General features: G+C 48.3%; 1 protein-coding gene across 1 annotated transcript; it reads left to right on the plus strand.

The window, feature by feature from the left end:
• Positions 1–7105: 7105 nt before the first annotated feature.
• On the plus strand, positions 7106–210761 carry MPP1 (MAGUK p55 scaffold protein 1). Its single transcript, XM_085630367.1, has 12 exons — positions 7106–7691; positions 116644–116787; positions 120821–120899; positions 128090–128175; positions 131273–131341; positions 133726–133922; positions 163772–163878; positions 167022–167102; positions 167770–167850; positions 174487–174689; positions 175832–175906; positions 207097–210761. Exons 1-12 carry the CDS (start codon positions 7569–7571, stop codon positions 207271–207273), a joined length of 1422 nt encoding a protein of 473 aa, XP_085486493.1. The 5' UTR covers positions 7106–7568; the 3' UTR covers positions 207274–210761.
• The last annotated feature ends 77597 nt before the right edge of the window (positions 210762–288358 follow it).

Genomic DNA, 288358 nt, shown 5'->3' on the forward strand with positions numbered 1-288358 from the left:
ATTAGAAATATTACTGAATTGCATTACGAAATTGTACCACTGGAGGTTGAAGATGTATGGACAAGAATGGGAAAGAAAATAGCTGTTATTAAAAATGTCTTAGTTAAAATAGGTAGTACAATTATAGGTAAGATTTTGTTTCCATTAACATGTGTGATTTTTGTATTATTAGTATTGAGATTAGGGTGTATGTGTTGTAGTAATAAGAAAACAAAGAATAAAATAAAAAGAGAAAAACTTAAGAGAAAAGGGAAAGATCCAGAAAAAGATTTAGAAGAGATAACATTAGATGAGTGGAAAGAAAGTATGTATAAAAAGGCAAAAAGAGAAGAATATGAAGAAACTGAATGATGAAAAATGAGCAAGAAGTCATTTCGAAATTTCCGTAAAAGGGTATTAAATTTGGGTGTTGTGTGGTGATACAATCACCAAAGGGGGGATTGCTGGAGTGAGGTTTTCTTTAAAAATGTTATACCCCCTCCATTCAATAAGTTTATATTAAAAAGAATAATTGATTAATGGTAGTCGTACTAATAGTTTGCTGTGGATGACTAATCAACATTACTAATATAAGAAAATACACGTGGGAAACGCATTTGCATGGCTGGATTAATATGTAAACTAATTTCGTACGCATATTAATGATAGAGAATAGAACTTGCATGTTATATGTTGCTTTCGTAATGTAATTTGTGAATTGTGCTATTAAATGTGAGTATAACCTGCAATAAGTGTCGCATACTGCTAGATAAATACACACACATAAGGGGTTTAGTGAGGGAATAACATTTTAATAGCCATTTCTATGTATTAATTACGTTTTGTGTTTCTTTGCTTAAGTTGACCTTTCGGAGTGGCAACAAAATGGCTGCCATCCCTATTTGACAGACTGACGTTATGATGAAATTCTCTGAGTGAAGTGTGCATGCGTTGCTGCTAGCAACAGTGGCCTCAACCCGACTGTGCCACCCAAGGTCGTCCTGGGCTGCAAGCCAGATGCCCTGAATGAACAATAAAGGATACATTTAGCAAATTGGAATTATGAACTATACCTAAAGAAACATCGTGCGCTTGGGAACCAGGAAGGACGATCTTGGTTAAACCAATCAGAAGTGTTTAAAACATATGTTTGCAACATTTTAACATTGAATTTACTATAAAAGAAGTAGAATAGAGAGGGTAAAAAACGCCATCATTTGATTGCCGACTTGATTTCCTGACGTTATGCTGACGGAGAGGACGGTGACACTGCAGGACCGCTGTTTCCCCGAGACTCTGACGGACTGATCAGATGCCCAATTACCGTACGAACTGATTAATCGCTTTAATGGGCAAAGAGAGACAAAAGATCTGAATTTGACTTAGAGGATGACATTTAGCCAGAATAGGTAAATATGATGACAAAATAATGAATGATTAATAACTTTTCCATGCATTTATTTAGATAAAAATTCTTATATTAATCACAAGACCTGTGTCGGGTTATTATTTGAGAAATGTATTGATGTGAAGTATTTAGAGAATTAAGTGTTACTCTACCCAGCGACTAAGCAGATCCATGGCCTATCCATGGGAGGAATACTAAGGGCGATGTTTTAATCCTGGTGAGGTAGGGAAGGATAGGTGAATCTATTGCTTATTAGGGATTACGTGTATTTCCTCTCATTCCAGCGTATGGAGTGAATCACCTCTTAGAAATACAGATCAAAGAGAATGAATGTTGGTGTTATGGGCCCCACCAGTGAATGTAGAGAATGAATGCGTTTTGTGAGGATCTATGGTCTGTGACGAAGAGAGGGATTTAGTATTCCACGCTGCAACAATAGACATACTCTCCCTAGGCTGCTGGAGATTGTGGAGTGCCACTAACCACTATGCTGATGGAGATAATATAGACCAACTCATCCCAAGGCTGATGGAGTCCATAGACCCCACTCATCCCTAGGCTGATGGAGATGGTGGAACCCACTCATTCCGAGGCTGATGGAGATGGTAGATGGAAGACCCACTCATCCCTATGCTGATGGGTTTGTAGAGCCCAGCCATCCAAGGCTGATGGAGATGGTAGGTCCATTCAGCCAGCCTTTGGCTGATGGAGATGTAGACTCACTCATTCCTAGCCTGATGGAAATGATTTACCCCACCCCCCATCCCTAGCCTGAGGGAGATGTTACAGCCCCCTTTCATTCTTAGTCTGATGGAGATGTTAGAGGCCCCACTCATTCCTAGGCGGATGGAGATGATAGAGACCAATTCATCCCTGGGCTGGGTGAGAACCTGATTCGCCTCCTAGGCTGCTGAAGATGGTAGATCCCTGTTCACCCCTAAGATGCTGGAGATAGTCCCACTCATCCCTCGTTCAATACATTTTAAGACCCCATTCCCCCTTTAGTAGATGATCTAGCCCCCTCTACCCCTGGACATGCAGTGGTACAGCTCCACTCACCCCTACACTGATGGAGATGGTAGAGCCTAACTCGCCTTAAGGTGTTGAAGAAGGAATAGCCCCTCTCAACCCCAGGTGTGCTGGAGACAACAGAGTCTCACTCACTCCTGTGATGTTGGAGATTGTAGAGCGCATTCATTCCCCTAGGCTGGTAAAGATGGTAGAGCCACAACTCACCCCTAGGGTGATGGAGGTGATAATGCCCAACTCCCTCCACATACTAGGCTACTTTCCATAGTAGTGCCCACTCTCATCTAAAGTGCTTAGAGTTTGCCCCACCCACCCCTAATCTGCAGAGATGTTGGAGTCCACGTACCACTATTCAGCTCCACTCCCCTAGTTTGGACATTGTGGTAAATATTTCATTACCGGTACTATTTTTTATGCGGTAAAGTCTAGTAAGAATAACTCAGTAAATATAAGAGGCAGAATCCGTGGTATTAGAGGTTCTAAAAGGCTTTATTCCTATACAAAGGAATACAATTCGAATTGCAGGCTTCTATTCCATCACCACGAAAGTTCAGGAAGGAAGGGCATACATTATTGACAGATAATTAGTTTTATAGTAGAGTCCCACAAACCTCTGAGGTGCTGCATCTGGTAGAGCTCCACTCCCCCCTGTGAGAAGTTGGTCTGGTATATGCTGTCCACTAGTTATAGTGGGCACCTTGTACCAGTCCACACAACCCTTATTGATGAATAGGTTTAAAGACAACCTTTATTGAAAACTATCCTTGTGGTAGCTATGGAGAGCAGCCTTCAGGCTAAGTCTTGAAGGAATGTAAAGCAGCTTGGTTTACCAGATTATAACCTCTTGAATTACTAAATGAAAGGAGAACCATACAAGGTATATATAAAATATATGTATTTATTTCTGAGCGCTCCAAGCTACACAATAATACAGTTCTAAAACGACAGTAAATAGCACAATATACAATGGGCCCCAGGGGCGAACCAAACCATATATTAAGAAAGTGGTATAAGAACCACGACTTGACTAGACACAGTGCCTAGAGCACGTAGAATTGCTGGGACCCCAAGGAACCACCCAAGGTAGTGACACTGGAGACCCACGGGGGACGCGTACAGTGTGAGAAAACAGGCTCGAGCCCCGTACTATTCTATGGGAAAGTCACGGTTGGAATTTTAGAAGTTAAAGACACTTAGGAGAGAACTTTGAGCGAACCCCTTTAGACTTAGGGGGTTCTAGGGCCAACACCCACGGGAGCACCGGAGTACTCGAGTTACTTCACCCAGGGAAGTCGGGTGCATAGGTGTCAAATGGTGTCGGGAATCGTCGTTGATTTCAATGGCAATCTGCTGCAAAGTGCTGCTGCCGGGAAGAAGAAAAGTGTCTGGTGTGATCCAAGCCTGGATCGAAGATCAGAAGAACCTGAAAGCAGAGGGGACAGTGTCTGGGTCACTTGCCAGTGACCAGGGGCACGATGGACGAATGCCCACCGATGTTGGGTGTTTCAGGTGCGAAGAGGTGAAGCTTGACTCTGCAGCCACGAGGACCAGGAGGCGTCTACGACAACTAAGAGCTGGATTCGAGCTGTCCCACGAAGGAGGTCGAGTGCTGCGGTGTCGGTGCTCGGATTGAACCCAACAAGCCTTGGCAACAGCAACCCACGCAAGAAGAGAAAAGATGCTTCGGTGCGGACCAGCAAGGTCCTGGGGACTCCCCAAGGATGGAGAGTCAGGGCACGTCAGGAGCAATCAGGTAAGCCCAATTAAAGTTAGAGTTGCCTTTACAGGGACCCACAAGTCAACGGACAATGGATCGCGAAGGGACCTCAAGAGGAATCACACAATACCAGCCCACGGGACACTCGGTGAGTGTAGGCCAGTAATCTTCGGTGAAGACACTGCTCGGGGTGTGGACTACAAGTAGCCCAAAGCACAGCCTCAAGGATCGACGAGAAGCATATGCACTTGCAAATGTGCACGGTGTCCAGGGGTTCCGGTTCCACGGTCCCCACGAGGGCTATGGGTCTCAGCTCTGCTGGGAGCTCGGGTCGGCCTCTGGGAAGTCTGGGAACCCACTTCCTGTGTTGCAAATTCTTCGGAGTCCGGCGGGAGCTTCAGAGATGCAAACCGGTCAGATGCGTCTTAGGTGCCTGCCTTGCAGGGGAGTAACTCCTTTACTCCAAGGGAGATTCGTCAGTCATCTAGCGCCTTGTAGATCGTCGAAGTTCCAGGATTATGTATCAGAGTTTCGTCCAGGTGTAATCTAAAGTTCTGTAGTCAGGGGTTCCTATCTTATACCCAAGGAAGGGGTGGGACAAACTCTAGGGACCCACCTATGGGACGGTCAGGAAAGAGGGGTGGCTACACCCATTTCCTTTGTCCAGTTTCGTGCCAGAGCAGGGGCTGGTAGACCCTGCAACCGGTTTGAGCTGGACTATGCACAGGGATACCAAATGTGCCCCCAGTGCAGACTTCAAAGCACTCTTGGAGTGCACCCAGCCCCAATACACTAAAGCCTGTCTGGGAGGTGGTGACACCTCCCTGTGACAGGAAACCTATTGTCCAGGCCTCACCTGCCGGAATTTCGTCCAGCAGATGGAGGCCAAACTCGTGTCTGTGGCTGGCAGGTTCCATTTTGTGATGCTAGGGTCTGGTAAGCTGGTACCGGGTATACCAGTGCTGCCATATCTCTCCCTCTAGAAGGTTGGGATCATACTCCCACACCAGTTACTGGTGTGGGGGTATGATTCCAAGGTGTTTGACACCAAACACGACATGTTTCCATGCAGCCATTCCAAAGTTAGCATTTACTGCGAGGTTATAATGCACTTAAGAGTATATGGTTTGGCTGCATCACAAACAACCCCGGAATAAAGGTTCCGAAAGCTGCAGAGGGGCTCTGCTTATGCATGGGCACCCTCTCACATGAAACCCACCACCCTGCCTTCAGGATTAAGGCCTGTCATAGGGGTGACTGATAGGTTTACATGTGAAGTGATACGGAGAGATATAGGTAACCTATATCTCAGTAAGGGGTGCATACACCACCTTACACAGGCTGCAGTAGCAGACCTGTGGTGTCATTTTGGAGTGCTTCTCACGTGTGGTACAGTACATGCTACAGCCCCTGGTAGGCCTCTGAGGTACCTATGCCCTGGGTACATAGTATACCATATACTAGGGACTTATAAGGGTACTCCAGAATCCAATCTGGAGTGTACCTAAAGTACTGGTAATCAATTTAGAGAGGAAGCAGCTAGGCTGGGGTCCTGGTTAGTAGGGCCCCAGCCAGACTAAAATCGAAAAACAGTGAATCATCTGCAAAAAGAGGGGGTAACCATAAAAAGCAGATCCTACTCTCCAACACCCCCTGTTTAGCAAGAGATGGTGGAGTCCCACGCACCCCTGATGTGCTGCAGATGGTAGAGCTCCACTCCCCCTAGTTTAAGTGGAGATGGTGGAATCCCACGCACACCTGACAAGCTGCAGCTGGTAGAGCCGTGTTCCCCCTAGTTTTTCTGGAGATGATGGAGTCCCACCCACCCCTGACGTGCCGCAGATGGTAGAGCTCCACTCCCCCTAGTTTAGGTGTAGATGGTGTAGTCTCAGGCACACCTGACGTGCTGCAGATGGTAGAGATCCACTCCCTCTAGTTTATGGGGGGATGGTGGAAGTCCATGTACCCATGACTTGCTGCAGATGGTAGAGCCCCAATACCCCTATGATGCTTCATATGGTGGAGTCCCGCACGCCCCTGACGTGCTGCCGATGGTAGAGCCCCACTCCTACTATGATACAGATGGTAGAGCTCCACTCCTCCTAGTTTAGGTGGGGATGGTGGAGTCCCATGCACCCATGTCTTGCTGCAGTTGGTAGAGCCCCACTCCCCCTATGATGCTTCAGATGGTGGAGTCCCACACACCACTGACGTGCTGCAGATGGTAGAGCCCCACTCCTCCTATGATGCTTCAGATGGTAGAGCTCCACTCCCCCTAGTTTAGGGGGGAATGGAGTGCCACACACCCATGACTTGCTGCAGATGGTAGAGCCCCACTCCCCCTAAGATGCTTCAGATGGTGGAATCCCCCGCACCCCTGATGTGCTGCAGATGGTAGAGCCCCACTCCTCCTATAATGCTTCAAATGGTAGAGCCCCACTCCCCCTATGATGCTTCAGATGGTGGCTCTCTAGTTTAGCATTTAGCAGGAATTGGTGGAGTCCCACACACCCCGGCAAGCTGCAGATGGTAGAGCCTCACTCCCCTTAGTTTATCTGGAGATAGTGGAGTCCCACGCACCCGTCACGTGCTGCAGTTGGTAGAGCCCCATCCCCCTAGTTTAGCTGGAAATGGTGGAGTCCCACACACCCTGACGTGCTGCAACTGGTAGAGCCGTGTCCCCCCTAGTTTATCTGGAGATGGTAGAGTCCCACGCACCCATGAATTGCTGCAGATAGTAGAGCTCCAATCCCCTTAGTTTAGCAGGAGATGGTGGAGTCCCACAAGTCCCTGACGTCCTGCAGATGGTAGAGCTCCACTCCCCCTAGTTTAGCTGGAGATGGTGGAGTCCCATGCACCCATGGCTTGCTGCAGATGGTAGAGCTCCACTCCCCCTAGTTTAGCTGGAGATGGTGGAGTCCCACGCATCCCTGACGTGCTGCATATGGTAGAGCCCCCTCCTCCTATGATGCTTCAGATGGTAGAGCCCCAGGCTCCCCTACATTGACAGAGCTATAAAGCGCCTGCTCCCCTCCCCCACTTGTTTACTGCTTGGAGCTGCCCTCGCACACACGGCGGGCTGTCTCCCTCCCTCCACCTCTTCTGTCTTCAGTTCCTACTTGTCACCCTGCCCTTCATTCCTCCCCTCCCTCCACCAAGGCTGCTGCCTTCTCCGAGCCTGCATTATCTCTGGACCTTCATCCCTGCTCTGAGGAGGAGGAGGGGTGTAGGGGGCACTGCCGCTCTACCCCCGTGCATCCTGCCAGCTGTCTTCCTCTTCCCCTCTGCCTCCTGCACAGTCATCCTCGGGAGCGGGTTCCTGGGTAAGGGGATCAACCGGGACCCCTAGAGCTGCAGGACCTCGTACCCCTGAGTACCGGAACCCCGCCGTTGGAGATCACCCCCGGAGCCGCGGCAGACACCCCCAGACTCACAATGACACTGAAGTCCAGCAGGAAGGAGCCGGTGTCCGCAGCCCTGGAGAACGTGGGCACCATGAGGACAGTCCTGTCCGACCTGTACCTGGAGCACCTGCTGCAGAACAAGGGCCGGCCCGAGGTGAGGGGGTACGGGGTACGAGGGGCGCCCGAGGTGAGGGGGTACGGTTCTACACGGGGCTGCCTGAGGGGAGGGAGAACGGCATTGAAGGGGCTGCCTCAGATAAGGGGGTACGGGGTACAAGGAGCTGTCTGAGGTGAGGGAGTGCGGGTTAACCGGGAGTGCCCGAGGTGAGGGAGTACGGGATAAAAGGGGTGCCCGAGATGAGGGGGTACGGGGTACACGGTGCGGCCCGAGGTGAGGGGGTACGGGATACAAGGGTTTGCCCGAGGCGAGAGGGTACGTGGGCACACGGGGCGGCCCGAGGTGTGGGGGTAGAAGGGGTGCCGCCTGAGAAAGGTGAGACACCTTTCAATTCTGCTTGACAGGATGATCAGACCTTTGTCCCAAAAACCGGGACATGTCTCTAAAATTAACAAACGTTTCGGGACAGCCCTTTGAAACCCGGGTCACCCTAGACTGAGGGAGGGTGTGGGTAAGCCAGAGGGGCTGGGAACTAACAATGGGCACCCTACAGGGGGCTGGGGGGGTCCTTCTGAGCATAGAAGTTTGTTATTGTGGCCTGTGCATCTTGTGACACTTACCCTCTGACCTTTGCCTCTATGAGATAAAGAACCCAACAGCCGCCAGCTGTTTCTGGCCTGATGTCATAGTTACGGTAGTCATGACCCCCCCCCCCCCCCTTTCAGCAGGAAGCAGCTGAGCAGAGGGAACCCCTCCCTCCCCCGTGACAAGAGCACACCATCTTCACAAACACTGACAGGGGCTGCTGGCGTTCTGTGCCCCCCCCCGCCCCCTGACAGGGGGGGGGGGGGGCGGGGCTGTTGTTATGTCAGGGGCCATAAACTCTTAAGAGGAGGCTGGAGGTAGGACGGCTTGTAGGTTTATCGAGAGTCTGGGACAGGCCACGCGCTACGGATACTTGGGTGGGGGGTGCGTGTCCGTGTGTGCGCGCGCACAGATCGTCACCTGAACACAAATAACCCTCCAGCGTGCCCACTTGACATCCTTCGGACCCTTGGAAACAAGCACTGAACACTGCAACAGGTGTGTGCTTTTGATACTGGCTGTGCTGCTGACAGTCGCACCTGCTGACCGCCTGAGCAGTAACAACGCAGCAGCCAGGGAGGAGTGTGCAGGTGAATGGGGCACCTAAAGAACAAGACAATACCAAGCCCCCCCCCCCCCACCCCCGTTTAAAAAGAGCCCTGGGAGGACTCGAAAACACCTGCAGCCCCCCACCCCACACAAGCAAGCTGACTGAACTCACCCTACAAGAACCACCGCTTGGTGGCGGGGTCTCTCACATCAAACCCCACCGGTCTCCTCCAGGGACCACCAGCATGTGAGCTCCTGGCAGGCGACCAGCCCCCCGGAGCCGGCGTCACTGAGCCTGGGCATCGCTGAACCGCAGTGTGAAGGCCTCGAGAAAATCTCTAGAGACAAGGGAACTGCCCCCACCACCACCACCACCACCCCTGAATCTCAGGCAAGCTTTCGCTTAAGCTTCACAGGTCCATGGAAGTCCCAGCCCACCCCACCCCTCCACCACCACCCCTGAATCTCAGGCAAGCTTTACCTTATGCTCCACAGATCCATGGAAGTCCCCCCCCCCCTGAATCTCAGGCAGGCTTTACCTTAAACTCCACAAGTCCACAGACCCCCTCCCCCCTCCCCCACCACCACAAGTCCATAGACCCCTCCCCCACCACCACCCCTGAATCTGAGGCAAGTTTTACCTTAAGCTCCACAAGTCCACAGACCCCTCCCCCCTCCCCCACCACCACAAGTCCATAGACCCCTCCCCCACCACCACCCCTGAATCTGAGGCAAGCTTTACCTTAAGCTCCACAGGTCCATAGACCCCCTCCCCCTCCCCCACCACCACCCCTGAATCTGAGGCTCATTGCCAGTTTAACCTTAAGCTCCAAAAACCTGGCCTCAGGGCTCCGAACTCTGAGGGTCACGGGCAACTATCGCTAAAGTCAAACCCTCAACTCTCTTTAATGACGAGGTGTCTGGGGCCTTGTGTGGGAGCTGCCTTACGGATTGTGAAGTCAGTCCCCACCCCTTTAGAAGAAACCCTCGGAGAGTGAGTGAAAGCGGTGATGCCTCTGAGCCTCACTCAACGCACTCAGTTCTTTTATCTGGTTTCAGACACGGGCGGAGCACGGAGAGCGCGCGACTAGAAAGTGTTGACCATGCATGTCACTTCCTGGACTTTGGTAACTTTTGTCTGCTTGTGCTTCTCGACCTATCAGAACCTCTCTCTCTGACCTACACCCTGAGAGGACATATGGGCTCTGGAGGTGTTGAGCTTCTTGACCTATCAGAACCTCCCTCTCTCTGACCTGCCCCCTGAGAGGACATATGGGCTCTGGAGGTGCTGAGCTTCTCGACCTATCGGAACCTCCCTCTCTCTGACCTACACCCTGAGAGGACACATGGGCTCTGGAGGTGCTGAGCTTCTCGACCTATCGGAACCTCCCTCTCTCTGATCTACACCCTATGAGGACATATGGGCTCTGGAGGTGCTGAGCTTCTCGACCTATCAAAACCTCCCTCTCTCTGATCTACACCCTGAGAGACATATGGGCTCTGGAGATGCTGAGCTTCTCGACCTATCAGAACCTCCCTCTCTCTGATTTACACCCTATGAGGACATATGGGCTCTGGGTGTGTTGTCCTTCTTGACCTATCAGAATCTCCCTCTCTCTGATCTACACCCTGAGAGACATATGGGCTCTGGAGGTGTTGAGCATCTCGACCTATCAGAACCTCCCTCTCTCTGACCTGCCCCCTGAGAGGACATATGGGCTCTAGAGGTGCTGAGCTTCTCGACCTATCAGAACCTCCCTCTCTCTGACCTGAGACGACATATGGGCTCTAGAGGTGCTGAGCTTCTCGACCTATCAGAACCTCCCTCTCGCTGACCTACACCCTGAGAGGACATATAGGCTCTGGAGGTGCTGGGCTTCTCGACCTATCAGAACCTCCCTCTCTCTGACCTGAGACGACATATGGGCTCTAGAGGTGCTGAGCTTCTCGACCTATCAGAACCTCCCTCTCGCTGACCTATCCCCTGAGAGGACATATGGGCTCTGGGGGTCTTGTGCTGAACTGGGTCACCTCCTTTCTGTCAAACCCCGGCCAAGCAGATAAAAGAGGTCGCACCTGCATCTGCTGAGTCTATTTACTTCAAGGGTTCTCTGGAGATCCTCTCCGTGTCCAACTCTCTTCGACCTTTACTTAGAACCTCAGGGAGCTATGTTATTTTGTTTGTTTATGTAGCGCCAACTTGGCTCCAGGGCATTACAGCACTTCACATGAGAACCAGATCTTTCTCACGAGAGCCAGGCTCACACTGGGGCGGGAGGTAAGTAATCTGTCCAGAATCACACCATGTTGAGCCAAGGCCCGGTTCCCAGTTCCAAAGTCGGCAACTCTAGCTGTTAAGTCATGGGTCCACCCCATCACCATCCTAAAAACACTTGGATGCTGTATCAGCAGTGCTTAATTTGAGCCGGTGGTTTCCGGTGTTCGGCACCAGTACCTAATTCTCAACACCAGCACTTATGACAGTCTGCCACATGGTGGCCCTGTTTGTCCAATTTAGAGAGGAGCACAACAACAGTTGTTTATTAATTCTATATACATGAAAAATAACTATTACCTGCCGCCCAGGCTACTCTTATAGCTTTGGGGGCCTGGAATTGTCAAAATTGTCACAGTTGTAGGAGTGTGATGGTTACAAGTTGTGTTGATACTGTAACTGCTGGTAGTGCTGACAGCGGCAATGGGCGGTGCAAGAGGCAGTGGTCACCTGGCGAGGGCCCTGGCACTTGTTTTTTGTGTGTGTGTGTTTTTTTTTTTTTTACAAATCAAGCACTGTGTATCAGCAGTGAGCAGGGAGCCCCCAAAGCCACCTTACGGTCCCAACGCCAAGTGACGTCCCTGCTCTCTGACATCCTGCATAAGGTTCAAGGATGGACGTCGCATAATTATTTAAACCCAGGGTGATCTCGGACCAGAAACAAGCTTACCTCCTCACTCACGGATTGAATGGTGCGCTCTCTTGGACTGTAAACCAGCTGCCACGGACGGCATCAAACCCTGTGTCTCATCCTCAATCTACAAAAACAAACCTTGGCAATCACCAGGGGCCAGATGTACGACCTGCCAAATAGCCCCTTGCAAATTGCGTCGCATTTGCGAGGCGCTATTTGGCATGTACAACAGTGTGTTTAGCACTGTTTGCGATTCACAATGGGGCCGCAAATTGCGAAGCTCATGAATATTAATGAGCCTCTCACAATTTGTGAGCCCATTGGGAATGGCTAGCCCTCCAAGGGATGGTGGCCTGCTGGGCTCAGCAGACCTCCATGTCTGGGACTGCTTTTAAATAAAGCAGTTTTTTTTTTAAATGCAGTCAAACGGGATGCATTTTAAATAAAAATGAAACGTTTTTGTTTAATTTTTTAAGGGCAGGCAGCGGTCCCTGGGACCACTGCCTGCCCTTAAAAAATAATATTGCATGCGTTTGCAAAGGGGACCCCTTCCTATTTGCAAATGCATTATCACCTAGGTGGCAATTTGCGAGTGTTTTGCGACCGCAATTGCAAAACATTGGTACATAGCGTTGTGGTCGCTATTAGGAAGAAAACGCCCCTTCCTAATAGCAAATCGCAAAACAGTATTTTGCTAGCCACAATTTATTTGCGAGTCGCAAAATACTGTTTGTACATGGGCCCATGCTTTTTAGCGTGCGCAGACGGGTCCAAGACCCGTTTGCGCACGCTAAAAAGCATCGTACATCTGGCCCAAAGTGAGCTCACTGCCCACTCAGGCTACTCCGAGTGTCCGGCAGTGTGTCCCAGGACTGGATTCGAATACCTGAGCTCAGTTGCCTGTTCTTCCCAGGTGTGACTCTGGTAACTCACTCCTCACTGACTTTCCAAAAGTTCATCTCCTCCCACCTTAGAGCAGTGCTCCCCCTGCCCACCGGCTTTGTCTCTGGATGACAGAGATCTGCCCGTCTCACCCCATCCGCTTCTATGGCCCCATTGGAGCTGGGGCACTATTAAAGACCCCCCCCCCCCCCATCACCCACAAGGCCCTACACTCTCCCACTCCTTGGAGCTCGCTGACAAGTCAAGCCTCGGGTAGTCAGTGGGGCTCCAGCCTGGCTGCTGGGGCCTTTCTCCTGCGCCCACCCTACCCCCAGACATGGACAGGGCGTGGAGCTGTCCTGCTCTGGCAGTGCCACAGACCCTTCTCTCTTTTAATTCTCTTCAAAGGGAGGGTAAAGTCCTCTTCCTCCGCAGACTCTGAGGGAGGCCTCGAACCTGCCGCCTCTCCTGTTTTTAGCTTTCACTTGTTTTTAGGCCGAGCCTCCCAGACAGCACACAGTGTCCTCCTGCCAAAGACACGCTGTGACCCCACAGCGGGTTTACCGCCCCCCCCCCCCTCCTCTGGGAAGAAAGCGCCTCAGGCGTGTTTGTTATTTGCTATTTAAGAACTGCTCGCTTGTTTTGAGAAGAAGGACCAATGGTAATAAAACAGGAATATGCTTGAAAAAATGTCTGGATTGCAAGTCACTCGCACGCCGTGTTCTGTTCTTTGTTTTTTGCTGATTTTCTTTGTTTTCCCTTTAAAAACCTAACGCCGGCAGCGTCATCTCGAGTCCCCTTGGGGACGGGAGTAAACTGAGATGCAGAGGGTCGGTGTAGGCTTTCAGAAGATCCTTAAACCATTTTTATCACATTTAATTACTTGTTATTTCTGACAACAGTACACCCCCCCCCCCCACCCCCCTCCAGAATGCCTCTGCTTTAAATGCAGGACAGAGTAAATCGTCCAGGCTTTCTGTGTTCCAGGCCATCAGGAAATCCCCTCGTCTGATCACTTCCTAACTCGTGTTATATAAAATGTGTTTATTGATTGCTATCCCCAGGGAACTATCAATGGCCTGTTTCTTTGGGTGCAGAAGGGACTTTTTTAGGTCTCGGCTAGCGTTAAAGCGCATGCGCTGCTCGCTTTGCGAGGCATGCTGTATTAGGGTATTTTTTAGAAGTGGGGTGGAAGCCCCGCCCATATTTTTCATTGGCTGGCGTCATCGTCCATGGTAAACGCTGGCTTTGGATTGATAGTGAGGCTTCTTAGTCCCTCCCTGTTACCGCCCGGTCTCCTTTTGTGACCGCCCATCAGGACTGGATCTTTTACTTGCGGCATAACACTGTCTCCTTCATTTACTCGGTAAACACTATGTTTTTTTCATTCTGCTTTGGCAATGGGACAGCTTGTTTTATAAAGCGCATACGGCGTCCGCGCAACTTTCTTATTGCGCGCGCCGCCAAAATGCATTTCTTTTAAAATGTATATGTTTTCATAAAGTGCAGCACGCCAAGCTTTGTATTCATGGCAGCCACACACTTATCTCCCGCTTCAGCGTAGATGTTCAAAGACTGAAACGCAGTAGCACCGCGCGTGCTTGCAAGGCAGGGAATTCATATGCTACATATTGTAGCCTACATCCATAAGTATGTTCCGGAACTGCTCACGCAGTGGTTTTCCTTGAGTGTCACAATAAACCAGCATCCAGACTTAAAGCAAACAGACGAACGTGAATGAAATCTGTGTTTTTTCCACACTTGCGGACTTGGGTCTGATTGACTGGACTTCGCCCTGAAGCAATGTCAGTGGCGCCGTTTGTGACCGAGAGCCCCCCGGCCTGTATCTTCCGCATGACATGACCAGCGCCACTTGTCCATCTTGTCCCGAGCGCTGCTTTAACCACAGTTGTCAATACTGACAGTGCCGTTGTTCACTCGAATGGACTTGGGGCGCATCTCTCTTGTAGCGCTCTCAGGAAGTTTGCCCCCGGTGTCCTGGCTGAAGCGGGGCGACTGAATGGGAATAAAGAGTGTGGTGCTTGTTTATGCAGAGGTGAATGTTATTCCCACTCTTCCACCCTCAGCAATGCAGGTTGCTCGGCTTTTTAAAATTGCACTCTGACATCTGCTTAAGGTGTGCGTGTGTGTGCGTGCATGCGTGTGTGTTTGTTCACAGAGGGGGGAGGTCACGTGGAGGTGTTTTCGTGTCCTGAACTCAACCGGCTCCCATGGCTTCAGGCTTACACCTGAGACATCCAGACAATCCTCCACTCAAAGTTGACCCTGCTCCAAAGCTCAGGCTCCCCTCCTCCCTTTCATTACTTCAACTTCAGAACCCTACTGCTGCCTACAACATCCAAACGGGCGTGGTTTGGTCAGTAAAGTTGGGGAGCATGTGAGCCTGAGATTTCCTAACACTCACCATGGCATAACCAAATAAGGTCTACTTTCCTATCTTCAACTTGGGAGCTTGCGTGACAACACTGTTCAGCAAATTAGTTTTGCGCCAGAAACCTGACGTGACCAAAGCACAAAATGAATTATTAACATGACGCACCAATGCCGCCTATTATCTGCTGCGATCGCTACAAAGGTAAATAAATAAAAAGTAAATATGGCAGGCGCACAACTTTTATTTTCTATTTAGTGACATTTGTGGCAATAGCGTCTCGCCGCCCTTTAGCTTTAAACATCTAAAGACAAAGCGCGGCATGCCGTCATTGCTTCAAAAGTCAATAAATAGAAAAACAAAAGCGGGCGGAAGGTGCATTGTTTTCCGTTGATGTACTTTTATAGCAATCACGGCACGCATCCCTTTACTTTACACATATTCAGCTAAAGCGTGGCGTGCCATGATTGCTACAATAGTAAATAAATAGAAAAAAAATAAGTCGGCGGCAAACTTTCTTTTTATTTAGTAACTTTTATAGCAATGGCAAGACACCACACTTTAGCGTTTAACATCTAAAGCTAAGGCGCAGCGCGGCGTGCCGCGAGTGCTACAAGAGTCAATCAATTTCAAAACAAAGCCAGGCGGACGCCACATTTCTTTCCCATTTGCAAAGCCAATAGCTCTCCATTTAACGAATGCAAAACCTATTGCATTGCAAATGCTTGTTATATTTTGTAGCTAAACAAAGAGCGCAGACTGCACACGGCTTGTATCATTCACACATTATATTTAAGATCTGTGTACTTCAGTTTAATTTTTGTAAATTTAAATCAAATCAAATCTATTAAAGTAACTGCCCAATTATTTCATAGTAATGACTTTTTTTCAGGCTGGAAAAAAAAAAAAAAAGACTTGCTGTACAACAATCAGAGGTCTTTATTTGGGTTTGTTGTGTTGTAAATCCTCTTTAATCAGATGACAAATAGGTACACCAATATATTTGCTGGATTGTTTTGTGTCAATCTCATGAGACAACACATGTGCTGTTGTTTGTGAGATATTTTGTTTACTTACAATGGACTTAGAGCCCACCCATTGCTTACCATTGGTCGGCCTCATTGTCACACTCATTTCATTACTTCTCTTTGGTTAACGCATGTTGGCTTAACTTCCTGTTTGAGTGTTTATCCCGACCCTGGCTTCCTTGCCCTACGAGTGTCATTCCACTGGTCATGGTTTCGGAGGTACTTTTTAGGTCTCGCCTGAGCCAGCGCACATGCGGTGCCCTGCAAGGCTTCTAGTAAGGACTTCCAACTCTTTTGTGCTCACACGCTATTGGCCTTTGCGTGCATCTTTCTAAGAAAGACAGCACGCAATTGGCCAAAGGCAGGTGCATGTCCCGCCTTCTGTCTCCACTGGCCTAGGGAGCTCGGGAGCAAGCAGCGGCCCCGCACTGTGCCTGCTGCATTCCTGAAATTCTTTGCAGTGCTCGCGCGCGCACCACTCATGGGCTTTTTTTCTTTTTTCCAGCGTCTTTGCAGTGCGCGCACGAACTGCACTGCAGAGACAGGCACTGTGCATCCCTCTCCCACTGTTTTAATGTTATAAAGTAGAGCATGCTACCAGAGGCGGGGGAACTCTGCGAAACACGTGATTTGCATGTAGGCCCTGCAGCTTTCAGACCGCATTAGAGGTGCGTTTTGTCACAAATAGAAAATGAGAAATAAGCCTGCCTTTCATGAAATTCGAGATCATCCGAAAGAAAGAAAAGACTGGTAACTAGCAACGCTGTTAATCCACGTTCAGGTATTTTAAAAACAAAAAACGTGGTGGGTGCTTTCTGATTAATACTTCCTCTTGGCCCCTCGGGTGGGGTTTGACAAAGCCAATGGGCTACGTTTTTAGTTAAGAATTAAAAGTTTGCGCATGGTAAGCATTAAGTTATACTATGCTGCTAACCTGTAAAGCGATTAGTGTATTTTGTGTAAAATGTTCCTGATATTGGAAGGAGAGGGGTGGTGTACTTGCCAGGAGACCAATATTTATTTCATTGCGTACATTAATTGAAAGAGCGAAGTTGGCTGTTTGCTCCAGAAGAACAGGAGTGGAGGAATAATCTCCAGCCACACAGCGAGCTGCAAAGTCTGTCTCTGACCCCCCTTGGGAAGCTACAGACCCTAGCTCGCCCCGCAAGCACATGGCAGCAGAGAGGACCAGGCACGCACACCCCATCCTTTGCATGCGCTCTGGCCTGCTGGTCCCTCAGACTTGGCATCTTCGCCGAGGCCACAGAAGCTGGCCGCTGTCTCCCCCAATGGCAATTAAGAAATAGATTTTAATTATTGTTTGCAGAGGGTGTCGTAAACGACTCGACCAATAGGAAATCAGAATATTTGTCTCAGAAAGAAAACTACACTATTCCTTGTAGGCTTGGTCTAGGACCAATGACGCAATCACAACTACCCAAGTGGACTAATATGGACCCGGAGAACTCCCAACCCCATCCATTGAAGAACAACCCTGAACTCTGTGCAAGCAAATGGGGGGGGGAGAGAGTTCGACATTCCTGACTTGAGACATCCCTGGCCGGAAAACCGCTGTGTTCAGCTGTATCGCCACCCTCTCATTTTCTTTCCCCGGCTCCATTTTCCAGCTTTTCCCCCTGGGACCGTGCTTACGGCAAGCAGGAATGTTTGAGCACATTTTTGGAGATGTTTTTTATCCGTTGCTCAAGAGTCTGTAATTGGATGCGGGTCAGGAAAATGCAAACATTTGACCATATTCCCAAATTGTGTGATCCTGGGAACATTATCCAGGTGCCTCGGTTCCTTCATCTGTGCGAACAAGTGAAAACAAAAGCACGCTACACAGGGGTATATTCTCAAGAACGTGTGATAACGACCACAAGAGTAGCTTAACGCAACTCTCAACATCGCAGCCTATCGAGGCTAAATTACTCCATGTTAACTAAGTATTCACAACACGGTGGTACCATGCGATAGTCACCAGACAACACGTCAAATGGGCGTGATAAAATCAACGCCATGCCGCAAAAATGCGAAACACAAACGCAAAAAAAGCTGCGATGAGGCCAATCGCGATACAAAAAGCTGCTAAAACCAGCGGCAGGCCTGAAAATCCCAGGCGTCTGGCGGGAAAATGCACCATAAAAGCTATAAAAACAGCACACCAGAAAGAATCCAAAGTGGGTAGCAACATGGATGCACCATGACCGAGCGCAGAGGCCATCACAAGCCCCACGGACCACCAGCAAGGAACAACGGGCTTGGGAAAGGCCAAGGAGAAGAGTGAGAGGAAGACGGGGTGTAGTCCGCAGGAAAACAAGACCAGCGTCATGGAGGTGACAGAACACAACCAGCAACTGACCCACAATCAGACCACCTGGAATGCAGCCTGAGTGTCCAGGAGGTCAATGGAGGAGGCCAAGAGGCGCTGGCATGAGGTGAAAACCTAAACCAGGCCAAAAGCCGCTGCCAACAGGAAGGCAGCAACGGCGACAGGAGGTGGGAGTCCTGCGCCACAGGAGGAGCTGGAGTAAATGGAGGCCAGTCATCAGTGTGGAGACGGTGCAAGGAGGTGGGAGTACGGACACAGCTCGAGAGGACCTGACACAACAAAAACAGGGTGAGGAACGAAGAGGGACCGGGGGGGAGATGTGCACAACGGCACACATGCACAATGATGTGTAGCACACTGCACACCCACAATTACCCAGGGTCATGTCCCCCATCCCCGTGGCACACTGCAGCACACACACATAGCAATCACAGCACATCCCATGACAATGTGGCACAAAGTGTAACACCTACACTGCAGAACAGGGGACCCAACTGTGTCCACCCATGCACAGAAACAGGCCAATCACATATGACAGAGCAGGGAACTGTGAGATGCATATGTACGGGTACAACCTCACATCAGTCATGTAGCTCAAATGTCCACTGTCCCGACTCAAATTGCCAGCACCGCCCAAACAGTCACAATGTACATTGTCACACAGTCTTCATGTCTACAAGAACAATGCACCAACATAAATGCCAACACAATGTCAACATGCATCTCCCCTTCACATTGCAGAGGGCCAAACAACACCTCCAGAAGGTCAGACCAGACAACCCATCAGTGATGCTGGAGATGACCACCACACCTTCGACACCGACACCCTACAACAGCTCATGGACATCCCACGCAACCCACCACCAGGACCAGGGCAGACAAGCCACTTAGAGGAGAACTCAGCCCCTGCAACAGACCACACAGCAGGAAGCACCCGCAAGCACGGCTGGCTCACAACACTTCACCGACCCACACATGGCACCCCAATGCCAGGTGTCAGAACGCCAAAAGGAGGTGGCCCAACAGGTGCGGGTGTGGTCCAAACCCATGGAAGGCGGACTAGATCACATATGTGGGTGTCCACTAGCCTTCAGGTACCACCTACACCCCACCACACTGCCATAGAGACACATGCAGATGCACATTCCCAGTACAGAGTCACGCCCAGGGGCGTGCATGTATCAGTCACACACCCACGTTGGCTCTGCGTACGACCGCCCATGTCCACTCCCCTAACGAATTGAGTGGGTGACGACAAAGCTACATGTCCAGCTCTGACCCGCTGCATGCGGTGACATGACTGCGTCTGCTGTACACAGCACAATGTAATGTCCTTAGGCCCAGGGCCCTCATGCATACAACAAGACCACAGGGACACACACAGAGATCATGTTGAACTGGCTACGGGCATGGGCGCCCGGCCCCTTTATTGGCAGGGCCACATGTACAGTGATGCCTGTGCTGGATGGGTGTGGGGTGAGTATAAGCCAGCCCGCACGGAGTGCTTGGTGCTGGCAATAACTTGAACAGTGGACACCAGTGCAATGGAAACAGAAATCACCTGCATAACTGAGTCAACTGCTGAGCAACATGGAGGGAGCCGGAGCAAGTACAGAGGTCACCCAACATACAAACAGAAGTGTCCGTGAGTTTCAGTGCGCTGAGGTTGGGGCCCCAGAGCGGAGGTGCAAGCAACTCTGTTAGTCTGCCAGTACAACCGTTTTGACACTGGCAGTTGGCGGTTCTAGTAGGTCCTGGGGGTGGTGGTGTGTGCCTCCTACGGTGATGCGACGTCCAGGCTGGTCAGGACTCGATTTGATGTGTGAGCCCTGGTGGGCCACAGTTGAGGCCAGAGGCAGCAGACAGCGCAGGGCCACAGACACATGGCGTTGATGACCCCAAGGCCATCGCCTCAGAGCCCATCCAATATCTTAGAATAAGGGGTCCCGGACCTGAGCAGCACACAGTGAGTGGCCCCGGATGCACTGCGGCCGGCACAGGTACCCCGCCACGCGATGGTGACTTGCGGTGCAGTCAGATGGGCCACGCGAGCTGAGCGGGTCCTCATCAATGTCAGAGGTATATGTGGCGGAGGATTGCGGGGGACAGTGGAAGGTGTCCTCCAGGGCATGATGCAGAGTGTGGAAGCTGTCCGGAAGCAGCAAATGGAGGAGTGGAATGTCACGGCATCGTTTACTCATGAGGTCAGTATCACCGACATGATGGCGACGACAGCCCCAAGTCCATGGACTCAGTCGCCACCAAAGTTCAACCAGAAAATGTCCATGGGTCTCGAGGAACAGACTTAGTGGCACCAGGGCTGATAGGGGATGCAGTCTGCATTGAGGCCTGTACAATGACATCAAGTCAGTCATAAATAAATCAAGACTGAATTCGAATAGTGTGACCCACTCGTCTGCAGTGTAGGCCTGAGGCAGCGGTCAGCGCGGTTAAGCGAACTCCTCCTGGAACTCTAACACACAACGTTGACATGACATTTGGGGGTGACTTGTGGTTGACGGAGGCAAAAGCACCAGAGCCGAGCGGGTGTGCAGTCAGCGACGGTGACGTGTCCTGCCTGGCACTGACTGGATTGGATTGGCGTGAGGTCTGTTGGACCGTAGTGTAGGCCGACAGCGTAGTCATCAAGGTCCCACAGACACGGATGGTTGGGATGCCAGGCACATACTTGGTGTCACCACATCCAAGGGAGTATAGTGATGTAAACGCAGCATTGATGTGCATACTCGGACAATATATGATCAAGACTCAGTCCCAAATGTGTGACCTACTCACCCCCAGCGTAGGCCAGAGGCAGCTGTCAGCAAGGGCCCACAGCCAGGTGTCGTTGTCTTGCGATGCACAGAGTTAGTTGTCGGTAGTGTTCGATCACCTCCGTAAAGATGATCCTTTTACCCTCCGGATTGAAACGCGTCATCCTCTTACACCTCTCCTTGCGTGGAATGATATGTACTCTGCCATTGACAAATCAAGACTCAGTCCCACATGTGCGAACGACTCAAAGGCAACGTGGCCCGAGGGCAGTAGTCTACCTGGGCCCACGGACACCTGTGGAAGGAATGCTATGCACAGACTTGGTGGCACCACATCGACGGGAGTATAGGAAGATAAAATCTGCCATTATTGATGTTCTCTGCCATAGTGTAATCAAGACTCACTTCCAAATGTGTGACCTACTTTTCCGCTGTGCATGCAGGTGGAGTATGTCAACGAGAAAGGAGTACAGCGGGCCTGTGTCCCGGAAGCTGTGATGGGCTGAGGAGTCTGCCTGGTTCGCGACACTCGGGCTTGGAGGTTGAACCGGCACATGGTGGGTCCTCATTAACACACGCCGGTGTCACCAGGTGTGCATTGAGGCCTGGGTTCGCCGGGCCTGGCAGGACTGCTACGGGGCCCAGCGGGCCGGGGTGCAGCAGGCGCACAGGAACGCAGGCAACACCACTCACGGCGATGGCTTCGGCCTCGTGGTGGGGTGAGGGGCGCCGCCCTGGCAGAGTCGTTGGGCATTCCGGAAGAGGACCACGCCCAGAGCTACGTGCTTTTTATTCACACCCCTACGCGTGCCCGGTGTACGCCGGGCCAGCCCACTCCGCTCACGCTTACAGCGGGGGACGTAACAAGCTACATTTCCGGGATCATCCCCACTGGCTGGGGTGACATGATTGCATCCACTGCACTCCATACACCGGCAGTGAATGTCGACATGGATATGTGTGTGGTCTGCATACTGCAGTCTGGCGATCGCTTCAATGCCACACTTGGCATTGTGTACATTGTCATTTATTAGTCACTTGCCTCCTTCGCACATGCCTGGATCCCACCTCTTCCCACAATCTGCTATCGTGTGGCTGAGGTGGCATGCAGTTGCTGGGTTATGTGCATGGCTGGCCCAGGTTGCCAGGGTGAGTTGTGCTGTTGTGTCTGGTGGGTGGGCATGTTGTTTGGCATGTTGTATGTGAGTTTGTGACGTGTGCATTCCCAGTGTTGTGAGTTGCATGGTTGTGGAGATGTGGTGTGTGGTGTGTTCATTCGGTACTTCCCAACGAGCAGCGCATTTCCATAGGTGCCAGCCAGGAAGCACCGGGTGATGATGGGCTGTCGGAAGTTGTAGGACTCAAGCACTCGGAATGGGTGGTTGGCGTCGAGGATGGTGGAGATTCCCAGGTGGTCCATTATTGCCTGCACAGTGATGGTATGTGTGTGCTTTTGGTAGGAGATATTGTGTGCAGTGTCACCAGGGAGCACAAGTAGGACATGTGTCCATTCAATTGCCCTCTGACACGTGAGGGAAGCCAGCTATGGATTTGACGCCTTGCTTGGTTTCCAGCTGTTCCTGTACAGTGTGAGGGAAGGATAGGTAGTGCGGTACGAAGCTGATGATGGCATCCAGGACAGTTGGGGGGGCTTGGATGTGGCTGGCTGTGATACACCTCCGACTCTGGCGGTTGTTGGTTGGCAGGTCCCAGAGGCCAACAGGTGCGGCACAGCCAGCAGCTTTGTCTGCGGAGGGATGTTGGTTGTCCGCTGTGTTGGTACCGTTGGCCTGTGGGCAATGGTGGTCAGGCTGCGTAGGATGGTTGTCCTTTTGAGCCTGTGTTGGGCAATGACGTTCCCTGGTGTTGGGTCTGTGAGGTTGGTGCGTTTTCAGCAGGTCGCTGTCTTTGTCTGCGCTGCCTCACTGTTGGTCCGGGGGGCGGGGCGGTGAGTGTCTGGGGGGTTGGGGATGGTCCTGGGGGTGTTGGCGGTGGGTGTTGTGGCCCTCTTGGGTGTTCGGCCCGCATGATCGGTGGCTCCATGGCATCAGTTGTTCTTCAGGTGTGGCTGTTGGCTGGGCTCCCTTTTGTGGTGCAGGCTGCCATCTGACTTTACACCAGGTGAGAGCCGGTGTTGATTTCCTGCTGCTAACACGCTTTATCACATGTTTCGTGGGCTTTTCGCCGATCTGGTTGTTCGTTGAGAATGTTGTGGAGTGGATTTGTCGCAGATTTTTGCTCGGGAATGCCTACTCTGCATCTCATTAGCGATAGTTGCCGGGGTCATTTGTGGCGATGTTTTTTGCTGCTTTTATCGTGGGTAAACTGGTGCTATGGGCTGTTAGCACCAGCTTGTGAATGGGGTGATCAAATTATTGCGACTTTGGCTGCGAAAAAGTGCAGTTAACTCGGCGATAGGTCCTTGAGAATATGTCCCATAGTAGGCGAAAGTATTGGGTGTTACAAAACATCCAGTCCTGTTAAACTGTGGCCACTGCTAGATGTAACACACATCCTGCTGCCACACTGCGTCTTGCGCGTCTGCCCTCCCTTCGACATCAGGTTTCTTTATCTGCCTGAACTTTGCCCCCCCTACACCCTTCCAAAGATATAAAGTGTACGAAACTGAGGGACTTGCAGAAAAGAGGTGCCAGTCAGTGTCACATCGAAACTCATATCTACTCTGACATCCAGTGAGAATTGCACAGGTACAGAAAGTATCACAATAATGAACTTTTAGACATTGGGTGGAGTGAAATGGGGGCATTATTGAAATGGTCCATTGATGCACTCAGTCTGCTCTGGACACCGAACTGAAACCATGCAAGGCGACACCACTGCCCCCCGCAGACAGACCGACCACCACAAAAACAGAAGCGAACTCAAGTGCCACGTGTTGACGAGAGTTCGTTTTGGATGATGCCAGGCCTAGAACCCTGCTTGCTTGCTTGAATCATTCCGCAATTGCTCAATTAGGAAAGAGGGGGTTTATTGAACACCAGGCCCTCTCGGTTATATCCTCGTATAAAGTGTACTTCTGAAAAGCAGGACTTTTCAGACAAAAATTATATGTACTGAGTTAATGGTCTTATGAAAGTAATACTATGACTGATTGGAACGAAAGGGGTGAAACTAGAAGCATCTTTTAGCAAAGTTTTCCTTTCATAATATTGCCTAGAGAGCGCATTCACTGGCTTTCGGAGACCTTTTGTTTTATAACAGTGGGTTTAGAAGTCGCCCCTTGCTTATCACGGGTTTGCTTCATTGTCACTCTCATTTGCTTGCTTCCAATTGGTCAGCTGCCACGTGCATCCTTCCTCCTACTGGGTTTGTCCCTCCCCAGGAGCATACAAGGATTACGTGTCTCCTTCCACTGCTGATTATTTCTAGGAGCTATTTTCTTCTTTGTGTTGAAACACTCTACCCAAGTGCTTCTTTTGCAGCTGTCCCCCTTGTGTACTTCTCACACTTGTGTGGTCCCTCTTCCCTCCCACAACTATGTTATTTGCACCCACCTTCCCACCCTCTCTTCATTGCTGCTGGTGTTTTTTTTTCACCACCACATGTCTTCCCTCATTCTATGTGTTGTTGCTTTCCCTCACTTGACAACGCTCCTTCGGTTGCTGTTTGCCCGCTGATGCATTTCCCCACCCCCTCCCCCGTTGTCTGTGTTCCCCTCACCTCGCCCTACCTACCTCCATGTTGCCTCTCACTCCTCCTTCATTTTGCCTCCCACGCCTAGCCATTAACAAACAGGAGTCTATGACTACAAAGCTCTCTTCCCCCACACCCTCTGTTGCCTCCCATCCCACCAGCAATATAAAATAGAAATAAAAACAGCACTCATGCAGCTAGCATTGGCCGCGCCATGATTTAATGTTTTACTTTCAGCCGTGCTGCTGTACAAAATGGGTAGAAATATTGATGATCCAGGAGCTCTGGAACGGGCCATACCTACTGCCTCTGCGATGCCTGTTTCGTGATATAAGGAGGTTTCCCATCTTCAACCTGATTGGGCTATCCTCCCAATAGCCACTCCCCTTCTTTATTCTTTATTATACTCCTTTTCTGAGTGAGGAAAAGAGGGCCTGAAGATCTAGCTATCCTAGTCCAGAGCTGCTGTAGGCTCGCAAATTTACCATTCTAGTTCTATTTCTGATTCCAAGAGCTTTTGGGGAATTAACAATTTCTAGGGACCAATGCAGCAGCTACTTTTATAGTGATGCGGATGCGCTGCTCTGCCAGGCTTCTAGTGAGGACTTCCAACTCGGACCACACGCTCATTCGTGTGGTTTTTTGTTTGCTCACACGCTATTGGCCTTTGCGTGCGTCTTTCTAAGAAAGACAGCACGCAATTGGCCAAAGGCGGGTGCATGTCCTGCCTTCTCTCTCCCCTGGCCTAGGGAGCTCGGGAGCGAGCAGCAGCCCCGCAATGTGCCTGCTGCATTCCTTAAATTCTTTGCAGTGCACACGAGCACCACTCGCTGGCTTTTTTTCTTCCCTTCTAGCGTGTTTGCAGCGCACATGCACACTGCACAGGCAGGCACTGTGCATCCCTCTCCCACCATTTTAATGTTCTAAAGGAACTTTAAATATGTTCAATGGTTGGTTTGCGATTAGTTGTTAAAATATTTAAAACAAACAAGAGGATGGTGTAAAGTGCACAAACAATACCCTGAGACCTTTACCTCAACAGAAAAATGAAGAGAGGTTAGGCTTTTTTTTTACTCCACACAAGTTGGTAGGTTGTTGGATTGCCCGAGTCAAACTGAATCAGCATTTCATCTTTTTTGTTTAAAAAGATGCCTTTGAAGCAACGAGTATTATTTAAGGAGCCTGAAAAAAATTTGGTTTGTTATGTGCTGTAGAAAATGTCCAATCAAATAACATGGCAACTTCAGAACGCAAAGGGTGTTTTTAGGTTGAGCCTTAGCGCAGCGCGCATGCGCTGCTCCAAGGAGAGGGTCTCTTAGAGCTGACCAGGACTTTTCATTGGTCTATGCGTGTGTCTTTCTGCGAAAGACATCAAGCAATTGGTCAAAGGCGTCTGCATGGATCCGCCCACGGCCTAAGGCTGGCGGTTACGTGCATGGGCCATCTGTTTGACCATCTGTTTTTAATTTGCGCAGCGTGCTACTTAACAGGAACCTTTCTGGCCTCTTACAAGTTGCCCAAGCCCCCATGTAATTTTCCCCAATCTGCGCAGGTGGCTTGCTTTTAAGTGGGGTTCTTAAACTCACTGTGGCATTCCACGTAGCTGCTGACATCCTGCTCAGAGCGCGCACTTTTCACCGACAGCCTAAAAACGCCTCCCACTTCCCTACCAGCATACTGACTGGGCTGACTCCTTGCGGCTACCGGTGCCCTTCTGGCCATGTGAATGTCGTCTCTCAAAGACACTGCGCCTTAAGAGGTCCCCGGTATTTACAAACCGAACTCCACTAGCCGTAATCACGCCTCTCACAAATGTATTATATCCTTTAAATTACTACAAGCAGACACAGCTACTGACCACCCACCAATCAGGTTGGTGAATACATACTCTTTATAAGATTAAAAAGGTGGTGACCTTCAAATGGTTGAAGGAACTGTTACCATGGTATTGGCTGGAGAAACTCCTCTTAGCTGCTTATAGGCTGGGTGATCTCAGAAATTATGCCCCAGTTTAGGATTGGCTGAAAGTCAGGTTGTTAGCTGTTCATTGCCCCTTAAATTGTGTATCTTTACTGGCACAGTGTTTTGGTATTTGCATGTCCCCAAGCTCCGGTTACTCGGCGGGCTCCAGGCCCGTAGCGAACTTGACAGTCGCTTTTGCCATATCAGTCTTGGTCAGCCAGTATTCCCCACTTGACGCTGTCAGAAGACACTGCGTGGGCCTTTAATCATGGTATGGGTGAGGTTGAGTAAACTAAACTGTTAAGGCGGGCTTAGTCTGAGGGTACTCTGCCCAGTAGCATCTTCTGTACCCGATCTGAGTGCTGCCAAGAATCTGTCTGCTTATAATTGTACAACAAGGGCGTCATCACCAGTAATCAATTACCGGCCCTGCAGCACGTGATCTTGTTACTGTCAGAGATTTAAAAACCGTATGTAGGATACGCTCAACCAAATAGTTGAATTTTATTACCAGCCTCAGATAGAACAATCCAGTATTAAGCAGCAGCTGTTGCCGTGCAGGGATTTTCAGAACACCAGTGCCATCCTCTCTTTCCCTAAGCAACAAGGTCCTTTGTAGCAGTCTACCTCTTGTGGCCATTTGTGTCGACGAAGTAAGGCTGGAGCCTACCATTGCCTTAATATAGTACTGGCTGGAGGCAGCAGTTCAGTCATGTTCTCTTACATTCGGCATGAGAGGTAAATAAGGTATAGATTTTCTTTCTGTCCAAGCGAATCATGTGCTCTTCAGCGCTTAAAATACCCTCGCACAGCATATCATCATGTTTAGGGCTTTATAGCGGGTACTAAGGGGTATGTTTTTGTTTAACATCAAATGATCCCATGAAAGGGGAGCGCCACTCATTGTGGAGTCTGAGCTGGAAGGTAGGGGTGTGAAACTGACCTTCATTTGCTGGCAAATGACTTCCTCTTGTGGAAACCATTCATGCACAAATATTTAGAGTGGTAAAAAGGCCTATCTGTCTGGCTTTACAAAAGACACTTTGGGGGGAGGGGAATACCGACTTATTATCCTGACGTGACGCGCTAATACCATGTACTGGCTGCTCTTGGTGGTGCAGGACATCCATTCGTCCCACTGTTCCAAGAAAAACAAGCATTGTTATAGCCAATAGGTCTTGCCGTTGGGACCTTATAAGTGTTTAGCCATGCAACAATTGATGTTGTTGCACCAAGGATATTGTGCTGGATAACTGAACACTTATAAGGTCCCAAAGGTGAGACCTATTGGCTATGCCAATGCTTGTTTTTGTTCTGTGGATGTTACAAACGTCTTCCTAGTGAGCCTGGAGGAAAGGCGAGGACTCGAGGAATATCTGCAACATGAAACTAGCCTCTTCTGGAATAAATAGAGAACAAGCATTGGCATAGCCCATAGGTCTCGCTTTTGGGACCTTATAAGTATTTAGTTATGCAACTGCTGCATGGCTAAACACTTATAAGGTCCCAAAGGCGAGACCTATTGGCTATGCCAATGCTTGTTTCTTTTCTCGCCTCCACCCTTCAATGTGTTGTCGCTTGCCCCATCATTGCTTTCCCAGTCACTCCCTCTCCCTGCTGCGTTGTTGCTTGCACTGTCACTCCTGCCCCCTCCTGTGTTGTTGCTTGCCCCATCCCACTCACCCCTCGTCCACTTTCTAACTTGCCCTTGTCCATCTCAACACTTTCAAGCTTTGTTGCTTGCCTCTGGCCTTCTCGGCACTCTCCCCCTTTGTTGCTTGCTCCGTCCCTCCCAACTCCCTTCCCTTTCGCGTATGCCTTGTTTCTCCCACCCCTCCTGCTTTGCTGCTTAGCCCAACCCTCCTGTCTCGTCTCACTTTGTTGCGCATTGTGATTAGTGAGTCTGCCTTCTCACACACCATGATTAGTGAGCCTGTCTTCTCACATATTGTGATTAGTGAGTGTGTCTTCTCACACACCATGATTAGTGAGCCTGTCTTCTCACACACTGTGAATATTGAGTCTGTCTTGTCACACACTGTGATTATTGAGTCTGTCTTGTCACACACTGTGATTATTGAGTGTGTCTTCTCACACAACGTGATAAGTGAGTCTGTCTTCTCACACACTGTGATTAGTAAGTGTCTTCTCACACACCGTGATTAGTGAGTCTGTCGTCTCTCACACCGTGATTATTGAATTTGTATTCTCACACACCATTAGTGAGTCTGTATTGTCACACAACGTGATTGAGTCTGTCTTCTCACACATTGTGATTAGTGAGTCTGTCTTTTCACACACCATGATTAGGGAGTCTGTCTTCTCACACACCATGATTGGTGAGTCTGTCTTCTCACATATTTTGAATAGTGAGTTTGGATTCTCACACGCTGTGATTAGTGAGACTGTCTTCTCACACACTGTGACGATTAAGTCTGTCTTCTTACACACTGTGATTATTGAGTGTCTTCTCACACACCGTGACTATTGAATTTGTCTTCTCACACACCACAATTAGGGAGTCTGTCTTTTTACACACCATTATTAGTGAGTCTATCTTCTCACACACTGTAATTATTACGTCTGTCTTCTCATACACCGTGATTAGTGAGTCTGTTGTCACACACAGTGATTATTGAATTTGTCTTCTCGCACACTGTGATTAGTGAGTCTGACTTGTCACACAACGTGATTATTGAGTGTGTCTTCTCACACACTGTGAATATTGAGAGTGTCTTCTCACACACCATGATTAGGGAGTTTGTCTTCTCACACACCATGATTAGTGATTCTGTCTTCTCCCACATTATGATTAGTTAGTCTGTATTCTCACACACTGTGATTATTGGTCTGTCTTCTCACACACTGTGACTATTGGTCTGTCTTCTCACACACTGTGACTATTGGTCTGTCTTCTCACACACTGTGATTATTGGTCTGTCTTCTCACACTCTGTGATTAGTGAGTCTGTCTTGTCACACATTGTGATTGAGGCTGTCTTCTCACACATTGTGATTAGTGAGTCTGTTTTCTCACACACCATGATTAGGGAGTCTGTCTTCTCACACACCATGATTAGTGAGTCTGTCTTCTCACACATTCTGATTAGTGAGTCTGTATTCTCACACACTGTGATTATTGGTCTGTCTTCTCACACACTGTGATTAGTTAGTCTGTCTTGTCGCACAGTGTGATTATTGAGTGTGTCGTCTCACACACTGTGATAATTGTCTTCTCACACACCATGATTAGTGAGTCTGACTTGTCACACAACATGATTATTGAGTCTGTCTTCTCACATATTGTTATTAGTGAGTCTGTCTTCTCACACACCATGATTAGTGAGTCTGTCGTCTCTTACACCGTGATTATTGAATTTGTCTTCTCACACACCGTGATTAGTGAGTCTGTCTTGTGATTAGTGAGTCTGTCTTCTCACACACTGTGATTATTAAGTCTATCTTCTCACACACCGTGGTTAGTGAGTCTGTCTTCTCACAAACTGTGATTAGTGAGTCTGCCTTCTCACACACCGTGATTATTAAGTCTGCCTTATCCCACACTGTGATTAGTGAGTCTGTCTTCTCACACACCATGGTTAGTGAGTCTCTCTTCTCACACACCATGATTAGTCAATCTGTCTTGTCACCCAACGTGATTATTGAGTCTGTCTTCTCACACACCATGATTATGGAGGCTGTCTTCTCTATACATCTGGCCAGCTGTATTTTAAGGTTCTTTCATCAGCCTACAGTCATTCATATATTGTCACTGTATTGTTGTTCTGTGTTCAGCTTTAGAAATTCGAAACAATAAGGATATTTTTGTTTGTACGTTTGGAAACTTGTGAGTGGATTACAGAGTTTTAGGCAGCGCCGGGTTCGTGTGAAGTGAATCGCAAAGCAGGTATGCCTGTGGGTGGGTTTACCTATACATTTACGGTGACATTATACAGAGGGTCTTTGCAGTGCCAGATGGTCCCTTAATACCTTGCACAGAGCACATGGGTTCAGAGAAACAAACATTGGTTTTATTTTACTGCCCCTATTGTTTTATTCTCCTCAAAGGAAGAACATAGGTTGCTCTTTATTTTCTTTTGGAATTCTTTTTTACCAAGACCTCCACAGCCAGGACCCCAAACCCATAAACTAGAAGAGGCCTCAATCACTTTTCAACTGGAAAAAGTAAAACCGGTCGACGTCCTGCATGGGACCCGCCCACGTCCACGCCCACTCAGTCAAAGAACTTTTCAACAGCGACACTTCCGGACCCAACCACTAGAGGGCGGAATAGTGCAAAGCATGTGAATCTAGCAGAGTTTCAAGCAGCAAAACCGTAATTACATAAGGAACTGGTCTCTTATCCAGCATCAAGTGCGCATGCGTTCAAGTTGATAACAGCAATTTGTATGCGGTTCCGGGAGTGTATACTGCAGGATTCCAGGGACTCTTCGGTGGATCTGCAAGGCATATCATGATATGACACAAGTTATGAGGCCTGGTCGAATGTGCATATAGTCCAGCTATAAAGAGATTTGTAGTCCATGTGTGTGCATAGTATGGGATTATTGACACATATAATTCAGCGCTGGTGATGCATTGAAGGAGATTATACTGGGGGATTGTTCTGCACCGGGGGTACCTAGGAAGCCATTATACAGAAGTACTACCAGTTATGGTCGGGGTATGCAGAGGTATGTCAAGCTCCAGGTGGGTGAGTAATAAGGTTAGACGTAAGTACAATTCAGCCCCGAATGTGCTCGTGTTGAGATTATACAGAGGTATTGATTAGCTTCAGTGTGGGTAAAAGAGGTCCTTTTCCTCTCCCCGTGTGTGTGTAATCATGTTATATGAGAGTATTCCTCTGCTCCAGGTCTGAGTATAATGAGATACTACCGAGGTGTGAGTCAGCACTGCGCGTGTTTATGAGGTTAGACAGAGGTATTATGAGCTTCAGTGTGGGTATTAAGAGGTCCTTTTCAGCTCCATGAGGTCTTGTAATGAGGTTCTATATAAGTATTAATCTGTTCCAGGTCTGAGTATATAATGAGGTCATATTGAGGTACTATCCATGCTGGGTTTGTATATGAGGAGGCTATGTAGAGGTATTATGAGCTTCAGTGTAGATATTAGGAGGTCCTTTTCAGCTCCCTGAGGTCTTGTAATGAGGTTCTATATAGTATTATTCTGTTCCAGGTCTGAGTATAATGAGGTCATATTGAGGTACTATCCATGCTGGGTTTGTATATGAGGAGGCTATGTAGAGGTATTATGAGCTTCAGTGTAGATATTAGGAGGTCCTTTTCAGCTCCCTGAGGTCTTGTAATGAGGTTCTATATAAGTATTATTCTGTTCCAGGTCTGAGTATAATGAGGTCATATTGAGGTACTATCCATGCTGGGTTTGTATATGAGGAGGCTATGTAGAGGTATTATGAGCTTCAGTGTAGATATTAGGAGGTCCTTTTCAGCTCCCTGAGGTCTTGTAATGAAGTTATAAATAAGTATTATTCTGTTCCAGGTCTGAGTATATAATGAGGTCATATTGAGGTACTATCCATGCTGGGTTTGTATATGAGGAGGCTATATAGAGGTATTATGAGCTTCAATGTGGGTATTAAGAGGTCCTTTTCAGCTCCATGAGGTCTTGTAATGAGGTTCTATATAAGTATTAATCTGTTCCAGGTCTGAGTATATAATGAGGTCATATTGAGGTACTATCCATGCTGGGTTTGTATATGAGGAGGCTATGTAGAGGTATTATGAGCTTCAGTGTAGATATTAGGAGGTCCTTTTCAGCTCCCTGAGGTCTTGTAATGAGGTTCTATATAGTATTATTCTGTTCCAGGTCTGAGTATAATGAGGTCATATTGAGGTACTATCCATGCTGGGTTTGTATATGAGGAGGCTATGTAGAGGTATTATGAGCTTCAGTGTAGATATTAGGAGGTACTTTTCAGCTCCCTGAGGTCTTGTAATGAGGTTCTATATAAGTATTAATCTGTTCCAGGTCTGAGAATAATGAGGTCATATTGAGGTACTATCCATGCTGGGTTTGTATATGAGGAGGCTATATAGAGGTATTATGAGCTTCAGTGTAGATATCAGGAGGTCCTTTTCAGCTCCCTGAGGTCTTGTAATGAAGTTATAAATAAGTATTAATCTGTTCCAGGTCTGAGTATATAATGAGGTCATATTGAGGTACTATCCATGCTGGGTTTGTATATGAGGAGGCTATGTAGAGGTATTATGAGCTTCAGTGTAGATATTAGGAGGTCCTTTTCAGCTCCCTGAGGTCTTGTAATGAGGTTCTATATAGTATTATTCTGTTCCAGGTCTGAGTATAATGAGGTCATATTGAGGTACTATCCATGCTGGGTTTGTATATGAGGAGGCTATGTAGAGGTATTATGAGCTTCAGTGTAGATATTAGGAGGTACTTTTCAGCTCCCTGAGGTCTTGTAATGAGGTTCTATATAGTATTATTCTGTTCCAGGTCTGAGTATAATGAGGTCATATTGAGGTACTATCCATGCTGGGTTTGTATATGAGGAGGCTATGTAGAGGTATTATGAGCTTCAGTGCAGATATTAGGAGGTCCTTTTCAGCTCCCTGTGGTATTGTAATGAGGTTATAAATAAGTATTATTCTGTTCCAGGTCTGAGTATAATGAGGTCATATTGAGGTACTATCCATGCTGGGTTTGTATATGAGGAGGCTATATAGAGGTATTATGAGCTTCAGTGTAGATATTAGGAGGTCCTTTTCAGCTCCCTGTGGTATTGTAATGAGGTTATAAATAAGTATTATTCTGTTCCAGGTCTGAGTATAATGGGGTCATATTGAGGTACTATGCATGCTGGGTTTGTATATGAGGAGGCTATATAGAGGTATTATGAGCTTCAGTGTGGGTATTAAGAGGTCCTTTTCAGCTCCCTGTGGTATTGTAATGAAGTTCTATATAAGTATTATTCTGTTCCAGGTCTGAGTATATAATGAGGTCATATTGAGGTACTATCCATGCTGGGTTTGTATATGAGGAGGCTATATAGAGGTATTATGAGCTTCAGTGTGGGTATTAAGAGGTCCTTTTCAGCTCCCTGTGGTATTGTAATGAGGTTCTATATAAGTATTATTCTGTTCCAGGTCTGAGTATATAATGAGGTCATATTGAGGTACTCTCCATGCTGGGTTTGTATATGAGGAGGCTATATAGAGGTATTATGAGCTTCAGTGTGGGTATTAAGAGGTCCTTTTCAGCTCCCTGTGGTATTGTAATGAAGTTCTATATAAGTATTATTCTGTTCCAGGTCTGAGTATATAATGAGGTCATATTGAGGTACTATCCATGCTGGGTTTGTATATGAGGAGGCTATATAGAGGTATTATGAGCTTCAGTGTGGGTATTAAGAGGTCCTTTTCAGCTCCCTGTGGTATTGTAATGAGGTTCTATATAAGTATTATTCTGTTCCAGGTCTGAGTATATAATGAGGTCATATTGAGGTACTCTCCATGCTGGGTTTGTATATGAGGAGGCTATATAGAGGTATTATGAGCTTCAGTGTAGATATTAGGAGGTCCTTTTCAGCTCCCTGTGGTATTGTAATGAGGTTATAAATAAGTATTATTCTGTTCAAAATCTGGGTATAATGAGGTCATATTGAGGTTCTATCCATGCTGGGTTTGTATATGAGGAGGCTATATAGAGGTATTATGAGCTTCAGTGTAGATATTAGGAGGTCCTTTTTAGCTCCCTGTGGTATTGTAATGAGGTTATAAATAAGTTTTATTCTGTTCCAGGTCTGAGTATATAATGAGGTCATATTGAGGTACTCTCCATGCTGGGTTTGTATATGAGGAGGCTATGTAGAGGTATTATGAGCTTCAGTGTAGATATTAGGAGGTCCTTTTCAGCTCCCTGAGGTCTTGTAATGAGGTTATAAAAAAGTATTATTCTGTTCCAGGTCTGAGTATAAGGAGATGACACAGAAGTATTGTTAGCTCTGGTTTGGGGTTAAAGAGGCATTTTGATCTACAGGTGGGCGTATAATGAGGTAATACGTGAGTATTACACTGCTACAGGTCCAAGTATCATAAAATCATATTATATTCAGCTGAGGGTGTGGCTGCGATGAGGTCACACAGAGGTATAAAGCGCTATCAATTAGCTCTGGTGTGAGTATAATGAGATCGTACCCAGGTATCGTTCTGGTCCAGGTGTGTATTTCATTATTTTATGCAGAGGAAGTATTACCCTACTCGTGGGTCCATATGTACGAGCACATTTTCCAATAGACACGGAATAGGAAAAACACCTAGTTGTGCGTGTAATTATTATAAAGCGGTATTATTCAGCTCTAGGTGTGCATCTAATGAGATTATGCAGAGGTTGTATTGATCTCCGCATGTGAGTATTAACAGAGGTATTAATCTGCTTCAGGTGTGAGTATAATGAGATTATAGCGCAGTATTATTTGACACCACTTCTGAGTATAATAAGAATACATAGAGACACTATTCAACTGCAGGTGTAAGAATAATGAAAGGTGAGTATAATGAGAGTATTAACAGAGGTAATATTCTGCATCAGGTGGGAGTATAATGAGATTGTACAGAGGTACTATTCCGCTCTTGTGGGTGTAATGAGATTTTATTAATCTCTGCATGCGAGTATAATGAGGGTATCAGCAGAGGTAATCTTTCATATCAAGTGTGAGTATAATGAGAATATGTCAAAATAAAGAGGAGGTACCTTAATACTAAGAAAAGGGATGGGTATTAAACATAAAACAACACAAAGGTTCCCTTCTCCTACATTTTAAATGTAGGATTTTGGATACAACTAGTTTCAAGACACAATGGACATAACAGACACAATAAATCAATCCGTGATCTGAATCAAGATATAGAAAAACTAAATTTTTGGCCAAAAAAGAAGAATTTCCAAGTCGCTAAATTACAGACTTATAGACACTCAAAATTAAATAAACAACAACATCAAGTAATAAATTCTGAAAGGGAATGCTATATAAAAAGTTTTTTAATGAAAGTTGTACATAAAATTATTACACAAAGTTCATGGGGTTTCGAATGATTCACAATATTCAAAAGCAATTTAAAAATTCATAAACATGTTATTAAAAATACTTTATAAAAACAAGACAAAAGAACAAACTGTCGACGCACCGTTTGTGTGTACGTATGGGTCTTGGAACTAGTTGTATTCGAAATCCTACATTTAAAATTTAGGAGAAGGGAACCTTTATGTTGTTTTAAGTATAATGAGATTATACAGAGGTATTATTGAGTTCTAGGTGTACAATGCAGTGGTATTATTCAGCTCTCTGTGGGTATAATTAGATTTTACAGAGGTTTTATTAATCTCCACATGTGAGTATAATGAGCGTGATAGCAAAGGTATTATCCTGCTTCACGTGTGAATGTTATGAGATTATACAGAGTTATTTTTCAGCTCTAGGCGTGGGATGCAGGGGTATTATTCAGCTCTTTATGTGTTTAATGAGATTTTACAAGGGTTTCCTTAATCTCCGCATGTGAGTATATTGAGGGTATTAGCAGAGGAATTCTTCATCCAGTGTGAATATAATGAGATTATACATTGGTAATATTCAGCTCAAAGTGTGCATTTAATGAGATTATGCAGGGTTTTATTAATCTCCGCATGTGAGCATAATGAGAGTATTAACAGAGGTATTAATCTGCATCAGGTGTGAGTATAACGAGATTATATAGAGATACTATTCAAGTGCTGGAGTAAGAATAAGGAATGGTGAGTATAATGAGAGTATTAACAGAGGTATAATTTTGCTTCAGGTGTGAGTATAACGAGATTATACAGAGATACTATTCAAGTGCTGGAGTAAGAATAAGGAATGGTGTGTATAATGAGAGTATTAACAGAGGTATTAATCTGCTTCAGGTGTGAGTATAATGAGATTATACAGAGATACTATTCAAGTGCTGGTGTAAGAATAAGGAATGGTGAGTACAATGAGAGTATTAACAGAGGTATTAATCTGCATCAGGTGTGAGTATAACGAGATTATACAGAGATACTATTCAAGTGCTGGAGTAAGAATAAGGAATGGTGTGTATAATGAGAGTATTAACAGAGGTATTAATCTGCATCAGGTGTGAGTATAACGAGATTATATAGAGATACTATTCAAGTGCTGGTGTAAGAATAAGGAATGGTGAGTACAATGAGAGTATTAACAGAGGTATTAATCTGCATCAGGTGTGAGTATAACGAGATTATATAGAGATACTATTCAAGTGCTGGAGTAAGAATAAGGAATGGTGAGTATAATGAGAGTATTAACAGAGGTATTAATCTGCTTCAGGTGTGAGTATAATGAGATTATACAGAGATACTATTCAAGTGCTGGAGTAAGAATAAGGAATGGTGTGTATAATGAGAGTATTAACAGAGGTATTAATCTGCTTCAGGTGTGAGTATAATGAGATTATACAGAGATACTATTCAAGTGCTGGTGTAAGAATAAGGAATGGTGAGTATAATGAGAGTATTAACAGAGGTATTATTCTGCATCAGGTGTGAGTATAATGAGATTATAGAGAGATACTATTCAAGTGCAGGTGTAAGAATAAGGAATGGTGTGTATAATGATAGTATTAACAGAGGTATTATTCTGCATCAGGTGTGAGTATAATGAGATTATAGACAGATATTATTCAAGTGCTGGTGTAAGAATAAGGAATGGTGTGTATAATGAGAGTATTAACAGAGGTATTAATCTGCTTCAGGTGTGAGTATAATGAGATTATAGAGATATACTATTCAAGTGCTGGAGTAAGAATAAGGAATGGTGAGTATAATGAGAGTATTAACCGAGGTATTATTCTGCATCAGGTGTGAGTATAATGAGATTATAGAGAGATACTATTCAAGTGCTTGTGTAAGAATAAGGAATGGTGTGTATAATGAGAGTATTAACAGAGGTATTAATCTGCTTCAGGTGTGAGTATAATGAGATTATACAGAGATACTATTCAAGTGCTGGAGTAAGAATAAGGAATGGTGAGTATAATGAGAGTATTAACCGAGGTATTATTCTGCATCAGGTGTGAGTATAATGAGATTATAGACAGATACTATTCAAGTGCAGGTGTAAGAATAAGGAATGGTGTGTATAATGAGAGTATTAACAGAGGTATTAATCTGCTTCAGGTGTGAGTATAATGAGATTATAGACAGATACTATTCAAGTGCTGGAGTAAGAATAAGGAATGGTGTGTATAATGAGTATTAACAGAGGTATTAATCTGCTTCAGGTGTGAGTATAATGAGATTATAGACAGATACTATTCAAGTGCTGGAGTAAGAATAAGGAATGGTGTGTATAATGAGAGTATTAACAGAGGTATTAATCTGCATCAGGTGTGAGTATAACGAGATTATATAGAGATACTATTCAAGTGCTGGTGTAAGAATAAGGAATGGTGAGTACAATGAGAGTATTAACAGAGGTATTAATCTGCATCAGGTGTGAGTATATCGAGATTATATAGAGATACTATTCAAGTGCTGGAGTAAGAATAAGGAATGGTGAGTATAATGAGAGTATTAACAGAGGTATTAATCTGCTTCAGGTGTGAGTATAATGAGATTATACAGAGATACTATTCAAGTGCTGGAGTAAGAATAAGGAATGGTGTGTATAATGAGAGTATTAACAGAGGTATTAATCTGCTTCAGGTGTGAGTATAATGAGATTATACAGAGATACTATTCAAGTGCTGGTGTAAGAATAAGGAATGGTGAGTATAATGAGAGTATTAACAGAGGTATTATTCTGCATCAGGTGTGAGTATAATGAGATTATAGAGAGATACTATTCAAGTGCAGGTGTAAGAATAAGGAATGGTGTGTATAATGATAGTATTAACAGAGGTATTATTCTGCATCAGGTGTGAGTATAATGAGATTATAGACAGATATTATTCAAGTGCTGGTGTAAGAATAAGGAATGGTGTGTATAATGAGAGTATTAACAGAGGTATTAATCTGCTTCAGGTGTGAGTATAATGAGATTATAGAGATATACTATTCAAGTGCTGGAGTAAGAATAAGGAATGGTGAGTATAATGAGAGTATTAACCGAGGTATTATTCTGCATCAGGTGTGAGTATAATGAGATTATAGAGAGATACTATTCAAGTGCTTGTGTAAGAATAAGGAATGGTGTGTATAATGAGAGTATTAACAGAGGTATTAATCTGCTTCAGGTGTGAGTATAATGAGATTATACAGAGATACTATTCAAGTGCTGGAGTAAGAATAAGGAATGGTGAGTATAATGAGAGTATTAACCGAGGTATTATTCTGCATCAGGTGTGAGTATAATGAGATTATAGACAGATACTATTCAAGTGCAGGTGTAAGAATAAGGAATGGTGTGTATAATGAGAGTATTAACAGAGGTATTAATCTGCTTCAGGTGTGAGTATAATGAGATTATAGACAGATACTATTCAAGTGCTGGAGTAAGAATAAGGAATGGTGTGTATAATGAGTATTAACAGAGGTATTAATCTGCTTCAGGTGTGAGTATAATGAGATTATAGACAGATACTATTCAAGTGCTGGAGTAAGAATAAGGAATGGTGTGTATAATGAGAGTATTAACAGAGGTATTAATCTGCTTCAGGTGTAAGTATAATGAGGTTATAGACAGATACTATTCAAGTGCTGGAGTAAGAATAAGGAATGGTGTGTATAATGAGAGTATTAACAGAGGTATTAATCTGCTTCAGGTGTGAGTATAATGAGATTATAGACAGATATTATTCAAGTGCAGGTGTAAGAATAAGGAATGGTGAGTATAATGAGAGTATTAACAGAGGTATTAATCTGCTTCAGGTGTGAGTATAATGAGATTATACAGAGATACTATTCAAGTGCAGGTGTAAGAATAAGGAATGGTGAGTATAATGAGAGTATTAACAGAGGTATTAATCTGCTTCAGGTGTGAGTATAATGAGATTATAGACAGATACTATTCAAGTGCTGGAGTAAGAATAAGGAATGGTGTGTATAATGAGAGTATTAACAGAGGTATTAATCTGCTTCAGGTGTGAGTATAATGAGATTATAGAGACATACTATTCAAGTGCTGGTGTAAGAATAAGGAATGGTGAGTATAATGAGAGTATTAACAGAGGTATTAATCTGCTTCAGGTGTGAGTATAATGAGATTATAGAGACATACTATTCAAGTGCTGGTGTAAGAATAAGGAATGGTACTGATGTATAACTCACATTCGGTGTGTGTTTAATGAGATTATAGACCGATTATTCTGCTCTGGGGATGAGTATAATGAGATTAGACAGTTGTATTCTTCGGCTCCGGGTGGGAGATTAAAGAGGTTGTTGACGGGTATTATTCAGATCTGGGTGAGCGTATAATGAGATGATAAAGCATGGAAGCCCGCCATCCCACTACCAAAACTACATCTAAATTCCTCATCAGTGTGGAGTTGTGGCATCTCTAGTTACCTGTAATAAGATAATGATGCTCAGCTGTAATAATCAGTAAAACTGATTTGTGATGTCACAACGCCTGCTGTCAGAGCCAGCTGTCACGGTGAAAGGATGGTCACAGAGTATAATTACAGCTGCAGTTTAAACACTGAAAAGAAGAACTGGCTATTGGTTCTTTTGATTTGTGTTTCTGAAATGACCAGTGGCCTTCAGAAAGAAGTGATTAATGGCAACATGTTTATTTTTTTATATATAGCATTTCCCTGAAAGTTATTGCTCATTCTGAACCATGGTCCTTTTTATTAGATTCTGATTTTTTGAATATTCTAATATGCTTTTGCAACAAATTACTAACTGCATTTTAGTGTGTTTAATTTTGTACTACGAATTCCACTTTTAATCTTTTTGTCTGCAACCATGCTATCCCTTTCATATGAAGGAGCAAGACTTCTAGGATTTAACCTGTTTGTGGGAAGGGTTATGGTTTGATCCTGTATTATAAGGAATAAAATACCCTCTGCCATACATTTGAAGCATATTGCAGGTCCTCACATAGATCTATGACTTTATAAATGAACTTCTCCATCGGCCTAGTTCCTTATTTGGTCCTTTCAATATCCTTACGGTATACAAAAGGGGTTACTTTATCCCAAAAATACAGTGGAACTATTCCAATCTGGTGTATGCATAACAAACAACACCATAGCCCTTTCTGAGTGCAGATGGAGGTTGATTCTTTGCGGTGTGAGCAGGTGCTGCTGTTCTGCCCTGTATTTCAGCTTTGAAGAATCACAGGGCAGGCCTCCTATTGGTTCAGATATGAAACATGGCTGCCTCCTTATATCTTGGTTCCAAGTGTTCTGAGAACTGGGACTCATTCACACTGGTGAGTGCGAGTGAATAGAAGACTTGCTCCATGTGCACGTGCACTGGGCGTGTTCATCCCTACCTATTCAGGTTGATTGCAGGACATGTCTAGTGCCCACCCCACCCCACCCCTCCCCTCCGGCGCTGCCGCACAGTAACCTTGAACAGACACTGCAAAAGCAACAAGTCTGCCCTACATCACTACGGGCGAGTAGAGTAAACAAGCCCAACCTTCCTAGTGGGACCCTATACTCAGCGCCACTGGAATTATGCGATTGTGCACACATGGCCTTTTCCGCACAATTATCGATTTGCCGTCTATGCCACATAATCCTCCATTTGCTACACAATCCGCACATTTTAATAAAAAAATTGTTTCTAGCTCAAACTGTTCAAACGTTACTAAAAACACAGCGACACATGTTACAGCACAGCAGAAGCCGCGTTACAAAGGATGACTGGTCACCTTCCTGTTGCCATATTTTGGGTGTTAAACTGATTCTAAAGAGGTGCAACCGTTGGCCAGACGTAAGAATTACAAAATAATGAAGTAGTACTATCACAAAATATGCTGCATTGTGCCGCATAATTTGCATTTCCTTGCGGCATAATTTACTCAACCCTGCAGCATAATTTGGCTTTTTGCTGCTGCATAATTCCAGTGCCCCCCCCCCCTCCCCTTCCCTATAGCGGTTCTCGGCCCAATAGACATATTTGCATAGTGCATTACTCCATCAATCCTGCAGTGCTGCTCAAGTGTGCCAGAGTACAGTTCAACCAGAGGGGCTCACTCACTGTGCCAGCCACCTCCCCCCACTGTGCCAGGGGCCCCCTCTGTGCCAGGGAGCTGCTCACTGTGTAGTGGCATGCTGGGAATGGAGTGGGCTACATGTCACTGCTCCTGCCCATCAGCTCTTATGGCTGTGCAGACTGCTCAGATGCCGGTGTACTCATTGCCTCAGTATGCAAACGAGACACTAGGTGCCAGTTTACCCGTGGCCGCAGTACCCAAACCAGCATTAGAAAACATGGTTCCAGATCCCAACTCACGTGTAAAGAACACACTGTTTCCACACATCTTCTGGCATGTAAAGCCCCATTGTCAGGTCAGTTTCACACTTCCTCTATTGTGTAAAGCCCCATTGTCAGGTCAGTTTCACACTTCCTCTATTGTGTAAAGCCTCATTGCCAGGTCAGGTTCACACTTCCTCTAGCGTGTAAAACCTCATTGCCAGGTCAGTTTCACACTTTCTCTAGCGTGTAAAGCCTCATTACCAGGTCAGTTTCACACTTCCTCTAGCGTGTAAAGCACCATTGTCAGGTCAGTTACACACTCCCTCTAGTGTGTACACTTCCTCTGGTGTGTAAAGCACCATTGTCAGGTCAGTTTCACACTTCCTCTAGTGTGTAAAGCTCCATCGTCGGGTCAGTTTCACACTTCATCTAGTGTGTAAAGCCCCATCGTCAGGTCAGTTTCACACTTCCACTAGTGTGTAAAGCCCCATTGTCAGGTCAGTTTCCACACTTCCACTAGTGTGTAAAGCCCCATCGTCAGGTCAGTTTCACACTTCCTCTAATGTGTAAAGCCTCATTGTCAGGTCAGTTTCACACTTCCCCTTTCACACTTCCACTACTGTGTAAAGCCCCGTGGTCAGGTCAGTTTCCACACTTCCTTTAGTGTGTAAAGCCTCATTGCCAGGTCAGTTTCACACTTTCTCTAGCGTGTAAAGCACCATTGTCAGGTCAGTTTCACACTCCCTCTAGTGTGTAAAGCCTCATTGCCAGGTCAGTTTCATACTTCCTCTAGTGTGTAAAGCCTCATTGTCAGGTCAGTTTCACACTTCCTCTGGCATGTAAAGCACAATTGCCAGGTCAGTTTCAAACTCACTCTAGTGTGTAAAGCCTCATTGCCAGGTCAGTTTCACACTTTCTCTAGCGTGTAAAGCCTCATTACCAGGTCAGTTTCACACTTCCTCTAGCGTATAAAGCACCATTGTCAGGTCAGTTTCACACTCCCTCTAGAGTGTACACTTCCTCTAATGTGTAAAGCACCATTGTCAGGTCAGTTTCACACTTCCTCTAGTGTGTAAAGCTCCATCGTCGGGTCAGTTTCACACTTCATCTAGTGTGTAAAGCCCCATCGTCAGGTCAGTTTCACACTTCCACTAGTGTGTAAAGCCCCATTGTCAGGTCAGTTTCCACACTTCCACTAGTGTGTAAAGCCCCATCGTCAGGTCAGTTTCCACACTCCCTCTAGTGCGTAAAGCCTCATTGCCAGGTCAGTTTCACACTTCCTCTAGTGTGTATGGCCTCATTGTCAGGTCAGTTTCCACACTTCCTCTAGTGTGTAACGCCCCATTGCCAGGTCAGTTTCACACTTCCTCTAGTGTGTAAAGCCCCATGGTCAGGTCAGTTTCCACACTTCCTCTAGTGTGTAAAGCCTCATCGTCAGGTCAGTGTCTCATTTCCTCTAGTGTGTAAAGCCTCATTGTCAGGTCAGTTTCACACTTCCTCTAGTGTGTAAAGCCCCTTTGTCAGGTCAGTTTCACACTTCCTCTAGTGTGTAAAGCCCCATTATCAGGTCAGTTTCCATACTTCCTCTAGTGTGTAAAGCCTCATTGTCAGATCAGTTTCACACTTCCTCTAGCGTGTAAAACACCATTGTCAGGTCAGTTTCACACTTCCTCTAGTGTGTAAAGCCTCATTGTCAGGTCAGTTTCACACTTCCTCTAGTGTGTATTGAATTGAATTGAAGAAGCTCTTATATAGCGCATGGCTACTCGAAAGCATCCCAGCGCTCAACAAGGGTAACCCAAGGAAAATAGAAAAGCCATTAACTAGACCAGAAACACGACTTAAGTCCTCAAAGAGCCAGGTTTTCAACTTCTGCCGAAACACAAGCAGACAAGGCTCCTGGCGAAGCATCAGAGGAAGGGAGTTCCAAAGTTTGGAGGCGTTTAGTGAAAAAAGACGCCCACCCGAACGGGATCTCTTAATTCGAGGGATCACTACCAAGTTCTGATCATTGGATCGAAGATTTAGACGGGATTTGTGAGGAATGACCACATTTTCCAAGATGGGAGGACCTTTCCCATGGAGAAGTTTATGTGCCATACACAAAGATTTAAAGAAAACCCGCTCTTTCACCGGAAGCCAGTGAAGAGATTTCAGGGCGGGTTTAGCTGATGTACTGTGATTGACGCCCATTAGAAGTCTTGCCGCCGCGTTCTGAACGACTTGAAGCTGTTTAGTCGTGGAGGCTGGTACTCCTAAGTACAAGGCGTTTGCATAATCTATCCTGGAAAGGATCAGAGATTGTATTAGGATTTTTCTAGCCCTTTCCGGCAGTTGTGGGAGGATTTTTCGCAAGGTTTTTAAAATCCCAAAACAGGTGGCAGCAACCTTCCTAGCCTGAGTTCTGAACGTTAGCTCCGTATCGAGCCAGAGCCCAAGGCTTTTAATTTCTGGTTTAGAAATAGGGCCCGGTCCCATACACAAAGGCCAGAAGGTCGAGTTGTCAAAGCTAGCCTGCCGTCCCAGCAACAGCAGCTCTGTTTTCCCGCCATTCAGTTTAAGGTGGGATTGGTCCATCCAACATGCCACAGCTTCTAAACAGTTACATAACTGCAGCGGAGACTGTATTACTGATTCAGGGAGAACACCAGCTGAGTGTCATCGGCGTAACTCACAAGCTGGACCCCAAAGGGGACCACTATCTCCGCCAAAGGGGCCATATACACATTGAACAATGTGGGGCTGAGGGATGACCCCTGCGGAACCCCACACTGTAAAGGGACCGGACCAGAGCAATGATCATCTTCAAAGACCCTAAAAAATCTGTCCTCAAGGAAGGATTCCAACCACTTAAGAGCCTTGCCCGTGATTCCCATATTGCTGAGGCGGGAGACCAGAATGTGATGGTTAACTGTGTCGAAGGCGGCACTGAGGTGCAGGAGGATAATGGCTGCGCTGCCACCATCATCCAGAATCCTCCTGGCATCCTCCACCACCCTCAACAAAGCAGTTTCTGTTCCCTGTCCCTTCCTGAACCCAGTTTGTGATGGATGCAGCAAATTATTAGTTTCCAAAAAGGAAGCTAATTGTGAATTGACGAATTTCTCAGTCAGTTTACTAATGCCCGGTAATAGAGAAATAGGACGATAGTTGGAAAAGTCCCCTGGATCCAAACTGGGTTTCTTAAGCAAGGCCCTAACCATTGCTATCTTCCATTCTCTAGGCACAGTAGCTGAATTCAAAGATGCATTCACCATATTCACAATTGGTTTGCTGACGGTGGAAAGGGCTGCATTTAGAATGCTCATCGGAGCAGGATCACACGGGGAGCCACTCTTGATGGTATTCAGCAAAGTAGGCAAAAGATCCTCCCTAAGAGGAGAGAAGGAGGAGAGCCTGGGGTGATCCGATAGATTCTGACTAACATGTGGCATTTGTGAGGCGATTGAAGATAGTGGAGGAAGCGTATCAATGATCTTTTTAATCTTGGTGCAGAAGAAAGTCGGCAGTTCTTCGCATCGACTGCCTGCTTCGTCCGAGTCAGGCCGTGGGTCGGGGACTTTAGTCAGCAATTTCACAATTCTAAATATCTCCCTGGGAGCATTAGCGGAGGACTCGATTTTACTGGCAAAGAAGGCTGATTTGGTGTTAATCAGGGCGGTCTTGTATTTCTTTAAAACCGCTCTGTATCTGCTTTTTTTTCCCCATTAAACTCTCTCCTCCATTGCCTCTCTTCCCTTTTACACTCTTGTTTAAGAGCTCTCAGCTCCTGATTAAACCAAGGATGCTTGGTGAGGCCTTTCTTGGTTGTTATTGGTTTTTTTGGCACCAGACTGTCCAAGGACCGCTCTATCCACAGGTTAAACTCCTGATTGGCTCTCTCCACGTCCACATGGGCTGAGGGTTCAGTACGCTTCAGGATGCTTGCCCATTTAGAAAGGTCATGCTTGGACCAATGCCTCGCTAGCCCTCTATAAGACTTTGAGGAAGAGTTAGGCTGAGCCATCTTCCAACTAAAAGGGACCACCATATGGTCTGACCAAGGGACCGGAATAGGAACTTCGGTAATGAGGCCAGGAATGTTACAAAAAATGGGGTCCAGAAGGTTGCCCTTCGAATGAGTAGGATATAATACCTTTTGACTTAGGTCATAGCTGCTCAGATCCTTTATGACTTCTGAAGCGGCCAAATCCGAGTGTTTATTAAAATGAAGGTTGAAGTCCCCCAGCACCAAAAAGTTAGAGACAGTAGTGGCTATATCCATCACTGTTTCAGCCAGGTTTTCCTGAAAGAGCCCCAGAAGGCCCGGGGGGCGATAGATCAGGAGGCCTGAGAAGGAGGTGGCTGGGGATGTTGTAATGACAAAGTGTACACTCTCACTATCCAAAATTGAAAGTTCAAGTAAACGACATGTGATGTAATTCTTATAGATAATAGCGACCACTCCCCCCACTTTCACGCCTCTATCCTTGTGCTGGATCAAATACCCAGGGGGCAATGACCGCACAATATCAGGGTCTGAGGTGTGGCTCAACCAAGTTTCTGTAAGAAACAAGATATCCAGAGATTTGTCGAGAAGTAAAAGAGAGATCTCGACAGCATGTTTAGGCAACGAACGGCAGTTTACTAGTGCAATTTTTAAGTCCCGTTCACATCGGCTTCTTGACTTGTCACTCTCTGTTGTCTGTTGTATGGCCTCATTGCCAGGTCAGTTTCACACTTCCTCTAGTGTGTATGGCCTCATTGCCAGGTCAGTTTCACACTTCCTCTAGTGTGTATGGCCTCATTGTTAGGTCAGTTTCACACTTCCTCTAGTGTGTATGGCCTCATTGCCAGGTCAGTTTCACACTTCCTCTAGTGTGTATGGCCTCATTGTCAGGTCAGTTTCCACACTTCCTCTAGTGTGTAACGCCCCATTGCCAGGTCAGTTTCACACTTCCTCTAGTGTGTAAAGCTCCATGGTCAGGTCAGTTTCCACACTTCCTCTAGTGTGTAAAGCCTCATCGTCAGGTCAGTGTCACATTTCCTCTAGTGTGTAAAGCCTCATTGTCAGGTCAGTTTCACACTTCCTCTAGTGTGTAAAGCCCCATGGTCAGGTCAGTTTCACACTTCCTCTAGTGTGTAAAGCCCCATGGTCAGGTCAGTTTCCACACTTCCTCTAGTGTGTAAAGCCTCATTGTCAGGTCAGTTTCCACACTTCCTCTAGTGTGTAAAACCTCATTGTCAGGTCAGTTTCACCCTTCCTCTAGTGTGTAAAGCCTCATTGTCAGGTCAGTTTCACACTTCCTCTAGTGTGTATGGCCTCATTGCCAGGTCAGTTTCACACTTCCTCTAGTGTGTATGGCCTCATTGTCAGGTCAGTTTCCACACTTCCTCTAGTGTGTAACGCCCCATTGCCAGGTCAGTTTCACACTTCCTCTAGTGTGTAAAGCCCCATGGTCAGGTCAGTTTCCACACTTCCTCTAGTGTGTAAAGCCTCATCGTCAGGTCAGTGTCACATTTCCTCTAGTGTGTAAAGCCTCATTGTCAGGTCAGTTTCACACTTCCTCTAGTGTGTAAAGCCCCATCGTCAGGTCAGTTTCACACTTCCTCTAGTGTGTAAAGCCCCATTGTCAGGTCAGTTTCCACACTTCCTCTAGTGTGTAAAGCCCCATTGTCAGGTCAGTTTTCACACTTCCTCTAGTGTGTAAAGCCCCATGGTCAGGTCAGTTTCACACTTCCTCTAGTGTGTAAAGCCCCATTGTCAGGTCAGTTTCCACACTTCCTCTAGTGTGTACAGCCCCATTGCCAGGTCAGTTTCACACTTCCTCTAGCGTGTAAAGCCTCATCATCAGGTCAGTTTCACACTTCCTCTAGTGTGTAAAGCCCCATTGCCATGTCAGTTTCCACACTTCCTCCAGTGTGTAAAGCCTCATTGTCAGGTCAGTTTCACACTTCCTCTAGTGTGTATGGCCTCATTGTCAGGTCAGTTTCACACTTCCTCTAGTGTGTACAGCCCCATCGTCAGGTCAGTTTCACACTTCCTCTAGTGTGTAAAGCCCCATTGTCAGGTCAGTTTCCACACTTCCTCTAGTGTGTAAAGCCCCAGCGTCAGGTCAGTTTCACACTTCCTCTAGTGTGTAAAGCACCATTGCCAGGTCAGTTTCACACTTCCTCTAGTGTGTAAAGCCCCATTGTCAGGTCAGTTTCACACTTCCTCTAGTGTATAAAGCACCATTGCCAGGTCAGTTTCACACTTCCTCTAGTGTGTAAAGCCCCATTGTCAGGTCAGTGTCACACTTCCCCTAGTGTGTAAAGCCTCATCGCCAGGTCAGTTTCACACTTCCTCTAGTGTGTAAAGCCTCATTGTCAGGTCAGTTTCACACTTCCTCTAGTGTGTAAAGCTCCATCGTCCGGTCAGTTTCACACTTCCACTAGTGTGTAAAGCTCCATTGTCAGGTCAGTTTCACACTTCCTCTACTGTGTAAAGCCCCGTGGTCAGGTCAGTTTCCACACTTCCTCTAGTGTGTAAAGCCCCAGCGTCAGGTCAGTTTCACACTTCCTCTAGTGTGTAAAGCACCATTGCCAGGTCAGTTTCACACTTCCTCTAGTGTGTAAAGCCCCATTGTCAGGTCAGTGTCACACTTCCTCTAGTGTGTAAAGCCTCATCGTCAGGTCAGTTTCACACTTCCTCTAGTGTGTAAAGCTCCATCGTCGGGTCAGTTTCACACTTCCACTAGTATGTAAAGCCCCATTGTCAGGTCAGTTTCACACTTCCTCTACTGTGTAAAGCCCCGTGGTCAGGTCAGTTTCCACACTTCCTCTAGTGTGTAAAGCCCCAGCGTCAGGTCAGTTTCACACTTCCTCTAGTGTGTAAAGCACCATTGCCAGGTCAGTTTCACACTTCCTCTAGTGTGTAAAGCCCCATTGTCAGGTCAGTGTCACACTTCCTCTAGTGTGTAAAGACCTCATCGTCAGGTCAGTTTCACACTTCCTCTAGTGTGTAAAGCTCCATCGTCGGGTCAGTTTCACACTTCCACTAGTGTGTAAAGCCCCATTGTCAGGTCAGTTTCACGCTTCCTCTACTGTGTAAAGCCCCGTGGTCAGGTCAGTTTCCACACTTCCTCTAGTGTGTAAAGCACCATTGCCAGGTCAGTTTCCACACTTCCTCTAGTGTGTAAAGCCCCAGCGTCAGGTCAGTTTCACACTTCCTCTAGTGTGTAAAGCACCATTGCCAGGTCAGTTTCCACACTTCCTCTAGTGTGTAAAGCCTCATCGTCAGGTCAGTTTAACACTTCCTCTAGTGTGTAAAGCCCCAGCGTCAGGTCAGTTTCACACTTCCTCTAGTGTGTAAAGCACCATTGCCAGGTCAGTTTCACACTTCCTCTAGTGTGTAAAGCCCCAGCGTCAGGTCAGTTTCCACACTTCCTCTAGTGTGTAAAGCCCCATTGTCAGGTCAGTTTCCACACTTCCTCTAGTGTGTAGAGCCCCATTGCCAGGTCAGTTTCACACTTCCTCTAGCGTGTAAAGCACCATTGCCAGGTCAGTTTCACACTTCCTCTAGTGTGTAAAGCCCCATTGTCAGGTCAGTGTCACACTTCCCCTAGTGTGTAAAGCCTCATCGCCAGGTCAGTTTCACACTTCCTCTAGTGTGTAAAGCCTCATTGTCAGGTCAGTTTCACACTTCCTCTAGTGTGTAAAGCTCCATCGTCCGGTCAGTTTCACACTTCCACTAGTGTGTAAAGCTCCATTGTCAGGTCAGTTTCACACTTCCTCTACTGTGTAAAGCCCCAGCGTCAGGTCAGTGTCTCACTTCCTCTAGTGCGTAAAGCCTCATCGTCAGGTCAGTGTCTCACTTCCTCTAGTGTGTATGGCCTCATTGTCAGGTCAGTTTCCACACTTCCTCTAGTGTGTAAAGCCCCATGGTCAGGTCAGTTTCCACACTTCCTCTAGTGTGTACAGCCCCATTGTCAGGTCAGTGTCACACTTCCTCTAGTGTGTAAAGCCCCATGGTCAGGTCAGTTTCCACACTTCCTCTAGTGTGTACAGCCCCATTGTCAGGTCAGTTTCACACTTCCTCTAGTGTGTAAAGCCCCATTGTCAGGTCAGTTTAACACTTCCTCCTGTATGTAAAGTACACATTTCCATCCAGATGCCATCCCACCCTGGCTGTACCCAGGCATGCTGACCATCAGCAAAGCTGTGTCAGAGCAGGTGACCCCAAGAACACCGAGTGTCCTCCTGTAAAATAGTTTCCGCAAGAAATCTGTTCAAAACACAGCACCCCGCGCAGTGTCCACACTACAAAGGAGCTGCCGCTTGTAAAGGTATGCAAGTTAATAAAGCCGTGAAAACCTGGGCATGGTACCTGAACATCAGACCGGCATTAGGCTCGGCCTGGCACTATGCCAGGCCGGAGTTGGAAGTAAACCTGGGGTGCAGTCGAATGCCTTCCTGCCTCAACTCAGACGCAGATGAAGATGCACAGGAAAGAGTCTGGGCCCACAGACTGGCCATTCGATAAGAAGGCAGTCTCCCGGGCAGCAGATGCAAGGGCATCTGGGCCCAAGGATGTGCTTCTGAGATATGACTGCTGCTAGTTGCCTTAGCTTGGGCTTGTTTCCCTTGCTTGCATGAGAGCTCATGGCACGCTTGCAACGCCACTGTCCGCCTCAGAGCAACCCGGCTCCCTGCACCAATCACGTGGCAGGTAGGCGTGTGCACAATTTCCAGAATTTGCTTTTACATAATTATGCGAACGTTTGCAAAATCACATGGAATTGCCTGGAATTATGTAAAATGCAAAACTGGCAAATGGTGCTCGAATATAAGCGTGAAATGAGTCCTTGCGGCCACTTTGTTTGTTTTAGACCGTTCCTGACACTCACAATCATTCATCAAAACACATAACTCTAACGTTTATAGGTCCTTGCTAGCACAGCTTATCCGGTCCATGTCTTTGCTTTGCATGCTGGGAGTTGTAGTTCTGCTTTTATAATGGGATCAAGGGGACTACGATTCCGAAATGCACACTAAAAACTGGTGTGTAGGAGTTACTCCCGAGTGGAACTGGGAAAATTGAGAGTTCTGAACAAAAGTTGACCTCGTAAGTTGTTTCAAAATGGTTGTTTTGGAAAGATGTGCAATCGTGTTAGCCCTTCAGAAAACTTCCACAAAGGAAACGTGCGTGAAGCCCCTGCGCCATATTGTATGCAGCCTGTTGCGACCTGGGGTTCTTTTTAAGCTCCTAAACTATTGTATATATTGGGGCAGATTTACAAGCCCCTTGCGCCACTTTTGCGTTTTGCGTCATTTTTCCCAAGTTAAAAATGACGCAAAAGTGGCGTAAGGGGCTTGTAAATCTGCCCCATTGTATTTAAAATGCCTGTAAATATTATGAGGCGTCCGGCGAACTCTGTTTGTACCAAACAACGGAATCTAAATAATAAATAACATTTCCTGAGCAGGCATCAACAGGATACAATGTGCATGGCACTAGAGTGAGCTCGAGGCGCTGGAAAGTGTGCCCTGGGTCAGCACAGGGCTGGACAGACAGTGCACAGACTGTAACCCACAGGCAGCAGCAGAGTACCGTGTGTGCACGGCGCTAGAGTGGACTCGAGGCGCTGAGAAGTGTGCACTGAGCCGGGTCAGGGCTGGACAGTGCTCAGACTGTACTCCACAGGCAGCAGCAAAGTACGCTGTGTGCACGGCGCTAGAGCGGACTCGAGGCGCTGAGAATTGTGCACTGAGCTGGGACAGGGCTGGACAGACAGTGTTCAGACTGTACTCCACAGGCAGCAGCAGAGTACGCTGTGTGCATGGCGCTAGAGCGGACTCGAGGCGCTGAGAAGTGTGCACTGAGCCGGGCCAGGACAGTGCTCAGACTGTACTCCACAGGCAGCAGCAGTTCACGCTGTGTGCACGGCGCTAGTGCGTACTCGAGTGTGCTCTGAGCCGGGACAGGCTGAGGCAGAGCACAGAATGTACCAACCCTCTGTCTCTTCTGCTGAGCCTTGCAATCGGCTGTCTGAGCCAATAAAGTACTTTGTATTGAGAGCCGGAATGGGTGGGGGCTGCGGGGAGGGGGGGGGGGGCTGTTTTCCTCCTGGAGGCGCCTCTGCTGAGTCAGATCCCACAGAGGGGGGAGGGGCGGTGTTATGTCTCAGTCTGGTCTGAACTGGAAACCTCCAGTGCTGGAAGGAGCCGATGTAATCCCTAAAAGGAGAGGAGGGGGGGGCTAAAGGATACGGAAATAATGAGGGCGGTTGAGGAAGCGTGTATATAGAAGGCACACATACATGCCAACATTTTAGAACAAGGAAGTGATAGATTTGGAAAAAAGAAAAGATGGGTGAAACCATTTTCTACATTGACTTCTACTGAAGCAGAAGCAGCTTCAGCCTGAGACAGCCAAGCCCAAAATAAAGTTTTTGGGTTAAAAATTGGGGCGTAGATTTACAAATTTATGTTCCTAAAACTTGATTTTCTTCTTGAAATAAACCGGATTATGTTATATTCTGTAGTGCTTAAATGCTAATGCAGAGCAAATTAAATTAGATAAACAAATTTGGATTAATAAGAACTGAGTTTGTGATTCTTTAATCGAGTACCGAAATGAATCAAATGTTTCCTGGGCTTTAAATGTGTTTTATCTGGTTCTAAATCACCATCAACCAATCCAACTAATTGGTCCGTCCACCAAGTGGTGGAGTGCCTTGATGTTAAGGTCAGGATTCCATAGGTGCAGATGTATATAATGTAAAGAAATGTAATCCTGATAGGTAATAAGGTACCCACATGTCCAGCGCTTTTTCTCCTGTGTACAGATTCGAGTGAGACGAGTGCGTGTTGGTGTTATGGGCCCCACCAATGAATGAGTGTATGGATGAGTGGTTGTGATGACGAGTCTGTGACATAGGGAGGATATGTAAATCTGTCCTTTTCCGCTGGAGCACGCCACTTTTGCGTCACTTTTTCAATGTTAAAAGTGACGCAAAAGTGGCGCAAGGGGCTTGCAAATCTGCCCTGGGAGTCTTCCTCCGGAATCGGGTCAGGTGGCACTTATGTAGATGCAGTGTATAGTATACACTGTGGGGCAGGTCTACAAGGAAGTGCCGCAGCGTGGCACCGCAAGCCCTTTGGCTGCGCCACGCTGCGGCACTTCTGAAGCACAGGGATGCGACAAATTTACAAGAATATGTTGCATCTCTGTGCTTCCCCCTGCGCTGGCACACAAACTACAGCCATTCGCTGGTGCAGGCACTCTTGCACCATGGTGCAAGGATGCCTGCCTTGCGGGCATTTTCCTCTTTCAAGGCGTGCTGTAGAATGCAGCACACATTGAAAAAGGAATAAACGAGGAGAAATGAAAGAGTTTCCCCTCGTTGCGCCTCGCTACGCCACCACTAGGGTGGCATAGCATTCACACTCCTCTCCAGATTTACGATTTTCCCGTAAATTTGGAGATGTGTCTTGTTCCATGGGTGTTGCGAGGGATCACCCACAGCACCGCCCATGGAACGCCCCTTCAACGCAAAGTGCTGCGTGTGAAGGGGATGTATTTACAAGGAGAGGAAAAGTCACGCAGGGTGGCTTTTCCTCTCCTTGTATATATGGAGGAGCCCCCTGCGCCACCAGTACGTCACGAAAAGTAACGTATCGGTGGCGCAGGGGGCTTGTTAATCTGCCCCGGTATACATACACAAAACTCCGAAAATATATGTGGAAACAACACACACAGATTGTAAACAAGGCAGATTTCATGCAGAAACACTCAGAACGGGCAGTAACCATCCCAGTGAACAATGAAAATAACAAATACCATATAGGGGTTTGCAGTGCTGCTCAAAGCTATCGGCTACTGACAACCATAAACCGAGCTTGTGTCTCACTCCTTCGTCCATCACACTGCTAGGCCCTGCATCCCATGACACGATAACCGTACCTCGTGGTCAGCCCATGTCTCAATCCTTCATCCATCAAAGTGCTATGCGCTGCGTCCCATAACGCGGTGACTGCACCTCGTGGCCAGACTGTGTCTCACTCCTTCGTCCATCACACTGCTAGGTGCTGCGTCCCATTGACATGATAACTGCAGTTTGTGGTCAGCCCTTGTCTCACTTCTTCATCCATCACACTCCTAGGAGCTGCGTCCCATAACACGATAACCGCACCTCATGGTCAGCCCGTGTCTCACTGCTTCGTCCATCACACTGCTAGGCGCTGCATGCCATAAGAGATAACCGTACATTGTGGTAAGCCCATGTCTCAATCCTTCGTCCATTACACTGCTTGGCGCTGCGTCCCATAATACGATAACCGCATATCGTGGTCAACCCGTGTCTCACTCCTTCGTCCATCACACTGATAGGCACTGCGTCCCATAACACGATAACCGCATATCGTGGTCAACCCGTGTCTCACTCCTTCGTCCATCACACTGCTAGGCGCTGCATTCCATAACACGATATCTGGACCTCGTGGCCAGCCCATGTCTTATTTCTTTGTCCACCATAATGCTAGGCGCTGCGTCCCATGACAAGATAACTGCACCTGTTAGTCAGCCCATGTCTCACTCCTTCATCCATCACACTGCTAGGCACTGCGTCCCATCACACGATAACTGCACCTCGTGGGCAGCCTGTGTCTCACTCCTTCGTCCATCACACAGCTAGGTGCTGCATCCCATAACACGATAACCGCACCTCATGGTCAGACCGTGTCTCACTCCTCATCAAACTGCTAAGCGCTGCGTCCCATAACACGATAACTTCACCTCGTGGTCACCCCGTGTCTCACTCCTCATCTCACTGCTAAGCGCTCCATCCCCTAACACGATTACCGCACCTCGTGGTCGGACTGTGTCTCACTCGTTCATCCATCACACTGCTAGGCGCTGCGTCCCATTGCACTATAACCGCACCTCTTGGTCAGCCGTGTCTCACTCCTCATCACACTGCTAAGCGCTGCATCCCATAACGCGGCAACTGCACCTCGTGGTCAGTCCGTGTCTCACTCCTTCGTACATCACACTTGTTAGACGGTGACCTCAGAGGAGCCCGGAAGGGGGTCCTGACTACCCTGAGACCCGCCCTCGAAGTATCGTAGCCGGGCACTGGCGGGAGACTCCCCAGGGGGAGGAATCTCGCAGCTAGGATCGTACTTCTGGCACCACACGACACAGAGTAACCACACCGGTTATTCTCAGAAACAATCTTTATCAAGTAGGTTATCCCGGCAAATATGTACAAGGTGTGCACAGGCTCAAGAGTCTCGGAAAGGTAGGGGGGTAGCGGGACAGTCTTTGGCAAAAGTTCAAGCAGGGACGTATCCGGCGCACAGCTCACAATCCTCGAGCCGGGGGATACGGGGTCGTAGTCGGGGTCCGGCGGGACCGTGAGAGTCTGGGGGAGCCGCGAGTCACTCAGCGGGCTCAGGTACAGGTTCAGAGGTGTACGATCTTCAAGGAGCCGCGAGTCTCTCAGCAGGCTTAGGCACAAGTTCGGAGATGTTACGATCTTCCAGGAGCCGCGAGTCACTCAGCAGGCTTAGGCGCAAAGTCGGAGGTGTTACGATCTTCCAGGAGCCGCGAGTCACTCAGCAGGCTTAGGCACAAGTTCAGAGGTGTTACGATCTTCCAGGAGCCGCGAGTCACTCAGCAGGCTTAGGCACAAGTTCAGAGGTGTTACGATCTTCCAGGAGCCGCGAGTCACTCAGCAGGCTTACGTTGTTCCAGCGTCGAATCTGCCGGACCGACCCAGAGCACCCCTTGTTATAGGTCGACCCCTCTTTGATGTCCGGGGTCGGTGGAGGCAGGGGTCTTGTCACCTGGGGGTCGCTTGTCGGGGTTTCCTGCTATTGTCTTTTGATCTCGTTCAGGGCCGGGGCGGGAGGAGTCCCAGACACCCAGCAGGCGTGGAGCCAGCTCTCAGGGAGGCCGGAGGGCCGATCGAAACCCATCGTCCCAGGGGAGTCCAGAGGTGCGATAGAAACTGCTCCTCCCTCTCTCATCCCCCTGGAAGTGTGATGTCCTCCAGCCGGAGTGGCGCCTCTAGGCCAGGGTCGCGCTGGGGCCGGGCGGCCATCTTGACGCATGAAGTGGGCATGCGGGCCCGGGGTGGCCGAAAGGAGAGTGGCCATGGACGAGGATGTCCGGGCCGGGTGCGGGTGTTCTGGTAGGAAGGACCGGCTGTGCCGGGTGGTTGGGGCTGCAGGTACCAGGTTTCGGTGGTGCGGGTGCACGGAGGGCCGTTCTGCGAGGCCGGGTCCAACACGCGTCCCCCCCAGCTGAAAGCCGGAGAGAACTGCCCATCATCTTGGGGGGTTCTCTTCGCTGAGGCGGAAGAACCGGGAGAGGCCGTCAGCGTTGGCGTGGTCCGTACCAGGGCGGTGTTCTACGGTGAAATCCATCCCCTGGAGGGAGATTGACCACCGCAGTAGCTTGGGGTTTTCCCCTCGCATCTGCATGAGCCACCGCAAGGGCCGATGGTCAGTTTGGACTCTGAAATGCGTGCCGAACAGGTAGGGTCGTAGCTTTTTGAGTGCCCAGACCACGGCAAAGGCTTCGCGCTCTATGGTGCTCCACCTCTGCTCTCGGGGCAGCAGCCGCCGACTGAGGAAGGCGACGGGCTGGTCTAGGCCTTGGTCATTCACTTGGGACAGGACGGCCCCAATGCCATGTTCGGAGGCATCGGTCTGGACTAGGAACTCCTTGGCATAGTCGGGAGCCTGGAGGACGGGAGCAGTGCACATGGCCTTTTTTAGAGCATCGAAAGCCTCCTGGCAGGCAGCCGTCCACTGCACCTTCTTTGGCTGTTTTTTAGATGTGAGTTCGGTGAGCGGGCCGACCAGGCTGCCATATCCCCGAATGAAGCGTCGGTAGTATCCTGTGAGTCCCAGGAAGGCTCGGACCTCCGTCTGGGTGATGGGTGGTTCCCAGGCCAGGATGGCGTCGATCTTTGGCTGTAGAGGGGCTACCTGGCCGCTCCCGACCCGGTGCCCCAGGTAGACTACGGAGCCTTGCCCGATCTGGCACTTGCTAGCTTTTACTGTGAGGCCGGCCTGGCGCAGGGCGGCTAGCACCCTCCGGAGGTGCTGGAGGTGCTCACTCCACTCTGAACTGAAGACGGCGATATCGTCTAGATATGCCGCGCTGAACTGTTCCAACCCGGCCAGGACCTTATTCACCAGTCGCTGGAAAGTGGCCGGGGCATTTTTCATCCCGAAGGGCATCACGCGGAAGCGGTAGTGCCCGTCGGGGGTGGAGAAAGCGGACCGCTCCTTGGCCCCTTCGGTGAGCGCAATCTGCCAGTATCCGCAGGTGAGGTCGAATGTGCTGAGGAACCGGGCTGCCCCTAGTCGGTCAATGAGTTCGTCGGCTCGTGGAATGGGGTGGGCATCGGCTCGGGTAACGTCATTGAGCCCCCGGTAATCCACGCAGAATCGGAGCTCGGGGGTGACACCGGGGGCCGCTGCCTTCGGGACCAGGACCACGGGGCTGGCCCAGGGACTGTCAGAGGGCTCAATCACCCCCAGGGTCAGCATCTTCGAGACTTCATCTTGAATGCAGGACCGGACCCGGTCAGGAACCCGGTAGGCTCGGTGTCTCACCGGCGGGCTGTCCCCGGTGTCCACGTCATGAACACACCAGTTGGTGACCCGGGGGGTCAGAGAGAAGAGGTCGGCAAATTGTCTTAGGAGCTGGCGGCAGTCCGCTTGTTGCTGGGCAGTGAGGGCTGGGGAGAGGTTCACTCCCTCCACGGAGCCATCCTGCTCCTTGACACACAGGAGGTCCGGGAGGGGATCCGACTCATCTTCGGCCCCGTCATCGGTGGCCAGCAGGAGGCTCAGTTCTGTCCGCACGAAGTGAGGCTTGAGTCGGTTCACATGCAGGACCCGGAGGGGGTCCCGGGGCGACTGGACGTCCACCAAGTACGTAACTGGACTCTTTCGCTCAACCACCTTGTAAGGCCCAGTCCATCGGTCCTGGAGGGCGCCAGGCTTCACGGGGGCCATGACCCACACCTGCTGGCCCGGCTGGAACTCAACCAGAGTGGCATTCTGGTCGTACGAGCGTTTCATCTCTTCTTGACTCGCCTCCAGGTTGGCCTCGGCCAGTTCTCGGAACCTCCTGGTCTGGTTCCGGAGGGCCAGGACGTATTGGAACACATCTCGGGGGGTGGTCTGGGGTGCCGCCTCCCACTCTTCCTTTACCAAACTGAGGGGACCTCGGACGGGGTGCCCATAGAGTAACTCAAACGGGCTGAATCCTAGGGACTTCTGGGGGACCTCTCTATACGCGAACAATAGGCAAGGGAGCAGGACGTCCCACTTCCGCCGGAGGGGTTCTTCTAGGCCAGCGATCATCCCTTTCAAAGTCCTATTAAACCTTTCTACTAGGCCGTTTCCTTGGGGATGGTACGGGGTGGTGAACTTATAGGACACCCCACATTGTTGCCACAGGGACGTCATATACCTTGAGATAAAATTAGTTCCGCGATCGCTCACGACCTCGCGGGGAAACCCCACCCTGGAAAAGATCCCCATCAGGGCCCGGCCCACCACAGGGGCCGTAATGGTGCGCAGGGGGATAGCCTCCGGATAGCGGGTGGCGTGGTCCACTAGGACCAAGATAAAACGGTGGCCTTGGGAGGTGGGGGGGTCCAGTGGTCCCACGATGTCGATCCCGACTCGTTCGAAGGGGGTACTGACGACCGGGAAGGGTTGGAGGGGAGCCTTGAGTTTCCCTCCACCCTTTCCACTAGCCTGGCACGTGGGGCAGGACTTGCAATGGGCCTCTACCGCTGCTCTCATCTTAGGCCAGTAAAAATGGGTCACAAGACGGTTGTAAGTCTTGTCCTGTCCCAGGTGACCGGCGAGGGGGACGTCGTGGGCTAAACCCAGGAGGAAATCTCGGAAGCGGAGGGGTACCACCAGTACCCGTCCAGATCCCAGCTCCACCGACTTCTGCTCACTGTACAGGATGCTATTCTCCCAATAGATTCGGTGCGTCCCGGTCTGGTCACCTGCGGCTTGGCCCTCGGCTTGGCGCCGCAGCCCGACCAGGGAAGGACAAGTGGCTTGCACCCTGCAAAACTCCTCCCGAGTGGGTCCGCCCTCGTGGCGCCATTGGGCCAACTCGGGTAGATCGCCTAACTCAGGGACCGGGTCAGGGTCGGATGGTGTGGGTTCATCGCTAGCGACGGACCCTTCTGATGGGGGGACGGAAGGACCCTCGGCGGGGACTGTTCTGATCTCTTCGATCGGGGTGCTCTCGACTTCCCTCTGGGGAGTGAGTCGGGCGGACATAGATCGGGTGGTGGCGCACACCCACTCGGGGAGTCCCATCATTCCCAGGTGGGCCTTACGCTCTACGTGCTTCCATGGGGAACTCTCTAGGTCGTTCCCTAAAAGGCAGTCGACCGGCTGGGAGGTTCTTACGGCCACCTTGAGTTTGCCTATCACCCCTCCCCACTCAAATGGCACCAGGGCTACCTGGCACATGCTCTCTCTATTGTCTGCGGATATTACAGGGCAAAAGACGTTGGGGAGGATCTGCTCTTCGGGGACTAGGTGCCTGAGGACACCGGTGATACTGGCCCCGGTGTCTCGCAGGGCCTCTACCTGGTGGCCATTGATTTTGACAAGCTGCCCATACTTCTGGGTGTTGGAGGGGAGGAGGCTACCAGGGATCATCTCCCTATCTCCCAGGGATACTAGGGCCATTGCTGCGGGTTCCCACTCTTCGGCTTCCTCCACCCCCTCCCCCAGGGCTACGTTGGCTATCTGTCTCGTCGGGGGGACTTGGGTGGCCATGGGGCACTCTGGGTCATTGGCGTAGTGCCCGGGTTTCTGGCAGCGAAAACATGTGACGGTCACCCGGTGTCCCCGTTTCCCAGGGGGCCCGGTTACTGGTGGAGGGGGCGCCGGGAAAGGTGGAGGTGGTGTCTTCGGGGGGCTAGGCTGGGACTCTCTCGGCCCTCCCTGGTTCCCTCCTCCTCTCTGGCGGGGTGGTCCCTGACTGGTTCGGGGGTACTCTCCTACCATGCCCCGGGAGACCCGGGTGTTGGTCCAGCGGTCGGCCTCCACAGCCAGCTTCCGGGGATCTGTGAGCTTACTGTCCAGCAGATGCTGACGTAGTTCTACGAAGCAGTTCGCAGCTAGATGTTCCCACAACATGAGATCAGTGAGTTCGGCCAGGGTGGTGACCTTGCTGCCCTTGGTCCACCCATCGAAGGCCCGACTGAAAAAGTTTACATATTCCACCCAGGTGGTGCCCGGGATCTTCCTGCAGTCCCGGAACCGTTGACGGTACATTTCTGGGGTGAGGCCGTATCTTGTGAGTAGAGCCTCTTTCATGTGGCTGTAGGAGGTCTGCAGGGAGAGGGGTAGGTCGAGCAGGGTGTCCCTTCCTTCGCTCAGAAACCGCCCCCACAGCCCCGCCCCCCAGTCCTTCTGCGGGATCCGATGGGAGGTCATGGCGACCTCGTAGGCCCGAAACCATTGCTGAATGTCATCGTTTTTATAATATTCCTTGACCACATCCTTCGGGATGTGGACCTTCTGTTCCGCTGGGGAGGCCGTCTCTCGGTTACTTGGGGGCCTCCCTTCCTCGTTTCGGGCCTTGAGCTCGAGTTCCTTTAAGCTGCGTTCGTGCTCCAGCTGGAGCTTCCTTCCTTCGTGCTCCCGTTGGAGCTTTTTCTCCTCCAGTTCGCCTTGTACACGCATTTGTTCTACCGCTAGCTTTTTTTCCGCTAACTTCAATTCGCCCTCAATTTTGAGTTTGGCCAGCTCTAGTTCATGATTGCGGCTTCTCTCTCTGTCCGCGAGTTCTTCTGGGGAGAAGCCCCCGTCTGGTACGCCTCCTCGCACCTGATTGCTGCTGCTTTCACTTTGGGGAGGTTCGGTTTCGTCGGGGCGCTCCCCCGTGCCTTCCGGGCGGGAGGCCCCGGTCTCCACCCAAGTTTTCAGTGCTTTCTGCAAATCTTCCTTCGTGTTGAGACCAGTGGTAGCGATTTTAAGTTCTTTGCAAAATTGCTTCAGCTCCTTGTGTGTATATTCTTCTAGATGCTCCACCTGGAACACCCTGTTGGCGTTGGTTTCTGCGGGGCTCATGGCGCTTCCTTCTGCCATCCTTGTCGGTAGTGCGTCCGTTGTTCACGGTACGATCTCTAGGTGATGGGCCCGAATCCCGTCGCTTGCCACCAATGTTAGACGGTGACCTCAGAGGAGCCCGGAAGGGGGTCCTGACTACCCTGAGACCCGCCCTCGAAGTATCGTAGCCGGGCACTGGCGGGAGACTCCCCAGGGGGAGGAATCTCGCAGCTAGGATCGTACTTCTGGCACCACACGACACAGAGTAACCACACCGGTTATTCTCAGAAACAATCTTTATCAAGTAGGTTATCCCGGCAAATATGTACAAGGTGTGCACAGGCTCAAGAGTCTCGGAAAGGTAGGGGGGTAGCGGGACAGTCTTTGGCAAAAGTTCAAGCAGGGACGTATCCGGCGCACAGCTCACAATCCTCGAGCCGGGGGATACGGGGTCGTAGTCGGGGTCCGGCGGGACCGTGAGAGTCTGGGGGAGCCGCGAGTCACTCAGCGGGCTCAGGTACAGGTTCAGAGGTGTACGATCTTCAAGGAGCCGCGAGTCTCTCAGCAGGCTTAGGCACAAGTTCGGAGATGTTACGATCTTCCAGGAGCCGCGAGTCACTCAGCAGGCTTAGGCGCAAAGTCGGAGGTGTTACGATCTTCCAGGAGCCGCGAGTCACTCAGCAGGCTTAGGCACAAGTTCAGAGGTGTTACGATCTTCCAGGAGCCGCGAGTCACTCAGCAGGCTTAGGCACAAGTTCAGAGGTGTTACGATCTTCCAGGAGCCGCGAGTCACTCAGCAGGCTTACGTTGTTCCAGCGTCGAATCTGCCGGACCGACCCAGAGCACCCCTTGTTATAGGTCGACCCCTCTTTGATGTCCGGGGTCGGTGGAGGCAGGGGTCTTGTCACCTGGGGGTCGCTTGTCGGGGTTTCCTGCTATTGTCTTTTGATCTCGTTCAGGGCCGGGGCGGGAGGAGTCCCAGACACCCAGCAGGCGTGGAGCCAGCTCTCAGGGAGGCCGGAGGGCCGATCGAAACCCATCGTCCCAGGGGAGTCCAGAGGTGCGATAGAAACTGCTCCTCCCTCTCTCATCCCCCTGGAAGTGTGATGTCCTCCAGCCGGAGTGGCGCCTCTAGGCCAGGGTCGCGCTGGGGCCGGGCGGCCATCTTGACGCATGAAGTGGGCATGCGGGCCCGGGGTGGCCGAAAGGAGAGTGGCCATGGACGAGGATGTCCGGGCCGGGTGCGGGTGTTCTGGTAGGAAGGACCGGCTGGGCCGGGTGGTTGGGGCTGCAGGTACCAGGTTTCGGTGGTGCGGGTGCACGGAGGGCCGTTCTGCGAGGCCGGGTCCAACAACACTGCTAGGCGCTGCGTCCCATAACACGATAACCGCACCTCGTGGTTAGCCTTTTTCTCACTCCCTCGTCCATCAGACTGCTAGGCGCTGCATCCGACGGCATGACAACCGAACCTCATTGTCAGACCGTGTCTCACTCCTCATCAAACTGCTAAGCGCTGCGTCCCATAACACGATAACCGCACCTCGTGGTCAGCCTGTGTCTCACTCCCTCGCCCATCACACTGCTAGGCGCTCCATCCTATAGGGTGGTAACCGCACCTCGTGGTCAGCCCGTGTCTCACACCTTCATCCATCAAACTGCTAGGCGCTGCGTCCCATAACACGATAACTGCAGCTCATGGTCAGCCCGTGTCTCACTCCTTCGTCCATCACACTGCTAGGCGCTGCGCCCCATAATTCGATAACCGCACCTCATGGTCAGCCCGTGCCTCATTCCTGATCACACTGCTAGGCGCTGCGTCCATTAACATAATAACCACATCTCGTGGTCAGTCAGTGTCTCACTCCTTCGTACATCACAATGCTAGGCGCTGCCTCCCATAACACGATAACCACACCTTGTGGTCAGCCTGTGTCTCACTCCTTTGTCCATCACACAGCTAGGCGCTGCGTCCGATGGTACGATAACCACACCTCAGAGTCAGACTGTGTCTCACTCCTCATCACACTGCTAAACGGTGCATCCCATAACACGATACCTGCTCCTCGTGGTCTGCCTGTGTATTACTCCTTCGTCCATCACACTGCTAGGCGCTGCGTCCCAAAACACAATAACCGCAACTCATGGTCAGACCGTGTCTCACTCCTCCTCACACTGCTAGGCGCTGCATTTCGTGACAGATAACCGCACCTCTTGGTCAGCCCGTGTCTCCCTCTTCATCACACTTCTATGCGCTGCGTCCCATAACACGATAGCCGCACCTCGTGGTCAGACCATATCTCACTCCTTCGTCCATCACACTGCTAGGCGCTATGTCCCATAACGCGATAACTGCACCTCGTGGTCAGCGCGTATCTCACTCATTCGTCCATCACACTGCTATCCGCTGCGTCCCATAACACGATAACCGCACCTCGTGGCCAGTCCATGTCTCACTCCTTCGTCCATCACACTGCTAGGCACTGCGTCCCATAACGCGGTAACTGCATCTCGTGGTGAGCCCGTGTCTCACTCGTTCGTCCATCACATTGCTAGGCGCTGCGTCGCATAATGCGGTAACTGTACCTTGTGGTCGACCGCCCGTGTCTCACTCCTTCATCCATCAAAGTGCTAGGTGCTGCGTCCCATAACACGATAACTGCACCTCGTGGTCAGCCCTTGTCTCACTCCTTCGTCCATCACACTGCTAGGCGCTGCATCCCATAACGCGGTAACTGCATCTCGTGTTCAGCCCGTGTCTCACTCCTTCGTCCATCACACTGCTAGGCACAGCGTCCCATAATGCGGTAACCGCACCTCTTGGTCAGACCGTATCTCTCTCCTCATCACACTGCTAAGCCCTGCGCCCCATAACAGGATCCATAACACGATAATCGCAACTCATGGTCAGCCTGTGTCTCACTCCCTCGTCCATCACACTGCTAGGCGCTGCGTCTGATGGCACGATAACCGCACCTCAGGGTCAGACCGTGTCTCACTCCTTCGTCCATCTCACTGCTAGGCGCTGCGTCCCATAACACGATAACCGCACTTCATGGTCAGCCCGTGTCTCACTCCTCATTACACTGCTAGGCACTGCGTCCCGGAACACGACAACCGCACCTCTTGGTCAGCCCGTGTCTCACTCCTTCATCCATCACCCTGCTAGGCGCTGCGTCCCGTAACACGATAACCGCACCTCGTGGTCAGCTCGTGTTCCACTCCTTCGCCCATCAAACTACTAGGTGCTGCGTCCCAAAACACGATAACGGCACCTCGTGGTCAGCCCATGTCTCACTCCTCATCACACTGCTAGGCGCTCAGTCCCATAACACGATAACCACACCTCGTGTTCAGCCTGTGTCTCACTCCTTCGTCCATCACACTGCTAGGCACTGCATCCCATAACACGATAACCGCACCACATGGTCAGACCGTGTCTCACTCCTCCTCACACTGCTAGGCACTGCATCCCGTGACAGATAACCGCACCTCTTGGTCAGCCCGCGTCTCACTCCTCATCACACTTCTACGCGCTGCATCCCATAACACGATAACCGCACCTCGTGGGCAGACCATATCTCACTCTTCATCACACTGCTAGGAGCTGCGCCTCATAGCACGATAACTGAACCTCGTGGTCATCCCGTGTCTCACTCCTTCATCCATCAAAGTGCTATGCGCTGCATCCCATAACACGATAACCGCACCTTGTGGTCAGCCTGTGTCTCACTTCCTCGTCCATCACACTGCTATGCGCTGCATCCCATAACACGATAACCACACCTCGTGGTCAGTCCGTGTCTCACTCCTTCATCCATCACACTGCTAGGTGCTGCATCACATAACACGATGGCCACACCTCGTGGTCAGCCCGTGTCTTACTCCTTCGTCCACCACACTGCTAAGCGCTGCATACCATAACACACAACCGCACCTCAGGGTCAGACCGTGTCTCACTCCTCATCACTCTGCTAAGTGCTGCGTCCCATAACACGATAACCGCACCTCGTGGTCAGCCTGTGTCTCACTCCTTCGTCCATCACACAGCTAGGCGCTGCGTCCGATGGTACGATAACCACACCTCAGGGTCAGACTGTGTCTCACTCCTCATCACACTGCTAGGCGCTGCGTCCCATAACACGATAACCGCACCTCGTGGTCAGCCCGTGTCTGACTCCTTCGTCCATCACACTGCTAGGTGCTGAGTCCCGTGTCTCACTCCCTCATCCATCACACTGCTAGGCGCTGCGTCTGATGGCACGATAACCGCACCTCAGGGTCAGCCGTGTCTCAATCCTCATCACACTGCTAAGGGCTGCGTACCATAACACGATAACCGCACCTCGTGGTCAGCCTGTGTCTCACTCCTTCGTCCATCACACTGCTAGGCGCTGCGTCCCATAACACGATAACCGCACCACATGGTCAGACCGTGTCTCACTCCTCCTCACACTGCTAGGCACTGCATCCCGTGACAGATAACCGCACCTCTTGGTCAGACCGTGTCTCACACCTCATCACACTGCTATGCGCTGCATCACGTAACACGTATAACCGCACCTCGTGGTCAGCCCGCGTCTCACTCCCTCGTTCAACACACTGCTATGCGTTGCGTCCCGTGACAGATAACTGCACCTTGCGGTCCTCACGCATGACATGGAAACACTTCCCCAACACCGGATCACAACAAAGCGAACAGGCTTCCAGCCACACACCCTACACGGTGTAGTGTGCGACCCATGTAAGCAAGCGATTCAGAGCCCCAGATAGGAGTAATAACCGGGATATAAATGTAGCAATATAATACATCACACAGATACAATGTATGCACACAGTCATATGCATCATCCTCATAGGCTGTTATACATTGACATAATGTATATAAATGAAGTGTATAGAGATGTACAGTGCACACAAAGCATACAGAAGGCTGATGGGGAAAACTTTTGAGGCGTTCCAGGTCAATCACAAGCTAGAGGGATTAAACTTTTAACAATGAGAGCCTCGTAGCGCTACAACAGTTGGGGCCTCGTAGCACTGCACAAACCATAACAGTTGGGGCCTCGTAGCACTACACAAACCATAACAGTGAGGGCCTCGTAGCACTACACAAACCATAACAGTTGGGGCCTCGTAGCACTACACATTCATAACAGTGGGGGCCTTGTAGCACTGCACAAACCATAACAGTTGGGGCCTCGTAGCACTACACAAACCATAACAGTGAGGGCCTCGTCGCACTACACAAACCATAACAGTGGATCCCTCGTCGCACTGCACTAACCATAACAGTGGAGACCTTGTCACACTACACAAACCATAACAGTGGAGGCCTCGTCGCACTACACAAACCATAACAGTGGAGACCTCGTCACAATACACAGACCATAACAGTGGAGGCCTCGTCGCACTGCACTAACCATAACAGTGGAGACCTTGTCGCAATACACAGACCATAACAGTGGAGGCCTCGTCGCACTGCACTAACCATAACAGTGGAGACCTTGTCGCAATACACAAACCATAACAGTGGAGGCCTCGTCGCAATACACTAACCATAACAGTGGAGGCCTCGTCGCACTGCACTAACCATAACAGTGGAGACCTTGTCGCAATACACAGACCATAACAGTGGAGGCCTCGTCGCACTACACAAACCATAACAGTAGAGACCTCGTCGCACTATACAAACCATAACGGTGGGGGCCTTGTCGCAATACACAGACCATAACAGTGGAGGCCTCGTCGCACTACACAAACCATAACAGTAGAGACCTCGTCGCACTACACAAACCATAACAGTGGAGGCCTCGTCGCACTATACAAACCATAACAGTGGGGGCCTTGTAGCAAAACACAAACCATAACAGTGGGGGCATCATAGCACTACACAAACCATAACAGTGGAGGCCTCGTTGCAATACACAAACCATAACAGTGGAGGCCTTGTCACACTGCACTAACCATAACAGTGGAGGCCTCGTCGCACTGCACTAACCATAACAGTGGAGACCTCGTCGCAATACACAAACCATAACAGTGGTAGCCTCGTCGCACTACACTAACCATAACAGTGGAGACCTCGTCACAATACACAAACCATAACAGTGGAGGCCTCGTCGCAATACACTAACCATAACAGTGGAGGCCTCGTTGCACTGCACTAACCATAACAGTGGAGACCTTGTTGCAATACACAGATCATAACAGTGGAGGCCTCGTCGCACTACACAAACCATAACAGTAGAGACCTCTTCGCACTACACAAACCATAACAGTGGATGCCTCGTCGCACTATACAAACCATAACAGTGGGGGCCTTGTAGCAAAACACAAACCATAACAGCGGGGGCCTCGTAGCACTACAAAAACCATAACAGTGGAGGCCTTGTTGCAATACACAAACCATAACAGTGGAGGCCTCGTCGCACTGCACTAACCATAACAGTGGAGGCCTCGTCGCACTGCACTAACCATAACAGTGGAGACCTCGTCGCAATACACAAACCATTACAGTGGTAGCTTCGTCGCACTGCACTAACCATAACAGTGGAGACCTCTTCGCACTATACAAACCATAACAGTGGGGGCCTTGTAGCAAAACACAAACCATAACAGTGCGGGCCTCGTAGCACTACACAAACCATAACAGTGGGGGCCTCGTAGCACTGCACAAACCATAACAGTGGGGGCCTCGTAGCACTACATAATCCTCAGCACCAAGCACACCCCTTTAGCGCGTGACACTCACGGTGGCACCGCTGGGGGGTACCAGGCGCTCTTAAGGAGCTAGTTTGGGGACACAGACCCAGATCTCAAGACCCAAAATTTCAGCCCATCACTCATTGTCCAGCAGGGCTGTTAGTTGAAAAGAAAATGTACTTACATCATGAAACACTGCACAAACTGCACAAGCAATGCAGAAGCCCAAAACAGTACACACCATTAATACTAGGAAGTTGTGGGGGCGTGCAGGTCTCACCGCAGGCCCAGGGCGTAGCCTGCAAGTTAAAATACTCCCCCCCCCAACACTTAGATCCATACCTTGAATGGCGTCGGGTGGGCGCAGTGAGTAAACCCTACCCGCTCGAGCTGCGGTCACTTACGAACCCCTTCTGTTCATCGTTGAGGTCCCTTCGAACCCCTTCTTTTCATCGTTGGGGTCCCGTCGAACCCCTTCTGTTCCTCGTTGAGGTGTTCGAACCCCTTCTGTTCATCGTTGAGGTCCCTTCGAACCCCATCTGCTCATTGTTGAGCTCCCTTACGATCCCCTTCTGTTCATCGTTGAGGTCCCTTCAAACCCCTTCTGTTCATCGTTGAGGTCCCTTTGATCCCCTTCTGTTCATCGTTGAGGTTCCTTGGAGCCCTTCTGTTCATCGTTGAGGTCCCTTCGAACCCCTTCTGTTCATCGTTGGGGTCACTTCGAACTCCTTCTGTTCATCGTTGAGGTCCCTTCGAACCCCTTCTGTTCATCGTTGAGGTCCCTCTAACCCCTTCTGTTCATCATTGAGGTCCCTTCGAACCCCTTCTGTTCATCGTTGAGGTCCCTTCGAACCCCTTCTGTTCATCGTTGAGGTCCCTCGAACCCCTTCTGTTCATTGTTGAGGTCCCTTACGATCCCCTTCTGTTCATCGTTGAGGTCCCTCGAACCCCTTCTGTTCATTATTGAGGTCCCTTCGAACCCCTTCTGTTCATCGTTGAGGTCCCTTCGAACCCCTTCTGTTCATCGTTGAGGTCCCTTCGAACCCCTTCTATTCATCGTTGAGGTCCCTTGAACCCCTTCTGTTTATCATTGAGGTCCCTTACGATCCCCTTCTTTTCATCGTTGAGGTCCCTTCGAACCCCTTCTGTTCATCGTTGAGGTCCCTTCGAACCCCTTCTGTTCATCGTTGAGGTCCCTTCGAACCCCTTCTGTTCATCGTTGAGGTCCCTTCAAACTCCTTCTGTTCATCGTTGAGGTCCCTCGAACCCCTTCTGTTCATCGTTGAGGTCCCTTAGAACCCCTTCTGTTCATCGGTAAGCCTTTCTTGTAGACCTCCGCCTATGCTTCTTTTCATGCTTTCATCCACCCTTTTACCATTCCATCCATCCTTTCATTATTAGCTTTCCATCCCTGCATCCTTCCGCTCACACTTCCAAGCATTCATACATCTTTTTACTCATCCATTCATTCATCCATCCATTCATCCATCCATCCATCGATTCTCGTTAATCCATCCACCAATTCACCCTCCTTTTATCAATCTAGCAATCCACCCTTCCACACCTCCATGCAGGCGACCACTCATCCATTCACTCATTCATCCAGATTTTGTCATTCTAGCCACTTTCTTTCTCCTACTCATGCAAATATTGTTTTATCCTACACTCATCCGTCCATTTGCCCTCGCATCCATCCTTTCTTCCTTGTTACCCTCGGTTCTCGTCTCAGTTTCTTCCTTATTTTCATAAGCCCTTCATTTCACTCTTCCTTCCAGCCCTGTGTCTCTCTTTCGTTCCCCCTCTTTTCCTCTTCGTTTCTTTCTTGGTATTAACTTTCCCTGCTTTCCCTCTGTTATCAGCGTTGTATTTTTAAGAGTTTGTGTCTGCAGAGCTGCAGACAGGAAAGGCTCTTAAACACCGTGAGTGTCAACACCACCCCCGCCTAAGCTGCAAAGGTTCTTACAAGTTGTAGGACGAGCTGCCCTGAAGTCTTATGAGGGTCTCAGCCTCTACCCTTTCCTATGCACTCACACCAGTGGTAGGGGTGCTGAGGTACGGCTGCGCCCCCGCTGCCTCCGTAGCCTCTCTTTTCTCCCTCAAAGACACTTTTCTTCCTGCAACAGTCACTTTGAATTGTGGCACACAGGCTTCTCCCGCTGTGAGCTGCTGACTAGCCTCGCTACACTGGTGTGTGCCTTCGCTCACAGGCTCGTGGGAGCAGCAGGGCTGACATGGCCCCGGCCCCGCTAACTCTACTAATGTCGTCAGGTAGTAGGGGTGAGGGCAGGCCGGGCCTCTGGTGCCAGTGTGAGTCCTGGGAAGGGGAGGCCACACTTGCTCGCGCCTGTGGTGAGGACTGAAATCTTCTCCGGAGGATCGTCCTGCAGAAGGCCACCACCCACAGAAATGTTGAAACACGGTGAGGAGTTTTCTTGGCAACAACTCATACCAGGCGCCTGTCCTCGTCTGCTGGAGTCACTTGCACTCCACTCCGTTTGCAGACAGGCTGTGGGCTCCAGCTCTCCACTGGTTTCAGGCGGCTTGTCTTCTTTCATATGTCCCCCCCAGACTGGTCAAGCCACAGCCTTGTCCTCCAGTGTCAGCAGGAATGAGGGGTGCGGCTGGGAGTTCCCTGTCAGAGAGACTTACAACAAAGGCACCGAAGAGGGAGAGAGGTCTCCTCACAACCGGTTGGGTTACACTCTGGGAAAGAAAGGGGCAGGAGGGAGAAGAGGGCTGTCCCCATCCTCAGAGGGGGCCCTGTCTCCCACCCTTCAAACCACAGAGTCTGGCCTACTTCAAAGGACCTCAGGAATGCCTTTGAGGGGTCCCACCAGGCACATTGCTGTCTAGCAGCCCCCCGCCAACCTCCAGCGTGTGTATCCTTCACAGACTGAAGATTCAAAATGGATTGCTGAACTATAGCAGTCAAACACAACATCTATACCCTCCGCACTTCCTGCTCCTCATGCACCATCCATGTCTCACGCGGATGGAACAAACTACATGAGTGCAACAGACTGGAAGATCATGTTAAACGAGTTCAGTAGGACGTTCTCCTGGTTGAGTCAAAAGCTAAAAAGGCCAGTCCTGCAGGTACAAGGCCAGTCCTGCAGGTACAAGGCCAGTCCTGCAGGTACAAGGCCAGTCCTGCAGGTACAAGGCCAGTCCTGCAGTACGAGGCAAGTCCTGCAGGTACGAGGCCAGTCCTGCAGGTACGAGGCCACTACTGCAGGTACGAGGCCAGTCCTGCAGGCACAAGGCCAGTCCTGCAGGCACGAGGCCAGTCCTGCAGGTACAAGGCCAGTCCTGCAGGTACAAGGCCAGTCCTGCAGGTATGAGGCCAGTCCTGCAGGTATGAGGCCAGTCCTGCAGGTATGAGGCCAGTCCTGCAGGTACCAGAGGCCAGTCCTGCAGGCACGAGGCCAGTCGTGCAGGTCCGAGGCCTGCCCTGCAGGTCCGAGGCCAGTCCTGCAGGTCCGAGGCCAGTCCTGCAGGTCCGAGGCCAGTCCTGCAGGTAAAGGCCTGTCCTGCAGGTAAGAGGCCAGTCCTGCAGGCACAAGGCCAGTCCTGCAGGTACGAGGCCAGTCCTGCAGGTACGAGGCCAGTCCTGCAGGTATGAGGCCAGTCCTGCAGGTACGAGGCCAGTCCTGCAGGTACGAGGCCAGTCCTGCAGGTACGAGGCCAGTCCTGCAGGCACGAGGCCAGTCCTGCAGGTACGAGGCCAGTCCTGCAGGCACGAGGCCAGCCCTGCAGGTAACGAGGCCAGTCCTGCAGGTCCGAGGCCTGCCCTGCAGGTCCGAGGCCTGTCCTGCAGGTACCATCTGTCTTGGCCACCACTGTCACTCCTCTATGGCCCTTTGAGCTGATGCTAGCCACACTAATGTGCAACATGGCTAAACGTTATTTTAAAAATCGCAATGACACCTCCAGCGATGGCCACGTCAGAGCTATTTTTGTTCTTTTGGTAGGTGGTGGATGGGTAACACGGACAACAGGAGCATGGGTGGTAGGAGCGGAAGAAGCAACACGGACAAGGGAGGGAGGGAAGAAGCAACACGGACAGGGGGTGGGAGGGAAGACGCAACATTGACAAGGGGAGGGTGGGAGGGAAGAAGCAACACGGACAGGGGGGTGGTGAGGTCAGGAAGCAACACAGACAAGGGTAGGGTGGGAGGGAAGAAGCAACACAGACAGGGGGAGGGTGGGAGGGAAGAAGCAACACAGACAGGGGGAGGGTGGGAGGGAAGACGCAACACAGACAGGGGGAGGGTGGGAGGGAAGAAGCAGCACAGACAGGGGGAGGGTGGGGTCAAGAAGAAACACGGACAAGGGGAGGGTGGGGTCAAGAAGAAACACAGACAGGGGGAGGGTGGGGTCAAGAAGAAACACGGACAGGGGGAGGGTGGGGTCAAGAAGAAACACGGACAGGGGGAGGGTGGGGTCAAGAAGAAACACGGACAGGGGGAGGGTGGGGTCAAGAAGAAACACGGACAGGGGGAGGGTGGGGTCAAGAAGAAACACGGACAGGGGGAGGGTGGGGTCAAGAAGAAACACGGACAAGGGGAGGGTGGGGTCAAGAAGAAACACGGACAAGGGGAGGGTGGGAGGGAAGACGCAACATTGACAAGGGGAGGGTGGGGGTCAAGAAGCGACATAGACAGGGGGAGGGTGGGAGGGAAGACGCAACATGGACAAGGGGAGGGTGGGGGTCAAGAAGCAACATGGACAAGGGGAGGGTGGGGGTCAAGAAGCAACACGGACAAGGGGAGGGTGGGGGTCAAGAAGCGACACAGACAGGGGGAGGGTGGGAGGGAAAACGCAACATGGACAAGGGGAGGGTGGGGGTCAAGAAGCAACATGGACAAGGGGAGGGTGGGGGTCAAGAAGCAACACGGACAAGGGGAGGGTGGGAGGGAAGACGCAACACGAACAAGGGAGGGTGGGAGGGAGGAAGCAACACGGACAGGGGGAGGGTGGGGGTCAAGAAGCAACACGGACAAGGGGAGGGTGGGAGGGAAGAAGCAACACAGACAAGGAGAGGGTGGGAGGGAGGAAGCAACACGGACAGGGGGAGGGTGGGAGGGAAGACGCAACACGAACAAGGGAGGGTGGGAGGGAGGAAGCAACACGGACAGGGGGAGGGTGGGGGTCAAGAAGCAACACGGACAAGGGGAGGGTGGGAGGGAAGACGCAACATGGACAAGGGGAGGGTGGGAGGGAAGACGCAACATGGACAAGGAGAGGGTGGGGTCAAGAAGCAACACGGACAAGAAGAAGGTGGGAGGGAAGACGCAACACGAACAAGGGAGGGTGGGAGGGAGGAAGCAACACGGACAGGGGGATGGTGAGCTCAGGAAGCAACACAGACAAGGGGAGGGTGGGAGGGAAGACACAACATGGACAAGGGAGGGTGGGAGGGAAGACGCAACACAGACAGGGGGAGGGTGGTGTCAAGAAGCAACATGGACAGGGGGAGGGGGAGGGTTAAGAAGCAACAGTGAAGAAAAAATACAACTACTAGGTCTATCACAGCACTATCAGTGGAAGAAAAACAATCAAGCTGAAACACTTAGTACTTTTTCAATGCTCCAGCTGTCAGAAAAGGAAGTGAAGCAGGTGTGTGCTGGCCAATTAGAAGGCAGCAAATAAGAGTGACAATGAAGCTAACGAATCGTAAGCAATGGCCGGCCTGCAAGCCCCTTGTTGGATGCAATTTCTCTCGCTAGCAAGAGTGCATTCCATGCATGCACCGTTCAAGCAAGACCTAAAAAGGTGTGCCAATCCTGACCGTAGAGCCCTTCTCTTGGTCTCAATCCATTTCTATGCAGGCCACCAGCCTACATGCATGATTGCTGTGCGTCCTGCGGCCAAAAGACAGTAAGCATTGGCAACATCAGTAGTTCTGGCTTTGGCTGCCAGGCTCTTGCCTTTGTTAATTCTTCTTTTGTTTTGTCATAGTTTTTGTCAAACTTTATTTGGGGCAGCTGCTGGGCCCTCGCCACTATATTAAAAAAATGTCTAAAAGCAAAAAATATTTCTTGTCTGAAAAGCACACTGTGCCATAGGAGTGCCAGGACTTACTTTGTGTGCATATATGCTCCTTGTGTAAGAGCAGAATGTTGTCACTCTCCGTGAAGATCACCGGTGACTGAAGTGGGCTGAGCCTCATGGCAAACTCAGGGCAGGAGTGCTTGTTCTCCAGAGCCTGCAGGGGACGTTCTCGTCACCACAAACACATACAATGGGACAAACACGGACATAATGTGTACTGAGTCACAAACATGTGTACACAAACACAATACATACATGAAAAGTCAGGTCAAAACAGTGCTCAAACATGCAAACACTGCATAGGCACAATATGTAAGTAGTACTCAAGATACATAAAGTACACACAGACACCACGAACAGACTCGCATAGATGAAATGTTTGCTTTATGTAACTCAGAGGCATCGGCCCAGAAAACATCTGCCATTTTTAGGTCTCGCCTAGCATACAGCACCAGCTGTTGGCGAAAAACCTACTGTCAGCCAGCAGTGGGCTTTGAGCCCGCCTACTACTTACCATTGGTTGGCTTAACTGTCTCTCATTTCCGTGCTTTTCATTCATTAGCTTGAGTGGGCTTTCCATCCCTCCCCTGGAGCATAGGCGCATTACTTTCAACTTCCACTGCTTGCTTTTCACTCACTATGTTTTTCTTTTGGGTTAAGCACTCCATAAGAGCGCATGTGTTTTCCAGCTGTCTCCCGCATGCACTTCTCTCCTCCGACTGCAATCTGTGTTTCTCACCGACACCCGAGGCTCCCTCCCGTTTTGCGCTCATCCTTGCATCGCTTTCTCGTTTGCGTGCCCCTCCCATGCCAACTACACGTTGCTCTTTCTCACCTATTGGGTCAAGTGTACTAGCTCAGGTGGTCGCTGTTCAGCACCAGGGATGCGGGTGTTTGGTGTAGTGTGTGCAGGGTGGTTCTGGGCCGGTTGTGGTTCTTGTGGTAGATTCTCCCAGGGGTATGACCAGGCTGCAACTGCAGTGAGGTAGACGGGGGCATAACGCAGGACCCTGCAGCTCCTGCAGTGCAGGTCGGGCCCTAACCCTTCTGGGACCGTTCAAGGGGGGCCATTTAGCCGAAGACCAATGAATATCCATGAAATATAGCAAACTAAGGGGCCCCCTCACATTCTGTAGGGGGCATCACTTTGCGTTACGCCACTGGAGGTAGACATGTGCAGGAGAGAAAGACTGGGCTCCAGCATCAAGAAATGCATAGGTGGAGCTGAGAGTGACGTATTCCACGAGCGCTGGCAGGTAGGTGGTGGTTGTGGTTTGTACTCAGAGAGTACAAAGTTAAGGATGTGGAAACCAGGGTCAGGTGGCTGCTCCATGAATGGTGGCGTCAGCCTGCTTCAGTGCTTTAGATGGAGGCGCATGTTGGTGGTGCGTTGAAGTCAATACCTTGCCAGTAACTTGGTCTTAGCACTGCAGTGGTGGTGGGGAGACCATGGGGCAGCCTCAAGAGGTGAGTGCGTAAACCTTAGGGTGTAGGTACGCAACAGTGAGAGAAGAAGGGGTGGCGCAGCCAGATGCTTCCACACTTACACACAATCACCAAAGTTTTGTATTGTATTGTAATTGCATTTATATAGCACTTACTACCCCTGACGATGCGTCAAAGCGCTTTTTTCGGTGAGTAGCACGCTACTCCGGAACCCATTAAGGATGTGTTGAGTTAGTATAGTGAAATATGAAATTTGAGAAGTCGACATGGTAGTCTGTCTTTCGATTGAAAAGGATAGTGGAGGGATAGACGAGTGAAGGCTTTAGAGTTTATATTTTGAGGTCTTAGCAGTAGTGGGGGGGTGGGATGAGTAAAAAGCGATGTGGAGAGGAAGAGTCAGAGGGAAGAGTTTAGAAAGGCTTGTTTTGTGGGATCGGTATAGTAAAAAGAGGTGTCAGATGATGCAAGGAGGCGTAGGGTAGAGGAGAGTCTAGAAAGGGTTATTTTGGGGGTCATAGTAGTGGTATGGGGCTTGAGATGAATAAGAGAGTGGATGTAGAGGGTATATTGATAGATGTATAGGGTGAGAGAGAGGGTAGTGCATTGGAAAGAGTAGTAGCAAGAGAGTTGTGATGGGTCAGAGAGTTGAGGTAGAAGATATATTGAGAGAGTTGTAGGGTGAACATAGGGTAGCGCATTGGATATGCTGAATTAGAAGAAAGTAATAAATGTATAGATCCATAGTGCATGGAAGGTATATAGATGCATAAAGGAAGGACGTATATGTAGATTAAAGACATTGATAGAGGTACAGGGTGAGAAATAGGGTGGTGCATATAATACATGTTTTTTTTTGTTTTGGAGGAAAGTAATAAATATATAGATCCGAGTACATGGAAGGTATATAGATGCATAATGGAAGTAAGTATAAGTAGATTAAAGGATGCATTCGATAAACTCTGGTTTTGAAGTCTTGTACTTAAAAATGTATGCATTTATTAATTTCTAAAACATAATTATTCTACATGTTAATAAGGCACTACCAAGCACTCACCCATATATAGATAAATGGGACACACTTGTTGAATATACACTCACAGAGGAACAATAAATGTGTGGAGCGATTAGAATAGGAATTCCCATAGTGTTCTAGGCAAACAGCCCCACTACCAACTCTTATACGAGTGGTACATGTACCCAGCTAAGCCACACTAGTACCACCTTATAGCCAGTCTGCTAGGCTTGAGGGAATGTAGAGGGGTGGGCGAACTACCCCCACGTTTGATGGTCTTGTCCCAAGATACAGCCAGATTGAAAAGACATATTAGACGGGGTGCACATTGTTCTGCGATACCTCCCCCAGACAGTTTTTATTTGGTACATTTTGGGGTAAAAACACAAGACCTACAGTACCGGTCGAGAGATGACGAAAGAATTGATGGAATTTGTTGAGCAGCGGCAAAGACCACCATTAAGAGTTGGAACCTCTTGGTGAAGGACGCGTTGACATGTAACATTGGCAATTCCAAAGACCACACAACCCTCTGGAAGCCCTATGGACTATCTCTCGGAGGGACCCCCCCCCGCGCAGAGGTACCCGAAATGTTAAAAGACTGAACTTCTCTAAGCGCCCCATCAACAGAGACAAGGATGGACATTGAAACAGGACGATAACAAATCTTCAACGGGGAAGAGTTTTGGCTGCAACACCAACATTGTAATGATGACCCTGGCACCCTAAAGTGGACACTACTATTCGTTTCGAGAGGACAGCCCTACAACCAGGGCTGGGGGAGGGGTTGGGCTGTTTTCTTTTTTTTATTCATTGCTTATACTATGGATTTTTCCATCAGTGAAGAGCTGTAACAAACTTCCTTTATGTGGTGCAACCCATATATAGGATTATTGATTCAACATGTGTCTGTATTATATAGGACAGCGGCAATTTATGGAGAATTTTTTGTTTAACAAATAAAAATAAGGAGTGTTAGGAAATAAAACGTAGTAGCTTCTGAATGCATTTATGATTTGGTCCTGGAACCTCAATATAAATTCGGCCAGTGTAGATATATATATATATATATATATAAAATGTATATATTTTTTTACATCAGGCACTCGCGAGTTACTGGCCATCTCAGTATAATGCACTTAATGATGGTCACTGTACGCTTCAAACCTGACTCTGACGACTTAAACATATCAATCATTTTGGTTTCCTTAAAAAACAATCCATAAACTGGATCCTGATAAAGCAGACGAGCAAAATAGGAATAATGCCCCCGGTGAGTGCGCTGCGCAAACTCTACATCAACACTTACACTTTCTCTAGAAGGCGTGCAGAGCTCTGCACCAGAAATGTGTCCTTCTCATGCAGGTCTCTGATCTTTTGGGCCAATTCTCGGGCATTTCTGCTAAGCTTGTTGTACTTAGTGTAAGTATGTGAACCATGTGAAAATTTGCCACCTTTGTCACAGTTATAGAATGTATTAAGAGGCTCAAAGGATTGTGGGATTCCATTCTTCAGTACTAGGGCAAAGTCTGCAGGCCACACTCCTGGCTGTAGTCCTGCAGTATACCTTCCCTGAGTGGCCTCCACAGGCCTCCCTGGAGGCCCATATGTATGCTCAGATGCACTCACCAAGGTTGTGCACTCACCAAGGTTGTGCACTCACCAAGGTTGTGCGCTCACCAAGGTTGTGCGCTCACCAAGGTTGTGCGCTCACCAAGGTTGTGCGCTCACCAAGGTTGTGCGCTCACCAACGTTGTGCGCTCACCAAGGCTGTGTGCTCACCAAGGCTGTGCGCTCACCAAGGTTGTGCGCTCACCAAGGTTGTGCGCTCACCAAGGTTGTGCGCTCACTAACGTTGTGCGCTCACCAAGGCTGTGTGCTCACCAAGGCTGTGTGCTCACCAAGGCTGTGCGCTCACCAAGGTTGTGCGCTCACCAAGGTTGTGCGCTCACCAAGGCTGTGCGCTCGCCAACGTTGTGCACTCACCAAGGCTGTGCGCTCACCAAGGTTGTGTGCTCACCAAGGTTGTGCACTCACCAAGGCTGTGTGCTCACCAAGGCTGTGCGCTCACCAAGGTTGTGCATTGTGTGTGCTGCACGGGGCCTGTGTCGAAGGGGGCCCTTGCCTCCTCGTAGCCCCCCATGGGGCACCGTGGGAGGAAGGTTGTTTTCAGTGGTCCACATTCAGTACTGACCTCTCCAGTGGGTCTCTCTGACCATGCTAAATGTGACGTGTGCACGGGTAAATGCCCTGCCTCATTTGAACTCGACTCCAAGAGCGAAACAATTGCCCGGTAGCGCAGAACTGGCGTCAGGAATCCAGGAATGACCACAGGAATCACAGGTTCTTGAAGACCAGGTGTGATCCTTACTGCCTCACCAACAGTCAGCTCTGAACTGACAACCATCCTGTGAGAACCTCGATTCTAACGTTAACACAAGGGCACAGGGGTGGGAGGGACATGCCACAAAGAGAGCATAAGGAAGAGAAAGGAATCAAGTTACAGTAAATGCAATTTTTGAATCAACATATTACTCTCCAAGATTACAACACACCTTTTCCTTAAGTAAGAACTACCCCATTATATAATCTCAATGCCAAAATGTTTTTGCGTTCCTCACATCTGGAAGTGGTCCTCAGACCTTCAGAACTCAGGTTCTTGCCTTCGAAAGGACCTGTTCGTGATGGTATATTTGCTGGTAGATGCATTTGAAGGCACAGAGGTATGCTTAGGAACTCATCCCTGCGCCATGTTGTAATTGCTGGTAGATGCTGATGAAGGCACAGAGGTATGCTTAGGAACTCATCCCTGCGCCATGTTGTAATTGCCGGTAGATGCAGATGAAGGCACAGAGGTATGCTTAGGAACTCATCCCTGCGCCATGTTGTAATTGCTGGTAGATGCAGATGAAGGCACAGAGGTATGCTTAGGAACTCATCCCTGCGCCATGTTGTAATTGCCGGTAGATGCAGATGAAGGCACAGAGGTATGCTTAGGAACTCATCCCTGCGCCATGTTGTAATTGCCGGTAGATGCAGATGAAGGCACAGAGGTATGCTTAGGAACTCATCCCTGCGCCATGTTGCAATTGCCGGTAGATGCAGATGAAGGCACAGAGGTATGCTTAGGAACTCATCCCTGCGCCATGTTGTAATTGCTGGTAGATGCTGATGAAGGCACAGAGGTATGCTTAGGAACTCATCCCTGCGCCATGTTGTAATTGCTGGTAGATGCTGATGAAGGCACAGAGGTATGCTTAGGAACTCATCCCTGCGCCATGTTGTAATTGCTGGTAGATGCAGATGAAGGCACAGAGGTATGCTTAGGAACTCATCCCTGCGCCATGTTGTAATTGCCGGTAGATGCAGATGAAGGCACAGAGGTATGCTTAGGAACTCATCCCTGCGCCATGTTGTAATTGCTGGTAGATGCAGATGAAGGCACAGAGGTATGCTTAGGAACTCATCCCTGCGCCATGTTGTAATTGCCGGTAGATGCAGATGAAGGCACAGAGGTATGCTTAGGAACTCATCCCTGCGCCATGTTGTAATTGCTGGTAGATGCATTTGAAGGCACAGAGGTATGCTTAGGAACTCATCCCTGCGCCATGTTGTAATTGCTGGTAGATGCTGATGAAGGCACAGAGGTATGCTTAGGAACTCATCCCTGCGCCATGTTGTAATTGCTGGTAGATGCTGATGAAGGCACAGAGGTATGCTTAGGAACTCATCCCTGCGCCATGTTGTAATTGCTGGTAGATGCAGATGAAGGCACAGAGGTATGCTTAGGAACTCATCCCTGCGCCATGTTGTAATTGCCGGTAGATGCAGATGAAGGCACAGAGGTATGCTTAGGAACTCATCCCTGCGCCATGTTGTAATTGCTGGTAGATGCAGATGAAGGCACAGAGGTATGCTTAGGAACTCATCCCTGCGCCATGTTGTAATTGCCGGTAGATGCAGATGAAGGCACAGAGGTATGCTTAGGAACTCATCCCTGCGCCATGTTGTAATTGCCGGTAGATGCAGATGAAGGCACAGAGGTATGCTTAGGAACTCATCCCTGCGCCATGTTGTAATTGCCGGTAGATGCAGATGAAGGCACAGAGGTATGCTTAGGAACTCATCCCTGCGCCATGTTGTAATTGCTGGTAGATGCAGATGAAGGCACAGAGGTATGCTTAGGAACTCATCCCTGCGCCATGTTGTAATTGCTGGTAGATGCAGATGAAGGCACAGAGGTATGCTTAGGAACTCATCCCTGCGCCATGTTGTAATTGCTGGTAGATGCAGATGAAGGCACAGAGGTATGCTTAGGAACTCATCCCTGCGCCATGTTGTAATTGCTGGTAGATGCATTTGAAGGCACAGAGGTATGCTTAGGAACTCATCCCTGCGCCATGTTGTAATTGCTGGTAGATGCAGATGAAGGCACAGAGGTATGCTTAGGAACTCATCCCTGCGCCATGTTGTAATTGCTGGTAGATGCTGATGAAGGCACAGAGGTATGCTTAGGAACTCATCCCTGCGCCATGTTGTAATTGCTGGTAGATGCTGATGAAGGCACAGAGGTATGCTTAGGAACTCATCCCTGCGCCATGTTGTAATTGCTGGTAGATGCTGATGAAGGCACAGAGGTATGCTTAGGAACTCATCCCTGCGCCATGTTGTAATTGCTGGTAGATGCTGATGAAGGCACAGAGGTATGCTTAGGAACTCATCCCTGCGCCATGTTGTAATTGCTGGTAGATGCATTTGAAGGCACAGAGGTATGCTTAGGAACTCATCCCTGCGCCATGTTGTAATTGCTGGTAGATGCAGATGAAGGCACAGAGGTATGCTTAGGAACTCATCCCTGCGCCATGTTGTAATTGCTGGTAGATGCAGATGAAGGCACAGAGGTATGCTTAGGAACTCATCCCTGCGCCATGTTGTAATTGCTGGTAGATGCAGATGAAGGCACAGAGGTATGCTTAGGAACTCATCCCTGCGCCATGTTGTAATTGCTGGTAGATGCATTTGAAGGCACAGAGGTATGCTTAGGAACTCATCCCTGCGCCATGTTGTAATTGCTGGTAGATGCAGAAGAAGGCACAGAGGTATGCTTAGGAACTCATCCCTGCGCCATGTTGTAATTGCTGGTAGATGCATTTGAAGGCACAGAGGTATGCTTAGGAACTCATCCCTGCGCCATGTTGTAATTGCTGGTAGATGCATTTGAAGGCACAGAGGTATGCTTAGGAACTCATCCCTGCGCCATGTTGTAATTGCTGGTAGATGCAGATGAAGGCACAGAGGTATGCTTAGGAACTCATCCCTGCGCTATGTTGTAATTGCTGGTAGATGCAGATGAAGGCACAGAGGTATGCTTAGGAACTCATCCCTGCGCCATGTTGTAATTGCTGGTAGATGCTGATGAAGGCACAGAGGTATGCTTAGGAACTCATCCCTGCGCCATGTTGTAATTGCTGGTAGATGCAGATGAAGGCACAGAGGTATGCTTAGGAACTCATCCCTGCGCCATGGTATAATTGCTGGTAGATGCAGATGAAGGCACAGAGGTATGCTTAGGAACTCATCCCTGCGCCATGTTGTAATTGCTGGTAGATGCAGATGAAGGCACAGAGGTATGCTTAGGAACTCATCCCTGCGCCATGTTGTAATTGCTGGTAGATGCAGATGAAGGCACAGAGGTATGCTTAGGAACTCATCCCTGCGCCATGTTGTAATTGCTGGTAGATGCAGATGAAGGCACATAGGTATGCTTAGGAACTCATCCCTGCGCCATGTTGTAATTGCTGGTAGATGCAGATGAAGGCACAGAGGTATGCTTAGGAACTCATCCCTGCGCCATGTTGTAATTGCTGGTAGATGCAGATGAAGGCACAGAGGTATGCTTAGGAACTCATCCCTGCGCCATGTTGTAATTGCTGGTAGATGCAGATGAAGGCACAGAGGTATGCTTAGGAACTCATCCCTGCGCCATGTTGTAATTGCTGGTAGATGCAGATGAAGGCACAGAGGTATGCTTAGGAACTCATCCCTGCGCCATGTTGTAATTGCTGGTAGATGCTGATGAAGGCACAGAGGTATGCTTAGGAACTCATCCCTGCGCCATGTTGTAATTGCTGGTAGATGCAGATGAAGGCACAGAGGTATGCTTAGGAACTCATCCCTGCGCCATGGTATAATTGCTGGTAGATGCAGATGAAGGCACAGAGGTATGCTTAGGAACTCATCCCTGCGCCATGTTGTAATTGCTGGTAGATGCAGATGAAGGCACAGAGGTATGCTTAGGAACTCATCCCTGCGCCATGTTGTAATTGCTGGTAGATGCAGATGAAGGCACAGAGGTATGCTCAGGAACTCATCCCTGCGCCATGTTGTAATTGCTGGTAGATGCAGATGAAGGCACAGAGGTATGCTTAGGAACTCATCCCTGCGCCATGTTGTAATTGCTGGTAGATGCAGATGAAGGCACAGAGGTATGCTTAGGAACTCATCCCTGCGCCATGGTATAATTGCTGGTAGATGCAGATGAAGGCACAGAGGTATGCTTAGGAACTCATCCCTGCGCCATGTTGTAATTGCTGGTAGATGCAGATGAAGGCACAGAGGTATGCTTAGGAACTCATCCCTGCGCCATGTTGTAATTGCTGGTAGATGCAGATGAAGGCACAGAGGTATGCTTAGGAACTCATCCCTGCGCCATGTTGTAATTGCTGGTAGATGCAGATGAAGGCACAGAGGTATGCTTAGGAACTCATCCCTGCGCCATGTTGTAATTGCTGGTAGATGCAGATGAAGGCACAGAGGTATGCTTAGGAACTCATCCCTGTGCCATGTTGTAATTGCTGGTAGATGCAGATGAAGGCACAGAGGTATGCTTAGGAACTCATCCCTGCGCCATGTTGTAATTGCTGGTAGATGCAGATGAAGGCACAGAGGTATGCTTAGGAACTCATCCCTGCGCCATGTTGTAATTGCTGGTAGATGCAGATGAAGGCACAGAGGTATGCTTAGGAACTCATCCCTGCGCCATGTTGTAATTGCTGGTAGATGCAGATGAAGGCACAGAGGTATGCTTAGGAACTCATCCCTGCGCCATGTTGTAATTGCTGGTAGATGCAGATGAAGGCACAGAGGTATGCTTAGGAACTCATCCCTGCGCCATGTTGTAATTGCTGGTAGATGCAGATGAAGGCACAGAGGTATGCTTAGGAACTCATCCCTGCGCCATGTTGTAATTGCTGGTAGATGCAGATGAAGGCACAGAGGTATGCTTAGGAACTCATCCCTGCGCCATGTTGTAATTGCTGGTAGATGCAGATGAAGGCACAGAGGAATGCTTAGGAACTCATCCCTGCGCCATGGTTGACCGTTCCGAACATCTACCACTCTTTTCTTAACTTTGCATATTCTCAATGGTGCAGAATAGGAATTGCTAGTCGCTCTTTGTTTGCCAGGTTTCTTGAGCTGAACCCAACCGCCCCACATGCCGCTTCTGAAATGTACCTCATTTAAACGATCATATCTCACTTTGGATTCTTGTTGGCGTGAGTTGACCCTGCCCATGGGTTCCCTGTTGTCAACTTCAGAATATCATCCACCGTTTAATAGTAGTGATGATACCTTTGTTCCTGGAAGCCTACCCTTGAGAGGAATAAACAAAGCTGTGCCTGTGACCCTGTTAAGAGTCATTTGCTATGACCACAACATATCTTGTTGGGACTTTTCAATGGGAACACGGTTAACACAAGCCTATAATGAAATTAAATCAGAAAAGATTTATAGAGCGCCAACAAATCCCATAGCCATCAAGGCACGATTAGATACATTCACAAATCAAACAGTTGATTCTTTCAACCAATCCATTGGCTCTAGGGTAATATAACACTGTTCTGTAATGGCATAATGACGTTTCCTGTAAAAACTCTTTCATGGGTTCCGATTCCGAAGTCAGTTGCACACCATTCATTGTCTGCCACAATGGTGTCAGGAATGCCTTCACTGAGGAAAACATCCCTGAGGACGTATATGAACACATGAGGTAATGTCCTGTACATTTCTGGTGACTGACCAGCAGATGTCACAATCCTCCAATACAAGGATACATTTTCCTAAACATCCCGTATTGTCTCATTGTGTCAAGAGTGTCCAGAGCCAGCTTGGCCCGTTGTTTTTCGGGGACTTCAACTGGAGATAAAGGCACATCCCTTACCACTTTGGCTTAATCACTATTGGCAGAAAAAGAGCATGTTTAGCACAGTATTCCACTATAGAGCTAGCTGCTGACAACCAGTATTATAATCTGAATTTTCTTTTTGTCAAACTCCCACTCAGGTGACACCCATGCACAAGATCAACAAATCAACAATTGTTTCAGTGATAATTTGCTGTGTGATTAACAGTGGAAAGTTCATCCATAACTTATCAGAAGCTTCTCGAGTCCTCCAGAAGTTCTCCACATTTTCTGGGCCAACTACTGAGAATTCTTTTCTGAAGTTCACTCAAAACCCTATCCTGTTCCACTGCCATATTCCCCTGTTCTTTCAACCCAGAAAGGTTTGCTGTCACCACCATTTCCTCAGTCATGTCCTCTTTCTGAGATACATCTATTTGCGACATTCTGTAAAGACCGTCCGCAGCTAGGTGTCGGTCATCAGGCAAATATTCAGCTTTGAAATTGTATCCCTCTAAATGTAAAAACCAACAAGCTGTCCTATGTATGGTACATAGAGAGCTTTTAGATGTTAAAAAACAAGTGGCTTTTGGTCAGTTCTTAAAGTAAGAGTGAATCCACAAACATAAAGCTTAAAAAGCCTGACAGCCCAAAGGGACCCAAGGACCCTCCAGCTGCAGACAGTTGAGTGCCGCCTTCTTAGAGAATGAGACGCAAAAGCTATGACGGGTTCCTTTGCATCAGCACTGGTGCCAGAGTGGCTCTGGATTCTTTATTACTGGCTCATGTGGTCAAAGGGCGCTTGAAAGTGTGGGATCGCGAGAGGTAAGCCTGGGAAATGGGTGAAAGTGTGGGGCCCCTGGAACTCCTATCGTGGCGGGATTTGTACCCCGCCGCTGACGCCTGATTTGGCAGTGGCCCAGTCTCCCTAGTCTGCTTGTTACCTTGGTTCTGTGTATCGTGGTCACTTTATTTCTGTCCCGGCCCGTCCCCCCCCCCCCCTATTCCTGTGGATCGGTAGGGTCCTCCCCAGGGGAGCTCATAATGCTGCTTTGACTTTTGCTGCCTTGTGGATTTGTTTGTAGTTTCTCATAAAAAATGGAACCGCCATTTGGGGGGTCCGGACGGTTTGGCCGCCAACGCTTCCTTCAACTTCTGGGACCTTTATCACTTGCCGCTTGTGTTTCATAACTGTGTTTTATGCTCCCACTGCTTGCTAGCGGCCGGCCTGAAGGTTGTAGGCCCATCTTTGTATATCTTTTGCATTCTGTAATAAAGGTTTCAAAAAAAAAAAAGAAAGTGTGGGATCAGCCACTGAAACACTAATCTGTACCAAGAACCGACGGCTCCTGGGCATAGGGGCCCACAGATGGGACCACAGGCATCACCAGCCCAGCGAGAGCAGGCTTGTAGTAAAGGAAGCCACACTCTAGTGTAACACACCCAGATACCAGCAGCAGCGGACTCTACGTACATCAGGCCCCATGTGCTCAAGGGATAGCATTCACCTGCACTTTCCTTACCTTCGCAGTCGCGGAGTTCTGTACTGGCCCATATCAAGATGGAGCCTTCACGATAAGGACCCCCCTTTAAAAGTATGGCCTTCCGTGTCCCAACTCACTTGGGGTGCATCACAAATGCTGTAGGAATACTGCACCGGTGTAGCCTCTTCAGAAATCACCAACACCCCTGGTATGGATCATGTCAGGATGCAGGATTGGCGCCGTCCTTCAAGATGTAGTCTGAGGGTCTTAAAATGGGGATTTGATGCTGGAACTGGGAAGACTACACTCAATTCCCACGGTACGTCCACATTTTCCCACCTTTTTACTCCAGCCTATGTCACAGCTTTTTGCTAGTGAAATATCTCAGTGGGGGGTGCATTCCTTGTAATCACTGGCTTGCCCAAAAACAATGTTGCCAGCTCAGTTGGGAATTAAACGAATCCAGGGGTTGAAACAATGATACAAAAATGCACGCGCTCGCTATCTTAGAGCACCCATTTGTTGCTGAGAAGTCCAAGTACTCACCCTTTATTAGTATTGAACTACTGCTGAGGAGTGCTGGGACTCTCCCTTTATTAGTGTTGAACTACTGCTGAGGGGTGCTGGGACTCTCCTTTTAGGGTCAGTGGCAGTGATCCTCCTGGACTTGAGTGCTGCCTTTGACACTGTGAGTCATCAAGTGCTCCTCCAACGTCTGTCAGAGGTAGGTGTCTCAGGGTCGGCCCTGAAATGGTTGGGATCTTTTTTATCTGACCGTTTCTACCAAGTCTGGGAGGGGTCAGAGCAATCTGCCCTAATCCCTCTTCAATGTGGAGTCCCGCAGGGCTCATCGCTGAGCCCTACTTTATTTAATATATATATGACTCCACTTGAAAGAGTGGTCGCCCCCTCGGGGGTGAAGATCATCAGCTATGCTGATGATACTCAGCTGGTGGTCGGCCTCACTCAGCTGGCGGAACAACCTGAGGTTTTACACGACTGCCTCGCCAATGTTTATCGTTGGATGTCCATCTCTGCCTTAAAGCTCAATGGAGGTAAAACCGAGCTGATGCTCCTGGGCAATCCCAGTCCCTCCATTATTGCGACCTGTTGGCCCCGGTCTCTTGGTGACCCACCATCCCCCAAGAAGGAGATCAAGTCCTTGGGAGTATGGTTGGAAGAAGATCTGTCCTTCCGGACTCATGCCAGGAAGACCGCAGGGGTTTGCTTTGGCTTACTGAAATCAGCCCGAAAGGTGCTACCTTTGCTTCCTGATCCAGCAAGGAAGCTGTTGATACGTGGCCTAATCCTATCGAGGCTCGATTATGGGAATGCGCTGTTTCTCGGTGCCCCCGAAGCGACCTTTAAAACTCTCCAACAGGTGCAAAACGCAGCTGCGAGAATCCTTATGGATGTTTCCAGAAGGCAGTCTGCTGCTCCTGCTCTCAGAGCGCTTCACTGGCTCCCCGTGAAGGAGCGGGTGAAATTTAAGGCGCTATGTACTGCCCACAAAATTCTACATGGCAAAGGCCCCCCTATCCTTGCGCATATGGCCCGTCCCTATAAACCTCCACGTCTGCTGCGCTCGGACCAAAAACACCTTCTGCAGTCAGCCAGAGTAAGAAAAGCTCGTTCTGGGGGTAGGCGTTTCTCGGTGCAGGTGGCTTCTCTTTGGAACTCTCTGCCCATCAGGATTCGCTCAGAGCCCAAGATCCTACCATTTAGGAAACTTCTTAAGACCTACCTGTTTCCACAGTAGTGACTAGCTGAGTCTCCCCTTCTGGTCTGTTGCGCCGGGACGCCCCTGGGTAAGCTGAGCGCATTACAAATTTCATATTATTATTATTATTATTATTATTATTTTATCAGTATTGAACTACTGCTGAGGAGTGCTGGGACTCTCCCTTTATTAGTATTGAACTACTGCTGAGGAGTGCTGGGACTCTCCCTTTATTAGTATTGAACTACTGCTGAGGAGTGCTGGGACTCTACCTTTATTAGTATTGAACTACTGCTGAAGAGTGCTGGGACTCTCCCTTTACTAGTATTGAACTACTGCTGATGAGTGCTGGGACTCTACCTTTAATAGTATTGAACTCCTGCTGATGAGTGCTGGGACTCTCCCTTTATTAGTATTGAATTACTGCTGAGGAGTGCTGGGACTCTCCATTTATTAATATTGAACTACTGCTGAGGAGTGCTGGGACTCTCCCTTTATTAGTATTGAACTACTGCTGAGGAGTGCTGGGACTCTCCCTTTATTAGTATTGAACTACTGCTGAGGAGTGCTGGGACTCTCCCTTTATTAGTATTGAACTACTGCTGAGGAGTGCTGGTACTCTCCCTTTATTAGGTCTCGCCTGACCCAGCGCATGCGCTGGGTCAGGCGAGACTTTTTGTGAGGGCTCAAAAAAGTGCTACCACTGTAGCCTAGAGCTACAGTGCATGTGCGCGGGCTCGCGCGCCTCACTTTCGCGGCCGCATGGCCGCTTTGATGTTTGATTGCGATCGCGATGTGCTTTGATGTGCTCCGTGAGCCAGTTTTATTTTTTCCTGTTTATTACTTTTATGTAGTAATGGTGGCACCCGTGCTTTAGCTTAAACATCTTAGGCTAAAGTCGGGTGCTGAGATTGCTTCAAAAGTAAAGAAATCGACAATTCTTTACTTTTGAAGCAATCTCGGCAACCGACTTTAGCTTAAGATGTTTAAGCTAAAGCACGGGTGCCGCCATTACTATAGAGCAGTAATAAACAGAAACAAGCATTGGCATAGCCAATAGGTCTCGCTTTTGGGACCTTATAAGTATTTAGTTATGCAACTGTTGCATGGCTAAACACTTATAAGGTCCCAAAAGCGAGACCTATTGGCTATGCCAATGCTTGTTAGTATTGAACTACTGCTGAGGAGTGCTGGGACTCTCCCTTTATTAGTATCGAACTACTGCTGAGGAGTGCTGGGACTCTCCCTTTGTTAGTATTGAACTACTGCTGAGGAGTGCCCGTTAAGTGAAATGTCAGACTCCGTGGTGGATGCAACTGATTATCACTGGTCTCTCAGGGCGACCTACTAAAATGCCTGTTACAAATTAACCCTTCTGGGTGGGCACCCTCCAGTTTTTAGGTCTCGCCTGGCGAACGCAGCGCGAAGCGCTGTCGCCAGCGAGATCTATTGTTGCTGACTTGCCTCGGAAGGGGGACAGGAGATGGGCACGTGCAGGCTCTCGGTGGATTTGAGTTGGTGTACGCGCTTACAGCCACGCGGCGTGCACATCTCCTGTCCCCCTTCCCTCGCAAGCCAGCAAGCAGTTTCACTTTCGTCCTCACCAGCCTCATGTAATTTTTTTAAAAAATGCGCTCCAAGCACGTCGCGCTTTAAATGTACAACATGCAATTTTGTTTTTTTTTAAATGCACACGTGCGCACCAAGCGCGGCGCGCTTTAAACGTACAGCATGCCCCACTTACCAGCTCTTGTGGGGACTCCGGCTGGTCGTGAGTCTTCAGCGGCTCACTGCAGCACCACGCGGGGCTCCGTCTTGCTCACAGGAGCCCCGTCTGAAACCATGCGGCATTCACGAAGGCTGGGTGGGCTCCCGCCGGACTTCTGCTTTACTTTTTTTGCCTTGGCTGCATGATGCAGCACTCATTAAAGTACGGCGGCTTTTGAAGTCCGCACGCGCCGCCGTCCCTGTGCACGAGCCGCAGTCGCAGAACACGCAAAAGATTCAGTTACTGCGCATGCGCGGGCAGCCCTCCACCTCCCAGGTCTCCTCCCCGGCCCAGATATGGATCTGCTTTCTGGCGGAAGAGGCTCTAGTAACTCATTTTATTTACTATTTTTTTTACTTTTGGGTTCCGCACTTGTTGTTAAAGTGTTTAGAAATGGAAGAAGGGGCTGACAGGGAGGCCAGGATATTAGTCCACGCCCACGGTCTCATCTCTTGTAAAAAAAACGGGTACGGTGTTAGTTACCTGACATGTACCCGACACGGTTTACTTATAAAGGCCTTTGAGAGAAACCAGTCTGTCGGCAGTATTTTTACGTTTTAATGTCTAGCCTTGATAATATATCCCTGACTTTACCCATCTCTTCTGGACTCTCCAACCTTCATTCAATTTAATCTTGCAAACCCTACTGGCCTTTCAGAGTTCGGATTGTGACTGACTCTGTCCAGCCCTGTAAAGCTTGTCCGGCGACGATGTTTGGCCGGCCCTTCTGGACTAGAAAATTCTCAAAATCTGCCCAGAAGCTTCAGCCCGACAGAAAGATGATTCTGCCCCTTCAGTAGCTTTACATTCAACAGATACTCGTCATTCAGAGCTGGACACGTGAATGACTCCTCTGCTCTTCTGGCCTTTTGCCGTGCACCGGACCTGCCCTCCCTTACCTGTCTTTCAGAGGCGTGTCGAAAAGCCTTCGGATTTTATCCGATCTGATTCCATCGGCTACTCTGTAGAAATATAGTGCCCACTAGGGTCTAGCGCCTCGCCTCCAGGCGCATGCTGACTTTAATGTCCTTTTTTCCTCCGCCCTGCAGAACATCTCGTGCACATGCTGTGGAATGAAGCTCACCATGGTGTGAGTCTACATTTCACTGAAACCCCAGCAGTTCTAAACAGTGACACCAATCCGGCCTCCTTCCCGCCTCTCACACTGCTGTGTTGCCGTACAGATACAAGACAGAACACTGAGGCAGCATCATAGCTCGGAGGTCAATGCCCCTGCTGCAGACCACTAGACGTCATCCTCAAAATGAATTCCAACTAGTTGGACTCACTCAGTCTTTCATGCTTTGAGATCGATTAATTGAGCCTCACCAGGTTGGCTAAAAATGCCACCTATTATTTATTATTCAAGCGCCTAGAAACATTGCGATGTTAATGCTCTGCTCGAACCTGAGGTCCTTGCATAATAAATGGCATACAAGAATCATGGAAATAAAATGTATACCTATTGTGAAGCAAAATGAGACAACTGCAGAATGTAAAGACAAAAACGCGAGGGAGTGTGAAAAAGAAAACACTATGGCGGGACGAGATAACAAAATGCATTGGCAAAGCCAACAGGACTTGCTTCCTGTTGCCTTTGCCTTTTAGAAAAGTTGGCTGCCCAGCATCATCCAACAAGCATTTGCAATGCAACAGGTCTCGCATTTACGCGAGTTTTAGCTATTTACAGTGTAAATGACAATGCCTTTTATTTATGTTTTTTTTTTTTTTTAAAACGCATTGTCATTTACAATGCCAATAGATCCAACTCGCGTAAATGCGAGACCTATTGCATTGCAAATGCTTGTTCATTTTGTTTGGCTACTCACCTGCTGGTAATCTTGATCTCAAACACTAGCACACTTTTATCCAGTTCCCAGTGCATCTGCTGAGACCCATAAAACATGTTGAAATTAGTTTTAAACCTGATTGGCTCTATAAACGTTCCTACAAGGCCATAATATATGGTGCAGAAATACACCAGTGGCATGGAAATTGAAATGCCACTTGTGAGCTTCAGCACCTATTGTGTCATCCACTAAAGTGGTACTGAAAAATGGCTTCAGGCCTACCCTGTGCGGCCTGACAGAACCCTGCTCGCCAGACCTGTCAAAATCAAGTAGACTTTAAATATTAAAAAAGACACCCACACCTCGCTGCCAATCAGATATGGTTTATAACATTTAATAGTGGGACATGACTGGCATATTCCACCAGTGTTAAAAAACAACATTGTCACCGTTCAGTCAGGCTGTAGCTGGCATGTAAGAAAAGTCAGTGTATGGATTATACAAATTAATCTAGAACATTTAACCTGTACCAGCTACAGACTTCATTCAAAGACTTATTTTTTATATTGAATAAAAAAACAATGATAAAGTCGGATTTTAGTAAATATGTGGGAAATTTATTTTTTAGAAAGTTACCTTTACGTTGCCTGAAGCTGCTCGAGGCTATTTTCATTAGCTATCCAGCAACTGCCCAGCCAGGCCTTGGTTGAACTAGGTGAGAAAGAGGTGTGTAAACTGCCTCCAGACCAGTGACAATTGCCTGGGAGAGTGAGGGTGGGAATAAATCGTCTTCCCTTGGCAGGAAGGTCAGTTAGGTTGGGCGCAGTAACCTAATTAACTTCGAAGGCGCCATTCACTGCCACAAGAAAAAGTGAGGTGACACTTGGGCAGCCCCAGCTTTGGTCCCCATTGTAATGCTGGCCCTGAACCGAGTGGGAGGAAAGCTACCACCAGGACCGGTTTAGAGGGCCCACAGAGGAGGGTAGTGCCCATTACCCTGGGGACATCTCTGGGTGGACGCACAGGATCTGCACAAGGGGAAAAGGCTTTTACCATTTTGTATTTTGAGAGTGAGAGGCACTGAGGGATTGTTAGTAGTACGGCAAACATGAGCTAATAGGGTAGGATTACACACTCTGGGAGACTTTACCCCAATCCATGGGTCAAGAGGGTGACCATGTGTCCCTCTGGGGCTGGATTAGGGCTGGAACGGGCTCTCCTGGGTGGAGACGTGAACCAGGCAGTTGGGGAAGTGCAGAGTCCGCAGAATCATGATCTCTGGGATCACAGCGTACTTCGAGGGGTGACTCTGGCCACCAGGGCTGCCATATGCACATGAGTTCTGGACGGCTTGGACTGTGGAGGTTTCGGCCAGCTGGACCTTGCTGTCCATCCTGCCCTGTCCTCCATTTGGGTAGCTCAACTTCACACTTCTATAAGTCGAAATGCAGTGGCTTAGTCTTCTGTTTTGGGCAGGCAGCAGCAGGCAGAGCCCTGCCCTTGTGCTGGGGCAGGCAGGTCTCCTGATGCTAAGGGGCATGTAATGTGTGTCCCTGGTACAGTATGAAATGTGTGACCCTGGTACAGTATGAAATGTGTGCCCCGGTTGCAGCATGATACATGTGCAGGTCCCCCTGGTGCAGTATGAAGTGTGTGCCCCTGGTGCAGTATGAAGCAAGTGCCCCTGGTGCAGTGTAAAGCATGTGCCCCTGGTGCAGTATGAAGTGTGTGCCCCTGGTGCAGTATGAAGTGTGTGCTCCTGGTGCAGTGTGAAGCATGTGCCCCTTGGTGCAGTATGAAGCGTGTGCCCCTGGTGCAGTATGAAGCAAGTGCCCCTGGTGCAGTGTAAAGCATGTGCCCCTGGTGCAGTATGAAGCAAGTGCCCATTGTGCAGTGTAAAGCATGTGCCCCTGGTGCAGTATGAAGCAGGTGCCCCTGGTGCAGTGTGAAGCATGTGCCCCTTGGTGCAGTATGAAGCGTGTGCCCCTGGTGCAGTTTGAAGCGTGTACCCCTGGTGCAGTTTGAAGCGTGTGCCCCTGGTGCAGTGTGAAGCATTTTCGCTTGGTGCAGTGTGAAGCATGTGCCCCATGTGCAGTATGAAGCATGTGCCCCTGGTGCAGTGTGAAACATGTGCCCCTGGTGCAGTGTGACGTGTTTTCCCTTGGTGCAGTGTGAAGCATGCACCCCTGGTTCAGTGTGAAGCGTGTGCCCCATGTGCAGTATGAAGCATGCACCCCTGGTGCAGTGTGAAGCGTTTTCCCTTGGTGCAGTGTGAAGCATGCACCCCTGGTGCAGTGTGAAGCGTGTGCCTCATGTGCAGTATGAAGCATGTGCCCCTGGTGCAGTGTGAAGTGTTTTCCCTTGGTGCAGTGTGAAGCATGCACCCCTGGTGCAGTGTGAAGCGTGTGCCCCTGGTGCAGTGTGACGTGTTTTCCCTTGGTGCAGTGTGAAGCATGCACACATGGTGCAGTGTGAAGCGTGTGCCCCATGTGCAGTATGAAGCATGCACCCCGGTGCAGTGTGAAGCATGCACCCCTGGTGCAGTGTGAAGCATGTGCCCCTGGTGCAGTGTGGAGTGTGTGCCCCTGGTGCAGTGTGGAGTATCCTGTGTTCCTTTCACAGTCCATTGTAGTTTTCCCTAAGTTAGCCTAACTATGCACAGGGTAGGCCTCATTCTCCTTTGCACACGTTACTATATAACCACATTTAACTTTTTGTGCCACATTGTACTTTCATACAGAATCTCCATATTTTTTTGCGTTCTGTTCTTTTCCTGGGATTTAGTCTGAGCACCATAGACAAGGTCAAACAGCAGCGTCCCTTGTTATTCTTTCCTGCCAGGCACTCACACATAGACATAACTCAAGAATGCAGCTGTTGTTTATGCGCACACATGTCCTTTCATATAGATGAGTATATGAGCAGAAAACAAACATGGAAGGAGAGTTCTGAGGCAAGAGCAGTGTGTATGCTGAGGTACGGGGTCTGCCAGTAATCCCAGAGATCTTTGATATGTAATCATTTAGCTTCAGTAGTGAGGGAGGGGGGGGGGGTTAGGCTACTCTGTCCTATAAAATGACTGGAGTTTTCATGATATATGCATTATTAACCATGCTAATAGTAGTTTTAGTATGCATTTTTGAATTAATTGTGGCGCGTATACTGCATTTCAGAGCACAATAGTTGAAATGTCTCTGGGTTATCTTATTGTGGGCGAGTACGAGAGCGTTACTGCGATCCTTCAGAGGGTTGTGTTCTGGGGTGTCAAATCACTGGTCTCTCTGGAAAGGTTGGGCGGGCAAGTGAGGCACTATAGCTAGTTGGACTTGGGCTCATATATACTAAGGAGGTCTGGTGACTCAGTCCCTACAATACTTATATTCTATGGTTCCAAGCATAGTTTTGTTCCAGAACAGAATCCCAGCAACAGACGCGTGTGCAGTATGAAACATGTGCAGTGTGAAGCATTTGCCCCTGGTGCTGTGCTGTTCCTTGGTGCATTATGGCGCTGACACTCCACACCACTGCCGCTGTGCACATTTCCCTTGCACAGTGATGTGGTATGAGCCCGTACCAGCAGAAGAGAGGGTGAAGGAGGGCAGAAGAAGTGCTGAGCAGAAAAAACATTTGTGGCAAATTGTAAGCCTGTGTTTCGCCGCACACTTTAAGTTCATTATATTGTAGTTCTAGTGACCAGAGGGCCTTGAGGAGCCCTGACACCAGTGACAATGCTGCAAAAAGTGCTGAGTGGACTCAAAGTGCATAAGCGCGAGGTCAATACAGCCTTATCTCTGCAGAGTAAGCCAGTGTGCAGGTCAAAGTGTGCATGTAGAAGGCGCTGAGACTGCGTATCCGTTGGTGAGGAACAGAGAGACCTTCTCAGATCTACACTTCTGAGTTCCTCTTTCTCAGAACCTGTGAGAGTGCATGGTCAGCACTCGAGTGCACATGACTCACGCAGCCGCCAGTACTCACCCCAGATTGCACAACACGGCCTCGTCTGACCCAGCAAGTCTGTACTCATCTCTGATTGCACAACACGGCCTCCTCTGACGCAGCAGGTCTGTACTCAACGACACTGGTACTTTCATGCAGATTTAGGAAACATGACTTTTTGTGGCGGGGACCTTAGAAGAGGAGGTGTGTATGGAGTATATAAATATACTTACAGCAGGGGTTTGAACAAAATGCATTTCTATAGGGGCACTATGACAGGACTGCCAGGTGTGTCAGTGAGAGTGTGGTCTTTGGAGATGTATGAACTTGTGTGTGTATAAATTGGATAAATGTGTATGGGTGAATGAGAGCCTGTGTACTGCGTACTTGTGGCACTGGACATACCTTTCGTCATATGTGGCACCATTACATATATAAAAACAAACATATAACCATTTTTTTAAATGAGAGAAATTTAAAGTACAGAAAACATTCTGCAAAAATGTTCATGATAGGGGAAATATTTCTGCACTCTAAATTTCTCCCGCTAAAAAGAATGGTGTATTTTTCAGTTATAAACATGGCACCGTATCTACCAGCCACTGGAAGCAAGATGCCTGCTGTGTGACCATACATCCCTTTGAAATGGAAGAAAATTAAACAGAAGAGTTAACTTTATGTTTATATGCTTTCCATAAAACTCATCATTTAAATGTAATCCCATTTCCAAGTGTCACATTTACAAACACCTTGAATCTTGTTCCCAGTGGCCCGTAGACAAGGTGTCATATTTATATCAGAAAAATACAGCAATTTGTTTAAATGGGAGGCATTTAAAGTAAAGAAACATGTTTCATAAAACATTAAGAGGTACTGGCTTAGTTGGAAGTAGAGAAAAACATTAAGACTTAATGCTTCATAGAGATATTATTTCTTCACTTTAAATTTCTCCCATTTAAAAAAGATGACTATTTTTCACTTATAAACATGCCAAAGTTTCTACTGGGTACTGGGAGCAAGAGGCCTGCTGTGTGTAAATGTGACACTTTTAAATGTGAGAAAATTAAAATGAAGAGGTAACTTAAGTATTAATTTAACTCTTCATTTAAATTTTCTCCCATTTAAAAGCATTCACAAACACCATGTTCGAGGCATATGAGCTGCAGATTACACACTTTTGCATAGATCGCCATCTGGTGTTGGGCCCGGATGTTTGCAGTTTGTTTTTCCTCTTGGAAAGTCTTTGGAAGTCACGAGGTCGGTGACTCCTCCTTTGGATCGTATTGCGCATGGGCTTCGGCTCCATCCTCAGATTGTTTTTTTCCGCCATCGGGCTCGGATGTAATTTTCGCGCTCCGGTTCCGAACATTTTCCAGTTCGACGATCGAAGCGGAATCCTCACCTCACATCGCGGTATTGTTTCGATCGCGATCTCCTCAAGCAACACACCTTCTCATCGACAAATCTTCGATTCCAGTCGTCGACGGCGGCCTTCGGGCCTACCCAAGCTCCGGTCCCGGCTGATGGAAAGAACTCCATTTAAGAAGTGCCCTCGATGTGGGTCCAAATTCCCCCACACTGATCTTCATGAGGTATGCAACCTCTGCCTCTCCCCTGAATACGAGGCTCGAGACTGTCCAGCCTGTAAGTCTTTCAGATCGAAAAAGACTATTCGGGACTGAAGAGCCAGACGAAACATGGCACACTCCTCAACCTCCGTTCCAGTCGATATCTTCGGCGATGACACCGAAGATCCGGGACAGCAGCGCACCAAGAGGACCTCGTCAGTGCTTCCGAGGCCGACGACTCAGACTTGGAGGACATCACTCCGGCGCAGAGGGTCATGAGTAATATACCCCCCCCACACTCGCGCCAATACCCAAAAAAGCTTCAGTCACGCCTTCACCTCCGGGCCTAGGCAAAACCAAAGACACTGCTTCGCACACCCCACCTTCGGGCCCGGTGAAGAAGCCAAATGAGCCTTCCGGCGACTCGGGCTCGAGCCAGCCTGCCAGCGGTGCCGAGAAACACACTTCGGCACCGAAAAAGAAACCTGCCTCTACCTCGACACCGAGCTCGGCACCAAAGCACTCGGGGTCGAAACCCAGCGGCTCCGTACCGACGCCATCTTCGGTACCAACCAAACCCCATAAGACCCTCGGCACCGACACTTCCAAGCCGAAGCCCGCCTCGGCGCCGACCAAGAAATCGGAGGTTTCCAAGCCCAGTGCTAAGCAAACTGGCACAGACAAGCATAAAAAATCATCGGCCCGAAGACTTTGGCGCCGACGGACCAAACACTGTCACAGGAACTATTTACACCTGATCCCTTACAAAAAATTCTCACCAGGGATCTAAAAACTGGACATTTGGCACTCTCTTCCAAAAAGAGACATTTGGACAAACCGGCTCCGCCTCCACCTCCAAAGGGGAAGGACTCTGCTACCTCCCCTTTCAGAATACCTTCCCCACCTCCTCCACCTCCTCCACCCTCTCCACCTCCGCCCCCTCCACCTTCTCCACCCCCACCTCATCGCTCTCCGACTCCATCTCCAGACGATGATGATCAAGGGTACCCATATCACGATACAGGGGATGTGCCACAAGACCCCACACCTACAGGATCCCCAGACCCATGGGACGACTACAATAACCCAGATATTCCCGACGTCCCACAAGATGACCTTTACCCTTCCAGGCCATCTCCACCGGAAGATTCATTAGGTTTCCACCACCTACTTCAAAGGGCGGCACACTATCACGGGGTGGAGTTGCACACTGACCAGTGGAGGAGGATTTCCTCCTCGACACTTTTGATACCACACATAGGTCTACCTCTAAACTACCTATGCTTAAGTGAGTGGTGAAGCAGGCGCCCAAGGTTTTTAAGGACCCAGTCAGGGCCAGGGTCATTAACCCACGCATAGAGAAAAAATACAAAGCTGCCCCCACAGATCCCGCCTATATCAAAGGGCCAGCGCCACTAGATTCCCTAGTCGTTTCCACGGCAAGAAAAAGATCTAATTCCCAGGCGTCAGGCGAAGCACCACCACCTGACAAAGAGTCAAAGCTACTGGACGCATCAGGAAAGCGCACTGCGTCACAGGCAGCCAACATATGGCATATCGCCAACACCCAAGCGCTATTGGCCAGATACGATAGGGCACATTATGATGAACTAGAGACCATAATGCACCACCTCCCTGAAAGATATAAAACTAGGGCCAATGAATAAATTCAAGAGGGTAAGACAATAACTAACACCTCTATACGCTGTGCCTTAGATGCAGCAGACACAGCCTCCAGGGCCATTAATACTAGCGTCCTCCTCCGTCTCCATGCTTGGCTAAGAATATCAGGTTTTAAACCAGAGGTACAAGCCTCCATTCCGAATTATCCCTTTGACCAACAACACCTATTCGGCCCAAAGGTTGATGAGGCCCTCGAAAAAATGAAGAAGGACACTGATACGGCGAAGTCCATGGGAGCCCTGCAGTCACACCCTCCTAGGCGCTCTTTTCGCCGCTCTTCCTTTCGGAGTACATCTAGAGGCTACTCCTCAGATAACACGTCCACTTCCTACAAATCCCCCACTCAGTCCACCTTCACAAGGGGTTATCAAAGAGGCGGCTATAGGGGCAATAATAATAAAGGCAGAGGAAAAACAAATACTGCCTGCTCTGCCACACCACCTACCCAATGACTTCCCCCCGCTCCCTCCAGACCATCCCACTCCGGTCGGGGGCAGACTTAAAAATTTCCTTCATCTCTGGGAGACCATCACCTCAGACAAATGGGTGACCCAAATTATTCGGTCAGGATACTGCCTGGAATTAACATCTACCCCCCAAACATCCCACCCAGGCAACGCCCAATGTCACAAGAACATTCCACATTACTAAAGCAGGAGTTAATCTCCCTCCTACAAAAACAGGCAATAGAACACGTTCCCGTCAACTAGCAAAATTTAGGGGTCTACTCCCTATATTTTCTAATACCAAAAAGGGACGAGACTCTACGACCTATTCTAGATCTCCGGCCCCTAAACACATACATACACTCAGACCGTTTTCACATGGTAATGCTTCAGCAAGTACTTCCGCTCCTCTCCCAGAACGACTTTCTCACCACACTGGACTTGAAAGACGCGTACTTTCACATTCCGGTACATCATGCCCACAGAAAGTACCTCAGATTCGTAGTGGACGGGCAACACTACCAGTTCAAGGTGCTCCCATTCGGGGTCACAACAGCACCACGGGTATTTACCAAGTGCCTAGCGGTAGTGACGGCACACCTCAGAAGACAGCACATTCACGTCTTCCCGTATCTGGATGACTGGCTGATAAAAGCCATGTCCTACAACCAATGTGTACACCACACCGCCACTAGAATCCAACTACTTCACCAACTAGGCTTCACGGTTGCATAAAAAATTCATACTTCAACACTCACTCCCAGCAAGAGTGTTTATGCAACTAATAGGGATGATGGCCTCTTGCATTTTCATAGTGCCTCACGCAAGACTCCAGATGCGTCCACTCCAAGAGTGCTTAGCGCGCCAATGGAACCAGGCCCAGGGGCAACTGACAGATCTGGTGTTGGTAGACGGTCGCACCCATCGCTCTCTGCAGTGGTGGAACACCACAAACCTTTCCAAAGGTCGACCGTTCCTGGACCCGGTTTCTCAAATAGTACTAACAACGGACCCATTGCTCTCCGGCTGGGGAGCTCATCTATTACACCTCACAGTGCAGGGCACATGGACGCCACAACAAAAGTTACTCCACATCAACCACCTGGAGTTACTGGCATTCTTTCTAGCCCTAAAATCTTTTCAAACACACATTTCAGGCAAGGCAGTCCTCATTCGTACAGACAACATGACGGCCATGTATTATATTCAAAAACAAGGCGGCACACACTCTCCACAGCTCTCTCAATAATCACAGAGCATATGGAGATGGGCAATTCCACACAAAATCTTTCTCCTAGCTCAACATGTCCCAGGAGTCCAAAACACCGTGGCAGATCTGCTCAGCAGACAGACGCAACAGATCCACGAGTGGGAACTTCACCCACAGGTTCTTCATCCGTTCTTTCAAAGGTGGGGGCATCCACAGATAGACCTCTTCGCCACCCACGAAAACACAAAATGCCTATCTAACTACCTCAGTGCCTTAGTCCTTCACCTCTGTGCCCTGGGTCAGAAATCTAACACCAGCAAAGCTCATTATAAGACCCTGCTATCTGCTGCCTGAAGATAAAAATGTAAAATAAAGGCAGCCTTTAAAAGAAAAATGTGACCGTCTGCGTTTTTAAAAATAATTAAACTTAAGGCTGTGAGCTACTCTGAAGGTGTCAGCGCTTGCGATCGACCGGTTGGCGACACCTGACTTAGAGTGTCTTGCCTGCAGCGACACCGAGCTTGCTGACAGTGAGGGGCAAGGTTAAAAACAGGGTCATGCGGTCGGCCGGGTGGACAATGTGCAGGTCCATGTGTTTATAGTGTTCTTGGATTTTCTATAATAATGTCTTTTATATGTATGAGGGCCATACTGGTCCTGTTTTGTGACAAAAACCCAATAAAATTAGTTGTGAAAAAAAAGCAGGTTCATGCACCACCATACTCTGCTCTGATGTGGCTTTGAGACACTCTTTGAGGGTTCATCTGGTGTGGTCCAACGCGCTGTGTGCTAAATGTTTTAAAACTGCAGGGATTGAAAAATGTTTCTTATATATTTTAACTCAATACAAACATAAGTGTGTTTGTAAATCTTATTCAATCTCATTATAGACTGGCCGAGAGTAAGGTTTCATCTATTGATCCACCACTGGCTCAGTCTGCAGAAAGTTTCCTCTGACTGCCCGCCGGAAGAAGACATTACATTACTCACCTTATTTAGGGTGGACGGTGAGATGTCCTTTTTTTCCAGTCCATCACCGCCATGAAAACCCTGGTGGTAAGGGACAGAAATAAACAATAATGACCCTCCCACAGCCTGAGGGAAAACTCCAAACGTGTGTGGGACATTATTTTTTTTATTTTTCAAAAACAAAGTCCCACTTTTTAAGTTTGTTTTTGAAAAAACAAAATGTTAAGATTTTGGTGCATAGCGGTCAAAACTGACGGTGGCTATCCACGAAACATTTCGTACCTTGACGGGAGCTGCTGTGCGGGTGGTTCGTTTCATTTTACAGTGGTGATTGCTCAGATGGCGGTCATCTCTAAACTTGGTAACTGTAGTCCATTATGGTGCAACAAGATGTTTAGTGAACGGGTTACTCGGTTACAAATGTGGCGGGTCTCCCATCTGCCTTATTACAAGTGACGTAGGCTATAAGGTTCTTGTAACAATGCAGGCGGGCCATCCGTCACATTTGTGGTTGAGCAGCTTTCTGCCAAACTCTAAATGTGGCCTTAAGATACAGTCTTGGACACATTAAACACCCCCAATAAAAAGGCTGTCCGGTCAGCGCTATCCCTTCTGCCGGGGTACAGGCAGCAGCTGTGAACGTTGAATACTCACATGCATAGGTTAAATCCCAGCTCACGTAATCACGTTTCTGCTGTGAAGGCACCCACGGCAGTATGGGACCGGATGTACGCTGAACTATAATAATAATTATAAAATTACAAAGTCTCCTTGACTGGTAAAATTAAGTCCACATTATAATTCCTTGTATTTTAAATTTGCTTCTATTGCTCGGATATGAATTCACCTTAAAGAAATAAAAAGATAAGAGTCATTTGGCAAAACAGGAACAAGTTGGTTTAATTGAACGCAGCGACTGGTAGCGTATCGACCGAGTGCGTCTGAAGAAAGTATCTCCCTGTACCAAGTTTCGGCTGACAATATATACATCTCGTGAGGTCCAATAATCCAATTCTGCATTCTTGAAAAAGCATCTTAGTCATAAATAACAAGCTTGGTCATCTGATAAGGACACAGATGGCTCTCAACCTCGAGAAGAGCTAGTGTGGGCCAGTGTGTATGTGTCCAGATGTCTGGTGTGGGTAGTGTGTGATCACTGCGTGTGGTGTACATGTTGTGTCCTGAATGTTTCTATCTACATGTGGCATCTAGCTTTGTGGTATTTTTGGGGGAATGCGCACCTTTGGCCAAGCATGTTTTATTGGGGCCAATTTCATCGGACCTATTTGTGGTGCAACTGTCTTTCTGTGGGATTGATCAGCGTTTCCCTGGGTGCATGTTTGTCTTCCGGCTAAGTGAGGCCCTACCAGTGATCTGTCACTTGGTAGGTATTGGGTTGGCATTGCAGGACCAACCTGATCACGTATCTCTGACTCGGGATTGATGGGGAAGTCACCTAGGGTGAATCCGAGAGCAATGATACCAGTTCATTAGAACTTCTACAAATAATGTGGCGGTCATTGGTATAATTTTTACCGATATTCACAGTATTGTGCTTGAAGTTGTCATAGCGTACATCAAGATTATCTTTAATGATATTGACATTGGTATGCACGCCGAGATCATGGTGTACATTGACTTTGTATCTACGGGTATCACCATTGCTATGCGCGCATGGATTATGGCAGATATTAACATTGTTTCTGATAGTATCGACACAGTTGTGCGTGCATGGATTATGGCAGATATTAACATTGTTTCTGCTAGTATCGACACAGTTGTGCGTGCATGGATTATGGCAGATATTAACATTGTTTCTGCTAGTATCGACACAGTTGTGCGTGCATGGATTATGGCAGATATTAACATTGTTTCTGCTAGTATAGACACAGTTGTGCGTGCATGGATTATGGCAGATATTAACATTGTTTCTGCTGGTATCGACACCGTTGTGCGTGCATGGATTATGGCAGATATTAACATTGTTTCTGCTAGTATCGACACAGTTGTGCGTGCATGGATTATGGCAGATATTAACATTGTTTCTGCTAGTATCGACACAGTTGTGCGTGCATGGATTATGGCAGATATTAACATTGTTTCTGCTGGTATCGACACAGTTGTGCATGCATGGATTATGGCAGATATTAACATTGTTTCTGCTAGTATCGACACAGTTGTGCGTGCATGGATTATGGCAGATATTAACATTGTTTCTGCTAGTATCGACACAGTTGTGCGTGCATGGATTATGGCAGATATTAACATTGTTTCTGCTAGTATCGACACAGTTGTGCGTGCATGGATTATGGCAGATATTAACATTGTTTCTGCTAGTATCGACACAGTTGTGCATGCATGGATTATGGCAGATATTAACATTGTTTCTGCTAGGTATAGACACAGTTGTACGGGCGTAGATTATGTCATATATTGACATTGCATTCATGGACATTGTTATAGGGGCATAAATTATGGCATATGTTTGCATCGCATTTATTGGTATTGCCGTTGTCAATAAACACACAGTTGTAGCTACCCTAAAGTTCTAATCACTTATATTACATTACTGTGTCCGAAATAGCACTACTTGATAGGAGTGCTGGGCATATCAAAAATTGTGAAGGGCTGTCCTCACACCCCACCAGGTGTCATGCTTCATCATAGGCAGCCCTCGCTCTCTAAAAAACCCGGCTTCATAGAGAGCGCGCCTACACCTGATGACAGGGAGGCACGTCTAATCATTAAAGTGAGGGCCCTCTCAAATAGTGAGTTAAAAACCAATTTAGTACCCCAATTTGCATTTAATAGTAGGGTATACTACTTGGTATTAAAACTATGGGATGTGGGGATTAGGGTTACCGTTATCTACATGTTTCTGCCTTTGGCTCCAATGGTCCATGGCATTCTTCACGACGAGAGTCGGGGTCCTGGTTTACAATATGGTATTAGATCTTGCTTCCGTGTTAGGGTGACCTATGTCTGCCTATTAGCTAACATTGTGATTCTTGGATACCTGTGAATACATAAATCAGTATATGGGTGCTCTATTTATAACAAGCATTGGCACAGCCAATAGGTCTCACCTTTGGGAGGTGTAAGTAGTTTTGCTGTATATTAGGAGTCCATACGTTATAATTTGCTAAGTGTTCTGTAAATGAAATATAAGTACCCACCTGTAGCAGTTTACTGTTTTACTGTTGTGTAGTTGGTAGCCTATTAAAGGGAGTTAGTTTCGGCTACTACTATTATGCATTAATAACAGTAAAAAAATGGACTCAGTTATTTTTTTGTATTCAAAAAGCAAATATACCTTTATTATACACACACTATTAAATACTATTGTGTAATTTCTAAATATTTGCAATACGCAGTTGGAATCACGTTTGGTGACAAGGAAAGAAGAGGGGAGAGAAAGGGGCCCATTACGTAGAGGGGAGAGAAGAAGCGGACTGTTTAAAAAAACAAAACTGACAGGCTGAAAGGAAATAGGAAGAGAGGGTGTCTCACGGCGTGGAGACAGGGGGTGCATGCGAAGGAAAGAAGGGGGCTGAGAAAGGGGCCCATTACGTAGAGGGGAGAGAAGAAGCGGAATGTTTTTTTTAAACACGGACAGGCTGAATGGAAATAGGAAGGGAGATGTCTCAAGGCGTGGAGACAAGGGGTGCATGCGAAGGAAAGAAGAGGGAAGAGAAAGGGGCCCATTCCGTAGAGGGGAGAGAAGAAGCGGAGGTCCCAATTTTGTAAGATAAGGGAAAGCTGAGAAAAAAGAAAGCCTAGGTCAATTAGTAACATGATCCAAGAATTAAGCTGGCACCCTGCGCTCGCTCCCGAGACCCAAAGGCCATGGGAGTGAAGTTTTACTGAAAAGGCGGGACATGCACCCGTCTTTGGCCATTTGCGTGCTTTCATTATTGAAAGCCACAGGCAAAGGCCAATAAAATGTGACAACCACACGCATGAGCTTTAATAAAGTGAGGAGTGTTTCCAAGAGGACCTCTCCTAGGGCAGCGCATGCGCGCTGTGTTAGGATCGACCTAAAAAGAACATTAGTAGCGTAGTATTTGCATGCTAGTGAGATATTTTCGTGACACTGCAAAAGTGAGTTAACAGTAAAAAAAAAGGTTTTAACTTGGATTGGGAGACCAGCCCTCAATCATTCTTACCACAACGTAGCGTCTTTAATGTCCCATGGGAGGAGGTTTCAGGGACCCCTGTAGTCACACTCTAAGGAAATAAATATATTTAAAACATGGTTCTTTTTTTCTGGAAAAACAAAAAGATATTTGGGTGTAACCACATGCTCACACTCGCAATGAGAACCATTCTGTTCTCTCACGCATACTGTTACTGCTTCAAGGTGCGTCCCTCGCTGTACATCTAAGTGCGTCCACTCCTTCTCCCCAACAATGTCAGGCCTGCACATAACATGGTATACATTGACATCGTATTCACCCATTCTAACACTGGTAGCATATTTTTTATTACAATGGTAGGGAACGTCATATACTATTCACAAGGATTTATCATGCAACTCGGAGTGCAGCCGACATATGTTTCGGCAAGAACTGACTTTCTCAAGGCTGATTTTGCACGTCGAAGCAATGTGTGGTACTTGTCCGCCAGCGCATAGAAACTGGTAAAGATAGAATATATTTTAGAATAGTACTCCCAGAGCCCTAAAAAACGAGCCAAAGTACCCTCTCCTAAAACCGCTTACAGCCGTGTTACCAGTCGCTTAGGTGGGAACAGAAGCACAGTTTAAATATTCCCCAGGGCATAACAACACTGTCCGGTCCCGCTGTACATCTTGCAAGTTAGAGCCTGCACAAGCGGTTGTGGTCTGAATTGTGTTGGACGAGCCGTTTGTGTAATTTTGGCCTGCTACTCTAAAAAAGATACTGACTGCTGTAAGATCAAAGAGCAAAATAACTTTATTTAAAGGTTGGTAAGATTGGGCACTTAAAAAAAGGAAAGCTTTCTGGACTCCACACACAACACCAACATATGTGTCACATTTACATGTCCGACACTAACTTTTATTTCACATTGAATCCAAGGCTTTTCTATATGTGGATACCTTTGGGGAATGTTTAGGGAGGCTCGGGTCTTACTACCTTATATATATAATTACATAACCGGTGAGGCATAAGTGCTAAACATTGCAGGTATCTAGTTGGTTGCAACGGACCAGTTTTATCAACACTTCACGCCAGTACAGTGTTACCAGAAGAGACACAACACAACAGCCAGTACATGTCTTAGATTTGGAGGATTCGAAGGCAGAGTTACAATAGCCGCCAATGAGGCAGCTGACGGGCTATGCTGCCCGGGAAACGGGAGCAGTCTGAGAATGACAACCAGGTAAGGGCAGGGTGGCGCGGTCCAACATTGCGCTGCATGCAGGTTCGCTCTGAGGCCCTGAACAATTCAGAATAGCGCCGCTCTCCCCCTCTCGAATTTACTGCGCGCTGCCTCTGCCCCACGAATGTACCTTCTGCAAGGGCAGCGCAGTCCTTTTAACCCCTTGAGCCCCTGTTGAGGGTGCTGTGGTGCCAAGCAGCGCATGTACAGCCCTATCAGGCTGGTGACGTCCTGGTTGCAATGATACCCCAGCACAGGCACCACAGACCCCACCATGTGCAGTGCACCACCAGGAAGTACACTTTAGACGCATGCCCCCTGCCTCGCCGTCTCCACTTGCTGACCCGTGCATGCCTCGCCCGCCCTCCACATGCTGCCGTCTCTGGGGGTTCTGCTGACCCGTGCCTGCCTTGCCCACCCTCCACATGCTGCCATCTCTGGTTGGGCTGCCGACCCATGCATGGTTTGCTTGCCCTCCACATGCTGCCGTCTCTGATGGGTCTGCTGACCCGTGCATGCCTCGCCCGCCCTCCACAAGCTGCCATCTCTGGTTGGGCTGCCGACCCATGCATGGTTTGCTTGCCCTCCACATGCTGCCGTCTCTGATGGGTCTGCTGACCCGTGCATGCCTCGCCCACCCTCCACATGCTGCCAACTCTGGTTGGGCTGCCGACCCATGCATGGTTTGCCTGCCCTCCACATGCTGCCGTCTCTGGTGGGTCTGCTGACCCGTGCATGCCTCGCCCGCCCTCCATATGCTGCCATCTCTGGTTGGGCTGCCGACCCATGCATGGTTTGCCTGCCCTCCACATGCTGCCGTCTCTGGTGGGTCTGCTGACCCGTGCATGCCTCGCCCATCCTCCACATGCTGCCATCTCTGGTTGGTCTGCCGACCCATGCATGGTTTGCCCGCCCTCCACATGCTGCCGTCTCTGTTGGGTCTGCTGACCCGTGCATGCCTTACCCACCCACCAAATGCTGCAGTCTCCGGTCGGTCTGCCGACCCGTGCATGATTTGCCCGCTCTCCACATGCTGTCATCTCCGGTGGGTCTGCTGACCCGTGCATGATTTGCCCGCTCTCCATATCCTGCTGTCTCTGGTTGGTCTGCCGACCTATGCATGCCTTGCCCACCCTCCACATGCTGCCGTCTCTGGTGGGTCTGCTGACCCATGCATGCCTCGCCCGCCCTGCACATGCTGCCATCTCTGGTGGGTCTGCTGACCCGTGCATGCCTCGCCCGCCCTCCACATGCTGCCAACTCTGGTTGGGCTGCCGACCCATGCATGGTTTGCCTGCCCTCCACATGCTGCCGTCTCTGGTGGGTCTGCTGACCCGTGCATGCCTCGCCCGCCCTCCATATGCTGCCATCTCTGGTTGGGCTGCCGACCCATGCATGGTTTGCCTGCCCTCCACATGCTGCCGTCTCTGGTGGGTCTGCTGACCCGTGCATGCCTCGCCCATCCTCCACATGCTGCCATCTCTGGTTGGTCTGCCGACCCATGCATGGTTTGCTTGCCCTCCACATGCTGCCGTCTCTGATGGGTCTGCTGACCCGTGCATGCCTCGCCCACCCTCCACATGCTGCCAACTCTGGTTGGGCTGCCGACCCATGCATGGTTTGCCTGCCCTCCACATGCTGCCGTCTCTGGTGGGTCTGCTGACCCGTGCATGCCTCGCCCGCCCTCCATATGCTGCCATCTCTGGTTGGGCTGCCGACCCATGCATGGTTTGCCTGCCCTCCACATGCTGCCGTCTCTGGTGGGTCTGCTGACCCGTGCATGCCTCGCCCATCCTCCACATGCTGCCATCTCTGGTTGGTCTGCCGACCCTTGCATGGTTTGCCCGCCCTCCACATGCTGCCGTCTCTGTTGGGTCTGCTGACCCGTGCATGCCTTACCCGCCCACCAAATGCTGCAGTCTCCGGTCGGTCTGCCGACCCGTGCATGATTTGCCCGCTCTCCACATGCTGTCATCTCCGGTGGGTCTGCTGACCCGTGCATGATTTGCCCGCTCTCCATATCCTGCTGTCTCTGGTTGGTCTGCCGACCTATGCATGCCTTGCCCACCCTCCACATGCTGCCGTCTCTGGTGGGTCTGCTGACCCATGCATGCCTCGCCCGCCCTGCACATGCTGCCATCTCTGGTGGGTCTGTTGACCCGTGCATGCCTCGCCCGCCCTCCACATGCTGCCAACTCTGGTTGGGCTGCCGACCCATGCATGGTTTGCCTGCCCTCCACATGCTGCCGTCTCTGGTGGGTCTGCTGACCCGTGCATGCCTCGCCCATCCTCCACATGCTGCCATCTCTGGTTGGTCTGCCGACCCATGCATGGTTTGCTTGCCCTCCACATGCTGCCGTCTCTGATGGGTCTGCTGACCCGTGCATGCCTCGCCCACCCTCCACATGCTGCCAACTCTGGTTGGGCTGCCGACCCATGCATGGTTTGCCTGCCCTCCACATGCTGCCGTCTCTGGTGGGTCTGCTGACCCGTGCATGCCTCGCCCGCCCTCCATATGCTGCCATCTCTGGTTGGGCTGCCGACCCATGCATGGTTTGCCTGCCCTCCACATGCTGCCGTCTCTGGTGGGTCTGCTGACCCGTGCATGCCTCGCCCATCCTCCACATGCTGCCATCTCTGGTTGGTCTGCCGACCCTTGCATGGTTTGCCCGCCCTCCACATGCTGCCGTCTCTGTTGGGTCTGCTGACCCGTGCATGCCTTACCCGCCCACCAAATGCTGCAGTCTCCGGTCGGTCTGCCGACCCGTGCATGATTTGCCCGCTCTCCACATGCTGTCATCTCCGGTGGGTCTGCTGACCCGTGCATGATTTGCCCGCTCTCCATATCCTGCTGTCTCTGGTTGGTCTGCCGACCTATGCATGCCTTGCCCACCCTCCACATGCTGCCGTCTCTGGTGGGTCTGCTGACCCATGCATGCCTCGCCCGCCCTGCACATGCTGCCATCTCTGGTGGGTCTGTTGACCCGTGCATGCCTCGCCCGCCCTCCACATGCTGCCAACTCTGGTTGGGCTGCCGACCCATGCATGGTTTGCCTGCCCTCCACATGCTGCCGTCTCTGGTGGGTCTGCTGACCCGTGCATGCCTCGCCCGCCCTCCATATGCTGCCATCTCTGGTTGGGCTGCCGACCCATGCATGGTTTGCCTGCCCTCCACATGCTGCCGTCTCTGGTGGGTCTGCTGACCCGTGCATGCCTCGCCCATCCTCCACATGCTGCCATCTCTGGTTGGTCTGCCGACCCATGCATGGTTTGCCCGCCCTCCACATGCTGCCGTCTCTGTTGGGTCTGCTGACCCGTGCATGCCTTACCCGCCCACCAAATGCTGCAGTCTCCGGTCGGTCTGCCGACCCGTGCATGATTTGCCCGCTCTCCACATGCTGTCATCTCCGGTGGGTCTGCTGACCCGTGCATGATTTGCCCACCCTCCACATGCTGCCGTCTCTGATGGGTCTGCTGACCCGTGCATGCCTCGCCCACCCTCCACATGCTGCCAACTCTGGTTGGGCTGCCGACCCATGCATGGTTTGCCTGCCCTCCACATGCTGCCGTCTCTGGTGGGTCTGCTGACCCGTGCATGCCTCGCCCGCCCTCCATATGCTGCCATCTCTGGTTGGGCTGCCGACCCATGCATGGTTTGCCTGCCCTCCACATGCTGCCGTCTCTGGTGGGTCTGCTGACCCGTGCATGCCTCGCCCATCCTCCACATGCTGCCATCTCTGGTTGGTCTGCCGACCCTTGCATGGTTTGCCCGCCCTCCACATGCTGCCGTCTCTGTTGGGTCTGCTGACCCGTGCATGCCTTACCCGCCCACCAAATGCTGCAGTCTCCGGTCGGTCTGCCGACCCGTGCATGATTTGCCCGCTCTCCACATGCTGTCATCTCCGGTGGGTCTGCTGACCCGTGCATGATTTGCCCGCTCTCCATATCCTGCTGTCTCTGGTTGGTCTGCCGACCTATGCATGCCTTGCCCACCCTCCACATGCTGCCGTCTCTGGTGGGTCTGCTGACCCATGCATGCCTCGCCCGCCCTGCACATGCTGCCATCTCTGGTGGGTCTGTTGACCCGTGCATGCCTCGCCCGCCCTCCACATGCTGCCAACTCTGGTTGGGCTGCCGACCCATGCATGGTTTGCCTGCCCTCCACATGCTGCCGTCTCTGGTGGGTCTGCTGACCCGTGCATGCCTCGCCCATCCTCCACATGCTGCCATCTCTGGTTGGTCTGCCGACCCATGCATGGTTTGCTTGCCCTCCACATGCTGCCGTCTCTGATGGGTCTGCTGACCCGTGCATGCCTCGCCCACCCTCCACATGCTGCCAACTCTGGTTGGGCTGCCGACCCATGCATGGTTTGCCTGCCCTCCACATGCTGCCGTCTCTGGTGGGTCTGCTGACCCGTGCATGCCTCGCCCGCCCTCCATATGCTGCCATCTCTGGTTGGGCTGCCGACCCATGCATGGTTTGCCTGCCCTCCACATGCTGCCGTCTCTGGTGGGTCTGCTGACCCGTGCATGCCTCGCCCATCCTCCACATGCTGCCATCTCTGGTTGGTCTGCCGACCCTTGCATGGTTTGCCCGCCCTCCACATGCTGCCGTCTCTGTTGGGTCTGCTGACCCGTGCATGCCTTACCCGCCCACCAAATGCTGCAGTCTCCGGTCGGTCTGCCGACCCGTGCATGATTTGCCCGCTCTCCACATGCTGTCATCTCCGGTGGGTCTGCTGACCCGTGCATGATTTGCCCGCTCTCCATATCCTGCTGTCTCTGGTTGGTCTGCCGACCTATGCATGCCTTGCCCACCCTCCACATGCTGCCGTCTCTGGTGGGTCTGCTGACCCATGCATGCCTCGCCCGCCCTGCACATGCTGCCATCTCTGGTGGGTCTGTTGACCCGTGCATGCCTCGCCCGCCCTCCACATGCTGCCAACTCTGGTTGGGCTGCCGACCCATGCATGGTTTGCCTGCCCTCCACATGCTGCCGTCTCTGGTGGGTCTGCTGACCCGTGCATGCCTCGCCCGCCCTCCATATGCTGCCATCTCTGGTTGGGCTGCCGACCCATGCATGGTTTGCCTGCCCTCCACATGCTGCCGTCTCTGGTGGGTCTGCTGACCCGTGCATGCCTCGCCCATCCTCCACATGCTGCCATCTCTGGTTGGTCTGCCGACCCATGCATGGTTTGCCCGCCCTCCACATGCTGCCGTCTCTGTTGGGTCTGCTGACCCGTGCATGCCTTACCCGCCCACCAAATGCTGCAGTCTCCGGTCGGTCTGCCGACCCGTGCATGATTTGCCCGCTCTCCACATGCTGTCATCTCCGGTGGGTCTGCTGACCCGTGCATGATTTGCCCACCCTCCACATGCTGCCGTCTCTGGTGGGTCTGCTGACCCATGCATGCCTCGCCCGCCCTGCACATGCTGCCATCTCTGGTGGGTTTGCTGACCAGTGCATGCCTCGCCCGCCCTCCACATGCTGCCATCTCTGGTTGGTCTGCCGACCCATGCCTGGTTTGCCCGCCCTGCACATGCTGCCATCTCTGGTGGATCTGCCGACCCATGCATGGTTTGCCAGCCCTGCACATGTCGCCATCTCTGGTTGGTCTGCCGACCCATGCATGCCTTGCCTGCCCTCCACATACTGTCATCTCTGGTGGGTCTGCCGACCCATGCATGGTTTGTCTGCCCTCCACATGCTGCCATCTCTGGTGGGTCTGCCGACCCATGCATGCCTCTCCCGCCCTACACATGGGTACCGGGCTTGCTGTTGGCTGGATCAAAAAAAGTGCAAATGTTTGATATTGCAAAAGCATTTAGGGAGCAGACTTTTTTGTAGAGTGAGAATACATTCCACGATGACGTGCTTCATACCAGATGTGCAGACACCCAGAAGCTTTATTGGAGACATAGCTAGCAAGAAACTGTGTGGAAATTGAGAACAAGGAAACCCTCCCCTTACTGCTGGAATAGCAGCTTTGGTGGCAAGAAAATGTATTTCAAAGCACTAGCCAGCATCCTCCCTGTTCCTCTGTCAGAGGGGCATGGATCATTATGACTGGAAACCTCTCACTGTTGCAGTCGACCGTACCACCCACTTACCCTCCCTGGGGTCCTGAATGGGCTTCACCTCTTCCCTCCATCACAGCGCATGAACCATCCACAAGCCATCTACCTCCCACATCACTGTCAGCTTTATGCTTGTCTTGTACCCTGACCTGCGAGCGCTCTGCTGCTTTTTAGCTGGGTTCGTGCCACAGAAATACTGCACACATACAAACAGACATAGATGCTTCAGTGGCCTCCTTCAAACGCCTTCTTAGTGTTAGACATTTTTCTCTGCCTTGAACTGTAGGCTCTCATTTGTAGTTAATACATGTTTGGCTACAAACATCCTTTTGCCATTTTCAGCAAGTGCGTATATGTACAACTTCCAGCAGTGTATGGGTTCACTGCACCTGCCCGTGTTACATTATCGCATCCCTTGAAACGACCTTGATAGGTCCAAGGATGCTCTGAGGATACCCCTTACAGCCGCCAGCATCTCAAGGGTGGACATGATGTTATCAGGGATGCCCACAGAATGCCTGAAAGCTCTGCATATGTGTGCTAGCTGGGCACCATAGTGATAAGGATGCCCACAGTAGGCCATGCAAGCTCTGCATATGTGTGCTAGCTGGGCACCATAGTGCTAAGGATGCCCAACGTATGCCATGCCAGCTCTGCATATGTGTGCTAGCTGGGCACCATAGTGCTAAGGATGCCCACTGTATGCCATGCCAGCTCTGCATATGTGTGCTAGCTGGGCACCATAGTACTAAGGATGCCCACCGTAGGCCATGCCAGCTCTGCATATGTGTGCTAGCTGGGCACCATAGTGCTAAGGATGCCCACAGTAGGCCATGCCAGCTCTGCATATATGTGCTAGCTGGGCACCATAGTGCAAGGATGCCCAACGTATGCCATGCCAGCTCTGCATATGTGTGCTAGCTGGGCACCATAGTACTAAGGGTGCCCACAGTATGCCATGCGAGCTATGCATATGTGTGCTAGCTGGGCACCATAGTGCTAAGGATGCCCACAGTATGCCATGCCAGCTCTGCATATGTGTGCTAGCTGGGCACCATAGCGCTAAGGATGCCCACAGTAGGCCATGCCAGCTCTGCATATGTGTGCTAGCTGGGCACCATAGTGCTAAGGATGCCCACAGTATGCCATGCCAGCTCTGCATATGTGTGCTAGCTGGGCACCATAGTGCTAAGGATGCCCACAGTAGGCCATGCCAGCTCTGCATATATGTGCTAGCTGGGCACCATAGTGCAAGGATGCCCAACGTATGCCATGCCAGCTCTGCATATGTGTGCTAGCTGGGCACCATAGTACTAAGGGTGCCCACAGTATGCCATGCGAGCTCTGCATTTGTGTGCTAGCTGGGCACCATAGTGCTAAGGATGCCCACAGTATGCCATGCCAGCTCTGCATATGTGTGCTAGCTAGGCACCATAGCGCTAAGGATGCCCACAGTAGGCCATGCCAGCTCTGCATATGTGTGCTAGCTGGGCACCATAGTGCTAAGGATGCCCACAGAATGCCTGCAAGCTCTGCATATGTGTGCTAGCTGGGCACCATAATGCTAAGGATGCCCACAGAATGCCTGCAAGCTCTGCATATGTGTGCTAGCTGGGCACCATAGTGCTAAGGATGCCCACTGTATGCCATGCCAGCTCTGCATATGTGTGCTAGCTGGGCACCATAGTACTAAGGATGCCCACCGTAGGCCATGCCAGCTCTGCATATGTGTGCTAGCTGGGCACCATAGTGCTAAGGATGCCCACAGTAGGCCATGCCAGCTCTGCATATATGTGCTAGCTGGGCACCATAGTGCAAGGATGCCCAACGTATGCCATGCCAGCTCTGCATATGTGTGCTAGCTGGGCACCATAGTACTAAGGGTGCCCACAGTATGCCATGCGAGCTATGCATATGTGTGCTAGCTGGGCACCATAGTGCTAAGGATGCCCACAGTATGCCATGCCAGCTCTGCATATGTGTGCTAGCTGGGCACCATAGCGCTAAGGATGCCCACAGTAGGCCATGCCAGCTCTGCATATGTGTGCTAGCTGGGCACCATAGTGCTAAGGATGCCCACAGTATGCCATGCCAGCTCTGCATATGTGTGCTAGCTGGGCACCATAGTGCTAAGGATGCCCACAGTAGGCCATGCCAGCTCTGCATATATGTGCTAGCTGGGCACCATAGTGCAAGGATGCCCAACGTATGCCATGCCAGCTCTGCATATGTGTGCTAGCTGGGCACCATAGTACTAAGGGTGCCCACAGTATGCCATGCGAGCTCTGCATTTGTGTGCTAGCTGGGCACCATAGTGCTAAGGATGCCCACAGTATGCCATGCCAGCTCTGCATATGTGTGCTAGCTAGGCACCATAGCGCTAAGGATGCCCACAGTAGGCCATGCCAGCTCTGCATATGTGTGCTAGCTGGGCACCATAGTGCTAAGGATGCCCAACGTATGCCATGCCAGCTCTGCATATGTGTGCTAGCTGGGCACCATAGTGCTAAGGATGCCCAACGTATGCCATGCCAGCTCTGCATATGTGTGCTAGCTAGGCACCCTAGTGCTAAGGATGCCCACAGTAGGCCATGCCAGCTCTGCATATGTGTGCTAGCTGGGCACCATAGTGCTAAGGATGCCCACAGTATGCCATGCCAGCTCTGCATATGTGTGCTAGCTGGGCACCATAGTGCTAAGGATGCCCACAGTATGCCATGCCAGCTCTGCATATGTGTGCTAGCTGGCACCATAGTGCTAAGGATGCCCACAGTATGCCATGCCAGCTCTGCATATGTGTGCTAGCTGGGCACCATAGTACTAAGGATGCCCACCGTAGGCCATGCCAGCTCTGCATATGTGTGCTAGCTGGGCACCATAGTGCTAAGGATGCCCACAGTATGCCATGCCAGCTCTGCAGATGTGTGCTAGCTGGGCACCATAGTGCTAAGGATGCCCAATGTATGCCATGCCAGCTCTGCATATGTGTGCTAGCTGGGCACCATAGTGCTAAGGATGCCCACAGTATGCCATGCCAGCTCTGCATATGTGTGCTAGCTGGGCACCATAGTACTAAGGATGCCCACCGTAGGCTATGCCAGCTCTGCATATGTGTGCTAGCTGGGCACCATAACGCTAAGGATGCCCACAGTAGGCCATGCCAGCTCTGCATATGTGTGCTAGCTGGGCACCATAATGCCAAGGATGCCCACAGTATGCCAGGAATGTCCACCATAGCAATAAGGATGACCATACATAAACCTGTGCTCACAGTTTGATGAGGGAGACCACTATTGCTCCAGAGGTGGTCAAGACTGTGGCATTGATACCCACCAAGTGCTGCCCATTTCCAGCGCTGGACATTATTAATGCTGCACCCAGGCCAGCACGTGTCTGTGACCTCACTTCCAGCACTGCTCTTACGTACTGGACCCTGACCTCCTCTTTCATTCATGTTGTCCTGCACTCAAGCCGCTCCATTCTGGGTACTGCTGACATGTTTCTTTCCTATAACAGTGTAACTGACAGTGCGGTGTCTGCAACATGGTGTGTGGTGATTGGCCATGTTGAGGGCGCCACGGTGTCGGTCACACTATGGGTAATGAGGTCTGGGTCGCTGCAGTTGGTTTAGCTCACTACCACTCCAGATGTCTGAAGGTCGGTGGTGCAACCTCCTGCATTATGCAGGAGGCAATCCCTCTCACCTCTGCTGGACTCCACAGCCCCCCGCTTTTTTGCTGACCGGATGGGGAGCTATGGTGGGCTCGCGAGCTGCATCTTGGAGACCCATTTAAGAAGTCATGTAAACCTTGCCCTTCGGATCTCGATTTTTCCTTCACTTGTATATTTTCTGATTGTTTCTCTTGTTAGCGCCTCGATGCTACTGTTTCATGGCAGTCGGCACTTTATTCAACCAGTAAAGCAGGCAGGATTTGAATGTGGTAGTTGCAGCAGACACAGGAGGCAAGGAATGAAGTGCAGTCAAGAGGCCTCCTCTCCTGGTGGTGACACCCACTGCTTTCTCTTTGCAGAGTATCACGTACCCCAGCAGCATGGTGTCGGAGGACTTCTACGTCAATGGAACGGCCTCAGCGGATGGTCCAATCGTCATGAATGGCCGCGACGTGCGCAGGATACGACTGGTGCAGTTTGAGAGGGTCTCAGAAGAACCAATGGTGAGTACAGGGGGTTTCAAGTCTCCGCTCACAGAATGAGGTCCATACGTAAGCAGGACTTCGAGGGGTGCCCTGGATTGTAGGCGTAAGTAGTGGGAGGTGTGAGTGAGCCATGGCACATGGACACTAGGGTATGCTAACTGTACCCACCGTGCTCTTCACACGGGTGCGCACACTACCACTAGTGAATGGTCTCTTGTTACTCCTTACACAAGTGTGCACACTCCCACTAATCCTTTCACAGATATGCACTCTTCTGTAGTGAATGTTCGCACCTTGCTTCTCCCACAATTATACAACTTGTGATTTAAGTCCTCTGTGTTGCTTGGAGAAGCTGTGCTTTCCTGCCTTGGGTGCTCTTATGCCCTTCCCCATGTTTTTAAGTCTTGCCTAGGCAGTGCTTGCGCAGTGTGTTCAAGACATGCTGTATTCCAATTATGAGCATGAAGCTCTGCCCAGTTTCCTCCATTTTTTCAATTGGCTCTTGTCCCTGTCCTTTGTAAGTGGTGGCTTTTCATCGTCAATAGGCTTAGTGGTCCCTCCTTAGTACCTCCTTTTCTCTTGTTGTAACTTCCCATTAGGACTACCCCTGTTAGATGTGTTGTTACTCGGAATGTTTTAATTACAGCCTCGAGCACTATTTTGTTTAATCCCTGACACGCACTTCCCCAACGCTATTTTTTAAATGTATTAATTTAACCAGCGTGGCATGCCTCAGCTCCAATAATGGTGTCCGCGCTTTTCTTTTGTTATTTGCAGCTCGCCACTCGGCCACTCTCATTTTTTTCTGTTTCTTTACTTTTCTTACAATAGCGGCACACCCCGTTTTATCTATAAACATCTTAAGCTAAAGCGGGGGTGATGTGATTGCTTCAAAAGTAAAGAAATAGAAAAAAAGACCCCCATGCCTTTTTTAAATATTTCTTTACTTATGAAGCAATCGCGGCCACACGGTTTATTTAGCTTAAGATGTTCAAAGCTCAAGCGGAACGTGCCGCCATTGTAAGAAAAGTAATTAAATAATATAAAAAGTGTGCGACCACCATCTGTTTTCTATTTGTTTATTTTTGTAGCAATAACGGCACCCAGGCTATAGATTTAAACATCTTATGCCAAAGCGTGGGTGCCGCGACTGCTTCAAAAGTAAAGAAATAGAAAAAAAATTGGGGGGCTAATTCTTTACTTTTTAAGCAATCGGGGCACCTGCGTTTTACCATAAGATGTTTAAAGCTAAAGCGCGGGTGCCGCGATTGATTTGCAATGCAATAGCTGTCGCATTACTGAAAGTTTGAGCTATTGGCGTTGCATTATTATTAGCAACACCAGTAGCTCAAACTTTCAGTAATGCGAGACCTATTGCATTGCAAAATGCTTGTTCCTCTAGTGAACCCAAAATTTTGGCAGTCCGCTGAAGGCGCTTCACGCTTTTACTGTTGAGTTGAGTTGAGCTGGGGGTCACGCAGTGGGGGTCCTTAATTTAGAAGGAGAAACTAAACACCGTTGGAGAGGCTTTTGCAGTAAAAGACATATTACACACAGATAATGAGATGGAATGGTTGGCTTTGCATAATTCTTTAAAATGGGATGTAATATTGGAAACATTTATGAGAACCATCCAACCCCTGAAGGTAGCTCGGAAGTATACAGTGCTATGACTTGGCCAAAAACACTTTCTGTTATTTGGCTAATTATAATAATTTAAGAATGTCTTTGGAAAATGTAATGGCGGACGGCCTGAGGAGCCGAACACAGGCCATATGGACAGCTTAGCTACTGACTTTCCAATATCAAAGAAAAATAAAATGTTCCCAAAAGAATCCCTACGCCCAAGTAAGAAGGACCCCATGCCGACACAGTCAACTATTCTTATCAGAATTTCAGTGAGAAAGTCACTGTGACCCTGGCATCCATTCCCTGGCATCCGCTTAGGACACTGGCCAAACGTAAGAACCCTACTGCTTGTAATGTCTTTCAATGCTACAGGTGCAGCAGTTGGCCAGTTATACTGCGGAAGCCCAACTGTACCTAAAGTGTGTCTTTGGATCTACTGGTCGCAGTCGAGATATGCCCGTGGAGTGACCATCTACATGACTGGAGCATCAGCTGAAGTCACTGGCTTCCCCAGTTCCTACTGGGAACTGGACATTTGTGTTAGGGCTTGTCTGCAAATTTAATATCCCAGAGTAGTGCATTTTCCTGTTGTCCAAGTTCTCTCAGGCTCTGAAGCCAAGAGTCGAAGGTCAGATCAGTTTGGACTGGTCAAGGTGGGTTTGTTGATTGCAGACCAGACAGAGCTCTGTATCTGTTGCCTCGGAGACCATTAAGGGGGTAGAGAGCAGTGGCGGCCGCCACATACAACAAGCATTTGCAATGCAATAGGTCTCGCAGTTACGCGAGTTTAAGCTATTGGCATTGTAAATGACAATGCCTTTTATTTATCTTTTGAAAACGAAAACAAAAATAAAAGGCATTGTTATTTGCATTGTCAATAGCTCAAACTCGCGTAAGTGCAAGACCTATTGCATTGCAAATGCTTGTTTTAATGTTTTCTTGGATTGCAGGTGCTGCATATAAGAAATTGTTGCGTCAGTATTTTTAATGCGATTTTTAAAAAATAGTCAAAGTTAGCTGTCCCGGCCACACGTATCCTGCATCCCCCTTTGAGAGGACACACAACCACGCAGCCCTGGCATTTAAACTTTTCTCATCATTCACGGTCCACATCAATGATGGTGAATCTAACACTGATTTCGAACTGGTAGAGGAAAAGCTTCTGGTGTGAAATGGATACACTCGAAGTAGTTTAATCACAACAATGACAACATTGAAACTGCGGGGCTGCAACAAAGTCTGCTTTCCTGGCACTGCATTGTCAGCAATAGTAAACTGTTTTGTAATATGTACACATTCCCATCACTCTTCAGTTCTATGATGTGCGATTGAAAAGAAAAAATGTGTTCTGGGACTTGTAGTTCTTTCATTTACGTTCATGAAAATAGTCTTTACCTCCACAAGGTGCTGAACACTCTGCAACACCTGGGGTGTCAGGGAACATTAAACACTTTAATTATATCCCAACTTGCATGCTTCAATTTGTCCGGGCTATTATGGATGTGAAGCAGGGGAGCACATTCACCCAGCCACAGAAGCCCCTGAATTGGCCGAGACACTAACACTTAGTAAAATAAAAAGTAAAATAAAAAGAGACAGAACCTCAGCCAGGTGGTTCCGGAGGCTTTTGGGTCAATTATGGCAACTGCCCAATTTACAAATGTGACTTGCAAAGATTCACCTCACCCAACATAATGACCAAATAAAGACACTCGTACAAGTACGATTCTCCAACACCACAGCCACAGCGAGACATGTGGTTTCAATTATCGCGCCCGTGTCTGGGCACGATAATTGAAACTACATGGCGGCGGTGCGGGTAACTGACACCAATAGGCCATGGGCGGAGCAATGCGCCCGCCTTTGGCCAATTGCGTGCTGTCTTTGATAAAAAGACGCCCGCAAAGGCCAATAGCGTGGGCCAAAAGGAAAGGCACACGCACGAGTGTGTGCGATTCCTAGGTTCGTTTTTAAACCCCCTAGAAGAAGTCTTGCGCCTAGCGTTGCAGTGCGTAGCACTGCTCGTGCAGCGCTACACACTGCAACACTAGGCGCGAGACCTAAAACGTGGTGGGCAGGTCGAGGTTGTGCGGAGAGAGCACGGGATGGGGCGGGGGATTGGGGTACGAGGGACTATAATGATAATAATAATAATTTTTAAAAAAAGTTAAACTTATCTGCTGCTTCTGCCTCTCGCGTCGCTCCTCTGTGCCGGGTCTTCTGTGTCCCAGCAGACACTGTGACTACGTCACAGACTCCCTGTCCAATCCCCGCGCTGCAGATCAGCAGTAAAACGCCAGCCCGTGGCCATCCACCGCTGGTGTGCACACCGCCACATACTGCTCCTGTCTCGTGTGTGCACGGTGTCTCATGTGTTGCTATCTCTTCGTGTACTGAACCTCCTTCCTCCTCTCTCCTCCAGGGCATCACGTTGAAGCTGAATTCAAAGCAGAGCTGCATCGTTGGACGCATCCTGCATGGTGGCATGATACACAGACAAGGTAAGGAGACAGTCTGTGTGCCCAGGTGGGAGGGCACTGATCCACAGATGAGGTGAGGGAACCGTCTGTGCGCCCAGGTGGGAGGGCACTGATCCACAGATGAGGTGAGGGAACCGTCTGTGCGCCCAGGTGGGAGGGCACTGATCCACAGATAAGGTGAGGGAACAGACTTTGCAACCAGGTCGGAGGGCACTAATCCACAGATCAGATAAGGTGAGGGAACAATCTTTGCGCCCAGGTGGGAGGGCACTGATCCACAGATAAGGTGAGGGAACAGTCCATGTGATCATGTGACATGATCGACAGACAAGCTAAGGGGACCGTCACAGCACAGGAGCTGGGCTCAGTGGGAGATATTGGTGGTATTGTTCTTGTGATGGTTGCAGATGACGTGGCTGTGTGTGTGTGTGATACCTATGAGCACTTGTGGGAATGTGTGGGGGTAGAATGTTGAATGGGAATGATGTGGAGGTTAAGAGCAAGGTACGCATTTGAACGGTGTTGGCAAGTTGGACCACCTTGTCTCTGTGCAACTCCATGTTTGTTTCAGAAAAAAGACTTGTGGAAATGTGCAGTTGTCTCGCTATCATCACTCCACTTCTAACTTCACCCTGTTCACAGATGAGTAACAAGGCGTAGGTGGGGTAACTTCTGGGAAGAGGATCGGAGTGCAGATGGTGAGGAGTTCATGCGTGAGGAGGGGGCGCAGGTGTTTAGGTCTTCATGTGTGAGGAGCAGTGCACATGTGATGAGGTGTTCATGGGTGAGGAGCAGGCGCACGTGGTGAGGTGTTCATGGATGAGGAGTAGGGTGCAGGTGTTAAGGTGGTCATGGGTGAGGAGCGGGTACAGATAGTGAAGCGTTCATGGATAAGGAGCGGGCGCAGGTGGTGAAGTGTTCATGGATGAGGAGCGGGGTGCAGGTGGTGAGGTGCTCGTGGACGAGGAGCAGGGCACAGGTGGTGAGGAGTTCATGGGTGAGGAGCGGGGCACCGGTGGTGAGGTGTTCATGGGTGAGGAGCGGGGCACAGGTGGTGAGGTGTTCATGGCTGAGGAGCGGGGCACAGGTGGTGAGGTGTTCATGGGTGAGGAGCGGGGCACAGGGGGTAAGGTGTTCATGGGTGAGGAGCGGTTACAAATGGTTAGGTGTTCATGGGCAAGGAGCTGGGCACTGTTGGGGAGGTGTTCATGGATGAGGAGCGGGCGCAGGTGGTGACGTGTTCATGGTGTGGAACGGGGTACAAATGGTTAGGTGTTAATGGGTGAGGAGCAGGGCACAGATGGGGAGGTGTTCATGGGCGAGGAGCCGGGCACAGGTGGTGAGGTGTTCATGGGTGAGGAGCAGGGTGCAGGTGGTGAGGTGTTCAGGGGGGAGGAACCAGGTGCAGGTGGTGAGGTATTCATGGATAAGGAGCGGGGCACAGGTGGTGGGGTGTTCACGGGTGAGGAGCCAGGCACAGCTGGTGAGTTGTTCATGGATGAGGATTGGGCACAGGTGGTGAGGTGTTCATGGGTGAGGAGTGGGGCGCAGGAGGTGAGGCATTCATGGGTGAGGAGTGGGTTACAGGTGATGAGGTGTTCATGGGTGAGGAGTGAGGTACAGGTGATGAGGTGTTCATGGGTGAGGAGCGGGGCGCAGGTGGTGAGGTGTTCATGGGTGAGGAGCGGGGTGCAGGTGGTGGTGTTCATGGGCGAGGAGCAGGGCACAGGTGGTGCGGTGTTCATGCGTGAGGAGCGGGGCACAGGTGGTGAGGTGTTCATGGGTGAGAAGCGGGTACAAATGGTTAGGTGTTCATGGGCAAGGAGCTGGGCACTGTTGGGGAGGTGTTCATGGGTGAGGAGTGGGGTACAGGTGGTGAGGTGTTCATGGGTGAGGAGCAGGGCACAGGTGGTGAGGTGTTCATGGGTGAGGAGCGGGGCGCAGGTGGTGAGGTGTTCATGGGTGAGGAGTGGGGTGCAGGTGGTGAGGTGTTCATGGGTGAGGAGCGGGGCGCAGGTGGTGAGGTGCTCGTGGACGAGGAGCAGGGCACAGGTGGTGAGGTGTTCATGGGTGAGGAGCGGGGCACCGGTGGTGAGGTGTTCATGGGAGAGGAGCGGTCCTATCCCAGACCAATGATGAAGGCCAAGACTACTCCCTAGAGAGCAGCGTTGGAGTGCCATTGAGAGGGAGGCCTTTGCTGTGGTTTGGTCCCTGAAGAAGCTGAGGCCATACTTGTTTGGCACTCACTTCCTAGTTCAAACTGACCACAGACCTCTCATATGGCTAATGCAGATGAAAGGGGAAAATCCAAAACTACTGAGGTGGTCCATCTCCCTACAGGGAATGGACTTTGAAGTGGAACACAGACCAGGGACTGCCCATGCCAATGCAGATGGACTTTCCAGGTTCTTCCACTTAGACAATGAAGACTCCATAGGACAAGGTTAGTCTCATCACCTTTCGTTTGGGGGGGGGGTTGTGTGAGAAAGTGCCATCTTTCTTGCATGTTATGCCCCCACTTTTTGCTAAATTGCTGAATGTACTTCGATTGAGTGTACCCTGGGTTCCTGCCAATCAGGTGCCCAGGGCCTATGTTCCTTCCTTAAACCACACAAACTCCAAATTGGCAAACCCTAGCCACATGTCAGCCCCTAGTAAATGGTACCCTAGGTACCCAGGGCCTTGTGACCAGGGAAGGCCTCTAAGGGCTGCAGCACTCATTGTGCCACCCTCAGAGGCCCTGTACCCTTACACACACACACTGCCCTTGCAGGCTGAGTGTCTGGGTGCAGGACAAAACAAAGAGTCGACATGGCACACATCACTGTGTACCATGCCCATCACCTACACTGCCAAGGCATATGTCAGCCACCCCTCTAGCTGGGTGCATTACGCCTATGGTGTGGGCACAGGAGCAGGAGCCCTGTGCCCCTACAGTACCCGGGTCCATTCCTGGGCACTGTAAGTGCAGTGCTGTCATTTAAGAATACATGGTGCTGAGAGCTTGTCAAACACGAGCTCCACAGCACCATATTGGCAACACTGAAGCCTGGGAAGTTTGGTATCAAACTTCTCAGCACATTGAACCCACACTGATGCCAGTGTAGGATTTAATGTACTAAGCACCCCAGAGGGCATCTTAGAAGATGCCCCCTTACAGCTAACTTGCAATCCACGTCTGCTCTGAGGCTGCCCAGGCTGCCACACAGCAGACACGTTGCTGGACCCCTGGGTGGGAGAGCCCCTGCTCTCCCGGGCCTGCAACAATGCACATACTGGGTGAGGTGAGAAATCTCCTCCTCCAGGATGAGCAAAGGGAAGCTTCAAAGGCATGCCGCCAGTTGGAGTTTCCCCAGGCCACTGCAACCCCCCACTCTGGCGGGAAGCTTGGCCGGAAACCCCATACAAGGACAGGGGATGTGCCAGCCTGCCCACCCCACCCCTCAGGTGGGGGAGGCGAGGTGAAGCACATCTCCGGGCTCTCGCCATCTTGAAGATGGGAGGCCCTACCCTATCAGGATTAGGCTACTGCCCCCCTCCCACAGGAGAGAGGCAGGATAGGGGGTGTACCCACCCCAGGACAAGGACCCATTGGTCCCTGGCCTTCACCTACCTGTAACGCCCCTAAATCTAGTATTTAGGGGCCCCCTGAACCTTCCTTCCTCAGATTCCAGATAGAAAAACGACAAGAAGAGCAAGAAGAACAAAGACCTGCCCTGCAGCTGCTAAAAAGAGAAGAAGACACCAACTGCTTTGGCCCCAGCCCTACCGGCCTGTCGACTCTCGAACCTGCACCAGCGCGGCATCCCACGTGGCCAGCAACCTCACCAACCCCGGAGGACCTGGCTACCTTTTAGCTCTAAGCCCCTGGGACTCCCACGAGTAGAGGCTCTACTCAAGAAACCTACTTGCTATCCCTGGCACCAGCCCGGGACCGCGGACCCAACACACTCTGCACCAGCCAAGCCTGGCCAGTGCCGGAGTGGACAAAGACCCAGAGGACGACCCCACGGCGACTGTGACCCAGAGTCCGGCACCCAAGGACCCCCCTCGACATCCCGGAAGAAGCCTGCAGCCTCAGAACCAAGTGCCACCCCAGCCGCGATCAACCAGAGGGTAAGATTCCCGACGTCAAAAGGCACCCCTGCACCGGGCGCCCTGCGACCCCCTGTGCCCAATCCCGGGGTACCCACCTAACCTACAACTACCCAACTTACCTCTCGAAGTGGTGGTGGCACCTGAAACATCCTCGTCCCCGAGCCTGCAGCCTCTTTCCAAACCGGAACATTCCCATTGATTTCCATTGAGCGCCCTAAGGCTCAAAAGCACCCTGCACCCAGCCGCCCGAGTGGCCCTGGCAGTGCCCTCTCTACACTAACCTACTTCCCCACTTGCCCTGAGTAAGTGACCAGGAGCCCAGCTCCCACAGTCGCGTGGCTTGCCAGACAGCAGCCACCAACCAAGGCCCCCCTATCCCTCATAGGATAACATTGGGCCCAACTCTCTCTGCACCCGGCCGTCCTGAAACCGCTGAGGGTGAACCAACTGTACCTACCTGACACTGGGGGACCCCTGAGTCCATGCCCGGAATTTCAACACTACCAGTCGAGTACCTACCCTTAAACCGCTAACTTCATTTTCCTCATAGGGTAACATTGACTGGCTTTTTCTTCAAAAATCTTCTAAGTGTGAACTTTTCAAAACTGCAAAAATTCACCAAAAATCAGCCAAGTGACAAAAACGAATTTACTCACCTGCTCCTAGGTGAGCTCCCAGTGCTGGATCTTGGTGCCCAGCCCTGACTCTGAAAAGTGTTCACAACTATACTTACTTCTAACTCATTTTTCTCCCATAGGAAACCATTGTCTGCTTTTCTGTGAAATTTCTTCTAAGTATCTACTTTTGCAAATTTGAAATATTCTTTTAAAATCGTACCATTTCTGCAAACGAAATTACTTACCTGCTTTTGATAAGGACCCCAGTCCTGGGTCTAGGCACCCAGTCCTGGATTACTAAAGTAACGATAAAGTACTCTACCTGCAATTTGAATTTCTTGCCATAGAGATCCATTGAATGTTTTCTGTGAAATATTTTCTAAGTGCTAACTTTTGAAATAGCTAAATATTATTTAAAAATCATTACAGTTATTAAGTCGACTTTCCTCACTTGATTCTGAATACTGACCCCAGGCTGGTTCTAGGATCCAGACCTGGAATTCCAAAAGTAATCTGAAAAGTAATTTATTACAAATAACCTGAATTTACCATTGAGCTCAATGCATTGTTATGTTTAGGAAATAGGATTGTTTATTACAACCAACTGTGACTGTTTACACAAATTTATTGCTTGAAACAAAAGTATTTATATTCAACCTCTCATTCTGAGAAAGTATATTTTTACCCCCTTTGTGGTTCTAAAAATAAAACAAGCATATATTTTATATATACAAATCATTGGCCTAGAGTTCAGTTATTGAGTGTGTGAAACCATTTGCTGACTGAGTGTGTACAATAAATGCTTTACACTGTCCTCTGGTACTGCCTTACTGCTCGACCAAGCTACCACTTTTGAGAGTAAGGTCATACCTAACTTTGACCTCTATCAGCCTCTGGGGGACTGTGGACTCTGTACACCCTGTACCTATTAGGGAACAGTATATACAGAGCCACTTTCTCACACACACCCATCACAGCAAACATTATACACGCTCACTTTACATTTTATATTTGATGGAGGGAGCAAGACTGGACATCACTCTTTTCATCATTTATGGAATGTATTTCACTCTGCAAAACAAAACACTCTGCAGGAGACCGTGGGTGTCGAGAAGAGACGTCATTCGTACTCCATAACGGAGCACCAGGAGGCAACTGCCAACCTGGAGGAGAGCATTCTATGAGTCGCGCATGGAACGCGTAACATCATGTGCTCCACCACTACCACTCTCACAGACACTAGGGGGCATATCAGCAACAACCGGCGATAATTATCGCTCAGCGCACTTAGCGCTAGGATAATTATCGCCAGGTAACATGGATTTTTATCGCTGAGATAGCGTGCTATTAGCAACGCTTATCTCCTCAGCGATACAAATCCTCACGCTAACTGCCTAACGTGAGATTATCGCTGGAAACCCAGCGCTAATCTCACGTAGTGTGGCGTTAGCTTGCTGATAGGGACTCACAAACTTAGCCATGATATCCACCTTCCATAGGATATCATGGCTAAGTCAGTCCTGAAGCAGGCGGAAGGAAAGTAGCGATAACCGGGGTTATGGCTACTTTTCCTGCCGCTATGCTTCATAGCGTGGGGCTTGATGATAGGAGAAATGTCGCTTAGCGACATTTCTCCTGTCATGTCAGGTCAGGAACGCCCACTTTGCATCTCATTAGAGATGCAAAGCTGGGCGTTAGGAATCCCCACGCTAAAGCAAGGTTTCACACGTTAGTGTGGCATTGCTAATTAGGCGATAAAATTATCGCCGCTTTCACCGAAAACGGCTGCAAAAGCGGCGATAATTTTTTATCGCCTCCTTGTAAATATGCCCCTAGCAGATTACTACACACTCTTTACTCCAAACCCATTTTATCATGTATCTCACTCACTCTCCTCAAATGTATTTGGTATTGATTGTGAACACATTTTATCAGTTTGTCACCATAATATGTTTAGCTAAGATGGAGAGTGGTGACCTAAATGTTTCAACCCCCTCTGATAGTGTGCGTTGTATCAACATGCGGCAGTGACAGCGCTACTCAAGCTACAGTCTGTAATCTAACATTCCTGAATTGTGATTTACATTATGCCAAACCCTCGACTTGTCTTATGTCTAACCTGTGATGTGTGTTATATCTAACCTGTGAATTATGTTGTCTAACCTGTGACGTGTTTTATGTTTAACCTGTGACGTGTGTTATGTTTAACCTGTGAATTATGTTATGTCTAACCTTTGACTTGCGTTATGTCTAATCCGTGACTTCTGTTATGTCTAACCTGTGACTCGTGTTATGTCTAACCTGTGAATTATGTTATTTCCAACCCGTGACGTTTGTTATGTCTAACCGGTGAAGTGTGTTATGTGTAACTGTGAATTATGTTATGCCTAATCTGTGACTTGTGTTATGTCTAACCAGTAAATTACGTTATCTCTAACTCGTGACGAGTGTTATGTCTAACCTGTGATTTGTGTTCACCGTTCCTCTCCACTACAGGTTCACTCCATGTTGGGGATGAGATCCTGGAGATCAATGGGGCAAGTGTCACCAACCACTCTGTGGACCAGCTCCAGAAGATGCTGGTAGGTAGCAATCTGTGTGTGCTCTTTCCATGCCGACGCTCTGCACACAGTCCCTGGCTACACTGCGTGCCCACACTCCACACATGAAAGTAGCATCCACCCGACTCCTTACACCTTTCCACATCTTTGTCTATTTATCCTCTCTTATGTCCATGTATCCTCCCCCATTCTACCATAGCTTTCGATGTCCCACACCTGAAACGCTACCCTCCGCACCTACTCACACATCCCTTACTCTCCTCTGATCCTTGTCCATCCATCCTACTCCATGTCCATGTCTCCTCCTTCCTTCTATCCTGCCTTCCCATACTCCACACATGAAGCCCCCATGTGCCTTACCCCCACACGTCCCTTACTCCTTTGCAACAGCCATCTCTCATGCTGCCTGCCACACTCTATGCACCCACTCATGGCCACACTCCTTGCATCACACTCATGGCCACACTCCTTGCATCACACTCATGGCCACACTCCTTGCATCACACTCATGGCCACACTCCTTGCATCACACTCATGGCCACACTCCTTGCATCACACTCATGGCCACACTCCTTGCACCCACTCATTGGCCACACTCCTTCCACCCACTCATTGGCCACACTCCTTCCACCCACTCATTGGCCACACTCCATGCACCCACTCATGCCACACTCCTTGCACCCACTCATTGGCCACACTCCATGAATCCACTCAGGGTGACACTCCATGCACCTCACTCATGGCCACACTCCTTCCACCCACTCATAGGCCACACTCCGTGCACCCACTCAGGGCCACACTCCTTGCACTCACTCAGGGCCACACTCCTTGCACCCAATCATTGGCCACACTCCTTGCACCCACTCATTGACCACACTCCATGCACCCACTCATTGGCCACACTCCTTGCACCCACTCATTGGCCACACTACATGCACCTACTCATTGGCCATACTCCATGCACCCACTGAGGGCCACACTCCATGCACCCACTCATTGGCCTCACTTCATGCACCTCACTTAGGACCACACTCCATGCACCCACTCAGGGCCACACTCAATGCATCCACTCAGGGCCACACTCCATGCACCTCACTCATGGTCACACTCCTTGTACCCACTCATTGGCCGCACTCCATACACCCACTCATTGGACACACTCCATGCACTCACTCAGTGGCCACCCTTCCTACCCACACTCCGCACCTGGAACCACCACACCTGTGCCCTGTTTCTATCTAATATCAGTACAATCCTGTATGGTTGGGTAGGGATAGGAATATATGTCGATGTTCTGGTACTGTTTTAAAATTTGTACGTGTATCTTCCCTAAGTGCGGATGCAATCTGCTTATTTTACTTTCTTTTTTCCATATTGCTATATTTTTATTATCATCTCATCCTCTTCTTCCCAATTCAATAACCGTGTAATCTTTTCTCAATTGGGTATTCAATAAAAAAATATATATATATAACCACCACACACCTAATGTATTTAGACATCTCAGCTTTGCTTGTCAGAATCCTTGTCCCTTCCCCCTCCTTCCCCTTCTCTCTGCTCCCTCCTGTACTCTTCTCACTCAGTGCACAGCTCCTAAGTGCGCAGTCCTGGCACCCCGACTCTCCTTCCTCCTTCCTGCTCCCGCGCTTCCCATGTCTAGACTCCCGAGTCCATCTTTTGTGTGCACCTCTGACTCGTGTGCTGGGCAGAGTTTGCAATGAGCAGTAAGGATGGGCAGTTCAGTACCTGATGATGGAACGCAGTGAGTGAGCAGATGGTGAGACAAGCACTCCAAATCAGAGATAGTAAAGTCCACTGAGACATTCAGGGGTGGCTTGTGGTACTCCTGTTAAGTGCAGACAGGGCTGATGCCTGCAGTGGTCTTCTGGTATGTGAGTAGTGTCTTTTGTAGGGGCGAGTATGAAGGTGAAAGCCATACCCACTCTGGGAGGCCTTTTCTTTCGATCCTGTAGGTCCACCAGGCACCTACAGCTCCAGAGCATTGACCCAGAAAGCAAGGAGAGGAGGGTGATGCATTTGTAGAGGATGCAGGGGAACCACCGTGTGATGCAGACGCCAACACATGGTCCTCAATGACACCTGCCCTCCTGGTGCCACATATGCAAAGCACAAAACTCCCCTCACTGCTCACCCACTAGGGTACACAAGCAACTCCCTTCACTGCTCACTGCACACTCACAGAGAAAGATAAGCAACTCCACACACCAACTAGGTCACACGAGCAACTCCCTTCACTGCTCACCGCACACTCACAGAGAAAGATAAGCAACTCCACACACCAACTAGGTCACACGAGCAACTCCCTTCACTGCTCACCGCACACTCACAGAGAAAGATAAGCAACTTCACACACCAACTAGGTCACACGAGCAACTCACTTCACTGCTCACCATGCACCCACTAGGGAAGACAAGCCACTCCACACACTGCTCATCACACACTCAAATGAGAAGAGAACCAACTCCCTTTGAAGCTTACCACACACTCACAGGGGGAGACAACCAGCTCCCTTCACTGCTCACTAAACACCCACTAGGGCACACATGCAACTCCCCTCAATGCTTACCACACATCCACTAGGGAACACAAGCATCTCCCCTCACTGATCACCACACACTCACAGGGAAAGACAATCAACTACCCTCTCTGCTCACCACACACCCACTAGGCCCACACGCAACTCCACTCACTACTCACCACACACTCGTAGGGGAAGACAACCTACCTTTACTGCTCACAATACATCCACTAGGGAACACAAGCAACTTCCCTCACTGCTCACCACACATTAAGGGGAGAAGACAACCAACTCCCTTCACTGCTCACTACACACTCACAGGAGAGAGAAGAGAACCAACTCCCCTCACCACTTACCCTTAGGAGAGCGGATGCCACTGAGGTGGTCTTGCATAGGAATAAGCGGCAGGGGCCACCGTCAGAGCCCTCTGGGAGGTCCACTGAGGATGGGGAAAGCCAACAGGGCCCCTTGATACCAAGAAGAACCGGTCACAGAGGGAGCTGTGCCAGTGACGTGCAGCCGGTAGCCGCTGGCTGGGAGGGCGTGACACTCTAATCTTGTCTTCATTTTGTCTTGCAGAAGGAGGCCAAAGGGACAGTGTCACTCAAGGTGGCCCCGAATCAGCAGAGCCGTCTGCCGCCTCTACAGGTATGGAACTCACCTCTTTGGGGCAGCCGGTGTGTGTGGCCTTCCCACAGCTGTCCAAACACAGCTATTCTTGATTATGGGAATCATCCTGCAGTGCACAAGCCATCATTAAGCCGCCTTTCTTTAGGTGCTTGCGCTTTCAAATTTAAGAAAATATCCATTAACAGAATTATTTTACTGTTTTTAATTCTCAACCTATGAATCATTTTCAATAACTTGCTTCAGTTGAATAATTGGAGATGTGTAATCTTGACTTCAGTATTTTAGAGTAAGATCATGGCTATTGACTTTATAAAAAACCTTCTCACGGTCCATACGTATCAGTGCCCCCTGTCAGCACTCATGGGATCACGTAGACTTCGGTCTTGGAGGTATCGCCCTGAAGAGGGACCATCTTGGTCCAAAATGCACTGGGGTCATTGATGCGAATCGTAGATATGTTGTTTTTCTCACCATTGACGCAGCTCAGCACAGCAACTCTGGTTGCCGCATTGCACCGAAACCTAGACTATCTGCCCCTGGTTCCTCAAGTCCTGCAGTCTGGGCCATTCCTCTTAGCTCTTTCTTTGCAATGCTGGCATCCATTATAGATGTGCTGATTGGCTGAGTGGTACTAGTTGTGTAAACCAGCCTGTTCAGTCCCTTTCTTTAAGCCCTCCTGGTTCTTGTTTCTATCCTCCTTTCGTGTGCTCTCCCCATCTTACCATATGATTGGTCAGTGTCCCTCCCTGGCTTTCCCCATGTTCGAGAGCACCACTTTTGAACTCACCAGATGTTGGATGTGAGTGCAGGGAAGGCTGATCCTGGTACCTGTCCCTACAGCTCTGCTCGGTCACTGTTTGCATGAAGTTTCCATGCACCGGCCTGTGCTTTGGAAGCCTACTGAGGTTGGCTGATGAACAGTTAAGGGACGTCAGGTTCTGCTCTGATCCAGCCACTTTCTTGAGTGTCTCGTTGGTTTATCGTGATGTTTCGGAGTAGAGAACAGGGCGGAAGCTGTGCTGACTGGACAGCAGAGCTTGTGGCTTTATGTGCCACAGACGTGATCTTATGTCTATAGTAAAGCACATGAGGCTGAAGGGTCTTCTTGTTACCTAGAGTAGAAGGGATGGGGTGCAGCATGTGACCAATGCCTTCCTATCTTTACTGTGTTTTTACATTGTACACCAGGGAATTAAATGGCCTTTGTGTACTGCATCTGAACTGGTACCTCACACAAGGTTGTACCTCAAGTGGAAGAGGTGGAAGACCTCATGTCCAACTTGAATAATGGACTGACTTCGAATAATATGGATCTCTGAATCTTTTTGCCAGAGTGATATCTTCCAACAATATCCAGTATTCTCATTCAGTCCTGTATGTCATACTTATCCGCAAAAGTCTACACTGTCAAAGCAGGAGTTTGTCCCTCTTATGGTATCCAACCATGAACCATTAGGGCTTCTCCCATTCACACACCAGAAGTGCCAAAAGCCTTGAGTTGACCTTCAGAGAACAAGTCAATACAACATCCTAACTGCCTGGTGGTGGCAATCTCTTTTCTCAAGACCAAGCCCTGCCTTATGGCTCATAACTCCCAAGCTACTGCTCAGCACCTCATCGTCTCTACCGCTGACTCGGAAAGGCCCATTTCTGCCACCCTGAGTCCACCCTAGCCCCCTGGAAGCAGTCTTCCTGGACGCATGTCACCCGATCGCAGGCTCAGAAGACATTTGACCACATCACTCCCATTCTGGGAGACCTGCACTGGAGATGGGCAGTTCCTTCCTCAGCAGCTCTGAACATACCTGTCCCACCAGAAAGCCTCTAGAACTGTAATCTGTCAGCATTGACTGAGGTCCCTCGCTGGCACTCAATGATCAATGCAAATTCAAAAGTACATGCGTTGTTTCTTCATGTATACGTCTCTCTATTATCTTTTACCCAAACAATGTTTTCAATTCCTTGTGCCGCATACAGTGCTCTGCTGCCCCCTGGGCCTAACTCCAATGAGATACACTAAACAGAAGTAAAAGCATTTCTGAACTGGGGGGGAAAGGGGTTCTGCCTATGGATATGACACTCTGCCCATACAGATGGCACCCGTTCCAGTGCACAGACAGAGCGTTCTTCTTACTCCAGACCACATAGATGTACACACCAGTGATCCTTGGGTCTGCACCTCAAAGCACACTCACCCTCCTCTGCCTTCATAGGCATGCATCAGCTGCACCACTAGACCCTGCAATAGAAGCGCAGTCACCCTCTCCTCACTGCACGCACATAGCACACTCACTCACTGTGACCTCACTCCCTAAGTATGGACATGAGTGTGCCTTCCATAGAGTTCACCGACTTTTACCCTGCCTCCCTCATCTTACTCATGTGTGTCTCTCTCCCTCCAGATGTACATGAGAGCCCAGTTCAACTACGACCCAATGCAGGACAGCCTTATCCCCTGCAAGGAGGCCGGGCTGAAGTTCAAGACTGGTGACATCATCCAGATCATCAACAAAGACGACTCCAACTGGTGGCAGGGCAGAGTGGAAGGTACCGCGACAGAGAAAGCCGGTCTGCTCCCCTCTCCTGAGCTGCAAGAGTGGTAGGTTCCAAGATGGAGGCCTATGTATGTTTGTGTGCGTGGGGCTGGGGAGGTACTGGGAAACTTTATCTAGGGGCCGGAGGACCTTAACAACAGTACTACGCACAGTCCGAAAAACGTCAAGAACAGACAAGAGAGAAGGGTTTCCTCAGTGACACGTTGTAGGAAAGTGGCTCTGTGTATACCATTCCCAAATAGGTACAGTGTGTACAGAGTCCACAGTCCCCAGAGGTTTGGCAGAGGCTAAAGTTAGATATAACCTTACTCTCTAAAGAGGTAGCTTGGTCGAGCAGTAAGGCAGTATCAGAGGACCGTGTAAAGCATTTGATGTACACCCGCAGTCAGCAAATGGTCTCACACACTCAAGAACTGAACTCTAGGCCAATGGTTTTTTGTATAAAAATAGGTAGTTTTGCAGCGTGAATCTTTCTGGATTCACTATGCTGTGCATTATTCCGCGATCTTGTGGTTGGGTCCGGATTCGTAGTCTTTTCTTTGTTTTTTTTTTTTTTTTTTTTTTCGTAGCCCAGGTGGGCGTCGACGTACACCATTTGGTGCACCTCCCGTGACGTCGTCGTGCTTCCTGCGGAAGTCCCACCTTTGGGGCGCCATCTTCAGATTCTTTTTTCCGCCGTTGGGTCTGGATCGTCATCGGGAAGCTCCAGAATTACACTCGAAGGAAGAAGGAAGAAAAGCGAGTTTCGTCGATAGAAACACTAGAAGATATCAGGAAAGGAAAAGATTTCATCAGGAGCGCGAAGAAAGGAGGACCAGCGCCCTTTTTCTTCGACGGCCTTGGAGAATGCACGCTCAGAGACCCTGAGCGCAATGGACAAGACGCCATTCAAGTTCTGCCCAAACTGCCACCACAAGTTCGCGCAGAAAGACCAGCATCCGGTCTGCAACCTCTGCCTACCGGTCGATCACCAGAGTATCGACTGCAACGCCTGCTCAGCCTTCGCGCCGAAGACACTCAGGGTGAGAGAGCGGCAGAGAAGGGCCAACGCCAGCATGGATGGCAAGGGGAAGCCCCCGACGCTCTACGCTCTGGGCCTCTCCTCGGACGACGAGGACAACGACGCCGAGACAGCCGAAAACTTCACGGTCGTAGAGACCGACAAGAAAAAAGAAGACGAGGTAAGAGAATCGTCGAACGCAAAACAGAAAGTACCTCGACAACACGAGGGTGACTCGAGAAAATCTGAGTCAAAGTCCACGAAGGGAGCCCCGGCGCCGAAAACTTCGACGTCCAAAGGGGGTACCACGGACAAGAGGCCGAGCGGATCCTTAGAGAAGGACTCCCTGGTGCCGAAAGACGCCGAAAGGCAAGGGTCGTCAAAAGCATCCCATGAAACGGGCCGATCGACGCAGAAAGAACGTTCGACGTCGACGCAAGTTTCATCGAAAAGACCCGCGGTCGACGCCGAAAGCATCTCCGAGATGGAGAAAAAGAAGAGGCGGCTCGAGGCCGAAATGGAGAACATCCTTCAAAGAAAGAAGGAGTTCGACGCCAGAATGAAGGAATTCAAGATTCCAACGGTTTCATCAGCGGACGTCGGTGAGGTCGAAGACGAGTTCGACGCCGAAGGGCTGACAAGAGAACTTGAAGAGGAAGAAGAGCCCTATTATGAGGGAGAAGCCGAGGAAGAAGACCAACGGTCGTTCTACGAATCGGCGGCATCTACCAGCAACGACGTCGAATGGCACGATCTCGACACCGAAAACCCGGAGGAGCCCGTGGACACGTACCCTTCGAGGCCTTCGCCACCCGACGACATCGGGGTCTACAATATGGTGGTCAGGAGCGCAGCAATGGCCTTCGGCGTCAAACTCGACGAGGAGAAACCGAAAGCCGATTTTCTCGTCGAGACACTGCTCCCCATCCAGACAAGGAGCCAGTTCCTCCCCATGCTACAAAGCGTGATGAATCAGGGGAGAGAAGCCTTCAAGGAACCTGCGACCTGCCGGTCGATCACGCCCAGGACAGAGAAGAAATATAAGCACTCCTCCCTGGACCCCCCTTACATCAAGGGTAGCGTGACCGCGGACTCCATCATAGCCTCCACGGCCAGGAGAAGGGCCAACGTACCAGCAACTTCGGGCCCACCCCCGGATAAGGAGAGCAGGAGGATTGACCTCACAGGAAGAAAGGTCGAGAGGAACGCCGCAATGCACTGGCGCATGGCGAATTCAAATGCACTCCTCAATAGACACCAGCACTGGGGTGAGATGGGGGAGTTAGTAAAGCACCTCCCCGAAGAATACCGGCAGAGAGCGAATCACCTGATAGATGAAGGCAAAAACATCGCCAACTCCTGTATAAAGACGGCGTTGGATGGGGCAGAAACTTCAGCAAGACTCATGGCCATAGGGGTCACAGAGAGGAGGCATGCATGGCTAAGAATCTCGGGATTCAAACCGGAAGTGCAGAACAACATCCTTGGCACCCCCTTCAATGGAGAGACACTGTTCGGAGCAACAGTGGACGACAAGCTCACCCAGCTGAAAAAAGAAAACGAGACGGCGAGGTCCATGGGGGCCCTACAGCTGAGGGGAATGAGGCGAGGAAATCCCTCGAGAAGACCCTACGGTAGGGGAGGAAGCCAGCAGGGGACGTCGCACCAGGCGTTCCAACAAGGTCAGCAGGGTGAAGGTCACGGACAAGGTCAGCAGAAGCAAAACTGGCAATATCAACCTCGGGGCCAGTCCTTTCGCGGGAGAGGGAACGGACGTGGCCAAAGGAGGAGAGGGGGCGAACAGCCCTCGACGAAGTGACTCAGCACGCAAGAGGACGCCTACCCTCGTCAGGACCCCAAGGGTGAGGCGCAAAAAAGTGTCATCAGGGGGAAGAGAAAATTCAAGAGCCTACGAGCATACGACACCAGTAGGCGGAAGACTGAGGTTCTACCTTCAGGAGTGGCGGCGTATAACCACAGACAAGTGGATACGGAACGTTGTGCAGTACGGGTACTGCGTAGATTTGGAGAAAAGACCTCCAAACAAGAAACCAAGGGGAAGACTGAGATCGGCCCAAGAACTGGCAATACTCAGAGAAGAAACGCGGAAACTCCTGCAAAAGGGAGCCATAGAGACAGTGCCGTTCAGAGAACGCAACAAAGGGGTCTACTCAAACTACTTCGTGGTTCCGAAGGTAGACGGAGACCTCAGACCCATACTAGACCTCCGTTACCTAAACAAGTTCATCAGAACGCAAAGGTTCAAAATGACTTCACTGCAGGAGGTTCTGCCACAGATAAGAGAAGGGGACTTCATGGTCACCGTGGACCTCAAGGATGCCTATCTTCACATCCCAATAAACAGAAGGCACAAGGGCCTTCTAAGATTCAACATCGAACAAGAACACTACCAGTTCACGACCCTGGCCTTCGGATTAAAATCAGCACCAAGGGTCTTTACAAAATGCCTGTCGGCGGCAGCGGCGCACCTACGAAGGCAGGGAATACATGTCTACCCCTACTTGGACGACTGGCTGGTCAAGGCAAACTCACGCGGAAAGTGCGAGAGGCACGCAAAACGCGTAACAGACACCCTCACAAATCTGGGATTCTCGATCCACTGGGGAAAGTCATCAATGGAACCGGAGCAGGTGAAGATTTTCCTGGGGGCAAAGATCAACTCCCGCAACAGTACAGTAGTGCCCAGCGAGAGGAGGACAGCGGCTCTACTGAAGGAGGCGAAGCTCTACCAGAAGGGGCGAGCTCTGACAGTGAGGGCTGTGAGCAAGATGATGGGGATGATGGCGTCCTGTATCCAGCTGGTGCCGAATGTACGCCTGCACATGAGACCATTCCAGGAATGGCTACAACAACAATGGTCACAAGCAAAAGGAAGCTGGGAGGATCTAGTGGTTGTTACGCACGCAGTGCAGGAGGAGATAACTTGGTGGAACAGAGACAACATAACAGCAGGGAGAAGCCTGACACCACCAATCCCAACAGTGACCATTACCACGGACGCATCGCAGAAGGGATGGGGAGCGCACATGGACAACCTCAGAGTGAGGGGTCTATGGGCCCCAGCAGATGCGGTCCGCCATATCAACTACCTCGAGTTGAAAACAATCCTGCTAGCCCTGAAGGCATTCCAGAGGCACCTGTTCAACAAGAGGGTGTTGGTCCAAACAGACAACACCACGGCGATGTTCTACATCAACAAACAAGGGGGGACACAGTCGTTCCCGCTCTCATCCCTAGCTCAGGAGATTTGGAGATGGGCCATACCTCTCAGGATAGATCTACTGGCAATTCACCTACCGGGGAAGGACAATGTGGAGGCAGACTGGCTAAGCAGGCAGACCTCAGCATCACACGAGTGGGAGCTCAATGGCCAGGAAACGGAGAAAATCTTCCGGAGATGGGGGACTCCCACAATAGACCTTTTTGCAACACGCCACAATGCAAAATGCCAAAACTTCGCGTCCAGGCAACCAGATCAGCTATCCAAGGGAAATGCCCTATGGATAAGCTGGTCGAGGACATTTGCCTACGCCTTTCCACCGATACCCCTGTTGCACAGAGTGCTCGACAAGTGCAGAACCAGCAACATGACCCTGATCCTGGTGGCTCCGCAGTGGGCGAGGCAGACATGGTTCTCACAAATTCAAGAAATGGCACAAGGCGACCCATACAGGTTCGAGAGGAGGAAGGACCTGCTCTCAATGCAAAACGGAGAGGTCCTGCACCCAGAGCCAGAGACCCTCAACCTGGCGGCATGGCTCCTGAAGACCTAGAGTTCGCACACCTAAGATTGCCGCCGAGCACGATGCGAGTGCTACGGGAGGCGAGGAAACCAACTACACGAAAATGCTACAGCGCAAAATGGAAGAGGTTCACTGTGTGGTGCCGGAAAAAGGGCCTGCAAAACAGAATGACAAGAGACTCAACAGTACTGAGGTACCTCACGCACCTTCTAAAGAGTAACCTCTGCTCGAGCTCACTAAGGGTACACCTAGCGGCCATCGTGGCCTACACCAGAGGTGAAAAAGGTGGAAGTTTCTTCAGCTCGCAGGTGGTGAGGAGATTCATGGAGGGAGCCAAAAGGATGGCCCCCCCGAAAAGGTTGCCGCCGCCGGCATGGAATCTGAATGTGGTCCTGACGGAGCTCATGAAGGCACCGTTTGAACCCATTCACAAGGCAACACTGCAGATGTTGACTATGAAAACAGCCTTTCTGGTGGCCATAACCTCACTACGCAGGGTGAGCGAGCTTCAAGCACTAACGCTGCAGGAACCCTACATTCAGATTCACAAAGATGGAATAGTCCTGAGAACTGACCCACACTTCATGCCCAAGGTAGTGTCGGCGTTCCACATAAATCAGGCTATCCAGATACCAAGTTTCTTCCAAAACCCGACTACAAACGCAGAAAAGGCTCTGCACACCCTCGATGCCAGAAGAGCGGTGATGCACTACATTGAGAGAACCAAGGAACTCAGGAAGTCGAAACAGCTGTTTGTGTCCTTTGCTACTAGCTTCTTGGGTAGACCAGTGACTAAGGGCACCATCGCAAGGTGGATTGCCCTCACTATTCAATTCTGCCACAAACAGGCTGGACAGGAGCTAGCGGAGGGGCCGCAGGCTCACTCCACAAGGAAGAAAGGGGCCACCGTGGCCTTCCTGGCGAACACGCCCATCCAGGACATATGCCTCGCGGCAACTTGGGCATCTGTACACACGTTCACGAAACACTACTGTGTGGACATTCAGATGAACAAGGAAGCACAGGTTGGACAGAAGGTGCTTCAGCACATTTTCAACGACCAACGCTCATCTACCACCCAGCCGCCACAGAACTAGGAAAACCGCTACAAAATCGATGCACAGCATAGTGAATCCAGAAAGATTCACGCTGCAAAACGAATAGTTTCTTACCTGTCGGTGTAGTTTTGCAGCTTGAAGATCTTTCTGGATTCACTAGCGAACCCACCCACCTCCGCCAGGAAGATGAGGCTGGAGGAAGAGGGGGTAAAATGGAAAAGATCAAAGAAATACAAGCATACAGATAAAGGGACAAGAAGGATTAATCAATCGCCTAGGGTTAAAAAAAAAAAGAAAAAAAAAAAAGGAGGAAAGGAAAAAAGAACCCGAAGATGGCGCCCCAAAGGTGGGACTTCCGCAGGAAGCACGACGACGTCACGGGAGGTGCACCAAATGGTGTACGTCGACGCCCACCTGGGCTACGAAAAAAAAAAAAAAAAAAAAAAACAAAGAAAAGACTACGAATCCGGACCCAACCACAAGATCGCGGAATAATGCACAGCATAGTGAATCCAGAAAGATCTTCAAGCTGCAAAACTACACCGACAGGTAAGAAACTATTCGTTGTTTTATTTTAGAACCAACAATAGGTATCGAAAATATACCTTCTCAGATTGAGATGCTTTAGATAAATACTTTTAAATAGGCAATAGACTTTTGAATATAATAGTTACAGTGGTTGCAATAGGCAACACAAGTTCAAACACAATAATACATTGAGCTCAATGGGAATTTCAAGGTAAATGCAATTGGTTACTTTAGGGATTACTTTTCTAACTCCAGGACTGGATCCTAGATTCAGTCCTGGGACAGTTCCTCGAAACAGGTGAGTAAATACGTTTTAGTTACTGTTGTGATTTTTAAGCAATATTTTGGTATTTTAAAAGTTGGCACTTAGAAACTTTTTCTAATAGAATCACCAATGTTATCCTACGGGAGGAAATTCACTTTGCAGGTAAGTGGGGTTATTGTTACTTTTTCCAGTTCCGTGTTGGATCCTGGATCCAGCACTAGTGTACCACCTGTAAGCAGTTGAGAGAATGCGTTTAGGTTATACAGGCGATTTTTAACGAATATTTGTAAGTTTTCAAAATCGACACTTAGAAGAAATTTCTTTGCTATGGAAGAAAATTGAGTTAGCGTTAAGTATGGTTGTAATTACTTTTCAGGGTCAGTGCTGGGCACCAAGATCCAGCACTGGGATCTCTCCTTATAGCAGGTGAGTAATTTCGTTTCCGTTACTCGGTTGGTTTTAGGTGAATATTTTAAAATTTAGAAACTCCACACTTAGAAGAAATTTCAAGTGAAACCAGTCAATGTTACCCTATGGAAGAGAAGTGAGTTATCGGATTTTGGGTACTCGACTGGCAGAGTTAAGGTTCTGGGCATAGACTCAGGGGTCTCCCAGGGTCAGGTAAGTACAGTTGTTACACCCTCAGCAGCACAGGGGCAGCCGGGTGCAGAGTGAGTTAGGCCCAATGTTATCCTATGGGAGGCAGGGGGCCCTTGGTTGGTGGCTGCTGGCTAGCAGGCCACGCGGCTGTGGGAGCTGGGCTCCTGGTCACTTGCTCAGGGCAAATGGGGAAGTAGGTTAGAGTAGAAGTTGCACTGCCAGGGCCACTCGGGCGGCTGGGTGCAGGGTGCTTTTGAGCCTTCAGGGGCTCAATGGATTGCAATGGAGAAGCTCAAGAACTAAAAAAGGCTGCAAGCTCGGGGACGAAGATTCTTCAGGTGCGACCACCACTTCGAGAGGTAAGTTGGGTAGTTGGAGGATAAGTAGGCACCCAAGAGTTGGGCACAGGGGTCCGCAGGGCGCCAGGTGCAGGGGTGCCTTTTGGCGTCGGGAAATCTTACCCTCTGCTGGTCGCGGTTGGAGAAGTCCCTGGTTTTGAGGCTGCAGGCATCGTCAGGAGCGTCGAGGTGGGTCCTTGGGTGCTGGATTTGGTGTCACAGTCGCCGGGGGGACGTCCTCGTGGACTTGGTCCACTCCGGCACAGGCCAGGCTTGGTGGGTGCAGTATGTGCAGGGTTCGCGGTTCCTGGCTGATGCCAGGGGTCAGTTACTTGCTTTGAGCATTACCACTGCTCGTGTGAGTCCCAGTTGCTTAGAGTCACATGGTAGCCAGGTCCTCCGGGGTTTGAGAGATTGCTGGCCACGGGAGATGCCAGTATTTAGCAGGAGCAGGTTCGAGGGTCGACAGGCCGGTAGGGCTGGGGCCAAAGCAGTTGGTGTCTTCCTCTTGTTAGCAGCTGCAAGGCAGGTCTTCTTGATCTTCTTTGCTGTTTCGGAATCTGGATCAAAGGAAGGAAGGTTCAGGGTGCCCCTAAATAGTAGATTTAGGGGCGTTACAGGTAGGTAAAGGGCAGAGACCAATGGGTCCCTGCCCTGGGGTGCGTACACCCCCTATCCTGCCACTCTCCTGTGGGAGGGGGGCAGTAGCCTAGTCCTGATTGGGCAGGGCTTCCCGTCTTCAAGATGGTGAGAGCCCAGAGATGTGCTTCACCTCGCCTCCCCCACCTGAGGGGTGGGGTTGGCAGAGGCTGGCACGCCCCCTTTCCTTCCTTGGGGTTTCCGGCCAGTCTTCCCGCCAGAGTGGGGGTCAGAACCGGTAGGGGCCAGTTGCTGAGTACAGCAAGTGGCCTGGTGAAGCTCGCAAAGGCGGAATGCCTTTAAATCTTCCCCCGCCCATCCTGGGGGAGGAGACCTAGCAACTCACCCAGGATGTGCATTGTTGCAGGCCCAGGAGAGCGGATGGCTCTCTACCCAGGGGTCCAGCAACATGTCTGCTATGTGGCAGCCTAGGCAGCCCCTCAGACAAGACCTGGATTGTAGGTTAGGTTCAGAGGGCATCTCTAAGATGTCCTCTGTCATGCATTGTACATTAAATCCCACACTGGCATCAGTGCGGGTTTAATGTGCTGAGAAGTTTGATATCAAACTTCTCAGTCTTCAGTGCAGCCATCATGGTGCTGTGGAGTTTGTGTTGACGATCTCCCAGCACCATATACTCTTAAATGGCAGCACTGCACTTACAGTGCCCAGGAATGGACCTGGGTACTGTAGGGGCACAGGGCTCATGCACCTGTGCCCACACCACTGGCATAGGGCACCCAGCTAGAGGGGTGGCTGATGTATTCCAGGGCAGTGTGTGTTGTGGGCATGGCACACAGGGATGTGTGCCATGTCGACTCTATTTTGTTCTGCACCCAGACACTCAGCCTGCAAGGGCAGTGTTTGTGTGTCAGGGTACAGGGCCTCTAAGGGTGGCACAATAAGTGCTGCAGCCCTTAGGGGCCTTCTCTGGTCACAAGGCCCTGGGTACCTATGGTACCATTTACCAAGGGCTGACATGTGGCCAGAGATGCCAATTGGGTTTAGGCTTCATGCAGTTTTAGGGAAGGAACACAGGCCCTGGGTACCTGATTGGCAGGAGCTCAGGGCACACTCCGTCAAAGTACATCAGCAATTCAGCAAAACTTGGAGGTCATACCATGCAAGAAAGATGGCACTTTCTCACACACATTGGAACCTAGATTGAGAGGCATTGCATGCCAGCCACTGAGAGGTGATTGTGAAGAACCAGTGGAATGTGTCCTTACCTCAGTGTCTATGCCTTGAGACACTCTAAGATGCAACATTCTGTGAGGCACTCCGGAATCAGATTGTGTTAAAGTCGCTGCAGCAGAAGGGGTGACGGGGACTCCTGCGTCTGGGAAAATGTCCTAACTGGAGACCAAGACTTGACACCTGTCAGCACCAGCTTCAGCACTGGATCACTGGCCTGCACCAATAGCTTCACTGGGATGAGATCAGGTTGATGGGTAGTGGTTTTTGGGACTTGAGAATTTCTGTAGGAACCTTTGTTATAGGGTGCCAGAAATTAAACAGTTGAGAGTTCAGTCCATTGAGTTGGCCAGAGTTGGCCAAGCACAAGCTCTTGGTTCAGACTCCCTCAACTGTATCCCTTGCACAAGTCTGAGTACGTTGTAGAAGAAAGTCCTCAAACAGACCTGAGAAGGTCCAAAAACCCTTGAGTTTACCCATGCGCTGCCTAATAGGATAACGTCGTCAAGAGAGCTTTGGGGTGATATCTTGGTCACAGTAGAGAAAAGCATCTTTTAGTTTTTTTAGGACTCTAGGACTCTAGTACTAACTTTTCTAGTTATATATTTCTTCTTTGAAGGTAAAGCAGTGTTTAGGCACTGAAGTAATTAAGTGATATTTATTGAGCCACACTTAATGTGCGATCCCAACCCCTACCACTTTGGCAGGTATGCTGTGGTATTTCTGTGGCACAAACCTAGCTAATAGGCAGTAAAGCCCTGTCCATGGTTAAAGGGAAGATTAAAATCAACGAGTAATAGGACAGGAAGCTGGACTGTGGATGGTTAATGCATTGCGATGCAGTGTTCTTTACAGAGGTGAATCTTCAACTCTTTCATAACTTGGAGCAGCAAAGGAGCGTTCCTGATGTATATGGAGATGTTGTTCCAGAGCCTGGGTGCATAGATGAAAAGGCTTAATGCCTTGTACTTTTTAGGGTCGAGCCTGAGATAGCATTCGCTAGTACATGCATCTCTCTTGCGAGACACTATTGTTTATAAAAAAGGCTTGGAGCCCGCCTGCTCCTTACCAATTGTTGGCTAGAGTGGCATTCTTCTTTACAGCCAGTAAGGTAACGTCTCATGTCCCAGTGGAAATTCCCCTGTTCGAGGCATATGAGCTGCAGATTACACACTGGTGCATAGATCGCCATCTGGTGTTGGGCCCGGATGTTTGCAGTTTGTTTTTCCTTTTGGAAAGTCTTTGGAAGTCACGAGGTAGGTGACTCGTCCCTTGGATCGTATTGCGCATGGGCTTCGGCTCCATCCTCAGATTGTTTTTTTCCGCCATCGGGCTCGGATGTAATCTTCGCGCTCCGGTTCCGAACAGCTTCCAGTTCGACGATCGACGCGCTATCCTCACCCCAATTTGCGGTATTGTTACGTTTGCGATCTCCCCACTCAACACGGCTCTCATCGGCAACACCTTCGGTTCCAGTCGTCGACGGCGGCCTTCGGGCCTACCCAAGCTCCGGTCCTGGCTAATGGAAAGGACTCCATTTAAAAAGTGCCCTCGATGTGGGTCCAAATTCCCCCACACCGATCTCCACGAGGTGTGCAATCTCTGCCTCTCCCCTGAACACGAGGCTCGAGATTGTCCAGCGTGTAAGTCCTTCTGGTCCACGAAAACTATTCGGGACCGAAGAGCTAGAAGAACCATGGCACACTCCTCGACGGCGATCCCGGACGACATCTTCGGGGAAGGCGTCGACGCTCCAGAACAACACACCGACGAGGGACTCGTCAGCGCATCAGAAGCCGACGATTCAGATGTGGAGGACATCACTCCGGCACAGAGGGTCGTGAGTACTAATCTACCCCCCCCACACCGGCACCGAAAAAGGCTTCGGTCACGCCTTCGCCTTTGGGCCTAAGCAAGACCAAGGACACTGCTTCCCACACCGCACCTTCGGGACCGGTAAAGAAGCCAATTAAGCCTTCGGGCGGTTCGGGCTCGAGCCAGCCCACCATCAGAGCCGATAAACACTCTTCGGCACCGAAAAAGAAACCGGCCTCCATCTCGACACCGAGCCCCACATCGAAACACTCGGGTCGAGACCCAGCTCCTCGGCACCGACCCCATCTTCGGTACCGACAAAAGCACACAAGGCCACCGGCACGACACTTCGAAGCCGAAATCCATCTCGGCGCCTACTAAACAATCGGAGCTTTCCAAGCATGGTTCCAAACAACGAACCAGCACCGACAACCCTAAGAAACCAACGGCCCGACGCCTTCGGCGCCGACGGACCAACCAACCTCTCTAGAACTATTCACACCGGATCCCTTACAAAAAACATTAACTAAGGATCCCAAAACTGGACATTTGATGCTCTCTATCAAAAAGAGACAGTTAGAGAAACCTGCTCCGCCTCCACCTCCAAAAAGGAAGGACTCTGCTACCTCCCCTTTCAGACTACCTTCCCCACCTCCGCCACCTCCTCCACGTTCCCCTCCTCCACCTCCTCCACCCTCTCCACCCCCACCTCATCATTCCCCGACCCCATCCCCGGGTGATGATGATCAAGGGGATCCATATGATGACATAGGGGATGTGCCCCAAGATATACCTACAGGGGACCCCACTCCCACAGGATCCCCAGACCCATGGGATGATTATAATATCCCTGATATCCCTAACGTCCCACAAGACGATCTTTACCCTTCCAGACCTTCTCCACCAGAAGACTCCTTGGGGTTCAACCATTTACTGCAAAAGGCGGCACACTACCACGGGTAGATTTACACACCAACCCAGTGGAGGAGGATTTCCTCCTAGATACATTTGACACCACACATAGGACCACCTCCATATTGCCTTTGCTTAAAGGTGTTATAAAACATGCGCCGGAGATCTTTAAGGACCCAGTCAGGGCCAGGGTCATTAACCCGCGCATTGAAAAGAAATATAAAGCCGCCCCAACAGACCCCTCCTTCATCAGAGAGCCAGCACCACTAGATTCCCTGGTAGTATCCACAGCACGGAAAAGGGCCAACTCCCAGGCGTCAGGCGACGCACCACCACCTGACAGAGTCTAAACTCTTGGATGCATCAGGCAAGCGTACTGCATCTCAAGCGGCCAATATATGGCGTATCGCCAATACACAAGCACTACTAGCACTACTAGCGAGGTATGACAGGGCCCATTATGACGAGCTAGAAGCCATAATGCACCATCTCCCTGATAAATACAAAGCTAGGGCCAACAAGCTAATTCAGGAGGGCAAAACCATTACTAATACCTCCATACGTTGTGCCTTAGATGCAGCAGACACAGCCTCTAGGGCCATCAATACTAGTGTCCTCCTCCGTCGCCATGCCTGGCTAAGGATATCAGGTTTTAAACCAGAGGTACAAGCCTCCATCCTCAACCATCCCTTTGACCAGGAACATTTGTTTGGCCCAAAAGTGGATGACGCCCTAGAGAAAATGAAAAAGGACACTGACACGCAAAATCCATGGGAGCCTTACAATCTCACCCTCCCAGACGCTCCTTTCGCCACTCTTCCTTTCGGAGCACATCCAGAGGCTACTCCTCAGTCACTGCTTCCACTTCATACAAATCCCCTACTCAGTCCACCTTTACAAGGGGTTACCAAAGAGGCGGCTACAGGGGCAACAATAACAAAGGCAGAGGCAAAACAAACACCGCCCGCTCTGCCACCGCGCCTACCCAATGACTTCCCTCCACTTCCCCCAGACCATCCCACTCCGGTCGGGGCAGACTCCAACATTTCCTTCCGGTCTGGACTACCATCACCTCAGACAAATGGGTAACACAAATAATTCGGTCAAGCTACTGCCTAGAACTAATATCTACCCCCCAAACATTCCACCCAGACAACGCCCAATATCACCAGAACATCTACTGCTACTCAAGCAGGAGGTAATCTCCCTCCTAGACAAAAAGGCAATAGAACACGTTCCTACCAACCAACAAAATATGGGGGTCTACTCCCTATATTTTCTCATACCAAAAAGGGATGAGACTCTACGGCCTATCCTGGACCTTCGGCCCCTAAACAAATACATACACTCAGACCATTTTCACCTGGTGACGCTTCAGCAGGTACTTCCGCTGCTTTCCCAAAACGACTTCCTCACCACTTTGGACCTAAAAGACGCTTATTTCCACATTCCAGTGCACAACGCTCACAGGAAGTACCTCAGATTTGTAGTGGACGGCCAACACTACCAATTCAAAGTGCTCCCGTTCGGAGTCACAACCGCACCACGAGCATTCACCAAGTGCCTAGCAGTGGTGGCAGCACATCTGCGAAGATGACGCATTCATGTCTTCCTATACCTAGACAACTGGTTGATATAAGCCAGTTCATACAATCAGTGTGTACAACACACACACACCACGATCCAGCTACTTCACCAGCTAGGGTTCACGGTAAACCACGAAAAGTCCCATCTACAACCATCCCCCATAAAACAATATCTAGGTGCCACTATAGACACCTCAAAAGCGCTCACCTACCCCAATCCTGCCAGGATTGCAAGCATTCAGGCTCTACGTGCAAAATTCATAGCACAACCCTCCCTTCCAGCTCGGGTGTTCATGCAACTAATAGGGATGATGGCCTCTAGCATCTTCATAGTACCTCACGCAAGACTCCAGATGCCTCCTCTCCAAGAGTGCTTAGCGCACCAATGGAACCAGGCCCAGGGTCAATTAACAGATCTGGTGTTGGTAGACAGTCGTACCCATCGCTCTCTGCAGTGGTGGAACACCACAAACCTTTCCAAAGGTCGACCGTTCCTGGACCCGGTTCCCCAGATAGTACTAACAACAGACGCATCGCTCTCTAGCTGGGGAGCTCATCTATTACATCTCACCATCCAAGGCAAATGGACACCTCAACAAAAGCTACTCCATATCAACCATCTGGAGTTACTAGCAATCTTCTTAGCCCTGAAATCTTTTCAAACACAGATTTCAGGCAAGGCAGTCCTAATCCGCACAGACAACATGACAGCCATGTATTATATTCAAAAACAAGGCGGCACACACTCTCCACAGCTCTCTCAATTAGCACAGAGCATATGGAGATGGGCCATACCCCAGAAAATCTTTCTCCTAGCCCACCATGTTCCCGGAGTCCAAAACACCATGGCAGATCTACTCAGCAGACAAACACAACAACTCCACGAGTGGGAACTTCACCCGCAAGTTCTTCAACCGTACTTTCAAATGTGGGGGCATCCACAGATAGACCTCTTCGCCACCCATGAAAACACAAAATGCCCAAGCTTCGCCGCCAGATACCCACACCCATTGTCCAAAGGCAATGCGATATGGATGAACTGGTCAGGCAGATTTGCGTACGCTTTTCCGCCTCTCCCACTCATTCCACTAGTGGTGCGCAAACTGCAACAGCACTCCCTCATACTAATATTAGTAGCGCCAACTTGGGCCAGACAACCATGGTACATCACACTGCTGGAACTATCGGTAGTACCGCATCAAAAATTACACCTCTCTCCACACCTCTTAACCCAGAACCATGGAGAGATCAGACACCCGGACCCAGCTCAGCTCAACCTTGCGATCTGGCTCCTGAAATCCTAGAATTCGGGTACCTAAATCTTCTCCCTGACTGTATGAACGTCATCAAAGAAGCTAGGCGCCCTACCACTAGAGCGTGCTACGCCGCCAAGTGGAAACATTTTGTTGTCTATTGTCTTTTATCTTTGTCTTTAAATCAGCTTTATTCGGTGCAATACATGTCACCATAAAAGCAAGACAATTGTTAAAAAAAGCATGCATACCACATCATTTACACAGTTTAAAAAAATACATTTTTAATATCTATACAGCTCATAAAGTGCATATTTACAAGTACAATGACCAGAGCATACTATCCTGCAGATATAATTTTTAACAAATACAACTATGTGACAGCTCCCAAAAGTGCTGGTATCATGTCTTTAAAAAATATAGTTAAAAAAACACACATATATCGATATAACAAGGTAATCCACATACAGATCAGTGCGTTAAAATGTAAAACATTTCAATACAGTGCCTTCAGCCATTATTCAATCCTGGTTGCCCTCTAGTATTTCTTATTTTCAGTGCAACTTTCAGAAAACTTGTTATACATGCCAGGGTCAATGGGTCTTCAGCCCTTTGTAAATATAATAGAGCGGCCCTGGCTTGTCTAAACTTGCCATTTTTTAAAATTCTTACTAGGTAATAACGCCTGGGAAATGAATAAAAAGGGCATAACAATACAAAATGAAGGGAATCCTGCGGAGATTTACTATCGCAACCGCAGGGTCCTTTCTGCTCAACCGTGGCGGTATAACCCGCGGGATCTGCCAACAAATGATGTATAAGGTTGAGCCTAAAACGAGTAAATAAAAACCTAATTTCTGCATTATGTATCAGACTGAGATATGGTTCCATGCCACCTACTGTTTTGGTGGTGCTGTGCGCGCAAGCTAAAATCTTCCTACCCTCAGAATCAAATCTACAATCTGCAGCTTTCCTCAGGAGCAAGCTCTTAATTCTGTCCTTATCTTGGGGTATGATTGTGGTTGGGTTAGTAAAAAGGTCTAGACATTCTATTCCTTCTAGTGTCAGTTTTACATATTTAAACCACGGGATGCGCATCCCTTTATCCCTACTGATGCAATCTCTAATAATTTGTCTCCCCAGTTCCGCATCCGGATTGGACCAGATCCTCAGCCAAGCCATAACGGGCCTGGCCTTGATCAGGTCTTCGATGTATGGCCTCCCTAATTCAGCATGGGTGATGTAGGCTGGGGAGCTCTGTCTATTGTCATAACAACACCATCGATCCCCTAGATGTGTCCATTCAACACATCATAGGCTACTTACTCCACCTACAAAGGTGCAATCTAGCCTATACGTCCATTCGACTACACCTCGCAGCCATAGCAGCTTACCTACAAAACAGGCAACATCTCTCACTCTTTAGAGTACCTGCCATTAAAGCATTCATGGAAGGCCTTAAAAGAATAATTCCCCCCAGAGTGCCACCCTCACCTGTGTGGAACCTAAATATCGTTCTCACTAGACTAATGGGACCTCCTTTTGAGCCACTACACAAATGTGAACTCCAATTCTTAACATGGAAAACCGCCTTTCTTGTAGCCATCACTTCCCTCAGAAGGGTCAGTGAGATACAAGCACTTACTATTCAAGAACCTTTTCTACAAATGCACCATAATAAGGTGGTTCTCCGTACCAACCCAAAATTCCTCCCCAAAGTCATTTCTCCATTTCACCTAAACCAATCTGTAGAACTACCAGTATTTTTCTTGCAACCACAGACCTTTGCAGAAAGAGCTCTTCACACACTAGATGTCAAACGAGCCTTACTCTACTACATCGAGAGAACACAACCTTTCCGTAAGACCAAACAACTGTTTGTCTCTTTCTCTCCACCACACAAAGGCAACCCCATCTCCAAGTCAGGGATAGCTAGGTGGATTGTCAAATGCATTCAGATTTGCTACCACAAAGCAAAACGAACGCTATCCGTTCCCCCTAAAGACCATTCTACAAGTAAAATAGGGGCTTCAATGGCGTTTTTAGGAAACATCCCATTAGATGATTTCTGCAAAGCAGCTACATGGTCAACACCGCACACTTTCACTAAACACTATTGTGTAGATGTGCAAACTAAGCAACAAGCTAGTGTGGGCCAGGCTGTACTCAAAACATTATTTCAAACCACTGCAACAGATACCGGTGGTCGCCGCTAAGGATGGGTACTGCTATATAATCTATGCACAAGTGTGTAATCTGCAGCTCATATGCCTCGAACGGAATATGCTACTTACCAGTATGCATCTGTTCTTGGCATGTAGAGCTGCATATCTACACACGCCCACCCGCCTCCCCGGCTACCTGTATCTGTTCCAGTCTATCTTATTTAGATACAACACACATGGGTTTCTTCACTGTTATTACTACGCTCCATCTTTCCCTGCTGGCGAAAAACAATCTGAGGATGGAGCCGAAGCCCATGCGCAATACGATCCAAGGGAGGAGTCACCAACCTCGTGACTTCCAAAGACTTTCCAAGAGGAAAAACAAACATCCGGGCCCAACACCAGATGGCGATCTATGTACAAGTGTGTAGATCTGCAGCTCCACATGCCAAGAACAGATGCGTTTGAGGCATGTGGGCTGCTGAATTCATATCTGTGCATAGATCGCCGCCTAGTGTTGGGTCTGGATGATTGCACATTGTTGTCCTGGAAGAGTCTTCGAAGTATCACGAGATAGGTGGCTCCTCCCCTGGACTACAGTGCGCATGGGCATCCTCTCCATCCTTAGATTGTTTTTTTCCGCCATTGGGTTCGGATTTGCTTATCTTAGCTCAAGTTAGGAAAACTTTATTTCAGGCCAAAAGCCTTTAGGTATCGCCGGTATTGTTTGCGCTCGGTACCGATAACTTATTATACTTGTTCTCGGACTTCTTCACCCTTCTCGGACCAATTTTCGGTCCAAACATCGATCGACGTTCGAGGATAGAATCAAGGACTCCCTTCAAGAGATGTCCTCTATGTCATGCGAAATACCCCCACATCGATGTCCATCCGGTGTGTAACAAATGCTTATCACCGGATCATGATGAGTCCAGGTGTATGGCCTGCGCCCGGTTCCGGTCAAAGAAGACACTTCGGAATCGACGGGCGGCGAGATTGGAGGCCAATCAATCGGCGCCTGACCCGGTTAACATATTCAGCACCGAGGATGAAGAAGTCGAGAGCGTCGAAGAAATAGACTCGAGCCATGCTTCGGAGCATGAATCCCAATATGACGACGATGATGAGGTGATCTTCGAGGACGAAGACGTCGTCGACGAGGTAGGAGACGACGATGAGGCCCTTGGGGCCGAGGAAGATAGCTCAGGCGAGGAGCTAGGCCAATCCGTCGATGCGGAGGCCGAGGGAGATAGTCTTGATAAGGCTCTGGTCGAGGGATCGCCTGCGGGCCTTACCCAAGATCGGTCAGATCGTTCTACAGCCCCGCCAGAAGGCCCGGCTTCGAACATTTCAAAAGAGCCAGAAATATCAAAAAAGACTGGAGTCGATTCGGTGAAATCGAAACCAAAACCTGCACCGGTCAAATCGAAACCGAAAGTGCAACTGGTTCAGATCGGATCGAAGGCATCGAAGCCCTCCACTCCGTCGACACAGACGAAGGACGTCAGAGCCGACCAAAGAAAGAAGGACTTCGGTACCGAGAAACCAAAAAAGGACTTCGGCACCGACAAATACAAGAAGGCCCTCGGTCCCGAGAAGACGCAACGGCCTATAGCACCGAAGGTTGGGGCACCAACAACCAAGGTCAAGGTGGTCGATCCGACAACATCAACACCAAAGAGTGCTGAGACGGCAAAAATACCGGATCAACAGGGCGTCGATCCAAAACTTCGGATCGAACACCCGAAGACTGGGAAGAAACCGGAGACCGCGTCGAGGCCTGTCTCCAAAGAGTCTGTTGGTTCCAAACCACCGTCTGCATTCACGGTGCAGCAGGTGTCGGAGTCCCTGAAGCGCATCAGGGAACGGGCCACTCTCGAACCGAAAACGGGACCCGAACCGCACAAAGTCGCCAAGGCTCACTCGGCGCCGGCACCGATCAAGTTTGGATTGCTGCCACCGGGGGCACCGAAGATGTTCGAACTTAGGAAGAGTATCGAACGCCCAAAAACAGTGTCCACGGAAAGAACCGATGTCGAAGACTCACAGGACCAGTTTATCGACGCCGACACTAGTAGGCTGTTGTTCCGCAAGCGGAGAATTGTTCCCGAGAAGGCTTTGGACTCATACAAGATTCCACTGAAAAGGAAAATGGCATCAGGTTCGACACCAGTGCTTGTTAAACCTTACCACACTTACGGTCCGGAACCACTATCCTTTTCTCCCACACACTCGGAAACAGATGCAGGAGAGGGCTATATTGAGGATGATACCACTTATCCTGTGGATAATGACCCTGATGCACAACAGCAAGACCAAGATCAAGCATGGGGAGACCCTCATGACCCAGGAGACCCACAAAATGCTCCTGACACTCATCTTTATAATATTAAACCATCTCCCACTGAAGATGCTGCTGCTTTTAACGCCCTCATTGAAAGGGCGGCTGCCAATCACGGAGTGGAACTTCATTCTGACTCTGTGGAAGAGGATTTCTTGGTGGACACGTTCTCCACATCAGAAAGAACGGTCAAGACTCTACCAATGTTAAAAGGGGTTACTAAACATGCTAAGGACATCTTTAAGGAGACGACCAGGGCACGGGTGTTGAACCCGAGAATAGAGAAGAAATACAAACCAGCCCCAGGAGACCCAATGTACATTAAGGGTCAATTGCCGTTGGACTCCATGGTAGTTTCTAATGCTCGCAAGAGAGCTAACTCGCAGACTACAGGTGATGCTGCTCCTCCAGACAAGGAGTCCAAAGTGCTAGAAACATCAGGCAAAAGGATAGCAGCACAAGCAGCAAACATCTGGCGCATTGCCAACACTCAGGCACTCCTGGCCCGATACGACAGGTCACACTACAATACCCTAGAAACACTGCTAGAACCCCTACCAGATGAATACAAAGATGGAGCGGAGCTCCTCATCAGAGAGGGGCAACTCATTACAAATGCGTCCATCAAATGCGCACTAGATGCAGCTGACACTGCAGCAAGGGCAATCAACACTAGTGTGATGTTGAGGAGGCACGCATGGCTGAGAATATCAGGCTTCAAACCTGAGATTCAAAATAATATCTTGAATCAACCAGTCAACCCAGACTTTTTTTTTAGCCCCGAGGTTGACGCTACACTGGAAAAGATTAAAAAGGACACTGAAACTGCGAAGTCTATGGGGGCTTTACAGTCGCAGCAGTTTCGGAGTGGCTCCTTTCGTCGCCCAGGGAATAGAGGAGCAGCTAGAGGTCAGGGGTCCCAGCAGCAGTACAGTAAAGGAGGTACCCAGAGTACCTATAATAAGAACAATAGGGGTGGATATCGTGGATCCAGCACCAAAGGCAGAGGACGGGGACACAACAACACCAGGTCCTCCGCCAATAACAAACAGTGACGTCTTGTCACTGCCCCCCGCGCACATAACACCGGTCGGGGGGAGACTCCAACGGTTCCTGCCAGTCTGGAGATCCATCACCACGGACAGGTGGGTCAGAGAAATAGTCCAGTACGGTTATTGTCTGGAATTAACATCCACTCCACCCAACATACCACCAAGACACCGTCCTATGTCCGCAGAGCACTTGACATTATTGCAGCAAGAAGTACTAAGTATGCTGCAAAAAGGAGCCATAGAGCTCGTGCCTGTGGAACAGCGAGGGTCAGGGGTGTACTCTCTCCGACCTATACTGGACCTCAACCCACTCAACCAGTACATTTTGTCAGAGCATTTTCATATGCTCACCCTCCAGCAGGTTCTGCCGTTACTCAGTCAGGGAGACTTCCTAGCAACACTAGATTTGAAGGATGCGTATTTCCACATACCCATACACCCATCACACAAACAATATCTCAGGTTCACTCTTCAAGATCAGTATTATCAGTTCAAAGTACTCCCTTTCGGAGTAACAACGGCACCCAGAGTCTTTACCAAGTGCCTAGCAACAGTGGCTGCACACCTACGGAGACAGCACATTCACGTCTTCCCTTACCTGGACGACTGGCTTGTTCAGGCAAAGTCAGCCCAGCAGTGTGCCAGCCACATACCCCACACCATTCACCTTCTTCACAGTCTGGGATTCTCACTAAATTATCCAAAGTCACATCTTCAACCCGCCCACGTACGGCAGTACCTGGGCGCGACCATAGACACTCTGGCTGCCACAGCTCAGCCAAATTTAGCGAGAATCAACAGCATGCAACTGCTGATAAAAAAGTTCAAACCTCAACACTCCCTTCAGGCGCGAGTGTTCATGCAGTTGATAGGCATGATGGCCTCCTGCATCTTCATAGTCCCGCACGCGAGACTACATATGCGCCCGCTTCAGGAGTGCTTGGCACGTCAATGGAATCAGACTCAAGGACAGTTGAAAGACCTAGTGTTGGTGAGCGGTCGGGCATACAACTCTCTGCATTGGTGGAACCCACACAACCTTTGCAAGGGCCGACCGTTCCAAGAGCCTGTTCCACAAATAATACTGACGGCGGACGCGTCTCTCCAGGGATGGGGAGCTCATGTACTCAATTACACAGTGCAGGGACTATGGACGACACAGCAACAGAAGATGCACATCAACCTTCTGGAACTGATGGCTATCTTCCTGGCAATGAAGGCATTCAAAGTACACTTGTGCAACAAAGTCGTGTTGATCCGGACGGACAACATGACTGCCATGTACTACATACAGAAGCAGGGAGGAACACACTCTCCACAGTTGTCTCATCTGGCTCAGAGCATGTGGAAGTGGGCCATTCAGAGGAACATGTTCCTCATGGCGGAACACCTCCCGGGCAAGGACAACCAGATGGCGGATCTGCTCAGCAGACACAGCCACCAGATGCACGAGTGGGAGCTACATCCGTCAGTACTCCAGCCGTACTTCCAGCAGTGGGGTCATCCAGAGATAGACCTATTCGCCACAAGGGAAAACGCAAAATGCCAAAGCTTTGCCGCCAGGTTTCCGCATCCACGGTCGCAGGGCAATGCGATATGAATGAACTGGTCAGGCAAATTTGCGTACGCTTTTCCCCCAGCGCCATTAATACCGCTAGTGGCACGCAAACTACGGCAACACTCAATGACACTCATCCTGGTTGCTCCAATGTGGGCACGCCAGCCATGGTACACCACGTTCCTAGAACTTTCCGTGGTGCCGCCTCAAAGACTTCAGCTAACACCCAAACTTTTAACACAGAACCATGGCGAAATTCAGCACCCAGATCCGCAACAGCTGAACCTGGCGATCTGGCGCCTGAAGTCTTAGAGTTTGGCTACCTGAACCTGCCTCCAGAATGTATGAATATCATCAAGGAGGCCAAGAGACCCACGACCAGAGCTTGCTATGCGGCTAAATGAAAAAGGTTTGTCATTTACTGTAAAAACAATGACATTAATCCGCTGGACGCATCCATTCAAAACATCATCTGTTACCTGCTACACTTATACCGATGCAATCTAGCATACAATTCCATCCGTATACATCTAACCGCAATAGCGGCCTATCTTCAAAACAGGCAACACCACTCTTTATTCAGAGTGCCTGCCATCAAAGCCTTCTTAGAGGGACTCAAACGAGTGATTCCTCCAACACACCCACCGGCACCAGTGTGGAACCTAAACGTGGTCCTCACCAGATTGATGGGTCCACCCTTTGAACCTCTACATTCATGTGAGATTCAATTCCTCACCTGGAAAGTAGCTTTCTTAGTGGCAATCACTTCGTTGAGAAGAGTTAGTGAACTCCAGGCACTAACCATTCAAGAGCCATTCATACAGGTTCACGCAAACAGGATTGTACTACGTACCAACCTCACGTTCATGCCTAAAGTGATATCACAGTTCCACATGAATCAGACTATTGAACTGCCTGTTTTCTTTCCAAATCCAGAAAATGTCGCAGAGAGAATGCTCCATACACTAGATGTAAAGAGGGCCCTCATGTACTATATAGACAGGACACAGGATTTTAGGAAAACAAAACAACAGTTTGTTGCCTTTTCCCCACAACACAAAGGCAACGCCATTTCCAAAGCAGGAATAGCCAGATGGATCGTTACATGTATTCAAATTTGCTATGCAAAAGCTAAACGCACATTAACGATTCCTCCCAGAGCCCACTCAACACGCAAGTTAGGGGCGTCCATGGCTTTCCTGGGGAACATTCCTTTAGAGGAAATATGTAGAGCAGCCACATGGTCCACTATACATACATTTACTAAACACTACTGTGTAGATGTGCACTCAAAACAGCAGGCAGCTTTAGGACAGGCTGTTCTCAAGACCCTTTTTCAGACTGCTGCAGCTGGCACGGGCAGCCGCCGCTAATGGAGGGACTGCTATATAATCTATGCACAGATATGAATTCAGCAGCCCACATGCCTCAAACCGAATATGCAACTTACCAGTATGCATCTGTTCTTGGCATGTAGGGCTGCTGACATTCATATCGCCCACCCTCCTCCCCGGCGCCTGTAGCGGCTGCAGCACTCAGAATTACTGTATAGCATGGTCATCACTTACTGTATCTACTCCATCACTGCCACAATGGCGAAAAACAATCTAAGGATGGAGAGGATGCCCATGCGCACTGTAGTCCAGGGGAGGAGCCACCTATCTCGTGATACTTCGAAGACTCTTCCAGGACAACAATGTGCAATCATCCGGACCCAACACTAGGCGGCGATCTATGCACAGATATGATTGTCAGCAGCCCTACATGCCAAGAACAGATGCATACTGGTAAGTAGAATATTCGATACTGGTAAGTAGCATATTCCTTTTGTATGGTCACCCCCAAGTTTTTGGACTGATGCTGCTGGTTTTTCGAGAGGGCACTGAGGCTTCTAACTAGGCCTCAGTGCCAGTGCCCTGACCCTAAACTGTATGTCGAATTGGCTATACCCAACTGGAAATGGCTAACTTACCTGTAAGTCCCAAGTAAATGGTACTCTGTCACCCAGGGCATTTAAGTTAGAGGGGTACCCACGGATTTGCAGCACTGATGTGCCACCCTGCAGCAGATCTGCCAACTCACATGTGCCACCGTGTGACACACAATATCGTCTCCCATCACACGGTCACCCAGTGAGGAGCCAATATCACACGGTGGGAGGGAAAATGAGCTGAACACCACTGTGAATAATGGATTTCCAGCTCGTTTTCCGAGGCTTTGAACTGCCGACGTCTATTAAGGGGTGTGAACACATTCTCGGACATCGGCACTTGCCTCAGCAGGCTTGTGTTTTATTTGGGAGGAGGAGGCTTAGGGGCAGAGAGGGGCAAAAGTGCCTCTTAGGTACGCCTCAGCATGAGGCTCCACCCCCTCTGAGGCCCGCCCCCTCGTCACACAATGAGATTTTTGTTAAAGTTGATAGGCCTGCTGAAGGTCCCCCAAGTAAAACATGTCCCTCATTACACTACTGCAGACGGGTAGAGCAGGTGTGCACTGCCACCCCGACTTTGCCATTGAAAGCAATGGCAAAACCACCACTCCCTCGGACATGGGTGTGTAAGTCACCCCTCTGGCAGGCAAACTGAGCCCTAAAGGCAGAGTGCAACATATGACGCAAGCAGGACATGTACTTTACATGTCCTGACAGTAAAAACATGTGAAACACCTGTTTTTACTGTGGAAAGAATTGGTCTCCAAATTGGAGAGTATAGGGTTACACGCTGACACAGCAGTGTGCTAACTCCTGAACGGTGCGACCAAAGTAGGCACCCCAAGGTATCAAACAACTTGCTACATTAAGCCCGACTTGTATCTCAAGTTGAAATGAATGTAACTTGTTGCAGTGTGCGGCTTTAGGAAAGCTGCCACTTTGTTGCTTTAAAACTCCTGTGCCTTCCCAGGCACACATGGAGCCTGTTCCATGAGACAGCTTTCTTCCCTCTCGGAGAGATGTGCTAACGACTCTCAGGAAAGGGAACAATGAGGGTATTCCAGGCCAGGCAGGAGTCACCTCTCTCCTGCAGGAAGCCACTTAGGTGTTAGCTGCAGAAGGCAGGCTTCAAAAGGTGAAGCCACCATTGAAGGGCAGATGTGTAACACTAGGTGTGAGAAAGTGGCTCTGTATATACTGTTCCCAAATAGGTACAGTGTGCACAGAGTCCACAGTCCCCAGAGGTTTGGCAGAGGCTAAAGTTAGATATGACCTTACTCTCTAAAGTGGTAGCTTGGTCGAGCAGTAAGGCAGTATCAGAGGACAGTGTAAAGCATTTGTTGCACACACTCAGTCAGCAAATGGTCTCACACACTCAAGAACTGAACTCTAGGCCAATGGTTTGTATAAAAAATATATGGTTGTTTTATTTTAGAACCAACAATAGGTATCAAAATATACTTTTTCAGAATGAGATGCTTTAGTTAAATACTTTTGCAATATGCAATTGACTTTTGTAGGTAATAGTTACAGGTTGTTGCAATAGGCAACACAATTTCAAACACAATAATACATTGAGCTCAATGGGAACTTTAAGTTATATGCAATTAATTACTTTCAGGATTACTTTTCTAACTCCAGGATTGGATCCTAGATTCAGTCCTGTGGCAGTTCTTGGAAACAAGTGAGTAAATTCGGTTAAATTACTGTTGTGATTTTTAAACAATATTTTGCTATTTTAAAAGTTGACAGAAACTTTTTCTGATCAAATTACCAATGTTATCCTATGGAAGGAAATTCACTTAGCAGGTAAGTGGGGTTATGGTTACTTTTTCTAGGTCAGTGTTAGATCCTGGATCCAGCACTAGTGTACCACCTGTAAGCAGTTGAGAAACTGTGTATACTGGTAAGTAGCATTTTCCTTCTCACCTGGAAGGTAGCCTTCCTTATAGCCATCACTTCTCTAAGAAGAGTCGGTGAGCTTCAAGCACTAACCATAGAGGATCCATTTTTGTTAATACACCAATCAAAGTGGTCCTTAGAACTAACCCCAAATTCTTACCTAAAGCAATCTCTGCCTTTCATATCAACCAATCTGTTGAGTTACCTGTGTTCCCTGTGCCCTTCACACATTAGATGTAAAGAGAGCATTACTTTACTACATAGAAAGAACAAAGCCTTTTAGGAAAACTAAACAACTCTTTGTTGCTTTTGCTCCACCACATAAAGGCAATCCCAAATGAAATTCAGGTATTGCAAAGTGGATAGTTAAATGCATTCAAATATGCTACATCAAAGCTAAACGCACACTAACAATTCCCCCTAGAGCGTATTCTACAAACAAACTAGGGGCTTCTATGGCATTCTTGGAAACATACCCATAGAAAAGCTGCAACATGGTCTACACCACACACATTCACAAAACACTATTGTGTGGATGTATTAGCAAAACAACAAGCTAGTGTGGGCCAGGCAGTTATACGAACACTATTTCAAACCACTGCAACAGCTACAGGTTAGTCACCGCTTCAGAAATAACTGCTTTATAGTCTATGCTAAAGCATATGATCTACAGCTCATATGCCTCAAATGGAAAATGCTACTTACCCAGTATGCATCTGTTCTTGGCATATAGAGCTGTAGAGTCATATGCACCCACCCGTCTCCCCGGTCCCTTTACCTGTTGCCAATGTACTCCACTCTACTCCAATCTACCCCACTCCAATCCATGCCAATCTACCCTACTCTACTTCAATCCACCCCGCTTTACCCCACTCCAATTCACCTCTCGCTGCTCCACTCCAATCCACCCCTCTACCGCAATCTAATTCACCCCACTCGACCTCCATCAAATCCAACCCACTCCAGCCTATTCCACCCCACTCCACTCTACGACAGTCTACACCATTGCACTCTACGACACTGCGCCACTGAACACTACTTTCTACTCCAATCTACGAGATCCTACTCCCCCCTACACCACTCTATGACACTACTCCAACAACTCCACTCTACGACACCCTACTTCCTGTACTCCACTCTACCACACTCTACTCCCCATACTCCACTATGTTGTACAGTTCATACTTTCTCAGTAAAACTGTGTGTTTTTGGACAACATGAACGACAACACTGTGCGAGACTGAGTCCACGCACACCATCAGTATCTGTTGGCCTTAGTCCTGGCTAGCTCACAGTGCACCACGTGTACCCCTAACCTAGCCAGGTAACAGGTGGTATGTTCAACTTCAGAACATGACACCCCTGACTCTCCAAGGAAATGGTGGAAACAGTTCTAAGCCCTTTCATTTGGAAACTCATGCATGCCCAAAGGGAGGCACAATAAATACTTGAATTGGCATTTCAAACATCTATTGAAGCAATAAGATTCTTGTGCAAAATATGTGTCTTGCAATTATCAGTGGAAGGAAACAAAACAAAGCAATCAGCATCAGAAGAAAGGTAACGAATATGAACAATTCAACCATCGTGCTGTTACATGGATTACATGTAGGCCGTCCTGTTTTAGGTGTAAACCTATCATAACTGATAAAACCCCACCGAAAGAGTAATAGCCCTCACCAGTGTACACATATAAACTGTGAAAAACACATGCACATCCACAAACTAATTGTCATTGAAAGAAAGGAAAAGGAGAGTAAAAGAGTTGTGGTCTTTGTTCATATATGCAGGGTTTAGAAGCATGTTGAAGGTCTTGTTCAATTATTATATAAATTGTAGAGAATCAGGAAATATCAAAATTATATTTGATTTTTTGTTTATTTTGGTTCTTTCATCGATAGGTAAAATGTCTGGTTTCATAAGAATATTTCCCAATATGAACCATCACATTTACCCACAGATAATGGGTAAAAACCCTTGCTACATCAGCCCCCTTTTCTAGCGAGTCAGTATTGATAGTAGGTGAATTGCCAAACACCCCAGGCTTTAAACATTCAATGCGAGGTGTAGTGAGGGGTATATGTGAAAGAGCGCTGTTACCAAGTATCTGGGACAGTGGTGAAAATATGACACCAGCCTTTTGGAAAACATCGAACACAGTGTCACTTGGAATGCTGCTGCAAAAAGTTCTTACCAAGTTCAGCAAAGATTGGAGTTATATCGTTTGAACTTGCAGTGATTCAGCTACGTATATAAAAAAAAAGTGTGATGATCTGTCAAAATCAATCCTGAGCTGAAGTGCTTCCCTGTTATAGATCCTTGCCACTTGCTGAAAGCATCTTTACAATCTTCAGAGTTAAAGAAGAAAGCTATTGACGTTTTAGTCCCTTGGGGTGCACTGTTTTGTTATGCATGGAACTAAAATGCAAATATTTCTCATTTTGTGCTTTGTGTGGCATTAAAGGAAAAAGAAAGAGTCCTCCCAAAGGTGTCCCTTAGCTGGTGGTTCTCAGTCTTAGAGGCGGTGAATGCGATGTTATCCATAAAGCAACCGTTTACAGAATGTTTGCTGAGTGATGATGCCAAAGGCAAGAAATGTGAGGATCTTCGGTCGAATATTGATAGTGATGTGAAAAAATGTACACTCTACTGCATTCTTAGATTTGTACAGGGAAACAAGACTACTGTAGTGTACATAAAAAAAAACTAGAGTCTGAAAACACCCTTGTCTGCCAAGTGTTCAGCGTAATTGGTGTAGATGTGAAACATCTCCTTGAGAGTAGGCAGGGGGACACTTTTAGTGACTTTGGCACTGCAACGTATTCTATGTTAGAGTGCTTGCCCCTTGGTAAGCAAATCAATGTTGGGGAGCAATACAGGAACTTGGCTTGCAGTGATGCATAAAAATGTTCCTTCAATGAAGCCTCTCTGTGGTACTCTGCACGAAGTCTAGATCCCTTCCATTAAGGGGAATTTTCTCAGGGTTTTCAAAAGTGCTGCTTCATTTTTGACCGCTTCAATACCTCTGACAGCATATGCGCCCAGTTCAATGCATAAATACCACTGACGGCATATGCGCCCAGTTCAATGCATACGTTGCAGAACCTTTCCCAGAGAATCACAATTTTCAGCTGCACCAGTATTGGTATGGAAAGCTATGCAAGTGGCCAGAGTTAGCAAATTGTGTGCTGGCTGTTTTGGAGTTGCCTGTCTCAAGTGCCAATACTGAGAAGGGCTTTTCACAGATAAAAGTTTACATGGGAAGGAAACAGCGAGCGCGCATGACCAAAGACTCGCTGAAGAAGTATTGTATGGTGTACTATAATAAGTTTGATTTGTAAAAATATATTTGGACCTCATATATACTGTATGTGCGCTGTCTATATACCACGCTCTGTCAGTGCAGAAAGCAGGCAATAATAAAAGCGAAACATTCCGGAAACACACTGGGCTCGATTCACAAAGGTGAACTGAGACGAAAGTCTAACTTCACGGTATTCACAAAAGGAATTTACGAGTAGTAAAATTAGACTTTTTTTAGGCTTAATTGGTGTTAATGATTAGGTTTGGTTACAACCTTAGCTGAGATAGCAGGTGGCAAAGAAAGGATTGGCGGGGGAGGGGCATCTGAAGAGGAGCAGCAAACCGAGCAGCGTGATTGCAGTTTGAGCAGTGGTGATTGTGCATCAACAGTACGTGCGAAGCAGGTGGGAAAGAGCGGCGACTCACTGGTGGTGATGTGAGAGGGACATGAGTACAGGATAGAGTCCAGGCTGTGCATTGTGGGAGAGCAGGTGTGCCCCTGCTTTGCCCTCCCAACTTGTGGGTCGGAGGGCGGATTGGAGAGTGAGTCTGTCGTACAGAGTGGATGCTCAGAGTGGCTGCCTCGAGTACGGCTGCATAGTGAGGGCTTAAACATGTGGTTAATCACCAATGCATTGGGGCACAGCACCTCGAAGCCTCACACTTCTCCTATCTGTTTATTTTCTTCAGGCGAGTGGCGAGTATGAGCCAGGCTGACCCGACCCAAGGACAGACATGCAGCCCCTTTGGGAAGAAGAAGAAATGCAAGGATAAATATCTGGCGAAGCACAGCTCAAGTAAGGCACACCTTCCCTCTCTGCGACGAGTATCTCAAACATGTCATCCCTATTGCTTGTCTCTGTATTACCGCTACAGCCTCAAGTCTTACTCCAAGCACCCTGTCCACATCTTCTCTCTGCGTGTATATTGTGGTTTTTGTAGGGGTAAAATGTGTGAAGTGCATTAATTATAATTAATGTTGATTGTTAATAATTATTTAATTGATAATTCATTATGTAAATTGTATAATTAAGAAAATTAAGTTGTACATGAGGTGTGTGTTTTGTTTGTTGGGGTAAAAGGTGTGAAGTTAATTAAATATACATTATTTATTCTTAATTAATTATTATAAGTATAGAATAATTATATTTTTGTGCTTGATATTTTTGACACAATATTTATGTCCCACAATGTTTGTGGTTTCAGTATTTTGTCAGTGAACCCTGTATCCTGGGTGCAGTCGTATCTCAATCACTCTATCTTCACCTTTTGTCCTTCTGGCAATTCTTACCTCAGTTGCCTCATCCTCACTTCCTGTCTCAACATCAGTTCACATTTAAGTACCTCATCCTCACTTCCTGTCTCAACATCAGTTCACATTTAAGTACCTCATCCTCAGCTCCTGTCTCTGCACCAGTTCTCTTTTAAGTACCTCATCCTCAGCTCCTGTCTCTGCACCAGTTCTCTTTTAAGTACCTCATCCTCAGCTCCTGTCTCTGCACCAGTTCTCTTTTAAGTACCTCATCCTCACCCCCTGTCTCTGCACCATTTCCCATTTAAGTACCTCATCTGCAAGACTTCCAATGCAGGTTGCATGTCTTGGTGCAGACAAAAGTGAAAACACAACATGTCACACATCTGCTGATTAGCCTCCTTGGGCTGGTGAGCTTCAAAGAAGCTGCTGCCTTTGGCATGCAATTCTGCCTCCCCTCAAAGGTGAGGAAGCCACCATCCCTGTTTAGAGCCTCTTCGGGCACCTGGACAGGCGTGACAATTAGCTAGCTAGGTAGGCGGGCACCTCTAGACTAGTACCACCTCTAAGGTGAGATACTGTGAGGTAGACACAATTTTTTCTGAAGTAGCAATCTTTGGGATGGCATACTTAGAAATTCTGGGACAGGGTTAGGCCCACTTCCCATCGGAAGTGGTCGTTTATGAGGCACAGTGACCCCAATGGTCAGTAGCCTATTGGCTACAATCCTAACCTTATCTAAAGCCCCTAAATTCAGTATTTAAGGAAGTCGCTGGCACCAGAGAAGCAGATACTGAGGACATAAGAAGAGAGAACACTGAAGAGCCACAAAAGCAGAAAGGAGAGAAGTAGCAGCTGACCTGGTACCAACCCTGCCAGCTTATCTGCTTCCCTCATCGAAAACTGCACCAAAGTTGACTCGTCCTGCAGCTGTGACTCCAGAAACTTGGGAGGACTGCCAGCCTTCGAAAAAGACTCAAGACCTCCTGTGAACAGTGGACCTGTTCTAAAGAGTCTCCAAAAAAGAAGACTGAGGCCTCCAGAACCACCAAAACCAAACACCCGAAGCCGCCACTGCACCCCTCACCTCCGGACCAAGTTGAAGTGGGCCACTGGTACCAACCAGGTTCCCCAGCCCTCGAGTCCATTGTGGTTTCACCCCTCCTGGACTTCCCGACATCGGGTGCAGCCTCTGCACGCTGGCCCCCTCAACCACGACTGCCAGAGGAAGTAAAAATCTGATGCCTAAGGACACCCCTGCACCTGTCATCCTAGGGCCTTGGAGAAGAGCACCAAAGGTGTCCGCCCATCCTTGAGCCTCACAAGGCCTGAGCCCCCTTGCTGGTTCAGCCCGACTGGCTTCCTAGCCAGAGCCTGCAGCCTCTTTTTACAGTGACCGATCCCCATTGAAACGCGTTGGCCGACACTGATTCGCACCATGCACCCAGCTGCCCTCTTGCCATTGGTGGTGTACTGTTGGTTCTGCCTTGGACCTTGCCCATCGCTCACCTTAACCCCTGGAGATTGGTCCTGTAAGTCGATAAACTGTACCTGTTTGCAGAACGTGTTCTTCCTTCCATTGGATAACATTGCAGAACTCCGAAATTCCCCCTTTTTAAACTGAAAAGAATGTATATTAAAAATGTACCTCCCTGAATGATTTTTCTCGGATGTCTAAACCTATATGAAGATACTTGCTATTTGTATAAATGGGTGTGGCTCTCCTTCTTGAATCGTGTTGTCATTTATTAATCATGGTGGGTATTTTGCAAATGTCTTGCACTCCTCTGTGTTAAGCTTAAGGCTGCTCGACCACACTACCCCCTAATAGAGCACTTTGGGATTGCATAGCAAGCCCCTGTCCACTCATAAGGGAACCCCAGGACTCTTTGCACGGTAGATCAGATTATTGATATATCACATAAAGAGTCGGCTAGCCGGCTTCCTACAGGTTAGTAAGGGAATTCGGTGGGACACAGGTTGGTTTCACCTTGTCTACAACCCTATTACTTCCTGGAAACTACTTACAAGTTATGTTCAGGAAGTGGAATGAGCAGTCAGCGCTTGTACTTTAGGTTTTTGAGGGAATTGAACCCAGGGAAGGCGCATCAAACTAGGGTGGCGCTTGTGGACTTTAGTAAGACCCAGTCTGCCCAGGCTGAGCATCGCGGGGCAGCCTTGAGAGTAAGACGGGCAGTGGGTTACGGAAGATGGTCCTACTCTCTCCTGCCCCCTTCCATGCTCTTTCTTCATCTTTATGTTTCTGGTGTTCTTTCTCACACTAACCCTTCCTCTGTCATTCTCTCCGACGCAACCTTGCCTCTCGCTTTTTCTCTTTACCATTCTGTCTTCTTTCTTCTTGTACCTCTTCCATTTCTCAGCCATTCTTTTCTTTGCTCTCTTTCACTCCCCTTTCTTCCTCTTGTCTTTGGGGTTATATTTGACCCGGATGCCTTTTACTCATGTGTTTACCCTACAGATCCATCATACACTGGCCCTGGGGGGTGTTGTTTGCATTATAGTCACATTTCCCGGCTCCTTATTTCACTTCCTAGTATGTGTTGTTACAAAGTGCTGTTTAAGGGGTGAGCAGTTGTTTTGACGTACTCACATGCAAGTGTTTCACGTGTCCTTTGTCAGCTGGGGTCCCTCTCTGAATCTCTCTAACTGTCCTTTTCTCTGCTACAGTCTTTGATCAGTTGGACGTGGTTTCCTACGAAGAAGTGGTCCCCCTGCCTGCGTTCCAGAGGAAGACCCTGGTACTAATAGGTGAGGCCCCCTCAACACCGCCAAGAGCAGCCTCAGCGTCAGACCTGAGATCTTCTTATGAGGAATCTCACCCCCACCATCACAGGAGGCTGATCTACACCTCATGACTAGCCTTGGGAACCTCACCCCCACCATCACAGGACCCCGATTCTCACCTCATGACTAGCCTTGGGAATCTCACCCCCACCATCACAGGACCCCGATTCTCACCTCATGACTAGCCTTTGGAATCTCACCCCCACCATCACACGACCTCAATTCGCACCTTGCATCTAGCCTTGGGAATCTCACCCTCACCATCACAGGACCCCGATTCTCATCACGCATCTAGCCTTGGGAATCTCACCCCTACCATCACAGTACCCCGATTCTCTCCTTGCAACTAGCCTTGGGAATCTCACCCCCACCATCACAGCACCCCGATCCTCGCCTCGCATCTAGCTCTGGGAATCTCACCCCGACCATCACTGGACCCCGATTCTCACCTTGCATCTAGCCTTGGGAAATCTCACCCCCACCATCACAGGACCCCTATTCTCATCTTGCAACTAGCTTTAGGAATCTCATCCCCACCATCGCAGCTCTTCGATTCTCACCTTACGTCCAGCCTTGATGTAGAGATGTTGACTCCAGAACCCTAACTCTCAGAGCCCTTCTGTTTCCACAGGTGCAAGCGGCGTTGGCCGGAGCCACATCAAGAGTACACTACTCAGCAAGTACTCAGACAAGTTTTCCTACCCAGCACCCCGTAAGTACTCGCTCCCTCCGACACACTGAAGGGTCTTTGCTCCTGCTCACTTTTCTATGTTCTCCCTCCTTGGAATAAGTGGTAAGAGGTCCTGTTGTATTCAGGGTCTTCAAGCCTGAATCCGCCAGTTCCCTACCTTGGATTGCTTCCATTTGAACATTACAATATTGAGAGCTCCACTGAAGGCTAATAATGACTAGTATAGACTTCCTGCTTCAGTGTTTGCATTTCTGTTTCTCCATTTTTAGTTTAGAACATTCTACCCCAGTGTATGAAATATTCATCAGACTCTGTGAAGTCAGTTAGGGGACTGTAGGAAACCCGAACTTTCATCATTTCATCAACATATTGGACATGCAATGGGATCAGTTTAGGAAAATATATCCAGTCTGATATTTTGCAATGATCGCTTTCCATGGTAAACAGGCACTTTCTTTTAGGGAAGCAAACACAAGGAGATGATGGACGTAATGCTGAAATGTTTCAGACAGTCACCCCCAGTCACAGATCTGGGTTGAATACATCATCATTCTTTAGCTCACTTCGCCACACGTTATTCTTATTATTCTTTATTGTTTGATTAATTAAAATCGTACAATGAGACAACAACTATAAAAATCCGATTAATAAATGCAGGACAGATAAAAACAAGAATAAATAATGCAATATTCACTTCGCCACACCATTTCAGACCCAGCCATTTGCAAATCAGTCTTGACCCTGTTCCTCCTGGGAACAGTCCGAACTGCCAAGCCAGGTCTTCCCTGGATCAGAAACAAGCATCCTGGGATTTCAGGTTAACACCCCTCATCAGCCAGGCTAGCTTGAATCAAGTGAGCAAGGGACCCACGTCTCGGCATACCCTGCCAACTTAGGGCAAAGCAAACACAAGGAGATGATGGACGGAGAGCTGTAACTTTTCAGACACTCACCCCTACTAACAGGTCTGTGTAGAATCCATCATTGTTCTTTAGCTCACTTCACCACCCCAGTTTAGACCCAGCCAAATGCAAATCCGTCTTGAACCTGTTTCTCATTGGAACAGCCCAGTCCGAACTGCCAAGCAAGTTCTTCCCTGGACAGGTAACAAGGATCCTGGGACCGGTTTCGGGGTAACACCCCTCATCAGCCAGGCTGGCTTGGCAGTAAGGACAGGACTGTTCTCATGAGGAACAGGGTCAAGACTAATTTTCATATGGCTGGGACTGAACTGGGGTGGCTAAGTGAGCTAAAGAATGATGATGGATTCAACCCAGACCTGTGACTGGGGGTGAGTGTCTGAAATGTTTCAGTGGTCCGTCCATCATCTCCTTGTGTTTGCCAACTTTCTTTTAGGAGCCTGCATCTGGGAATTATTCTATTGTGTACTCGCTGCCTAGGAATAATCCCTTTAACATCTTGAAATAATTATATTATGCACATATGATCTTAAAATGTTACATTTGCTTACCCAGCACCTTAGACTTCTCTCTCTCTCTCTCTCTCTCTCTCTCTCTCTGTTGGAATAATTGTTTTTGTATGCTCTTTGCTTTAGAGTATTATTTTTGTCTAGTCTCTTTAAATTAGTCCTTTGCATGGCTTTGAATTCTTACTCTGCATGTCACTGTTCTTGTTTCACTGCTTGGTATTTTCCTTGGCGCTATGTACCCGGGATCACCAACCATCAGTTGTGGGCACCCACCCTCACTTAATGGGAGACATTTCTGACTTCAGAATAATTTCTCCTCTGACTGGTCACCGTTTCATTCTCATCAAGCGCTCTGAAGTCACCGCAAGTTAGCATGCAGCGGTCGACAAAACTCCCAAATATGTAAAATAAATACACCATTTACTGTAACTTTAGAATAATTTCTACCTGTGCCTGTGGTCTCCTTGTATAATTCCTTTGCATCTCTGTATCTTCGAAAGGGGAGCGCGCGGAACTGATAAAGATGATCATTCCAGGTGAACTGAAGTTAAGCTTGACACTCCCTGGCCATTGGAATTTTGAAATAGGTGTCGTTCAGATCTAATTTCACTAACCAATCTTTGCTTAACAGCTTCCCTCAAATAATGGATCCCTTCCACCTTGAAATGTCTCCAGGTTAGGAACCTGCTCTGGTCTCTCACATTTATCACAGGTCTCCACCTCTTGTCTTCTCTACAATGAAAAAAAGGACTCACAAAAACGTTGCTCTCTAAAGACAACTGAAGGATTGCTGCCTTCAATTATAAGGTCTTCACCTCCTCTTCTACAACCTGCTGTTGTAGAATAACTACTTTAAAGGGCTCCTGGCAGAAATCTATCTTGGACCCATGGACGGTCTTCAAGACCCACGGATCTTGTGTTGTTGTTCCCCAGATGTGGGAAAAGAGTCTGAGGCGACCGAACACCTTTCCCAAGGAAGAAGGTAAACCTGCAGTACTCAACGTGGTATCCAGTTGAGTCTTGTCCTCTTGACCTATTTTCTCTCCCTGATGGAAATGTCCATTTTGGGGACAAAAAGATCTGGCCTGAAAGCTTCTGACTTGAAATCCTCTTCCGAAACCTCTTCCTCTTCCAAAAGTTTAAGTGGGACTTCTGTGAGCCACAGACTGCAGAAAGTCCTCTTCTGCCGGCCGGTCCAAAAACACTTGGACTGAACATATTAGTCTGCGCCTTATCACGAGCTATACATGTTGCCACATATTTGCTTAATGTTTTAATTATGTCTTCCTCAAATAGAAGACCCTTTGGATTCTTGGATGGCTCTTTTTCCTCCAAGTCACCAAGCTTTGGGCTCATTCAAACAACCTTGCACCTTTCTGTATTCAGTGCGGCATTATCTTTCCCTAGGAAGACCATGGCTCTTTGACTCCACCACCTGAGGAGGTCCCTGTCTATAGAGTGGTCATTGACATGAGCCACTTCCACCATATCAATAGTGCTTGCCGGGGGCCCAACCACATCGAGCAAGCAGTCCTGGCATGACTTCCGGGACCTCTCCAGTCCCTTCCTTGGGTCCCGACCCAGTTTTAAAAGTAACGTGATTAACTCTCGCTCAAATTTATGTGTGAGGGATACTTTGCAGGGCCGGACTGGTGGGTCACTAGGGTGGGGACCAGTTTTAGACCCTTGGGGGCATTTTTCTTACTGGAGCCGGTTTTGCAGCATGGCTGCAATGTCTGCCTACAGCAACAGAAGCAGCACAAAGCTTTCCGCTAGCACCCCCTGGGGCCACCCAAGCTTTTTGCCAGGGCCAGTTTCAGATCCCAGTCCGACCCTGATACTTTGTCCTTTATTATGGGACTTGAACATTTGGCCTTCAAAACATTTTGTGCCCCCTTATCAAGTGGATTCCAAATCCAACGTTTTATACATTTAGCTAAGTGGTCTTGTGGCCACCACTGAGCACTATGCCGGTTGGGGGTACAGGATGGTGAACACAGGCTCAGAACTCAATATGCATACAACAGCAAATCACTATCGAGCCAAATACTCACTTTTATGAAAAAAGAAAAGTATTTTATTACTACCGCTAACCACACAAAGAAAAAATGTGACATCCCCAAACAATTGCACAGTCCTCACCTGAGGTCGGGCCTCTAGTATTTATTTTTTCTATGCCTCCACTGTCCTTTTTTGAATCCAAATAACAGACCAACATGTCCACCACTCATTTTAATTTCATATTTCCATATACTAATTCACCACCAATCCTTTTTGGGTTCCGGAGTGATGTGCTACTCGACGAAAAGCACTTCAACACCTCATCAGGGGTGGCAAGCACTATATAAATGCAAACCCTTCCCTCTTCTATCCCTACACTATCCTTTTCAATCCAAATAGCAGACTAATGTCCACCGCTCAAATAAATTTTATATTTCACTGCACTAATTCACCACAAATGCTTTTTGTGTTCCAGAGTAGCGTGCTACTTGCCAAAAAAGCGCTTTGACGACTTGTTTGGGGTAATAAATGCTTTATAAATGCAATTACAATCTGGGGGGAACATTTCCCCTCCTAAGGGGTCATTAATGGTAACTTTGGAAGTAGAGGGGGAATCCGACTCCATAAAGAAGCCGTTCTCATCAAGGTCCCCTTGATCTAGGTCCAGAACATACTCATATTTTGGGTTCTCATTAAGAGGTTCTTCCTCACACAACATCAGAAATCTGAATGCCAGTCAGGGCATCTGAGACCACTGTGCCGCATCCGACAACCTTCAATTTTTGTGTTGCGCGGGACACCCAGACTCTGTGAGGTGATTAGACCTCCTCATCTTTGTAAGGTGCTTATACCTCCCAATCTCCTGGAGGTGCTCGGACCTCCTATCTTTATGAGGCGTTGCCCCTTTTTGGATATGCTCACTCTTTATTTTGCTCTTACCTCCTTTAGCGACCTGAGGCAAGTGTTCACCTGAGGAGGACCCGTGCTCCTCAGCACTCTGAATACCTCTTAATGCCATGACCTGATCAAGGGTCTCGCTCAAACAAGAGCGCATTCCACTTTGAATGACTCTTTTAATCATGTCTTCATTAAGCTTCCCCTGTGGGGTCCCAAGGATCTCTCCCTCTGATCAAACTTTTATATAAATATAGTAATAAACCAATTTAGCCAAATAAGAACTCCCAGGAACAGTCTGTGTATTTAACAGGAACACTGATAAATACATCTGTATATATATTTGGTCCAAGGATAGAGTTAATATTGGCACTCTAGCACCAGTATTAAAATAATGGCTCTTCAGATGCCAAACGCCGTCGATAGTCCGTAAAGCACGCAGACCGACTCCACAGCCGATCATTACAAAGGGGACACCCCAGCAACAACCTAGGATCGTTATGACCATACTGCTCGAGGCCCGAACCAAGATGGCATTGCACATCGTGTTAGGGGCCGTTGTCGGGTGAATTCCTCTGAAGCCCGTCGCCCCAATGCAGCCTACCGTGGCTGCCCTAGCCCTGGGCTGATCAGGTTGGGTGCCACTGGGATCGCGGCAGGCGGCCCCTGCAGCCCGTGTCTTCAGCCACTGAGGTGGGATCGTGGCTACTGGTCCATGCAGCCGGTCTCCAAACACCAAGGTGCGAGCGGAGCACTGAACCACTGGGAGAACCAGTACGCGGCGCTTCTGATTCTAAACAGAGCTTGCCTTATTATTAATGCTCTAAACAGAGAAACCACATCAAGAAAACAGTCAATATTAATAACAAATGGTGGTTACTTATCTGCGAGGAGCAGAATTTAAAAGAGGTAAGGTACTCACTACATGGACTCCTTATGTGCGGTGACTGTTCTATTCTGGAATTTGTTGGTGTCATGTAAACTAGTTTCAAGTGCTGCGTAGAGTGACATTAAAGGAATAATGCATGATGGGAGCCTCCGGTCTTGTAAGGAAATTCAGAAGCAATGAATTTAGAGCTTGTTTCTCAAGTGAGGCTGTCGTGTTGGGGGGTGGTTAGCTGGATGAGTGCAAAGAATGTCCAGGGTGCCATGTTGCACATGGATGGTCTGGTGTGTCAAGTAGTGCGTACAGACGCCAGGGCCTAAAGATATGCAGTAGGAGGGTAGACATGGGAGGAGGCTGTTGCAGTAGGGGGGCATTCGTGGGGAGGTTTCCACAGCTTGCCGCAGCATTAGAATGCCGGCTCCTTGGTTGTGATGACGCTCCGCTGCACACCACTGCTGGGGATCTGTATGAAGTTGGAGGCCCAGCCTGTCTCCGCTACCAGGGTTAGCTTCTTTGGTTGTGATGGCCGTCCGCTGTACACCACTGCTGGGGATCTGTATGAAGTTGGAGGCCCAGCCTGTCTCCGCTACCATGGTTAGCTTCTTTTCTTGTGATGGCCGTCCGCTGCACACCACTGCTGGGGATCTGTATGCGGTTGGAGGCCCAGCCTGCCACAGCACCAGAATGCCGGCTCCTTGGTTGTGATGACGCTCCGCTGCACACCACTGCTGGGGATCTGTATGAAGTTGGAGGCCCAGCCTGTCTCCGCTACCATGGTTAGCTTCTTTTCTTGTGATGGCCGTCCGCTGCACACCACTGCTGGGGATCTGTATGCGGTTGGAGGCCCAGCCTGCCACAGCACCAGAATGCCGGCTCATTGGTTGTGATGACACTCCACTGTACACCACTGCTGGGGATCTGTATGTGGTTGGAGGCCCAGCCTGCCTCCGCTACCAGGGTTAGCTTCTTTGGTTGTGATGGCCGTCCGCTGTACACCACTGCTGGGGATCTGTATGCGGTTGGAGGCCCAGCCTGCCACAGCACCAGAATGCCGGCTCCTTGGTTGTGATGACACTCCACTGTACACCACTGCTGGGGATCTGTATGTGGTTGGAGGCCCAGCCTGCCTCTGTACCATGGTTAGCTTCGTTGGTTGTGATGGCACTCCGCTACACACCACTCCTGGGGAGCTGGACACAGTTGGAGGCTTAGCTTGCCTCTGCTACCTTGGTTGTGATGGTCGTCCGCTGCACACGACTGCTGGAGAGATTTATGCTGTTGGAGGTCCAGCCGGCCTCCGCTATCATAGTTGGTTTCTTTGGTTGCGATGGTCGTCCGCTACACACCACTGCTGGGGAGCTGGACCCAGTTGGAGGCTTAGCTTGCCTCTGCTACCATGATTTGCTTTCCTCTGTTGTGATGATAGTCTGTGCTTGGTCTGTTGCAGATACCACCCGCCCCCAGAAGAAGAGCGAGGAGAACGGCAAGGACTATCACTTCATCTCCAATGAGGAGATGACCAAGGGCATCTCCACCAACGAGTTTCTAGAGTACGGTAGCCACCAGGGGTACATGTTCGGCACCAAGTTTGAGACAGTACATCAGATCCACCAACAGGGCAAGATCGCCCTCCTCGACATTGAGCCTCAGGTGCGTAGAGCATACCCGTCTACACTGCCTGTCTGTTCCTATAGCTGCCTCTCCAACCTCCAGCTTTGAGCATGCCCTTAACCTACCTGCTGTGTCTTCTAACTGATGTGACTCTTCAACCTACAGCTATGATCATACCTTCAGTCTAAACACTCTCTCTTCCACCCATCTGTCTCTCCAACCTCCTGCTGTGAGCATACCTCCAGTCTATATGCTGTCTCTCTGCCCATCTGTCTCTCCAACCTCCAGCTGCGAGCATACCTCCAGTCTGCATGCTGTGTCTTCCACCCATCTGTCTCTCCAGCTATGAACATACCTCCAGTCTGCATGCTGTCTCTTCCACCCATCTGTATTTCCAACCTCCTGCTGTGAGCATACCTCCAGTCTATATGCTGTCTCTCTGCCCATCTGTCTCTCCAACCTCCAGCTGCGAGCATACCTCCAGTCTGCATGCTGTGTCTTCCACCCATCTGTCTCTCCAGCTATGAACATACCTCCAGTCTGCATGCTGTCTCTTCCACCCATCTGTATTTCCAACCTCCTGCTGTGAGCATACCTCCAGTCTATATGCTGTCTCTCTGCCCATCTGTCTCTCCAACCTCCAGCTGCGAGCATACATCCAGTCTGCATGCTGTGTCTTCCACCCATCTGTCTCTCCAGCTATGAACATACCTCCAGTCTGCATGCTGTCTCTTCCACCCATCTGTCTTTCCAACCTCCAGCTGTGAGCATACTTCCAGTCTACATGCTGTCTCTTCCGCTCGTATGTCTCTCCAGCCTCCAGCTGTGAACATGCCTCCCATCTACATGCTGTCTCTTACATCCATCTGTCTCTGCAGCTGTGAACATACCTCCAGTCTACATGTTGTCTCTTACACCAATCTGTCTCTCCAGCTGTGAACATACCTCCTGTCTACATGCTCTCTTCCACCCATCTGTCTCTCCAACCTCCAGCTGTGAGCATACCTCCAGTCTACATGCTGTCTCTTCCACCCATCTCTCTCTCCAACCTCCAGCTGTGAGCATACCTCCAGTCTGCATGCTTAGGGTGGAGGTTGGTACTGACACCAGTCACGCTGCAGGGCCAGTAGGGGTGGAGGTTGGTACTGACACCTCACTAATCTTCTTCTCCATGTCCACAGACACTGAAGATTGTCCGAACAGCAGAGCTTTCCCCCTTCATCGTCTTCATCGCCCCTACAGAGAAGGCAGATCAGGTGAGATGCTCTATCTCTGAACTGGTTTCAGTATCCGGAGTGTGTCTGACAGTGAAGGTGGATGAGAGGAGTGCGCAGGCATCGGGACAGGATGGCCTGCAGAGGGCACCGGCTCTCTGAAGAGGGACAGAGGTCTGGATTGTATGAAAACAAGGGTTCGCAGGGTCCAGTCCTCTGCTCCAGGCTGAGGGTCAGCAGCAGGTCCAGTCCTCTGCTCCAGGCTGAGGGTCAGTATGCGGTTTCAGCGCTCTCCTCCAGACTGAAGGTCAATAGGAGGTCAGTAGGGGGTTCCAGCGCTCGCCTACAGACTGAAGGTCAATAGAAGGTCAGTAGGCTTTTCCAGCGCTCAGGTCCAGGCTGAAGGTCAGTAGGTGCTTCCAGCTCTCAGTTCCAGGCTGAAGGTCAGTAGGAGGTCAGTACGTGGTTCTAGCGCTCAGCTCCAGGCTGAAGGTTAGTAGGAGGTCAGTAGGCGGTTACGGGGCTCGCCTCCAGACTGAAGGTCAATAGAAGGTCAGTAGGCTTTTCCAGCGCTCAGCTCCAGACTGAAGGTCAGTAGGAGGTCAACAGGCAGTTCCAGTGCTCAGTTCCAGGCTGAAGGTCAGTAGGAGGTCAGCAAGCGGTTCCAGTGCTCAGCTCCAGGCTGAAGGTCAGTAGGAGGTCAGCAGGCGGTTCCAGTGCTCAGCTCCAGGCTGAAGGTCAGCAGGCGGTTCCAGCACTCAGCTCCAGGCTGAAGGTTAGTAGGAGGTCAGTAGGAGGTTCCAGTGCTCAGCTCCAGGCTGAAGGTTAGTAGGAGGTCAGTAGGAGGTTCCAGCGGCCAGGTCCAGGCTGAAGGTCAGTAGGTTGTTCCAGCGCTCAGCTCCAGGCTGAAGGCCAGTAGGAGGTCAGCAGGCAGTTTTAGCGCTCAGCCCCAGGCTGAAGGTCAGTAGGAGGTCAATAGGCGGTTCCAGCACTCAGCTCCAGGCTGAAGATTAGTAGGAGGTCAGTAGGTGGTTCCAGCGCTCAGCTCCAGGCTGAAGGTCAGTAGGCGGTTCCAGCGCTCAGCTCCAGGCTGAAGGTAAGTAGGTGGTCAGTAGGCGGTTCCAGCACTCAGCTCTAGGCTGAAGGTCAATAGGAGGTCACTAGGCGGTTCCAGTGCTCAGCTCCAGATTGATGGTCAGTAGGAGGTCAGTAGCCGGTTCAAGTGCTCATCTCCAGACTGAAGGTCAGTAGGAGGTCAGTAGGCGGTTCCAGCGCTCAGCACCAGCTCCAGCCTGAAGGTTAGTAGAAGGTCAGTAGGTGGTTCCAGCGCTCAGCTCCAACCTGCAGGTTAGGACGTCAGTAGGCGGTTCCAGTGCTCGGCTCCAGCCTGACGGTCAGTAGGAGGTCAGTAGCCAGTTCCAGCGCTCATCTCCAGACTGAAGATCAGTAGGTGGACATTAGGCGGTTCCAGCGCTCACCTCCAAACTGAAGATTAGTAGGAGGTCAGTAGGTGGGTCCAGTGCTCAGCTCCAACATTAAGGTTAGTAGGAGGTCAGTAGGCAGTTCCAGCGCTCAGCTCTAGCCTGAAGGTCAGTAGGAGGTCTGCAGGTGGTTCCAGCACTCAGCTCCAGGCTGAAGGTCAGTAGGTGGTTCCAGCGCTCAGCTTCAGGTTGAAGGTCAGTAGGAGGTCAGCAGGCGGTTCCAGTGCTCAGCTCCAGGCTGAAGGTCAGTAGGAGGTTAGTAGGCGGTTCCAGCGCACAGCTGCAGGCTGAAGGTCAGTTGGAGGTTAGTAGGCGCTTCCAGCGCTCAGCTCAAGGCTGAAGGTCAGTAGGTGGTTCCAGTGCTAAGCTCCAGGCTGATGGTCAGTAGGAGGTCAGCAGGCGGATCCAGCGCTCCGCTCTAGACTGAAGGTCAGTAGGAGGTCAGCAGGCAGTTCCAGCACTCAGCTCCAGGCTGAACGTCAGTAGGTCAGTAGGCGGTTCCAACGCTCAGCTCCAGGCTGAAGGTCAGTAGGAGGTCAGTAGGTGGTTCCAGCGCTCCGCTCCAGGCTGAAGGTTAGTAGGAGTTCAGTAGGTGGTTCCAGCGTTCAGCACCAGGCTGAAGGTTAGTAGGAGGTCAGTAGGTGGTTCCAGCGCCCAGCTCTAGGATGAAGGTCAGTATGAGGTCAGTAGGCGGTTCTAGCCCTCAGCTCCGGCCTGAAGGTTAGTGGGCATTTCCAAGGCTTGGCTACAGCCTGATGGTTAGTAGCCAGTTCTAGCGCTCAGCTCCGGCCTGAAGGTTAGTGGGCATTTCCAAGGCTTGGCTACAGCCTGATGGTTAGTAGCCAGTTCTAGCGCTCAGCTCCGGCCTGAAGGTTAGTGGGCATTTCCAAGGCTTAGCTACAGCCTGATGGTTAGTAGCCAGTCCTAGCGCTCAACTCTGGGCTGAGGTGCACTAACTTGTTCCAGTGCTTGGCTCCTAGTTGAGGGTCAGTCAGCAGTTCCAGCACTCGGCTTCGGACTGCGGGTAGTAGCTTGCTCCAGTGCTCCGCTCCTGGTTCAGGTCAGTAGCCAGTCACTTCTAGTCCTCAGCTCCAAGCTGAGGATCAGCATTCCTCCACTGCTCCTCTCACCGGTTGTTCTGCAGTTGGGTGCTCGAGTGAGCCAGTGATGCTGCACATTACTGCCTCTAAGAAGACCCTTTTACAATAATCCACTGTGCGCGCTAACTGTGAAAGCCGCTACCTCCTGTCTTGCCTGAATCCTGCCACACGCTGACCTTGCGGCACAGAAGACCCACGTTCACACACAAACACAGCAGCTTATGCATGACTCGGGTTCTGGAGTCCAAAGTACTCTTGTTTTTAAGCAGGTATTTTAAGTAATGACATTTCAGATCATTGCACCAATCCCACCCCTTGTGCATAAGTTCTGCTAATTACCCTTAGGTGTAGAATGTGGTATCAGTGAGCAGTAGACATTGTATTTTAAACTAAGCCCAACTAAGGTCTTCTGGATTTCTTCCTTGGTAGTGAGGGAATCTCTCTGCACTAGAGATCAGGCCCCAGACTGACCGCCATCTTAGTTTTGGGATCTTGGGTGCATTCATTCTTGACTGCAGGGCTGCTCTTCACAGCCTCTGAGCAGCCCTGTCTATTCACTGCACATAAGAAGGGGTAACTCTCCAGTGGGTGCTCTCTCTCTGTATAAGGGTGGTTGAACTGTGCGCATCCACTACATGTTCCGGGCATCCCTGTACAGTGTATATGCACTGCTTGTGGGAGGATCTTGAACTGTGAGCATTCACTGTGCATTAAGTGCGTCCCTGTACAGCGTGTATGCGCTGCTTGTGGGAGAGTCTTGAACTGTGATCATTCACTGTGCGTTCAGTGCGTCCCTGTACAGCGTGTCTGCGCTGTTTGTGGGAGAGTCTTGAACTGTGATCATTCACTGTGCGTTCAGTGCGTCCCTGTACAGCGTCTCTGCGCTGTTTGTGGGAGAGTCTTGAACTGTGATCATTCACTGTGCGTTCAGTGCGTCCCTGTACAGCGTGTATGCACTGCTTGTGGGAGGGTCTTGAACTGTGATCATTCACTGTGCGTTCAGTGCGTCCCTGTACAGCGTGTATGCACTGCTTGTGGGAGGGTCTTGAACTGTGAGCATTCACTGTGCGTTCAGTGCATCCCTGTACAGCGTGTATGCGCTGCTTGTGGGAGGGTCTTGAACTGTGATCATTCACTGTGCTTTCAGTGCGTCCCTGTACAGCGTGTATACGCTGCTTGTGGGAGGGTCTTGAACTGTGAGCGTTCACTGCGCCCCTGTACAGTGTGTATACGCTGCTTGTGGGAGGGTCTTGAACTGTGAGCGTTCACTGCGCGTTCAGTGCGTCCCTGTACAGTGTGTATGCGCTGCTTGTGGGAGGGTCTTGAACTGTGAGCATTCACTGTGCGCTCAGTGCGTCCCTGTACAGCGTGTATACGCTGCTTGTGGGAGGGTCTTGAACTGTGAGCGTTCACTGCACGTTCAGTGCGTCCCTGTACAGTGTATATGTGCTGCTTGTGGGAGAGTCTTGAACTGTGATCATTCACTGTGCGTTCAGTGCGTCCCTGTACAGCGTGTATGCGCTGCTTGTGGGAGGGTCTTGAACTGTGAGCGTTCACTGCACGTTCAGTGCGTCCCTGTACAGTGTATATGTGCTGCTTGTGGGAGGGTCTTTGAACTGTGAGCATTCACCGTGCGTTCAGTGCATCCCTGTACAGCGTGTATACGCTGCTTGTGGGAGGGTCTTGAACTGTGTGCGTTCACTGCGCGTTCAGTGCATCCCTGTACAGTGTGTATACGCTGCTTGTGGGAGGGTCTTGAACTGTGAGCATTCACTGTGCGTTCAGTGCGTCCCTGTACAGCGTGTATGCGCTGCTTGTGGGAGAGTCTTGAACTGTGAGCATTCACTGTGCGTTCCGTGCGTCCCTGTACAGTGTGCATGCACTGCTTGTGGGAGGGTCTTTGAAATGTGAGCATTCACCGTGCGTTCAGTGCATCCCTGTACAGCGTGTATGCGCTGCTTGTGGGAGGGTCTTGAACTGTGAGCGTTCACTGTGCGTTCAGTGCGTCCCTGTACAGCGTGTATGCGCTGCTTGTGGGAGAGTCTTGAACTGTGAGCATTCACTGTGCGTTCCGTGCGTCCCTGTACAGCGTGTATGCGCTGCTTGTGGGAGGGTCTTTGAACTGTGAGCATTCACTGTGCGTTCAGGAGATGTAAATGTAAATGACAGCATTTGTAAAGTGCACAGCTACCTCCGGAGAGATGTCCCAGAGCTGGAGGCCGTCGGGAAGATTAAACAAGTTATTGCCCAGAGTCACATGCAGGTGGGTTAACCTGCCGCCGGGGATCGAACCGTTAACCCTGTGGTCCGGAGTCAGGCACCCTGGCCGCTGAGCCACACCTCTTCCGTTCAATGTGTCCCTGTACAGCAGTGGTCAAAATGCTGTGACCCCGTGAAAAAAAATCATTGGGGCCCCCCTCAAAATTGTTTATCAATTATTCTATTAAACTGGCTATGTTTAAATTTGTTGAGACTCAAACACTGCAGATAAGTTCTGTTACTGTATTTAAAATGCAATTAAATTCATGATTTTCAAACATACTATTCTGGTCAGACAGGCCTTACTAACGTGTAAATGTATCCACAGTGTGATTATCAAAATGGGGTGGGGGTTTGAAGAATATTTGGAGTCAACCGCGAACTAGCCTCGGCAATTGTCAACAAATTAGACGTGTGGCACCAAGGACGAAGGGTTGATGTGCCGAGTTTCACCTGAGATCGCTGTGCCTGGGGGATGCTGTTGGATAGTTGCTGGGACCCTCAGAAGGTAAGTTATCGACTCAGGAAGGAATGGCCTGTGACTACGACGACGGACGACTGGTAGTCAATGGCGACTCGACTTCAGTCAGACAGAAGAGGACTTTGTGGGACATTGACTGTGCACACAGGACCTCGTCACCATCTTAATGGACCAAAGAATCCCTACAGGAAGACCCCGTCACCCGCATTGCATCCACCGCATCCTTAGAGCATCTTCAGCATCCTTCATCCCTTGCATCAGGACCACTCCATGGGAATCCACTGCAACGCGTATAAAGTAGCTAGAACTGCTGAAGGACTGCGTCTTCTGTGAAGGTAACGGTTCTTGAGAACCTTGCTGGTCCCCCTGAGCAGCTCACTGACGGAGTCGGTCGCCCCAAGTACTTCTAACTGACCGCATTTACACATACACACATTTTTCTTGAAAAAGTTTCTACGTGTCCAACTCGTTGTCTTTGCTAAGACTTGTTCGTGGTTGAGTGACATAGCATTGATTTATTATGGCTTGTAAAATCTATCCCTCTTGAACCCTGCGGTGAATCTTTTTCCTTCTAGTGGCTAGATTCTCATAAAATGCAGCCTATTTTTGTAAATTGGTGTCTCATTGATTTGTTCTTCAATTGGCTTGGTGCTGGTTAAATGCTTAACCCTTGTTCCTCTGTGTAAGCCTTGCTGCTCCGTGCCACAGCTACCAAGGATTGAGCTGAGGGTTTGACAGGCGAAACCCAACGCTCCCAAAGGAGGCTAAGTAAGCGTATGACATGGTGAGGTTGCACTACTGCACATTATAATACACCCCATTTCCTCACATTGTTCACCTGAGCTGCCGCTGAGGTCCATCCATTGCTGAACGTGAGTTGGGCTGTAGCAAGTTGATGGATTCTCAGACGTGCACCATGCATATAACCATGGAGCACCTTCTAGGCATTAAAAGGAATGACGACTCTGCTGTTGCGTGCTGCATGCCATAGACCAGTGGTTTCAAAGGAGAAGTATACGGGTTCACGTAGGTGAGTGTGACTTTCAAGAGCTCCTGTCTCCTCCACTCCACCAGCACTACGTGTCTCCTTGCGGCGAGATTGTTGCGCTTCTCCTTGTTCGCGGCTGCGACGAGGTCTGAGAACGGTCATGGTGCAGACCTATGCCTGGCTCATAGAGACGAGAAGTTCTTCTCTTGTTTTCATAAGGGTGGTCTACGTACCTCTGTGGTGGCAGACGTCACCTTGCAAGCTCCAAGGTGAGCTCATGCTTCTGACGCTGCCAAGGTTCCTGGAATCTTTTCATAAAAGAGTCCTAGGAAGAGTATTCGGGACGCAAACGCTGGATGGCGGAATAATGCCCAGCATGTGAATCCAGAAAACTCTCCAAGCTACGACACTACTCTTACTGGTAAGTAACCATTTTGTTTTCAGGGGAGGCACAAAGTTAGGCTGACGTTTGTCAGTTCCACCTGAGGCGCAGTCGGTTTCTTGAGGAGCAGAGAGTAAGTCTCAGTGGCCAGTGGCGTAACGAAACTTGAGGGGGCCCCCCTGCAAAGTACATGAAGGGGGCCCCCCATTCTCCTCGCCAGTCAAGAGCCCTCAGGCCAGCGACCCGCCATACTGCAGGGGCTCACCCCAGCCATAAAAAAAGGATTCTGGTTCCTCTATTGGTCACATCCGCCCTCTCATCGAGCGATTTACATACATCAGTAAATGCTGCTGCGCCCTCCAGCAAAGTTACATAACACTGCCTCCAGCCGGCCCACCAAACACATCCTCCTACTTGATGAGCCACCTTCAAGCGAAGCCCTCTCAGTTAACCACCTCCAAACTCAGATCACTTCCATCGTGCCTGCTACTAACTCATCCATTACACTCTACCCTCACCCCTATGAAACCCGCAATTATGCTTTTCTGCCCGCCTTTAAAACCACCCCTCGGATGTCACTGCAAACCTGTGACCGCCGCCTACTGCTCCCCTGTCCATCACCCACAGAAAGACTGATGACCGGTCACCATCTAACCACTGCCTACCAGTAAAGACAGAGCCTTTCAGCTGCTGGCCTCCCCAATGCCACTATGGAAGTTTTAAAAATGTTGAACAATCTCTGCAACTGACCACCTCAAAACATTTCTTCCTGCTAGCCTATACGGCATCAAAGCCGTTCCTGCTACTTTTCATCCTCTGCATGATGCACACAATAATATCAAATGTACAAAGGGTCAGATTTTTGTTTCCTCACGCCAACATTAATTTACACTATGTACCCCACTAAACCATACCTGCTGACAAAGGCAAACCAGATCCCATATGTAGCACCAGTCAACAAGTACCCCAAGGACAAACACCAGAGAGAATGAGCGATTCATGAATTAAACCTACAATGACAACGTAGCATTTCCCCACCAACTGTCAGCCCAGCGAAGTCTGCAACCGCACAGTAGCCATCAATACCAGCAACGTCTAAAGCGCATTTCCACTTCCTTTCTTTGGCAGCTCCTGATACATATACGTATGCCTTCTGGGCGCCATCTACCACAGACCACAGCATTCTTTGTGTCCCTAAGACTAACCGAATGCTGTCGGTGAACGCTTCTCTTCCCCCTTCCTTACTAATAACTAATGGCGGATAACGAAAAAAAAATATAGTATTTTCTTATGCAAATAGCGTATCTAGCACTTGCTGCCCGCAGTCCTCGCCAGATCCACCCAAATCAATATTCTGCTATCGCACCATCCTGTCACCCCTATTATTATCTGAAGATATTTTTTTATCCCTTCCTTGAACTGGGAAAAGCAATACTTTGCACAAAAACAAGTCCCTTTAAAACCTTTGCTACTTACAGACTCGCAAAGCACTTCCTTGTTTTACTAACTGTTGTAAAGCAAACGGATAACTCATTCTAGGATTGGGATTATTGTTTAGAGGTGTGGAAGTTAATACTGAGACATAGGATGATTTTTTGCATACACTCGTTCTTCCCTGCATGCGCACACAAAGCAACATTACAATTTAAACTAAACAAATTGTTCAGAAATGTACCGGAAGGTAAAGAAACAGCCCAAATAATTTTTACAAAGAAAAATAGACAATCGTCAACTTTATACCCCATGACATAAAAGCCTTAGCGTGCACAGCTTGCTCAAATCCACGCTACCTAATTCTACCAAACTCAGCACATTTGAACATCTCATAATTCCATGCCACACAATTCAACTATAAATAATTTAACCCTACATTCCATACCACATAATTACAATCCTAAAAATGAAAAAACATATATTTCTACTTCACTCCATACCACATAAGTCCACATCACATAATAACATTCCACACAACTTAATAGCACTCCAAACCACATAATTACACTCCACACAACAAAATATAAGTATACATAATTCCACTTCAACCTATATAATTATACGTCACACAACATATTTACACTCAACTTTAAAACACAGAATTACCCTCCACAAAATACAACTCTGCAACATGCTACATAATTCCACTCCGCACAATTATACACCACACCATGCCACATAATTCCACACGTCTCACAATTCCACAATTCATCCCCACACAATTCATCACACATAATTACTCCACATAATACCACTCAGCACCACATAATTAACCTCCACATAATTATGCTCTCATCCATATTGCATAAATACACTCCACATAAATCCAGTCTGTCACGTAGCAACATTCCACATAACTACACTTCACACCATGCCTCATAATACCACTCAACATAATTTTCACCCAGCAGCGAACACTTCCACGTCACACATTTCAACTCTACACATTTCCATTCCACACCACATAATTCAACAACAAACTACATAATTCAAACCAACAACAGAATTACATAACACACCACATACATCCAATCTACACCACAAAATTCCACATCATGCTATAATATTTAACAGCACACCACATAAGTAAACTCCACTACATACTACTCCACAACGCAAAATACCATTCCAGATAATCTCATTCCAAGACACACAATCCCACTCCATGACACACAATCCCACTCCACATAATTCCAGTACACTCAATACCACACAATTACTATCCACATAATTACATTATTTCGCTACACAGATCCAATCCACACAATACAATTCCAAAACTAACAATTCCAATCCAAACCACATATGTCCACTTGACACCACACACATTCACTCCACTCCAAGCAGAAAACACATAGGTAAAATACACTGTCCTTTACAAAGTCAATAGCTCTAACTCTCACAAATGCGAGACCAATTGCATTGCAAATGCTTGTTTACCTTCCAATGCGACCGAGCAGATCCTGTTCATTTTTTTTATTATTATTTATTTTATGGAGTTTTATATAGCTCGAACTTGACCCGTATCGGGTATCATAGCGCTTTACATGAGCACCAGTTGCGTTACATGAGGACACATTCATATTTGTTAGGCACAGGTAGATTAAGTGATTTGCCCAGAATCACAGGATGTTCAGCGTCATTGTTGAAACTCGAACCCAGTTCCCCAGATTCGAGGTCGACCGCCCTAGCCGTTAGGCCAACTCCTCTCCCAAGTATGAGTCAGAATAGGCATAAGAAGGGCTAAGCAGAAGAGCTGAAGTATTTAGATGTAAAAGTAGTGGAAGGTAGGTTCAAGTAGGAGTATGCAGGAGTAAGAATGCAAGTAGGAGTAGGTAGGACTAAGTTAATGGTAATAAGGGCATTGGTAAATACGGTAGCAAAAGTAAGAATAGCAGTTAGAAGACGTAATAGGAGTAAGAGGAGAAATTAGTAAGAGCAGGAGGAAATAGGCGTAATAAATTGTAAGTGGAAGCAAGAGTATGTTGGAATAATAAAACGTAAGAGTGGGAACAAATATGAGGTGTAAGAGAAAGGTAAAATTAAGAGGTTACGTAGCACAGTAAGAGGAAGTATGCAACATATGAGTAGAAACAAAAATCAGCAGTAGGCATAAATAGGAAAAGTTAGTAAATTAAGTGCAAGATTAATGAAAGTAAGATTGAAAGAGACCAAGATGAGAAAAGAAAGACGAAGACAGCAAATCCTTCCATATTCTTCTACGACTCCAGGGCTAACAAAGCGTGACATGCTTTTCATTTTATGTACACATCAGATGAAGAGCAAGGACCTTCCATTAAGCGCTATTGTAACACGCTTCAGTTGGTAACTTGCATACAGCTGAAATAGGTACAATTTATGTGTTTTATAGCTCTCACAAACAGCATAAGCGTGTTTCTTAGCACTATTTCAACAAAAGTTAACACTATGCCACTGGCAGAGGTGCAATTTGTTTTATTAATGGGTTGCACACAGACCGGTCTCTGTGACGTGCTGTTCGACGAAAAAGTGCAAGAAAAGACTTCTTAATACCACGTGAGCAGCACTTCAGAACTGTTTGGATAAAGCTTAGCCGATGCCCGGGAGCCGAATAGTGATTTTTGTGTGTCTCTGGCGCCCAGTAGCAGTGCGTTTACCCCGAGGGCCACATTTGGCATGTTCTGATTTGAACTCACCATTATAGAGAGAATGTAATACTAGGTCATTTATTGTCACATGCAACAAGGGTTGTCAATCCCGGCCCCCTTTCTCTGTAGTCCCCGGCACCTGTTTAGAGGTGGACAGGAAGGAGCCCTCTCTCCTTCCAGCACAGCAAGCAATACCACAGAACAGCGCCAAGACCAACACAAACGGCTCCCGGTAGCTCAGCTCATGTGCCCCGGTAGATGTGAGGCTGTGAGCTGATGAGTAAGAGGTTTAGGAGCAGGGTGAGGAGCTGGCAGCCTACACCAGGGTGGAGCAACAGCACCGAGGCGTCTACAGCAACAGGGGACGGGTCTCCTCAGCTCCGAAGTGTGAGGCCAGCACGTGGGAGCCATGCAGCGGCAGCCAATGCTTGTGAAGCAAGTAATCAAGCATTGGCAAAGGTAAAATAAAACCAAGCTAGTGCCAACTAACACGAAGGGTGGGACGGGGAATGGTAAAATTGGGGGCAGGAGGCAGGCCCGGCTCCAGGAATTTTTATTTGGGTGGGCCAAGGGTACATTCGGGTGGGCCACTGCTGGCCCAATTTATCGCTTATATATCTAGCCAGGCCTGCTTCTGGGCCCTCCTTTATCTCTCCTTACTCTTACAAGGCACAGTAAAACGCACTCTTTTCAAAGTCTCTTTCTAAATGTTATCACTCTCAAAAAGTGCTTTTCTTCCATGCAATGTCCCTTTGATGGGAAGAGGAAGTTTCTAAGGTGGGAGTATCAAGCAAGTGACACTACCCGGGCTTCCTCTGTGCGAGCCTTCAGGGAGAAACCCTCTTCATTACTACCTCCGCCTGACCCCTGACTCTGCAGCGCACTCTCTTACAGGCTTGATTATCCACTTTTCTACCACCCTTCTCCATCACACCTTATCTCACACCTGACCTTGGGCCCTAGCCCCATATCAGCCACCATTCAGTTCCACTTTCACTATTCCCAGTAAAAAACAATAGTAAAATCACCTTCAAACTTGAAACATTGACTATAGCAGTAAAAATAATTAGCATGCATGATAAAGTATGCTCCACAGTTGTCCTAATCACCTGACTGTTAATTAAATAAATGAAAACAGAAAGGCCATGACAGGGCCGGCTTTATTGCTGGTGCAAACGTCTTTTTGACCTCTTTTTTGACCTCTTTCTCTGTAGATAGCTTAACTACCACCCTCCAACAGTACCCTTCATCTCGCCATAGCCACTCCCCCTCATGGCCTCCTCCTCAGACTCCCTAACTACCACCCTCCACCAGAGTCCCCCATTTTTCTGTAGCTCCCCCACACCCCATGACCACCTCCTCAGATTCCCTCACTGCCACCCTCCACCAGCGCCCCTCATAGCTTCGTATTTCCCCCCACTCCATGACCTCCTCCTCGGATTCCCTGCCACCCTCCACCAGTGCCCCTCATCTCTCTGTAGTTCCCCCCATGACCCCCTCATCAGATTCCTTCACTGCCACCCTCCACTAGTGCCCCTCATCTCTCTATAGTTCCCCCACCCCATGACCTCCTCCTTGGCTTCCCTCACTGCCATCCTTCACTTGTGCCTCTCATTTCTCTGTAGCCCCCCCACCCCATGACCTCCTCCTCAGATTCCCTCACTGCTCCCTCAACCAGCGCCCCTCATCTCTCTGTAATTCCCCCCGAGCCCCATGACCTCCTCCTCGGATTACCTCACTGCCACCCTCCACCAGTGCCCCTCATCTCTCTGTAGTTCCCCCCCACCCCTGACCTCCTTCTCAGATTCCCTCACTGCCACCCTCCACCAGTGCCCCTCATTTCTCCATAATTCCCCCCACCCCCATAACCTCCTCCTCAGATTCCTTCACTGCCACCCTCCACCAGCACCCCTCATCTCTCCGTAGATCCCCCCACCCGTGACCTCTTTGGATTCCCTCACTGCCACCCCCCACTAGTGCCCCTCAGCTCTCTGTAGTTCCCCCACCTCATGACCTCCTCCTCCGCTTCCCTCACTGCCAACCTCCACTAGTGCCCCTCATTTCTACATAGCCCCCCCACCCCATGACCTCCTCCTCAGATTCCCTCACTGCTCCCTCCACCAGCGCCCCTCATCTCTGTGTAGTTCCCCCCCAACCCATGACCTCCTCCTCAGATTTCTTCACTGCCGCCCTCCACCAGTACCCCTCATCTCTCTGTAGTTCCCCTCCACCCTGTGACCTCCTCCTCGGATTCCCTCACTGCCACCCTCCACTAGTGCCCCTCATCTCTCTGCTGTTCCCCCCACCCCGTGACCACCTCCTCTGACTCCCTCACTGCCACCCTCCACCAGTGCTCCTCATCTCACTGTAGCTCCCCACCCCATTACCTCTTCCTCGTTTTCCCTCAATGCCACCCTCCACTAGTGCCCCTCATCTTTCCGCAGCTCCACCCCCACTCCAGGACCTCCTCCTCGGCTTCCCTCACTGCCACTCTCCACTAGTGCCCCTCATCTCTCTGTAGTTCCACCCACCCCGTTGACCTCCTCCTCTGACTCCCTCACTGCCACCCTCCACCAGCGCCCCTCATCTCTCCGTAGCTCCCCACCCCATGACCTCTTCCTCGGATTCCCTCACTGCCACCCTCCACTTGTGCCCCTCATCTCTCCATTGCCCCTCTCTCATATCCATTCCATTTGTTGGACAGCGCTACTCATATGAGTGTAGGGTGTCACAGTACTTTACATAACAGCACGCATTATACAGAGACAATAAATCAGTCTATGGGGAATGTCACATAAGCCAATGAGGATTACAAGGTGTAGAAATCACGTCATCCATACTGGTGGGCAATATATTTTACGGGGGTTTGGACTGGAGAAGCACAAACTCAGGATTTAAAGAGTACTCCAGTGGTTGGGGGTTGGCTTTACTGATTAAAATGTATAACTGCCCAAACAAACTCTTTTTGGCAACATTAGAATAATGAAGGAATCGAGAAGTTCTAACTATATCACAATACAAAAAAGCGAAGTTTGTATGCAGCTCTTTAAAGACAGTTCATAGGTCACTGTCCCATGATAGGATAGTAACTTCTGAACTGCAAGTAACACAAGGATATCTGTGACAGAGGTAGTAACCCACTGAGCTATTCCCATAAAATTCAGTTTATCAGCACTTAAAAACTACCAACAGACAAATGGTTACTCTGCAGCAGGATCGTAAATCACCAGTTATCTGCACAGTTTTTATTGTAGTTGTACATCCGTGGCAGATTCACTGGGAGGGCCATGGCTCATGTTTGGGTGGGCCTGGCCCACCCGGCCCACCCCACCCTCTAGAACCGGGCCTGGCAGGAGGTAACATATCCTGCACTTGTTAGTGGTGTGAGACAAAGAAAAGGGTCAGCGACAGGAGGATATTTACAGCTGGGACTAATTAAAGTCCCAGATAACCTATCTGTAGAAATGTAAATGCTGCATTTTAAAACATATTAGGCATTTGTTATCAACCCACAACATAGCATGTTTTTGAAGGAGCACTCAATTAAAACTTCACAATTAAAACTGCTAGACTTACCGACAACGCTGCAGAATGTGATCTGTCCTGCTCTTTACAAGTCTCACCTCTCTCCCTGAAAGCCCCGGTGTTTCTGAAGAGTGCGGGCCCCATCCTTTTTCCGGCCGGGCTCTGACTGAAGAGAAACAATGTAACTTGTTACTTTGTTTCTCTTCAGTCCTGCCCTGGGTCAGCGCGAGGAGCTCTGAGCAGGCTGCAGACTGCACCTGCTTTTTACAGCAAGCATTTCTCTCCCAGCTCTTTACCGAAGAGCTGAGGGGGCCCCCTTCACCTACCGAAGACTGGGGGCCCCCCCGCACCGCGGGGGCTGCGGGGGCGTTTGTTACGCCCCTGTCAGTGGCATCGGAGTCTCAGTCACTTGTCGATGTGCGGTTTTTCCTGCTACTCGGCTCTGTTTTCCAGCACACGCTCACCCCAATCTCTCTGAATCAGCACCCCAACTTACCTCTTTGCTGAACTGCTGAGACAAGGATGATTGCTCCCCAGACAAGGGTCTGATCTTGAGTTGAATGCTAGCGCTTTTACTGTCTAGAGTCATTGATGAGCCATAGCAGTACCTGTGCTGCTGCGTCTCTTCTGTTACCAACTTTGGATTCTCTTGTTGTTTGAGTTCTGTGGATGTATGGCTCATCAAACCTTCATTGTCTCTGCAAGGTATTTCTAAATATGCCTAGTGATCCGAGTAAAAAAAACATGTCAGTGGAAGTGTGCCTACTCCAAATCAGTTCACTTCATATAAATGAGAGATTAGTGTTGGAAGCATGTGTGCTGTAGAGGCACGTGCTGTGCACAAGTCCGCCATCTAGTGTTGGGCTCAGATGATTGCAAGTTGTTTTGTTCCAAGAAGTTTTCTTTGAATCCTGCATCTGTGTGACTGCTCCTCTTGGTGATACTGTGCACGGTCATTGATGGTTCTTTTCTGTTGATGGGTTCAGGTGTAATCTCTCGCACTCCGGGTTGAGACTCTTCTGCCTCCCTGTCGTTCGCTAGTAGATCTTCACTCGAGGTTATTGTCTCCATCACATAATTAAATTTGCGTTCCGAGCCATTACCTTTCTTGCGTGGCGGGACCGCCTCCTTGCCCTACGAGCCACGTCTGGATAACTAAACACTTATTAGGTCTCAAAGGCGAGACCTATTGGCTATGCCAATGCTTGTTTATAAAATGTCGCGGAAGTAGTGTTTTGCGAAAAGGCAATATGCAAATGTGGGCCACTTTTTTTAGCGTGCCGGGCCGATTTGTAATCCCAATCCAACCCGCATTACACCCACATCACAGAATAGCAAACGTGCCTTAAAAGAAGCTAGACCTATTGGCTTTGCCAGTGCTTGTTATTAGTAACGGATAAATGAGTAACAATCATCCTGCAAATGTGAGACTGCGACTTAAGCATTACAAAAGGTCAATGGACAGTGGTCTTCGGAGTTTCCCAGTGACTCCGCCCTCCTCTGCACAACGCTTTCCTCTGCAGCCTCTCATCCTGCTAGGCGCTATCGCACATGGGTGACCATCGCTGCGAGCTCCCTTCAGCAAGGCCAGGGATTGGATGGGCATGTATCCTAGACTCCTATGACCCGCAGCCATGCTCCAGAGTGCCCATTCGTGGCCCCTATAAACCCAAAGAGGCGATCAGTTCACTGTGTGTCCCGCCCCCCGTACTGGGGTGATGCGCCGGAGGAAAGAACTACAGAGACACAACATCTGGAAAAAGAGCCACTCCGAGGTACTGCAGGGACTGCGCCACTGCACTGTTTCCTGCAGGGTTCACGGAGAGCCGTTCACAGGCAGTGCTGAGACCTCGAAGGACCCGCCCTACCTAAAGCCGTGGAAATTAGGCAGAGTAAGGCGGCTCTAAGGAGGGAGAGACAGGAAGAGTGAAGGACGGGTGCTAGTTCTCTACGTGCCCCTTCCTCCTCGCAGCACTACATAAATCAGGCAGGCGCTGTGAGGTAACACTGCACTAACGCACCCCTGGAGGCAGGCACTGCCCTAGCTGACCTCTAAACAGGGAAGTTGTGTACTTGAGAAACGTATCTTTCCCCTCTGTAAAGAAATGTGAAAGCAGGAAGTAAGTGACTAGGCCTGTGTGGAAGCACACAGGGTGTGCACTGGGATGTGACGTGCTCTGGTGCACGAGTGTGACCACTCGGCCTCTCGGAGGGAGGGCCCTGGGGGTCAGTGACGCGCACTCGCATCGCCCACACCTGTCAGCGAGCAGAAATCCACTTCGTAGCGCTTCTCCAGTTGTGAAAGCTGCTCCCTTCCGCATGTGGGGCAATCCCTGAGGCCAGGACAGCCGGCCATGCACTGCCAGGCCCCACGCACTAGCTGCCACCCCCTGGGCTGGCATGAGGGTACTAGAGGCACCTGCCAGTGCTGCTCTCGTTTCAGGGGCCTCTGGGCGCTGTTAATATCCTGGTTGCAGGACGCCCAACCTGGAGGAGTGGCTCTCAACTCCCTGCCTCAACCCTGGCCAGAGGACGCACTCCTAGGGTCGCCACATCGGTCTCGTGCTGGAAAACCCATGCCTTCTCTTCCAGTGTTTTTCTAGCGCCTTGAGCTCGAGCCTTCACCCGTGCTCACGCACTGCTCCGGCCGTGCCAGGGAGTGAGGGAGGCACGAATGAGCCCCTTCGGTGCACCTGGCTGCCTGGCACAAGTAGCGTCCCGAAGCCTGCCACTGCGCAGGGATGACGTGGAGACCACTGCATAGAGGTGGCCTAGGTGACTTCTTGGGGTGGTCAGACAACTGCGAGGGTCTCAGCTGCTCCGACGAAGCCCCAGGCCAGTCTCCCAAGACCCCCTCGCATCCGCACAGTAGGGGACAGAGATTCATAGTAAATACTCATGCACAGACATGGGCGCACACCCTACATACGCACATGACAGAAACGTCCAGACACACGTATATAAACGCAAATATATATATGTCGAGAGTTGAATGCTTGGCACAAACAATTTAGGCACCGCGCACTCTGGACTTTCGGGTACGTTGTACAGCGTTTACCTTGCGGGAGCGAGCAGCGGCGCCATCTGTTTCCAGAGCACGATATTTGCAAACAGATGGCGCCGCTGCTCGCTCCCGCAAGGTAAACGCCGTACATGCACGAGTGCTGATTGGAAACAGTGCAGAACATGCAGGAGTTTCCCAAAAAGTTCGGAGTGATTCCAAGAGGTCACTCCAAAGCAACGCTTGTGCGCTGCTTAGGCAAGACCTAAAAAGAAGGATATTGCTGCAAGCCATGTGTACATTCCTATTCCACTTTCTCTTAACCCACCTACACCACCCAACCACCAACACCACCCAAGCATCCACTCTACCCCCTCACTCACTACAACTATCTGAGGCCGGTAACATGCCCCCTCACTCACCCACCATAGAAGAGGATGATGGCATGCCACAAAACAAACATCCTGGGGATGCTTGGGATGGATATGATATTGAACTACAGGGAGATACAGACCCCGATCTCTATTCCACACAACCATCACCAACTGACGATGCTCTTGTGTATCAAGACTTAATAGCAATTGAAAAAGCTTTCCTTCGGGTACCTTCCCACAATGGAAATCAATCACAACAGATCAATGGGTGTTGGATATTATCCAATATGGTTTCGGTCTGGAGCTCATTACAACTCCTCCAAATATTCCACCTCACAAACACAAACTATCCACTCAACAGCAAATGCCCCTGCAACAGGAAATATCAGCTCTATTACTAAAAGGTGCAATAGAAACAGTTCAAAAACAGTTTCAACGAACAGGGGTGTATTCATTATACTTCCTAATTCCCCCAAAAGATAGAACATTACGACTGATTCTCAACCTCAGACTACTCAATCATTACATCCTATTGGAACACTTCCACATGGCCACCCTTCAGGAACTCATTCCATTATTGCAAAAGGGCGGCTTCATGACAGCCTTAGATCTAAAGGATGCCTACTTTCATATATCCATCCATCCCGAACGCACAGAAAATATCTCAGGTCTATATTCCAAGGAAACCATTATCAATTCAAGGTTCTTCCCTTTGGACTTACCACCGCAGAGTATTTACAAAATGTCTAGCAGTGACGGCACATCTGCGCAGGCAAAACATACAAGTCCTTCCATATCTGGACGATTGGATCAGAAAAGCAAACGGTCTCAACCTCTGCAAACAGCATACACAACAAACGCTAACTTTATTGCATCAATTGGGGTTCATCATAAGCCTACAAAAGTCACATCTACAGCCAGATACAATACAGGAGACATGCTCAGTGCACAGTTGGCGTTTGCATACCCAAATATAGACAGGATAAACAACATTGTAACATTAGTCCAACAATTTCAAACTGGGACTCAAATCTCAGTCCAAATATTCATATGACTTTTACCATGATGACATCTTGTATTTCAACAGTTCACAAGCCAGATTGCACGAGACCTCTCCAAGAATGTCTGTCTCATCAATGGACACCGTCACAGGGTCAACTACATGATCTAGTGTTAAAAGACAGCCCCACACATCACTCTCTGCAGTGATGGAATCCACAGAACTTATCCAAAGAGCGGCCGTTTCAAGACTCAGTTCCCCAAATAATTCTGTCAGCGGATGCCTCCCCTATGGGAGGGGAAGCTCATCTCCAAAATCTGACAAATCATGGAGTATGGGACTCCAAACACAAAGGTCTCCATATCAATTAACTAGAGCTTCAAGCTGTTTACCTAGTGTTGAAAGTGTTCCTACCTCACCTACAACACATGGTTGTCCTAATTTGAACAGACGATATGACAACTATGTATTACACACAAAAACGGAGGGGGGCACACTCTTTCCAATTATCATGCTCAGCACAGAAAATATGACGCTTAGCACTGCATCACAACATTCATCTCCTGGCAGAACATACACCAGGGACAATCAAGCTGCAGGCCTTCTCTGAGGACGCAGCAACAAGTACACAAATGGGAACTCCACCCCTAAGTCCTCCTACCATTCTTTCAAAAATGGGGGTTTCCACAAATAGATTTGTTTGCAACCACAGAAAACGCGAAATGCCCAAATGTCACATCCAGGTCCCCACACCCTCAATCCTAGGGCAATGCTCTATGGATGAACTGGTCAGGGATATTTGCCTACTCTTTTCCTCTTCTCCCAATACTTCCATTTGTGGTCAGAACGCTCAGACAAACATCCCTTACACTAACACTAATAGCGCCAACATGGGCTCGCCAACCATGGTCCTCAACAGTACTGGAGCTCTCCCTAGTCCCACACGAGAAGCTTCTCAACCCGGACCTTCTCACACAGAACTAAGGTAACCAAGACACCCCAATTCCAAGGAAATGAACATTGCGATGTGGCTCTTGAGGTCTTAAAATGTGGGTACTTTAACTTACCTCAGCAATGAATGGGTATTCATAAAGAAGCTTGCAAACCTACCACAAGATAATGTTATGCTGCTAAATCGGAACGATTTGAATGTACTGCCAGCAGCAAAAAGTCAACCCCCTAAATACACAAGTACAAAAAATAATTACTTTTTTTGCATTTGCATTTGCAAACCACAGGGTTAGCCTATACTTCCATACGCTTACACCTAGCAGCTATTGCAGCCTATTTGCCAAACAGACAACGCTTATCTTTGTTTAAAATACCTGTTAATAAAGCTTTTATGGAGGGACTTAAAAGAGTAATTCCCTAAAGCCTCCACCTACACCAGCATGGAACTTAAAGATTGTACTAACAAGACCTATGGGACCTCCATGTGAGCCACTGCATTCTTGTCAACTGCAAAACTTGTCTTGGAAAGTTGCCTTTTTAATTGTGATTACTTCCCTTAGAAGAGTCTGGGAGATTCAGGCACTAACCTTAGAAGAACCATTCTTCCAGCTTCATAGAGACAATGTAGTGCTCAGAACAAACCCAACATTTCTTCCAACGGTCATTTCAACTTTCCATATTAATCAATCCATAGAATTACCAGTCTTTTTTCCACAAACTGATTCTGTTGCAGAGACGGCTTTATATACTTTAGATGTTAAAAACTTTTTAATGTATTATATCGACAGGACTAAAACTTTCAGAAATACTAAGCAATTATTCATTGCTTTTACACCTCCTGTAAGACCTGGGGTCACCGGTCCCTAAGGGGGTAACGTGACTCGAGCGGCTGGGCACCCGAAGGCTTAAGTGTAAAGCGACCATACAACACACACATCCCCTGAAGCAGGAAACACACACAATAAGGGACGCCACACAGTAGGATCAATGCAAATCAATCAAGTTTTATCTAATCAACTGATAGGCAAGCACAGTTCCTTAGATGGTAATGGGCATCACTTGAACACATTAGCAGTGGATTCACCAGCATTTCATTATGGTCACATAGGCAGTACCTGAATACCTTAGCGTCAGATTCACCAGTGCCTCATTACTATGCCGTAGGCCACTCCTGTATACCTTAGCGTTAGATTCAATAGCTCTTCACCACAGCTCCAGTAGCAATACCTGGCGAATCTGGGGGAGCGGTAAACACAGCGGTTACCCAGAGCGCTGCGCCCCTCCCACCACTAGCGTTTCCCTCTGCCGTGGGTACCACGCGCGATATCCAGCAATGATCAGTGCTGCGAAATAGGGCTGGGAACGTAGCGCCACCTCAGAAAACTAATAGCGCTTCAAGGCAGGGCTTGCATTCATATCGTTACCCTGGGCATTACTAGCGCTCGGAGCGGAACCTGCGAACACAGCACTACTCGCAGTCATAAGGCATTCCACACTTCGGAGCAGAACTGGAGAACACAGGGCTACTCGTAACCATAAAGCATTAATCACTTCTGAGCAGAACTTGAGAACACAACGCTACTCGTAATCATAAAGCATTGATCACTTCTGAGCAGAACTTGAGAACACAGCGCTACTCATAATCAACAGGCTCGCAGCAAGCGGTCCCCTTATACGCAGCAGTCTCAAGGCAAGGGGGGGGCAATCCCACGGAGGGGAATCAGAGTCTCCGATGCAAAGGGGGAATCCCACGGAGGGGAATCAGAGTCTCGGGGTGTGGTGCCGCTCCCAATCGACAGGGGGCGCACCGGGTCCTCCACCAGCCTCCCGGGGAGCAGAGGGGTGAGTCCCAGGCCTCTGCACGGCCACGCTACCTCCCAGCCCCCGGGGGTTACCTTGATCTCGGCGTCCTTGGGGTCGGGCAGTCGCTCGGGGGTTCTTCACCTCTTCGGGTCCTGCCGTCAGTGCGCGCAGTCCGCCCTCGTCACGTGGGTGCCGGGGGGTGGCTTCACGGCCTCTCATGACTCCTGCAGACGCGGCGACGGCAGCGACGGGGCCCCGGGCTTCTCCGTGGGCCCCGGATCGATGGGGGCAGGCTTCTGGTCCCCGCACCAGGGGCGGGGGGTGACAAATTAAGCGGGATGAAGGAGCGCTCAGCGCTACACGAGGGACTGGCTCAGGGGATCCCAGGCAAGGTCGGGGAGCGCAGGGGTCACATCGCTAGTACCTGGTTGATCCCCAGCAGTCCAACAGTCACTTTCAGCTTGGGTTTCAGTATTCAATTTCAGCGTTCAGTATCAGCTTGAAGGTTCAGCCTTCGATTTCAGCGTTCCGTTTTAGCATGAAGTTTTAGCATGAAGTTTTAGAATTCTGATTCAGCTTGCAGGTTTAGCAGTCTTAATGGCGCAGATGTCTCTGGCGCCCTTGGGGGTTCTGTTCCTTGGGGAAAGGGATTGAGTTGGTGACTAGCTCCCTCCTAGTCAAGCTTGGCAGATGGCCCCTGGATTCTCCTATCGCTGGGCTAGATCAGGGGGCTGTACAGGATCCCTCACTCACTTAAAAGGCAGTACCTAAGTCCTGTCACTTTCAGAGGCATAAGTCCCTGGCTAGGCCCTCCCGCCTACAACTCCTGCGTGGATCCTCCAGGTCTGCTTTACTCCAACTGGCCAACTAACTAGAAAAAGTTCCCTCCCTCTGTTAAGTAGCCCTAGGTCAGGTGACCACTATCCAAGGCGGCAAAAAGTAAACCACCCCTCCCTTCTAGAAGGTTCATGCACATTCCAGGAGCTTCCCCATTCTACCTATGGGACAAAAAAGGCGGGCTGGTGTCGCAACATTGTTGTGGGGTTCCAGCCAGCTCCTGGCAGCTAGGGTGCTACTAGAAAGGCCACTCTGCAGTAGCAGGGGCCTGTGGCAGCCATCTTGGGAGAAGGGAGCACCTGCACCTTAACATTGATTGGCAATGAAAAGGCGCCCGGAGACCTAAGTCCAACATAAAAATGAGGGTGGAAAAAATGAGGCACGGTCAAAAATAGAGGGGGAGACCACCCTAGGGCTGACAGGTCTAACACGCGTCCCCCCAGCCGAAAGAGGGGAGAGCTCCCCAACCTCTAGGGAGTTCTCATCGCTAAGGCGGAAAAACCTGGAGAGACCGTCAGCATTGGCGTGGTCCACTCCGGGCCGATGTTCCACCCGAAAGTCTATCCCCTGTAGGGAAATGGACCACCTCAACAACTTGGGGTTTTCGCCTCTCATCTGCATGAGCCAGCGAAGGGGGCGGTGGTCGGTCTGAATTAGGAAGTGAGTTACAAAGAGGTAGGGCCTCAACTTCTTCAGCGCCCAGACCACCGCGAAGGCTTCTCGCTCGATGGTGCTCCATCGCCGTTCCCGAGGGAGGAGTCTCCTGGAGATGAAGGCCACAGGTTGATCTTGGCCCTCGGTGTTGAGTTGTGAGAGCACCGCACCTATGCCGTGCTCTGAGGCATCCGTCTGTACAATGAATTCCTGACTGAAATCTGGAGTTGCGAGTACTGGAGCGGTACACATCGCATGTTTCAGCGTTTCAAATGCCTCCTGGCAAGCAGCTGTCCATATGACCTTGCGAGGTTGCTTCTTAGATGTCAATTCTGTCAAGGGGGCTACGATGGTACCATATCCCTTGACAAACCGGCGGTAATACCCAGTGAGGCCGAGGAAGGCTCAGACCTCTGTTTGGGTCTTGGGGGGCTCCCAAGCCAAGATGGTCTCTATTTTGGGCTGGAGGGGTTGCACCTTACCTCCGCCCACCAGGTGTCCCAGGTACACGACAGATCCCTGTCCAATCTGGCACTTGCTGGCTTTAATGGTTAGGCCAGCGCGTTGCAGCGCCTGCAATACCTCCTGGAGGTGCTGCAGATGGTCCTCCCAGGTGCTGCTGAAGACAGCTATGTCATACAGGTAGGCCGCTGAAAAGGACTCCAGGCCAGATAGTACCTGATTCACTAACCGCTGGAATGTGGCCGGAGCATTCTTGAGCCCAAAGGGCATCACTCGGAACTGGAAGTGGCTCTCGGGGGTGGAGAATGCTGTCTTCTCCCTTGCTCCATCGGCCATGGCAATTTGCCAATATCCGGATGTTAGATCAATGGTGCTGAGGTACCGGGCTGCTCCCAGCCGGTCCACCAGCTCGTCTGCTCGTGGGATGGGGTGAGCATCTGTCTTCGTGACAGAGTTCAACCCTCGGTAGTCCACACAGAACCGAAGTTCTGGTGTGGTGCCCGGTGGGGCCGCTTTCGGCACCAACACCACCGGACTAGCCCACGGGCTGCTGGAAGGTTCTATCACCCCCAGCTCCAACATATTGGCTACCTCACGCTGGATGCTATCCTTCACTCGGTCAGAGAGCCGGTAAGACTTGTTCTTCACCGGTGGGCTGTCCCCTGTGTCCACATCATGGGTACACAGATGAGTGATTCCAGGCGTGAGGGAGAACAACGAGGCGTACTGTCCCAGGACATGGCGGCAGTCCCTCTGTTGCTCTGGGGTCAAGGATGGGGAAAGGACTACACCTTCCACTGAACCATCCTTCTCCTGGGCCGCTAGAAGGTCAGGAAGAGCTTCACTCTCTTCCTCATCGCTCCCATCCGTCACCATAAGGAGAGCAAGCTCCGATCGCTCATGGTGCGGCTTCAGGCGGTTGACGTGGAGCACCCTGTGGGGCTGTCGGGGGGTCTACAGATCAACAACGTATGTGGTCTGGCCTCGTCGCTCCACTATCTCGTACAGACCAGTCCACCGGTCCTGGAGGGCACAAAGCTCCCCAGGTTCCATGACCCACACCTTCTGTCCAACGTCCAACTCTACCGTCCGAGCGTTGCGGTCGTACCACTCCTTCATAACGGTCTGGCTAGCCTCTAGGTTCTCTGAGGCCGCCTTCCACAGCTTGGCCATCTGGCTGCGGAATGCCAGCATGTAGCTGATAATGTCACGGGGAAGCTTCTGCGAAGTCTTCTCCCACCCCTCCTTCACTAAGCTGAGGGGCCCCCTAACGGGATGGCCATAGAGCAATTCAAACGGGCTGAACCCGACTCCCTTCTGCGGTACCTCCCGGTAGGAGAACAACAAGCAGGGGAGGAGGACGTCCCATTTACGCCTCAAGCCCTCTGGCAGGCTCCGGATCATTCCCTTCAAGGTTTTGTTGAAGCGCTCTACGAGTCCGTTAGTCTGGGGGTGGTAAGGAGTCGAGAACCGGTAGGTCACTCCACACTCCTTCCACATGGCCTGCATATAGGCCGACATAAAATTCGTGCCCCTGTCCGACACCACGACCTTGGGGAATCCCACTCGGGTAAAAATCCCCAACAGTGCCTGCGCCACCACCGGTGCAGTGATGGTCCTCAGAGGAATAGCCTCTGGGTACCGAGTGGCGTGGTCCACCAATACCAGAATGAACCGGTGTCCCACAGAGGTCGGAGGGTCCAACGGCCCAACAATGTCTATGCCGACCCTCTCAAAAGGGGTCCCGACCACTGGGAGCGGTTCCAAAGGGACCTTCAATTTGGTCCCAGTCTTGCCACTTGCCTGGCAAGACTTACAGGTCTTACAAAAGGTGTCTGAGGCAATTCTCATCCTGGGCCAATACAAAGGTGGGACCAACCGCGCAAAGGTTTTGTCCTGACCCAGATGTCCGGCTAAGGGTATCTCGTGCGCTAACTCCAGCAGGAAGGCCCGGTAGCATTGGGGGAACACTATGGCCCTCGAAGATCCATGCACCGGCACCTTTGGCTCACTGTACAGGAGGCCATCCTCCCAATACACATGATACCCGCCTGTCTCCTGACTGGCCACTTGGGCTTCGGCCTGTCGCCGCATGCCTTCAAGCGTGGGGCACGCCCTTTGTGCCTGACAAAATTCCTCCCGGGTAGGTCCTCCTTCCACATGCCAGTCAGCAAGTGTTGGCAGGTCCCCCACGGGAACGACATCCACCTCCGCGGACTCCGGGGTAACCTCTGCGGCCTCCCCATCCACCTCACGGGGCGTGTCCTCTACCACCTTCTCCTCTCCACAGTTGGCGTTGGGTTGGGCCATGATTCCAGGCTCCAACCCGGGTTGAGTTCCATGCCAGGCAGCCATGGACCGCGTGACTACGCAAGTCCACCCTGGTAATCCCAGCATCTCAGTATGAGCTCGAAACTCGACATCTTTCCACTTGGTGTGCTCCAGGTCGTTCCCTAGCAAGCACCCCACAGGCAAGGCAGGGCTCACCGCAACTCTCAGTAGGCCTTTGACTCCTCCCCACTCAAATGGAACACGAGCCACTGGATAGTGACTCACACTGCCGTCAGCCAATACGGCCGGCTGGAACTCCTCGGGGACTACTTGGTTTGGGGACACCAGCCGCCTCACGACAGTGGTCATGCTGGCCCCTGTGTCCCTCAGAGCATCCACCTCCTCCCCGTTAACTCTCACCCTCTGCTGGTATTTGCAGTGTTCGGGGGCAGCGACACTACGGGGACCACCTCTCTATCCCCGAGTGAAACCAGCGTCAGGCCTGTCCACTCTCCTTCCCTATCTAAGGGCAGCTCCACCCCAAGCGCTACACTACTTACCCCGGGGCTCTTCCCGCCCGTTGGGGCTGGGGGTCTCTTGCGACACTTGGGATCTCCTTTGTAGTGTCCAATTTCCCCACATTCGTAGCACCTCACAATCCTTGGCTGCTGACTCCTGTCAGGGTAAGTGGGCTTTGTGGAATTGGACGGGGGTGGGGTTCCTACTCCCTTCCCAAACTTATTTTGGGGGCCTTTTGAGAACTCCACCTTTTTATCTCCCCCCTCTTTCTTCTGGGGGAAACCCTGTCCGCCTTTCGAGCCATCTCCTCCGGGGCCCTTGTGAAACACCCGGGTGCTCACCCAAATATCCGCCTCCTCCGCAAGCTCACGGGGATCTGTTAACTTGCGGTCCACCAGATGTTGGCGCAGCTCCGGAAAGCACTTGTCCAAGAGGTGCTCCCTTAAAAAAAGATTGTACAACCCTTGGTAGTCCTGCACCTCGCTGCCACGCACCCAACCATCTAGTGCCTTACGGGCATAGTCAAAAAAATCCACCCAATTCTGTGTGGACAGCTTATGGCTGCCCCGAAACTTCTGTCTATACCTCTCGGGGTTGAGACCAAACTTCTTTAGTAAGGCCTCTTTCATGGGGGCATACCTGACCTGATCTGCCTTGGCTAAGTATAACAGGGTGTCCCTGACATTGGGAGGTATGTAGCGATACAGGCCACCTCCCCAATTGCTCTCGGGTACCCCATGGGCTGTCAAGGCCACCTCGTATGCCTCCAACCACTTGGCAATATCATCCCCCACTGTGTAATTGGCAATGACTTCTTTGGGCAAATAAACTTTTGACTCTTGGGGCTCTCTTGGTACGCTGCCATCATTGTCCTTATTGGACGCATTTAACTGGAGGGCGTGCAGCTCCAACTCCTTCAGCTGAAGCTCGTGCGCCAGCTTCTTTTCCTCCATTGCCCATCTCTTGTTTTCTCTCTCTTGTTCCAATTTGGCCAATTCCCTTTCTCTCTCTTGTTCCAACTTGGCCAGCTCCCACTTTAACTGCCTCTCCTCCCTCCTGTCCTCATACTCCTCCGGAGACGCTCTCCTCCTAGACCCTGTCCTACTGCTGGCCCCAGAACGTCTCCCTGGGGGCACATTTTCAGGCACATCTACATTTAGTATGTCTAGTACTTCCTGGGCGCTCTCCTCCTGAGGTGCATCTGGCGCCTCCTGTCCCTCATCCTCTCTCCCCTCTGGGTGGGCCTCTACCCATGCCCTTAAGGCAGTACGGAGTTCCGGTCCTTTGGCCCTCCGCACCCCAGGCACCCCCATCCCCTGCCCGAATTCTCTCAGCTGCCTTACAGTGTACCCCTCGAGGTCGGCTAACCGGAACTCCATCGTGACAGGTGGGGACCTAGATACCAAGGAAGAGAAAAAATTCTAGGATACGGGTGACAGTTTCAAGCTAACCAGGATTTTTACACCCTCAGTCTGGACAGTGGAATGTAATAAATGCAGCAATCACAGTTGCAGAGCTTAAATACAATAGGCGTTTAATTGTGGCTCCCTCCGCTTCACGGGAGGGTGCTGTATGGTCACAGGTCCTAATCCCACTGCTGCCACCAATGTAAGACCTGGGGTCACCGGGCCCTAAGGGGGTAACGTGACTCGAGCGGCTGGGCACCCGAAGGCTTAAGTGTAAAGCGACCATACAACACACACATCCCCTGAAGCAGGAAACACACACAATAAGGGACGCCACACAGTAGGATCAATGCAAATCAATCAAGTTTTATCTAATCAACTGATAGGCAAGCACAGTTCCTTAGATGGTAATGGGCATCACTTGAACACATTAGCAGTGGATTCACCAGCATTTCATTATGGTCACATAGGCAGTACCTGAATACCTTAGCGTCAGATTCACCAGTGCCTCATTACTATGCCGTAGGCCACTCCTGTATACCTTAGCGTTAGATTCAACAGCTCTTCACCACAGCTCCAGTAGCAATACCTGGCGAATCTGGGGGAGCGGAAAACACAGCGGTTACCCAGAGCGCTGCGCCCCTCCCACCACTAGCGTTTCCCTCTGCCGTGGGTACCACGCGCGATATCCAGCAATGATCAGCACTGCGTAATAGGGCTGGGAACGTAGCGCCACCTCAGAAAACTAATAGCGCTTCAAGGCAGGGCTTGCATTCATATCGTTACCCTGGGCATTACTAGCGCTCGGAGCGGAACCTGCGAACACAGCACTACTCGCAGTCATAAGGCATTCCACACTTCGGAGCAGAACTGGAGAACACAGCGCTACTCGTAACCATAAAGCATTAATCACTTCTGAGCAGAACTTGAGAACACAGCGCTACTCGTAATCATAAAGCATTGAGCACTTCTGAGCAGAACTTGAGAACATAGGAATACTGGTAATCTTAAAGCATTAATCACTTCTGAGCAGAACTTGAGAACATAGCGATACTCGTAATCATAAAGCATTAATCACTTCTGAGCAGAACTTGAGAACACAGCGCTACTCATAATCAACAGGCCCTCAGCAAGCGGCCCCCTTATACGTGGCAGTCTCAAGGCAAGGGGGGGGCAATCCCACGGAGGGGAATCAGAGTCTCCGATGCAAGGGGGGAATCCCACGGAGGGGAATCAGAGTCTCGGGGTGCGGTGCCGCTCCCGATCTACAGGGGGCGCACCGGGTCCTCCACCAGCCTCCCGGGGAGCAGGGGGGTGAGTCCCAGGCCTCTGCACAGCCACGCTACCTCCCAGCCCCCGGGGGTTACCTTGATCTCGGCGTCCTTGGGGTCGGGCAGTCGCTCAGGGGTTCTTCACCTCTTCGGGTCCCGCCGTCAGTGCGCTCCGCGGCGGAGGAGGCGACGCGCAGTCCGCCCTCGTCACGTGGGTGCCGGGGGGCAGCTTCACGGCCTCTCACGACTCCTGCAGACGCGGCGACGGCAGCGATGGGGCCCCGGGCTTCTCCGTGGGCCCCGGATCGATGGGGGCAGGCTTCTGGTCCCCGCACCAGGGGGGGCGTGACAAATTAAGCGGGATGAAGGAGCGCTCAGCGCTACACGAGGGACTGGCTCAGGGGATCCCAGGCAAGGTCGGGGAGCGCAGGGGTCACAGCGCTAGTACCGGGTTGATCCCCAGCAGTCCAACAGCCACTTTGAGCTTGGGTTTCAGTATTCAATTTCAGCGTTCAGTTTCAGCTTGAAGGTTCAGCCTTCGATTTCAGCGTTCCGTTTTAGCATGACGTTTTAGCATGAAGTTTTAGCATTCGGTTTCAGCTTGCAGGTTTAGCAGTCTTAATGGCGCAGATGTCTCTGGCGCTCTTGGGGGTTCTGTTCCTTGGGGAAAGGGATTGAGTTGGTGACTATCTCCCTCCTAGTCAAGCTTGGCAGATGGCCCCTGGATTCTCCTATCGCTGGGCTAGATCAGGGGGCTGTACAGGATCCCTCACTCACTTAAAAGGCAGTACCTAAGTCCTGTCACTTTCAGAGGCATAAGTCCCTGGCTAGGCCCTCCCGCCTACAACTCCTGCGTGGATCCTCCAGGTCTGCTTTACTCCAACTGGCCAACTAACTAGAAAAAGTTCCCTCCCTCTGTTAAGTAGCCCTAGGTCAGGTGACCACTATCCAAGGCGGCAAAAAGTAAACCACCCCTCCCTTCTAGGAGGCTCCAGCACATTCCAGGAGCTTCCCCATTCTACCTATGGGACAAAAAAGGCGGGCTGGTGTCGCAACATTGTTGTGGGGTTCCAGCCAGCTCCTGGCAGCTAGGGCGCTACTAGAAAGGCCACTCTGCAGTAGCAGGGGCCTGTGGCAGCCATCTTGGGAGAAGGGAGCACCTGCACCTTAACATTGATTGGCAATGAAAAGGCGCCCGGAGACCTAAGTCCAACATCAAAATGAGGGTGGAAAAAATGAGGCACGGTCAAAAATAGAGCGGGAGACCACCCTAGGGCTGACAGGTCTAACACCTCCCCACATTGGAAATGCTATTTCTAAATCTGGAATTTCAAGATGGATAGTTAAATGCATCCAAACTTGCTTTGCTAAAGCTAAAAGTCTTCTACCTGTTCCCCCTCACGCTCTCTCCACTAGGAAAGTAGGGACTTCTATGGCTTTTTTTAGGGAACATTCCTATTGCTGATAATTGCAAAGCAGCAACATGGTCCACTCCACACACCTTCAAAAAAGCTTGTGTGGATGTCTATGCACGCCAACAAGCTAATATTGGTCAGGCAGTACTTAAGACTCTTTTTCAAACAACTGCAACCCCCACAGGTTAACCGCTGCCTATGGAGAGGGACTGCTTTACAGTCTATGCACAGCAAGTGTATCTGCAACACACAAGCCTCGAATGGATCATGTTACTTACCCTGTAAGCGCTGTTCTTGGCATGTAGTGATGTAGATTCACATGCGCCCTCCCTCCTCCGTAAAAACCTGGTGTAGGTTGCAAGTTACAACTCCATTCTCACCAATCTGGCAGAACAATCTGGCAATGGCGCCGATGACCATGCGCAGTATTACCAAGAGTCGTCACACAGACTTATGATTCGAAGAAAACTCCTTGGAACAAAAAAAACTTGTAATCATCCAAGACCAACACTAGGTGGCAGACTTATAGCAGACATGTGAATCTACATGCGAAGAACAGATGCTTACCGGGTAAGTAATATAATACTTTTCACCACATCAATGGTTGTTTTCTGCTTTTCAAAATAAATGCTGTACTTCATATATACTGGAATATTTGCACCAGAGCTGCAGTGTACGTGTTGCTGTTAACACCCCTCTGCAAATGATACCAGCACTGGTGAATCCGTTGAACACAAGCAGCTTATTCCTACTCTGGACAAAGCACATGCAGCTGAAGCACAATTTTTCACTTGCGCTTGTGAAATGCACACATGAATGCACTAATGTTGGTGTTCGTGATGATGCATGTACACTGAAAGAACTCTCTCTTCTTGTTCGGACAAATGATGCATGGTAGAAAGTAAACTTGTGTTCTTGCTCCTCTTCCCAGATGGATTCCTTGAAGCAGCTGTTGAAGGACTCTGAGGCTATCCGTGGGCGCTATGCCCAGTACTTCGACCTTGCTATAGTGAACAATGATGTTGAGGAAAGTGTGACTGCACTGCAGAAGGCCCTGGAGACAGCCTGCTCTACCCGCCAGTGGGTGCCAGTTTCATGGGTTTATTAGCAAGCCAAGAACACCTGCTGGTTCCTCCGGAAGCCTCCAGCAGCTGGCTCTGAAACAGGCAGTGTGTACTGACGACTTCATGCTGCAGCCTGCCTCGTGGGGTTGGTACCATGTCCCGAAAGGTCCCTTCGACTTTACTGGACTCATCATTTTCCAGATATTTTTCAACTTCCCCTTGAAGACCTGATCTCCTGTTGCAAATCCTAGACCATGTGCTTCTCCATATCCTGCATCACTAGTAGTGTTGTGACGTAGTGCTCTGGCACTTCTGTCTACACTGAATCCCATGTGACTGTCTACTATAGCTATCAAAGCACCATAGTTATTTTCTCTAACTCCATACACTATGTAAACCAACCATCACTATCTGAGTTGAGTAGTCTAAGCCGTCATCCAACTCAAATTACCTTGTGATGGTGTAAATACTGCTCTCCAAATCGCTAAGACGTTCTTCTGTAACTTCACTTGCTGTGTAAGAAGAGTACACTACACCCTCATCTGACTCCGAACACCATGTGAGCAGACTTCCTAGCACCTGAGTACACTACCCTCATACCTCATCTAAACCCAGGCACCATCGGAGCAGACCTTCTAGTATCTGAGTACACTACCCTCAAGCCCCATCTAATTCCAAACACCATTAGAACAGACCTTTGAGTATCTGCGTAGACTACCCCATACTTCATCTAACTTCAAACATCATTGGCACAGACCTAGTATCGGAGTAGACTACCCCCATACCTCATCTAACTGCAAACACCATCGGAACAGACCTAGTATTTGAGTAAACTACCCCCATACCTCATCTAACTGCAAACACCATTGGAACAGACCTAGTATCTGAGTAGACTACGCCCATACCTCATCTAACTGCAAACACCATCGGAACAGACCTAGTATCTGAGTAGACCACCCTCAAACCTCATCTAACTCCAAATGCCATCTGACCAGACCTAGTATCTAAGTGGACCATCCTCAAACCTCATCTAACTCCAAACGCCATCGGAACAAACCTTGTATCTGAGTAGACCACCCTCAAACCTCATCTAACTCCAAATGCCATCGGAACAGACCTAGTATCTGAGTAGACCACCCTCAAACCTCATCATACTCCAAACGCCATTGTAACAGACCTAGTATCTGAGTAGACCACCCTCAAACCTCATCTAACACCAAACGCCATCGGAACAGACCTTGTATCTGAGTAGACCACCCTCAAACCTCATCTTACTCCAAACGCCATTGTAACAGACCTAGTATCTGAGTCGACCACCCTCAAACCTCATCTTACTCCAAACGCCATCGGAACAGACCTAGTATCTGAGAAACCCATCCTCAAACCTCATCTAACTCCAAACACCATCAGAACAGACCTAGTATCCGAGTAAACCACCCTCAAACCTCATCTAACTCCAGACGCCATCGGAACAGACCTAGTATCTGAGTAGACTACCTTCACCCAAGCAGACCTTCTAATACCTGGGTTGTCTTTCCCTAAGCGTTTTTCCCACTTAAAGCACCATGCGATGGTCTAAATTTACTCGAATCAATGGAGATGACTTGGATCCCTCAGTGATAGTGGCGACATTGTGACTCCTGGCGTTTCACCCTGGAGCACTGGCCTCAGAGTTACATCCATGGTGACTCCTCCATGCCATTCCTCCTTCTGGAGCCTCCAACACCAAGACTAAACTTCTCAACCACTCAGCCGAAGCGATCTGCTCCCTGCAGACCATGCATGGGTGTAACTCTACCCGAGGTGATGAGCCCTTGTGCTCAATTCTTCAGTGAGAAATCCGCTTTACCCTCAGGGTACATTCTGATCAGCAGCGCACTCCACACGGTGTCCCAGGTCTTTCAGTTTAATGCACGTCACACGTCAGCAGACGTGGTTTTTAGTTTTGGGTCCACTTGAGAATTATAACTTGTTATCACATCACTGTATCAATGAGGCTGGCAGCATGTAGCTATGGACTTGTGTCATTCACAGACCAACGCATGCTGCCCTCTCCCTTTCCATTACTAGAGCCGGACAAGCACAGAAGGAGTATGGCTCACAGCCATCCTGAACGAGTACAGCAGCTGTCCTGGAAGGGAATTCACCCACACTCCCTGGGAAGGGAATTCACCCACACTCCCTGGGAAGGGAATTCACCCACACTCCCTGTGAAGGAAATTCACCCACAAGTCCTGCGAAGGAAATTCACCCACATGCCCTGTGAAGGAAATTCACCCACACGCCCTGTGAAGGAAATTCACCCACACATCCTGCGAAGGAAATTCACCGACATGCCCTGTGAAGGAAATTCACCCACATGTCCTGTGAAGGAAATTCACCCACACGTCCTGTGAAGGAAATTCACCCACACTCCCTGTGAAGGAAATTCACCCACATGCCCTGTGAAGGAAATTCACCCACACGTCCAGTGAAGGAAATTCACCCACACTCCCTGTGAAGAAAATTCACCCACACGCCCTGTGAAGGAAATTCACCCACACTCCCTGTGAAGGAAATTCACCCATACGCCCTGTCAGGGAAATTCACCCACACATCCTGCGGATATTCACCCACACACCCTGCAAAGGAAATTCACCCACACGTCCTGTGAAGGAAATTCACCCACACTCCCTGCAAAGGAATTTCCCCTACATGCCCTGTAATGGAAATTCACTTACACACTCGTACCACCGCAGTCCATGCTGCTGCGTTTCGCTATCCAGATGGAAACTGTTTCATTACAAGAAGGAACATTTGGGTTCAGGCAGTCTGGCAGGGGAGGTTTAATAGTGTGAAAAGTTATGGACTGTACTTGTGCCAATTTTGGGAAGTCTTTACAGAAATGTCATGACATTTGTGCGGTTTTCAAGAGAAACATAGTGCAAATGTATCTTCCCGAGTGTTAGGCTGCTGGTAAACACCCCACTCTCACCCGCATCACTTCCCCGCGACTAACCAGGTGTGAGGCTGTCCTCAAGTTCATTGGGCGACAGTTTAGATGAGCAACGAAGGATAAATCCATTAAAAAAGCCCAATAGCCAGTCTGTGGTGTCTGGGGCTCCTTCGCTAATGCCTCTTGTGACAACGAGTGTCATCCTTCCAGGACCTGGTTCAGCTTACGTATGCAATCTGACTCTGGAGCGCACAGAGGGCGAGGTGATCCTATTCTCTGTCTCTCCTCACCATTCCTGCATGTCATGGTGTCAGAGGAGACAGTGTGCATCCACTTGCCCCCCCAGGGACAGAACCAAGCGAGCGGGGTACGGATTGTGGACCCGGCTACGTGAAAGCCTTTCGTTAAGCCAGAGAGACGCTGCTTTTCTCGCCTCTCCTCTGCAGGAGGCGTTCATTGAATGTTTAAATTCTCTGCTGTTTTTATTTTTCATTTTGTGCAATTGTTAAGGATGCCAAAAAGAATTACCATGTGCAATGTTATATTCTCTAGAGTGAACTGCAGGGAAAATGGTAGCAATAAAAGTATTAAATTTGTCTTGCTTTTATTTTGCATGTGGTCTGATTTGAGCATTGGGGGCTGGGTGGCAGCGCCCCCCGGTCATGGTGCATGTGGAGCTGACAAAGGTGACCATCTGCAGGGTTGCCCACTCATTACACTCCAGTCTGTATTGGAAATGTTGCTGAGAGAAGCATCAATCAATCAAGCAGGATTTGTAAAGCACGGCTAATCACCCGTGAGGGTATCCAGGCGCTGAGCATGAGATGTGACTGCCTCACATGCAGCCTTGCACGCCTGCACCAGGCTCTTCAGAAACAGCACAGCCGAGGGGACTCAAAGCGAAGAGGAAACCTAGCTCCAAACACGCATGCAGGAGTAGATTCACTAAGACAGAAACTGCAAACTGCTGACACCTTGTTTTATGTCCTTAGAGGACACGCTTAAGGACTCAGATGTTTGGCGGCATTGACCTAGTCTCGATTCACATAATGTGCATTATTCTGCATTTAGTAGGAGGCCTCAGAAAAGCAGCTTGTTCTTTCCATGCCATGATAATAGGTGAAGTCTGTCACTCACATGACGCTGTACAATTTGGTGCTGTGCTTGCGGGCTAATACGAATGAAAGGGACGGGCAATGTGTGTTGCGGTGGGCATTTCGCTGCAGCACCCACTGATTATGACGCTGCCCCCTATTTACAAGGGTGGCATCAATATGGGGCAGCTCCAAAATTAAGACCAGGGAAAATCTGGTCTTAACTTGGTGAAATGAGGAGAAATGCTTTTTTTCTCCTTGTTTTTGCTTTTTCCATGTGTGCTGCTGCAGCACACATGGAAAAAGCAAAACGCTTTGGATTGTTTATGTGTAGGAAGGCGTCCATTCCTGCACATAAACAATCCTTACAAAAAAATGACATTTTGTAACTTCCATGTGTGCTGCATTAAGCAGCACACACACACACACAGAAGTGACAAAACAGCATTTAAAGATTGTTTATGTGCAGGAAGGGGGACTTTCCTACACATAAAGGGGCATATTATCAAGAACGGCGTTAAAATGATTGCCGCTTTAGCGGCAGTTTCGATAATGAGCTTGATAATATGCCCTTGCAAATTGCATTAGAAGCCCATGTTAGCCCATGTTCTGGTGTGAATCTGGGCTTCTATTGGAATTCTCAAGGGCATATTATCAAGCCCATTATCACTGATATAGCGTCAGTTTCCTACTGCTAAAGCAGCGATAATTTTAACGCCGTTCTTGATAATATGCCCCAAACAATCTTCCCCTCAATGCAGACACCCTTGACATAGAGTGCAAGGGTGGCTGAGTTGGCGCTAGGCTGCTAAGTGTCGCGCCAGCACAGGGGGAAACGCAGGGCTGCACCGTATTGTTGTAAATATGGTGCAGCCCTGCGTTTCTGAAGTGGTGGAGTGCGGCGTTAAGCCAAGGAGGCAAACGCTGCGCTCCACCACTTCTTTGTACATATTCCCCGAGTGTTCAATGTTGGACATTTACCACTGGTATCCACAGTAGTACCGCACTCCAGTGAGATAACCAGGAGCCAGACGTACTAAGGTGGGGTTGCAAAGCAGTCCGTGTTTTCCCCATAGTGAACAACATCCGCTTTCCAAATCCATACCACTGCTGCGACATCTGATCAATGGTTTGCAACCACAACTGTGGAACCTTCTTCATGCACCCCCCCCCGCCATCCCCCACACGCACCTTCTTCAGCAATTGAAAGCTCCCAAAACTCACCAACCTTTTATAACTGACCGTGCTGTAGTGATTTCCAGAAACAGCACAGCCCCCATGTGATGACTACTATAACTATTGCCTGATCCCTTTTAGGAGAACATTTCAGCCCCTTATTCTGAAGTGCCTCTTAGTCGGATAGACAGCTCTCCTGGCAGGTACTAAACAAGCATTTGCAATGCAATAGGTCTCGCATTTGTGAAAGTTAGAGCTATTGGCATTGTAAATTACATTGTTTTTTACTTCTTTTTTTTTAAGTGCCGGTAAATCAGCTGAGTTTAAGATATTCATGCTCATTTGGAGGTGAACCTTGTGCGCCTCAATGAATGGAGTTGTGAAGTGCTTTATTGCAACTCGATAAAATTACTTTTTGGCATTAAGAAGTGTTTGAACAATTTGATTTGAACACATCTCACCAACCCTCAACGCACTCAACTGGCTTCCCATGGAAGGTAGATGTATTTACAAACTGGCCTGCATCACACACAAGGCCCTTCATGCCTAATCACCCAACTACCTACATAGCAAACTGGTAAAAGCAGGAAGATACAGAACTCTGAGAAGCACCAACTCACTTCTGCTCATCCCTCCGAAACTGAAAACGACCCCGTGCCGGTCCTTCTCTGGCAACGTACCCAGGATGTGGAACGCACTCCCTACTGACCTCAGATGCAACCCCTCCTTCCCGTGCTTCACAAGGACCTGAAACTCTTTCTTCTCAACCAATACTTTACCGACCAAAGCACCCATCCCAGGCATCAATAACCTAGCGGACTCCCCTCTCACTTTGTCCTTCAAGGATGGTGGTTTTCTGACTGTGTCAGCCACCGGCGTCCTTCTCCCCTCACTGCATTCATAAGTACTTTGCTTTTATCTGTTTTCATCCTCATGATAAAACTTAACAGTATGCAGACTGGGGAGTCAGAAACGGCAGAATTCGAGTTAGCTGCAGCTGTGTAAAAAGCAATATCGCTTCTGCGCGATGGACTAATTCATTCGCTGGTGCCCTACTTCCATATGAGCCGACAGTTAGTGTCCATAATAACAAGATCCCGGGAGCACCAGACTGACAGTTTAGAAAGATCATATGGGGACGAATGGTGCTGAGACACATACATGTAACGGAGCCCAATTGACACTTCTGTGAAGGTTCACTGAGATGATTACCAGCTGCGAACATCTGCTCTAGGCCTTATGTCAGAGCAGACAGCGACTTCAGACACAGTTTTGTGAGTACCAGAGAATCAGTCCCACAACCGCTCTTTTGATGCAAAAAAAAGTTATTTAAAAAGTTGTATTTTTTATTTTGTTTTGTTTTAATTAAGGCTGCGGGCTACGTGTGATTTGGACAAGATCCAAGTGGCCTAAAAACAACTTAAGAAATCTTTAATTATCAGTGCTTGGCTATGAAGGCCGTGTAAATTATTCTTATCCACATGATGCGTTCCACATAGTGTTTCAAAGATGTGCCATGTATGAGCAAGCGGAGAGGTTCTCATTGTCCATGTTCTACTGTGAGATACATTGTAGGAGCGTTGTTTGGGAGATGCTAATATAGGCACTGGGACCCAAAAATAAGGAGACGGAATGGGAGGGATGGAAATAATGACACGGGGAGTGGGGCCAGTGACAGAGACTAGATGGGACTACAGAGTGAAGGGAAAGTCATTTTAAAAGGAACTATTTCTTTATTGAAGAATGTAAATATATACGCAATCTAGCTGATGTTTTTTTTTTTGTTTTCAGCGTCCTTTAAGAGAAATTGTTCATGCTACTTGTTTAAATACGATGAGCCTATAAAAAGAAAATATCTGCTGGACAGGGTTTGTAAATATGATCCTTAAATCCCTGACCGCGCTTCATTTCCCATATGGTTCTATAGGTGACTTTCATTCATGAGACGGGGCTCAGTGAGTTATCTGGTTCTATAGGTGACTTTCATTCATGAGACGGGGCTCAGTGAGTTATCTGGTTCTATAGGTGACTTTCATTCATGAGACAGGGCTCAGTGAGTTATCTGGTTTTATAGGTGACTTTCATTCATGAGACGGGGCTCAGTGAGTTATCTGGTTCTATAGGTGACTTTTATTCATGAGACGGGGCTCAGTGAGTTATCTGGTTCTATAGGTGACTTTCATTCATGAGACGGGGCTCAGTGAGTTATCTGGTTCTATAGGTGACTTTCATTCATGAGACAGGGCTCAGTGAGATATCTGGTTCTATAGGTGACTTTCATTCATGAGACAGGGCTCAGTGAGTTATCTGGTTCTATAGGTGACTTTCGTTCATGAGACGGGGCTCAGTGAGTTATCTGGTTCTATAGGTGACTTTCGCTCATGAGACGGGGCTCAGTGAGTTATCTGGTTCTATAGGTGACTTTCATTCATGAGACAGGGCTCAGTGAGATATCTGGTTCTATAGGTGACTTTCATTCATGAGACAGGGCTCAGTGAGTTATCTGGTTCTATAGGTGACTTTCGTTCATGAGACGGGGCTCAGTGAGTTATCTGGTTCTATAGGTGACTTTCGCTCATGAGACGGGGCTCAGTGAGTTATCTGGTTCTATAGGTGACTTTCATTCATGCGACAGGGCTTAGTGAGTTATCTGGTTCTATAGGTGACTTTCGTTCATGAGACGGGGCTCAGTGAGTTATCTGGTTCTATAGGTGACTTTCGCTCATGAGACGGGGCTCAGTGAGATATCTGGTTCTATAGGTGACTTTCGTTCATGAGACGGGGCTCAGTGAGTTATCTGGTTCTATAGGTGACTTTCGTTCATGAGACGGGGCTCAGTGAGTTATCTGGTTCTATAGGTGACTTTCGTTCATGAGACGGGGCTCAGTGAGTTATCTGGTTCTATAGGTGACTTTCATTCATGCGACAGGGCTTAGTGAGTTATCTGGTTCTATAGGTGACTTTCGTTCATGAGACGGGGCTCAGTGAGTTATCTGGTTCTATAGGTGACTTTCGCTCATGAGACGGGGCTCAGTGAGATATCTGGTTCTATAGGTGACTTTCGTTCATGAGACGGGGCTCAGTGAGTTATCTGGTTCTATAGGTGACTTTCGTTCATGAGACGGGGCTCAGTGAGTTATCTGGTTCTATAGGTGACTTTCGCTCATGAGACGGGGCTCAGTGAGTTATCTGGTTCTATAGGTGACTTTCATTCATGCGACAGGGCTTAGTGAGTTATCTGGTTCTATAGGTGACTTTCGTTCATGAGACGGGGCTCAGTGAGTTATCTGGTTCTATAGGTGACTTTCGCTCATGAGACGGGGCTCAGTGAGATATCTGGTTCTATAGGTGACTTTCGTTCATGAGACGGGGCTCAGTGAGTTATCTGGTTCTATAGGTGACTTTCGTTCATGAGACGGGGCTCAGTGAGTTATCTGGTTCTATAGGTGACTTTCGTTCATGAGACGGGGCTCAGTGAGTTATCTGGTTCTATAGGTGACTTTCATTCATGCGACAGGGCTTAGTGAGTTATCTGGTTCTATAGGTGACTTTCGTTCATGAGACGGGGCTCAGTGAGTTATCTGGTTCTATAGGTGACTTTCGCTCATGAGACGGGGCTCAGTGAGATATCTGGTTCTATAGGTGACTTTCGTTCATGAGACGGGGCTCAGTGAGTTATCTGGTTCTATAGGTGACTTTCGTTCATGAGACGGGGCTCAGTGAGTTATCTGGTTCTATAGGTGACTTTCGTTCATGAGACGGGGCTCAGTGAGTTATCTGGTTCTATAGGTGACTTTCATTCATGCGACAGGGCTTAGTGAGTTATCTGGTTCTATAGGTGACTTTCGTTCATGAGACGGGGCTCAGTGAGTTATCTGGTTCTATAGGTGACTTTCGCTCATGAGACGGGGCTCAGTGAGATATCTGGTTCTATAGGTGACTTTCGTTCATGAGACGGGGCTCAGTGAGTTATCTGGTTCTATAGGTGACTTTTATTCATGAGACGGGGCTCAGTGAGTTATCTGGTTCTATAGGTGACTTTCATTCATGAGACGGGGCTCAGTGAGTTATCTGGTTCTATAGGTGACTTTCATTCATGAGACAGGGCTCAGTGAGATATCTGGTTCTATAGGTGACTTTCATTCATGAGACAGGGCTCAGTGAGTTATCTGGTTCTATAGGTGACTTTCGTTCATGAGACGGGGCTCAGTGAGTTATCTGGTTCTATAGGTGACTTTCGCTCATGAGACGGGGCTCAGTGAGTTATCTGGTTCTATAGGTGACTTTCATTCATGAGACAGGGCTCAGTGAGATATCTGGTTCTATAGGTGACTTTCATTCATGAGACAGGGCTCAGTGAGTTATCTGGTTCTATAGGTGACTTTCGTTCATGAGACGGGGCTCAGTGAGTTATCTGGTTCTATAGGTGACTTTCGCTCATGAGACGGGGCTCAGTGAGTTATCTGGTTCTATAGGTGACTTTCATTCATGCGACAGGGCTTAGTGAGTTATCTGGTTCTATAGGTGACTTTCGTTCATGAGACGGGGCTCAGTGAGTTATCTGGTTCTATAGGTGACTTTCGCTCATGAGACGGGGCTCAGTGAGATATCTGGTTCTATAGGTGACTTTCGTTCATGAGACGGGGCTCAGTGAGTTATCTGGTTCTATAGGTGACTTTCGTTCATGAGACGGGGCTCAGTGAGTTATCTGGTTCTATAGGTGACTTTCGTTCATGAGACGGGGCTCAGTGAGTTATCTGGTTCTATAGGTGACTTTCATTCATGCGACAGGGCTTAGTGAGTTATCTGGTTCTATAGGTGACTTTCGTTCATGAGACGGGGCTCAGTGAGTTATCTGGTTCTATAGGTGACTTTCGCTCATGAGACGGGGCTCAGTGAGATATCTGGTTCTATAGGTGACTTTCGTTCATGAGACGGGGCTCAGTGAGTTATCTGGTTCTATAGGTGACTTTCGTTCATGAGACGGGGCTCAGTGAGTTATCTGGTTCTATAGGTGACTTTCGCTCATGAGACGGGGCTCAGTGAGTTATCTGGTTCTATAGGTGACTTTCATTCATGCGACAGGGCTTAGTGAGTTATCTGGTTCTATAGGTGACTTTCGTTCATGAGACGGGGCTCAGTGAGTTATCTGGTTCTATAGGTGACTTTCGCTCATGAGACGGGGCTCAGTGAGATATCTGGTTCTATAGGTGACTTTCGTTCATGAGACGGGGCTCAGTGAGTTATCTGGTTCTATAGGTGACTTTCGTTCATGAGACGGGGCTCAGTGAGTTATCTGGTTCTATAGGTGACTTTCGTTCATGAGACGGGGCTCAGTGAGTTATCTGGTTCTATAGGTGACTTTCATTCATGCGACAGGGCTTAGTGAGTTATCTGGTTCTATAGGTGACTTTCGTTCATGAGACGGGGCTCAGTGAGTTATCTGGTTCTATAGGTGACTTTCGCTCATGAGACGGGGCTCAGTGAGATATCTGGTTCTATAGGTGACTTTCGTTCATGAGACGGGGCTCAGTGAGTTATCTGGTTCTATAGGTGACTTTCGTTCATGAGACGGGGCTCAGTGAGTTATCTGGTTCTATAGGTGACTTTCGTTCATGAGACGGGGCTCAGTGAGTTATCTGGTTCTATAGGTGACTTTCATTCATGCGACAGGGCTTAGTGAGTTATCTGGTTCTATAGGTGACTTTCGTTCATGAGACGGGGCTCAGTGAGTTATCTGGTTCTATAGGTGACTTTCGCTCATGAGACGGGGCTCAGTGAGATATCTGGTTCTATAGGTGACTTTCGTTCATGAGACGGGGCTCAGTGAGTTATCTGGTTCTATAGGTGACTTTCGTTCATGAGACGGGGCTCAGTGAGTTATCTGGTTCTATAGGTGACTTTCGCTCATGAGACGGGGCTCAGTGAGTTATCTGGTTCTATAGGTGACTTTCATTCATGCGACAGGGCTTAGTGAGTTATCTGGTTCTATAGGTGACTTTCGTTCATGAGACGGGGCTCAGTGAGTTATCTGGTTCTATAGGTGACTTTCGCTCATGAGACGGGGCTCAGTGAGATATCTGGTTCTATAGGTGACTTTCGTTCATGAGACGGGGCTCAGTGAGTTATCTGGTTCTATAGGTGACTTTCGTTCATGAGACGGGGCTCAGTGAGTTATCTGGTTCTATAGGTGACTTTCGTTCATGAGACGGGGCTCAGTGAGTTATCTGGTTCTATAGGTGACTTTCATTCATGCGACAGGGCTTAGTGAGTTATTTTGATGCAAAACGAATTGACGAGAAATGCAAACCACTGAACAAGAGCAATGGCCTGAGCGGGGGCGTAGAGATGTTATGATAGTTCGTTTGGCAGCCTTGGTTGATGCTTTTTTTCCCGCGGTTTTATATAGCGCTAACTCCACCTGAAAGTAACAGAGCGCTTTACATGACCGCCTGTTGCATTACAGATGGAAGCAATCAGTTTTAGGTATGGTGTCCAAGACAGCACAAGAAGACTGCGGACAGCATAGAGCTTTGATGTCACTCATCCGCCACGCCACATGCTGCCGCTCTCTCCACACCTCAAATTAGCACTCGCCTGCCACCACCTCCGGGACGGCTTGCCGCAGTCCTGGGCCCAACGCACCGTTGGGGCTCCCGGGTGAGAGTATCCCTGCTCCAGGCATGACCGGTTTCCGCCCGGGCGGGGCCTGCTGTGAGGGCGGCTTCATCATCATTATCATTATAGCACTAGCGGAAATGGAAGGAAGACGCACGAGACACCGACCAAGAATGGAGAGGGTTCGGCACTGAGAGCTTCGCGTAGGGGCACTAAACCCAGTAATACACCACTGATACCAAGCGCACGCCCGCACCTGACAGAGGGTATAAACTACCGGAGAACAGGGAGGGGGGTTCCGTGCGCGCATACACTCTCTACAGGGGAACATGGAGCAATCTGCATACCGCAGCCGCAAAAAGTGCAATGCGCATGCGTCCTCCCTCGAACAGTCCAGTGAGGCTGGCTGGCAGACAGCGGGAGGTAGAAAAACATGAAGAACGGGAGGGGGTGGGTACAAACTAAAGTGGAGGAAGGAGAAAAGGAACAACGGGAGGGGGGTGGGTACAAACTAAAGCAGAGGAAGAAGAACAGGAACAACAGGAGGGGGGTGGGTACAAAGTAAAGCGAAGAGGGAGGAAGAGTTGCAAGCGAGCAGGAGTTGTGATAACGCGCCGCGAGCCGTGCGCGTGCACATCTCCTGTCCTCCGAGTTGTGCTAACGCAGCCGTATGTGTGCACAACTCCTGTCCTTTCTACGCGTGCACATGTCCTGTCCCCCTTCGGCCAAGAAACCGACGACAATAGGTCTCGCCCAGGCGAGCAGCGCATGCGCTGCGTCGCTACGCAACACCTAAAAAAAGGGGAAAGACAAATAGATCCCCCAGTCATTATTAGGATTAACAGTGAACTGGTATTTTATCGATCTGGACACTATTTTCAAGTCAATACAGTTAAAGTCAGGCATTAGCAAACCCAATCGCTCTTACCTTTGGGACCAATTGGCTTTGCCAATGCCTTTTGGCGATGCTGTGCAGCATCAGCACACTGCTGTGCAGCATCAACACACTGCTGTGAAACATCAGTAAACTGCTGCACAGCATCAGCACACTGCTGCGAAGCATCAACAAACTGTTGTGCAGCACGAGCAAACTGCTGTGCAGCACAGCCAAAAGTAAATTTTTTTAAAAAGCTAAAAAATCGATAATGCAGCTACGGTGGCTGCTGCATTTTGAAGGCACGTCCATGTGTAATTGTACATGCCTACAACATGATCTGTGCCTCATTCTGAGATGTATCGGTAAATTGAAAAAATAAATAAAAGGGATATAGGGCCAGAGGTATGACCCACCAATTTGAGACTTGCAAATTGGGATGTACAACAGTCTCTCAGACACTGTTTGCGATTCCTAATGGGTTTGCAAATTGCATGCCTCATGAATATTAATGAGGTAATGAGAATTTGCGACCCCATTTGGAATGGCTAGCACTCACAGGGACGGTGGCCTTCTGGGGTCAGCAGACCACCATGTCTGTGACCGCTTTTAAATAAAGTAGTTTTTTATTTTAATGCAGCCCGTTTTCCTTAAAGGAAAACAGGATGCATTTAAAAAAAAAGAAAAATGAAACTTTTCTGTCTAATTTTTTAAGGGCAGGCAGTTTTCCCTGGGCCCACTACCTGCCCTTAAAAAATATCGTTTGACCCATTCACAAAGGGGAAGGGGTCCCCTGGGGACCCTGCACGTATGCAAATGGTGTACTACCTAAAATGAATTCGGTGGTAAATTGCAAGTTTTTTGCGACCGCAATTGTGGTCTCAAAACATTCATACATACTTAGGCAAGTCGCTATTAGGAAGAGACGCCCTTGGCACGCCCCTTCTTAATAGCGAGTCGCAAACCGCATTTTGCGAATCGGTAAAATTTACCGATTTGCAAAATGAGGTTTGTACATGGCCATTACCTAAATTGCAGTCGCAAATGGGCCTATTGCCTGTTTGCGACCGCAATTTAGGTCATGGCCATGTACAAACCTCATTTTGCAAATCGGTAAATTTGTTTGAGGCAGACCGCGATGGAGCCCTGGTCGGATACACTAAGCGGGAGACCCTGGTCAAGATTTTACCTTCTCACTTAGAAACCTTTCTGGGCAATTTATCACCAGACGTTGTGCAGCCTCCTTCAGCAGGCCGGATTTGGTGAGAGTTCGCCGGATTGACTTTCTAGGAGAGTTCGGTCACCCACTGGTGCTTTTTCACAAAAGTTCACCAAACTTCTGGAACTCCTTCCTGAAGTTCCTCTTGAGGGTTCAAAGTATCCAAAACACAATCCAAGGATCTGGAAGCTCCAAGGTGGTCCTTGATAGGTTGGGGCCACAATTCCTACCATGCACCTGGACAACACCCTTAAAAATCCGTTAGATACACTCCAGGTAGGGCACTCTTGGTGGAGTTGATGCAGGTGAGCTCTGTTAACCTGTAGATTGCAGGGAACCCACTCTTTATTCCTCCTGAAACAAGCTACATCCAAAGGGATGTAGTTCTAGATAATGCTGCAGGCGCAGTCAGTCTGAATGCAGGGCCTGATGGTGCAAATCAAGTTTCCAGCTTGGCAATCCTTTTTCTCTCATTTTCAAACAGCAGAATGCTCTTCTCCCGGACTGGCTCATTACCCCGGGTGCTACTTATCACGTATCAAAGCAGCTTGGCTAATCCACTTAACGCTGATCAATCAGAGCAGACCACTCGAAGGCTGAATTTTGGCTCACAGATTAGAAAATCGTATCACTTATTTTATGTATTTTATTTAGGATACATTCAACTATACCATATTGTTGGATTTATCAATACCATTCTCCTAAGTCCTTGAATGATATTGTTTGGAATCCCTAGCGTTAGTTATTAATTAATACCTTATTGCCATGTTATCCTATAAGCCTGGGGATTTGCTATGGGGAAAATGAACTTGGCAATTTCTCCAACAGCACAATAGTCGATTGTGGGAAGCACTTTACTACAATGAGGGAAGTGAAATGTGAAATCTCTCTATCCCCAAGGCATATAAAACTTATTTTATATGGGTCCCCCATATAAGTCCCTGACCCCCCCCTCCCTGGGGGCACCTAATATGCCAAAATATTGTAGTTTATCAATTTTTAAGTGCCCAAAACACCAAAGTCAATTTTAGGCGCAATTTACATTTAAAAGCAGTTCTGCAACACAAGGCAGAAAGGGCTGCTGGCCTACAAACTGCAATGCCCTATTATATACTAGGGACTTAAAGGTAGTTTTAATCCCCCCTGCCCTATTATGTACTAGGGCATTATAGGGGAGGTTATGCCAATAAAAGGGGTACCCTAACACAAAGTCTACCCTGGTGTATGTAGGTGTTTTCACTGTATTCTACGTGTGTTTTCAGCATAGCACTGGCGCTGGGCCAGGTTAGGCAGAACCCAGGTCCAGTCAGAGTCAGTTACCACCAGTACCAGTCAACAAAAAAAAGGTGGGTGCCCAGGGCACAGGATGACTATGCAACACCTCTCATCTAGCTCTTCCTCGGATTCTACCTCGAATGGTGCTCTGTGGCTACCCCCGCTCTCCTCAGGAGAAGGGTGCGCTGCTCTGCGTTCCGGCTAGGCTTCTATGGCTCTCTCGCTCTCCTTAGTTCACACCTCTCCTCTAGCTCTACCTCAGATTCTACCTCGAATGGTGCTCTGTGGCTACCCCCGCTCTCCTCAGGAGAAGGGTGCGCTGCTCTGCATTCCGGCTAGGCTTCTATGGCTCGAGCTCTCTCTCTCCTATTTCACACCTCTCCTCTAAATCTGCCTCTAATTCTACCTCGAATGGTGCTCTGTGCCTACCCCCGCACTCCTCAGGAGAAGGGTACGCTGCTCTGCGTTCCCGGCTAGGCTTCTATGGCTTGAGCTCTCTCTCTCCTTAGTTCACACCTCTCCTCTAGCTCCCACCCAGATTTACTCCTTCGTTCTGAACTATGTGTGGCTCTTTTTGATCAGAACTCGCCTTCAAACTTGCTGCCCATTGTTTCTTCTGCTTCCTGAGCGTACCCTGTGGCTCCCACATTGTTGTCAGTTTCCGGAGAACTGGGACCCCGTTCCTCGCCACCTTTATTCATGTCATTATCAAGAACAGCTATGATCCTCCCAGTTACCCGCGCGTGTTCACCTGACCCGGTGGGAGTGTGCTGTTTTTGCGCCGCTGGGGCTTTATGGGCCAAACACGACGGACAGGGGGTTGAGATTCAGGGACCCCTAGTGCTGGATTGGGGTGGTGCTTGGGTCTGCCACTCTGTTGGATTCTAGCGGTTTGCTGCTTAGTAGGGGACCCTCTGGTTCCCTCAACTGGCAGGCTGGTGTATCCTAATGCGGGGATGACTGGCATTGAAGAGAGCATCTATAAGAGAAGGAGTATGCAGTTCCTATGGGGGAGGAGGAGGAGGCTGGGTTGGTCAACACCTCCACCCTGAAGTGGAGACAGGGTGTCTCTCAATTTGGGAAATAGGGCCCTCACACCCCCGGTTGGGTGTCATGCCTCATCATAGGGCTTGCTCCTCGTCAGGCCGGCACAGCAATGCCGAACGGACACCCTATGAGGGGCTGTTTGTCACAGCCACGGTCCATGCAGGTAACAGCGGTGGGGCCACAAGGGGGGAATTTCGAGGGACAATGTAGAGTGAAAATTAATTAAATAATTAATTTTCCCTCAGCATTGTTCCTTGAAATCCCCCACCCCCACTCGGCCCCACCGCCACACCGCTGTTACCTGCACGGACTGCAGATGCTTTGGTGGAGGTCTTTTTCCCAAGCCGTTAGGTGAAGTGTGTGTGCGGGGCCTCACTGTGTAGACCCAGCACTCTACAACCTAGTCATGAGGGACCCTTCCGACCAGGCGGAGCAAGGAGGTAGGTTCCCGGCAACAATTTCTGGATGAACTGACTTTAACTTTTTTTGTAACATGCATTCCTCTGCCTGCTAGTCGATGGAGCTTGACCACAACCCTAAGCGGGTTGGTCCAATTTCTATACACATTTAAAAGGTACCCCATTGCCAGGTTGTAGAGTGCTTGGTTCACCTCTGAATAACCAACCACTGTGTAGATAGTGTAGTAATTTGGGTCCTGATGAACGGTCACATGATTTCCTACACTTTAGGCGAGAAATATGCTGACCATTCACATTCAGCCACCTCTGACCATTACATCAGTGGTGACACTCTGTTTTTAATTGAGACCAGTGGGCTTGCAGATTAAATTAATTTTGGCGCACCACCGCCTAGTTTTATCCTTCAACACATCACCTCACTAAACACTTTGTACACATCTACACCTCGAGACCCCACACCCGCACTTCACCTGACGGCTTTGGGAAAAGATCTCCGTCAAAGAGCCCCTCATAGGGTGCCCCATTCACTGCTGGGTGACCTACAGGTCTAGACGTTAACCCCTCCACTGCTAGCTGACCTGCAGGTCTAGAATGTAACCCCTTCACTGCTGGGTGACCTGCAGGTCTAGAGCTTAAACCCTCCACTGCTGGGTAAACTGCAGGTCTAGAATGTAACCCCTTCACTGCTGGGTGCATGGATGCTGTGTATCTGGCACTGCTAAAGTAGGTGCCAGAGGGAGCACCATGACATTGTCTTTGCTTGCACACTAGCTGGAAACTCTGGGGTCTGTAGGTTTTCTCCTATTGGGATATAATAGTATTTGGGGCATAACTCCCCCATTCCATCTTATCTCGGTTCCTCTTCTGTGTCTTGTTTCCAAAGATTTTAGAAAACATCTCCCAAAAGCTTTTCTAAGTGTGCTTCTGATCTGGGCTTGGCAGCCGAGGGCAGGATGTTGGAGAAAACTCATGAAAGGAAGACGGTGCCCTTTTTGTTGTCTGCAGACCAGCCAGTCCATGGGCAGGACCTCAAACTCTGAGAAGAATTCCATCAACGTGACTCCTGCAGGACTCGCATGTCGTAAGCTTATCCCTTGCCGCACAAAACGCTGCAACCAAAGGCTGAGTAGATGTTTTTCGTTTTGCTGGTTCTTGACTCAACTGGATTCCTGAACCTATGTCATCTTCCAAAATGCTCACTTTTAGCAAATGTAAACCTTTGTTGGGTTGGCGGCCTGGATCAAAACGGCTTCTGTGGGCTCAGGAGTAGCAGAGCGCACTAAAGACATTGTGGTCGGCCTCCGTTACTTACATTTTTCAAGGTTAGTCCACAAATAGTTATTCTTCATGGAGCAGCATCTTAAGGATTTTTGATTGTACAACTAGCAAAAAAATACTGACTGCCTCATCCAAGAACGGTGTCTTGTCGCATATTAGGCATTCATACCCACAGCAATGGCGACCACAGTGCAAACCACACTCAATGTGTTTGGATGACTCCAGCCCTTGAGCTACTTCCTGCTTGAAGCCTTTGACCAGGCATCGCGAAAAACACATGGTCTACCCGCGCCTTGTTGAGTTACAGGGCATACTACATTCACAGCCTTCACTTCAACCAGCCTGACGAAAAGACATTATAGCCAAAAGACCCATGCTCTTTTGACTCAATGTACATTCGATCCATGCTCTTTTGACACAATGTACGTTAGATCCCTGGTCTTTTGACTCAATGTACATTAGATCCATGCTCTTTTGACTCAATGTACAGTAGATCCATGCTCTTTTGACTCAATGTACATTAGATCCATGCTCTTTTGACACAATGTACGGTAGATCCCTGGTCTTTTGACTCAATGTACAGTAGATCCCTGCTCTTTTGACTCAATGTACAATAGATCCATGCTCTTTTGACTCAATGTACAGTAGATCCCTGGTCTTTTGACTCAACGTACAGTAGATCCATGCTCTTTTGACTCAATGTACAGTAGATCCATGGTCTTTTGACTGAATGCACAGTAGATCCATGCTCTTTTGACACAGTGTATGATACATCCCTGCTCTTTTGACTCAATGTACAGTAAATCCCTGCTCTTTTTACTCAATTTAGTGTAGATCCATGCTCTTTTCACTCAATGCATGGTAGATCCATGCTCTTTTGGCTCAATGTATGGTAGATCCATGCTCTTGTGACTCAATGTACTGTAGATCCATCTTCTATTGACTCAATGTACGGTAGATCCATACTCTTTTGACTCTTTGTATGGTAGATCCCTGCTCTTTGGACTCAATGTACGGTAGATCCATGCTCTTTTGACTCAATGTACTGTAGATCCATGCTCTTTTGACTCAATGTACATTAGATCCCTGTTCTTTTTACTCAATCTACATTAGATCCATGCTCTTTTGACTCAGTGTGCTGTAGATCCCTGCTCTGTTGACTAAGTATACAATAGATCCCTGCTCTTTTACCTTAATGTACGGTAGATCCCTGCTCTTTTGAATCAATGCACAGTAGATCCATGCTCTTTTGACTCAATGTAAGGTAGATCCCTGCTCTTTTGACTCAATGTAAATTAGATCCCATATCTTTTGACTCAATGTACATTAAATCCCTGCTCTTTTGACTCAATGTACGGTGGATCCATGCTCTTTTGACTCAATGTACGGTAGACCCATGCTCTTTTGACTCAATGTACTGTAGATCCATCTTCTATTGACTCAATGTATGGTGGATCCATGCTCTTTTGACTCAGTGTATGATAGATCCATGCTCTTTTGACTCAATGTACGGTAGATCCATGCTCTTATGACTCAATGTACAGTAGATACATGCTCTTTTGACTCAATGTACAGTACATCCATGCTCTTTTGACTCAGTGTATGATAGATCCCTGCTTTTTTGACTCAATGTACGGTAGATCCATGTTCTTTTGACTCAATATACTGTAGATCCATTCTCTATTGACTCATGTACAATAGATCCCTGCTCTTTTTACACAATGTACATTAGATCTATGCTCTTTTGACTCAGTGTGCGGTAGATCCCTTCTCTGTTGACTCAATGCACTGTAGATCTATGCTCTTTTGACTCAATGAAAGGAAGATCCCTGCTCTTTTGACTCATTGTACATTAGATCCCTGCTCTTTTGACTCAATGTATGGCAGATCCCTGTTCTTTTGACTCAATGTACGGTAGATCCATGCTCTTTTGAATCAATGTACAGTAGATCCATGCTCTTTTGACTCAATGTAAGGTAGATCCCTGCTCTTTTGACTCAATGTACATTAGATCCCATATCTTTTGACTCAATGTACATTAGATCCTTGCTCTTTTGACTCAATGTACAGTGGATCCATGCTCTTTTGACTCAGTGTACGATAGATCCATGCTCTTTTGACTCAATGTACGGTAGACCCATGCTCTTTTGACTCAATGTACTGTAGATCCATCCTCTATTGACTCAATGTACGGTGGATCCATGCTCTTTTGACTCAATGTATGGTAGATCCCTGCTCTTTTGACTCAATGTACAGTAGATCCATGCTCTTTTCACTCAATGTATGGTAGATCCCTAGTCTTTTGACTCAATGTACGGTAGATCCATGCTCTTTTGACCCAATGTACTGTAGATCCATGCTCTTTTGACTCAATGTACATTAGATCCCTGCTCTTTTTACTCAATCTACATTAGATCCATGCTCTTTTGACTCAGTGTGCGGTAGATCCCTGCTCTGTTGACTAGGTGTACGATAGATGCCTGCTCTTTTACCTTAATGTACGGTAGATCCCTGCTCTTTTGAATCAATGTACAGTAAATCCATGCTCTTTTGACTCAATGTAAGGTAGATCCCTGCTCTTTTGACTCAATGTACATTAGATCCATGCTCTTTTGACTCAATGTATGGTAGACCCATGCTCTTTTGACTCAATGGACTGTAGATCCATCCTCTATTGACTCAATGTACAGTAGATCCATGCTCTTTTGACTCAATATATGGTAGATTCCTGCTCTTTTGACTCGATGTACGGTAGATCAATGCTCTTTTGACTCAGTGTATGATAGATCCATGCACTTATGACTCAATGTACAGTAGATCCATGCTCTTTTGACTCAATGTACAGTACATCCCTGCTCTTTTGACTCAATGCACTGTAGATCTATGCTCTTTTGACTCAACGAAAGGAAGATCCCTGCTCTTTTGACTCATTGTACATTAGATCCCTGCTCTTTTGACCCAATGTACGGCAGATCCCTGTTCTTTTGACTCAATGTACGGTAGATCCATGCTCTTTTGACTCAATGTATGGTAGATCCATGGTCTTTTGACTCAATGTACAGTAGATCCCTGCTCTTTTGACTCAATGAACATTAGATCCATGCTCTTTTAGCTCAATGTACATTAGATCCCTGCTCTTTTGACTCAATGTACAGTAGATCCATGCTCTTTTGACTCAATGTAAGGTAGAGCCCTGCTCTTTTGACTCAATGTACATTAGATCCATGCTCTTTTAACTCAATGTACATTAGATCCCTGATCTTTTGACTCAATGTACATTAGATCCCTGCTCTTTTGACTCAATGTACGGTGGATCCATCCTATATTGACTCAATGTACAGTAGATCCCTGCTCTTTTGACTCAATGTACATTAGATCCCTGATCTTTTGACTCAATGTACATTAGATCCCTGCTCTTTGGACTCAATGTACGGTGGATCCATGCTCTTTTGACTCAATGTATGGTAGATCCCTGCTCTTTTGACTCAATGTACGGTAGATCCATGCTCTTTTCACTCAATGTATGGTAGATCCCTAGTCTTTTGACTCAATGTATGGTAGATCCATTCTCTTTTGACCCAATGTACTGTAGATCCATGCTCTTTTGACTCAATGTACATTAGATCCCTGCTCTTTTTACTCAATCTACATTAGATCCATGCTCTTTTGACTCAGTGTGCGGTAGATCCCTGCTTTGTTGACTAAGTGTACGATAGATCCCTGCTCTTTTACCTTTATGTACGGTAGATCCCTGCTCTTTTGAATCAATGTACGGTAGATCCATGCTCTTTTCACTCAATGTATGGTAGATCCCTAGTCTTTTGACTCAATGTATGGTAGATCCATTCTCTTTTGACCCAATGTACTGTAGATCCCTGCTCTTTTACCTTAATGTACGGTAGATCCCTGCTCTTTTGACTCAATGTACGGTAGACCCATGCTCTTTTGACTCAATGTACGGTAGATCCATGCTCTTATGACTCAATGTACAGTAGATCCATGCTCTTTTAACTCAATGTACATTAGATCCCTTGTCTTTTGACTCAATGTACGGTAGATCCATGCTCTTTTGAATCAATGTACAGTAGATCCATGCTCTTTTAGCTCAATGTACATTAGATCCCTGCTCCTTTGTCTCAATGTACAGTAGATCCATGCTCTTTTAACTCAATGTACATTAGATCCCTGATCTTTTGACTCAATGTACTTTAGATCAATGCTCTTTTAACTCAATGTACATTAGATCCATGCTCTTTCGACTCAATGTACTGTAGATCCATTCTCTATTGACTCATGTACGATAGATCCCTGCACTTTTTACACAATGTACATTAGATCTATGCTCTTTTGACTCAGTGTGCGGTAGATCCCTTCTCTGTTGACTCAGTGTACGATAGATCTCTGCTCTTTTGACTCAATGTACAGTAGATCCCTGCTCTTTTGACTCAATGCACTGTAGATCTATGCTCTTTTGACTCAATGAAAGGAAGATCCCTGCTCTTTTGACTCATTGTACATTAGATCCTGCTCTTTTGACTCAATGTACGGCAGATCCCTGTTCTTTTGACTCAATGTACGGTAGATCCATGCTCTTTTGAATCAATGTACAGTAGATCCATGCTCTTTTGACTCAATGTACATTAGATCCCATATCTTTTGACTCAATGTACATTAGATCCCTGCTCTTTTGACTCAATGTACGGTGGATCCATGCTCTTTTGACTCAGTGTGCGATAGATCCATGCTCTTTTGACTCAATGTACGGTAGACCCATGCTCTTTTGACTCAATGTACTGTAGATCCATCCTCTATTGACTCAATGTATGGTGGATCCATGCTCTTTTGACTCAATGTATGGTAGATCCCTGCTCTTTTGACTCAATGTACGGTAGATCCATGCTCTTTTGACCCAATGTACTGTAGATCCATGCTCTTTTGACTCAATGTAAATTAGATCCCTGCTCTTTTTACTCAATCTACATTAGATCCATGCTCTTTTGACTCAGTGTATGATAGATCCATGCTCTTTTGACTCAATGTACAGTAGATCCATGCTCTTATGAATCAATATACAGTAGATCCATGCTCTTTTGACTCAATGTACAGTACAGCCCTGCTCTTTTGACTCAATGCACATGTAGATCTATGCTCTTTTGACTCAATGAAAAGAAGATCCCTGCTCTTTTGACTCATTGTACATTAGATCCCTGCTCTTTTGACTCAATGTACGGCAGATCCCTGTTCTTTTGACTCAATGTACGGTAGATCCATGCTCTTTTGACTCAATGTATGGTAGATCCATGGTCTTTTGACTCAATGTACGGTAGATCCCTGCTCTTTTGACTTAATGTACATTAGATCCGTTCTCTTTTAGCTCAATGTACATTAGATCCCTGCTCTTTTGACTCAATGTAAGGTAGAGCCCTGCTCTTTTGACTCAATGTACATTAGATCCCTGATCTTTTGACTCAATGTATGGTGGATCCATCCTATATTGACTCAATGTACAGCAGATCCCTGCTCTTTTGACTCAATGTACATTAGATCCCTGATCTTTTGACTCAATATACATTAGATCCCTGCTCTTTTGACTCAATGTACGGTGGATCCATCCTATATTGACTCAATGTACAGTAGATCCCTGCTCTTTTGACTCAATGTAAGGTAGAGCCCTGCTCTTTTGACTCAATTTACATTAGATCCATGCTCTTTTAACTCAATGTACATAAGATCCCTTGTCTTTTGACTCAATGTATGGTAGATCCATGCTCTTTTGAATCAATGTACAGTAGATCCATTCTCTTTTGACTCAATGTAAGGTAGATCACTCCTCTTTTGACTCAATGTACATTACATCCCATATCTTTTGACTCAATGTACATTAGATCGCTGCTCTTTTGACTCAATGTACGGTGGATCCATGCTCTTTTGACTCAGTGTGCGATAGATCCATGCTCTTTTGACTCAATGTACGGTAGACCCATGCTCTTTTGACTCAATGTACTGTAGATCCATCCTCTATTGACTCAATGTACGGTGAATCCATGCTCTTTTGACTCAATGTATGGTAGATCCCTGCTCTTTTGACTCAATGTACGGTAGATCCATGCTCTTTTGACCCAATGTATTGCAGATCCATGCTCTTTTAACTCAATGTACATTAGATCCCTGCTCTTTTTACTCAATCTACATTAGAACCATGCTCTTTTGACTCAGTGTGCGGTAGATCCCTGCTCTGTTGACTAAGTGTACGATAGATCCCTGCTCTTTTACCTTAATGTACGGTAGATCCCTGCTCTTTTGAATCAATGTACAGTAGATCCATGCTCTTTTGACTCAATGTACGGTAGACCCATGCTCTTTTGACTCAATGTACTGTAGATCCATCCTCTGCTGACTCAATGTACGGTAGATCCATGCTCTTTTGACTCAATGTATGGTAGATTCCTGCTCTTTTGACTCAATGTACGGTAGATCCATGCTCTTTTGACTCAGTGTATGATAGATCCATGCTCTTTTGACTCAATGTACGGTAGATCCATGCTCTTATGAATCAATATACAGTAGATCCATGCTCTTTTGACTCAATGTACAGTACAGCCCTGCTCTTTTGACTCAATGCACTGTAGATCTATGCTCTTGACTCAATGAAAGGAAGATCCCTGCTCTTTTGACTCATTGTACATTAGATCCCTGCTCTTTTGACTCAATGTACGGCAGATCCCTGTTCTTTTGACTCAATGTACAGTAGATCCATGCTCTTTTGACTCAATGTATGGTAGATCCATGGTCTTTTGACTCAATGTACGGTAGATCCCTGCTCTTTTGACTCAATGTAAATTAGATCCATGCTCTTTTGACTCAATGTACGGTGGATCCATCCTATATTGACTCAATGTACAGTAGATCCCTGCTCTTTTGACTCAATGTAAGGTAGAGCCCTGCTCTTTTGACTCAATTTACATTAGATCCGTGCTCTTTTAACTCAATGTACATTAGATCCCTTGTCTTTTGACTCAATGTACGGTAGATCCATGCTCTTTTGAATCAATGTACAGTAGATCCATGCTCTTTTAGCTCAATGTACATTAGATCCCTGCTCTTTTGACTCAATGTACAGTAGATCCATGCTCTTTTGACTCAATGTAAGGTAGAGCCCTGCTCTTTTGACTCAATTTACATTAGATCCATGCTCTTTTAACTCAATGTACATTAGATCCCTGCTCTTTTGACTCAATGTACGGTGGATCCATGCTCTTTTGACTCAGTGTACGATAGATCCATGCACTTTTGACTCAATGTAAGGTAGAGCCCTGCTCTTTTGACTCAATGTACATTAGATCCATGCTCTTTTAACTCAATGTACATTAGATCCCTTGTCTTTTGACTCAATGTACGGTAGATCCATGCTCTTTTGAATCAATGTACAGTAGATCCATGCTCTTTTGACTCAATGTAAGGTAGATCCCTGCTCTTTTGACTCAATGTACATTAGATCCCATATCGTTTGACTCAATGTACATTAGATCCCTGCTCTTTTGACTCAATGTAAGATAGATCCATGCTCTTTTGAATCAATGTACAAGAGATCCATGCTCTTTTGACTCAATGTAAGGTAGATCCCTGCTCTTTTGACTCAATGTACATTAGATCCATGCTCTTTTGACTCAATGTACAGTTGACCCATGCTCTTTTGACTCAATGTACTGTAGATCCATCCTCTATTGACTCAATGTACGCTAGATCCATGCTCTTTTGACTCAATGTATGGTGGATTCCTGCTCTTTTGACTCAATGTATGGTAGATCCATGCTCTTTTGACTCAGTGTATGATAGATCCCTGCTTTTTTGACTCAATGTGCAGTAGATGCATGCTCTTTTGACTCAATGTAAGGTAGATCCCTGCTCTCTTGACTCAATGTACATTAGATCCATGCTCTTTTAACTCAATGTACATTAGAATCCTGCTCTTTTGAGTCAATGTACGGCAGATCCCTGGTCTTTTGACTCAATGTACAGTAGATCCATGCTCTTTTGACTCAGTGTATGATAGATCCCTGTTCCTTTGACTCAATGTATGGTAGATCCCTCCTCTTTTGACTCAATGTACAGTAGATCCATGCTCTTTTGACTCAATGTAAGGTAGATCCCTGCTCTTTTGACTCAATGTACATTAGATCCATGCTCTTTTAACTCAATGTACATTAGATCCATGCTCTTTTGACGCAATGTACGGTAGATCCATGCTCTTTTGACTCAATATACTGTAGATCCATTCTCTATTGACTCATGTACCATAGATCCCTGCTCTTTTTACTAAATGTACATTAGATCTATGCTCTTTTGACTCAGTGTGCAGTAGATCCCTTCTCTGTTGATTCAGTGTATGATAGATCCCTGCTCTTTTGACTCAATGTACAGTACATCCCTGCTCTTTTGACTCAATACACTGTAGATCTATGCTCTTTTGACTCAATGAATGGAAGATCCCTGACCTTTTGACTCATTGTTCATTAGATCCCTGTTCTTTTCACTCAATGTACGGTAGATCCATCCTCTATTGACTCAATGTACTGTAGATCCATGCTCTTTTGACTCAATGTATGGTAGATTCCTGCTCTGTTGACTACGTGTACGATAGATCCCTGCTCTTTTACCTCAATGTACGGTAGATCCCTGCTCTTTTGAATCAATGTACGGTGGATCCATCCTATATTGACTCAATGTACATTAGATCCCTGATCTTTTGACTCAATGTACATTAGATCCCTGCTCTTTTTACTCAATTTACGGTGGATCCATCCTATATTGACTCAATGTACAGTAGATCCCTGCTCTTTTGACTCAATGTAAGGTAGAGCCCTGCTCTTTTGACTCAATTTACATTAGATCCATGCTCTTTTAACTCAATGTACATTAGATCCCTTGTCTTTTGACTCAATGTACAGTAGATCCATGCTCTTTTAGCTCAATGTACATTAGATCCCTGCTCTTTTGACTCAATGTACAGTAGATCCATGCTCTTTTAACTCAATGTAAGGTAGAGCCCTGCTCTTTTGACTCAATGTACATTAGATCCATGCTCTTTTAACTCAATGTACATTAGATCCCTGCTCTTTTGACTCAATGTACGGTGGATCCATGCTCTTTTGACTCAGTGTACGATAGATCCATGCTCTTTTGACTCAATGTAAGGTAGAGCCCTGCTCTTTTGACTCAATGTACATTAGATCCATGCTCTTTTAACTCAATCTACATTAGATCCCTTGTCTTTTGACTCAATGTACGGTAGATCCATGCTCTTTTGAATCAATGTACAGTAGATCCATGCTCTTTTAACTCAATGTAAGGTGGATCCCTGCTCTTTTGACTCAATGTACATTAGATCCCATATCTTTTGACTCAATGTACATTAGATCCCTACTCTTTTGACTCAATGTACGATAGATCCATGCTCTTTTGACTCAATGTACGGTAGACCCATGCTCTTTTGACTCAATGTACTGTGGATCCATCCTCTATTGACTCAATGTACGGTGGATCCATGCTCTTTTGACTCAATGTATGGTAGATCCCTGCTCTTTTGACTCAATGTACGGTAGATCCATGCTCTTTTCACTCAATGTACATTAGATCCCTGCTCTTTTTACTCAATCTACATTAGATCCATTCTCTTTTGACTCAGTGTGCGGTAGATCCCTGCTCTGTTGACTAAGTGTACGATAGATCCCTGCTCTTTTACCTTAATGTACGGTTAATCCCTGCTCTTTTGAATCAATGTATATTAGATCCATGCTCTTTTGACTCAATGTACAGTAGACCCATGCTCTTTTGACTCAATGTACTGTAGATCCATCCTCTATTGACTCAATTTACAGTAGATCCATGCTCTTTTGACTCAATGTATGGTGGATTCCTGCTCTTTTGACTCAATGTACGGTAGATCCATGCTCTTTTGACTCAGTGTATGATAGATCCCTGCTTTTTTGACTCAATGTGCAGTAGATGCATGCTCTTTTGACTCAATGTAAGGTAGATCCCTGCTCTTTTGACTCAATTTACATTAGATCCATGCTCTTTTAACTCAATGTACATTAGAATCCTGCTCTTTTGAGTCAATGTACGGCAGATCCCTGGTCTTTTGACTCAATGTACAGTAGATCCATGCTCTTTTGACTCAGTGTATGATAGATCCCTATTCCTTTGACTCAATGTATGGTAGATCCCTCCTCTTTTGACTCAATGTACAGTAGATCCATGCTCTTTTGACTCAATGTAAGGTAGATCCCTGCTCTTTTGACTCAATGTACATTAGATCCATGCTCTTTTAACTCAATGTACATTAGAACCCTGCTCTTTTGAGTCAATGTACGGCAGATCCCTGGTCTTTTGACTCAATGTACAGTAGATCCATGCTCTTTTGACTCAGTGTATGATAGATCCCTGCTCTTTTAACTCAATGTACATTAGATCCATGCTCTTTTGACGCAATGTACGGTAGATCCATGCTCTTTTGACTCAATATACTGTAGATCCATTCTCTATTGACTCATGTACCATAGATCCCTGCTCTTTTTACTAAATGTACATTAGATCTATGCTCTTTTGACTCAGTGTGCGGTAGATCCCTTCTCTGTTGATTCAGTGTACGATAGATCCCTGCTCTTTTGACTCAATGTACAGTACATCCCTGCTCTTTTGACTCAATACACTGTAGATCTATGCTCTTTTGACTCAATGAATGGAAGATCCCTGCCCTTTTGACTCATTGTTCATTAGATCCCTGCTCTTTTCACTCAATGTACGGTAGATCCATCCTCTATTGACTCAATGTACTGTAGATCCATGCTCTTTTGACTCAATGTATGGTAGATTCCTGCTCTTTTCACTCAATGTACGGTAGATCCATGCTCTTTTGACTCAGTGTATGATAGATCCCTGCTTTTTTGACTCAATGTGCAGTAGATGCATGCTCTTCTGACTCAATGTAAGGTAGATCCCTGCTCTTTTGACTCAATGTACATTAGATCCATGCTCTTTTAACTCAATGTACATTAGATCCATGCTCTTTCGACTCAATGTACATTAGATCCCTGCTCTTTTGACTCAATGTACGGTGGATCCATCCTATATTGACTCAATGTACAGTAGATCCCTGCTCTTTTGACTCAATGTACATTAGATCCCTGATCTTTTGACTCAATGTACATTAGATCCCTGATCTTTTGACTCAATGTACATTAGAGCCCTGCTCTTTTGACTCAATGTATGGTGGATCCATCCTATATTGACTCAATGTACAGTAGATCCCTGCTCTTTTGACTCAATGTAAGGTAGAGCCCTGCTCTTTTGACTCAATTTACATTAGATCCATGCTCTTTTAACTCAATGTACATTAGATCCCTTGTCTTTTGACTCAATGTACGGTAGATCCATGCTCTTTTGAATCAATGTACAGTAGATCCATGCTCTTTTAGCTCAATGTACATTAGATCCCTGCTCTTTTGACTCAATGTACAGTAGATCCATGCTCTTTTGACTCAATGTAAGGTAGAGCCCTGCTCTTTTGACTCAATGTACATTATATCCATGCTCTTTTAACTCAATGTACATTAGATCGCTGCTCTTTTGACTCAATGTATGGTGGATCCATGCTCTTTTGAGTCAGTGTACGATAGATCCATGCTCTTTTGACTCAATGTAAGGTAGAGCCCTGCTCTTTTGACTCAATGTACATTAGATCCATACTCTTTTAGCTCAATGTACATTAGATCCCTTGTCTTTTGACCCAATGTACGGTAGATCCATGCTCTTTTGAATCAATGTACAGTAGATCCATGCTCTTTTGACTCAATGTAAGGTAGATCCCTGCTATTTTGACTCAATGTACATTAGATCCCATATCTTTTGACTCAATGTACATTAGATCCCTGCTCTTTTGACTTAATGTACATTAGAGCCCTGCTCTTTTGACTCAATGTATGGTGGATCCATCCTATATTGACTCAATGTACAGTAGATCCCTGTTCTTTTGACTCAATGTAAGGTAGAGCCCTGCTCTTTTGACTCAATTTACATTAGATCCATGCTCTTTTAACTCAATGTACATTAGATCCCTTGTCTTTTGACTCAATGTACGGTAGATCCATGCTCTTTTGAATCAATGTACAGTATATCCATGCTCTTTTAGCTCAATGTACATTAGATCCCTGCTCTTTTGACTCAATGTACAGTAGATCCATGCTCTTTTGACTCAATGTAAGGTAGAGCCCTGCTCTTTTGACTCAATGTACATTATATCCATGCTCTTTTAACTCAATGTACATTAGATCGCTGCTCTTTTGACTCAATGTATGGTGGATCCATGCTCTTTTGAGTCAGTGTACGATCGATCCATGCTCTTTTGACTCAATGTAAGGTAGAGCCCTGCTCTTTTGACTCAATGTACATTAGATCCATACTCTTTTAGCTCAATGTACATTAGATCCCTTGTCTTTTGACTCAATGTACGGTAGATCCATGCTCTTTTGAATCAATGTACAGTAGATCCATGCTCTTTTCACTCAATGTAAGGTAGATCCCTGCTCTTTTGACTCAATGTACATTAGATCCCATATCTTTTGACTCAATGTACATTAGATCCCTGCTCTTTTGACTCAATGTACGATAGATCCATGCTCTTTTGACTCAATGTACGGTAGACCCATGCTCTTTTGACTCAATGTACTGTGGATCCGTCCTCTATTGACTCAATGTACGGTGGATCCATGCTCTTTTGACTCAATGTATGGTAGATCCCTGCTCTTTTGACTCAATGTACGGTAGATCCATGCTCTTTTCACTCCATGTACATTAGATCCCTGCTCTTTTTACTCAATCTACATTAGATCCATTCTCTTTTGACTCAGTGTGCGGTATATCCCTGCTCTCTTGACTAAGTGTACGATAGATCCCTGCTCTTTTACCTTAATGTACGGTTAATCCCTGCTCTTTTGAATCAATGTACAATAGATCCATGCTCTTTTGACTCAATGTAAAGTAGATCCCTGCTCTTTTGACTAAATGTATATTAGATCCATGCTCTTTTGACTCAATGTACAGTAGACCCATGCTCTTTTGACTCAATGTACTGTAGATCCATCCTCTATTGACTCAATTTACGGTAGATCCATGCTCTTTTGACTCAATGTATGGTGGATTCCTGCTCTTTTGACTCAATGTACGGTAGATCCATGCTCTTTTGACTCAATGTAAGGTAGAGCCCTGCTCTTTTGACTCAATGTACATTAGATCCATGCTCTTTTAACTCAATGTACATTAGATCCCTGCTCTTTTGACTCAATGTACGGTGGATCCATGCTCTTTTGACTCAATGTAAGGTAGAGCCCTGCTCTTTTGACTCAATTTACATTAGATCCATGCTCTTTTAACTCAATGTACATTAGATCCCTTGTCTTTTGACTCAATGTACGGTAGATCCATGCTCTTTTGAATCAATGTACAGTAGATCCATGCTCTTTTAGCTCAATGTACATTAGATCCCTGCTCTTTTGACTCAATGTACAGTAGATCCATGCTCTTTTGACTCAATGTAAGGTAGAGCCCTGCTCTTTTGACTCAATGTACATTATATCCATGCTCTTTTAACTCAATGTACATTAGATCGCTGCTCTTTTGACTCAATGTATGGTGGATCCATGCTCTTTTGAGTCAGTGTACGATAGATCCATGCTCTTTTGACTCAATGTAAGGTAGAGCCCTGCTCTTTTGACTCAATGTACATTAGATCCATACTCTTTTAGCTCAATGTACATTAGATCCCTTGTCTTTTGACTCAATGTACGGTAGATCCATGCTCTTTTGAATCAATGTACAGTAGATCCATGCTCTTTTGACTCAATGTAAGGTAGATCCCTGCTCTTTTGACTCAATGTACATTAGATCCCATATCTTTTGACTCAATGTACATTAGATCCCTGCTCTTTTGACTCAATGTACGATAGATCCATGCTCTTTTGACTCAATGTACGGTAGACCCATGCTCTTTTGACTCAATGTACTGTGGATCCATCCTCTATTGACTCAATGTACGGTGGATCCATGCTCTTTTGACTCAATGTATGGTAGATCCCTGCTCTTTTGACTCAATGTACGGTAGATCCATGCTCTTTTCACTCCATGTACATTAGATCCCTGCTCTTTTTACTCAATCTACATTAGATCCATTCTCTTTTGACTCAGTGTGCGGTATATCCCTGCTCTCTTGACTAAGTGTACGATAGATCCCTGCTCTTTTACCTTAATGTACGGTTAATCCCTGCTCTTTTGAATCAATGTACAATAGATCCATGCACTTTTGACTCAATGTAAGGTAGATCCCTGCTCTTTTGACTAAATGTATATTAGATCCATGCTCTTTTAACTCAATGTACAGTAGACCCATGCTCTTTTGACTCAATGTACTGTAGATCCATCCTCTATTGACTCAATTTACGGTAGATCCCTGCTCTTTTGACTCAATGTACGGTGGATCCATGCTCTTTTGACTCAGTGTACGATAGATCCATGCTCTTTTGACTCAATGTAAGGTAGAGCCCTGCTCTTTTGACTCAATGTACATTAGATCCATGCTCTTTTAACTCAATCTACATTAGATCCCTTGTCTTTTGACTCAATGTACGGTAGATCCATGCTCTTTTGAATCAATGTACAGTAGATCCATGCTCTTTTAACTCAATGTAAGGTGGATCCCTGCTCTTTTGACTCAATGTACATTAGATCCCATATCTTTTGACTCAATGTACATTAGATCCCTACTCTTTTGACTCAATGTACGATAGATCCATGCTCTTTTGACTCAATGTACGGTAGACCCATGCTCTTTTGACTCAATGTACTGTGGATCCATCCTCTATTGACTCAATGTACGGTGGATCCATGCTCTTTTGACTCAATGTATGGTAGATCCCTGCTCTTTTGACTCAATGTACGGTAGATCCATGCTCTTTTCACTCAATGTACATTAGATCCCTGCTCTTTTTACTCAATCTACATTAGATCCATTCTCTTTTGACTCAGTGTGCGGTAGATCCCTGCTCTGTTGACTAAGTGTACGATAGATCCCTGCTCTTTTACCTTAATGTACGGTTAATCCCTGCTCTTTTGAATCAATGTATATTAGATCCATGCTCTTTTGACTCAATGTACAGTAGACCCATGCTCTTTTGACTCAATGTACTGTAGATCCATCCTCTATTGACTCAATTTACAGTAGATCCATGCTCTTTTGACTCAATGTATGGTGGATTCCTGCTCTTTTGACTCAATGTACGGTAGATCCATGCTCTTTTGACTCAGTGTATGATAGATCCCTGCTTTTTTGACTCAATGTGCAGTAGATGCATGCTCTTTTGACTCAATGTAAGGTAGATCCCTGCTCTTTTGACTCAATTTACATTAGATCCATGCTCTTTTAACTCAATGTACATTAGAATCCTGCTCTTTTGAGTCAATGTACGGCAGATCCCTGGTCTTTTGACTCAATGTACAGTAGATCCATGCTCTTTTGACTCAGTGTATGATAGATCCCTATTCCTTTGACTCAATGTATGGTAGATCCCTCCTCTTTTGACTCAATGTACAGTAGATCCATGCTCTTTTGACTCAATGTAAGGTAGATCCCTGCTCTTTTGACTCAATGTACATTAGATCCATGCTCTTTTAACTCAATGTACATTAGAACCCTGCTCTTTTGAGTCAATGTACGGCAGATCCCTGGTCTTTTGACTCAATGTACAGTAGATCCATGCTCTTTTGACTCAGTGTATGATAGATCCCTGCTCTTTTAACTCAATGTACATTAGATCCATGCTCTTTTGACGCAATGTACGGTAGATCCATGCTCTTTTGACTCAATATACTGTAGATCCATTCTCTATTGACTCATGTACCATAGATCCCTGCTCTTTTTACTAAATGTACATTAGATCTATGCTCTTTTGACTCAGTGTGCGGTAGATCCCTTCTCTGTTGATTCAGTGTACGATAGATCCCTGCTCTTTTGACTCAATGTACAGTACATCCCTGCTCTTTTGACTCAATACACTGTAGATCTATGCTCTTTTGACTCAATGAATGGAAGATCCCTGCCCTTTTGACTCATTGTTCATTAGATCCCTGCTCTTTTCACTCAATGTACGGTAGATCCATCCTCTATTGACTCAATGTACTGTAGATCCATGCTCTTTTGACTCAATGTATGGTAGATTCCTGCTCTTTTCACTCAATGTACGGTAGATCCATGCTCTTTTGACTCAGTGTATGATAGATCCCTGCTTTTTTGACTCAATGTGCAGTAGATGCATGCTCTTCTGACTCAATGTAAGGTAGATCCCTGCTCTTTTGACTCAATGTACATTAGATCCATGCTCTTTTAACTCAATGTACATTAGATCCATGCTCTTTCGACTCAATGTACATTAGATCCCTGCTCTTTTGACTCAATGTACGGTGGATCCATCCTATATTGACTCAATGTACAGTAGATCCCTGCTCTTTTGACTCAATGTACATTAGATCCCTGATCTTTTGACTCAATGTACATTAGATCCCTGATCTTTTGACTCAATGTACATTAGAGCCCTGCTCTTTTGACTCAATGTATGGTGGATCCATCCTATATTGACTCAATGTACAGTAGATCCCTGCTCTTTTGACTCAATGTAAGGTAGAGCCCTGCTCTTTTGACTCAATTTACATTAGATCCATGCTCTTTTAACTCAATGTACATTAGATCCCTTGTCTTTTGACTCAATGTACGGTAGATCCATGCTCTTTTGAATCAATGTACAGTAGATCCATGCTCTTTTAGCTCAATGTACATTAGATCCCTGCTCTTTTGACTCAATGTACAGTAGATCCATGCTCTTTTGACTCAATGTAAGGTAGAGCCCTGCTCTTTTGACTCAATGTACATTATATCCATGCTCTTTTAACTCAATGTACATTAGATCGCTGCTCTTTTGACTCAATGTATGGTGGATCCATGCTCTTTTGAGTCAGTGTACGATAGATCCATGCTCTTTTGACTCAATGTAAGGTAGAGCCCTGCTCTTTTGACTCAATGTACATTAGATCCATACTCTTTTAGCTCAATGTACATTAGATCCCTTGTCTTTTGACCCAATGTACGGTAGATCCATGCTCTTTTGAATCAATGTACAGTAGATCCATGCTCTTTTGACTCAATGTAAGGTAGATCCCTGCTATTTTGACTCAATGTACATTAGATCCCATATCTTTTGACTCAATGTACATTAGATCCCTGCTCTTTTGACTCAATGTACATTAGAGCCCTGCTCTTTTGACTCAATGTATGGTGGATCCATCCTATATTGACTCAATGTACAGTAGATCCCTGTTCTTTTGACTCAATGTAAGGTAGAGCCCTGCTCTTTTGACTCAATTTACATTAGATCCATGCTCTTTTAACTCAATGTACATTAGATCCCTTGTCTTTTGACTCAATGTACGGTAGATCCATGCTCTTTTGAATCAATGTACAGTATATCCATGCTCTTTTAGCTCAATGTACATTAGATCCCTGCTCTTTTGACTCAATGTACAGTAGATCCATGCTCTTTTGACTCAATGTAAGGTAGAGCCCTGCTCTTTTGACTCAATGTACATTATATCCATGCTCTTTTAACTCAATGTACATTAGATCGCTGCTCTTTTGACTCAATGTATGGTGGATCCATGCTCTTTTGAGTCAGTGTACGATCGATCCATGCTCTTTTGACTCAATGTAAGGTAGAGCCCTGCTCTTTTGACTCAATGTACATTAGATCCATACTCTTTTAGCTCAATGTACATTAGATCCCTTGTCTTTTGACTCAATGTACGGTAGATCCATGCTCTTTTGAATCAATGTACAGTAGATCCATGCTCTTTTCACTCAATGTAAGGTAGATCCCTGCTCTTTTGACTCAATGTACATTAGATCCCATATCTTTTGACTCAATGTACATTAGATCCCTGCTCTTTTGACTCAATGTACGATAGATCCATGCTCTTTTGACTCAATGTACGGTAGACCCATGCTCTTTTGACTCAATGTACTGTGGATCCGTCCTCTATTGACTCAATGTACGGTGGATCCATGCTCTTTTGACTCAATGTATGGTAGATCCCTGCTCTTTTGACTCAATGTACGGTAGATCCATGCTCTTTTCACTCCATGTACATTAGATCCCTGCTCTTTTTACTCAATCTACATTAGATCCATTCTCTTTTGACTCAGTGTGCGGTATATCCCTGCTCTCTTGACTAAGTGTACGATAGATCCCTGCTCTTTTACCTTAATGTACGGTTAATCCCTGCTCTTTTGAATCAATGTACAATAGATCCATGCTCTTTTGACTCAATGTAAAGTAGATCCCTGCTCTTTTGACTAAATGTATATTAGATCCATGCTCTTTTGACTCAATGTACAGTAGACCCATGCTCTTTTGACTCAATGTACTGTAGATCCATCCTCTATTGACTCAATTTACGGTAGATCCATGCTCTTTTGACTCAATGTATGGTGGATTCCTGCTCTTTTGACTCAATGTACGGTAGATCCATGCTCTTTTGACTCAATGTAAGGTAGAGCCCTGCTCTTTTGACTCAATGTACATTAGATCCATGCTCTTTTAACTCAATGTACATTAGATCCCTGCTCTTTTGACTCAATGTACGGTGGATCCATGCTCTTTTGACTCAATGTAAGGTAGAGCCCTGCTCTTTTGACTCAATTTACATTAGATCCATGCTCTTTTAACTCAATGTACATTAGATCCCTTGTCTTTTGACTCAATGTACGGTAGATCCATGCTCTTTTGAATCAATGTACAGTAGATCCATGCTCTTTTAGCTCAATGTACATTAGATCCCTGCTCTTTTGACTCAATGTACAGTAGATCCATGCTCTTTTGACTCAATGTAAGGTAGAGCCCTGCTCTTTTGACTCAATGTATGGTGGATCCATGCTCTTTTGAGTCAGTGTACGATAGATCCATGCTCTTTTGACTCAATGTAAGGTAGAGCCCTGCTCTTTTGACTCAATGTACATTAGATCCATACTCTTTTAGCTCAATGTACATTAGATCCCTTGTCTTTTGACTCAATGTACGGTAGATCCATGCTCTTTTGAATCAATGTACAGTAGATCCATGCTCTTTTGACTCAATGTAAGGTAGATCCCTGCTCTTTTGACTCAATGTACATTAGATCCCATATCTTTTGACTCAATGTACATTAGATCCCTGCTCTTTTGACTCAATGTACGATAGATCCATGCTCTTTTGACTCAATGTACGGTAGACCCATGCTCTTTTGACTCAATGTACTGTGGATCCATCCTCTATTGACTCAATGTACGGTGGATCCATGCTCTTTTGACTCAATGTATGGTAGATCCCTGCTCTTTTGACTCAATGTACGGTAGATCCATGCTCTTTTCACTCCATGTACATTAGATCCCTGCTCTTTTTACTCAATCTACATTAGATCCATTCTCTTTTGACTCAGTGTGCGGTATATCCCTGCTCTCTTGACTAAGTGTACGATAGATCCCTGCTCTTTTACCTTAATGTACGGTTAATCCCTGCTCTTTTGAATCAATGTACAATAGATCCATGCACTTTTGACTCAATGTAAGGTAGATCCCTGCTCTTTTGACTAAATGTATATTAGATCCATGCTCTTTTAACTCAATGTACAGTAGACCCATGCTCTTTTGACTCAATGTACTGTAGATCCATCCTCTATTGACTCAATTTATGGTAGATCCATGCTCTTTTGACTCAATGTATGGTGGATTCCTGCTCTTTTGACTCAATGTACGGTAGATCCATGCTCTTTTGACTCAATGTAAGGTAGAGCCCTGCTCTTTTGACTCAATGTACATTAGATCCATGCTCTTTTAACTCAATGTACATTAGATCCCTGCTCTTTTGACTCAATGTACGGTGGATCCATGCTCTTTTGACTCAATGTAAGGTAGAGCCCTGCTCTTTTGACTCAATTTACATTAGATCCATGCTCTTTTAACTCAATGTACATTAGATCCCTTGTCTTTTGACTCAATGTACGGTAGATCCATGCTCTTTTGAATCAATGTACAGTAGATCCATGCTCTTTTAGCTCAATGTACATTAGATCCCTGCTCTTTTGACTCAATGTACAGTAGATCCATGCTCTTTTGACTCAATGTAAGGTAGAGCCCTGCTCTTTTGACTCAATGTACATTATATCCATGCTCTTTTAACTCAATGTACATTAGATCGCTGCTCTTTTGACTCAATGTATGGTGGATCCATGCTCTTTTGAGTCAGTGTACGATAGATCCATGCTCTTTTGACTCAATGTAAGGTAGAGCCCTGCTCTTTTGACTCAATGTACATTAGATCCATACTCTTTTAGCTCAATGTACATTAGATCCCTTGTCTTTTGACTCAATGTACGGTAGATCCATGCTCTTTTGAATCAATGTACAGTAGATCCATGCTCTTTTGACTCAATGTAAGGTAGATCCCTGCTCTTTTGACTCAATGTACATTAGATCCCATATCTTTTGACTCAATGTACATTAGATCCCTGCTCTTTTGACTCAATGTACATTAGAGCCCTGCTCTTTTGACTCAATGTATGGTGGATCCATCCTATATTGACTCAATGTACAGTAGATCCCTGCTCTTTTGACTCAATGTAAGGTAGAGCCCTGCTCTTTTGACTCAATTTACATTAGATCCATGCTCTTTTAACTCAATGTACATTAGATCCCTTGTCTTTTGACTCAATGTACGGTAGATCCATGCTCTTTTGAATCAATGTACAGTAGATCCATGCTCTTTTAGCTCAATGTACATTAGATCCCTGCTCTTTTGACTCAATGTACAGTAGATCCATGCTCTTTTGACTCAATGTAAGGTAGAGCCCTGCTCTTTTGACTCAATGTACATTATATCCATGCTCTTTTAACTCAATGTACATTAGATCGCTGCTCTTTTGACTCAATGTATGGTTGATCCATGCTCTTTTGAGTCAGTGTACGATAGATCCATGCTCTTTTGACTCAATGTAAGGTAGAGCCCTGCTCTTTTGACTCAATGTACATTAGATCCATACTCTTTTAGCTCAATGTACATTAGATCCCTTGTCTTTTGACTCAATGTACGGTAGATCCATGCTCTTTTGAATCAATGTACAGTAGATCCATGCTCTTTTGACTCAATGTAAGGTAGATCCCTGCTCTTTTGACTCAATGTACATTAGATCCCATATCTTTTGACTCAATGTACATTAGATCCCTGCTCTTTTGACTCAATGTACGATAGATCCATGCTCTTTTGACTCAATGTACGGTAGACCCATGCTCTTTTGACTCAATGTACTGTGGATCCATCCTCTATTGACTCAATGTACGGTGGATCCATGCTCTTTTGACTCAATGTATGGTAGTTCAATGCTCTTTTCACTCAATCTACATTAGATCCATTCTCTTTTGACTCAGTGTGCGGTATATCCCTGCTCTCTTGACTAAGTGTACGATAGATCCCTGCTCTTTTACCTTAATGTACGGTTAATCCCTGCTCTTTTGAATCAATGTACAATAGATCCATGCTCTTTTGACTCAATGTAAGGTAGATCCCTGCTCTTTTGACTAAATGTATATTAGATCCATGCTCTTTTGACTCAATGTACAGGAGACCCATGCTCTTTTGACTCAATGTACTGTAGATCCATCCTCTATTGACTCAATTTACGGTAGATCCATGCTCTTTTGACTCAATGTATGGTGGATTCCTGCTCTTTTGACTCAATGTACGGTAGATCCATGCTCTTTTCACTCAATGTAAGGTAGAGCCCTGCTCTTTTGACTCAATGTACATTAGATCCATGCTCTTTTAACTCAATGTACATTAGATCCCTGCTCTTTTGACTCAATGTACGGTGGATCCATGCTCTTTTGACTCAGTGTACGAAAGATCCATGCTCTTTTGACTCAATGTAAGGTAGAGCCCTGCTCTTTTGACTCAATGTACATTAGATCCATGCTCTTTTAACTCAATGTACATAAGATCCCTTTTCTTTTGACTCAATGTACGGTAGATCCATGCTCTTTTGAATCAATGTACAGTAGATCCATGCTCTTTTGACTCAATGTACATTAGATCCCATATCTTGTGACTCAATGTAGATTAGATCCCTGCTCTTTTGGCTCAATGTACGATAGATCCATGCTCTTTTGACTCAATGTACGGTAGACCCATGCTCTTTTGACTCAATGTACTGTGGATCCATCCTCTATTGACTCAATGTACGGAGGATCCATGCTCTTTTGACTCAATGTATGGTAGATCCCTGCTCTTTTGACTCAATGTACGGTAGATCCATGCTCTTTTCACTCAATGTACATTAGATCCCTGCTCTTTTTACTCAATCTACATTAGATCCATTCTCTTTTGACTCAGTGTGCGGTAGATCCCTGCTCTGTTGACTAAGTGTACGATAGATCCCTGCTCTTTTACCTTAAAGTACGGTTAATCCCTGCTCTTTTGAATCAATGTATATTAGATCCATGCTCTTTTGACTCAATGTACAGTAGACCCATGCTCTTTTGACTCAATGTACTGTAGATCCATCCTCTATTGACTCAATTTACGGTAGATCCATGCTCTTTTGACTCAATGTATGGTGGATTCCTGCTCTTTTGACTCAATGTACGGTAGATCCATGCTCTTTTGACTCAGTGTATGATAGATCCCTGCTTTTTTGACTCAATGTGCAGTAGATGCATGCTCTTTTGACTCAATGTAAGGTAGATCCCTGCTCTTTTGACTCAATTTACATTAGATCCATGCTCTTTTAACTCAATGTACATTAGAATCCTGCTCTTTTGAGTCAATGTACGGCAGATCCCTGGTCTTTTGACTCAATGTACAGTAGATCCATGCTCTTTTGACTCAGTGTATGATAGATCCCTGTTCCTTTGACTCAATGTATGGTAGATCCCTCCTCTTTTGACTCAATGTACAGTAGATCCATGCTCTTTTGACTCAATGTAAGGTAGATCCCTGCTCTTTTGACTCAATGTACATTAGATCCATTCTCTTTTAACTCAATGTACATTAGAATCCTGCTCTTTTGAGTCAATGTACGGCAGATCCCTGGTCTTTTGACTCAATGTACAGTAGATCCATGCTCTTTTGACTCAGTGTATGATAGATCCCTGCTCTTTTAACTCAATGTACATTAGATCCATGCTCCTTTGACGCAATGTACGGTAGATCCATGCTCTTTTGACTCAATATACTGTAGATCCATTCTCTATTGACTCATGTACCATAGATCCCTGCTCTTTTAACTAAATGTACATTAGATCTATGCTCTTTTGACTCAGTGTGCGGTAGATCCCTTCTCTGTTGATTCAGTGTACGATAGATCCCTGCTCTTTTGACTCAATGTACAGTACATCCCTGCTCTTTTGACTCAATACACTGTAGATCTATGCTCTTTTGACTCAATGAATGGAAGATCTCTGCCCTTTTGACTCATTGTTCATTAGATCCCTGCTCTATTTACTCAATGTACGGTAGATCCTGTGAGAAGTTGGCCTGATATGTAGTGCTCACTATTCTAGTGATCACTGTGTATCATTCCAAATGACCCTTATTGATGATTGGTTGTAAGTCAACCTCATAGACCAGCTATCCTAGTAGCGTGGACAAGAGCAGTCTTCAGGCTAAACTCTAGAGGGCGTGTTAAGCCAGCTGTTTACCATCACATATACCCCTTGAACACCAAGTGAAAGGACACCACACAAGTTGTTATGAAAATACAGGATATTTATTTATAACAAGACTACCCTGGCTCTTTATGAGTCAGGGAGCTAAGCACAATACAAAACTCGTAGGAAAATACTTCTAGTTGCACAATTTACACAAATGCCCGAAGGGCACGAAACCATTTACACTGCAAGTGGAATGGGAGAGGTTAGAAAGTTTAAAGTTACTGATTCCGGAGGGATCCGATCAGTGGGACTAAATGAAAAAAGGAACTGGACACTTGTAGAGTGAACCTACGATGAAGCACCGAGATGCTCGAGTTACCTAGCCCAGAGGCTGCGGCTGCGTGGGGTTCAGCAAGATGTCGGGAGTCCTCGTTGTAGTCTCAGGAGCCTGAAAGAAGAAGTTGCTGGCAGGCGACCGGTGTTGATGTTCAGCGAGATCCAAGCCTGGATCGGTGATGAAGAAAACCTGAAAGCAGAGGGGACTCAGTTCTCAACCGCTAGCCAGCGATCGTGTGGGTACCAGGAAGGTACCGGCTGAAGTCACCTCGACCAGGTGAGTGGATGACGTCGGACTCGGCTGTTCCTCGGACCAGGAGGCGCGGCGGCGACCAGGATGGAGGGCGAGCTGTTCCACGAAGGTGTCTGCTGTCGATGATGCTGGGCCCAGGAATGGGGCAGCGGATCTTGGCAGTGGCAAGCCCACGCGGTGGAGTCAAGATGGCGTCTGGAGTGGACCAGGAGGGTCCGAGGTACTCCTCTGTTGAAGGGGAGCAAGAGCCAGTCTGGAGCAACCAGACCAGAGATGAAACTGTCGTGATGCGTCGTGAAGAGGGCCACAAGCCGGTCGGCGAGTGGTCGGACAACGCGGTGAGCAACAAGGAGCAGAAGGGCCCCCACGCAGATCTCGTGGATGCTGGGGAGGCAGACTTCGGTGCTGGAGCCGCTCAGGGTTAGGGCTTCTCAAACCCTAGGTGCACTCACTCGAGGGTCCCTCGGTGGGCGTGCTAGATAAGCGTCGTGCAGGTTCTGAAGATGGCCGGCCCCGCAGGTCTCGTCACACCTACGAATCTCAGCTGGGCTGACGATGTAGGTAGAGGTCAGAGATGGCAGGGAACCCGGGTCTCGTCGAGCTGGGCAGTCTTGATCCGTGGGAGAGACGTACAGCAAACCGCAAGCGCTTAGGTGGTGCCTGCTGGGGCAGGGTGGCTACTCCTTAGCCACAAGGGAGAGTCTTCAGAAATAGTCAAGAGTTCCTTTCGTGGAAAGTAGTTCAAGATTCAGAATTATCCAATTTGGGAAGGGGACCCGCTCCCACCTTTATTCTAAGAAAAAGGGGCTGGCCCGTGACTAGGTCCTACCTATGGGTGGGACCAGGAGGGGGGTGGTTACACCCCTATCCTTTGTCCGGCTTCGCCCCAGCTCAGGGGCTGGTGTGCCCCCGAAACTGGTTTGAGCCGGGCTACCCACAGTGAACACTGGGGTGCCACTTGCAATCACCTTCCTTTCAGCCCTGCCTACCTGGGATACACAAACCCTGTCTGGGATGGTGCTAACACCGCCCTCGACAGGAAACCCTTTGTCCAAGCTCCCCTCGCTGGAAGGTCTCCCAGCAGCAGGAGGTCAGACTTGTGTCTGGTGGCAGCATCCATTTTGTGATGCTGAGGCTTGAGTCAACTTTAACCGGGGTTCAAGGTTACTTCCATGTCGTGTCCCTCTAGAAGGGTGGAATGCTAACCCCGTCGCCAGAACTGGCGAGGGGTTCGTATTCCAATTCGTATGACACCTTACTCGACATGTTTGGATGATGCGATGCCACAGTTAGCAAATAACCGCGAGGATTATAATGCACTTTAAGGTAGTTGGCCCGCGTCACCATGGAACGGCTATTAGGATTTGGTTCCGCAAGCCGTCGACGGGCTCAGCTCGCGCCAGAGCACCATCTCACATGATTCCCAGCACTCTGCCTTCAGGATTGATAAGGCCTGCCATAGGAGTGACTGACAGGAATCCATGCGTCCATTTTAGGGTTAGGTATAGGAATACTACACCTACAGCAACGGGTGATTACACCACCTTGCCCCAGCTGTCGTGCAGCCAGTTGTGTCAGATTTGGGCGGCCATCCAGGGGTGGCATAATACATGCTGCAGCCCCTGGTAGGCCCTGGGTACACCGATGCCCTGGATACCTGTGGTATGCTGATACAGGGACTGATAAGGCGGCCCAGTTCCAATTAGTGGATGCACCTAATGTACATGTGTGTTAATTTCGAGAGAGAACAGCTAGGCTGTGGGTCTGATTGGCAGGCCCACAGCCGGGGAAAGTCGTAAACCAATGAAGCAAAAGCAAAAAATCTGGGTGATCATAGGATTGCAGACCCTACTCTCCTACATGACCCCCCCCAAACTTTGGGACAATAAGCTAACCTTGACCAGGTGAGTCTTCTTGCTCTAAGTGGAAATACCTGGAGAGCCCATCTGCATTGCCATGATCAGTGCCAGGTGTATGCTCCACTGTGAAGTCCATCCCCTGTAGGGAAATGGACCACCTAAGTAGTTTGGGGTTTTCACCCTTCATTTGATTTAGCCACAAGAGGGGCTTATGGTCGGTCTGAATCTTGAAGTGAGTGCCGAACAAGTATGGCCTCAACTTCTTCAGGGCCCAAACCACAGCAAAGGCCTCCCTCTCAATAGCTGACCAATTCTTCTCTCTGGGGGTCAGCCTCCTGCTAATAAAAGCTATGGGCTGGTCATGACCATCAAAATTCAGCTGAGATAGAACAGCTCCCACACCCAACTCCGAAGCGTCTGTTTGGACAATGAATGTTTTGGAGTAGTCTGGACTCTTTAGGATAGGTGCTGTGCACATGGCCTGCTTTAGGTCATCGAATGCCTTTTGACAGCTCGCTGTCCACTGAACTTTTTTTGGCATCTTTTTACTTGTCAGATCGTTTAGCGGGGTCACAATGGATCCATAATTTCTGACATATTTCCGGTAATAACCAGTCAGGCCCAAGAAAGCTCGAACCTGAGTCTGGGTGGTTGGAGGAGCCCAGTCCTGGATGGCCTGTATTTTGCTCTCCAATGGCTGAACCTGGCCTCCACCTACAAGGTGGCCTAGGTATACAACCTGTGTCTGCCCTATCTGGCACTTAGTGGCCTTGATAGTGAGGCCTGCCTTCTGCAGAGCCTCTAACACTTTCCTCAGGTGGACCAGGTGATCCTCCCAGGTAGAGCTAAAGACAGCGATATCGTCCAGATACGCCGCACAGAAGTCATCCAACCCGGTGAGAACTCGATTCACCAGCCTTTGGAAGGTGGCAGGTGCATTTTTCAAACCAATGGGCATTACCACAAACTGATAATGCCCACCCGGGGTAGAAAATGCTGTTTTGGGCTTGGCCTCCTCAGCTAACCTGATTTGCCAATACCCAGCTGTCAGGTCAAATGTACTTAAGTAGTTGGCCGAAGCCAACCGGTCTATAAGTTCATCTGCTCTTGGTATCGGGTGGGCGTCAGTCTTAGTGACTGCATTGAGGCCTCTGTAGTCCACGCAAAACCTCATCTCTTTCTTACCGCCCTGGGTGTGAGGTTTTGGCACGAGAACTACTGGACTAGCCCAGGGGCTGTCCGAGGGCTCAATGACTCCCAGCTCCAACATTTTCTGCAGCTCTGTCTTGATGCAGTCTCTGACATGATCAGGCTGTCGATAGATTTTACTCTTTACGGGCAGACTGTCCCCAGTGTCGACCTCATGGGTACACCAATTGGTCTGACTGGGTGTCAGAGAGAACATATGTCGGAAGGATTGAAGAACCTGTTTACAATCCTGTTGTTGATGTCCAGAGAGGCTGCCACAAAAGACAACACCATCTACTGACCCATCGTCAGGGTTCTGAGAGAGCAGGTCCGGGAGAGGGTCACTCTCCTCCTCCTGTCCCTCATCTGTGGCCATGAGCAAGCCCATGCCCTCCCTGTCGACATATGCCTTGAGCCTGTTTACATGGAGCACCCGGTGGGGGCTCCGGGGAGTTCCCAGGTCTACCAAGTAGGTGACCTCTCCCTTTTGCTCAATGATCGTGTGGGGCCCAGACCATTTGTCTTTGAGTGCTGCTGGGGCCACTGGCTCCAGCACCCACACCTTCTGTCCAGGCTGATACACAGTCAGGACAGCCTTTTGGTCGTGCCAAGCTTTTTGTAATTCTTGGCTCGCCTCAAGGTTTTTAGATGCCTTTTCCATGTACTCAGCCATCCACGAGCGGAGACCGAGCACATAGTCCACAATGTTTGATGCCGGCTTTTTGAGAGGTCTCTCCCATCCTTCCTTTACCAAACAAAGGGGTCCCCTTACAGGATGTCCGAACAGAAGTTCAAAAGGGCTGTAGCCAACCCCCTTCTGCGGGACCTCTCTGTAGGCGAACAAGAGGCAGGGTATCAGGACATCCCATCTCCGCCGAAGCTTTTCAGGTAGTCCATGAATCATCCCTTTTAGGGTCCTGTTGAATCTCTCAACAAGCCCATTGCATTGTGGGTGATAGGGTGTGGTGAATTTGTAGTTGACACCACACTCCTTCCACATAGCAGTCAGATATCCCGACATGAAGTTTGCACCTCTGTCGGAGACGACCTCCTTAGGGAAGCCCACTCTGGAGAACACTCCAACTAGGGCTCGTGCCACAACAGGTGCTGTAGTGGTCCTAAGGGGAATAGCTTCAGGATACCTGGTGGCGTGGTCCACCACCACCAGTATAAACTTGTGCCCTGATGCTGTCTGGGGTTCCATTGGTCCGACAATGTCGATCCCCACTCGTTCAAAGGGTACCCCCACCACCGGCAGTGGTATGAGGGGGGCCTTTGTCGTGCCACCTGACTTACCACTGGCTTGGCAAGTGACACAGGAGCGGCAAAACTCCTTCGTATCTTCGGACATGTGGGGCCAGTGAAAGTGTGGAACAATTCTGTCCCAAGTCTTATTCTGGCCTAAGTGACCTGCAAGGGGAATCTCGTGGGCCAAGGTAAGGAGGAAACCTCTCAGAGACAAGGGGACGAACCACCTCCTGGTCGCGCCAGGCTTGGGGTCTCTTGCCTCGGAGTACAGGAGTCCATCGTCCCAGTACACTTTGTGGGTACCTGTGGCGTTCCCTGCAGCCTCAGCAGCAGCTTGCTGTCTGAGGGGTTCAAGTGAGGGGCAGTCTAACTGTGCCTTCCCCAGGTCTTCCCTAGAGGGTCCCCCTGAGCCCAGAAACTCAACCTGACCAGGTTCAAGCTCTTGTGGCTCAGTTTCCCTCAGTTCCTTAAGGTCAGCCTCCTCAGAGACTTGATCCACGACCTGGGGCAAGGGGGAAGGCGAGGCCTTACCCTTACTGCTCCTTTTCTTGGATGGTGTCTGGTCCGTGCTTCCAGGATCCAGCACCTGTTCAGTGGGGCATCTTTTGGCCTGTGACCTGGTCACAGCAAGGACATGTGCTGGCAAGCCTAACATTTCCATGTGAGTCCTCTGCTCCACTTCTGACCATTGTGACGTTTCCAAATCATTGCCCAACAGACATTCTACGGGGAGGTCTGAACTAACCACAACTTTCTTTGGGCCACTTACCCCTCCCCAGGAGAAATCAACAACTGCCATACTTTGATTGGTAGTGACATTGCTGGCATTGGTCACTAGGTAATCGGTACCTAGCATGATCTGTCCAGGGTCCACAAAGTTAGGCGTCACCATGGTGACACTGGCACAAGTGTCCCCGTAGGCCTGAGCCACTTTTCCATTGATCAAAGGCGTCTGCCTGTATTTGCCCAAAGTATTGGGACTGGCACCAGGGGACATATCCATATCCCCTGTACAGACAAGGACGGCCTGAGTGAGCGTGCCAACTAAGTCGTCACATCCCTCAGTTCCCAAGGTTAACCCAACTAATGCCTTGGGAGGTGCACTACCACTGCTGACTGTACTAGGGGGTGCAGGTGCCTTAGGGGCTGCAGTGGCAGGAGTTTGCCCTCCTTTCTTGGTGCACTCACTAAACCAGTGAGTCTTACTTTTACAGTACTGGCACCATCTTTTTGACTGGCCTTCTGGAGTCTTCTTTTTCTGCTGTGAAGCCTGACCCCCACCCTCTTTGGTTTGTTGGGGGCCTGTCGAAGACTTCTGGTCATTTTGTTCACTCTTGTTACTACCCTTTTGGTCTGCTTTCTTCTGACCACCCTGGTTCTGAGTCTGGTTCTGCTTGACCCTTGTTCTGACCCATCTGTCTGCCTTCTTTCCCAATTCTTGGGGAGAGGTCAGCTCCGAGTCGACAAGGTGCTGATGCAACAATTGGTTCTGACAGTTGTTTAAAATCTGTTCTCTCATGATAAGATTGTACAATCCTGTGTAATCAGTAACCTTGCTACCCAGCAACCAGCCTTCTAAAGCCTTAGTGGCACAATCGACAAAGTCAGTCCAATCCTGAGACTGAATTTTCTGGGTGTCTCGGAACAGCACCCGGTACTGCTCCGTGGTTAAGCCGAACCCATCAATCAGTGTATTCTTCAGGACTTGGTAGTTGTTAGCATCCTCAGCTCTCGTAGTGAGGAGCTTGTCCCGTCCTTTACCTTCAAAGGAGAGCCACAGTATAGCGGCCCACTGACTTGGGGGGACGCACTGGACAGTGCAGGCCCTCTCCAAAGCAATTATCCACTTGTGGATGTCGTCCCCTTGTTTAAAGGGGGGCACTATTTTACTCAGGTGTCTAGTGTCTATACCCCTGTATTTCTCTCTAATGAGAATGCTGCCACCAGTGGGATCTAACCCACTCAATTTCTGTTCTCGGGCCAAGGCAAGTCTTTCTTTGGCGAGGGCAAGTTCTTCCCGCTCGATCCTCAGATTGACTTCCCTCATCTTCGCCTCGTGCTCCCTTCTCTGAGGGGACGTCATTCCTCTCTGAGAAGATGCCTGAGAAACATGTGTTCGAACAGATCTGTTAGAGCCTCTCGAGAGAGACCTAACTCGTCCGTTCCCAAGGTTAAGCCTGCTTAAGCGTGGGCCCGGGGCTCCCCCAGTTCCATTCTCATGCCTGCTTAAGTTGGTCCTTGTGAGCCTACTGACTACTACTGGACCTCCGTCTGCCTCGTCCCCTTCTAACTCTTCTTCCTCTTCCTCTTCCTCCTCACCATGGAGGTCAAGGTCAGGGTCACCAAGGGTTCCCTCTAAGGGAGGCATGTCCCCATCAGGATGAGGGGGGCCTGTGTTAGAAGCCCTCCTGGCATCATAAGTCTCTAAGAGGCCTATCAAAAACGTGATGGTAGGGTTAGAACCCTGGTTTAGCTTCCTGGAGGCACACAATTGTCTCATCTCCGTGAAGCTAAGAGCTGCATATCGTGACACGACCTGTGGAGGGTCGATGACCACTAAGGGGGTCTCTGCAGACTCTCCGTGGCCCGACATGCTTTCTAGTGAGGTGTAAGTGATGCACCTACCTACACTATGTGTTTCTCTACTTATCCCTTGCTAAGAGTTATAGCCAGGGTGTGCTAGTCCCTGTTTCACTATAACAGCTGGTTCAGTAGAACTCAGAGTATTCTGAGTTAAGGTATATGTACCTGGGTACTTATGTGATCTTTCAACTTGATATTCTTAGGATACGTGTGTGGTAAAACAACAGCAAGCTCAAATCCCAACCGCTGCTCACCAATGTGAGAAGTTGGCCTGATATGTAGTGCTCACTATTCTAGTGATCACTGTGTATCATTCCAAACGACCCTTATTGATGATTGGTTGTAAGTCAACCTCATAGACCAGCTATCCTAGTAGCGTGGACAAGAGCAGTCTTCAGGCTAAACTCTAGAGGGCGTGTTAAGCCAGCTGTTTACCATCACATATACCCCTTGAACACCAAGTGAAAGGACACCACACAAGTTGTTATGAAAATACAGGATATTTATTTATAACAAGACTACCCTGGCTCTTTATGAGTCAGGGAGCTAAGCACAATACAAAACTCTTAGGAAAATACTTCTAGTTGCACAATTTACACAAATGCCCGAAGGGCACGAAACCATTTACACTGCAAGTGGAATGGGAGAGGTTAGAAAGTTTAAAGTTACTGATTCCGGAGGGATCCGATCAGTGGGACTAAACGAAAAAAGGAACTGGACACTTGTAGAGTGAACCTACGATGGAGCACCGAGATGCTCGAGTTACCTAGCCCAGAGGCTGCGGCTGCGTGGGGTTCAGCAAGATGTCGGGAGTCCTCGTTGTAGTCTCAGGAGCCTGAAAGAAGAAGTTGCTGGCAGGCGACCGGTGTTGATGTTCAGCGAGATCCAAGCCTGGATCGGTGATGAAGAAAACCTGAAAGCAGAGGGGACTCAGTTCTCAACCGCTAGCCAGCGATCGTGTGGGTACCAGGAAGGTACCGGCTGAAGTCACCTCGACCAGGTGAGTGGATGACGTCGGACTCTGCTGTTCCTCGGACCAGGAGGCACGGCGGCGACCAGGATGGAGGGCGAGCTGTCCCACGAAGGTGTCTGCTGTCGATGATGCTGGGCCCAGGAATGGGGCAGCGGATCTTGGCAGTGGCAAGCCCACGCGGTGGAGTCAAGATGGCGTCTGGAGTGGACCAGGAGGGTCCGAGGTACTCCTCTGTTGAAGGGGAGCAAGAGCCAGTCTGGAGCAACCAGACCAGAGATGAAACTGTCGTGATGCGTCGTGAAGAGGGCCACAAGCCGGTCGGCGAGTGGTCGGACAACGCGGTGAGCAACAAGGAGCAGAATGGCCCCCACGCAGATCTCGTGGATGCTGGGGAGGCAGACTTCGGTGCTGGAGCCGCTCAGGGTTAGGGCTTCTCAAACCCTAGGTGCACTCACTCGAGGGTCCCTCGGTGGGCGTGCTAGATAAGCGTCGTGCAGGTTCTGAAGATGGCCGGTCCCGCAGGTCTCGTCACACCTACGAATCTCAGCTGGGCTGACGATGTAGGTAGAGGTCAGAGATGGCAGGGAACCCGGGTCTCGTCGAGCTGGGCAGTCTTGATCCGTGGGAGAGACGTACAGCAAACCGCAAGCGCTTAGGTGGTGCCTGCTGGGGCAGGGTGGCTACTCCTTAGCCACAAGGGAGAGTCTTCAGAAATAGTCAAGAGTTCCTTTCGTGGAAAGTAGTTCAAGATTCAGAATTATCCAATTTGGGAAGGGGACCCGCTCCCACCTTTATTCTAAGAAAAAGGGGCTGGCCCGTGACTAGGTCCTACCTATGGGTGGGACCAGGAGGGGGGTGGTTACACCCCTATCCTTTGTCCGGCTTCGCCCCAGCTCAGGGGCTGGTGTGCCCCCGAAACTGGTTTGAGCCGGGCTACGCACAGTGAGCACCGGGGTGCCACTTGCAATCACCTTCCTTTCAGCCCTGCCTACCTGGGATACACAAACCCTGTCTGGGATGGTGCTAACACCGCCCTCGACAGGAAACCCTTTGTCCAAGCTCCCCTCGCTGGAAGGTCTCCCAGCAGCAGGAGGTCAGACTTGTGTCTGGTGGCAGCATCCATTTTGTGATGCTGAGGCTTGAGTCAACTTTAACCGGGGTTCAAGGTTACTTCCATGTCGTGTCCCTCTAGAAGGGTGGAATGCTAACCCCGTCGCCAGAACTGGCGAGGGGTTCGTATTCCAATTCGTATGACACCTTACTCGACATGTTTGAGTGATGCGATGCCACAGTTAGCAAATAATCGCGAGGATTATAATGCACTTTAAGGTAGTTGGCCCGCGTCACCATGGAACGGCTATTAGGATTTGGTTCCGCAAGCCGTCGACGGGCTCAGCTCGTGCCAGAGCACCATCTCACATGATTCCCAGCACTCTGCCTTCAGGATTGATAAGGCCTGCCATAGGAGTGACTGACAGGAATCCATGCGTCCATTTTAGGGTTAGGTATAGGAATACTACACCTACAGCAACGGGTGATTACACCACCTTGCCCCAGCTGTCGTGCAGCCAGTTGTGTCAGATTTGGGCGGCCATCCAGGGGTGGCATAATACATGCTGCAGCCCCTGGTAGGCCCTGGGTACACCGATGCCCTGGATACCTGTGGTATGCTGATACAGGGACTGATAAGGCGGCCCAGTTCCAATTAGTGGATGCACCTAATGTACATGTGTGTTAATTTCGAGAGAGAACAGCTAGGCTGTGGGTCTGATTGGCAGGCCCACAGCCGGGGAAAGTCGTAAACCAATGAAGCAAAAGCAAAAAAATCTGGGTGATCATAGGATTGCAGACCCTACTCTCCTACAGATCCATCCTCTATTGACTCAATGTACTGTAGATCCATGCTCTTTTGACTCAATGTATGGTAGATTCCTGCTCTTTTCACTCAATGTACGGTAGATCCATGCTCTTTTGACTCAGTGTATGATAGATCCCTGCTTTTTTGACTCAATGTGCAGTAGATGCATGCTCTTCTGACTCAATGTAAGGTAGATCCCTGCTCTTTTGACTCAATGTACATTAGATCCATGCTCTTTTAACTCAATGTACATTAGATCCATGCTCTTTCGACTCAATGTACATTAGATCCCTGCTCTTTTGACTCAATGTACAGTGGATCCATCCTATATTGACTCAATGTACAGTAGATCCCTGCTCTTTTGACTCAATGTACATTAGATCCCTGATCTTTTGACTCAATGTACATTAGATCCCTGCTCTTTTGACTCAATGTATGGTGGATCCATCCTATATTGACTCAATGTACAGTAGATCCCTGCTCTTTTGACTCAATGTAAGGTAGAGCCCTGCTCTTTTGACTCAATTTACATTAGATCCATGCTCTTTTAACTCAATGTACATTAGATCCCTTGTCTTTTGACTCAATGTACGGTAGATCCATGCTCTTTTGAATCACTGTACAGTAGATCCATGCTCTTTTAGCTCAATGTACATTAGATCTCTGCTCTTTTGACTCAATGTACTGTAGATCCATGCTCTTTTGACTCAATGTAAGGTAGAGCCCTGCTCTTTTGACTCAATGTACATTAGATCCATGCTCTTTTAACTCAATGTACATTAGATCGCTGCTCTTTTGACTCAATGTATGGTGGATCCATGCTCTTTTGAGTCAGTGTACGATAGATCCATGCTCTTTTGACTCAATGTAAGGTAGACCCTGCTCTTTTGACTCAATGTACATTAGATCCATGCTCTTGTAGCTCAATGTACATTAGATCCCTTGTCTTTTGACTCAATGTACGGTAGATCCATGCTCTTTTGAATCAATGTACAGTAGATCCATGCTCTTTTGACTCAATGTAAGGTAGATCCCTGCTCTTTTGACTCAATGTACATTAGATCCCATATCTTTTGACTCAATGTACATTAGATCCCTGCTCTTTTGACTCAATGTACGATAGATCCATGCTCTTTTGACTCAATGTACGGTAGACCCATGCTCTTTTGACTCAATGTACTGTGGATCCATCCTCTATTGACTCAATGTACGGTGGAGCCATGCTCTTTTGACTCAATGTATGGTAGATCCCTGCTCTTTTGACTCAATGTACGGTAGATCCATACTCTTTTCACTCCATGTACATTAGATCCCTGCTCTTTTTACTCAATCTACATTAGATCCATTCTCTTTTGACTCAGTGTGCGGTATATCCCTGCTCTCTTGACTAAGTGTACGATAGATCCCTGCTCTTTTACCTTAATGTACGGTTAATCCCTGCTCTTTTGAATCAATGTACAATAGATCCATGCTCTTTTGACTCAATGTAAGGTAGATCCCTGCTCTTTTGACTCAATGTATATTAGATCCATGCTCTTTTGACTCAATGTACAGTAGACCCATGCTCTTTTGACTCAATGTACTGTAGATCCATCCTCTATTGACTCAATTTATGGTAGATCCATGCTCTTTTGACTCAATGTATGGTGGATTCCTGCTCTTTTGACTCAATGTACGGTAGATCCATGCTCTTTTGACTCAATGTAAGGTAGAGCCCTGCTCTTTTGACTCAATGTACATTAGATCCATGCTCTTTTAACTCAATGTACATTAGATCCCTGCTCTTTTGACTCAATGTACGGTGGATCCATGCTCTTTTGACTCAGTGTACGACAGATCCATGCTCTTTTGACTCAATGTACGGTAGATCCATGCTCTTTTGACTCAATGTATGGTAGATCCCTGCTCTTTTGACTCAATGTACGGTAGATCCATGCTCTTTTCACTCAATGTACATTAGATCCCTGCTCTTTTTACTCAATCTACATTAGATCCATTCTCTTTTGACTCAGTGTGCGGTAGATCCCTGCTCTGTTGACTAAGTGTACGATAGATCCCTGCTCTTTTACCTTAATGTACGGTTAATCCCTGCTCTTTTGAATCAATGTATATTAGATCCATGCTCTTTTGACTCAATGTACAGTAGACCCATGCTCTTTTGACTCAATGTACTGTAGATCCATCCTCTATTGACTCAATCTACGGTAGACCCATGCTCTTTTGACTCAATGTATGGTGGATTCCTGCTCTTTTGACTCAATGTACGGTAGATCCATGCTCTTTTGACTCAGTGTATGATAGATCCCTGCTTTTTTGACTCAATGTGCAGTAGATGCATGCTCTTTTGACTCAATGTAAGGTAGATCCCTGCTCTTTTGACTCAATTTACATTAGATCCATGCTCTTTTAACTCAATGTACATTAGAATCCTGCTCTTTTGAGTCAATGTACGGCAGATCCCTGGTCTTTTGACTCAATGTACAGTAGATCCATGCTCTTTTGACTCAGTGTATGATAGATCCCTGTTCCTTTGACTCAATGTATGGTAGATCCCTCCTCTTTTGACTCAATGTACAGTAGATCCATGCTCTTTTGACTCAATGTAAGGTAGATCCCTGCTCTTTTGACTCAATGTACATTAGATCCATGCTCTTTTAACTCAATGTACATTAGAATCCTGCTCTTTTGAGTCTATGTACGGCAGATCCCTGGTCTTTTGACTCAATGTACAGTAGATCCATGCTCTTTTGACTCAGTGTATGATAGATCCCTGCTCTTTTAACTCAATGTACATTAGATCCATGCTCTTTTGAATCAATGTACAGTAGATCCATGCTCTTTTGACTCAATGTAAGGTAGATCCCTGCTCTTTTGACTCAATGTACATTAGATCCCTGCTCTTTTGACTCAATGTACGATAGATCCATGCTCTTTTGACTCAATGTACGGTAGACCCATGCTCTTTTGACTCAATGTACTGTGGATCCATCCTCTATTGACTCAATGTACGGTGGATCCATGCTCTTTTGACTCAATGTATGGTAGATCCCTGCTCTTTTGACTCAATGTACGGTAGATCCATGCTCTTTTCACTCCATGTACATTAGATCCCTGCTCTTTTTACTCAATCTACATTAGATCCATTCTCTTTTGACTCAGTGTGCGGTATATCCCTGCTCTCTTGACTAAGTGTACGATAGATCCCTGCTCTTTTACCTTAATGTACGGTTAATCCCTGCTCTTTTGAATCAATGTACAATAGATCCATGCTCTTTTGACTCAATGTAAGGTAGATCCCTGCTCTTTTGACTCAATGTATATTAGATCCATGCTCTTTTGACTCAATGTACAGTAGACCCATGCTCTTTTGACTCAATGTACTGTAGATACATCCTCTATTGACTCAATTTACGGTAGATCCATGCTCTTTTGACTCAATGTATGGTGGATTCCTGCTCTTTTGACTCAATGTATGGTAGATCCATGCTCTTTTGACTCAGTGTATGATAGATCCCTGCTTTTTTGACTCAATGTGCAGTAGATGCATGCTCTTTTGACTCAATGTAAGGTAGATCCCTGCTCTTTTGATTCAATGTACATTAGATCCATGCTCTTTTAACTCAATGTACATTAGAATCCTGCTCTTTTGAGTCAATGTACGGCAGATCCCTGGTCTTTTGACTCAATGTACAGTAGATCCATGCTCTTTTGACTCAGTGTATGATAGATCCCTGTTCCTTTGACTCAATGTATGGTAGATCCCTCCTCTTTTGACTCAATGTACAGTAGATCCATGCTCTTTTGACTCAATGTAAGGTAGATCCCTGCTCTTTTGACTCAATGTACATTAGATCCATGCTCTTTTAACTCAATGTACATTAGATCCATGCTCTTTCGACGCAATGTACGGTAGATCCATGCTCTTTTGACTCAATATACTGTAGATCCATTCTCTATTGACTCATGTACCATAGATCCCTGCTCTTTTTACTAAATGTACATTAGATCTATGCTCTTTTGACTCAGTGTGCGGTAGATCCCTTCTCTATTGATTCAGTATATGATAGATCCCTGCTCTTTTGACTCAATGTACAGTACATCCCTGCTCTTTTGACTCAATACACTGTAGATCTATGCTCTTTTGACTCAATGAATGGAAGATCCCTGCCCTTTTGACTCATTGTTCATTAGATCCCTGCTCCTTTCACTCAATGTACGGTAGATCCATCCTCTATTGACTCAATGTACTGTAGATCCATGCTCTTTTGACTCAATGTATGGTAGATTCCTGCTCTTTTCACTCAATGTACGGTAGATCCATGCTCTTTTGACTCAGTGTATGATAGATCCCTGTTTTTTTGACTCAATGTGCAGTAGATGCATGCTCTTTTGACTCAATGTAAGGTAGATCCCTGCTCTTTTGACTCAATGTACATTAGATCCATGCTCTTTTAACTCAATGTACATTAGATCCATGCTCTTTTGACTCAATGTACATTAGATCCATGCTCTTTTAACTCAATGTACGGTAGATCCATGCTCTTTTGACTCAATATACTGTAGATCCATTCTCTATTGACTCATGTACGATAGATCCCTGCTCTTTTTACTCAATGTACATCAGATCTATGCTCTTTTGACTCAGTGTGCGGAAGATCCCTTCTCTGTTGACTCAGTGTACGATAGATCCCTGCTCTTTTGACTCAATGTACAGTACATCCCTGCTCTATTGACTCAATGCACTGTAGATCTATGCTCTTTTGACTCAATGAAAGGAAGATCCCTGCTCTTTTGACTCATTGTACATTAGATCCCTGCTCTTTTGACTCATTGTATGGTAGATCCATGCTCTTTTGACTCAATGTATGGTAGATCCATGGTCTTTTGACTCAATGTACGGTAAATCCCTGCTCTTTTGACTCAATGTACATTAGATCCATGCTCTTTCAACTCAATGTACATTAGATCCCTGCTCTTTTGACTCAATATACAGTAGATCCATGCTCTTTTGACTCAATGTAAGGTAGAGCCCTGCTCTTTTGACTCAATGTACATTAGATCCATGCTCTTTTAACTCAATGTACATTAGATCCCTGATCTTTTGAATCAATGTACATTAGATCCCTGCTCTTTTGACTCAATGTATGGTGGATCCTTCCTATATTGACTCAAAGTACATGTTAGAAATGAGGGGGCTCTGGTTGACGCAGGTGTGAACCCACAACAAGCAGGGACCCTTTACTTCTTGTCAGGGCGAAGGATGACTCCCCAGAATAACCCCTGCTCACCCTCTAGGTGCGTGGCGCGAGCAGTCTAGGCTAAGTCTCAGGCGTACACGGTTAAGCAAATGCAATTACGCATACAGTAAACCCCTTGCATGCACCACAAACGGACACCAATCCGGGAGTATATAAAAATAAGCTTTTATGTAGTTTCAGCAGAGTTAAATACAAGGCCCAGTAACGTTGAACTGATGGGGCCACAATTCTTGGAAATACGGTCAAGTTCTCTTGGTTTTACGGAAAGTTCTTTAGGCGGGCACAAGGTAACTGTAGGCCTCAGCGCACTTCGTGCTGAAGCAGCGCCCGGGGAGCACACAGCAGATGACAGGGAAATAAGAACGTTGCGGACCCTGGATCCGATGCGAGCTCGCGGTCGAGTTCGTAAGTACAGTACCTTGTTTCTTGACGCAAAGGCGGGTGCGGGATTTCAGCGGCTCTTCGACAGAAGAGCGAGGCGGCGTCCGGGGCTCCCACACTTCACGATGGGGGTCTGATCTTCAGGCTCACGACAGGAGCGGGGTGTTGCAGGTGGCGGGTGAACAAAGCGGGGCAGCCGGGCACGCCGATGCGTCCGGGCCGTCCGAGGCTTGGAGATGCTCACAAACGCCGATTCCGGCGGGAGGGTGAAGGGGCACAGCGAGCCTCCACGAGCGAGGTGACGGGGCAGCCCAGCACAGCGTAGGGGGAGCGGCTCCGATCGAGCGAGGCTCTTCCCAAGGCGGGGGCGGCTAAGCAGTCCTGGTCACGGCTCAGGGAGGGACTGGGCACGAGGGTCACAGCTCCGGCGAGGGAAAGGACACCACAGTCCAGCAGCAGGCGAGTGAAGATCAGGTAGAGCCCAATGTTCCTGGGGCTCAGTTCAGGGGGCAAGCTCAGTTCCAAGCCCTTGGAGATCGTTTTGGAAAAGCACAAGTTTTGAAAGTAAAAGTAAAGTAAAAGTATTCAGCAACAGTTTCTCTTCTCTCCTTTGGCAGCAAGGTCACCACTGCAGGCCAATCCCCCAGGATAGGGACAGTCTTCCTCCTACAGCTTTCCCGGTGCCTCCTCCTCAGGCAGAGATTCTTCTTGGTCAAAAGCGGATCTAGTTTCTTAGGAGCAGGGCTCCTCCATTTATACCACAAATCTTTTGTTCTCCCAGGCCAGGGGGGCCCTTGCCTAGTTCAGTCCGGTTTCTGAGCACTTTGTTTACGTGATGCAGGCTTCTTCTTTCAGAGTGCAGGGCAGAGTCATCAGACGCTCCACAGGGGGTGGAGCCGGCATCGAGGTAGCGGAGCACTGTCCTATTCAGAGCCTAGGAGCACTCCTCCCACCCATCTACCTGTCGATCGTCCTATTCATACCAGGCTACCTAGCCCTGCCCATCTGGGTTCCCCCAGCCCTGTCACTCACACCAGCCAGACATCAGATACACATCACGCAGAGGCGGCTGAAATAGTTAGGCAAGCAAAGGCCAACTTTCTAAAAGTGACATTTGCAAACCCGGAATATTAAAATAAACCTTGCGAAAAGATGTACCTTATCATTCCGAGTTCAGGCATACTAAACTCGATCTCCTACCATGTTCCCTGGGTCGGTTAGGATCATAGGGTGTAATAATCCAGGCCGCCCATACTGGCCTATGAGAACAGGGTAGCCTTACAGTAGTGAACAACAAAATGGCGGTCATTCACTACCAGGACATGCCACGCATCTAGGCTTGTCCTACCTCAGGCTCACAATGCACCCTGCCCGTGGGCCTACCAGAGGGGTGACTAACATGCAGCTAAGGGAAGGTTTCGGGGACCGGCAAGTGTGGGCACTTGTCGGTCGGCGCGTCAGTACCAGACTGCACGCAGGCTCTGCGACGGCAGACCTTAGACGTATTTTACCGGCCGCTTCCGTGGGTGGCACAACCCGTGCTGCAAGCCCACCAGCGGCGTTTGCCTTTACATGCCCTGGCGCTCCTGGCGCACTTTACTGGGGTCTGATAGTAAATCAAACAATCCAATCATGGAATCCAACCAACACATACAATTTATAAAGGGAGCACTCGCACCGTGACACTGGTTGGCAGTGGCACAGCGCGCTGAGCGGCCAACACCATAAAATCACATGAGGCACAGCGACAAAAAGAGGAAGGGAGACTCACGCCAAGGTGCCAGGTCTAACACGTGTCCCCTCCAGCTGAAAGGTGGGGAGAACTACCCTACCCCAGGGAGTTCCTCACCACTAAGGCGGAAAAATCTGGACAGACCGTCAGCATTGGCGTGATCTGTACCAGGGCGATGTTCCACCGTGAAATCCATCCCCTGTAGGGAAATGGACCACCTCAACAGCTTTGGATTCTCACCCCTCATATGCATCAACCATCTGAGGGGCCTGTGGTCCGTCTGAACCCGGAAGTGAGACCCAAACAAGTAGGGTCTTAGCTTCTTCAGCGCCCAGACCACAGCAAATGCCTCACGCTCAATAGCACTCCATCTCTGTTCCCGTGGAAGTAACCTCCTGCTAATAAAGGCTACGGGTTGATCTAGGCCCTCCTCATTAATCTGTGAAAGAACAGCCCCCACACCATGCTCTGAAGCGTCTGTCTGAACGATAAACTCTTTGGAGAAGTTGGGAGCCAAGAGCACGGGCGCCGTGCACATAGCAGTTTTCAAGGCCTCAAAAGCTCTCTGACAGGTGTCAGTCCAGATCACCTTCCTGGGCTGCTTCTTCGAAGTCAGCGCTGTCAAGGGGGCAACCAGGTTGCCATACCCCTTGACAAACCTCCTGTAGTACCCGGTGAGACCTAGGAAGGCTCTCACCTCCGTCTGGGTTTTGGGCGCCTCCCAATTCAGGATGGTTTCTATCTTGGGCTGAAGGGGTGCCACCTGGCCACTCCCAACTTGGTGTCCCAAGTACACCACGGAACCCTGCCCGATCTGGCACTTACTCGCCTTGATCGTGAGGCCTGCCTTCCGCAGCGCCATCAACACTTCCCAGAGGTGTCGCAAGTGTTCCTCCCACGTGGAGCTGAACACGGCGATGTCATCCAGGTAGGCTGCACTGAACGAATCCAGCCCAGCCAACACCTGGTTGACCAATCTCTGGAAGGTGGCAGGGGCATTCTTCATCCCAAATGGCATAACCCGGAACTGGTAGTGCCCATCTGGGGTGGAAAATGCTGACCTCTCTTTGGCCCCCTCGGTCAAGGCGATCTGCCAATACCCAGACGTTAGATCAAACGTGCTGAGGTAGTTGGCAGCCCCTAGCCGATCGATGAGCTCATCAGCTCTGGGGATGGGGTGTGCGTCAGTCCTAGTGACTGAATTGAGTCCTCTGTAGTCCACACAGAACCGGAGTTCGGGTGTGGCTCCCGGCGCTGCAGCCTTTGGGACCAAGACCACGGGGCTGGCCCAAGGACTGCTAGAAGACTCAATGACCCCGAGTGCAAACATCTTGGAGACCTCCTCCTTGATGCATGTCCTCACCCTGTCAGTCACCCTGTAGGCCTTGTGCCGTACAGGAGGGCTATCCCCAGTGTCCACATCATGGACGCACCAATCAGTGACACCAGGGACCAGGGAAAACAGATCAGAAAATTGTCCCAGCAACTGGCGACAATCATCCTGTTGCTCAGGGGTCAGGGTGGAAGAGAGGATGACACCATCCACTGACCCATCTTGCTCCTTGGCTGACAGGAGGTCCGGAAGAGGTTCGGTCTCCTCTTCCATCCCCGCATCTGTTGCCAAGAGCATGCCCACTTGGGACCTCTCCAAGTGGGGCTGGAGGCGGTGGACATGTCGGACCCGTAAGGGGTTCCTGGGAGTCTTCAGGTCCACCACGTAGGTAACAGGACTCTTTCGCTCCACCACCTCAAAGGGACCGGTCCACTTATCCTGGAGCGCACACGGCTCCACGGGGGCCAAGACCCATACTTTCTGCCCAGGCTGAAGCTCTACCAGAGTGGCATTCTGGTCGTACCACCGCTTCATCTCCTCCTGGCTGGCTTCCAGATTTGCCTCAGCAAGTTGCCTGAAACGCCTAGTCTGATTCCTGAAGGCCAGCATGTAGCTATATACATTCTGGGGAGGTTTCCTGGGAGATTGCTCCCAGCCTTCCTTGACCAGACTTAGAGGTCCTCTGACGGGGTGACCATACAGAAGCTCAAAGGGACTGAACCCCAGAGACTTCTGTGGCACCTCACGGTAAGCGAAGAGAAGGCATGGTAAGAGGACGTCCCACTTGCGCCTCATGGGTCCTTCTAGGCCCATTATCATGCCTTTGAGGGTTCGGTTGAATCTCTCAACCAACCCGTTTCCTTGGGGGTGGTAAGGTGTGGTGAACTTGTAGGTTACACCACACTCTTGCCAAAGAGATTTCATGTACTTGGACATGAAATTGGTACCTCGGTCAGACACCACCTCTAGAGGGAATCCCACTCGGGAGAAAATTCCCATCAGTGCACGTCCCACCACGGGGGCCGTCACTGTCCTCAGAGGAATGGCTTCCGGGTACCGGGTGGCATGGTCCACCAGGACCAGGATGAACCTATTGCCCATCGCTGTCTTGGGGTCCAGTGGCCCTACAATGTCGATCCCCACTCGCTGGAATGGAGTACCGACCACAGGGAATGGCTGGAGTGGAGCCTTCTGCTTCCTTCCACTCTTTCCACTTGCCTGGCAAGTCTGGCATGTCCTGCAGTGAGTATCCGAACTCCTGCGCATTTGGGGCCAATAAAAGTGGGTGACAAGCCTTTCAAAGGTCTTGTCCTGCCCCAAATGCCCTGCCAATGGCACATCGTGAGCCAGCCCCAGTAGGAAGGCTCTGAAGTCCTGGGGTACCACCAGCGCACGGGCTGACCCAGGCTCAGCAACCTTAGGCTCTGTATATAGGAGGTCGTTCTCCCAGTAAATGAAATGTGATCCTGACTGATCACCTGCGGCCTGGTCTGCAGCCTGCTGCCGCATACCCACGAGAGAAGGGCACTCCTTCTGTGCCTTGCAAAAGTCCTCCCTGGTGGGACCCCCTTCCTGCTGCCAGTGGGTCAGCTCCGGCAGGTCTCCCAGTTCAGCTATCTGCTCCCCTGTAGGCTCCAGGGCATCCCCCTCAAGGTCTGCTTCCTCCTGGACCGTGGGAACTTCAGGGGCCGGCTTCCCACGCCCCTTGCCCCTTCTCTCTGAGGCCGGTTCCTGGGCCTCCCTCTCAGGCTCCAGGACCTCTCGAGTACCTTTACTGGCTGCCATGGACCGTGTGGTCACACACGCCCAATCCGGCATACCCAACATCTCCAGGTGAGCACTCCGCTCCACCTGAGCCCAAGGTGAGCTCTCCAAATCGTTCCCTAACAAACAGTCTACAGGCATGGCGGGCCTCACAGCTACCTGAAGAGTACCAGAGACCCCCCCCCACTCGAAGGGAACCTGAGCCACCTTGCAGTGCCTCTCTGTGTTGTCAGCGGCAACAACGGGATAGAATGCATTGGGGACCACCTGCTCCTGAGACACCAGGTGACACCTGACAGCGGTCACACTGGCTCCTGTATCTCTAAGAGCTTCCACCCTATGGCCATTTATGGTCACCCACTGCCTGTACTTCTTAGTGTTCTCAGGCAGCTGGGTTGGAGGGACCACTTCACGGTCTCCTAGCGAGACCAGGGACATCTCTGCGGGACCCCACCCACCTTGGACATCCCTCTCCTCCCCCAAGGCTACACTAGTCACCTGCCGGGGTGGAGCACCAGTGGGTGCTGGTTTACCAAACATCGGACACTTCACATCAGAGGCAAAATGCCCCAAATTGTTACACCTGTAACATCGTACGGGCCCCTTCTGAACAGGAGGACCTGTCGGGGCCCCGGTCGGTTTCTGGGGTGGGGGAGGCTGAGAACCCTTCCCTTGGTTCCCGTGGGGATTATTTTGTGGCCCTTTTTGGAACTGCTTCTGTTTACCCCTGTCCCCCCCACTCTTCTGCTGGGGACCCTGCCCACCTTTGGCGGAATCTCCCACGGTACCCTTGTGGACCCTGGTACTGACCCAGCGGTCCGCCTCCTCAGCAAGCTTCCTCGGGTTAGTCAGCTTACTATCGATCAGGTGCTGGCGCAGCTCAGGAAAACAATTACTGGACAAGTGCTCCCATGCCATTAGATCAAGAAGCCCTTGATAATCAGTCACCTTACTACCCTTCACCCAACCATCCAGCGCTCTGCAAAAGAAAGTCACATACTCCACATACGTACTATTGGGAATCTTAGTGCAACCCCTGAACCTCTGTCTATATAACTCAGGGGTCAACCCATACCTAGTCATCAATGCTTCCTTCATATGGGGGTAAGAATTACGAACATCAACAGGTAAATCTAACAGTGTGTCCCGCCCTTTACTCAGGAACCTTCCCCACAACCCCGCTCCCCAATCTTTCTCAGGGACCCGGTGGGAAGACATGGCTACCTCGTAGGCTCTGAACCACTGCCCGATGTCGTCATTCCTGAAGAACTCCTTCACTACATCCTTAGGAATATAAACTCTTGGTTCCGCCGATCCTGGCGGTGTGCTGCCACCAGAGGGATTAAGCTCCAAACTTTTGGCTTTCAGCTCCAGCTCCCTCAGCTTCATGTCATGCTCTAATTGTAGTTTCTTTTCTTCCATGGCTAATCTTTGTTTTTCCATATCCATCTGCCCATGAAGTTTCGCCATTTCCACCTCGTGTGCCCGGGTTGCTGCCCTGTCCGCCAACTCCTCTGGCGACAGGCATCTGCCGAACTCATGGACACTTTCTGGTGGAACCACTTCCACCTGATTCTCTGGTGCCTTTGACTCATACCAGGCCCTCAGCGCCTTTACGAGTTGCTCCTTCTTTTTCAATCCAGTTTGGGCAATCCTGAACTTGGAGCAAAGACCTTTCAAGTCTTCATTGGTACGATCATGAAGTGCGCCTTCCTCCCAATCTATGTCTTCAAATCCAGAGATTACGGAAGCCGCCCTTCCGGCGGAAAGTGAACCAGGCATGGCTCTAACAACGGAGATTCTTGGCAAAACAAAAACAATGCTAGCCTTGTGGCTGTGTTACTGGTCTGCTCTCACTACGTGGTGATCAGTGATTCACTACACGCAAACCACAAATGCAAATCCGTAAATCCCACCGCTGCCACCAATGTTAGAAATGAGGGGGCTCTGGTTGACGCAGGTGTGAACCCACAACAAGCAGGGACCCTTTACTTCTTGTCAGGGCGAAGGATGACTCCCCAGAATAACCCCTGCTCACCCTCTAGGTGCGTGGCGCGAGCAGTCTAGGCTAAGTCTCAGGCGTACACGGTTAAGCAAATGCAATTACGCATACAGTAAACCCCTTGCATGCACCACAAACGGACACCAATCCGGGAGTATATAAAAATAAGCTTTTATGTAGTTTCAGCAGAGTTAAATACAAGGCCCAGTAACGTTGAACTGATGGGGCCACAATTCTTGGAAATACGGTCAAGTTCTCTTGGTTTTACGGAAAGTTCTTTAGGCGGGCACAAGGTAACTGTAGGCCTCAGCGCACTTCGTGCTGAAGCAGCGCCCGGGGAGCACACAGCAGATGACAGGGAAATAAGAACGTTGCGGACCCTGGATCCGATGCGAGCTCGCGGTCGAGTTCGTAAGTACAGTACCTTGTTTCTTGACGCAAAGGCGGGTGCGGGATTTCAGCGGCTCTTCGACAGAAGAGCGAGGCGGCGTCCGGGGCTCCCACACTTCACGATGGGGGTCTGATCTTCAGGCTCACGACAGGAGCGGGGTGTTGCAGGTGGCGGGTGAACAAAGCGGGGCAGCCGGGCACGCCGATGCGTCCGGGCCGTCCGAGGCTTGGAGATGCTCACAAACGCCGATTCCGGCGGGAGGGTGAAGGGGCACAGCGAGCCTCCACGAGCGAGGTGACGGGGCAGCCCAGCACAGCGTAGGGGGAGCGGCTCCGATCGAGCGAGGCTCTTCCCAAGGCGGGGGCGGCTAAGCAGTCCTGGTCACGGCTCAGGGAGGGACTGGGCACGAGGGTCACAGCTCCGGCGAGGGAAAGGACACCACAGTCCAGCAGCAGGCGAGTGAAGATCAGGTAGAGCCCAATGTTCCTGGGGCTCAGTTCAGGGGGCAAGCTCAGTTCCAAGCCCTTGGAGATCGTTTTGGAAAAGCACAAGTTTTGAAAGTAAAAGTAAAGTAAAAGTATTCAGCAACAGTTTCTCTTCTCTCCTTTGGCAGCAAGGTCACCACTGCAGGCCAATCCCCCAGGATAGGGACAGTCTTCCTCCTACAGCTTTCCCGGTGCCTCCTCCTCAGGCAGAGATTCTTCTTGGTCAAAAGCGGATCTAGTTTCTTAGGAGCAGGGCTCCTCCATTTATACCACAAATCTTTTGTTCTCCCAGGCCAGGGGGGCCCTTGCCTAGTTCAGTCCGGTTTCTGAGCACTTTGTTTACGTGATGCAGGCTTCTTCTTTCAGAGTGCAGGGCAGAGTCATCAGACGCTCCACAGGGGGTGGAGCCGGCATCGAGGTAGCGGAGCACTGTCCTATTCAGAGCCTAGGAGCACTCCTCCCACCCATCTACCTGTCGATCGTCCTATTCATACCAGGCTACCTAGCCCTGCCCATCTGGGTTCCCCCAGCCCTGTCACTCACACCAGCCAGACATCAGATACACATCACGCAGAGGCGGCTGAAATAGTTAGGCAAGCAAAGGCCAACTTTCTAAAAGTGACATTTGCAAACCCGGAATATTAAAATAAACCTTGCGAAAAGATGTACCTTATCATTCCGAGTTCAGGCATACTAAACTCGATCTCCTACCATGTTCCCTGGGTCGGTTAGGATCATAGGGTGTAATAATCCAGGCCGCCCATACTGGCCTATGAGAACAGGGTAGCCTTACAGTAGTGAACAACAAAATGGCGGTCATTCACTACCAGGACATGCCACGCATCTAGGCTTGTCCTACCTCAGGCTCACAATGCACCCTGCCCGTGGGCCTACCAGAGGGGTGACTAACATGCAGCTAAGGGAAGGTTTCGGGGACCGGCAAGTGTGGGCACTTGTCGGTCGGCGCGTCAGTACCAGACTGCACGCAGGCTCTGCGACGGCAGACCTTAGACGTATTTTACCGGCCGCTTCCGTGGGTGGCACAACCCGTGCTGCAAGCCCACCAGCGGCGTTTGCCTTTACATGCCCTGGCGCTCCTGGCGCACTTTACTGGGGTCTGATAGTAAATCAAACAATCCAATCATGGAATCCAACCAACACATACAATTTATAAAGGGAGCACTCGCACCGTGACACTGGTTGGCAGTGGCACAGCGCGCTGAGCGGCCAACACCATAAAATCACATGAGGCACAGCGACAAAAAGAGGAAGGGAGACTCACGCCAAGGTGCCAGGTCTAACAGTACAGTAGATCCCTGCTCTTATGACTCAATGTACATTAGATCCCTGATCTTTTAACTCAATGTACATTAGATCCCTGCTCTTTTGACTCAATGTACGGTGGATCCATGCTCTTTTGACTCAGTGTACGATAGATCCATGGTCTTTTGACTCAATGTAAGGTAGAGCCCTGCTCTTTTGACTCAATCTACATTACATCCATGCTCTTTTAACTCAATGAACATTAGATCCCTTGTCTTTTGACTCAATGTACGGTAGATCCATGTTCTTTTGACTCAATGTACAGTAGATCCATGCTCTTTTGACTCCATGCACAGTAGATCCATGCTCTTTTGACACAGTGTACGATAGAGCCCTGCTCTTTTCACTAAATGTTCAGTAGATCCATGCTCTTTTGACTCAATAACCGGTAGGTCCCTGGTCTTTTGACTCAATGTAGGGTAGATCCTTGCTCTTTTGACTCAATGTTCAGTAGATCCATGCTCTTTTGACTCAATGTACGGTAGGTCCCTGGTCTTTTGACTCAATGTACGGTAGATCCCTGGTCTTTTGACTCAATGTACAGATGTACGTTAGTTCCCTGCTCTTGTGACTCAGTGTACATTAGATCCATGCTAATTTGACTCAATGTACGGTAGATCCCTGGTCTTTTGACTCAATGTACGGTAGATCCCTGCTCTTTTGACTCAATGTGCATTAGATCCATGCTCTTTTGACTCAATGTACAGTAGATCCCTGGACTTTTGACTCAATGTACGGTAGATCCCTGCTCTTTTTACTCAATCTACGGATGTACAGTAGATCCCTGCTCTTTTGATTCAATGTTCAGTAGATCCATGCTCTTTTGACTCAATGTACGGTAGGTCCCTGGTCTGTTGACTCAATGTACAGTAGATCCCTGGTCTTTTGACTCAATGTACGGATGTACGGTAGATCCCTGCTCTTTTGACTCAATGTACATTAGATCCATGCTCTTTTGACTCAATATACGGTAGATTCCTGGTCTTTTGACTCAATGTACGGTAGATCCCTGCTCTTTTGACTCAATGTACATTAGATCCATGCTCTTTTGACTGAATATACAGTAGATCCCTGGTCTTTTGACTCAATGTACGGTAGATCCCTGATCTTTTGACTCAATGTACATTAGATCCATGTTCTCTTGACTCAATGTACAGTAGATCCATGCTCTTTTGACTCAATGCACAGTAGATCCATGCTCTTTTGACACAGTGTACGATAGATCCCTGCTCTTTTAACTCAATGTACAGTAAATCCCTGCTCTTTTGACTCAATTTAGTGTAGATCCATGCTCTTTTGACTCAATGCATGGTAGATCCATGCTCTTTTTACTCAATGTATGGTAGATCCATGCTCTTTTGACTCAATGTACTGTACATCCATCCTCTATTGACTCAATGTACGGTAGATCCATGCTCTTTTGACTCTTTGTACGGTAGATCCATGCTCTTTTGACTCAATGTACAGTAGATCCCTGCTCTTTTGACTCAATGTACTGTAGATCCATGCTCTTTTGACTCAATGTACATTAGATCCCTGCTCTTTTTACTCAATCTACATTAGATCCATGCTCTTTTGACTCAGTGTGCGGTAGATCCCTGCTCTGTTGACTCAGTATACAATAGATCCCTGCTCTTTTACCTTAATGTATGGTAGATCCCTTCTCTTTTGAATCAATGTACAGTAGATCCATGCTCTTTTTACTCAATGTAAGGTTGATCTCTGCTCTTTTGACTCAATGTACATTAGATCCCTCATCTTTTGACTCAATGTACAATAGATCCCTGCTCTTTTGACTCAATGTATGGTGGATCCATGCTCTTTTGACTCAGTGTATGATAGATCCATGCTCTTTTGACTCAATGTACGGTAGACCCATGCTCTTTTGACTCAATGTACCGTAGATCCATCCTCTATTGACTCAACGTACGGTGGATCCATGCTCTTTTGACTCAATGTATGATAGATCCCTGGTCTTTTGACTCAATGTACGGTAGATCCATGCTCTTTTGACCCAATGTACTGTAGATCCATGCTCTTTTGACTCAATGTACATTAGATCCATGCTCTTTTGACACAGTGTGCTGTAGATCCCTGCTCTGTTGACTAAGTGTACGATAGATCCCTGCTCTTTTACCTTAATGTACGGAAGATCCCTGCTCTTTTGAATCAATGTACAGTAGATCCATGCTCTTTTGACTCAATGTAAGGTAGTTCCCTGCTCTTTTGACTCAATGTACAATAGATCCATGCTCTTTTGACTCAATGTACAGTAGACCTATGCTCTTTTGACTCAATGTACTGTTGATCCATCCTCTGTTGACTCAATGTACGGTAGATCCATGCTCTTTTGACTCAATGTATGGTAGATCCCTGCTCTTTTGACTCAATGTACTGTAGATCCATCCTCTATTGACTCAATTTACGGTAGATCCATGCTCTTTTGACTCAATGTATGGTGGATTCCTGCTCTTTTGACTCAATGTACGGTAGATCCATGCTCTTTTGACTCAGTGTATGATAGATCCCTGCTTTTTTGACTCAATGTGCAGTAGATGCATGCTCTTTTGACTCAATGTAAGGTAGATCCCTGCTCTTTTGACTCAATGTACATTAGATCCATGCTCTTTCAACTCAATGTACATTAGACTCCTGCTCTTTTGAGTCAATGTACGGCAGATCCCTGGTCTTTTGACTCAATGTACAGTAGATCCATGCTCTTTTGACTCAGTGTATGATAGATCCCTGTTCCTTTGACTCAATGTATGGTAGATCCCTCCTCTTTTGACTCAATGTACAGTAGATCCATGCTCTTTTGACTCAATGTAAGGTAGATCCCTGCTCTTTTGACTCAATGTACATTAGATCCATGCTCTTTTAACTCAATGTACATTAGATCTATGCTCTTTTGACTCAGTGTGCGGTAGATCCCTTCTCTGTTGATTCAGTGTATGATAGATCCCTGCTCTTTTGACTCAATGTACAGTACATCACTGCTCTTTTGACTCAATACACTGTAGATCTATGCTCTTTTGACTCAATGAACGGAAGATCCCTGCCCTTTTGACTCATTGTTCATTAGATCCCTGCTCTTTTAACTCAATGTACATTAGATCCATGCTCTTTCGACTCAATTTACAGTAGATCCATGCTCTTTTGACTCAATGTATGGTAGATTCCTGCTCTTTTCACTCAATGTACGGTAGATCCATGCTCTTTTGACTCAGTGTATGATAGATCCCTGCTTTTTTGACTCAATGTGCAGTAGATGCATGCTCTTTTGACTCAATGTAAGGTAGATCCCTGCTCTTTTGACTCAATGTACATTAGATCCATGCTCTTGTAACTCAATGTACATTAGATCCATGCTCTTTCGACTCAATGTACGGTAGATCCATGCTTTTTTGACTCAATATACTGTAGATCCAGTCTCTATTGACTCATGTACAATAGATTCCTGCTCTTTTTACTCAATGTACATTAGATCTATGCTCTTTTGACTCAGTGTGCGGTAGATCCCTTCTCTATTGACTCAGTGTACGATAGATCCCTGCTCCTTTGACTCAATGTACAGTACATCCCTGCTCTATTGACTCAATGCACTGTAGATCTATGCTCTTTTGACTCAATGAAAGGAAGATCTCTGCTCTTTTGACTCATTGTACATTAGATCCCTGCTCTTTTGACTCATTGTACGGTAGATCCATGCTCTTTTGACTCAATGCATGGTAGATCCATGGTCATTTGACTCAATGTACGGTAAATCCCTGCTCTTTTGACTCAATGTACATTAGATCCATGCTCTTTCAAATCAATGTACATTAGATCCCTGCTCTTTTGACTCAATGTACAGTAGATCCATGCTCTTTTGACTCAATGTAAGGTAGAGCCCTGCTCTTTTGACTCAATGTACATTAGATCCATGCTCTTTTAACTCAATGTACATTAGATCCCTGATCTTTTGAATCAATGTACATTAGATCCCTGCTCTTTTGACTCAATGTATGGTGGAGCCTTCCTATATTGACTCAAAGTACAGTAGATCCCTGCTCTTTTGACTCAATGTACATTAGATCCCTGATCTTTTGACTCAATGTACATTAGATCCCTGCTCTTTTGACTCAATGTACGGTGGATCCATGCTCTTTTGACTCAGTGTACGATAGATCCATGCTCTTTTGACTCAATGTAAGGTAGAGCCCTGCTCTTTTGACTCAATCTACATTACATCCATGCTCTTTTAACTCAATGAACATTAGATCCCTTGTCTTTTGACTCAATGTACAGTAGATCCATGTTCTTTTGACTCAATGTACAGTAGATCCATGCTCTTTTGACTCAATGCACAGTAGATCCATGCTCTTTTGACACAGTGTACGATAGAGCCCTGCTCTTTTCACTAAATGTTCAGTAGATCCATGCTCTTTTGACTCAATAACCGGTAGGTCCCTGGTCTTTTGACTCAATGTAGGGTAGATCCTTGCTCTTTTGACTCAATGTTCAGTAGATCCATGCTCTTTTGACTCAATGTACGGTAGGTCCCTGGTCTTTTGACTCAATGTACGGTAGATCCCTGGTCTTTTGACTCAATGTACGGATGTACGTTAGTTCCCTGCTCTTGTGACTCAGTGTACATTAGATCCATGCTAATTTGACTCAATGTACGGTAGATCCCTGGTCTTTTGACTCAATGTACGGTAGATCCCTGCTCTTTTGACTCAATGTGCATTAGATCCATGCTCTTTTGACTCAATGTACAATAGATCCCTGGACTTTTGACTCAATGTACGGTAGATCCCTGCTCTTTTGACTCAATGTACATTAGATCCATGCTCTTTTGACTGAATATACAGTAGATCCCTGGTCTTTTGACTCAATGTACGGTAGATCCCTGATCTTTTGACTCAATGTACATTAGATCCATGTTCTCTTGACTCAATGTACAGTAGATCCATGCTCTTTTGACTCAATGCACAGTAGATCCATGCTCTTTTGACACAGTGTACGATAGATCCCTGCTCTTTTAACTCAATGTACAGTAAATCCCTGCTCTTTTGACTCAATTTAGTGTAGATCCATGCTCTTTTGACTCAATGCATGGTAGATCCATGCTCTTTTTACTCAATGTATGGTAGATCCATGCTCTTTTGACTCAATGTACTGTACATCCATCCTCTATTGACTCAATGTACGGTAGATCCATGCTCTTTTGACTCTTTGTACGGTAGATCCATGCTCTTTTGACTCAATGTACGGTAGATCCCTGCTCTTTTGACTCAATGTACTGTAGATCCATGCTCTTTTGACTCAATGTACATTAGATCCCTGCTCTTTTTACTCAATCTACATTAGATCCATGCTCTTTTGACTCAGTGTGCGGTAGATCCCTGCTCTGTTGACTCAGTATACAATAGATCCCTGCTCTTTTACCTTAATGTATGGTAGATCCCTTCTCTTTTGAATCAATGTACAGTAGATCCATGCTATTTTTACTCAATGTAAGGTAGACCTCTGCTCTTTTGACTCAATGTACATTAGATCCCTCATCTTTTGACTCAATGTACATTAGATCCCTGCTCTTTTGACTCAATGTATGGTGGATCCATGCTCTTTTGACTCAGTGTACGATAGATCCATGCTCTTTTGACTCAATGTACGGTAGACCCATGCTCTTTTGACTGAATGTACCATAGATCCATCCTCTATTGACTCAACGTACGGTGGATCCATGCTCTTTTGACTCAATGTATGATAGATCCCTGGTCTTTTGACTCAATGTACGGTAGATCCATGCTCTTTTGACCCAATGTACTGTAGATCCATGCTCTTTTGACTCAATGTACATTAGATCCCTGCTCTTTTTACTCAATCTACATTAGATCCATGCTCTTTTGACTCAGTGTGCTGTAGATCCCTGCTCTGTTGACTAAGTGTACGATAGATCTCTGCTCTTTTACCTTAATGTACGGAAGATCCCTGCTATTTTGAATCAATGTACAGTAGATCCATGCTCTTTTGACTCAATGTAAGGTAGTTCCCTTCTCTTTTGACTCAATGTACATTAGATCCATGCTCTTTTGACTCAATGTACAGTGGACCTATGCTCTTTTGACTCAATGTACTGTAGATCCATCCTCTGTTGACTCAATGTACGGTAGATCCATGCTCTTTTGACTCAATGTATGGTAGATCCCTGCTCTTTAGACTCAATGTATGGTAGATCCATGCTCTTTTGACTCACTGTATGATAGATCCATGCTCTTTTGACTCAATGTACGGTAGATCCATGCTCTTATGACTCAATGTACAGTAGATCCATGCTCTTTGGACTCACTGTACAGTAGATCCATGCTCTTTTGACTCAGTGTATGATAGATCCCTGCTCTTTTCACTCAATGTACGGTAGATCCATGCTCTTTTGACTCAGTGTATGATAGATCCCTGTTTTTTTGACTCAATGTGCAGTAGATGCATGCTCTTTTGACTCAATGTAAGGTAGATCCCTGCTCTTTTGACTCAATGTACATTAGATCCATGCTCTTTTAACTCAATGTACATTAGATCCATGCTCTTTCGACTCAATGTACGGTAGATCCATGCTCTTTTGACTCAATATACTGTAGATCCATTCTCTATTGACTCATGTACGATAGATCCCTGCTCTTTTTACTCAATGTACATTAGATCTATGCTCTTTTGACTCAGTGTGCGGTAGATCCCTTCTCTGTTGACTCAGTGTACGATAGATCCCTGCTCTTTTGACTCAATGTACAGGACATCCCTGCTCTATTGACTCAATGCACTGTAGATCTATGCTCTTTTGACTCAATGAAAGGAAGATCCCTGCTCTTTTGACTCTTTGATTGTACATTAGATCCCTGCTCTTTTGACTCATTGTACGGTAGATCCATGCTCTTTTGACTCAATGTATGGTAGATCCATGGTCTTTTGACTCAATGTACGGTAAATCCCTGCTCTTTTGACTCAATGTACATTAGATCCATGCTCTTTCAACTCAATGTACCATAGATCCCTGCTCTTTTGACTCAATGTACAGTAGATCCATGCTCTTTTGACTCAATGTAAGGTAGAGCCCTGCTCTTTTGACTCAATGTACATTAGATCCATGCTCTTTTAACTCAATGTACATTAGATCCCTGATCTTTTGAATCAATGTACATTAGATCCCTGCTCTTTTGACTCAATGTATGGTGGATCCTTCCTATATTGACTCAAAGTACAGTAGATCCCTGCTCTTTTGACTCAATGTACATTAGATCCCTGATCTTTTGACTCAATGTACATTAGATCCCTGCTCTTTTGACTCAATGTACATTAGATCCATGCTCTTTTGACTCAATGTAAGGTAGAGCCCTGCTCTTTTGACTCAATCTACATTACATCCATGCTCTTTTAACTCAATGAACATTAGATCCCTTGTCTTTTGACTCAATGTACGGTAGATCCATGTTCTTTTGACTCAATGTACAGTAGATCCATGCTCTTTTGACTCAATGCACAGTAGATCCATGCTCTTTTGACACAGTGTACGATAGAGCCCTGCTCTTTTCACTAAATGTTCAGTAGATCCATGCTCTTTTGACTCAATAACCGGTAGGTCCCTGGTCTTTTGACTCAATGTAGGGTAGATCCTTGCTCTTTTGACTCAATGTTCAGTAGATCCATGCTCTTTTGACTCAATGTACGGTAGGTCCCTGGTCTTTTGACTCAATTTACAGTAGATCCTGGTCTTTTGACTCAATGTACGGATGTATGTTATTTCCCTGCTCTTGTGACTCAGTGTACATTAGATCCATGCTAATTTGACTCAATGTACGGTAGATCCCTGGTCTTTTGACTCAATGTACGGTAGATCCCTGCTCTTTTGACTCAATGTGCATTAGATCCATGCTCTTTTGACTCAATGTACAGTAGATCCCTGGACTTTTGACTCAATGTACGGTAGATCCCTGCTCTTTTGACTCAATCTACGGATGTATAGTAGATCCCTGCTCTTTTGACTCAATGTTCAGTAGATCCATGCTCTTTTGACTCAATGTACGGTAGGTCCCTGGTCTTTTGACTCAATGTACGGTAGATCCCTGGTCTTTTGACTCAATGTACGGATGTACGGTAGATCCCTGCTCTTTTGACTGAATGTACGGATGTACGGTAGATCCCTGCTCTTTTGACTCAATGTACATTAGATCCATGCACTTTTGACTCAATGTACGGTAGATCCCTGGTCTTTTGACTCAATGTATGGTAGATCCCTGCTCTTTTGACTCAATGTACATTAGATCCATGCTCTTTTGACTGAATATACAGTAGATCTCTGGTCTTTTGACTCAATGTACGGTAGACCCCTGATCTTTTGACTCAATGTACATTAGATCCATGTTCTCTTGACTCAATGTACAGTAGATCCATGCTCTTTTGACTCAATGCACAGTAGATCCATGCTCTTTTGACACAGTGTACGATAGATCCCTGCTCTTTTAACTCAATGTACAGTAAATCCCTGCTCTTTTGACTCAATTTAGTGTAGATCCATGCTCTTTTGACTCAATGCATGGTAGATCCATGCTCTTTTTACTCAATGTATGGTAGATCCATGCTTTTTTGACTCAATGTACTGTACATCCATCCTCTATTGACTCAATGTACGGTAGATCCATGCTCTTTTGACTCTTTGTACGGTAGATCCATGCTCTTTTGACTCAATGTACGGTAGATCCCTGCTCTTTTGACTCAATGTACTGTAGATCCATGCTCTTTTGACTCAATGTACATTAGATCCCTGCTCTTTTTACTGAATCTACATTAGATCCATGCTCTTTTGACTCAGTGTGCGGTAGATCCCTGCTCTGTTGACTCAGTATACAATAGATCCCTGCTCTTTTACCTTAATGTATGGTAGATCCCTTCTCTTTTGAATCAATGTACAGTAGATCCATGCTCTTTTTACTCAATGTAAGGTAGATCTCTGCTCTTTTGGCTCAATGTACATTAGATCCCTCATCTTTTGACTCAATGTACATTAGATCCCTGCTCTTTTGACTCAATGTACGGTAGACCCATGCTCTTTTGACTCAATGTATCGTAGATCCATCCTCTATTGACTCAACGTACGGTGGATCCATGCTCTTTTGACTCAATGTATGATAGATCCCTGGTCTTTTGACTCAATGTACGGTAGATCCATGCTCTTTTGACCCAATGTACTGTAGATCCATGCTCTTTTGACTCAATGTACATTAGATCCCTGCTCTTTTTACTCAATCTACATTAGATCCATGCTCTTTTGACTCAGTGTGCTGTAGATCCCTGCTCTGTTGACTAAGTGTATGATAGATCCCTGCTCTTTTACCTTAATGTACGGAAGATCCCTGCTCTTTTGAATCAATGTACAGTAGATCCATGCTCTTTTGACTCAATGTAAGGTAGTTCCCTGCTCTTTTGACTCAATGTACATTAGATCCATGCTCTTTTGACTCAATGTACAGTAGACCTATGCTCTTTCGACTCAATGTACTGTAGATCCATCCTCTGTTGTCTCAATGTATGGTAGATCCATGCTCTTTTGACTCAATGTATGGTAGATCCCTGCTCTTTAGACTCAATGTACGGTAGATCCATGCTCTTTTGATTCACTGTATGATAGATCCATGCTCTTTTGACTCAATGTACGGTAGATCCATGCTCTTATGACTCAATGTACAGTAGATCCATGCTCTTTTGACTCAGTGTATGATAGATCCCTGCTCTTTTCACTCAATGTACGGTAGATCCATGCTCTTTTGACTCAGTGTATGATAGATCCCTGTTTTTTTGACTCAATGTGCAGTAGATGCATGCTCTTTTGACTCAATGTAAGGTAGATCCCTGCTCTTTTGACTCAATGTACATTAGATCCATGCTATTTTAACTCAATGTACATTAGATCCATGCTCTTTCGACTCAATGTACGGTAGATCCATGCTCTTTTGACTCAATATACTGTAGATCCATTCTCTATTGACTCATGTACGATAGATCCCTGCTCTTTTTACTCAATGTACATTAGATCTATGCTCTTTTGACTCAGTGTGCGGTAGATCCCTTCTCTGTTGACTCAGTGTACGATAGATCCCTGCTCTTTTGACTCAATGTACAGTACACCCCTGCTCTATTGACTCAATGCACTGTAGATCTATGCTCTTTTGACTCAATGAAAGGAAGATCCCTGCTCTTTTGACTCATTGTACATTAGATCCCTGCTCTTTTGACTCATTGTACGGTAGATCCATGCTCTTTTGACTCAATGTATGGTAGATCCATGGTCTTTTGACTCAATGTACGGTAAATCCCTGCTCTTTTGACTCAATGTACATTAGATCCATGCTCTTTCAACTCAATGTACATTAGATCCCTGCTCTTTTGACTCAATGTACAGTAGATCCATGCTCTTTTGACTCAATGTAAGGTAGAGCCCTGCTCTTTTGACTCAATGTACATTAGATCCATGCTCTTTTAACTCAATGTACATTAGATCCCTGATCTTTTGAATCAATGTACATTAGATCCCTGCTCTTTTGACTCAATGTATGGTGGATCCTTCCTATATTGACTCAAAGTACAGTAGATCCCTGCTCTTTTGACTCAATGTACATTAGATCCCTGATCTTTTGACTCAATGTACATTAGATCCCTGCTCTTTTGACTCAATGTACGGTGGATCCATGCTCTTTTGACTCAGTGTACGATAGATCCATGCTCTTTTGACTCAGTGTAAGGTAGAGCCCTGCTCTTTTGACTCAATCTACATTACATCCATGCTCTTTTAACTCAATGAACATTAGATCCCTTGTCTTTTGACTCAATGTACGGTAGATCCATGTTCTTTTGACTCAATGTACAGTAGATCCATGCTCTTTTGACTCAATGCACAGTAGATCCATGCTCTTTTGACACAGTGTACGATAGAGCCCTGCTCTTTTCACTAAATGTTCAGTAGATCCGTGCTCTTTTGACCCAATAACCGGTAGGTCCCTGGTCTTTTGACTCAATGTAGGGTAGATCCTTGAACTTTTGACTCAATGTTCAGTAGATCCATAATCTTTTGACTCAATGTACGGTAGGACCCTGGTCTTTTGACTCAATGTACGGTAGATCCCTGGTCTTTTGACTCAATGCACGGATGTACGTTAGTTCCCTGCTCTTGTTATTATTATTATTATTATTTATTTTTTATAAAGCGCATAGTCACCCGGAGGTATCCCAGCGCTGAAGAACCCTAAAACAGTAAAACTGAGGACCGAGGCTGAGTTCACGAGGGGGACATAGGAGCTAGGGAAAAAGATGTGTCTTTAGCAGTTTCCTAAAACGAAGGTATTGGGGTTCCAGACGGAGAACCCGAGGAAGGGAGTTCCAAAGACGGGCCGCATGGACCGAGAACCGTCTTCCTCCTGAACGTGCTTTCCTAAACCTTGGGGCGTTGATGAGATTTTCTGCGTTGGAACGGAGGGATCTCGTGGCTATGTAAGGGGTGATGAAATTGCGGAGAACTGGGGGGCCTTGGTTGTTCAAAGTTTTGTGCACCAAACACAAGGCTTTAAATTTAATTCTCTCCCTTATAGGGAGCCAATGCAGGAGTTTGAGGGCAGGTTTGGCCGATGATCTTGCCGGGGTGTTGGTAATGATCCGGGCAGCAGTATTCTGAATCCTTTGCAGTTTATTCAGTGTTGCTTCCGGTGCACCCAGATAAATCGCATTACTATAGTCCAGTCTTGATATAATAAGACCCTGGACTAATAGTTTTTGTGATTTCGGAGGAAGAAGGGGCAGGACTTTCCTCAAGGATTTTAGAAGACCGAAACAGGTCCCTACGACCTTCTTTGCTTGCGGGGCGAATGAGAGTTCCGAGTCAATCCAAACACCCAGACTTTTCACCTCTGTCTTTGGGTCTGGGGGAGGACCTAGACATGTTGGCCACATGTCCAGAGGAAGTGAAGTTCCTTTTGAGCCGAGTACAAGGACCTCGGTTTTTGTCCCGTTTAGTTTTAGCGCTGATCTATTCATCCAATGATGGACCTGCGTGAGGCAGTTGAGGAGATCAGCTTTCTGTTGTTTAGGGTGGGACAGAGACACCACTAATTGTGTGTCGTCAGCATAGCTGATGACACTCACTCCGAAAGGGGTGATAACCTCCTCCAATGTGGACATATAGATATTAAATAATGTGGGGCTCAGGGAGGAGCCCTGAGGCACACCACATTGGAGGGGCATTTCGGAGGAGCGGGCGTTCTTCTCCCAGATCTGATAAGATCGTTGTGTCAGGAAGGATGAGAGCCAGGATAAGGCTGTGCCTTCCAGACCAACTCTTGCCAGCCTTTCGATGAGGAGTTGGTGGTCAACGGTATCGAACGCTGCGCTAAGGTCGAGGAGGATCACTGCCACTGATCCTCCTCCATCCAGCAGCGTTCTGGCTTCCTCTACCGCCGCCAGGAGGGCTATGTCCGTGCCCTGTCCTGGTCGGAAGCCCGTCTGGGAATTTTTCAGTTTGTTGTTAGCCTCTAGGTACTGCGAAAGTTTCTTGTTGATGAGTTTTTCCGCGATTTTACTTACTCCTGGGAGTAAGGAAATGGGCCGGTAATTCGCCAGGTTTTCAGGGTCAAGAGTGGGTTTCTTCAGTAAGGCCTTTACCACCGCCTTCTTCCAGCTCAGGGGCACAACTCCCTGTTGAAGTGACGTATTAATCAACTGAGTGAGGGAGGGGATGATAGAAGGGGCTACCTCTTTAAGGATCCGAAGAGGAGCAGGATCTCTGGGGGAGCCGCTCTTCATGGAGTTGAGCGTCGTCCGTACTTCGTCTGAGGTGACCTGGCCCCATGTGGACAGGCCGGTGGAAGAAGTCGGATATGGGAGAACGGTTTCTTCCCTCGGGCTCAGGGGAGGAATTGAATCCAGGATTAATCGGATTTTGTCCTGGAAAAAGTTAGCCAATTGTTGGCATTTCTCTTGGTCAGCTTTAGGGTCAGAAGGGGGTCCCCGTTCTTGTTCTGGTGGTTTTGAGAGTTCTTTGAGGATAGCAAATGCTTCCTTCCCGGAGCCACACGCTCTCTCTATTCTCTCCTGAAAAAACACGCTTTTGGTTTTCCGGATAGCGGTGACTTGTGACTCTTGTGACTCAGTGTACATTAGATCCATGCTAATTTGACTCAATGTACGGTAGATCCCTGCTCTTTTGACTCAATGTGCATTAGATCCATGCTCTTTTGACTCAATGTACAGTAGATCCCTGGACTTTTGACTCAATGTACGGTAGATCCCTGCTCTTTTGACTCAATCTACGGATGTACAGTAGATCCCTGCTCTTTTGACTCAATGTTCAGTAGATCCATGCTCTTTTGACTCAATGTATGGTAGGTCCCTGGTCTTTTGACTCAATGTACGGTAGATCCCTGGTCTTTTGACTCAATGTACGGATGTACGGTAGATCCCTGCTCTTTTGACTCAATGTACATTAGATCCATGCTCTTTTGACTCAATGTACGGTAGATCCCTGGTCTTTTGACTCAATGTACGGTAGATCCCTGCTCTTTTGACTCAATGTACATTAGATCCATGCTCTTTTGACTGAATATACAGTAGATCCCTGGTCTTTTGACTCAATGTACGGTAGACCCCTGATCTTTTGACTCAATGTACATTAGATCCATGTTCTCTTGACTCAATGTACAGTAGATCCATGCTCTTTTGACTCAATGCACAGTAGATCCATGCTCTTTTGACACAGTGTACGATAGATCCCTGCTCTTTTAACTCAATGTACAGTAAATCCCTGCTCTTTTGACTCAATTTAGTGTAGATCCATGCTCTTTTGACTCAATGCAGTGTAGATCCATGCTCTTTTTACTCAATGTATGGTAGATCCATGCTTTTTTGACTCAATGTACTGTACATCCATCCTCTATTGACTCAATGTACGGTAGATCCATGCTCTTTTGACTCTTTGTACGGTAGATCCATGCTCTTTTGACTCAATGTACGGTAGATCCCTGCTCTTTTGACTCAATGTACTGTAGATCCATGCTCTTTTGACTCAATGTACATTAGATCCCTGCTCTTTTTACTGAATCTACATTAGATCCATGCTCTTTTGACTCAGTGTGCGGTAGATCCCTGCTCTGTTGACTCAGTATACAATAGATCCCTGCTCTTTTACCTTAATGTATGGTAGATCCCTTCTCTTTTGAATCAATGTACTGTAGATCCATGCTCTTTTTACTCAATGTAAGGTAGATCTCTGCTCTTTTGACTCAATGTACATTAGATGTCTCATCTTTTGACTCAATGTACATTAGATCCCTGCTCTTTTGACTCAATGTATGGTGGATCCATGCTCTTTTGACTCAGTGTAGGATAGATCCATGCTCTTTTGACTCAATGTACGGTAGACCCATGCTCTTT

This window comes from Triturus cristatus, chromosome 10 (genome assembly GCF_964204655.1).
Source record: "Triturus cristatus chromosome 10, aTriCri1.1, whole genome shotgun sequence".
NCBI classification, from domain to species: domain Eukaryota; kingdom Metazoa; phylum Chordata; class Amphibia; order Caudata; family Salamandridae; genus Triturus; species Triturus cristatus.

Excerpts from the sequence above, each read along its gene's own strand:
- MPP1 (XM_085630367.1), top strand. The coding sequence starts at position 7,569 with ATGACACTGAAGTCCAGCAGGAAGGAGCCGGTGTCCGCAGCCCTGGAG. Across the intron at positions 7,692-116,643 it reads AGAACAAGGGCCGGCCCGAG|AGTATCACGTACCCCAGCAG; the intron begins GTGAGGGGGTAC and ends TTCTCTTTGCAG. Across the intron at positions 174,690-175,831 it reads TCCTCGACATTGAGCCTCAG|ACACTGAAGATTGTCCGAAC; the intron begins GTGCGTAGAGCA and ends CCATGTCCACAG.